Source organism: Ceratotherium simum, chromosome 17, assembly GCF_057802395.1.
Source record: "Ceratotherium simum simum isolate JZ-2026a chromosome 17, ASM5780239v1, whole genome shotgun sequence".
Taxonomy (NCBI): Eukaryota; Metazoa; Chordata; class Mammalia; order Perissodactyla; family Rhinocerotidae; genus Ceratotherium; species Ceratotherium simum.
Genome location: NC_141916.1, coordinates 53,877,593 through 54,150,541, shown reverse-complemented (window position 1 = coordinate 54,150,541; position 272,949 = coordinate 53,877,593). Strand labels below are relative to the sequence as shown.

The 272,949-nt window shown below is 49.2% G+C and overlaps 19 protein-coding genes and 2 non-coding genes across 36 annotated transcripts; 15 read left to right on the top strand and 6 right to left on the bottom strand.

Annotated features, from left to right (window-relative positions):
* Positions 1–4,422: 4,422 nt before the first annotated feature.
* On the bottom strand, positions 4,423–9,317 carry MLF2 (myeloid leukemia factor 2). Of its 2 annotated transcripts, XM_004438706.3 has the most exons (9): positions 9,122–9,316; positions 8,465–8,542; positions 8,083–8,209; positions 7,803–7,838; positions 7,123–7,176; positions 6,590–6,718; positions 6,263–6,422; positions 5,466–5,678; positions 4,423–4,966 (listed from the first exon to the last, which is right to left on the bottom strand). In XM_004438706.3, exons 2-8 carry the CDS (start codon positions 8,512–8,514, stop codon positions 5,491–5,493), a joined length of 744 nt encoding a protein of 247 aa, XP_004438763.1. In that variant the 5' UTR covers positions 8,515–8,542; positions 9,122–9,316; the 3' UTR covers positions 4,423–4,966; positions 5,466–5,490. The 2 variants fall into 2 exon arrangements, with proteins under 2 accessions (XP_004438763.1, XP_087298957.1); XM_087442831.1 differs by lacking the exon at positions 8,465–8,542 and having other exon boundaries at positions 9,122–9,317.
* A 9,825-nt stretch (positions 9,318–19,142) lies between these two features.
* Positions 19,143–23,621, top strand: PTMS (parathymosin). The gene is made up of 5 exons (XM_004438704.3): positions 19,143–19,482; positions 22,361–22,432; positions 22,608–22,686; positions 22,829–22,890; positions 23,061–23,621. The coding sequence occupies exons 1-5, from the start codon at positions 19,438–19,440 to the stop codon at positions 23,109–23,111; spliced, it is 309 nt and encodes a 102-aa protein (XP_004438761.1). The 5' UTR covers positions 19,143–19,437; the 3' UTR covers positions 23,112–23,621.
* A 1,494-nt stretch (positions 23,622–25,115) lies between these two features.
* On the top strand, positions 25,116–31,288 carry LAG3 (lymphocyte activating 3). Its single transcript, XM_004438831.3, has 8 exons — positions 25,116–25,528; positions 25,829–25,976; positions 26,403–26,707; positions 27,322–27,585; positions 28,004–28,279; positions 29,858–30,100; positions 30,380–30,510; positions 30,837–31,288. Exons 1-8 carry the CDS (start codon positions 25,471–25,473, stop codon positions 31,017–31,019), a joined length of 1,608 nt encoding a protein of 535 aa, XP_004438888.1. The 5' UTR covers positions 25,116–25,470; the 3' UTR covers positions 31,020–31,288.
* A 7,695-nt stretch (positions 31,289–38,983) lies between these two features.
* On the top strand, positions 38,984–67,934 carry CD4 (CD4 molecule). Of its 2 annotated transcripts, XM_014793995.2 has the most exons (10): positions 38,988–39,186; positions 44,074–44,192; positions 44,326–44,490; positions 61,371–61,529; positions 61,977–62,222; positions 63,342–63,677; positions 64,691–64,891; positions 65,469–65,593; positions 65,923–65,990; positions 66,383–67,934. In XM_014793995.2, the coding sequence occupies exons 2-10, from the start codon at positions 44,144–44,146 to the stop codon at positions 66,411–66,413; spliced, it is 1,380 nt and encodes a 459-aa protein (XP_014649481.1). In that variant the 5' UTR covers positions 38,988–39,186; positions 44,074–44,143; the 3' UTR covers positions 66,414–67,934. The 2 variants fall into 2 exon arrangements, with proteins under 2 accessions (XP_014649483.1, XP_014649481.1); XM_014793997.2 differs by lacking the exon at positions 65,469–65,593 and having other exon boundaries at positions 38,984–39,186.
* A 1,111-nt stretch (positions 67,935–69,045) lies between these two features.
* Positions 69,046–74,850, top strand: GPR162 (G protein-coupled receptor 162). 2 transcript variants are annotated; one of them, XM_087442828.1, is made up of 5 exons: positions 69,046–69,159; positions 70,840–72,140; positions 72,866–73,055; positions 73,631–73,788; positions 74,091–74,850. In XM_087442828.1, exons 2-5 carry the CDS (start codon positions 71,274–71,276, stop codon positions 74,640–74,642), a joined length of 1,767 nt encoding a protein of 588 aa, XP_087298954.1. In that variant the 5' UTR covers positions 69,046–69,159; positions 70,840–71,273; the 3' UTR covers positions 74,643–74,850. The 2 variants fall into 2 exon arrangements, with proteins under 2 accessions (XP_087298954.1, XP_004438759.1); XM_004438702.3 differs by lacking the exon at positions 69,046–69,159 and adding an exon at positions 69,207–69,290.
* Positions 74,851–75,685: 835 nt separating this feature from the next.
* Positions 75,686–86,031, top strand: P3H3 (prolyl 3-hydroxylase 3). 2 transcript variants are annotated; one of them, XM_004438701.3, is made up of 15 exons: positions 75,687–76,216; positions 77,140–77,292; positions 77,647–77,848; positions 77,928–78,059; positions 78,465–78,601; positions 79,045–79,134; positions 80,226–80,278; positions 80,396–80,463; positions 80,580–80,704; positions 83,271–83,372; positions 83,702–83,852; positions 84,093–84,210; positions 84,288–84,363; positions 85,165–85,305; positions 85,460–86,031. In XM_004438701.3, the coding sequence occupies exons 1-15, from the start codon at positions 75,719–75,721 to the stop codon at positions 85,607–85,609; spliced, it is 2,196 nt and encodes a 731-aa protein (XP_004438758.1). In that variant the 5' UTR covers positions 75,687–75,718; the 3' UTR covers positions 85,610–86,031. The 2 variants fall into 2 exon arrangements, 1 of the variants encoding a protein (XP_004438758.1); XR_015555011.1 differs by lacking the exon at positions 84,288–84,363 and having other exon boundaries at positions 75,686–76,216; positions 85,460–85,592.
* Positions 86,032–87,320: 1,289 nt separating this feature from the next.
* Positions 87,321–92,801, top strand: GNB3 (G protein subunit beta 3). The gene is made up of 9 exons (XM_014793907.2): positions 87,321–87,512; positions 87,783–87,821; positions 89,031–89,137; positions 89,217–89,280; positions 89,412–89,574; positions 89,669–89,735; positions 89,822–90,023; positions 91,109–91,325; positions 92,146–92,801. Exons 1-9 carry the CDS (start codon positions 87,345–87,347, stop codon positions 92,250–92,252), a joined length of 1,134 nt encoding a protein of 377 aa, XP_014649393.1. The 5' UTR covers positions 87,321–87,344; the 3' UTR covers positions 92,253–92,801.
* A 1,191-nt stretch (positions 92,802–93,992) lies between these two features.
* CDCA3 (cell division cycle associated 3) lies at positions 93,993–96,716 on the bottom strand. Of its 3 annotated transcripts, none has more exons than XM_004438699.3 (6): positions 96,043–96,716; positions 95,659–95,833; positions 95,283–95,412; positions 94,712–95,005; positions 94,471–94,574; positions 93,993–94,343 (listed from the first exon to the last, which is right to left on the bottom strand). In XM_004438699.3, the coding sequence occupies exons 2-6, from the start codon at positions 95,776–95,778 to the stop codon at positions 94,188–94,190; spliced, it is 804 nt and encodes a 267-aa protein (XP_004438756.1). In that variant the 5' UTR covers positions 95,779–95,833; positions 96,043–96,716; the 3' UTR covers positions 93,993–94,187. The 3 variants fall into 3 exon arrangements, with proteins under 3 accessions (XP_004438756.1, XP_087298953.1, XP_014649394.1); XM_087442827.1 differs by having other exon boundaries at positions 94,712–94,930; positions 96,043–96,708; XM_014793908.2 differs by lacking the exon at positions 96,043–96,716 and having other exon boundaries at positions 95,659–96,006.
* Positions 96,717–96,933: 217 nt separating this feature from the next.
* Positions 96,934–110,628, top strand: USP5 (ubiquitin specific peptidase 5). Of its 3 annotated transcripts, none has more exons than XM_004438698.3 (20): positions 96,934–97,096; positions 99,867–99,992; positions 100,253–100,319; positions 100,513–100,646; positions 100,803–100,948; positions 101,211–101,395; positions 101,863–101,957; positions 102,910–103,103; positions 104,355–104,426; positions 104,740–104,827; positions 104,932–105,057; positions 105,568–105,721; positions 106,022–106,196; positions 106,807–106,895; positions 107,531–107,653; positions 108,238–108,381; positions 108,458–108,603; positions 108,822–108,975; positions 109,272–109,356; positions 109,975–110,628. In XM_004438698.3, the coding sequence occupies exons 1-20, from the start codon at positions 96,986–96,988 to the stop codon at positions 110,066–110,068; spliced, it is 2,508 nt and encodes an 835-aa protein (XP_004438755.1). In that variant the 5' UTR covers positions 96,934–96,985; the 3' UTR covers positions 110,069–110,628. The 3 variants fall into 3 exon arrangements, with proteins under 3 accessions (XP_004438755.1, XP_004438754.1, XP_087298952.1); XM_004438697.3 differs by having other exon boundaries at positions 107,531–107,722; XM_087442826.1 differs by lacking the exon at positions 96,934–97,096 and adding an exon at positions 97,604–97,625 and having other exon boundaries at positions 107,531–107,722.
* Positions 110,629–111,353: 725 nt separating this feature from the next.
* On the top strand, positions 111,354–114,850 carry TPI1 (triosephosphate isomerase 1). The gene is made up of 7 exons (XM_004438694.3): positions 111,354–111,594; positions 112,822–112,945; positions 113,058–113,142; positions 113,217–113,349; positions 113,641–113,726; positions 114,022–114,109; positions 114,241–114,850. The coding sequence occupies exons 1-7, from the start codon at positions 111,369–111,371 to the stop codon at positions 114,357–114,359; spliced, it is 861 nt and encodes a 286-aa protein (XP_004438751.1). The 5' UTR covers positions 111,354–111,368; the 3' UTR covers positions 114,360–114,850.
* A 103-nt stretch (positions 114,851–114,953) lies between these two features.
* SPSB2 (splA/ryanodine receptor domain and SOCS box containing 2) lies at positions 114,954–117,394 on the bottom strand. 2 transcript variants are annotated; one of them, XM_014793962.2, is made up of 3 exons: positions 117,247–117,394; positions 116,332–117,091; positions 114,954–115,346 (listed from the first exon to the last, which is right to left on the bottom strand). In XM_014793962.2, exons 2-3 carry the CDS (start codon positions 117,005–117,007, stop codon positions 115,219–115,221), a joined length of 804 nt encoding a protein of 267 aa, XP_014649448.1. In that variant the 5' UTR covers positions 117,008–117,091; positions 117,247–117,394; the 3' UTR covers positions 114,954–115,218. The 2 variants fall into 2 exon arrangements, with proteins under 2 accessions (XP_014649448.1, XP_004438752.1); XM_004438695.3 differs by having other exon boundaries at positions 117,236–117,345.
* A 16,635-nt stretch (positions 117,395–134,029) lies between these two features.
* On the top strand, positions 134,030–139,367 carry LRRC23 (leucine rich repeat containing 23). The gene is made up of 7 exons (XM_087442825.1): positions 134,030–134,222; positions 134,306–134,415; positions 134,861–135,114; positions 135,783–135,913; positions 136,579–136,715; positions 138,330–138,627; positions 139,218–139,367. The coding sequence occupies exons 1-6, from the start codon at positions 134,097–134,099 to the stop codon at positions 138,598–138,600; spliced, it is 1,029 nt and encodes a 342-aa protein (XP_087298951.1). The 5' UTR covers positions 134,030–134,096; the 3' UTR covers positions 138,601–138,627; positions 139,218–139,367.
* A 497-nt stretch (positions 139,368–139,864) lies between these two features.
* Positions 139,865–147,609, top strand: ENO2 (enolase 2). Of its 2 annotated transcripts, XM_087442824.1 has the most exons (13): positions 139,902–139,982; positions 140,758–140,839; positions 141,154–141,253; positions 141,716–141,811; positions 141,966–142,024; positions 142,351–142,420; positions 142,902–143,035; positions 143,259–143,481; positions 144,573–144,770; positions 145,592–145,793; positions 146,067–146,175; positions 146,322–146,380; positions 146,698–147,609. In XM_087442824.1, the coding sequence occupies exons 3-13, from the start codon at positions 141,169–141,171 to the stop codon at positions 146,765–146,767; spliced, it is 1,305 nt and encodes a 434-aa protein (XP_087298950.1). In that variant the 5' UTR covers positions 139,902–139,982; positions 140,758–140,839; positions 141,154–141,168; the 3' UTR covers positions 146,768–147,609. The 2 variants fall into 2 exon arrangements, with proteins under 2 accessions (XP_004438749.1, XP_087298950.1); XM_004438692.3 differs by lacking the exon at positions 140,758–140,839 and having other exon boundaries at positions 139,865–139,982.
* A 4,016-nt stretch (positions 147,610–151,625) lies between these two features.
* Positions 151,626–165,170, top strand: ATN1 (atrophin 1). 3 transcript variants are annotated; one of them, XM_004438691.3, is made up of 10 exons: positions 151,627–151,927; positions 157,114–157,307; positions 157,452–157,589; positions 157,744–157,857; positions 158,544–160,516; positions 160,718–160,940; positions 161,333–162,029; positions 162,942–163,085; positions 163,425–163,605; positions 163,815–165,170. In XM_004438691.3, the coding sequence occupies exons 2-10, from the start codon at positions 157,281–157,283 to the stop codon at positions 163,846–163,848; spliced, it is 3,531 nt and encodes a 1,176-aa protein (XP_004438748.1). In that variant the 5' UTR covers positions 151,627–151,927; positions 157,114–157,280; the 3' UTR covers positions 163,849–165,170. The 3 variants fall into 3 exon arrangements, with proteins under 3 accessions (XP_087298947.1, XP_004438748.1, XP_004438747.1); XM_004438690.3 differs by having other exon boundaries at positions 151,629–151,927; positions 158,541–160,516; XM_087442821.1 differs by lacking the exon at positions 162,942–163,085 and having other exon boundaries at positions 151,626–151,927; positions 158,541–160,516.
* Positions 165,171–165,236: 66 nt separating this feature from the next.
* On the top strand, positions 165,237–165,298 carry LOC147914830 (U7 small nuclear RNA). Its single transcript, XR_015555026.1, has one exon. It is a non-coding gene; the product is annotated as a U7 small nuclear RNA (small nuclear RNA).
* A 16-nt stretch (positions 165,299–165,314) lies between these two features.
* On the top strand, positions 165,315–167,089 carry C17H12orf57 (chromosome 17 C12orf57 homolog). Its single transcript, XM_004438689.3, has 3 exons — positions 165,315–165,614; positions 165,919–166,095; positions 166,858–167,089. The coding sequence occupies exons 1-3, from the start codon at positions 165,563–165,565 to the stop codon at positions 167,007–167,009; spliced, it is 381 nt and encodes a 126-aa protein (XP_004438746.1). The 5' UTR covers positions 165,315–165,562; the 3' UTR covers positions 167,010–167,089.
* A 448-nt stretch (positions 167,090–167,537) lies between these two features.
* On the top strand, positions 167,538–182,114 carry PTPN6 (protein tyrosine phosphatase non-receptor type 6). 2 transcript variants are annotated; one of them, XM_087442822.1, is made up of 16 exons: positions 167,538–167,777; positions 172,299–172,421; positions 172,646–172,840; positions 175,431–175,620; positions 175,785–175,901; positions 176,007–176,120; positions 176,281–176,377; positions 176,772–176,851; positions 177,020–177,169; positions 178,270–178,401; positions 178,524–178,678; positions 180,702–180,769; positions 180,870–181,021; positions 181,114–181,205; positions 181,600–181,740; positions 181,919–182,114. In XM_087442822.1, exons 1-15 carry the CDS (start codon positions 167,764–167,766, stop codon positions 181,712–181,714), a joined length of 1,794 nt encoding a protein of 597 aa, XP_087298948.1. In that variant the 5' UTR covers positions 167,538–167,763; the 3' UTR covers positions 181,715–181,740; positions 181,919–182,114. The 2 variants fall into 2 exon arrangements, with proteins under 2 accessions (XP_087298948.1, XP_087298949.1); XM_087442823.1 differs by lacking the exon at positions 167,538–167,777 and adding an exon at positions 172,027–172,211.
* Positions 182,115–186,311: 4,197 nt separating this feature from the next.
* PHB2 (prohibitin 2) lies at positions 186,312–191,360 on the bottom strand. 2 transcript variants are annotated; one of them, XM_087442818.1, is made up of 9 exons: positions 191,100–191,360; positions 190,867–190,951; positions 190,507–190,586; positions 189,474–189,658; positions 188,889–189,018; positions 188,681–188,784; positions 188,174–188,251; positions 187,408–187,484; positions 186,312–186,653 (listed from the first exon to the last, which is right to left on the bottom strand). In XM_087442818.1, the coding sequence occupies exons 1-9, from the start codon at positions 191,224–191,226 to the stop codon at positions 186,626–186,628; spliced, it is 894 nt and encodes a 297-aa protein (XP_087298944.1). In that variant the 5' UTR covers positions 191,227–191,360; the 3' UTR covers positions 186,312–186,625. The 2 variants fall into 2 exon arrangements, with proteins under 2 accessions (XP_087298944.1, XP_087298945.1); XM_087442819.1 differs by lacking the exon at positions 186,312–186,653 and having other exon boundaries at positions 187,404–187,484.
* On the bottom strand, positions 188,344–188,610 carry LOC147914829 (small nucleolar RNA U89). Its single transcript, XR_015555039.1, has one exon. It is a non-coding gene; the product is annotated as a small nucleolar RNA U89 (small nucleolar RNA).
* Positions 191,361–191,531: 171 nt separating the features above from the next.
* EMG1 (EMG1 N1-specific pseudouridine methyltransferase) lies at positions 191,532–198,092 on the top strand. Of its 2 annotated transcripts, XM_004438683.3 has the most exons (6): positions 191,532–191,787; positions 196,451–196,552; positions 196,662–196,803; positions 197,183–197,241; positions 197,317–197,466; positions 197,797–198,092. In XM_004438683.3, the coding sequence occupies exons 1-6, from the start codon at positions 191,620–191,622 to the stop codon at positions 197,908–197,910; spliced, it is 735 nt and encodes a 244-aa protein (XP_004438740.1). In that variant the 5' UTR covers positions 191,532–191,619; the 3' UTR covers positions 197,911–198,092. The 2 variants fall into 2 exon arrangements, with proteins under 2 accessions (XP_004438740.1, XP_087298946.1); XM_087442820.1 differs by lacking the exon at positions 197,317–197,466.
* A 224-nt stretch (positions 198,093–198,316) lies between these two features.
* LPCAT3 (lysophosphatidylcholine acyltransferase 3) lies at positions 198,317–243,967 on the bottom strand. Its single transcript, XM_014793876.2, has 13 exons — positions 243,802–243,967; positions 204,355–204,462; positions 203,733–203,839; positions 203,080–203,173; positions 202,875–202,912; positions 202,260–202,438; positions 201,337–201,445; positions 200,497–200,583; positions 200,234–200,397; positions 199,445–199,592; positions 199,208–199,366; positions 198,972–199,100; positions 198,317–198,726 (listed from the first exon to the last, which is right to left on the bottom strand). The coding sequence occupies exons 1-12, from the start codon at positions 243,950–243,952 to the stop codon at positions 198,984–198,986; spliced, it is 1,461 nt and encodes a 486-aa protein (XP_014649362.2). The 5' UTR covers positions 243,953–243,967; the 3' UTR covers positions 198,317–198,726; positions 198,972–198,983.
* Between the last annotated feature and the right edge of the window lie 28,982 nt (positions 243,968–272,949).

The following is a 272,949-nucleotide window of genomic DNA, read 5'->3' as shown; positions in this document are numbered from 1 at the left end:
TTGCAGTGCTGCTAGGTAGCTGTATGATGTTCAGCAAGTCACCTCTGTTTCTTAAGCAGTAGAGTAAGAGTGGGGGTTTGGAAGATATCTGTAATTGTTGCGAAGCTGCATTGGAGTCCCCTCCAACCTCGAGATTCTGCTTTAGTAGGTCTGGGGTGGTGATTCTGACGTGCTGCCACATTTGGGAACGTCCAGAGAAGGTGATCTCTAAGGTCTCTTTCAACTCCAAAATTTTTATTTATATCATACACTGGGTTTGCTTAAATTAAGGTATTGGGAATCAGCTTCTGTCCTTCCCTGCTGCATTCCCTGTGAATTGGGAATTTCCCCCACCCCAAATCCAGGATATCTTTATCTAAGTTCACTAGTAGTTTTCTAAGAACCTGGGTTTGTTTACTTTCATCAAACCATCTCCCACCTCAGTGTCACCTTGACCTTTCCCTAGGTATTTCTGCTCCCACTTTTGGAGACTCAATCCCCTCTATGGCCCTTTCTCATGCCCCCTTCTCTCCCATCCTCCAGCTTCATGTGGCCAAATGTCCTAGCTTCGGAGCCCTCAGACACTTGGTTGGCCTCCTGGCTGGAGAACATTGACATCTAGAGATAATTGTCCAGAACCTGCAAGCTCTCCAGGTGGCAGATGACAGAGCAGAGGAAGGATGGGATGGATGCTGGGAGAAACCAGGGGCAGCACCTTATTCCTATCCAAAAGATAAGGTCTTCAGGGAAGAAGAAAAGAATTATGAAGGGCAGAGAAAGGGCAAGGCACTCTGAACGCTAACCCAGTTCATCTCAGCTCCAGGACAGTCCAGAGTGGGGAGGGCCTGAGCCTAGAGAGGCAAGCACTACCTGTTTCTCCTTGTCTCCCTCGAGATTACTGTTGAAGGTCAGACATTGAGGCTGGGAAGGCTCAGAGCCGTCAGCACTCTCTGCACAGGGGGCTTCAGGCTCACCTTCTGTAGCAGCTCTGCCAGCCTTCTGCATCCCAGGCCCCTCAAGTGCACTTCCCTCAAGCCATGCCAGCTCCCTCACAGGCTCTCCCCAGGGACGGAGGCTAACTGGGAGGCTCCTTAGGGGAACCAGCTACACAAGGTCTTCTCTCCTTGTGCCCCCAGTCACATCGGTTATTTTTCTTACTCCTCAGCACCTCCTATGTCTAACTGTCCCTATCTTCATCTCCCCCTTCTAGTGCAGCCTCACCTGGCTCCCACCTCTCTTATCTGAAGACCCCAGTGATGTCTAAGAGGGAGAGAGGTAAAGGCTACTTTTTTTTTAAATTTTATTTATTTATTTATTTATTTATTTTTTCCCCCAAAGCCCCAGTAGATAGTTGTATGTCATCGTTGCACATGCTTCTAGTTGCTGTATGTGGGTTGCGGCCTCGGCATGGCCAGAGAAGGGGCGCGTCGGTGTGCGCCCGGGATCCGAACCCGGGCAGCCAGCAGCAGAGCGCACACACTTAACGGCTAAGCCGCGGGGCCAGCCCTACTTTTTTTTTTTTTTTTAATCCCTAGCCCAACTGGAATGGCCTGAGAGAAGGAATTCTTTTTTTTTTTTTTTTGTGAGATCAGCCCTGTGCTAACATCCGCCAATCCTCCTCTTTTTTTTGCTGAGGAAGACTGGCCCTGGGCTAACATCCATGCCCATCTTCCTCCACTTTATATGGGACGCTGCCACAGCATGGCTTGCCAAGTGCGTCAGTGTGCGCCCTGGATCCAAACCAGCGAACCTGGGCCGCCGCAGCGGAGCACGCGCACTTAACCACTTGCGCCACCTGGCCGGCCTGGAGAAGGAATTCTTGACCCTTGCTGCTCCCTCAGCCCTTGGAGTGACCCATCCCCAGGACTGGGAGCGTAAGGGCAGGACAGATATGTGGAGTTAAATGGATTTGGAGTACATGGGCTGGGAGACCAGACTACTGGGTTCTTGTTGTGGATCGGCTCCTGATTCTCTGGGTAACGTTTATATGACTTGGGCGTTGGGTAGAGAAAGGGGTCATTGGGTAAAGGGTGTTACTAGGACCTGAGGCCTTTGTTACCATAGGAGGAAAAATATCCCAAACTGCAAGCAGGGTTGAGTCAGAGTAGCCCAAAACATCTCTGTTTCTACTTATGTGTAAAGCTGAGACATGAAAAGGGTGAAAGATGCTAGTTGCTAGCGGGGAGAACGGAGGGCTGGAGGCTGATTCAAGGCCAGTAAGATGATTTCCAGGTTGTGTCTGGAAGTATTTTAGGAGTCCTGAAGATAGAACTGGGGATGAGGACCACCAGAGAGCAGTGAAGGAGCAAGACAGGGACCCGGTAATTGGGGAGAAATCAGTCATTTATATCTCATGCACTGTGTCAAATGCTTTCTCTGTACTAACTCAGTTCTCCTAATTCTGAGGTTTGAATCCATGTCCCCACTGCCACCAAGGCCCATTTCACAAAGCAGGAAACTAATGTTGAGAGATTAAGAATCTTTCCCAGAGTCAGAGCTAAGTGGTAGAGCCAGGTCTTGCCCATTCCAGTCTTTATTTATAATTTCATCCCTTTATATAATTCTTAGTCTCCCACCAAGTATCAGCCTCATCCACCCTATAATTTTCTGGGATGGAAGAAATAATCCAAGTGAGTCTGACCATGTTCTCTAGACATGTTGGGCCGAGGGCTAGGGGGGTGGCCACTGTGACCGGGGCTGGGTTCAGTTGGAGAGCTGACCAGAAATAAAATGGGAGCAGTCTTCCCGAGAGTTCCTTTCCCATCTTTGCTCCCTGGCCCTCAACCCACAATGGCAGACAGGTCATGAAGTGCCGGGGGGCTGGTTTTTGAGCACCTCACTCAACAGCTGCTGCTAACAACTAATGTCCCACAACATATCCCTGCTGAGAACGTCACAGACCCTAGGAATAAGTGCTGGGTTGAAGGGTGGCCCTCACCCAAGAGCAGGGAGCAGGGGTGCAAGTTAGTACATATGTCTGAAAGCCAGGACCTAAAAGGGATAGCTTGTCAAACACTAGATTGACTCACCTAGATTGCAATCAGGGCAACCCTTGCCCTGCTTCAGCCCCCACTCAGAACTACACCCATGAGTGTGGACACTAGAAATGAAATCCAGGTTGAGAGGTTGGCGATGAGCTGTAGCCTCAGATTTTGTAGCTGAGGGGACCTACATAGCTGAGGTCCAGGGAAGTGAATGACCTGCCCAAGACCACATTGCTAGCTAAATTGGCTAGATCGGTGCCCAAGCTGAACTGAGGACCCAGCCTCTGGGCTCCTTATCCTGTTACTCCAGTGCTCTTTCACCTGCTGCCTCCTCAGGAGGCTGATGAAAGCTACTCCCACTCCCAGAGGAAGTAGTTATGTGTCTATCTAGGCAGAGCACAGATTACACTTGCAACTGAGGGCTGTGGATGCTTTGAGTTCCACCATCCACAATTCAGCAACCCAGATGGAGATGAATTATCTATACCTGTTTGACTTCTGGGATTCCTGGATTCTTTTAGGCATTGGTTGGTTCTCTTGACCCTGGTCATGCATCTTCACCAGCCCTATTTAATGAGATTTAGTTCCTGCCCTGGACAAGAAAGTTAGCGTCTGGTTGTTGAGCTCAACTTTCTCTCTCTGCTCACTGAGTGACTGGACAAATCCTCTTGAATCAATCTGTCTTTCAATGACATGGGGAAATTCCTCCGTTCCCTGAGAGCACCCAGAGCTTTGAGGTTTCTTTTGCCTTTGATTTGCCAACTGGAAAGAACTCAAGATTTTTATAAAGAAGAAACATCATCAGACTCTCACAAGCATTTGCCATCATTAAATAAGTTCCCAAGAGGAACAGAGTGACCCATTTGGCTGAGCCAGGTCAAGTGAGAGTGAACATCTTGAGAAATCTGAGCACCTCATGCCCTTCCAGTACTGCTCAGGTTCCAGGTTAATTTTCTTCTCTGCTCTCCTTCCCTGGGCTCAAATTCTCAAACAACTGGAGGTGGAGGGTCTGAAGAACGTTGCTGACCCAAGTTTCTCCCCCTTGAAGGCCCGTGTAGGGTTATTTGGGCTCCCTCCTGCTCTGTACCACAAGTGATCCCATCCACAGTCCAGGTGAGGAACTATGCCCAAGGGACAAGGGGCAGCAAATTTCTCTAGCTCCGGTGAGATATGCCCTCCATCTCCCCTGACGAATGAAGTTACAGCAAAAGCGAGGGAGAGAGCCAGCAAGACAGCTGCTTACGTTTTCAGCCCCCAGCCCAGCCCAGCGTGTTCTGCTGCTGCTGCTCCTTCGCCAGTGCTCTGACAGTCCCATTGTCATTACCATTGAGGTCTGGGCTTGAACTCGAGTTAAGAAGCCCACACATGGAGACAGAGAGAAGGTAAGAAGATGACTAGAAGGAGACATGAGGGTTGAAATTGAACAGAGAAAAGATCAAAAGTAAAGCCAGAATCCTACTTGGTTTTTTTCCATTCTCCTTTATTTCATAAACACCTAGTTACAAGTTGCACAAATCAAAAAATAAAGGCAGAGAAGGGTGTAGGGAAAATTTTTGTGATGTGTATGGGTGGGAAGGGAGAAAGGGTTGGGAACCAGTCCTCTCCCTCCACACAGCCCTAGACAAGGGCTATGGCCCCTGCTACGGGGGGTCTGAGGAGGAGGTGGGCAAAGCTCCAGGGTAGCTGAGGGAGGGAGGAGGCCCCTAAACCCAGAGCTCACCCCAAAAGCCCCTTGAATGCATGGCAGGAGTAGAATGGGGAAGGTGAGGAGGTTCAAAGATGGAGCAGCAAAATGAAAAATCAAGTCAGCGGATACAGAAGTGGAGTCAACATGGTAAGGGGATTAAAGAAGGAAAAAGTAGGTAAAGGGGGCAGTGAAAGGTTCCCCCTGGGACCCCCAGGGATAGGTGGGGGCCAGCTTGCCTGTTAATTTAATATTAAATGGGGAGTTGGAGAGGAAAAAGTTATTTCAGGGGATGACTTCTCAGCCTCTCAGGCTGTACCTGGAGGGGGAAGAGATGAGCACAAGTCAAAAGGAAGACAAAACATAAGGAGTTGGGGTTTAATCCCCTGTTCCAGTGAGAGCATTTTTCTCTTTCCATATCAACTAAAACTTTTTTTCTTTTTTGAGAACAGCCCTGTGTTAACATCTGCCAATCCTCCTCCTTTTTTTGCTGAGGAAGACTGGCCCTGGGCTAACATCCGTGCCCATCTTCCTCCACTTTATATGGGACGCCGCCACTGCATGGCTTGCCAAGCAGTGCATCGGTGCGCGCCTGGGATCCGAACCCGCAAACCCCGGGCTGCTGCAGCGGAGAGTGCGCACTTAACCGCTTGCGCCACCAGGCCGGCCCCCATACCAACTAAAACTTTACTATCAAAGGCAGTATCTGCTGGGCACCTGGCCTGCTTCTGCCTCAGGGCAGAGGAATGTGCACAGGGACACTCCCCAGCCCCGCTCCTGTGCCTGACACCTTACAATCCCTCCCCCCAAATACTTACAAGAGAGGCTGAGGGCTGAGGGCCCTCACCAGTCATAGCGGCGGGACTGTCGGGAGGGGGAGTCCTCAGGTCCCTGTATAGCCAGGCGGGGAGGCCCTTCAGCCCTTCGTCCCCCACCCGCTGAAGCCTCATGCCGTCGAAATTCCAGAGGGCGCTGCTGCCGGAATCGGGAAGTCTCCCTCCGCCACTCATCGTCAAATGCCGCGGCCTCACCTGAAGAGGACAGAGACCAGACATGACACCTGTGTATACCTGGCTTCTGGAGGCAGATGCAAGAGTGAGCCACAGGCTTCCAAGACGAAAAAACAGGCAATGGCTGAAAGTGCGTGTGTGGAGAGGTGCTGGGAGAGGGCAGCAACTGCTTGATTTAGCAATTCTGGGTTCAGCATGGTTCCTGGAAGCCACCAGCAGGCATAAGGCATGACCACTGGAGAAAGAAATCAGGAATGGAATAATTATTTAGTTAAGGAGTATAGTCCCACGTACACAATAAATATTTGTTGATTTGGAAAAAAAATAGAGGAGAAAAAAAAACTGATTCAGATGGAGAAGGGTAGATTACTGTCAATACCTGACTTAGGTGACAAAGTTTGCCCCTCCTTGGTGAGGACACTGCCCGCACTCTAAGCTGACAACAAGGCTCTGAGTGAGGTAAGAGCATGGGGCTCACCCATAAATTTGCCCAAGAAATATCTACGGAGGTAGGAGAGAAAGCTGGCATCTCCTAGCTCACAGGAAATGGACTAGGGGCTACTGGCCAAGAAGCCAGAAGGGTGATGAGCGGGAAGGAGGCTCACTCTCATCCAGGTTGATATAGTCCTGCCGCTCCTCCTGGTCCCCTGTGCGGTGGTTTCGCGAGCGCTGGAGGATGTGAGCCCGGTCTCGGATGTGATGCCCAATGGACATCTGCTCTAGTCCGCTGTCTGAGTCCCGAACAGTCCTCCGAGTCTCCCGGATCTGAGGTGAGGCAGAACACAGCACACTCAGCTGCCCCTTCCAAAGCCCTGGCTGCGCCAACCCAGGACAGACAAACCACCCACAACCCAATCCTGAAAACCGAAGCCAGGGTTTCTGTGGGTGCTGTTCAACCCCACCTTCTCTGGCCTAGAAGCCCTCCCACTCACCCCGCCTGGTGCTGAGCGCATCTCTGATGTCTCTTGGTAGACCTTGGGGGCACCATCACCAGTATTGGAGTAGGAGATGACAGTGGAGGATGAAAAGGTCTGGCAGTTGCCTCCAGCCGTCATGTGTTCCTGGGGAGGAAAGGGTACAGCAGGACTGAATGGGGAGGGGTTCCCCTCTGGAGAAGGGACCCCACACTTCAGCTGCCTATTCTTGCCCATATCTTTCTCACAAAATTTGAGAACTGAGAAAACATCAAGACTCATCATTACCCCCAAATGCCTCTGAGTCCACAATAAACAAGAAGGATCTTAAGAGATTGAGCCTTAACTGCATACTTAATAAGAATGCTGCTGCTGCTTCACTCAGGCACAAGAGCACATACAGGAACCCAGTGCTCTCTGGGTTCAATTCCTTTACCCTGCTTGAACCCTTCACTAGCACACTCTTTCCCTCTCCTGCCTCAGAGGACTCAAGGTGTTGCTGGCCAGAGCTGAGAGCAGGGCCTGGAAAAGGTATGGGGCAAGAATCTCACCATGTTCCCAATCATGTCGTTCATCATCCCAAACATGTCCATGAAGCCACCTGACTGGAGAGAGAGATGGAGAACAGTCAGGAAAGCAAAGTCAGCGTGCAGCTTATCTTGTTCAGGGACCCACTAGCTACGTGGCTGCATATTCCCTTTCTCTTCTTCCTTTACATCTAGCAACTGCTCTTTCTCATTCTTGGAGAACATGACCAGAACACTGCATGCTTATCTGCATGTTTCTCTTCTCCATACTGCCGCCCTCCTCCTCAGTCTTTGCGGCTGCTCGGATCCAATTTCCCTTCTCCTGACTGCCCTATTTCCCCCTATCTTTAGGAAGCAAGCCAAAGTTAATGGATTCTAACCTATAAAGGCATGAAATTGTAAAAAAAAAACTTCTAAAAACCATCTCAAGTTGGCCCTTCAACTTCACCTCCCTCCTCAAAAGAACAAACTTTGCTAGACAATTACATTTTCCTAATGGATATGGTTCCTAGAAGTACAGGAGTCAATAAGTTAGCATCTTTAACTCACAGGACTTAGCACCCAGCAGGCCCAGAGTTCTGTGAACACTATAAAAAGATTCTAGGGTTACCCACAAGGCTATTTCAGAGAGGCACATTTGAAAATAACATCTAAGGGTATAGAGTATGTCTGAGATGGAAAGATATGAGGAGATGAGGACTCACCATTCCCAGCATCCCAAAGGGGGAGACAGCCCCAGCCTACAGGAACAGGTAAGGAACAGGAATTAGAGACCTCATCCTATCTTATTACAGTCCCAAACCAAGCCTACGGCTTCAGCTGTCTTTCTGTCCTCCTCTCACAAAGCCCTTTTCCCAGACCCTTTCCCCACTTCTAGAAGATCATTCCACTTGCTAAATTGGCTGCAGTACAAGACAAATCAAGCGCTTTATTAACCACCCTCCAGCCTGTCTTTGGGTCTCAGGCATATCGCAGCACCATTACCTGCATCCTGCGGCTGGTAGGCCTGGTCCCTGGCATGTTGCCATCTGTGATGCTGAGGAAGGGGCTATATCCAAAGCCACCTGACAACATGCGGTTCATATGCTGACGGTGAATAGCAAAGGGGTCCCTGCGGAGTGAGTATACAGTATGGATGGTAGAAGGACCAAGTAATCAACACCCCGCTCACCCCCAAAAAAGAAAACAGTAGTAGAGAAACAGTGGCACAGATGTCTGTATCCTCTTTAAGTCCGGGCTGGAGCTGAGTATCCAGCCAGTTCCAATCAGGGCCAGCAATGGGAACCCAGATGTCTGTCTGAATTACTCAGAGCCCTGAAGTGGAGTGGGATGAGTGCTCTAGAGCATGGGGGGGGGGAGTGCTTACATCAGGAACATGGGATCCTCAGGCTCCACGTCCCTCATGAAGCGGAACATCCTGATTTTAGCTCCAGGGGGCTCCACACTGTAAAGATGTGAAGGCTCAAATACTTGGAGGCGGCCAGGCTTTTTGCACACCGGCTCAGAGTAGGGACTCTCAGAACACTGTCCCTTCCCTATACTGTAACTGACCCCCTAAACTCCAGTAAGACCCTTCTCCAGGTGTTCACCACCACCCTCTAAGGAGAGCAGAGCTCTTCAAATCTCTCTCTCAAGGAGGGCCATGGAAAATTTTTTCAAGCCTCTCAGTTTTCTGCCTCCCCACTCGGAGCCATCCTCTTCCCGAAGCCCTAGGCCAGAAGCATACTGCCCCTCCCCTGACGCCACTGCTCCGGATGCGAATCCCCAATGCTGGCCCTCCGCCCCATTAATGACCCCAACCACCCCGCCCCCTCCTTACACCAGCCGCTCCCAGGCCTCCCCCGGGCGGGCCTCACTATCCCCACCGCGCCTGCCGGCGGCTCCCCCGACCCCTGCCTTCGCCGGGCGCACAGGAGAGGCAGGCCTGACCCTCTCCCCTCCCGGCATCCCGGGCTCCCAGACCCTGCAGCCCTGCAGGCCCGCTCCCGTCCGGACCCGGCTGCCCGCTCTGCTCCAGGCTCACCGGTCCCCGATTCGGGCTCAGCGGCCCATCCGGCTGGTCTCGCCTCTCGGTGCACTGCAGGATCGGAGGGCTGCGGCCCGGTACGCCGGATTGGTCCTGTCGTGAGCTCCTCGGCCTCCCGCGCCGCCTCCTCCCACAGCTGCCACCTCCGTCCCCCGCCTCGGCCCACGGAGCCCGAAGCACGGCCAGGCCCGGACGGAAATGACGTCACGATGGGACAGCCCCCCCCCCGCGGGGGGGCCGGGCCGCGGAGCTCCGCCTCCTGGCGGGCGTGGGGAGAAGGCGAGGGCGCGCTCCCGGGGCGCGGGGCCGCTGATCCGGGGCCGCGGGGTTCGCTGGAGACGAGGGGAGGGGAAGCCTCGTTAGTAACCTGGATTTGGGTTCTGCGGACAGGAAGAGGCTCCCTGTAAGGGTGTGGGGGAGGAGCAGAGGCGTCCACTTCTCGGGCGGGCCGGGGCGGAGGAGGAGGGAGGGCGGTGCGGCACGTTCCCTTGGGGGAAGGAAGAGGACCCGGGGCAGATTCCCATGGGGGAGGGGCGGGCTCCCTGTGGGCGAGGAAGTGGGGCGGATCCCTACGGGGAGCTTAAAGCAGATTTTCTACCGGAGAAGCGCTCAGCCCGGGGAGGAGGAAGGGCGGCAATTTTGCGGGGGAGGCGCATTCTAGGCAGGGCGGGGTCCTCGGAGTGACGTAGAGGAGGAGGTGACAGTTCTGCCCAGGTCTAGCTCTGGCTGCGAGAACTCGGGATAGGGCAAGGAGAATCCAGGTGGGGGGCTACCGGCCGCCAGATGGCGCTCTCCGGCCAGGCTGGAACTCTAGCCCCTTGGGAACTGGCTTTGGAGAGGCTCCTGGAACCCTCAGTTACCCTGCTGTGCAGGGTCGGCCAGGGGAAAGGCTCTAGTTCTGAAATCCTTTAGTTTAGTGCCAGTCTCCCCTTTATTTTCTCGAACTCCTGTGTCCTCAAGAGCTCCCAGTCCTGCGCTGATCTTACTTGCCTCTAGTCAGGTAGGTAGGTCAAGGGTCTAAAGTTTGAGAGAAGAAGAAAGGGGTGGAGAGCTCCATTAACCCGTATCACCCAGGGGCGGAGCTGAAAACAGACCCAGGAGACCTGACTCCAAGGCCAAAGACTGATACTTTGACATACTAAATGTCTTGCATAAAATCTGGCCCAGCTGGAGAGAAGGGCCTTCCTCCTGGGTGTCAGGGGATTTGGACTAAGATGGACTTTAAACCAGACTCATCCAACCTTTAGCTCTCTCTGGTTCTTTACTCTGGCTGCTAGCCACATTTATGTTCTGTGGAGCCTTACAATGAGAAAGACTTGTTCCCAATACTTCCCTGGGGGAGAAGGAGGAGGGGGTCTCTGGTGACTCAGGTGGGAGCAGGGCTTCTCAGGTTTCTTTGGAGACAGGGGAACAGAGACAGATAATTTAGAAACTGGCAGGCTGGCAAAGCCAAAGAAAGACAAAGACAGAATAAAAGAAAATTTGTTTTTCATTGATATTTTTGGGGAAAAGACGCAGTAAAGTCTTTCTGATTTATCTTCCAGATGCTCTGTCTCTGGAGATCCCACCATGCAAGTGCCCCTTTTTCTCTTGCCCCAAACAAAAGCAGTTTGACATGTGATCAAGTTACGCCAGTGAGAGTTCTACAGCCCAGGCTTAACTGTTAAGTGGAAGCTCAAGTTCCAGCTTCTCTCTTCTCATTCCATCATGTCCAACCTTCAACAGAACTGGACATACAACTTAGCTTCTAGCCTCCTCCTTTTTTTCTTTTTCCATTAGCTGGTATCCTCTACCTACTGCCTTTAGGTGCCTAAAGCCCTTTCTCTTCTTTCTTCCAAAACTTAAGACTCTGATATCAGCCATTTTTACCTTTGCATGATTTTAAATCAATGTATTACCTCTCCTAGGAGTATTTACAAATTACAACTTAGCTTTCTAACTCTGAGACAAAACTCCAAACCTGGGCTTTGTCTCAGGTTAAAAAGAAATCCTTGAACAGGTGGGAATGAAGGAGGAGATACAAGAGCTCATTGTCAGAGTCCTCAAGGACTTACCGTATAGGCGGCCATCTACTCCAGGAATTGAAGGGATGTAATCATTCTGTTCCCCCAGAACCAGAGTTTGTGTCTGTCTTCCTTCTCCATTGCCCTCCCTTGTCTTTCCTTCCTCCCACCTTCTCTTCCTCCTTCCTTCCTTCCTTTCATCTCTTTCCTTCCTTCCTCCCTCCCTGCCTTTCTCTTTTCTTCCTTCCTTCCTTCCTTCCTTCCTTCCTTCCTTCCTTCCTTCCTTCCTCCCTTCCTCCCTTCCTCCCTCCCTCCCTCCCTTCCTCCCTCCCATCTCTGTCCAATGAACTCTGATGAACAGAAATTCCTCAGTCACTGGAATGTCCTGTAGATGATAAGATGTAGGAGAGAGAGTGGGCCCTGCCAGGGCTGAGGCTTAACACAAGGAGGATAAAGATTGTTGGGAAGGAAGAGAAACAAAGTGGTTCCTATATTCACTGCTCTATCTGATGGAGCCAAAGTCAGGAAGTCCTTGAGAGAGTAGAGCTGGGCCAGAAAAGGGGCCCTCTTTGGATGGGAGGTCTGGAGCAGTCCCAGGGCAGTTGGATACTGGAACAGAGTGAGGATGGGGCAGTGATGTGGGAGTTAGAAGAGACTGGATTTCCTACCTGAGCCAAAGTGAATGGGTGTGACTGAGTGTATGTGTGTATGTATATGTGCATATGGATTGGGGGAGGAAGAAACACCCTGAAAATTAGCACTGAGGTGCCTCAGGTAGAGTGAGTGGGTTGTACAGTGGACACCAGATCAGAGTGAGTAACTCAGGAGAATTTTTTAAAAATAAGCTTTTCAGTTTGTTTTTATATCCACATCTACTCAACAAATATTTATTGAATGAGTACTTACTATGTGTCGGGTACTGTTCCTGGCTCTGGAGATATAGTAATGATATAGACAAAAATAAAGCGAGGTAGAAGGGGGAAAGAGGAACCGGCAAGCAGCTAGGAGGTGGTAGTTGCTTTTTAGGGTGACTAGGGAAGGCCATACTGATAAGGTGACATTTAAACAGAGACCTTAACAAGGTGAGGGATAGCTGGGGTGAGAGCATTCTGGGCAGAGGTATAGCAAGTGCAAAGGTCCTGAGTCAGAACTATGCTTAGTGTGTTCAAGGGCCAACAGAGAAGCCAGTGTGCCTAGACTGATGTGAATGACAGAAGAGCAGTAGTAGAAGACAAGGTCAGAGAAAGAAGGAAGCCAGATCATGTGGGACTTTGTAAGACCTACAAAAGGATCACTCTGGCTGTTGTATGGAGAAGAGAGTATTGGGGACAACAGCAGAAACAGACCTATTAGCGTGCTGTTGCCATAATCCAGATGAGACATGACGGTGGCTTAGAGTAGGTTAGAAACAGTGGAGGTGATGAGAAGTGGTCAGATTCTAGGTATGGTCTGAAGATGGAGCTAACAGAATTTGTTGATGGATGGATGCAGTATCAGGGAGAAGAGTCAAGAATGACTCCAAGGTTTTTTTGACCTGGGCAACTGAATGAGAAATAAATGACCATTTGGCTTGCCACACTGTACTGAGTACATATAGGTACTGGTTTGAGAATATATTGAAACTGTGTCTGGCTGGAAGATCCTGACCACGTGGCTACACAGGATAACTGACACAGACAGTCTTACCTTTAGAAGCTAGCCACCTAAAATAGGAGGAGATGTGAATAACAGGAATAATAAGTGAATTCCATACCTAGTTTTACCATAAGATATTAGATGTTAGTTAGACCATCCTGGGTAGATATGCTAATGTTAATGGTTGGCATTAGCATTGGAGTTTTAAGTTGGAAGAACTTCCTGTTGTCCTTTGATCATTTCAAGAAGACATCCTGAAGGAGGCAGGATGTCTCATGATTAACATGGATGTGCAGGATTGAAGTTTGTGCCACCTGTGCGGTAGCTCATGTCAATAAATATTTATTGAGCTCCTACTGTGCACTCGGCATAGTGCTAGGTGCTGGGGATGAAAAGACAAGTAAGACATGGTCTATGCCCAAGAGGGTTCACAGCCTAGTGAGGGTGCCCAAATGGAATCCATTATAATCCTGTGATGAAGGCCACAATAGAAAGATGTATGTTAAAAGGGCAAAAGTGTTCAGAAGACGGAGTGAGTGATTTGGGGGGGAGAGGGGCAGGCAGAGCCGGAGAGCATTCCAGGCAGAAAATGGGATCAATACAAGGGCACAGAGGTATGCCCCATTTGGGAAGAACTATGAGGAGTGAAAAAAAAACTGCTGAAGTGGCCAGCCCAGTGGCGTAGTGGTTAAATTTACGTGCTCCGCTTCAGCGGCCTGGGGTTTGCAGCTTCATATCCTGGGTGCAGACCATGCTGTGGTCATCCCACATACAAAATAGAGGAGGATGGGCACAGACCTTAGCTCAGGGCCAATCTTCCTCAGCAAAAAAAAACACAAAACACTGCTGAAGCAAAACTTTTGAGGGAACAGTGGTAAGAGATAAGGCTACAGAGGTTAAAAGGGAACAGACCTTGAAGGGCCCTCTTTGCTTCTGGACTTTATCCTATAGGCCTGAGGAGGCTATCAGAAGGTTTTATGTAGGGAAATTACAAGTGTCTCTTTGCATTTTAGGTAGAAAGGCAGTTTATGCATTTCAGGAAACATGTTTGAGCTTCTACAATATACCAAGTAGGGAGGTAGGTGCTGAAGATACAAAAATTCTTAAATCATGATTGAAAACCCTAATTAATTAAGCTTAAAGTCAGGGAGTGATGGTGACCCCTGGAGCAAAAGCAGGACTGGGTTTGGAGAGGAGAGGAGGCACTCAAGGAATCTTCGAAAAGTGAAATGTAAAAGCTCTAGGCAAGGAGAGCAAAGGTGGGTCTCGGATGACTCCTTGGCATGAGTGAACGGGTGGAGGACAGTACCTTTAACTGAAATAGAAAACGAGGGAACCTCTCTTGGAACATGTGGGGTTCGAAGAGCTATGGAGGACCTAGGGAGTGATGAACAGAAGGGCACTGAGTCGTGACTCGAGCTCAGGCGAGAAGTCAGCACTGGAGATAGAGGTTTGAGAGTCGTCAGTGTTTGAGGCGCGTGTGACAGTGGGACTTAAATCCATGGAAGTGCGTGATGGACTCGCTTAGGGAGGCTGTGAAGGGTGAGAACAGGACCTCTGAGACTGGAGTCACCGGGAAGGGTCCAGTCGACTCTGTCCTTGCCTCCTCCTGGTTATTAAGTCCTCCCTCAGTCTTTTACCCTCTGGGCAACATAAGTCGCTAGCTGTCACTCCTGGTCCCATTTTCCTTGGCCTTTTCATTTTTACTTTCCTATCCTCTGGGTCAGCCATATAGGCTGTATAATCTGTGGAAATGTGGAAACCTTGAACCAACATGCACCTGTGGTGAAGCAGATGACAACAGTGGCCCAGGTGACCTTCACCACAGCAGCCAGAGTCACTCTTGACTTTCTAGTACAGAACACGGGATGGAGAAAGGAAAGGAGGTAGAAGAGGAAGAGACAGTTTCGGGCCAGGGTCTAAAGGGGTGCTGTCCCATACGGTGGCCACTAGCCACAGGTGGCTATTTAAATTTAACTAAAACTAAGTAACATAAAAATTGCAGTTCCTCCTTTGCACTCGCCACGTTTCAAGTGTTCAGTAACCACACGTGGCTAGTGGCCACTGTATTGGAAAGTGCAGATGTAGAACATTTCCTTCATCACAGAAATTTTTTTTTTTTAAGATTTTTATTTATTTATTTATTTTTTCCCCCCAAAGCCGCAGTAGATAGTTGTATATCATAGCTGCACATCCTTCTAGTTGCTGTATGTGGGACGCGGCCTCAGCATGGCCGGAGAAGCGGTACATCGGTGCGTGCCCGGGATCCGAACCGGGGCCAACAGCAGCGGAGTGCGCGCACTTAACCGCTAAGCCACGGGGCCGGCCCAATCATCACAGAAATTTTTATTGGACAGAGCCAGAAAGCAGCTATAAATATTATCTTCCTTCTGGACTTTTTTGAAGGCCTGCAAAGGCTTTTTGAAGAGTTCACATGGGGGAGAAATTGAAAGGAGGGCATTGGAGGGTTGGGCAATAGTAAACTATTCTAGGTGTAAAAGTGAAGGATGTCATGAAGAGGGTGGGGAGAATAAGCAAAGCCAATCCAAGGATCTCGGGGAGAGGTATGATAGTGAAACCAATTATTTTTGCTGGGGAGAAAGTTCATGGGGAAGTAGGAAAGCCACAGAAACTTTGGTTGTGATGTTGATACCATAAAAGACAGATGGTGACCACCAGGACGTCAGTAGCTAAGGAGAAGATCCCAAGTCAGAGAGCGGCAAGCCAGTATCCCGGTAGCCTGTTGTGTGTTTTCCCAAACCACTCAAAGAAACAAGGTTGAGAGGGCTCTGAGATTGAGTCCAAAATGGTGTGTGAGGGCTAGGAAATCAGTGATTTATTGAGCTCTTCCTCTTTGGTGCCTAGCATTGTGCGGGGTATTGTGCACAGAAGGAGACAGTCAGTCAGGGTGGGGGAACCAAGAAAGGCTATTTGGAGTTGGGAACAATGGGTAAGGATTTGCAAAGTCAGGAGAGATCAGGGAGGCATTCCTGAGAAGGAGTACCCATGGAGATGGGACAGTGCGCTGTCTGGTCTGACTGGTGGAAAGACAGTGCTGGATACATGTCCCTTTTCAAGTGGTACTTTGTCTCCCCATCTATTCCTTGAGGGCAGGGACCATGTGTTTCTCATTCAGCTTTGTGTCTCCATCATATAGCACAGTGCCTAACACCTAGTAAGAGCTCAATAAAAGTCTCTTAATGTGCAAGAGTTCAAGCTTGATATAGACGGCAAAAAGAAAACTTAGAACTTTTTTTTAGTTTAACTCTACTTAAATGTGAGTAGAATATGAAGATGGATACAACTTGACTGGTAGTGTTCATGATGAATGTGCCTTAGTGGTGTTGTGATGATGATTTCTTAAGTAACCCTCCTGGGGGCAACATACTCAACACAAACATGATCAAAGTTAAGCTGGTTTAGGTTTCCAGGAAGCTGGAGAGGGGAAGGAATTCACTTAAGAATGAGATGAAAATAATTAGAATTGAACACCTTCCACACATCAGTGAGGTAAAATTTCTAGGATGTCAGGCCAGAAGTCCTAGTTTCCAGGGGTCTCCTGCCTCCCTTGTTCTCACCTGGGCTCCTTTTCCCCCGCTCCAGAAAATGTGTAAGCACAGGTTTCCCCATTCAACTAGTAGAGAAATTCTTGTTTGGACTGTGGAGTAATAGAACTCTAGTAATAGGCAAGCCTCCATAAGCCCTCAGAAATAGTTCTCTGGGAAGGAGCACACACAGGCTGGCATCATTTACCCCTGTTGGCCCCAGAGAGCCAGAGACTAATCCTGAGGACTATGGGGGTAGGCTTTCAGCATCCCACTCACTCCAAATTCATCCCCAAGTCTCCTTCTAGCTTCTTTCTCATGAAGCCAAGACTTCAGGAAACTGGTCTGTTGTCCAAACAGACACAGAAGCCTAAGGGATGCTTCTCTCATGCAGGAAGGGAATTAGATCCAGGCCTCCTGCTTCCTAGATCTTTTCCTGTGGTCCCTGAGGATCCCAGTGTCCAAACTCTTAGATTCTCAAGGCGCTCCCTTGGGCCCTGGGGCAGGATTCCCATTCTCTGCCTCTCCATCTCCATGGAATTTTCCACTGCAGCTGCCTCCGCTCCCAGACACCCCTCCCTGGGCAAAATTCCCGGCTCCCTCCGCCTCCCCTTCCCTAATCACACCTCATTCCCACCCCCGGCCCCGAGGCCCAGCCCACAGTCCGGCCCACACCCCACACTAATCCTGGTGGTCCCAGTTAGAGAACTAGGAGGCCAGGCCCTTATAGAAGGGTGAGAGGGAGGGTCCTAGGCTCTCTCCAGGGCGGGCAGACAGGACAGTGGAGGGGCTGGTCCCCTGTGGGGCTGGAGTGGGGGGAGTGGCCCTCCTCAAATCCCCATATAAGGCAGGGCAAGCAGTTAGGCTCCTGGATTGGCTGATTCAAATGAGCATTCCACCTGGCAACAGGGTTTCTATTGGCTCTCAGGAAAAATAGGAGGAAGGTGGATGGAGGTTGTTGGTGGCGGTGATTGAAGGGGGGAGGGGAGTGGAGGTGACCGGAGTGGGGGGCGGTTACCAGGGCAACAGGGTAAGAGCCCAGCAGGGTGTCCGAGACAGCAGGCGGGGCTGGGAGGTGGAGAAGAGGGAAGAGGAAAGGAGAGTTGGGAGGGAGAGGAAAGAGACTGACAGGGAGGGAGAGCCACAGGGAGACTGCGGGGGGGCGGGGGGAAGGGGAGCGGGAGAGAAATGAAGCAAGAGAGTACAGAGATAGAGAGGGTCAGAGATCGCTCAAGACATCAGCGAGTGAGTCAGAGAAACAGATTGAGAGAGAGATGGAAAGATCTCAGAGAAAGATGCACAGGGTTCGGCAAGGAAAGACCTGGGTGGGGCTCAAAGATTTTTGAGGAGTCAGAGACTGAGAAACTGATAGAAGAATCAGAAAAAGAAATTGGGAGGTGTGTACACCAAGGGACCAAAGGATGGTGTATTTAAGCGCTCAGATACTAAATGATGATGACGGATCAGTGTCTTTTTTATTAAGTGAAAATGATAAAAAAAAAAGAGGGATAATGATAATGATAGACAAATATGGGAGTGCACACACACCAAAGATACCTTTTTCTAAGCCTAGCCTTCCACCCCATCTACCTTCTGACCTTTAGTACACACCCCAGCTCCTGTGCCCTCCTGAAATCCCAAGCTTCTCAAAATGACTCAAAGATACTAAGACTGAGGGCAAACAACTGAGGATGTGTGGAATAGGGTGGGGCTGGAACTCCAGACCTGGACCCCTTGCAAAGGAGGCAATATAATCCAGGAAGACTGGGGAAGATGGCATCGGAGGAAAGAACAGCAAAGAGAGGGAAAATGTGGATAATAAGGACACGAAGAGAAAGTTGAGGAAAATCAGCTAAGGATATGGGGCCAGGTGACAGACTCAGATGAGACAAGAACAGGATATCTGGAGAGCAAGGGAAAAAGATCAGAGGTGGAAGGGTAGAGGGCAAAGGAGAAGTGGAGAAGAGGTGACAGAAGAGTAAGAGATGTGAGATATGGATGGTTGTGAGGGAGGGGTCTGGGTACCAATGAATGAGGAGGGATGAAGGGAAATAGAAGGACCAGGCAAAGAAAAGTGAGGTAAGACGGGCGAATAAGAAAGATCCAAGATGGAAGAGAGGAAAGGAGACTGGAGAGCCTCTGAGTCCCCTCAGATCACAAGAAAGAGACAGGAGGGGAGGAACCCTGCAGGGGTCACAGATGTCGGCCTCGGGCAGGACAGAGGGTGGGCTGCCCTTTCTCCCCTCCCATCTCTCAGGGGCACCCAGAGAATGTAGATGCAGGATGAGAGGGGAAATCCAGCGTGATGTGGAAGTAGCTCTCCACCCTCTTCCTCTTCTTCAAGCTTTTGGTTTCTCAAATACCTGCCCGGCCTTCCCATCTGCTCCCGTCACTCCATCCTTTGGCAAAATCTCAGGGCTTTTGGGGGGATCAGGAGTATTCTGGCCATCCCTCCAGTCCGCCCTCAAAAGACAGACTCCACCACATTCCCAGGCAGTAGGTCGGGATTCGGAGAGGTCCCTCCCCGCAGGATCCCCACCCCTTCCCACCTCCTCGCCCCACTCTTTTCTCCGCGACCGTCAGTCTCTCCATTTCCCCCTGCTGGTCTTGTCCCTCCCGCCTCTCGCGCTCTCCCTCCCCTCGCTTTCATCCTCCTATCCCCACCTCTCCAACCTCCGCTTTCATCCCCCTCCCCTCTCCTCTCCTCCCCGCTCCCGCCTGCCCCACCCCTGGGAAGCCCCTCCCGTCGGGCAGCTCCGCCTATATAAGCGGGTTCCCTGCCCGGGGGCGGCAGCGGCTGGTCGGCGGCAGCTCTGCTGGTGCGGGGGCGGCGAGCCGAGGACCGAGCGACCGCGGCCGGAGCGCGCCGGCCACCGCCCGCACCGCCCTTGCGCCCGCCCTCCGGACGGCCGCAGCCCTGCGGGTCTCCGCTCCAGACCCACCCCCGCCCCACCCCGCGCGCCTCTGCCGCCTCTTCCAGAGACCCAGCTTGCTGAGCGGCCGCCGCTGCTGCTGTCGCCGCCGCCGCCGCCACCGCGCCAGGTTCCGGCCGCGGCCACCCTCCGCCGTCCAGGGCCCCTCCGTCCCGCCCGCGGGACCCCGGCTCCCCGCCAGCTCCGGCCCCGGCACCATGTCGGAGAAGAGCGTGGAGGCAGCGGCCGAGTTGAGCGCCAAGGTACGGGCGGGCCGGCGGCGGCCTGGACCCCGCGCGACCCCGCGCCACCCCTGGGCTCCGTGCGGTCTGGTGCCTCGGGCCCCCGCGACGGCCGCACACTGCCCCGGCGCCGGGTCCCCGCGGACCCCTCTCCGCCCTCCCCCCGCTCCCCAGACTGGCGCTGCTGCCCCGCGCCGCGCGGCTTCCGCCAGCGCCCTCTAGCTTCCCGAGCGCAGCGCGCCGCTCCGGCCCCGCCGCCCCGGCCCGCCGCCGTCCCCACCCCTCTCCGGCCCAGGCTCGCGCCTCGACCCGGGCCGGTTTCCCGTCGGAGCTCTCCGCGTCTGCCTTTACGGTGCCCCCTGTCCCGCTCCCCTCTCCCCGCGCCCGGGTTCCCCGTCTCCTCTTGCAGTCTGCCCTCACCTTTCCTCTGCTAAGCGGTTTGAGATCCTCAAGTGTAAACAGGACTCTCTCGGGAGGCGACTCCTCTCGGGCCCCTCCCCTCGAGGCCCGACCGCCTCTTGCTTCTCTCCGCAGACAGCACTGCCTCTATTTTCTCATTCCCTCCTTTCCTTCCATCTATATCCGGATATTCCTTGCTCCACTGGCCTTCAGCTTCATTTTCTCTCCCTAGCCCTCCTCCAGCCTCTCCCCTACACTTAAAGAATCTTGAGTTCCTAAAAATCAGAAGGGGGGCGGGAATGGCCTTCGAAACAGCTGGGTCTCAGCATTGCATGGCATTGCCTCGAGCCCTCCTTGCTCTCATCAGCTCCCTTCCCTGGCCCCCTCCCTTTGCCCTTGCCTCTCTTCCAGCCTTCCTCTAATTTCTCTAGGGAACCTGCTGAGCGTCGCTTTGGGAAATTAATTCGGCCAGGGTTTGGGGGCTGGGAGCCCAACCTTGGGGGGTTGCTGAGGAACAGTCACAGAGGTCTCCCTGAGGTCTGTGAAGTGAGAGCGGGGAACCAACCAGACGAAAAGCAGTGGGAGAGAAGGGGCTATGTGTCAGATCTGACAGGGGGTGCCGTGTGGCCCTCCGGTGGGCTGTGCGGTGGCATGTGACTTCACTGAGTAGGTGTCTTTGTATGTCTGAAATCCAGCGGGTGTGTGGGACTGCCCGCGTCAGTTACATGTGTGCGTGTGGAGATGGAGATGATCTGGAGCCATGTTGCCGCTTTGTGAGTGCCGAGTGGCTCCACTGTGCTCTTGTGCTGTCTCAAGAGTGTGTGCCAGAATGCCCAAACACCTGGCCATGTGTCTCCCGGTCGCGTGGGTACTCCTCTGTAGCTGTGTGTGTGAATCGGTGTCAGCCTGTGTCAGTGTGTGTGCCTGTGTTGAGTAAATGAGGCCAGAGAGCTGCTTAGCACAAGACCCAGGTCACATACCCTCCTGGAATAGGGATCATGGAAGGACAGTGACCAGAAGGACAGGACAGGGGAGGAGAGGGCCCGGCCCCTTGGACTTTGGTTTCTGGTAGTCTCACTCCCTCCCTTGCACTCTCTGTGCCCCCCTCCCTCCATCAGCCCAGATGGGAAACTCAGGCCAGGGCCACACAGACCTGGTGCTGGGGCCCCCAGAGAGAGGCTGACTAGCCCCTGGCTCTCCAGGCCTAGGATGTAGGGGAAAGCCCACCGGGTAGCAGAAATGTGGTGCTGACAATGTGGCAAAGAAATGAGGAGAGCGAAGTGGCATGAAGCAGCCTAGCTGGAGTGAGAAAGTCCAGCGATCTGTGCTCCCCTTAAAGGGAGAGGGAATTGAGTGTCCCTCCAGGCCAACCATTTTGCACCAACCCCCTCTTCTATCCCCAGTCCTGTTCCAGAAAGGACACACCCTCCCAGGGTGCTGTCCTCACCCAGAAAACTTCCATCCTCATGGAATCAGATACACAGGGTTGCACACCAACACCAGATCAGATCACACGGAGACACCCACAGTGTCGCTCAGTGCCTGCCAAGGGGTGGGGTGGGAGAGGACTGGAATCTAAACTGGAAGGGCCACTGTGGTGACCAGAGGGAGGGGACTATCTCATGAGCATATCCTGCCCCATCAGAATAAGACATCAAGAAGGTGCCTGCTGGGACCGTGGGGTGAACGGGAGAGGGGCAGTGTGGAGGGAGGGTGTTCTAGACAGGTACCTTCCCCAAATACATTCCCATCCCACCCTAGACACAGACCTTGTTTGTCTCTCTTTCCATCTCCCATGTCCTATACGCTTTCCCTTCCATGTTTCTTTTATCCTGCTTTACCTACCATCCCCCTGGAGACGGTTACTCCTACTCTCCACCACATACCATGGGTGGTAGGGAGGAGGAAATGACTTGAACTGTTTTTGGGTGGCAGTGGGAAAAAGTGAGAGGGGGTGCTGGAATCGTGCTAGGGTGCTCTCCCTGTTCCTGTAGTGTTTGGCCAAGTAGGAGCCTGAGGATTCTGGGGACACACAGACACAGACACAAAGCCTTTCGAAGCTGAAGGGGAAGCTGGGAGGGATGCCCAGGAGGGCGTACTCAGGAAAAGGCCCCAGAGGTAGACAAAGGCAGGGCAGGCCGGGGAGGGGGTGGGGCATCAGGGCTGTGAGCAGATGGAGGGGATTTGCTTTGCTGAGCTGAACTCTTCAGCTAGTGAGGTTTGGGAGAACCTGAGGGGGTGGTGAGCAGTTCCCTTGGCCGCCTATTCCCCTCTCTTCATCCCTTCTCCTCCTCTCTTGAGTCTTGGGGAAAAGGTGTCTGGTCACAGCCCCTTGTGGCCTTAAGGACCCTGGCCTTCTGTTCTGTCTCTAAGGTGCTGTGACCACCATCTCCATTTCACACTTGTCTAAGCTCACCGCAGATGGAGAACCGGGGCTGGAGGACTTATGGGCTGTAGATCGTTTGTGGTGAGAGGAAGGTGACCTCTTTCTCTCTCGCAGGACTTGAAGGAGAAGAAAGAGAAGGTGGAGGAGAAGGCAAGCCGGAAAGAGCGAAAGAAAGAAGTGGTGGAGGTGCGGAGGGGTGTGGGGGGTGACCACACCTGCCCACTATCCCCCCTCCAGTTACCTTCCTTTCCTTTGACCCCTCCCATTCTCCCTGTCCCTCCCTTCGGGCCCTGGCAATGCCCCTTGCTGTTGGTGGAGGCACACAGCCAGCCTGACACTGTCCCTCTCCTGGTCCCCACAGGAGGAGGAGAACGGAGCTGAGGAGGAAGAAGAAGAAACTGCTGAGGACGGAGAGGAGGAGGATGAAGCGGAAGAAGAAGGTGGGGAGGGGCAGGGGAGGGTGGGCTTAAAGGAACAGAGTCAGGGTGGGTTTGAAGACCTGAAGCAGGGCTGAGGGCGACCACAGGGGGTCTCTGCCGGAGCTTCCTGCCCTTCCCCAATGACCCATTTCTGGCTCCTCAGATGAGGAAGAAGAAGAAGATGATGACGAAGGGCCTGCGCTGAAGAGAGCTGCTGAAGAGGAGGTTTGGGCTGGGTTGTGGGCCTGAGGGGCTGTCAGGGATGCAGCAGGGCTGGGAGTCCTTTGGATTTGGACCCAGATCCCTGTGGTGCACGGGGCGGGGGGCTGGAGCAGGGTCGGGACAGGGGCAGGTCCCTCTCCCATGTTAGAGCTACCCAACTCTTCCTCTCACAGGATGAAGCGGATCCCAAGCGGCAGAAGACAGAAAATGGGGCATCGGCATGAGCCCCCTGCCAGTGGGCTGGGGGTGGGAGGCCCCTCAGGGCCTGGAGGTGGGGTGGGAACAGATGAGTGCAGCCACTTTTCACCTGGCTCCTTGCTCTGGGCCCTGCACCAGAGCTGCCACCCTCTTTCTCCCCAGCCTTCTCATGTCCGCCTCTCCAGACACTGCCCCTCCCTCATCCTTACTCTGCCATTGTTCCACCTCCTGACCTGCTCCATCTGAGCTCCCCAGCTGGTCCCCAGTGGCTCCTCTCCCCTTCCTTGCCCTCTTCCTCCCTCCTCCAGCCAATCCCACCCCTCTTCTGGTAGCCTCTCCTTCCTCACCTCTGCATCCCAGCCTCGTGTCCTGCCCATCCCTCCCCTGCCTGATCCCTGGGTCTCCCTCAGATTCCCTTCTCTCAGACAGCGCCAGGCCGGGGTGGGGCCGGGGTTGGGGCCAAGCCCCACAGCCGCCCCCCTCCCCTCCCCTTTTTGTATAATTTAATAAAGAAATGGTCGCGCTTCTGTTTTTAACCTGTCTCCTGCTTTCCCGGGGCCGAGTGAGGAGAGTGGGGCAGAGGGAGGAGGGTAGCCGATGTCACATTCTGTCGGGACCCCATTCTATAAAATAGCAGCAGCACTCCCCTACCACCCACCCCTCAAGAAGACAGGATCAGCCCTCCAGGGGTGGACACAGAGCATGGCTTCTTTGAGAGCTGACTCTGTCCTGGTTTTGGATTCTTGGGGATGCTCCTGCCTAGCCACACACACTTCCCTGCTAGCCCACACCAGGTCTAGACACTGCTGAGTCCAGTGGAAAGCTACCAGCTCTGTTGTGCTGAACCAGGCAAAGAAACAGCCTCAGAAACAGGAAGTTCCACCCCTGAAGTGGGAGAGGGCTGGGAGGCCTGGGTCTCAAGCCCTCGGACCAGGAGTGCGAGTTGCCTGGCGTTAAAGGTGCCCTTGGCCTGGCTCTGAGGAAGCAGGGGAGAATTCCAGGTCTTTGAGTTTCTGGCACCCGCTCTCCACCTCTCCCAGCTGGGCTCCTCTGGCGGGGTGGGGGTGGGGGTGGGGGGTGGGGGGGAACCTCCCTCAGGAGTTCCCTTCTGTCTCAGGCTTCCTTCCCTAGTTCTGCCTCAGTTCTTGTGTTTGAGCTCTGTTGCAGGATTTCTGCATTTCTCCATATCGCCCTTGCCTTCTCTTAGTTCAGAACCTCTGGACTGGGAGAAGCTGCTGTGTACACGGGTCTGAGCTGGAGGGTGGGGTATGTGACTCACTAACACCACCATTCTCCCAAAAGACAAGAAGACACTCAACTCACCCAGGGTCAGGACTGCGCGCGCACACACACACACACACACACACACACACACACACACGGCTCTTCACACTCCCAGTTTGACCTTGGCAAATTATTTAATCTCTGAGCCTGCCTCAGTTTTCTCATCTGCACAATGGGGGATAATAAATTTCATGAGTATGTAAAGTGTCCAATACAGTGCCTAGCACATAATGAAGGCTCTGTACAATGTAGCTATTCTTCTCCCTGGGCTTGGGAACCCTTCCCCAGAACTAGCATCTCTTAGGGTACAGGAAAGCTTCCTGTCTACCCTATTCCCAGGAGGCACTGTCTGGATGGGTGTACAGGGGTAATGAAGTTCTGGGAGGCTGAGGGAATGAGGGAGGGGCTGAGTACCAAGGAAAGGGCCTGCCAAGAAGGAAGTGTGAATATGGGGATTGGGGAGGCCGGGTAGAGGTGGGCCAGCAGGTAGTTGCAGGCAGAAATGGTTTGGAGAGAAGCGCAGAAGGTCCCTGAGAAAGAGAACAGTCAGGGAGGTGAGGGAGGGAGAGGAGGGGGTGGTGGGGACACCCAGGACTGAGGAAATAAACAAGGGGAGCGCCACCACAGGGGTGGAGGGTAATGCTGCTGGGAATCAGCCCCCTCAGACTTTCCACTGCGAAGCGAAACTGTGAGCCCTGGGGTTTGTGGGGGGGCGACGGGGAGGGGAAGTGGGGAAGGTGGAGGGAAGGCAGAAGGACAGGGGCAGGGCCCTGGGAGCAGCACAACAGCCTCCCAGCTCAAGACAGCCACCTTGCCTCCACTCTGCTCTCTGTCACTGCCCTGCCCCAGTCCCTGGAACTCGCACCAGCCCCCCTCCCGCTGCCTGATCTGGCCAACTTTCCTCTGGATTCCAGCCTCTGGTCATTGGTCCCTGCCCTCTCTCTCCAGGCCTCCTTCCCTGTCCCTGTCCCCGTCCCTCTCCCTCTACATTCCCTTCCTCCCCCTCCCTCTTTGCAGAACCTCTCTTTTGTCCATCCTGTCCCAACCCCTTTCTGACCTCTTCCCTTTGGAGGGCTCAGCGTGGCCCAGGCCTAAGGGGAGATGTGGGAGCCTCAGTTCCTGGTCTCGCTGCTTCTGCAACTGCTGTGGGCGGCTCCAGGTAAGGCGGGGATGACCCTCTGGGAGGGTTGACCTACAGACCCACATGTGGGGATCAGCAGGGTTCTCACGATGACTGCTCAGATGCCAAGGTCCTTAGTTTGGGTAGATTCTTCTAATGCCTTGCTTGGGGCAGTCCTTCAGCTCCCCAAGCCTCTCTTCAGTCTCCACCTCTGCAGGGAAGGGGCAGAAACCCAAGGTCTTCCCCAGCCCTGTTTCTCCCTCAGGACACTGAGACTCCTTCTCTACTCCTAAGCCTCTTGGCTCAGCCCCTCCACTTGGCCTCTCTTTTCCTCCCCAGTGGAGGCTCCAGAGCCTGGGACAGAGGTGCCGGTGGTGTGGGCCCAGGAGGGGGCTCCTGCCCAGCTCCCCTGCAGCCCCACAATCCCCCTCCAGGATCTCAGCCTTCTGCGAACAGGAGCAGTCACTTGGCAGCATCTGCCAGACAGGTATGCACCCCAAACTTGGGCAACAGAAGCCCCAAATCCAGCAGTAATGGCATCCAGACTCACAACCCAAGGCCCAGGCCAGCCCTCTGTATTCTCCCCTGAGCTGTCAGTCCCTCTGAAGCCAGGGCTCAGCCTCCTCTGCCGCTATGCTCCCCTCCTGCCCTTCCTCCACAGAGAGCTCCCCTCACACCTGCCTCCCCTAGTGTGCCCGCCTCTCCAGGAGAGGATGGTGCTGGCCCATCTGGAAGGGAACAGGGACAGGGACTGGACGGTGAGAGGGTCGGAGGAGCGGAGGGAGTGAGCGGTTGGTGGTGAAGAGACCTGCTTTTTGGGTGGGTGTTCTCATCCTCACAGTGTGGTCGGGTGCATCTTCCTGGGGCTTCTTCCCCCTCGAATCTCTCAATCCTCTCTCTCTCTCCCGCCCAGGGTCCCGCCTGGTCCCGCCCCCGGCCGCCCCTCGGCCCTCGGCCTTCGCCCTTCGGCGCCTTCCCCGCGGGGGCCAGGGCCCCGCGGCTACACGGTGCTGAGGCTGACTCCCGGCGGCCTGCTCAGCGGGCGGCTGCCCCTGTCATCCCACGTGCAGCTGCCCGAGCGCGGCCTCCAGCGCGGGGACTTCTCGCTGTGGCTGCGCCCGGCCCGCCGCGCCGACGCCGGCGAGTACCGCGCCACCGTGCGCCTCCGGGACCGCGTCCTCGCCTGCCGCCTCCATCTGCGCGTGGGCCAGGCCTCCAGTAGGTGGGGGCGGGACGAGGGGCGCGCGGCTGGGAGGAGGGCGCCCCGGTCTCCGCCGCCCCGGAGGCAAGAAGGGCTGGGGCAGAGGCCGTGCTGCTAGGCTCTGCCAGAGAGACCCCAGAAGGGAGCCTGATTGCGGAGTGGAAGGGGCCCCCAGAGAAGCACGTGTGTGGGAGGGAGCCCCCCTATGGAGGGAGAGATTATATCACCCCTTGAGCTCCCCTTCCCCTACTCACAGAGCCAGGGTGGAGGAGAGGAGGCACCGCGGGTGGCGGGGCGGAGGAGTGGCGGTGCCGGGCTAGAGTGATTCATTTCAGATATCTGTAGTTCAGGGGGTGGGCTTTTTGGGTATCCTCGGGCAAGGCCTGGAGAAAAGGAAGGGTAGACCAAGCCAAATAGACTTGAGGCAGGAGGCGGGGGAAGCAGGTGGGAGACCTCTGGGTATCCATTTTAAGCACCCCCAGGTGCCAGGCACTGGGCTGTGGGGGAGGTGGCAGGAGAAGACAAATCTACAGCCTAGTGCCCCTTTCCAGGTGCTTCCAGCTTAGTTAGCCTGCTGTGTGGGGGAAGCGTTTCCCACGGGACTGATCAAACCTTCTTTATTCTTACTCAGTGACTGCCAGCCCCCCAGGGCCTCTCAGGACCTTGGATTGGGTCATTTTGAACTGCTCCTTCAGCCGTCCTGACCTCCCAGCCTCTGTGCACTGGTTCCGGGGGCCGGGCAGAGTCCCTGTGCAGGAGTCCCCCCATCACCACTTCGCCGGAAGCTTCCTCTTCCTGCCCCAAGTCAGCCCCTTGGACTCTGGGTCCTGGGGCTGCATCCTCACTTACAGAGACGGCTTCAATGTCTCCATCACGTACATCCTCACTGTTCTGGGTAACTCCTCCAGTCTGCCCTCACACTTGACCACAACCCCTTCCTGCCCCCTGTCACCTCCCCCTGACATATGGGTCCCCAAACCAGATCTTTGGCAGCTAATGCCACCTGTGATTGCTCTGGGCCTCACTGTCCAACCCCTTTCTCCCTCCCATTGCAGCCTTTCATGTGCCTTCTCCCCTTCTAGCTTTTCCCTTGGCCATCTAGCCTCACTTGCCAGCCTTTGGTCTCCTGCTGGCCCAGCCACCTCCTGGGTTTCTGAGCATCCTCAGTTCATCCACCTTATTCTGCTCCTTAACACTCTTCAGAGCAGGACCATCTCCTGTGCTCTTCACCTCCCTTCCCTGCAGACCCAGTGCTCCAGCCCTTCTGTACTGCCCCCTCTCAGCTTTAACTTTGGGTTCCCTTTTCTCCCCAGGTCTGGAGCCCTCAGTCCCTCTGACAGTGTACGCTGCAGCAGGCTCCAGGGTGGAGCTGCCCTGCCACCTGCCTCCTGGTGTGGGGACCCAGTCTTCCCTCACTGCCAAGTGGGCCCCTCCTGGAGGAGGCCCTGACCTCCTGGTAGCTGGAGACAATGGCAACTTTACTCTTCGACTAGAGGCTGTGAGCCGGGCCCAGGCTGGGACCTACACCTGCCGCATCCATCTGCAGGGGCAGCAGCTCAGTGCCATTGTCACTCTGGCAGTCATCACAGGTCAGCCCCAGGTGGGAAAGGAGTAGCTCCCATCCCAGGGGAGCTAGGACAGGGCGGGAAGGCTGGCTGGGCAAAACTGGGCAAATCTGCCTCCTGATGCCGGGCCACTGGGCACAAGTTGCAGAGGCTGCCACTTGTGGCCTCCTCTTTTCTCGCCCCCATAGAGAAAACTGAAACTGAAAATCTCCCTGAGTCACTAGGTGATCGTTCCACTCTTCTCTAAGGGACTCCCCTGCTCTGAATTGGAGGGAAGGTCTGAGAAGTTGGAGAGGTGGCAAAAGTTTGAATATTTCAAAAGAGGAGGAATATATTTCTAGAATCCTTGCCCACTTTGGGGCCAGGGCTTGGGTTAAAGTTGCAGGAAGTGGCCTGGATTTGGGAGGAGTTAATAAATCAGTCCCTTGGTCAGCAAATATTTACTGAGCAAGGGCTTTTCAAGACAATATGAAACAAACAGAGAAAAAAAAAAAACCCTCAGAAAGTACATGTTGATTGATTGGTAACTATCAGCCAGGACACCTTGGCTGTGTCTGCGGTACTCACCTGTGGCACTAAATAGTAGCCTTACGTAGTAGGTGCTGAATAATATATACTGGTTGAATGAATAAAGAACACACCAGCAAACAGTACATCTCCCGAGGGCCAATGCTGAATTTCTACCTACTTCCTGGGTGTCTCTACCTAGATATGGTACCCATACCTCAGCCTCACTCTGAACCCCATCTTTTCCTCACACTCAATCCTCTTACTGACTTGGCCTTTCTGTCAGTAACTCCACTCGTATCCCACTCACCCTGAAACCTGGCCTGCTCCTTCCCCCACATCCAGTCACCCAAGCCCACCAATTCCTTCTGTCCAAGTCTTCTTGAGGGTTTTGTGTCAGTTTTCCATACTCTCTGCATGACAACTCAATGGGAGAGATATTATTACCCCTGTTTTACAGAGAACTCTCCCAAAGTCACACAGCTGGGAAGTGCCAGGCTCGAGGTCTAAATTCAGGTGTCTGTGTCACCAAATCTTCAGGTGCCTGTCCACCGTGCTCAGCTCCAGGCCCTTCACCCTGTGTCCTACCCACCCTCTCTCTCACTGTGCAGCTTTGAGAGGCTCTGTCTCTAGATCAGTTCACTGTTTTCTAAACATTCATAAAGGGGGATAGAGTTAATTCAGTGGGCACCCCAAGGCAGGGGGCACTGATGTGAGCCAAGTCATGGACACTTCAAGTGCAAGGTATACTGGGAGCCAACTCACCTGACTGATATTGGGCATTCTGAGCACTTGAGTAGAAAGTATTGTAAAAGAATCTGAAATAGTATTTGATATGTGATTCTTCTGGGCCAGTTTGAGTTTCAACAGTCCCCTGAATCCAGTAGGGAGCCTGGAAAGCCTTTGAGCAGCAGTGATCTCACCAGAGCTTTGTCTTGGTAAGATTAATTTGGCCAGGACCCTGATCCCCTCCCCTCAGCCTCACTCAGTCAGAGCACAGGTGAAGGCAGGGTGATTGAGGCTTGGGAGTTGAACCTATGGTTTCAAGATAGGGGGTTGGGGCCCCCAAAGATCTCTTCCCTCTAACTTTTTCAGTGACTCCCAAGTCTTTGGGGTTACCTGGCAACCTGAGAAAACTGCTCTGTGAGGTGACTCCGGCATCCGGACGTGAGCGCTTCGTGTGGAGCCCCCTGAATGAGCAGTCTTGGAGGAGTTCCCCAGGACCCTGGCTGCAGATATCGGAGGCCAGACTCCTCTCCCAGCCCTGGCAGTGCCATCTGTACCAGGGGGAGAGGCTTCTCGGAACAGCGGTATACTTCACTGAGCTGTCTGGCCCAGGTCTGAGACGCCACCACGCCACAGCCCAATGCCAGACAAGTCATTGATCGCACTTCTGGACCCCCTCCTCACCCCGTCCCAGCTCTTTTCTTTCCAACCAGGGACCTGACCTCCAGCTATTGTCTAGGCCTGACCCACTTCGGCTACTAATTAGCTGAATGGTCCTGGACAAGTCCCTTAAACTCTCTGGCCTCGTTGTCTGTATCTGTAAAATATGAAGGTGTGGCAAGATGTCCTTCCAGCCCTGACCCTATGCGTAATCCTATACTTTCTCCGTAGGTGCCCAGCGCTCTGGGGGAGCCCCAGGTGCCCTGAAAACAGGCCTTCTCCCTCTCTTCCTCATCCTTGGTATCCTCTTTCTGCTCTTCTTGGTAACTGGAGCCTTTGGCTTTCACCTTCGGAGAAGACAGGTAAGCCAGGGACCCCTCCCCTCCGCCATTGGCTTCCCCTCTTCCCAGTCCTCGGAGTGCCCTCTGGCCCCCCTTCCTCAGAGAAGATGACTAAAGTGGCCCCCTGAGCTTGCCTTCAGAGCCCTCTCTTCATAAGCCTGTGCACTCCAGGGACCCCTTGTGCCTGAAGGACCCCGGGGAGGCTTGAAGGGGCTGAGAAAAGGCCTGTGACCCGATGGGGAGGGCAGGGGGCTGGGAAAGAATAGATGGACTCAGTATTCTATTCCCTTTCCCTTCATGCTTCTCCTCTTCCCACCCTCCATCTCTCTCTCCATGTCTTCCCACAGTGGCGAGCAAGAAGATTCTCTGCCTTAGAGCATGGGATTCACCCACCTCAGGCTCAGAGCAAGATAGAGGAGCTGGAGCCAGAGGCAGAGCTGGAGACAGAGCCGGAGCTGGAGCCGGAGCAGGAGCCGGAGCCGGAGCCGGAGCAGGAGCCGGAGCCAGAGCCGGAGCTGGAGCAGCCCTGAGCTGGAGCTGAGGCAGCCAGCTAATCTCCGCAGCTCAGTCCAAATAAAGTCCCTGTCAGCAGCAAGCCTGAGTCTGGCTCCTTCTTGTCCAGTGAAGGTTCTTGTCTCTCGCCAGCCTCTGGGGGCTCCCTTGTCCCACCCAGCCTTTCGACCTACTTTTCCCAGCCAATCTATCTTCCCCTTTTCTGCTCCTGGCTTCTTCGTGATTCTTTCTTCCTGGTTTTCTCTCTTTTCTGGGTAGTTGTTTTTCTGAAGCTCCAAAAAGCCCTTACCCCTTACCTCAACAGCCCTCTCCTCCTCCCATCTACTCAGAGCATGCTGGCCGCCCTGGTTTCCTTTATATTTTTGTTCCTCTGGCCCACCCCACCCCACCCCACACTCGGCTCCACTTCGGCACTGTCCTTGGCCCTCTGGCTACAGCGCGCGCGCGCACACACACACACACACACACACACACGGAGGAGCCCTGCCATGTCTAGTCCCCCGGGGAGATCAGATCTTGCAACCTTTCTGGGCAGCTGGCCGAGGTTCCTGGCTGCCTCCACCCCACCCCCACATTCCTCAGCTCTTGGTCGCTTGTCTGGTCCCAGGCATGAGAACACACTGCCACCCAGTGGTCACTTTGTCACATACCACCAGAGGTACTGGGCCGACTGGGGCGGACCTGGGATTAAAGTGCAGTGGGTGAGGCAAGCCCAGATGCCCACGTGCAGGCACCGCCTTTGTGGGGTGCACTCTCTGTGGTCCGCATACGCATGTGCACCCAGCAGCTGTCATAGGCCTTATGCACCCTCCAGGAGAGGGACTGAACAATATAGCCAGGACACATAGCCCTGGCCCTGGCAAGGTTATGACCCAAGTCTGACAAAGGGGATTTTGTGAACAAAGGCCCCACGTGGGGAGAAAAACAGCCAGCAGGACAGCTGGCTGTTGCTGCAGCTTTGGGAGTCAGGAGACCTGGCTTCGGATTCCAGCTCTGCTAAGATGACCAGAGCTAATCTCCCTGAGCCTCAGTTTCCTCACCTATTAAATGGGATAATAATAACCCACCAAAACGAGTTTTTGTGAATATCAGATGATAAAAGGGCTTTGAAAACTGTGAAGTGCTCCACACATGTGACGTACTTGTCTGATCATCCATTCGTGAAGGAGGAAGCAGGCCTGCTCTATTCATGCTGGTAATGACATCTAAGACCCACAAGCTTGCCTGCTCCCCTCGACCCATCTGTGTCTCTTGGAGAGAACATTCATCTGCACCAGGCAGACCGACCCTCAGCAGAGCACACACACAGCCTCAGCCCACAGTGCCCCCATGGGGACCTGGACCTCTGCCTGCAGTATGTGCAGGGCTCTGGACTTTGGCTGCAGACAGCTTTGTCAGGGAACTTTAACCCTGGACAAGAGGGAAAAGAATATTGAGAGTGGGAGTGAGCCAGCAGGAGCAAGAGGCACGTGATGGCATATACCCGTGCTGTGGCAAAGGCCCTGAGCCTGTGTGCCGTGCGCACAGTGGCACAGAGACAAACCATGAGGCTGAAGACCTGTCTCTGTGGAGACACAATGGCTAGAGACTTGAGGACAGAGAACGGAGAGAGGGACACCTTTGTTCTGTGTGGAGCCTTAGGGGTATAGGGGCGCCCTCTGAAGTCTGAACAATGAACCATTTAAGGCAATCTGAGTTCTGAGCCTTAGGATGGTGGGGACCCTTGCCTTGTCACTGTCCCCAGTAGCCAAACAGAGGCACAGAAAGGAGGCTCTGGGGCTCACCGTGGACAGATCACACTGTATGCTGAAGTCCTGAAGGCCCTCTGAGAAGCCTCGGAAGCATCATTCCCACCCTTGGCTGAGGAGACTCCTTAGCTCTGCCCCATGCCCCTGCTGTCATAGACACAATGGAAGCCCCCATGTCTTAATGGGACAGGGGTTTCCTGGAAAGTTCTGTGGGCGGTGTTTTTCCTCTCTACTAGGTAACACCCTATGCCCTTTGGGCTTATGAGAGTAGTCATCGAGGATTCACCTGCATCTATGCAGGGACTTCCCCATGCTCCTGCGCAAAGGGGACAGGGAGGGGACAGAGGCAGAGCGAAGGGCCACCTTGATCCTCCACCCACTAAGGAAGAGAAGAGCAAAAGGCGGAAGGAAGAGGGGGCACGGGCTTGTGCATATAGCGCTCCTTTGATTAATTCTTACCCCCTTCTCTGTGGGATCTCTTCTAGGGGGTGACGCATTCCAGCTCCTCCTCCTGTCCCCCAAAGCCCCACTCCCCATCCAGCAAGATAACTTCCAGCCTTTTCGTGTCCTCTTAAGGCCTTCCAGGAAGCTAGGTTAATTCATCCCACATCTCCAAGTTTATCTGCAAACCAATGATCCAGGCTGAGGTCCTTCAGGGGAAGGGGCATCAAGGACACAGGGAGCTCAGTGGGGGTTGGGGAGGGGAGATCATCTTAGGTCCTTGTTAAAAAGGAAGTGGTTATATTGGTTACCTATTGCCACATAACAAATCACCCCCAAACTCGGTAATTTAAAACAATCAACATGTTATTTCACACGGTCAGGAATCCAAGAGTAGCTTAGCTGAGTAATTCTGGTGCAGGGTCTCTTGTGAAGCTGCTGCCAAGGTGTGGGCCAGGGCTGTAACCATCGGAAGGCTTGGCTGGGCTGGAGGATCTGCTTCCAAGAAGGCTCCTTCAGTTGGCTGCTGGCCAGGAGCTTTAGTTCCTCCCTACATGGGGCTCTTCATAGGACCGCTTGTGACATAGTAACTGGCTTCCTCCAGAGGGAGAGAGTTGCCAAGACGAAAGCTGCCATGTCTTTATAACCTAATCTTGAGAGTGACATATCATCACTTCTGCTCTGTTCTACTGATCACACAGACCAGTGCTGATACAATGTGGGAGCAGACCACATAAGGGTGTGAATTGAAGGAGGCAGGAATCATTGGGGGCCATCTTGCAGCCTGGCTACCATAGAGGGGTACAGTGCCTGAAAGAGAGGCCAAGAGAGGCAAAGAGGCATCTCTGAGTACCTCCACCCCCAGCCCTACCATGGATCTGACAGCCTTCTCCATTGTCCACTGTCCAGAAGTTCCGGAGGCCAAATGTAGTTCAGAGCTTTGCCAAGTCGTGTGTGTCATGCAAGAGGCCGTACTGTGCTCCTTCACACCTGTGGTCACATTTGCCAGCATGTCCTCCACTCCTGACCTGGTCTTCTCATCTCCACGGGGCAGGGCAGGCCCATAATTTCCCTGCCCCCCCGCCCCCACCAGGCAGAGGCATTAGGTTTCAGGCCTGAGCCCCTGCTGCTGCCCCTCCCATAAAGGAGGTGAGCGAGGAGCTTAGGTTGCCCTGCTCAGGCCCACCCAAGGTGGAGTTCGCCTTTGAAGGGAATGGGGCTGGGGAGGGGATGGGTTCTATCTGTTCCACTCTGTGGCTGACAGTTTCTCCAAGGGGCTGCAGGTGTCAGCTGTCTGAGCCCAGGCTGGGCTGTGAAATTTGCCTGCTCATACCTCCCATAGGGTGTGGGAGGCCCAGGAACCACCCTCTGAGATTTGCAGAAAGTGTTCATGGAGCAAGGAAGAATGTGGCTGGTGGGGGGGAGGTGGGTCAGCCCTCCAAGACTCTGCTTCTCAGAGAACAGCTTCTGTTACCCCTCCTCCACTCCCCCAGCTCCGAGCCCTGCCCCCAGCCCGCTTTGCAGAGGGTGTCATTGAGCTGCAGATGTTTCTGGTAAAGAGGCCACCACACAACTGCACCTGGGGCTTCCAACTTCCTTACTCCACAGGCAGCCCTCCTCCTTCTCCATTAGCCTGGTCTCCAACACTCTGTGAGCAGCCCACAATGCTGGCTTCCCTCTGCTTCCAATCTCTTTGTCCCCCCACCTTCTCCAACCTGGAGACAGAATATATGAAGCAAAAATAGCTCTCTACCAGGAACAAAGAGACTTCTGGAAATTGGCGTTCTCCATGCTGACAGTCATAGGATGGGGCAGATAGCTTAACTTCGGTTGCTTCTTCTGTAAAAGGAGGATAGTAATACCTACCAAAAAGGCTTGTCCTGTGCTAGTGTCTGTGAAAGTACTTCGAAAATGGAAAGTTGCCCTATAGGTGTGAGGGATCAATGTGATGGTAAGCCTCAGAAGCCCCAGTGAGGTTGTTGGCCTCATCCCACCTCCACTGCTATGGGAGAAGACTTCCCTTAGTCATCGCCCTGGCCTTTCTTAATGCAGACGGGAGGCAGTGGGGTGAGCGGACAACCCAGAGATTGGGGACCAAGTATGTAAGTTTAGATCCCAGTTCCACTAGTTATGCTTACTAGCACTGTGGTCTTTAGCTATTTTCTTTTTTTTTTTTTTTTAATTTAATTAATTTTTTTTTTTCCCCCAAAGCCCCAGTAGATAGTTGTATGTCATAGCTGCACATCCTTCTAGTTGCTGTATGTGGAACGTGGCCTCGGCGTGGCCTCGGCATGGCCGGAGAAGCGGTGCGTCGGTGCGTGCCCGGGATCTGAACCCGGGCTGCCAGCAGCGGAGCGCGCGCACTTAACCACTAAGCCACGGGGCCGGCCCTAGCAATTTTCTTAAACTCTTTGAACCTCAGTTTCCTCATCTGTATGGTCTGGAGAATATTACCTACTCCTTATTCTGTTGTGAGGATTAAATAAAATACACAGCCATATAAAGTACACAGCAGTTCTAAATTTTCAATATAAACTTGCTCTCTCTTCTTTTCTTTTCCTGTTTGGAAACAGAGGGAGAGCCAGGTTCGTGGGGTTTGAGAACCTCTCTTCACAGGCAGTCACAGGTCGCTGACCCAAGAGCTAGATGGCCTCACACATTCCATCTGGTCCATCAGTTGCAAACTGGTGGGCCCTAAGCTAGATCCAGCCCTTGGAATGCTTTGTTTGATTCACCTAATGTTAGAACAAAACAAAAAATTAGTTGCCAACATTAAAATTAGGAGACATTACATAAATGTCTGGTTTTTCACCTTCTCTCCAAATTTTGGCAGAGCTGGCAACCCTGTGTCCACATTCTGGTACAACCTCTACTCAGCTCAGCTGGAGCTGTGTGGCTAGAGGCTGCCCTCATTAGATGAGGCAGCTGTTCTCTAGTTTACCTCAGTCCCCACCCCTCCCTATTGCTTACAGCCAGCCTGCTTTTCTCATTTATATTACCTAGCAGGCTCCTGCAGGCATTTAAGTTTGTGCCCCTTGTTCTAGTCCCTCTCCATCATTCATTCAAAAACTTATTCAACAGCCAGGGGCTGGGGGGAGGGAGGAATGGGGAGTTAGTGTGTAATAGGTATAGAGTATCAGTCGGGGAAGATGAAAAAGTTCTGGAGATGGATGGTGGTGATGGTTGCACAATAACATAAATGTACTTAATGCCACAGAACTGTACACTTAAAAACAGTTACGATGGTAAATACTATGTTATGTATATTTTATCACAACCAACTTAATATCAGTAAATATCAATAAAATCTAATATTAAAAAAAGGTATTGACAAGTAATAATGGTCTACCAGGCCCCAGGCACTCTGCTGGGTGCTGGGGTCTGGTGCTAAGCAAGACAGATGTGGTCACTGCTCTAGTCCATGAGACAGACTCTAAACAGTTAATAATTTCATTACACTGGGACAACTGCTTGCAAGGGAGAAGCTCAGGATACTGGGCGATCTTCCCGTAAGGGACCCTGACTTCAACAGAGGAGCTTGAGCAGCCCGCTCAGACTTGGAGGAGACGTCATGTGTGGAGGATGGTGGGTGGGGCAACAAGATACAAACAGCTCAAATCCCGCTGCTGGGGTAGAGTGTGGGCTCACTCACCTCTGAACCTCCTGCCTCCAGACTGCCTTCAGGTGAGAAATCCACTTCAGTCTCATTGAAGCCTCTGTTACGTTGAGTTTTCTTTCACTTGTAGCAGAGCTCAGTGCTTACTGACACACACTTCCCATGGAAGCCTTTCTTGATCTCCTGCTTGAAATAGGTTCTGATGATAAGCTCTCCCCATACTCTGTGCTTCTCCCCTTGTAGAACTTGTCCAATTGTAATGGAACTATTAATTCTTTAGTGTCTATGTCACAGGCTAGAGTGGTGACCATGTCTAGCTTACTCAACATCACATCCCCAGCACTCAGCAGAGTGCCTTGGGCCTGGTAGACACTTAACATTGTTGAATATACAAATATAAAGAACTGGACTAGATCAGGGTTGTAAACTTAAATGCCTATAGGAGCCTGCCAGGTAATGTAAGTGAGAAAGGCAGGCTTGTAAACAGTTGGCAGAGTTTTTGCACTCCAGACTGCAGGAAGGCCGTGAAGGCCTGAGGAAGGACACACACCCTCACTTGAAGGACATGCACCCTCCCTTTAAGGATGCTCCTTAGAGGTTACACCTAACACTTTTCACTTACATCCATTAGCCAAAATTGAGTCATTTAGCCACATCTAGCTGCAATGGAGGCTGGGAAGTATAACTTAAATCTGGGCAGCCATGAGCTCAGCTAAAAATTGAGGGTTCTATGACTAAAGAAGGAAGAAAAAACAGAGTTGGGGGACAACTGAAGGTCTGTGCAGAGATAGCTAAGATCTGAAGAAAGAATGAGTAGATTAGTGGTTCTCAAAGTGTGGCCCATGGCTGTTCCTGAGCCCCTTTCAGGGGGTTTGTGAGGTCAAACTATTTTCATAAAAATAACAGGACATTATTTGCCTTTGTCACTATGTGGACATTGCAATGATGCTGCAAAAACAATCTGGGTTAGACTGCTGCCTCAGCACAAATCAAGGCAGTGGCGCCAAACCATTCTACAGCCATTGTATTCTCCACTGCCAGGCGCTTTGTTTGCAGTAAAAAAAGAAACAAAAATTCATGCCAGTTTCACTTAAGAATGCCCTTGATGAAGCAGTAAATATTAATTTTATTAAATCTCAAGGCTTGAGTACATTGTGTAATGAAATGAGAAGTACTTCTGTTGCAAATGAAGTACAATAGCTGTCTCCAGTAGAAACACTTGCATTAATTGTTAAGAGTTACAAGCTGAACTAGCCACTTTTTTCATAGTAAGGCATGGCATGACCACACGTGCATATTTAAATGATCATTCAGGCTGTTGCGTGGAGGACAGCCTGGAGTTAAGAAAGAATGGAGAGGCCAGGAGACCAGTGAGGAGGCAGGAGCTGGAGTCTAGGCAAAGGAGGTGATGGCACCTTGGATTAGAATGGTGGCAGTGGGGCAGAGTGACTTAGATAGACTTCAGAGCTATTTAGAAGGGGAATTGGTCCATGGGAATTGGTAAATAAATACGTGGGAGGGGTTGGGTGAAGAAAGAGTCAAAGATTACACCCAGTGTATTTGACTTGAGCAGCTTGGTGGATGGCGAAGCTCTCACTGAGTGGGAGACTTGAAGGAGAAGTAGGTTTGGAGGGTAAGAGTATGCAGATGATACGTTTAGTTTGAAAGGTGTTGAGTTGGCTATGTCTGGTGAACATCCAAGAGGAGATGTCCAGTGAGCAGGTGGGTTTACGCATCTGGAGCTCCCAAGAGATCTGTGCCAGAGATAAACATTTGCGGGTTGGCCAGAGACAAAGGCCTAGAGGAAAAGTGTCTGGTCCACGGACACTCTGGGTGTCTCAGATATCCGCCTCTCAGACCAGACCCTTTCTGCCACACCGGGCCATCTATAATGCCTCTGGTGCCTATCCACTGAACAAATGCCCTCAGGGCCCTGGAGCAAGGAGCTCTTTGGGGCTTACCGTAACTGCTCTCATATGCCTTCTGCCTACTTCCCATTTTTTATTTCCCCGAAGCCCAGGTCAGATCGCAATATCATTGACATAAGCTTTTTCCTGTCACCTAACAACAAGCGCACAACACTCTGGGCTCCAGCCTGGTTCTGCTTAACTTTTTCCCTTCTCTCTGGCATTTTCACTTTGACATCTTCCCCAAGAGGCAGGGGGTGGGGACCCCAGCCCCAGATGGTGACGTTGGGGGCCGGCCCAGGCCTGGGTTGTGGAGGAGCCTGACTACCGGGCTTCCTGTCTCTTCATTTAAGCACATCTCTGCAGAAGTAACAAGTGCTCTCCCCAGTGGGCTCCTGGTTGCAGAGCTCCCGGCCCTCACCTAGGCACACTTGTGTGAAAAGCAGAGGAGAAGAAAGACACAGGCCCAGAGGTAAGATGGACGACTCAGCTTCATTCCTTTCCGAGGGTCTGGGAAGGGGAGGAGAATGTGGCAGCAGATGCGCTGGGATGTGCTGAATTCCTAGTTCTCTGCCCACTGCTCTGGTCTCCTTCTCTTGCATTTCGTGAGCAGTGATCTCCCACTGGAAGTGTGAGCTTCAAGAAGCCAGGGACTATGCCAAACTCCTCTCGGCGTCTCCAATGTGCACAGTTCAGCACCCAGAGCAGAACGTGCTTCTTAGAGGAGTGTTGCCTCGGATTGCGAAAGCAGAAAAGGAATGGGGACTCGAGGCCACCCAGGGCTGGGAAAGGCAGTGGAAGGCGACTAGTCATGGGGCAGTGCAGGAGATGAAGATAGGAAGAGGGGAAAAGAGGGAAGAAGTGGTGGGAAAGAAAGAGAATACGCGAATATTAAGGAGGGAGGAGGCCTATGAAAAAGATATGAAAAGAAGAAATAAAATAAAAGCAAGGAAAAAAGAAAGAGAAGTAGAATCTAGTATAGAGGGAATTCTCCTCAAATCAATTTTCCCAATAACACTATTACCAAAAAGTCACTCCAGAAATCATACATGCTGCATTCATAAACCATATGACTGACTGATAAGGCCTCTCCATTAACTATCTTTTCTGTTGATATGTGTTTTTACTATTTTTGGTCTACTTTTGTGCATTTTTATGATTTTTGAACAATATCTTTAAAGGCACTTCCACTTTAATTGGCTTTAAAATGATTAATGAAATGGGAAAGCTAAAATTCTCAAAAAAGGTTGAAACTGAGCTCTTTCATACAGAATACCGTAAAAGTCACAGATACAACTTTTAAGTAAATACATCATTAGAAAAATTGGTTCTAAAAGAATTGGTTTTAGGTGCCTCAGCTGCTCTGGAAAAGAAGGCTAGGGGAGTTAGAGAAAGATTTGCTGACACCCCCCACTCCCACCCCCCGGGGTTGGTGGTGTGTGTGGGGGACACAGGAGGTGATGCCCCTCTAGATGAGATGCCCTGAACAACTCCAGCCTCCCGCCTCCCCACCCTCAGTCCTTTGCCCTCTTAAGACCTCCAAGGCCTTACATCCCTGTTCCCCAGCTGTCCTCTGCCTTCCCTTGCAGACATGTTCTAGGAGAGGGACCTCCAGGGGTACGGTCTGATTCCTCAAAATAGAAAGGCCCCACTCTCACTAATTCAAAGATTTTGCTCTGGGTGGAATAGCTCGTCCCGAATGTCTTGTTCTTGCAGGGCAAATTTTTAGGAGTGCAAGGCTGAAAGGAGAATCTGATGGGGGAGATCATTGCGTCTCGTGTTTTGACAAATAATTTCTTGTGCTGTGTTAGATTCTGTAGGCTCATACAAAATGGCCGCCCTGTTAATCTGAGGTGAAGGAGCTCCCAGAGGACAGGGGCTAGAGACACCTCAAGAGATGATTTCCCTCTTTCATTTTGGGGCACTTATGTAGAAGAGGTCTTCCTCAAAATAAAAACTCCCCCCGCCAACTGGTTCTAGGCGGAAGCCTCACAGCCCCTTAGGCCCTGATCCTGGCCATAATGGTGAAGCGGCCCTGAGGGGAGTTGGGTAGACCAAGGGCCTTGCACATTTTAGACACTCAATAAATGTTTGTTGAATGAAATAACTTTGATGAGGGTGGGTGCTGGCAGAGGGCAGACAGGGCCTGGGTTTGGAAGGCTCTAAGGTTGAGCTGTGTTCTGCACCTTTCGGGGGATAGGGGAAGGGGGGAGGGCACGGCTCCCCCCACGTGGGCGTCTGAGGCAAAGGGGAGGATGGCGGAGGTTGCAGCCACCGAACCACAGGGGTCCCTTAGAAGGATCATGGTCTCTAGGAAGTTTATAGAAGCCAGTAAGCAGTAGTGAGGGTGTGTGTGGAGGAGGGCACGTCCCGCGGCTGGGCTTGAGGGGGCTGACTGGGGGCTATGGGGAGAAGATGAAAGTGCCTGCGGGACCACAGCCTGTCGCTGTGGTGGGGCTGTGCCCTCTTCCTCTCCCCAGCCTCGCTCCTCATCCCATCTCTGGGGCCAGGGTGAGGGCAGTGGGAACCTCAAGGCTCTGAGAGAGTGTGCGGGTGTGTTGCCATTTTGGTCTCATCGCTCTCTTGGTCTCTCTGTCTCTCTTGGGTCTAGTGCTGTGTGCATGCGTCTTGCCTCTCAGAATTTCTTCATCTCTTTCCCTCTGCCTCTACCTTGTTTGTACTACCCTGGGCTTTGTGTGTGACTGAGGATTGTGTGAAGTGTAGCTGTTGCTTAATGAGCTGCTCTGGGTCTCTCCTACCTTCTTTCCCCCCATCCTCCCCTCATCCTCCTTCGGGGCCTCTGTGTGTTTTTAGGAACCTGTCCTTTTCATTTTGCCCACCCTGCAGCAATCTCCCTTTCACCCACCCCTTGGCTCCAGGCCGTGCTCTGCAGGCTCCCTTCAGATCAAAGCTTGTTGAAAGCTGCATTCCTGCCAGAGGCCTGGATACCTGTTTACGGGCTGAGAAGGGACTAGAGCTTAGTGGCAGCTGGAGAAAGGAGAGATGAAGAAGGAGAAGAGGGAAGGGGCCCTCCAAGCGAGACCAGGAGAGCCGGAATTGCCTCCTGGCATATGAGGCACAGAGGAGGAGAGACACAGACTCAGGGAGTTGAAGATGGAGGCATCAGTGTGGGGAGGCACAGATGCAGAAATGCGCAGATGTGATCAGAGAAACAAGCAGAGACAGACAGACAGACACGCCAGGACCTTGGGGACCAGCAGCCCACCCAGCTTCTCTCAGAGGGCTGTGGTGTACACGATGCTACTGTACTGGGGCAGAGTGCCTGTGGGCAGGCTGAGGATGTGGCAATCAAAGGCCAGCGGCAGCGGAAGCCCAAAGCACCAAAGCAAGCAGCAGCTGGAAACCCATAGCCTCCTCCACTGAGCTGAGCCCCGGGGTGGGTTGGGGCAGTGCAGGGAGCTGGAGCCAGGGATGTGGCCCTCTGTACAACCCCGGGATCACCGAGTGAGGAAGAAAAAGTGACCTCCATTTGGGGAAAGGTCAAGAATGTCCCTAGCCTTCCTCAGGCATCTCAGCTGAATTTAGTCCCCATATGGAGACTCCTTCATTCTCTGCTCACCAAGGACACAGTGAGTCTAGCATGGGGGGACAGTAGGAACCACTCTCAGATGTAACAGTGCCCCTACCCCACTCTCGCACCCAGCCGTGCCCTCAGTGCCTCCATGCCCCATGCTAACTTGTAAACAACTTCACCCGTGATGAGCCCTCCCTCCTTTCCTGGAAACCTCCTCCCTCATCTCTTCTCTTCTAATTTCCCTGCTTAAAAAAAATTATTTCAAGTGTTAGGCCCTGAGTAATTCCTCTTTCAAGCAGATAGAATGACTGACAGGACTTGTTTTTATATCATCTTCCCCCAAACCTCATTGGGAGGACCAAGCCCCCAGCACCCATCTGAGTGCTCCATCTCTGTCATGAATCAGGGCCCAACAGGAAACAGAGTCCACCTCCAATGGTTCAAGAGACGGCAGAATGGGGGTTATTGACAGAGGTGTGGACAGGGTTAAGGGAACCAACCAGCATATGAAGGCACAGAGACACTAGCACCAGCAGGCGGGGTCCTGAAGGGGAAGGGCAGAAGTGGTGTTTCTGGAACCCAGTGAGGGTTTGAGCTGTGGATAAGGGGCCCAGGGACAGAAGCAGTAGTGGGTAGGGGGGAGGCGGTGGGAGGGAGGGAATAAAGCTCTATATAGACCAGCCACATCCCTGCTCAAACATCAGCAGTGCACAGCAAAGCCCTAGCTCCCTTCCCTGTCTGTCAGGATTTACAGTTGGCCCCAAACGCCTTTCCATCTTCCCTCACTGCTTCCCTCCAGGAGCCCTCTCTGGCCTTCCCAACCTCCTCCACAGCCCCACCACCTTTGCATGTGGGGTGGGACGCCCTTCTTTCCTTTCCAGCTTACTCATGGTTTTCAAACCTGAGTATGTATCAGTTACCTGGAGGTTTGTGAAAACACAGACGCTAGACCCACCGCCAGTTTCTGATTCAGCAGGTCTGGTGTGGGGCCCGAGAATTTGCCTTTGTAACAAGTTCCCAAGTGACGCTGCTGCTGTTGATGCGGGACCACACTTTGAGAGTCACTGCTCTAACCTAAGGCTGCCCATTCCTCAAGGTCCATTCGGAGCCTTCCTGCAAACCCCGCCCCCAGCCTCGACAGTCTTCCAAGCTCACAGAAACCCTCCTGCTCCTTCATCTGAACTCTGAGACGGCATCTTTCTGCTTGTCCGGCTCAGAGCCCTGGTGGGGTTGGTCTGATGGTGAGCAGGGAATTACCCTCTGCCCTTTCTCTCCCTTAGCTCGCACACTCTATCAGGCCCCAAGGAGTTTTACCTCAGAACTGTCCTTCCAGTCAGTCTCTTTTTCCGCATTCCCACAGCCTCTCTCTGAGTTCAGGCCCCATCTTCTCTCACCAGGATTGTTGCAATCCTGCTTCTTGTGCTCGGCCTCCTGTAATGCGTCTTCCACGCGGCAGTTCAAGGGGCCATTTGTAAATTTAATCATGTCCTTCTCTACATAAAATTCTTTACTGGCTCCGTGGTGCCCAGGGTCAAGTCCCAGCATCGCAGCATGGCATTCAAGGACTTTCACAGCCTGACCAGGCTCCCTGGACTCAGTCCCCATCAATTTGCCACCTTCTCCATGAAGCTTTTTCTGATCCCAACTGGCAGAGAACCCACCCCTGGCCTGGGCACCCCATTGTGTGGCATGTACCTGTGGGTGTCTGCTTAGAGGTAGGCACGGCTAGGGCCCTGGCTTGGCTGACAGGAGAGATCGCATACCATCCCTGTATGCCCCATGCCCCATGGATGCCTGCTGACTAATGGTTAGTATCTCCCTCAGGCCCTGCCGTTTCTGCGTTTCTGCGGAGGAAGGCTCAGGTTCCGGCCCGCTTCACCTCCGCAAGGCCACCATGAACAGGGGAACCTGTTTCAGGCACCTGCTCCTGCTGCTACAGCTAGGTGAGTGCTCAGACTTGAGGTTGGGTGCAGGTGGCCTGAGAGGAGGGGCTGATGGGGAAATGCAAAGGTGGAGCATGGGGCAGAGGCGGGGCAGTGACAGCCTTGAGGCCTGACCCCTTTCTTTTCCACCTAGCGTGGCTTCCAGCAGTCACTCAGGGAAAAGAAGTGGTGCTGGGGAAGGCAGGAGAAACAGTGGAGCTGCCCTGCAAGGCTTCCCAGAAGAAGAACATGTTCTTCAACTGGAAACATCCTTCCCAGGTCAAGATTCTGGGAGGTCAGCGCTCCTTCTGGGTCACAGGTAGGGCAGCCCTGCTCCCTGTCCAGGGAAAGTACTGTGGCTTGAACATCCCTGGCTTCGGAGCCCTGCTCCTGGTAAGCTCTGGGATCCCAGAGAGGTCAGCTTGACAGATACCCCAGTACACTCTCCAGGCCCAGAGATTTTTCTACGCCAACTGCTGGTGGCCAAGGGAATGGCTTTTGGTGGTGTATAATAATTTCAGTATTTTAACATTCATGACATTTTAATTGATGTTAGAAAAACAACTATCATATAAAACCCATAATTTCATGAATATTACTGCTATAGACCCATGATGACACTTTGTTTACTTCCATTAAAAGCAACAGAGTGATTTTTTCTAGCTTTTAAAGTGAAAAAAATTAAGATCTCAGTGCTTCTTAGGAGCGTGTTTTGCAATAAAGGAGACTTTTTTTTCTAGGTAAGGTTTGCCTTCATGTTCTTCTTTTTCATTTTTACTTCAGCAAGACTTGCCCTGAGCTAACATCTGTTGCCAGTCTTTCTCTTTTTGCTGAGGAAGTTTCACTCTGAGCTAACACCCATACCAGTCTTCCTCTATATTGTGTTGCTGCCACAGCATGGCCACTGACAAGTGGTGTACATCCATGCTCGGGAACTGAACCCAGGCTGCCAAAGCAGAGTGCGCTGAACTTAACCACTAGGCCGTGGGGCCAGCCCCTCTTCTTTATTGTTTACTTTTATTTTTTAAATTATTTTATTGAGATCATATTGGCTTGTAACATTGTGTAAATTTCAGGTGTACATTATTATATATCCTTTTCTGTATAGACTGCATTGTGTTCACCACCAATAGTCTAGTTTTTATCCATCACCATACATATGTGCCCCTCATGCTCTTCTTTAAATAACGCTTCTTTCTTCTGTGTATGGCTTCTAATATTCAACACATTTTTGAATAGGCATGTTATATGAGTCAAAATTAGAAAAACCTCACCAGGATGAAATGTATTTTTGTAAATATATTTTTTATTCTATCAGTTTATTAGATTTATCATTGTTTGCATTTCATTGCTTACTTTTAATATTTTCTTTTAATTATAAAAAATTCAAACATATATAAAAGTAGAATAATTATATAATGAACCCCCATGTATCCGGCTCAGCTTCAACAATTGTCAATTTGTGGTCAATTTTGTTTCATTTCATTTACATCCTCAACCCCCCACCATATTATTTTATAGCAAGTACCAGACATTGTATTATTATTATTTTTGTGTGTGTGTGTGAGGAGGACTAGCCCTGAACTAACATCTGATGCCAAGCCTCCCATTTTTTTTTTTCTGGAGGAAGATTGGCCCTGAGCTAACATCTGTGCCCATCTTCCTCTACTTTATATGGGACGCTGCCACAGCATGGCTTAACAAGCAGTGTGTCGGTGTGCACCCGGGATCCAAACCTGCGAACCTCGGGCTGCCGCAGCAGAGCGCACGCGCTCAACCACTTGCGCCACCGGGCCGGGCCCCAGACATTGTATTATTTAATCTGTACGTACTTCATTTGAAATACTTCATTTTAAAATGTAGACTCTTTTTAAAAACATAGCTGCAGTATCATCACTCCCTCATTCAATTTTTTGACAAGAACACTTCATAGATGGTGTTTTGTACTACCAATTTCATCACATCAGAAGCCATGTAATGTCTGTCACTCTTTTTGTGCTATTAAGATTATAATTGAGGGCCGGCCCCATGACTTAGCGGTTAAGTGCGACTGCTCGGCTACTGGCGGCCCGGGTTTGGATCCTGGGCGTGCACCGAAGCACCGCTTCTCCGGCCATGCTGAGGCCGCGTCCCACATACAGCAACTAGAAGGATGTGCAACTATGACATACAACTATCTACTGGGCTTTGGGGAAAAAAAGGAGGATGATTGGCAATAGATGTTAGCTCAGAGCCGGTCTTCCTCAGCAAAAAGAGGAGGATTAGCACGGATGTTAGCTCAGGGCTGATCTTCCTCACACACACACACACAAAAAAGATTAATTGATGTGTTCAAGTGTTAGTTTTAGGTGATAAATATAATAACATTATTTTTAGTTTTTTTGTTTTTTTACAGTTGCCTTCTGTTTATGAGAAGTGATACTGGCTTTCTGTTTATTATAGTGATATAGTTTCTTTTTAAAATAAATTAATTTATTTTGAAAAAGTGAATCTGTTTAAAGATGTTCCATAAATAGGATCGGTAGATTTGGCCAAAAACATGTATAAGGTATGTGAATGGCTGCGGTCTGGGAAGCTGGCTCCAGTCCAAGACTTTGCTTTTACAGGGAGGAAACTGTGGCTCAGGGTGGGAAGTCCCTGCCCCAGGCTTTCGTGCCCAGGGGGAGGCAGAGCTGGGGCTAGAGCTTTGGTCTTTCAACTTTCAGGCCTAAGCTCTCCTATAGAAAGTCATCCTGGGGCAGGCAAACCTGAACTGGTCGTAGTGCATAGGAAATCATCTTTGTTGAAAACGGATGTCTCCCTTTCCTGCCTTGGTCCAGTGGAAAAAAATTCTGCCTTCTATGTCAAGAAGGTTCTTACTGGGTTCGCAGAATCACAATTCAGATACGCATGTCAACTCTTCAGGTCTGGACATGAAGTAAAAGAGGGATAGTGGGCTGGATCTTCATTGACCCAAAGCCATTCCTTAAAATTAACAAAACCCCCAATTCCCGATTTCTTTCTGATACAAACACCAAGCAGAAACCAGCCCGTTAACCAGGTTAACTGCCCTTTGCCTGCCCACGTCCTCTCCTCCTTCAAACAGCTGCTTCAAGAGGCCCCTACGATCAAACTAACCTCCCCTGGACCACCGGCTCCTGGTGCCCAGTTCCTAATTTACTCCCTCCAGCAGAGCACAGGACAGCCACTCCCACAAACTCTGCAAGTGGTTTTCTTGTCCTAGAACTGTATTCTGCTAAATTGCTTGAAAGAGCAGACTTTGAGCTGGAACTTTATTCTTTATTTATTTTTGTTAATTTTAAAGCAAAAATAATTTGAAAAAGTAATACAGTAGATGGTAAAAATTTAAAACCATACAGATGATACACAGTGACAACGAATCTCCCTCCTACACCTGATCCCTGTTTCCTCAGCTCCCTTCCCCAGAGGCAACTGTGTTAACCAGTTTCTGCGTTTCCTTCAAGGGATGAACTATGCATGTGGAAGCACATATGTATACAGTCCCTCTTTTCTTTTTATTTATTTATTTAATTTTTTATTGTGGTAACATTGGTTTATAACATTATGTAAATTTCAGGTGTATATAGTTATATTTCAATTTCTGTGTAGACTACATCATGTTCACCAACCAAAAACTAATTACCATCCATTACCGTACACATGTGCCCAGTCACCTCTTTTGCCCTCCTCTCTCCCCCCTCCCCTCTGGTAACCACCAATCTAATCTCTGTATCTATGTGTTTGTTTGTTGTTGTTGTTGTTTTTATTTTCTACTTATGAATGGGGTCATACGGTATTTGACTTTCTCCATCTGACTTATTTCACTTAGCATAATACCCTCAAGGTCCATCCACGTTGTCGCAAATGGCAAGATTTCATCTTTTTTTTTATAGCTGAGTAATATTCCATTGTGTATATATACCATATCTTCCTTATCCATTCATCCCTTGATGGGCACTTGGGTTGTTTCCAAGTCTTGGCTATTGTGAATAATGCTGCAGTGAACATAGGGGTTCATGTATGTTTACATGTTCGTGTTCTTTGGATAAATACCCAATAGTGGAATAGCTGGATCATATGGTAGTTCTCTTATTGAGGCCTAAGGGACCAGTGACCTGCAAGTGGGTCCTCTTGCCCAGAGCTGCTCACGTCAATAGAACGAGACCGGGTTCAGAATAGCAGAGCAGAAACTTTATCTGTTGATCAATGAATGGAGGAGGCAGAGCTCGTGCTCTAAAACACCTTCTTCCCAAAGGGAAGGTGAACAGAGTTCTTATGGGATGTAAAGGGGGAGGGATGTCTGCGTCATTGCTTGGGGCGGGGGCATTTGGGGCTTGCATGGATCTTCCCTTCTTGCACATAGCATCTTTTGCACACATTTCCTTTTGCACACAGCACCTTTTGCACACATTTCCTTTTGTGTATGGCACCCCATCGCCATCTTGGACCTTTCTGGTTTGGACTGGTTCTGCAGTTTGGCCATCTGGCAATGTTCTGTCTTGGTTCCTATAAGCAAGCACAACTTAAAAACAAAGCATTAGACATGGAAAATGTTTTAGGGACTTCTCTGGGTGACAGTTCTAGTCTTAAGTTTTTGAGGAATCTCAGGCCTCTCTTTTCTTACATAAAATTATAAATTCATCATATATGTATATATACACACACACACACACACACACACACACACACAGAGTGCCTACAAGTGCTAGGTAACGTTCTAGGTGCTGGGGATGTAATATAGTGGAAAACAAATGGGACATTCAGGTAGCGAGCACACCATAGCAATACACCTCCTTCTAACTTTAGTGTGTGTGTGTGTGTGTGTGTGTGTGTGTGTGAGAGAGAGGAAGATTAGCCCTGAGCTAACGTCCATGCCAATCGTCCTCTTTTTGCTGAGGAAGATTGGCCCTGGGCTAACATCTGTGCCCATCTTCCTTTACTTTATATGTGGGACGCCTGCCATAGCATGGCTTGATGAGTGGTGCGTAGGTCCATGCCTGGGATCCAAACTTGCGAACCTCAGGCTGCCAAAGAGGAGCATGCAAACTTAACCACTATGCCACCGGGCCAGCCCCCTAACCTTACCTTTGTAAAAAATGAGACAGATATTTTGAAGATTGTTCTATATTCATATGTGTATGTTTCTATATCTATCTATATCTATCTATATACTTACCTCTATCTTTATATTTCTACTTCATTTCTTTCCAGTGACTGTGTAGCTCCTTTGTATAATTATACCACGACTTATTTGACTAATTTGATATCATTGGAGATTTAGGTGGTTTTCACTTTATTGTGATCACAACTGATTCGACAGTGAATCAAACCTTGTATGTTTGGACACATGTGCAAACGTCCTTATAAGATAAATTCCTAGAAGTGAAATTGGTGGACCAGGTCAGCTTGATCTTTAGATATCTTTTTGTTATTCAAATTTTGCTGAAATGGCATCTGCTATAATAAGATTTGACTGTATATTAATTTGCACCTTATATGTTACTTCTTTTATACAAATTTTATTAATATTACTGTTTTTTCTCCACATTTTATTTATTTGTTTGTTTATTTATTTATTTATGGTGAGGAAGATCAGCCCTGAGCTAACATCCATGCAAATCCTCCTCTTTTTGCTGAGGAAGACTGGCCCTGAGCTAACATCCGTGCCCACCTTCCTCCACTTTATGTGAGACGCTGCCACAGCACAGCCTGCCAAGCGGTGCGTCGGTGCGCACCCAGGATCCGATCCCGGGTCGCCAGCAGCGGAGCACGTGCACTTAAGCTCTACGCCATGAGGCCGGACCCTCTCCACATTTTAAAGTATTATTTGCTCATTACATACATATTTGGCAAATGCAGAAAAGAATAAGGAAGAATATCAAATGCATGCACACTTCCACCCTTTGGAGATATCCTCTGTAAACATTTGATTTATTTCCTGCCAATCTCTGTTTAGTGTGGAAAATATGTATTATTTACATAGATGGTATCATACTGTATATACCTTTTATCCTACACTCTCACAACATTATATCATGATGGGACAATCAATTATTAGACTAACTTTTAAAAGTAATCTGGCAATGTTTAATAGATACAAAATTCGAAAATCCTTTTACCTAGTAATAGCTATTCTGGAAAATCTATTTGACAGAAATGAAGTTGTGAATATTTCATAATATCTGTGCAAGGATGTTGTTATAAGCCTTGTTCATAATGTGAGAGAATAGGATTCAACCTGAATACCCATCAATGAGGAAAGAGTTGAACTATGGTACAACTGTGGGAAATTATGTAAGTAATGAAAAGAATGAGGGCTTTCAGGAAAATGGAGTAGACATATGTACTAGTCTGCTTGGCCTGCTATAACAAAATGCCATAGACTGGGTGGTTTAACAGGAATGTATTTTCTCACAGTTCTGGAGGCTGGAAGTCTGAGATCAGGGTGCCAGCATGCTCGGGGTCTGGAGAGGACTCTTTTCTTGGCCTGCAGATGGCCACCTTCTTGCTGTGTCCTCACATGATGGAGAGAGAAAGCAAGCTCTCTGGTGTCTCTTCTTATAAGGGCACTGATCCCATCATGAGGGCCCTGTCTTGATGACCTCATCTAAATCTAATTACCTCCCAGGCCGGCCCCATGGCTTAGCGGTTAAGTGCGTGTGCTCCGCTGCTGGCGGCCTGGGTTCAGATCCCGGGCGCGCACCAACACACCGCTTCTCTGGCCATGCTGAGGCTGCATCCCACATACAGCAACTATAAGGATGTACAGCTATGACATACAGCTATCTACTGGGGCTTTGGGGGAAAAAAATAAATAAATAAAAATTAAAAAAAAAAATCTAATTACCTCCCAAAGGCCCCATCTCCAAATACCATCACATGGGTGTTAGGGCTTTGACATATGAATTTAGGGGGGACATAATTCAGTCCATAGTCTATTGAGGCTGTAATGAGGTGCCCCAACACCCTCACTGGGATGATATCAGGGAATGCAAAGTAGAGAGCTAGGACGTAAATCTGCACCAGCTAGTGACAGGGTTCCTCAACCCTCTGCAAAGTCAGTGGAGACCACACGAGGAGCCTGGACTTCCACTCTCACCCAGCAGTCATGAGGCACCCCTCCTTGCTTGGGTGCTGTCAGAGGAGGCCTAGTGGAGAGTCAGGACTTTCACCATCATCCAGCAATAATAAGGCCAGCTCCACCACAGGCCTTGGAGCGGAGACCACATGGAGACCACGTGGGGAGCTGGAATGTTCACTCCTCCCCAGCAGTAGTGAGGAGCATCTCCCTCTAGTAGCAATGCAGGATGAGAGAGGAACTTAGATATCTGCCTCCACTTGGTAGTAACAAAGTGGCACTGCCCCCTTCCTTTGACAGAGCAGTGTCAAAGGGAGCCAGTTAAATTAGAAGGTTTAAATAAGATCTAGAATCTCTTAACAATAATGCTCAAATGTCTAGGTTCCAATCGAAAATCACTCATGATACCAAGAACCCAGAAGATCTCAAACTGGATGAAAAAAAAGAATCAATAGATGCCCACGCTGAGATGAAAGAGATGGTAGCATTCTCTGACCAAGATTTTAAAGCAGCCATGATAAAAAATCCTTCAGCAAGCAATTACAAACATGCTTGAAACAAATGAAAAAATAGAAAGCCTCAGCAAAGAAATAGAAGATATAATAAAAAAGAGCCAAGTGGAAATTTTAGAACTGAAAAATACAATAACCAAAACACTTAGATCAATGGATGTGCCCAAAAGCAAAATGGAAGGGTCAGAGGAAAGAATCAGTGAACTGCAAGATAGAACAATAGAAATTATACAATTTTAACAACAGAGAGAAAATACACTATAAAAAAATGAACAAAGCCATAGGGTCCTGTGAGACTATAACATAAGATCTAATATTTATGTCAATGGAGTCCCAGAAGGAGATGAAAAAGGAAAATGGGGCTGAAAAAATAATGGCTGAAAATTTCCCAAATTTGGCAAGAGACTTTAACCCATAAATTCAAAAAGCTGAACAAATATAAATAGGATAAACTTCAAGAAATCCACATCAAGACCCATCATAATTAGACTTCTGAAAACTAAAAACAAGGAAAAAAATGCTCAAAACAACCAGAGAAAAATGATACCTTACCTATAGGGTAACAACTTGAATGACAGCAGAGTTCTCATCAGAAACCATGCAGGCCTGAAGGAAGTGACACGAAAGAAAAGAACTATAAGCTGGATCCTATACCCAGAGAAAAATATCCTTCAGGAATGAAGGAGAAGTCAAGACAGTCTCAGATGAAAGAAAAGTAAGAATTTGTTGCCAGCAGATCTACCCTAAAAGAATGGTTCAAGGAAGTTCTTTAAACAGAAAGGAAATGATGAAAGAAGGAATCTTAGAATATCAGGAAGGAAGAAAGAACAAAGTAAACAAATACATGGATAAATACATTAGGCTTTCCTTTTCCTCTAAAGTTTTCTAAATTATGTTTGACAGTTGAAGCAAAATTACAAGACTATCTGTGTGGTTCCAAATGTATATAGAGGAAATATTTAAAACAATTATATTATATATGGGGACGGTAAAGGGATGTTAAGGGAGGTAAGGTAAAATGATAATACAAGTAGATTGTGATAGGTTATATACACATATAATGTAATACCTAGAGTAATCACTAAAAAAATACAAAGAGATACACTCAAAACCATTATTGATAAATTAAAATGGATTCTACAACACATTTAAAAATATTTACATACCAAAGTATAAAATAAATATCTATGAGTGCATACTGATATAAATAACTGATTGAATAAATAAATAAACGGGGGGAAAGTGACAAATCTTCCATGTAGAAGAATTCCAATTAATTTATGTAAATAATCTGCCCTCAAGGAGATGGAGCATAACTCCTCACTCCTTAAGTGTGGGCTGTGCATAGTTATTAACTTCCAAAGAGTACAGTATGGAAAAGGGGGCAAGAATAACTTTACAGTGGAGAAACCTGAAAAACATTACCTCAATCAAGTGGTCAAGGTCAAAGTCAACAGTCATAAGTCATGTTGATACTATGCACCCTTGATATGTAATGAAAACGGCACTTTACCTCTGTGATCGTCCTCCCCCAAATCCATAAGCCCAGTCTATTCAAGAGAAAAACAACAGACAAATCCCAATAGACGGATATTTTACAAAATACCTGACCAATACGCCTCAAAAATGTCAATGTCATCAAAAACAAAGATTGTCTGAGAAAGCGTCACAGCCAAGAGAAGCCTAAGGAGACATGACAACTAAATGTAATATAGTATTATAGAGGGGATCCTGGGATGGAAAAAGGACATTAGATAAAAACAAAGGAAATCTGAATAAATATGGGCTTTAGTTAATAATAATGTATCAATACTGGTTTACTAATTGTAACAAATGTTTCACACTAATGTAAGATGTTAATAATAGGGGAACTTTGGTATGAGGTGTATGGAAACTCTGTACTATTTTCACAATTTTTATGCAAATCTAAAACTATTCTTAAAAAGTGTGTTACAAAAAGATGTTCAAGTAACCCACAGGAAAAATAAAACAGAAAACAGAATAAGCAGAAAACAAAAATAAAATGGCAGATTTAAGCCCTAACATATCAATAATTACATTAAATGTAAATGGTCTAAATATACCAATTAAAAAACAAAGATTGATAGAGTAGATTAAAAAGCATAATTCAACAATATGCTGTCTACAGTAAACTCACTTCAAATATAATGATACAGTCAGGTTGAAAGTAAAATCATGAAGAAAAGGATACACCATGCAAGCATTAATCAAAGAAAAGCAGGAGTGGATATATTAATTTCAGATAAAGTCAATGCTGGAGCAAAGAAAACTACCAGAGACAGAGAAGGACATTACATAATGATGAAAATGTCAACCCCTCAAGAAGACATAGTAATCCTAAATGTATGTGCACAAAACAACAGATCCACAAAATATGTGAAGGAAAAACTGATACAACTAAAAGGAAAAACAGATAAATCCATAATGATAGTTGAAGGTTTCAACACCCTTCTTCCAACAATTGACAAAACAACTACGTAGAAAATCAGTAAGGATATAGAAGAGCTCAATAACACCATCAACCAACAGGATCTAATTGACATTTATAGAATACTCCACCCAACAACAGCAGAATACATATTATTTTCAAATGTCCACAGAACATATACCGAGATAGTCCACGTCTTGAGCCATAAAACAAACCTCAACAAATTTAAAATAATTGAAATCATATAGAGTATGTTCTCTGACTACATGGAATCAAATCAGAAATCAATAACAGACATATAACAGGAAAAATCTCCAAACACTTGGAAACTCAACAACTTTTAAGTATTCCCTGGGTCAAAGAAGAAGTCTCAAGAGAAATTTAAAAAATACATTGAACTGAGTGAAAATTTAAGAAGCATCTAAAAAAAACTACACATAACATTATACTTAATGGTGAAAGACTGAATACTTTCCCCCTAAGATTAGGAACAGGGCAAAGATGTCTGCTCTTACTGCGCTTATTCAACATAGTACAGCAATCCCTAGCCAGTGCAATAAGTCAAAAAAAAGGAAATAAAAGGAATACTGATTGGAAAGGAAGAAATAAAACTGTTCCTATTTGCAAATGACATGATTACTTATGTAGAAAATCTCAAGGAATCTATTTTGAAAAACTCTTAGAATGAATAAGTGAGTTCAGTAAGGTTACAGAATATAAGATAAATCTACAAAAATCTATTGTATTTCTATATACTAGCAATGAACATGTGTACACAGAAATTAAAAATACAATGCCATTTACAATTGCTAAAAAAAAAAAGAGAAACACTTAGGTAAATCTAACAAACACGCATAGGATTTGTATGCTAAAAACTACACAATGCTGATGAAAGAAGTCAAAGAAGATCTAAATAAATGGAGAGACCATGTTCATGGATTGGAAGACTCAACATAGTAAAGATGTCAATTCTCCCCAAACTGATACAGGTTTAACACGATTTCTATCAAATTTCCATTAGGATTCTTTGTAGCTATAGACAAGATTATTCTAAAATTTATATGGAAAGCCAAAGGAACTAGAAAGCTAAAAGAATTTTGAAAAAAGAAGAAAGTAGGAGAAATCAGTCTATCTGCTTTCAAGACATATAACTAGAGTGCTCAAGCATGTGTAGTATTAGTGGAGGGATAGACACATGGATCAATGAAACAAAATAGAGAACCCAGAAATAGACCCACATAAATACGCCCAACTGATTTTTTTACACAAAAGTACAAAAGCAATTCAATAGAGGAAAGATAGCCTTTTTCAATAAATGGTGTTGGAGTAATTGGACATCCATAGGTTAAAAACCACAACATAAACAACAACAAACCCTTGACCTAAGTCTCACATCTTATTTTAAAATTAATTCAAAATGGACTAGGAACTTAACTGTAAAATATAAAATTATATCACATAGGAGAAAATCTTCAGGATCTAGATTAGGCAAAGAATTCTTACACTTGACACCAAAAGCATGATTCATAAAAGGAAAAATGGACAAATTGGTCTTCATCAACATTAAAAACTTTTGCTCTGCAAAAGACTTGATTAAGAAGAGGAAAACACAGTTTACAGAGTGTGAGAAAATATATGCAAACTATATATCTAACAAAGGACCAGAATCTAGAACATGTAAACAACTCCCAAAACTCAATACCAAAAAACAAACAATTCAGTTAGAAAATGGGCAAAAGACATGAACAGACATTTCACCAAAGAGGATATAAAGATGGCAAATAAGTACATGAAAATGTGTTCAACATCATTAGTCATTAGGGAAATGCAAATTAAAACCACAATGAGCTATCACCCACCTATCAGAATGGCCAAAATAAAAAATAGTGACAACACCAAATGCTGGTGAGGATGCAGAGAAACTGGTTTACTCTTACATTATTGGAAGGAGTGTAAAATGGTATAGCCATCCTGGAAAACAGTTTGGCAGTTTCTTTAAAAACTAAACATGCAACAACCCAGCAATTGCACTCCTAGGCATTTATCCCAGAGAAATGAAGAGTTATGTTTACACAAAAATCTGTACACAAATGTTTGTAGTAGCTTTATTTGTAATAGCTAACAACTAGAAACAACACAAATGTCCTTTGACATTTGTGAATGGTTATCCATACCATGGAATACTTTTCAGGAGTAAAAAAGAATGAATCATGTATAGTTATACAACAACTTAGATGAATCTCCAGAGAATTATGCTGGGTGAAGAAAAGCCAATTCTAAAAGGAAACATACTGTATAATTCCACTTATATAACATTCTTGAAATGACAAATTATAGAAATGGAGAACAGATTAGTGATTGCCAGGGGTTAAGGAGGAGAAAGGTTTGGGAAGGAGGAGGGTGTGGCTAGAAAAGGGCCACATCTTTATGGTACTGGAGATGTTCTGTATCTTAATTGTATCAATGTCAATATCCTGGCTGTGATAGTGTAGATAGTTTTGCTAGCTGTTACGATTGGGATGACCTGAGTCAAGGGTACTTGAGATCTCTCCATATTATTTCTTACAATTGCATGTGAATCTATAATTATCTCAAAATAAAAAGTTTAATTAAAAAAAATCACCAGAATAAGAAGATTAGCTTTCACAATTTCTAAACAAAAAGAATGAAGAAGCTCCACATATATACGCTTAGAAGGATGTCAAGCATATATTGTTAAGTGGAAAGAGTAAGCTATGTATATAATATAATCCCATTTTAATTAAAAAATTCAATGTGTGTAAATATATGTTTGCATGAGCAAAGAAAAAAGCACAGAGGAATCCACACCAAACTGTTTACAGTAGTATTGGCAGGGTGAGTGAGGTTTCCAAAAGGGAAGTGTTCTGGCCGTCCCAGTGGCTTAGCGGTTGGGTGCACACGCTCTGCTACCAGCGGCCTGGGGTTCGGATCCCAGGCGCGCACCGACGCACCACCTGTCCAGCCATGCTGAGGCCGCGTCCCACATATAGCAACTAGAAGGATGTGCAGCTATGACATACAACTATCTACTGGGGCTTTGGGGAGAAAAAGGAGGAGGATTGGCAATAGATGTTAGCTCAGAGCTGGTCTACCTGAGCAAAAAGAGGAGGATTGGCATGGATGTTAGCTCAGGGCTGATCTTCCTCACAAAAAAAAAAAAAAAGAAAAGGGAAGTGTTCAATCTGTATTATTTTTGTAGTTCAAATAACCTAAAAATTAAAGATTACATTGACACAACTTAAAAAATGTATATTATGAATATTTTCCATTTCATTAAAAATTATTTATAAATATAATTTTTATGCTAACCTAATATTCCATCAAATTAACATACTCTAATATACAGCCATTATCCTTTTGTCTAACATTGTACCCTATTAACAACACTACAATTATTATTTTTATACCTGCATTTTGGGTTGCATGTTTTTTTTTTTTTTTGTGAGGAAGATCAGCCCTGAGCTAACATCCATGCCAATCCTCCTCTTTTTGCTGAGGAAGACCAGCTCTGAGCTAACATCTATTGCCAATCCTCCTCCCTTTTTTTCCCCCAAAGCCCCAGTAGATAGTGGTATGTCATAGTTGCACATCCTTCTAGTTGCCGTATGTGGGACGCGGCCTTAGCATGGCCGGAGAAGCGGTGCGTCGGTGCGCGCCTGGGATCCGAACCCGGGCCACCAGCAGCGGAGCGCACGAACTCAACCGCTAAGCCACGGGGCCAGCCCAGGGTTGCATTTTTAAGTTATTATTTTAAGGATAAAGTTCTAGAAATGAAATTATGGATATGAACTTCTATAAATAGTTGGTGTATACTGCAAGATTGCTTCCAGAAAGGCTCTGTCCATTTACACTAAGTCTAGTTAATGTCACTGTGTGCCTCTCTTCCTAACACCCTTGCCCGCACTGAGTAGTATTATTTAAAACTTTTTTTTTGCTGATTTAATAGTTGAATATCATTGTTGTTCTAATTTGCATTTCTTTGATCGCCTGTGAGATTGAAACAATTTACCCCTTTCTAAAAATTCTTAGGTCTTTTGTGTCAATGCTTTTGTTCTGATTCTATGATTTGCTTTTCCTCCAGAACAGCTCTCCTTCCCAACTTCCTTATCTCTAAGGAGGGCACTATCACTCTCCTGACTCCTCCAATTTCTGAACCACAGAGTCAAATTTCTTTCTCTGCTTCAATCCCCGGTTCCCCGACTATGGCCATTCCTTCCTTTGGAAGTGTTTTTGTTTGAGCTTCTTTGTTCCCATGGGAATGCCATCCTCATTAGCCAAAGGCCGCATACACCTCACTTGGATTACAGTGGAAGCTTCCTGGCAGTTCTCTCCGCTACTGGTCTCTCTTACCTTAATTTCTTTTCCACCTGCTGCAGCACTGACTTCCAAAGCAATGCTTTGCACCTGTCACTCCCTCATCCATTAGACTAAGCCTAGAAGCCTCCACAGGACATTCACTCCCTCAGCATCTCTTCCCACAGCTTCCTACCCCGGTTGACTTCCTCACAGCTTTGAGGTGGTTCCTGTACTGCTTCCCTGGAGCGTTTCCCCCCTCCGTTACCATCCAACGTGGGCCTTCTGCTCACCACAAGACATGCCAATAGTTAAGAGGCAAGGTGGTAGGAAATAAAGGACTTTATTATTACAGCTTGCTAGCAAGAGGGAAGATGGCTGACTAATGTCTAAAAAAAAAACCATCTTAAGGGAGCACAAATCTTACAGCAGTTATATAGGCCAGTGGGCTACAGGGGAGGGGCCTAGGAATGCTGACCCTCCGGTCCCACAGCCTGGGAGTCACCACACCATATCCTCCAGTCCTCATTGATGATGGCTATCAGCACAGACTCTCTGCCTGGGGGTCATCACACTCCCAAGGAACCCAAAAGAACAAAGCTATCATCTCATCACAGCTGGGAGGCACACGCATAGGCAGGGGCTGCAAAATCAACGTAGCAGTTATATCTCCTGGAGGGTGCATATCCATGGAGGGTGCATATCCAGCCAGGCTAGTTTGTCAGAGGCCACTCAAAGTCACAACAGGGTTTCCTTTCTATAACATGGCTTCCCCCACACCAACCTTGTCTTGAGCCGGTATCACTTCCTGGTTGTCACCGTTGCTCCCTTTCCTCCAGGCCACTGCCTATACTTTTAAAGCTCCGTTCAATACTGGTCTCCTCCATGAATTTATCCCAAACTCACGCATACTCTTAGACCTTTCATGCCACCTTGCAATCACTTTTACAAAGTATAGGACAGCCTGGACAAGTGGGCCAGGATGGAGCCCAGAAAAGGAAAAATGAAGTAGGGAGGAAGAGCTATTTTAGGAAAGGTTGACACATTTCATTTTGAACCAGGTGAGTTTTGGGTGAGGGCAGGATATTCAGATAAAGTAATTTGTTGGGCCACTGGAAATGAGGGTCCAGAATTGAGGAGAGAGGTTGGGTCTGGGAAGATCAATTTGGGAGTCATCTGCAGAGCTGAGAGGGGAGGCAGTGGGATTTAGAATGTTTGGAGAAATGGGGAAGAGAATCCTAGACAGAGTCTGGGTAACACCTAAATGTAGATGCCAGAACAAGAGTCCAAGGTGAAGAAAAGGGAATAGTGCTTAGATACGGAGGAGAGAATCACAAGAGGTTAAAAGGGGGCAGAAACAGAGGAGCTACTCTTTCAAGAAGTTTGGTAAATCATGAAAAGAATGTAGTAGGATTTCAGAAAAATCGGGGAACTAAACCAATGTGTTGATCCAGGGGAAAGAGCAGTAGGGTAGGAACTACTGAAAAGACAAATGAAAGGGGAGTTTGGTGAGGCTGGAGGGACAGCCCAAGGCTACAGTTTATCTGGAAAGGTCTCAGGGAGAGGATGAGCCTGAGCAGTGGGGGAGGGGATATGAAGTCTGGAAGAGAGAAGGGAGACTGCAGGGCCGACAAGACATCCAGTCTCCTGCACCTAGAGAGAGGGCCTGTGACTGCTCAGGGAGGCAGAAGTGGTGCCCAGGGGCGTGAAGGTGGGGGCTTTATCTCAGCCACCTTCACCTCATCCCTCCAAACATGCATTCTAAGTAAAAAACTGTGTGTTTGGATGTATATTTATCTTCTGAAGCTCACCTCTACAGGAATTCTGGAGCTGCTGCTGCACCCAGAAAACGGTTAGCTAAAGAGAACTTCCTCTTGGTGATGGTTGTTAGATACTAAAAGAGGAGACTGGAGGAGACCACAAATCCATGCCTGAGGAACTTTCCAGAGACAGTACTGCATAGTGTACCCAGCAGGCCTGAATTTTAATCCTGGCTCCACCCCTTACTGGAGTCAAAATTCAAAAGATAGGAAAAGGTTTATAGTGAAAAGGCCCCCTCCCACACCTGTCTCATGGGTATTCATGTCCTCTCCTCAGAGGCAACCAAGGTTGCCATTTTCTTAGGTTTACTTCCAGAAATATTTTTTCATATGCAAGGCAATAGATGATAGACTGATAGATGATAGATAGATAGATGATAGATAAATTTCCCCTTCCTTTTTAAACAAATGGTGGCCTGTTTAATATCTTGCTTTATTCAGTTAATGATGTTTCTTAGACATCATTCCATCTCATATATAAAGAGCTTCCTCATTCTTCCCTTACAGCGTTCCACTGAATGGGTGAACTATAATTTATTTAACCTTTTCTTTCTTGGTGGACATTTACTTTTGTATGTGCATTTGTAATTCTGGTAGATACTACAAATTACCTTCTAAAGAAATTGTGCCGGTTTATGTTCCTGCTGACAATGTGTAAGTAAGAGTTTGGGCAACTACTTGATCTCTTTGAGCTTCAGTTTCCATTTCTGCAAAATAAGCAAAACATGACCTATTGCTTGCAAATGTTGTGAAGATTACTTGAGATAGTGCATGTAAAGTATCTGGCATGTCTGAGTTGGTGCTCTCTAAATGGGAATATTATTTTATTTTGGATTAGTGAGACATTGTCCCAGCCAGGTAAATGAATGTGATGGGAACTCCTCGCCAGTCTGGGGTTCTCTGATTAGGATGAGGGGCAGATTCTGTAGGAAATTAGCAACTCAGAAGAGTTGGGGGCACTGCCTTCGCCAGGAGTACCATGTCTCCAGAGTACCCCAACCTCCTCCATACGGCTTCTACTCCCAGGTCTCTCCAAGCTGAAAGATCGCGTTGAAACAAAAAAAAACCTGTGGGACCAAGGATCCTTTCCTCTGATCATCAAGAATCTTGAAGTAACAGACTCAGGGACCTACATCTGTGAAGTGGAGGACAAGAAGACAGAGGTGGAATTGCTGGTGTTCAGATGTGAGTGGGGCAGGCCTGGGATGAGAATACCTCCAGCCAATCTCCCTTCCTCCCTGACTCCCATCCCTGCACCAAAACCAGGGCCTCAGCTGGTGGTATTCAACAGTCCAGAGATGGATCAGACTGGCCACCACATCTCCTCAAAACCTCCTCAGGCCTTGGGTCAGGCAGGGGGAGAGGAAGAGACCTAGAGAGGGAGAAAGAGAAGGGCAGGAGCCAGAGGAAGGAGGGAGAGAGACAAGGGAAGAGAGGAGGAGGGGAGCAGGGAGGAGGATGAAGAGGAGGGGAGAAGGAAACCCTGCCTTTGGCTGGGAGTGGGCAGCTGGCTGTTGGCAGGAAGGGAGATGTTGGGACGGGGTAATAGAGAGACTCTTGGTTTCTTGGCTTCTTCCTTTCTCCTTGGGGATAGTGTGTGTGTGTGACACAGGTGGCCTGCTCCCTCTACAGTGACTGCCAGCTCGGACACCCACAGCAGCATCCGCCTGCTGCCAGGGCAGAGCCTGACCCTGACCTTGGAGAGCCCGTCTGGTAGTAACCCTTCGGTGCAATGGAAAGGCCCTGGGAATAAAAGCAAGAATGGAGCCAAGAGCCTCTCACTGTCCCAGGTCGGGGTGCAGGATAGTGGCACCTGGACATGCACCATCTCCCAGGACCAGAAGACGCTGGTGTTCAACATAAACATCTTGGTGCTGGGTAAGAGGAGCTCGTCTCCCTTGCAGTCTCCCCCTGCCGCAGCGGCTGACAGGCCCTCTCTCTGTTCTCTCTGCTCTGCTCCTGGGTCTGGTGCTGGGGGACAGAGGGTAGATGAGGCGAGGCCCCCCTAGAGCTGAAGTCTGTCCTGAGGAATACACTGGGCCCTCTATTCCTCAGGGTGCTGATTAACAGGCACCCCTCAGGGTGGTGGATGTGGAGGAAGGAATGTAAGGACCCCTCAGGGTGGTGGACACGGAGGAAGGAAGGATAGGGGGTATAAGGAGGTGGGGGCCCCAGAGATCCCTGGAGGAGGCCCCAAAGGAGGAGCGTCAAGGGCATTTATTTGCTATGTTGCCTCAGCTCCCCACTCCCACCAAGTTAGCAAATCCACTTACTCAGGGACACTAACACCAGCAAGCCAGCCCTGATGAATGCTACACCACACCTTTAGAACACTGAGCTAGGCTCTGTGGGGGAAACCAAGAGCCCAGAATGCAGGTCCCACCCCAGATCCTATCCTCCAGGTGCTTATGTGACAGGAGGTAGGGTGTGTGGTGGTGAAGTGCATGGACTCTGATTTAACTCCTGGCTCTGACTTAACCATGTGACCTTGGGCAAGTTAGTGAGCCTCTCTGTGCTTTGGTTTCTGCATCTGTAAAGTGGGGATGATGCTCACTGAGAAAGTACCTGCCTTGTAGTGTTATGGCGAGAATTAATCCATGTAACACATGGAGAACAGTGCCTGGCACGGAGTCAGCCCGATTTAAGTATTTGCTCCTGTTTCGTGAAGGGTGATAAATTACGCATGTTAAGTAGTGCAGGCCAAATGTCCTCTGTGCTCCAGGGACCCTGAGGAGGAGAGGCCCCCCTGTGGCTGGGCTGTTCTATGAGGGCTTCCAGGGGGAGGGGGCGCTGCCATGGGAACATGCTGGGGAGGATAGCCGAGAGAAAAGATTGGAGAGGTAGATGGGATGTAAGGGCTTGAATGGCAACCTAGGTGTTTGGCCTCACCTGGTCCCTTTCCATCTCTTTGCTGCCTCCCCACATGCCTACACCACCCTGTTCACCCTCATCTTCCTATCTCCTTCTGACCTAGGTTCTCTCCCTTCCCACCTCCAGCTTTCCAGAAAGTCTCTAACACAGTCTATACGAAAGAGGGGAAGCAGGTGGAGTTCTCCTTCCCACTTACCTTCGCAGAGGACAACCTGAGAGGGGAGCTGACATGGCAGGTGGAGGGGGCTTCCTCCTCGCAGCTCTGGATCTCATTCTCCCTGGAGAACAGGAAGGTGGTTTTGAAAAAGGCTCGCCCTGACCTAAAGCTCTGGATGGAGGAGATGCTCCCACTCCGCTTCACCCTGCCCCAGGCTTTGCCTCAGTATGCTGGTTCTGGAAACCTGAGCTTGGTCCTTGCCAAGGGCGAGTTGAAACAGGAAGTGAACCTTGTGGTGATGAGAGGTGAGGAGCTGGGCTAGAAGGGGAGGACAGGGGCAGATGGCGGAGGGGCTTGGCCCAGGGCTCCCTCAGAGACAGGACAGGCCCCCAAAGGGAGGCCTAGGCCCTGGTTGCCTAATCAAGCTGATCAGCCCTGAGCTAACATCCATGCTAACCCTCCTCTTTTTGCTGAGGAAGACAGGCTCTGAGCTAACATCTATTGCCAATCCTCCTCCTTTTTTTTCCCCAAAGCCCCAGTAGATAGTTGTGTGTCATAGTTGCACATCCGTCTAGTTGCTGTATGTGGGACGCGTCCTCAGCATGGTCGGACAAGCAGTGCATCAGTGCGCACCCGGGATCCGAACCCGGGCCGCCAGTAGTGGAGCGTGCGCACTTAACCGCTAAGCCACGGGGCTGGCCCAGGGGGGCTGGTTTTGAACTGAGACTAGAATCCACTGTTGAGGGCAGGCTCCACTGAGAATCCCCAAAGGGCATGCGCTGAGACCCAGAGTTCTAATTCTACCTCTGCCTAGCCCTTTAGGACCCTGACTAAGCCCCCTAGCTCTGCGGGCCTACTTTCTCCTAATGAGGATAACAAAATCTGCTCTTAGGAGGATAGTGGTGATGATGAGGTCAGGCTCTACATGGAGTTCTTCACTTCTTAGCTTCTTGATCATCATAACAACTCTGTAAATAATAATGGCTAATACTTGATGCTTAGGACCTGCCAGGCCCCATTCAAGAGCTTTACATGTATTTGTGGATTTAATTATTGTCCGGGGCTCAGGTTGTTAAGTAACTTGCTCAGGGACACACAGCTAATTAGCAGTGGGACTGGGATTCAAGCCCAACACACTTGGACCTTAAAAGCTGTGTTTTCTTTATTTTAACTGCATGAAAATGTGCTCTGAGAGGCTAAAAGAAGGGCGCTCATGTGAAATACCATTTTGATTGTCCTACTAAATCCCCTTAGAGCATGCAGGTGCTGGGAACCCAGAGGTCCAGGCTCCCAGGCTCAGGTTCTGGTCCCCCTGCAGTGACTAAGTCCCAGAACGATTTGACCTGTGAGGTGCTTGGACCCACCTCCCCGAAGCTGATGCTGAGCTTGAAGCTGGAGAACCAGACTGCAAAAGTTTCAAATCAGCAGAAGCTGGTGAAGGTGCTGGACCCTGTGGCGGGGATATGGCAGTGTCTACTGAGTGACGATGGCAAAGTCCTGCTGGAATCCAAGGTCGAGGGTGAGTGAGGATCCAGATCCCATATCCTAACCCCAACTCCCTGCCTCCTCAGTGTGGGACTTTCCCAGGATTGGCGGAGACCACCCAGAGTCCCAGCCTTCCAATTTCTCTGAGATGGGTGGCTTATACATATGGTGCCTGGACACATGGGGCTGATGAGGTGAGGTGGGGTGTGGTCCCAGGCTGTAGGTTCCCACCTGTGTCCTGCAGGTTCCCACCTCCCTAAGGTCTACAGCCCAGGAATGGGGCCCACATGACCAAGAGCCCCCCTTCCTGGCTCCTCTCCAAACCCAGACACACACACACACACACACACACACACACACACACACACACACGGCACATGGCTGGGACTGCTACTTCTACCTCCCCAGAGTGCCCTGTAGTCTCTAGACCTTAAAAGCTCTTCCCCAGCCTTTCCCCTCCAACCCTGGTGGCCCTGCACATGCTACCCTGCTCTCCCAGCCCATGGGTCTGTCCCAAGCGTGGCTGGGCAGCGAGGCCCTCCCCCCGCCCTCCAGGGTGCCCTGTGCCCTGACGGAGGGCAGCAAACTGGACACCCCTCTCTCTCTTGCAGTTTCGCCCACACCATTCACCCCAGCCTGGCCAAAGCTCCTGGCCATCGTGCTGGGGGGGATCGCAGGCCTTCTGCTTTTCACTGGGGTCTTCATCTTCTGCTGTGTTAAGTGCTGGCACCGCAGGGTGAGTGAGCCTCCCCACACCCCGCTCACCCGCACAGGACTCTAGAGCACATGAGACCTGTAGAGCAACAAGGGCATTTAGTATATGCCACCTGCCTGCTTTTGCTCTGGCTCTCTCTGCCCACCGCGGAATCCCCTCAACTGCAGACCGGGCCATGTCCCAGACCCCATGCGGAGGGAGACACAGGAAGGAGCAGAGAGTTAATTCTGGGACAGATGGCCTCAGCCACAGTAACTGCTTCTCCTCTCCCAGCTTCGCCCCCCCCCCAAGGGGCACCTCCCTTCTGGAGGCCTGAGACCCTCACGACTCCCCTCCTTCTTCCTGGACAGCGCCAGGCAGAACGGATGTCTCAGATCAAGAGACTCCTCAGTGAGAAGAAAACCTGCCAGTGCCCCCAGTAAGGAGCTGGGGGGAGAGACGGAAGGGGAGGGAGGGAGAGAGGTGGGAAAAGGAGGAAAGAGGAGGGCAGGAGCGGGGTGGAGAAAAGAGGAAAGGGAGGGGATGAGGAGGGAGGGGGGATGGAGGTGAGGAGATAGGGGCTAAACGGAGGTGGTGGAGCAGAGAAGGGTGAAAATGGGTGGCTGAGCAGGTAGGAAGCAGGCAGAAGGTGGAGGGCGGAGGTGAAGGGGCAGCAGGCCTGGGATATTTCTGGATGTGGCACCGTGGCTGTGGCCCAGAGGCCATCACTGAACTGGAAGACAAAAGTGGGGTCTGGGTGCCGTGGACACCCTAGAACGCAAAGGAGTTGGGGAGGAATAGACTTGCTTCTCTTATTCTTTGTTCCTCTAGCCGGTTCCAGAAGACAGGTAACCTCATTTGAGGCACCGGCCCGGGGATGCTTCCCACTTGCTGCCTCCCCAGCTGTCTTCCCTGCGTTCCTCTTGGGCTCCTGGACCTGTGGACCAGATGAATGTAGCAGATCCCAGCGCCTCTGGCCGTCTCCTGCTCTCCTTGTCCACACTTGGCCATGGGTGTTCCTCTTCCAGAGGCTTGTGCACACCATCTCTTCCCATTTCCTCTTCACTCAAGCCCTAGCCCTTTGATTATTTCCTCTTGGCTCTCTTCCCCCACTGCCCACTTGGATCCCAGGGAAGCACGTGGGACCAGCCCCGCCTGGCCTGGAGAGTGAAGCTGGGCCTCTAAAGCGTGAAGCACAGGACTGTCATTTTAAGGGAGAGGACCCTGGGACCAGAGAGGGCAGGGACTAGCCCAATCACAGCCAGTTCAAGGACAGATCCAGATCCAAAGGCTCCTGACTGCCAGCCCCCACTGCTCCATTCTGCCTGCTTCTTGCCCTGTGTGGGCTGTGCCACAGACTCTCATCCTGACCTGTACACAAAGAGGCACCCCTGGACACACACCCACGTACACAGCCCACACTTGTGCACAGACACAACTCCTTATCACCCAAGCAGCGTGTCTCAGTGTACAAACAAGTTTCACATCGTTTGTCTATTTGAACCTTATGAAAATCCTACAAGGCTGGTAGTGATGAGACCAAGATTAGTACCTCCAGTTTATAGACCAGAAATGGAACTCGAAAGGTCAGATGTGCCCAAGGTCACACAGCTAGAAAGTACCAGAGTCAGGACTAGCCCAGGTCTCTTGCCCCCTAATTCCACTGCTGTGTCTTGAGCGCAGGGACAAATACTGCACAGAGCTCTGCTGGCTAGTCACAGATGCCCAGTATGCACCTCTGGATTCACAGGAGCACAACACGACAGGGAGGGCCTGCCTCAGAGAGTTCAGGAGCAGGGAGGAGGGCTTCCCTGCCTAAAATCCCTCCTTTGTCACCTCCTGGAGGCAGAATCTTGTTATCAGAGGACAGGGCCTTCAGTTCTCCTAATCAGAGCACAGGCTGGGAGGCACAGACCCTGTGGGAGAGTGTGCCCAGTGACCTGCCACTCACCCTGTGCAGAACCTTCTGGAAGGTGAGCTTTGCCAGGGGGAAGGGGTGCGGACCCCGCCTGAGAGTGAAACTCTGAGGAGACCTCCTGTGAAGGGTGATAGTGCTGGGCCTCAGTGCCCCTGCCTTGCACCCTCCTTCATCCCTCCCCCAAGACATAGGAAACTGAGATGACAAGTATTCTTCTTCCCCCTCCCCTTGGTCCATTTCTCTCAGGATCCCTACCTCCTCTGCCTCTCCTTCCTTCCCTTTCTCACTGTGTCTCTCAGTCCCGATCTCCTTTCCCTTTTCCTTTCTTTCCAGCTTGCCTCTTGCAGGAAGAACACCCAACTGCTGCCTGGGGGGCCCCCCATTGCTTGCTGTGTATTCCTGCCCACTCCTCGCTCCTGCCCCCTGAGCTGACAGAAAAATACAATAAACATATTATAAAGAAGATGTTCCTGGGGCCGGCCGGGTGGCGTAGTGGTTAAGTTTGCACGCTCTGCTTTGGCAGCCCAGGGTTCGCAGGTTCGCATCCTGAGCACGGACCTACGCACTGCTTATCAAGCCATGCTATGGAGTCGTCCTATATAAAATAGAGGAAGATGGGCACAGATGTTAGCTCAGGGCTAACCTTCCTCACAAAAGAAAAAAAAAGATGGTCTTCATTTGTGTGTGTCTGTGTGTGTGTGTGTGTGTGTGTGGGAGAGGGAGAGGAAGAGGGAGAGGGAGAGGGAGAGGGAGAGGGAGAGGGAGAGGGAGAGGGAGAGGGAGAGGGAGGGAGAGAAGTGGACTCTTCTCTGGGGACTTGGAATCTTCTGATCTTTGGGGTCAGACCCAGAAGAGAGGTTGCCAGACTTGCCCCAGGAAGGAGACTAAGTTTCCCTGGGGAGGGAAAAATTCTTTGGAGGCTGATTACCCACCTACCCACCCCAAAGGGCCCTGTGTTTGTGTGTGTGTGAGGCTAAGACTTTGTAATCACACGTGTGCGGTAGATAGACTGAGGGCTTGTGTGCACTACACCTGTGTATGTGTATAGTGGAGAGAAAGGACTATGAGAAACTGTAACGTGAACTGCGTGTATCCCTAACGTAAGTGTGAGTTTGTGTTCCAGGAGGAGGAAGTGGTGTGTGTGTGTGCCTGCGCACGCCCCACACCCGCATCCTCTTAGACCTGCCTACCCCCCACCCCGCAAGCAGCCCCAGCTTCATCACAAGGGCCCCTCACTCCCCACAGCCTCCGGCACAGGCCCCTCTGAGCTACACCCCAGGCATAGCGCTCACACAGATACACACAGTGACACACGGTGACACACACTTCCTCCTCCTGGAACAGCTAGCTCCTCAGTCCCCGAACACCACCAGCTGCCTCTTAGAGCCTGTGTTCATGTTGAAAAGCGGGGTGGAGTGGGGGCAGGACACGAACCATTTCACCAATAAAGCCGGTTCCCCGCCATCCTCCTCTCCCCCCTCCCTCTCGGTGCCTTCCTCGCCCCTCCTCCTCCAAGTCGCTACCGTCCAGTCCCCGCCCTACACTCGGCCCCCTCCCCCCGAAAAGCTTTCCTTCAGTCCCCCCGACCCGGGGCCCACAGACAGGGTGACTCCCGGAGAGAGGGGCTTGGAGACACCTAGGGGGCAGAGACGAGTGAGCCGCAGGCTGAGCCGGCGAGGCTGGGACCAAGGTGGGAGGAGGGAGCCCTGGAGGCCGGGAGGGAGGGAGGAGGGCGGGCTGGCTGGAGCCGGCAGGCGGCGGGAGCCCGGGCGAGCCGCGTCGGGAGTGCGGTCTCCACGGCAGTGCCAGGCGCAGCCAGAGGTAGGACGACCCTTGCCCTGTCCCCCGCGGTCCCCTCCCCTCTTCCCCCCTTCTGCCTCCTCTCCCCCCAGGCCGGCCCCTCCTCCCCGGCCACCTGCTGTTTCTGCCCTGGAGAACGAGGTGGGTGGCAGGAGGGAGGAGCCGCCTGACCTTACCCCTTCACCCCCAAGGGTGAGGGACCCCTGTCCGCTATGGAGTCCCCTAGATCCCCCTCCCACCTTCCTCTGATCTTTCTCTGTCCTTCACCACCTTCTCTCTGTCCTTCACATCCTCCCTGCCTCCCTCCCTCTCTGACTCCCCATCTCTTTCTGCCTGAGCCCACCCGCTGGGCCTGGGTGGAGGTGAGTGGGAAGGGGTCCAAGGCTGTAGGGGAGGTTAGTGGGGGGCTGCTTCTGACCAATTCCCTCCACCTCCCTCTGGCTGGCCATTGCCATGGCAACTAGGTGTACTGGGCTCTGGAGGGAAAACAAAGGTGGGGGGTGGGCTAGGACCTCTTGGGGAGGGCAAGGGTCTGAGGTTCTAACACAGCAAATAGACTTTCCCACTGCTGTGCCCCATTTTTACCCCCATTTACCCCAAAGCCGTTATGCCCATCCTTTCGGTCTCCACTCTGTTCAGGGTTTCACCGATTTCTCTTAGCCCCCTCCCCAGGGCTACTGAAGCTCAGCGTCAGGAAATTCAGGAGTACCCTCCCTCCCATCAGAGGGAAACTGAGGCTGGGGCAGAGGAGGAAAGAAGCGAGGTTTGCCAGCGGGAGTCAGCACCTTACTGAATGTTGGGCTTTTCTTCACAGCCTCCCTATTCCCTGCTCCCTCCCTGCATCCAAACCCTCCTCCCTCCAAAGCCTCCTGTGGGGTCTCTGGGCTTTTCTTCTATTTTCAGATACTATCACTTTGCCCCTCTTTCTTTTCTGCTCAAACTCTCTTCCTTCCCCTAGTTCCCCCTCTTTCCATTTCTGGATGCTTCTGATGTCAGTGATTTCCCCGCCTTCGGGTTCCCTAGCCCCCTCTCGGTCCCAGCCTCCTTCTCCCATCTTCCCAGATCCCTGGTGAGCTGGAGGGCGATCATGCAGGCTTGGGGAAATGGGGCTGAGCACCAAGACCACTGGGCCCGGAGCCTGGAAGATGGGGAGGGGCTGTGATACCATAGCCCAGCTGACCATGAACCCTCAAGAAGAAACAAGTCATGGGTCTGCTATAAGTAGCTCTGAAGAGGGTTCAGGGACATGAAGATAAGAGTTGAGTGGTACTGAGCAGGGGATATAAGAAGAAGGAAGCTGGGAGTACCAGAGGCAGGAAAGGGCCAGAAAAAGGATGGGTGACAAGAGGTCAGAAGACCTTTCCTGGAGGTCTGGGAAGCAGGGATCTTATCTGTGTGGTTGAGGGGCCTTCTGATTTAAGGCAGGAGAATGTTCTGAAAGATCCCATGACCACTAGTAATCAGTCATTTCTTTAGTTTCAAGAGAAGGGGGGGAGCAAGAAGCCAGTTGGAGGTCAGCCTAGGCCCTACCTCCGCCCTTCCCCTCCCACATCTCATCTCTCCCTTGCAGTTTGTCCAGGTGGCTGAGCCTCACCCCACATCCTTTGGGGCATCCAGAAGATCCCTGACTGGTCAAGAACCAGAGGAAGAAGAGACCTGCAAGTCCCGGCATGGGGACTAGAGCACCCCAGCCAGCCTCATAGTTGGGAAAGCAGTCAGCTTCCCGCCCCCCCATCCACTAACGGGAGACTTCAGGAAGGGCCCCACCCAGTATGGAAGCTGAGGGCTACCTCTGCTGACCCTCAGTCTCCTCCCCAGCCCTCCATACCTGACCTTAGCTGGGTCAGTCATGCAATGCTGAACACCAGCATAGGCCTAGGGGTGGCCTGCCTCACCACAGGGCAAGGACTGTGGGCATCATGGGGATGTGTGTGAGTGGGGCTCCTGGGTGAGACCTAGCCCCCACCCCCAGGAGTTCAAGGGGGGTGGGGGGCCGAGGATAGGATGGCTCGGGGCGGGGTGGGGGCAGAGGAGGCCTCCCTGCGCTCCAACGCGCTGTCCTGGCTGGCCTGTGGGCTCCTGGCACTGCTGGCCAATGCCTGGATCATCCTCAGCATCTCGGCCAAGCAGCAGAAGCACAAGCCGCTGGAGCTGCTGCTCTGCTTCCTGGCAGGCACACACATACTCATGGCGGCTGTGCCCCTCACCACCTTCGCTGTGGTGCAGCTACGGCGCCAGGCTTCCTCTGACTATGACTGGAATGAGAGCATATGCAAGGTCTTTGTGTCCACCTACTACACACTGGCCCTGGCTACCTGCTTCACGGTCGCCTCCCTCTCCTACCATCGCATGTGGATGGTGCGTTGGCCCGTCAACTACCGCCTCAGCAACGCCAAGAAGCAGGCACTGCATGCCGTCATGGGCATCTGGATGGTCAGCTTCATCCTCTCCACACTGCCTTCCATTGGCTGGCACAACAATGGCGAGCGCTACTATGCCCGTGGCTGCCAGTTCATAGTCTCCAAGATTGGCCTCGGTTTTGGCGTCTGCTTCAGCCTCTTGCTACTTGGGGGCATTGTCATGGGGCTGGTCTGTGTGGCCATCACCTTCTACCAGACACTGTGGGCCCGGCCCCGGAGGGCTCGGCAGGCCCGGAGAGCAGGGGGCATGGGTGGGGCCAAGGGGGGTGGGCCAGGGGGTTTGGGTACCCGGCCAGCCTTTGAGGTGCCAGCCATTGTGGTGGAGGATGCCCGAGGGAAGCGGCGGTCCTCACTGGATGGCTCTGAGTCGGCCAAGACATCCCTACAGGTCACCAACTTGGTCAGCGCCATCGTCTTTCTCTATGACTCACTTACAGGGGTGCCCATCTTGGTGAGATTGGGTCCCTCCATCTGCTCTCCCCAATATCCAGGCCCCAGCATGATCACCTGACCTCCAGCTCCATCAGCCATACAGCAGCTCCATCATCCATCTTCCTCTCCTCTACCCATTCCCACTCCATTTGTGAGCCCCCATCTGTATCATCTAGTTCCCATTACCCTCAGCTCCATCATCTGTTTTCCAGTTCCCACCACTCAACTCCACTCAACAGATGAGTCCTTCAGTTCTGCTGCCTGTTCTCCAGCTCCATCATCTATCCTGTGGCTCCACTATTCAGCCCCCAGATGTATCATCCAGCTGCCGAGCTCCACTCTCCATTCCCTGTTTCCCTCTGGATACCACAGAGTCTCTGAGCACTCTCGGGTGGAAACCCCAGATAGCTCATCCTGCCACCCCAGTTTTTTGCATTCCCATCTAATTCTTATTCATGAATTTTTCTCTGTCTTCCAGTTTACTGTACCACCTCTGCTCCTCTCTCTCTGGACCCCAAGGCTTTGTCTCCAGTATTCTCCCCCAACCTTCCTCTGAGTCAGTCAGTTCCCCACTGTTCATCCCATCTTCACCTCCAACTTTGCCTCTGTCATGATCCTATGTGATTCGGGCCATCCCTTCCTTACTTCTTGCCCACCAGCTGCACTAGGGTATCGGATGTGGGGTCAAATGGGCCCCCTCAGCCCTGGGGCCTGACCGGGCGCCATTCCCCATCCCCCCACCAGGTGGTGAGCTTCTTCTCCCTTAAGTCGGACTCGGCTCCCCCGTGGATGGTGCTGGCTGTGCTGTGGTGCTCCATGGCACAGACGCTGCTGCTGCCCTCCTTCATCTGGTCCTGCGAGCGCTACCGCGCCGACGTGCGGACGGTGTGGGAGCAGTGCGTGGCTATCATGTCGGAGGAGGATGGTGACGACGGTCAGAGGAGGGACTGGGCTTTTGCTTTCTAGGTCATCGGCTCCCTTTTCTACCACCCCTGCTCTGTGCGGGGACGGGCTGCCCCGGAGTGCCCCCTGCTGGACAGAACCTGCACCGCCCCTGGGCTGACTGCAGGCTCCCCTTTCCCTATGAGCACCCTGACGCACACCCAACTGCTTCCTTCTGCACTGAGGGCTCCCTCCATTGGGCATCAGTTCCCCTCTGCAAGCCCACACTACCCAGCTCTGCCTCCGTGGGGCAGAGTGCCTGAGAAACAGTCCGGAGTCCTAACACAACCATAAGGAAGGCTGTGGAACTAAGGGGAGGCTAAGCTTCCTGAGATCCCCAGCTATAGGGACAGCTCTTGGGGGGGAGTAATTGTTTCAATAAATATGTTTACATGTGTGAAGCACCAGGGGTTCAGCACTGAACACAACAGATGCTAGCCACTCTCACTTTCCTCTTGGAGCTTACAGACTAGTGGAAACAGAGGATACTCCCCAGAGCTTATAAAGGGGGCGGGGAGGGGGTGGGTATTCCCTGCCTGTAACCCCTCTGCCCCTTTTCTCTCCTAGATGGGGCCTGTGATGACTATGCAGATGGCCGAGTGTGCAAAGTTCGCTTTGATGCTAATGGGGCCACAGGACCAGGGAGCAGGGACCCCACCCAGGTGAAGCTGCTGCCTGGAAGGCACATGCTCTTTCCCCCTCTGGAGAGGGTCCAGTACTTACAGGTATGGAACTAGGGAAGACACCTCCTATTCTGGGTATGCCCTCACTACTTTGCTCCAGTCTCTGTTATCCATCGCAGCCCCCTCATTCCCGAGCCCTGGCCTACAGGGCACATAAGGGGTAGGTGAGAGAAAGGCATGGCAAGAAAGGGTCCCCTTTAGACCTCTCAGAACCAGAGTTGCCCATCAGAGGATGTTTTGCAAATGTTTAAGGGGGTGGAGCCGTCTTGCAGAGTCCCCACTGGTTCCTGCCTTTACCCCTTTGTCCCTGCATCACCTCTGGGTCTACTTGCTCCTCTCCCCAGGTCCCTCTGTCCCGCCGTCTGTCCCATGATGAGACCAACATCTTCTCTACTCCTCGGGCACCAGGCTCCTTTCTGCACAAGTGGTCATCCTCTGATGACATTCGGGTCCTCCCGGCCCAGAGCCGGGCCCTGGGGGGCCCTCCTGAGTACCTAGGACGAAGACAAAGGCTGGAAGATGAGGAGGATGAAGAGGAGGCTGAAGGTGGGGGGCTGGCCAGCCTTCGCCAATTCCTGGAGGGTGGGGTTCTGGGGTCAGGTGGGGGACCCCCACGGGGTCCTGGCTTCTTCCGGGAGGAGATCACCACCTTCATCGACGAGACACCTCTGCCTTCTCCGACGGCCTCACCAGGGCCCTCTCCCCGCCGGCCCAGGCCGCTGGGCCTCTCACCCCGCCGACTCTCCCTTGGATCACCTGATAGCAGAGCCCTTGGACTTCCTTTGGGGCTAAGTGCAGGGAGACGCTGCTCCCTGACAGGAGGTGAGGGGAGTGCAAGAGCTTGGGGAGGATCCTGGGGCCCAGGTAACCCCATCTTCCCCCAGCTGACCCTGTGAGCCCAGGTGGGCCTGCTGGACTCAGAGGAGGGGGACTGGGTAACACCTCCTTCTGGCCCTGAGCCTACAGCAGCTGCCTCCAGACTCCAGGGAGATGGGCACTGGATCTGGGGCCCTCAAGCCCCTGCTGTCTCCCATCCAAGTGACCAGATGCCCTACTCCCATTCCATCATCCCTAGCAAATGTATTAAAGTCTGAAGTGTTACCATGGAAACCTCTGTGTCCAGTGTACTAGGGTGGCAAATGATGTGGTCAGAGGCTTGGGGGTGGAGTGGCTCATAGGGGACGAAATAAAGCAGGGGCAGTGGACAGAGGCACAGAAATCACACCGAGAAAGACATGCAGACAACACAGAGACAGGCTTATAAGAGCATCTCATGCTGGGGGGATGGGGAGACACTTGAGTTTGCTGGTTTAGAGTGTAAAGGATCTTTGTTCAGATCTGGGGAGGTGGTTTTAGAGTGTGACTCTATGCCCCTTGCCCCAACTCTCTTCCTTCCCCAAAACCCACCTAGGGGCTCACTTTCTGGGCAGGAAAGGGTTTGGGCCTGATGTGGTTTCATAGGCCTGGAGTTTACTCTCCTCCATGCTACATTCTAAAGCTTTTTCCCAAAAGTGTATGTGTGTGGGTGAGCATGTGAGAGGAATCCACACTCCTTTTCCGGGACCCAAGAGTGGAGGGGAACACAGCGGCAGTCCTGACTCGCCCCACAGGCCTCAGGGGTTAGAGTCAAGGGTTCTAAAAGGCTCTTTAGGCTGTCTTCCAAAGCCCCAGGCGGGCTCCATTTCTGCCCTTTCCCCACCTCTCTTCACTGTCTGTTTCTCGTCCCACACTACCCCACTCGTCTTAACGACAGCTCTCTCCACTTTCTGCCGGGCTTCCTCTGACTTCCCTAGCTCTCCTGTTGGCCTCTCCCAGGGTTGGGTCTCGGCCCCATCAGCTCTCCTTGGTCCAGTTCATTCCTGCTCTCTTCTTCCCCTCCCTCCTCTCTATCTCGCCTTCCTTTCCCCTCCCTTTCCTCTCTCTCCCTTTCCGCTCCCCCATTTCCTTTCAGCCGGCCGGCGGCTTTGGCACCATGCTCCGGCTCCTCCGGTTGCTGCTGTTACTGCTGCTGCTGCCCCCTCCTGGGTCCCCCGAACCCCCCGGCCTGACCCCGCTGTCCCCGGGGGCGCCCCCTCAGGCCCCCGACTTGCTCTATGCCGATGGGCTGCGCGCCTACGCGGCCGGGGCTTGGGCGCCGGCTGTGGCTCTGCTGCGGGAGGCACTGCGGAGCCAGGCGGCGCTGGGCCGCGCGCGGCGGGACTGCGGGGCGCACTGTGCGGCCGAGCCGGGCGCCGCGCTCCCCGCCGTGCTCCTTGACGCCCCGGGGCCTGACTCTGGGCCGGGACCGGCGCAGGGGGCCTGGGAGCGGCTGCTCCTCCGGGGCGTGCTCCGCCGCGCCGAGTGCCTGACCCAGTGCGGGGCGCAGAAGCTGGGCCCCGGGGGCGCGGCGCGGCTGCGCGTGGGGAGCGCGATCCGGGACGCCTTCCGCCGCCGGGAGCCCTACAACTACCTGCAGAGGGCCTACTACCAGGTGCGAGAGCAGTCCCGGTCGTTTCGTGGGTCCTGCAGGATCCACTCTGCGCCCTACTTCGAGCTCACCAGGAGAGGGCGGAATGCTAGCGCCCGGGACCCGGGGTGGGGCTGTGGGAGGCGGTTGTCGGACCTCTCCTTCGAGTAGGTCCTATCAAAACACGTCAAGTACCCATTGCGGTCGCAGAAGGACAGCCTAAGAGAGAGGGGGAGCCAAGTTGGAATTGGGGGCGGGTTGGAAGTAGATCGATGATGGAGGGAAGAGCCCTGTAATTTTTGTGGGTCTTACTGAGACCGACGTGAGGGTGAGCGCCGCCTCTTTTTAGGAATGAAGCGGAGCGGCTGGGGGCAAAACCCGCCACTGGAGAGGAAGTGTGGGGAGGGGGGTGAGTGTGAGCCTTAACTTGGGGCAGGAGGGAGCTTCGGGAAGTTAAGAGAAGGGAGGCAAGGCTGACAGCCCGTGTGGCCGGGTGTCTGGGGGCGGGGGCAAGGGACACTGCGCAGCTATTAATAAGGCAGCTGTTTGCCTACGTGGCTGGGGAGGGGGGGTGCTGGTCACACACACCTCAGCTCAGGGTCCTAGAGACCTGCGGGTTTTGCCGGTCGCTCAGGTCCCCCGACTTCCCCACCTCACTTAGCCATCACTTCCATCTTGTCTCCAATCTGAGGCCCCCCTACCCATATCCACCCACTCCAAAATCTTCAGAGCCCCTTTTCTTAGCTACCAAACTGCTTAGAGTCCCAACATACTGGTTTCTAGGGGGTCTGGAGGTTGGGAGATGGGCAGTTCTGACTGACAAGTCTTCCAGAAGGCTCAGCGGCAGTCCCAGGTGTGTGTCTGGGGTGGGAAGCCTGGTGGGGGGGCAGAGGTTTGACACTCCCACCTCAGAGCACTGACTCCCTCATCCTTCCCTGGCTCCTCAGCTGAAGAAGTTGGACCTGGCAGCAGCTGCAGCACACACCTTCTTTGTAGCAAACCCAACACACCTGCAGATGCGGGAGGACATGGCTAAGTACAGACGTATGTCCCGGGTTCGGCCCCAGAGCTTCCGGGACCTGGAGACACCCCCATACTGGGTGAGACCCTCAGCACTACCCCTGTCCCACCCCCAGCCTTTGACTGGCTGGATGTAGGGGCCTCGCTGGACTGTGGCCCTGTGCAGCTTAGGCATCAGGAGATCTGGGTACTGTCCTCAATGACCCTGGACGGGGAGTCCCCCTCTGGGACTTAGTTTCCTGCCTGAGGATTACTGTAAAGTCCCATGTTCTAACATTCTGATTCTGAGGCCCACTCCTGTCTTCCCAAGGTGAAGTGGGACATGGAGTCCATGCCCCAAATGAGAGCAACACCCCTCCCCTTCTTTCTACTTCCCAGTCTTGTTTGGCACCCCCTTCCCCAGGATCTCAGGTAACCACTTCCCTCCCCAACAGGCAGCCTATGACACTGGCCTGGAGCTCCTGGGGCGCCAGGAGGCAGGACTGGCAGTGCCCAAGCTAGAGGAGGCCCTGCAGGAGAGCCTGGCACAGATGGAGAGCTGCCGGGCAGGCTGTGAGGGGCCTGAGGAGCAGCAGAGGGAGGAAGAGGAGGAGGAAGGGGCTGGGAGGCAGGGGGGCCTCTATGAGGCCATTGCAGGTAAGGAGCTGGGAGTGCGGGTTTCACGGTGCCGGGGGAGGAACACGCACAAGCTGAATGGCTCATGTGTCCTCCACAGCGCACTGGATTCAGGTCCTGCAGTGCCGGCAGCGCTGTGTGGGGGACACAGCCACACGTCCTGGTCGCAGCTTCCCTGTCCCTGACTTCATTCCCAGCCAGCTGAAGCGGCTGCATGAGGCGTATGCTCAAGGTCAGTTTAGGAAGGGTGAGCCCTGGGGGTGACCAGAGTTGGAAACAGGGAGAGAGAAGGTTTCTCTCTGATGGTATCCTGAGCCCCATCTCTCCATCCCTCCCATCTGTCTCTGGATCTATAGTTGGTCAGGGCTGCATGGGGACCATCGCTTCAGGACTCTAATTTGCTCTCCTTTGGCGCCATTGTGGAAGGCTCAGGAGATGGGTCACAGGGCTCCTTCTGCCCTCGCTGCTTCTCACCTTCCTTTATTCTGTCCTCTCTTCCTCCCCTTTGAACTCTGCTCATACAGCTCAGGTATGTTTGAGTAAGCTTTGGAAAGAAGCAATGGAGGAGCATGTCTGCAGGGTGGGATGCGGGCTTCTCGGTCTCTGTGCCCACCCCACCCTATCGCTCTGTCTCCAGTGGGGAATCTGTCCCAGGCTGTGGAAAATATCCTGAGTGTCCTGCTCTTCTACCCGGAGGATGAGGCTGCCAAGAAGGCTCTGAACCAGTACCAGGCCCAGCTGGGAGAACCGAGACCTGGCCTCAGGCCGAGAGAGGTAACCTCCCCCTCCGCACTGACCCTGTGAGGTGGCCCTAAGTCAGTCAAATATACTGGAGAAGTGACCTGGACCCTGCCCCCCATTCTAGTCACCAAAGGCAACCCCAAGTCCAGCATCTGACTTGTCTCCACTTCAGACTCGACTTCTGAGTCCAAGCGCTAGCCCAGCCCTCTTCCTTGACCCTCACCCCTGCCTGCCCCCACCTTATGCACATGTGCATGCACACTCCTCCCCTGGTTTGAGCCCAGACGCCCTGAAGCTGTTTGAGGGAGGAAAGCCTTAGGGAGAGGCGAGAGGTAAGGCGCAGTGCAGGGTTTAAGGAGCAGTCAGGCTGTCCCCTAGAGCCTGAGGCTGCCCTGCTCCCCTCTTGCCTTAACTTCTCTGCCCCACTTAGCTTCCCCTTGTCTCGTCCCCTTCTCCCTGCTGTCACCCCGCCCCAGGACATCCAGCGCTTCGTCCTTCGATCTCTGGGGGAGAAGAGACAGCTCTACTATGCCATGGAGCACCTGGGGGCCACCTTCGAGGACCCTGTGAGTAACTCCACTTCACCTCACCCGGAGTACTCCCCCAGGAGGAATAACAGCAACGCCCCACATTTAGGTGTCACTTCAGTTTGCAACATGGTTTCCCATTTTTCCACGTCCCTCTGAGGCTTGGAGAGGAGTCTGTCGTCCAGTTTCACCAGGAGAGAGGCTGGTGCCTGTAGTTAAGGGCAGCTTTGGGGTCATGCAGGCCTACGTGTTGGTCTCTCCTCTGCCACAAACAAGCTTTGGACCGTCACTTGCCTCAGCCTCAATTTCCTTACCTGTAAAGTGGGAACAATCACTGATCTTAGAGGGCTGTTGAAGTCATATCATTTGCTGCAAAGCACAGAAAGCTGTGCTGCTGCTACTTTTCCACGTTTCTCTTTGTTGTAGTTGTGAGAGGACGCTAAAGGGCAGAGGTCATTCATAGCGAGTACAAGAGCATAAAGCAGGGTTCCCCCACCTTCTTGGCACTTCTTGGCACTGTTGACATTTGGGACCTGAAAGCTTTGTTGGGGAGGAGAAGGAGCTGTCCTGGGCTTTGTAGGATGTTGAGCAGCTTCCCCGGCCTCTACCCAGTGGGTGTCAGTATCCTGAGTCATGACAATCACAGATGTTTCCAGACGTGGCCTGATGTGCCCTGCAGGCAAAATCGCCCTGTCTGAGAACCATGGACTCCGAAGCTAGTTTAAATCCCAGCTCTGTACTTACTAGCTATGTGATCTTGGGCATGTTACTTGACCTTTCTGTGTCTCGGAATCCTCAAGTGCAAAATGGGCACATTCGTACTACCTGTTTCATAAGACTATTGTGAACTTTAAAGGATAAATTCCACTTCCATGGGTAAAGCTCTTAGAATAGCACCTGGCAAACACTGCTGCGTAAGTTGTTTTGGTTATGTTGTTGTTATTATGGTTATCATTATTATTACAGAGTTTGGCCCAGTGCCCAGGGCTCCCGACAGTGAGTCCCCGGCTTCTCCCACCTCCACCTTCCCCTCTGGAAGCAGGAGGACCTTAATGTGGTAGTTCCGAGTCTAACGTCAGGGATTCAGGGCTGGACTTGGTGGGTGATGGCGCTTTTCCTGGCTGTCCCAGGATCCCTGGACCCCGGCGGCTTTCATCCCTGAGGCTCTCAGAGAAAAGCTCAGGTAGGAGATGGCCTGTGGTGGGAGGGGCCTGCCTGAGCTGGAAGTGAGGGAAGGACTCCTGAGAGGCTGGGTCTGGACTGGCCTGGGCACCCACTGAGCGTGTCTCTCACCCCTGAGAGAGGATCAAGAGAAGAGGCCGTGGGACCAGCAGCCTCCACAGCCGAAGCCCTTGACTCACTGGAAGGGTAAGCTCCTGGGAGAGCAGGAGCCAGGAGCCTGGAGGGTCTAGGGGCTGCCAGCTACTGCTGGGCCTGCCCTTAGGGGACCCTCACCCACCTCTGCCCTGTCCCTTCCCCTGCAGATGTCCTCCTCCTGGAGGGAGTAACCCTGACCCAGGATGCGAGACAGCTGAATGGGTCGGAGCGAGCGGTGTTGGACGGGCTGCTCACCCCAGCCGAGTGCGGGCTGCTGCTGCAGCTGGCCAAGGTAAGAAGACCTGAGAGTAGGGGCACAGTCAGCTAGGGCCCTCAGGGGCCCTCAGGCGCAGCTGCCTGCTCCCAGTCTGCCGTCTCTGGTTCTCCAGTGGGGACTGTGCTTGCCACCACCTCACTGCTGTGGACATTCTTTACAAAGGAATTGTGCTAGAAATTGATAGGAAGAACAAAACAAAAAACAGGCATAAAAAAGGGTGAGTGTGCAGGTGAGCATTCCTTGGTTAGCCAAGAGTGTCGTTGTTGGCTTGGCCAATTGCTCATGGACACACAGGCTTCTCTTCCCATCCGTTGCATCCCCTCCTCGTTTGGGTTGAATGATCCATATTCACCAGGTTGAGTCTGCCATTTCATGAAGCTTCAGTCCTCATTCTAGGCTAGCGCTCCTTCAACACACACTCACTGAGTACCTGCTGTGTACTCGCAACTACTGGGTTCCAGGGAGAGGGAGATGAACACAGACCCTGCCTTCGGGAGCTCACTGTATAGAGAAGGAATCAGACATGGACACACACAGAATGGGTTGTAAGTTTGATTAAAGAAGTATGTACTCGGGGCCAGCCCCGTGGCTCAGCGGTTAGGTGCGCGCGCTCTGCTACTGGTGGCCTGGGTTCGGATCCCGGGTGCGCACCATCGCACCGCTTGTCTGGCCATGCTGAGGTGGCATCCCACATACAGCAACTAGCAGGATGTGCAACTACGACATACAACTATCTGCTGGGGCTTTGGGGAGAAAAAAGGGAAAAAAAGGAGGAGGATTGGCAATAGATGTTAGCTCAGGGCTGATCTTCCTCACAAAATAAAAAAGAAGTATGTACTCATCCCAATAGACGCGCCACGCCGAAACACAAAGTCATAGAAGGCTTACCAGAGGCGTGGCATTTGAGCTCAGTCTTAAGGATGAGTTAACTGGGCAGAGAAGGGGAGGGGAGTCAGGCCACAGGGAGAAGAGCAGGGGTGTTGTGGGAACTGCAGGAGAGCAGAGTTAAGAGCATGGGCCAGCCCAGTGATGGTTACCTATGTGACGTCAGGCAATGTATTTTAATGCCTCTGAGCCTAGTTTCCTCATCTATAAAATGGGGCTAAATACAATGGTTTTGTTGTAGGGTGGTTGGGAGGATTAAATGAGTTAGTACGTGGTAAAGCTCTTAGAAGAGTATAGAAAGTGCTCAGTATTACTGTCATGAGTATCATCAGGCTGATTATTACTCAGAGGTGGGACAGGGGACAGAACCCAGAGGTGGAGGCACAGAGAGAAGGTGAAGGGCCTTCTGTACCCTGCCTGGGAGTCTGGACTTTGTAGATGGTGGACAGCATATTGAAGGACTGAAGGAGGGGGTGACTTCCCTGTTCCTGTAGAACCTCCAGGTGCGGGGTCTGGAGTCTCATCCTGTAGAAGCGGTAGATCCCTCTAGTGGCAGTGTGGAGAATGTGACGGGAGAGGAGAGTGAAGGGGGGACTTTCTGGAGTGATGCAAGAGGGCCACTGTCTTAGGTTAGGTCCTCATTTCAACAGAATGAAGAGAGGGGGACAGATGAGAAATATTGAGAGAATCAAAGATAGAGAAATTAAGGACTAAATCTATGTGGAAGATGATAAAAGAATGGAGTCAAGGATAACTCCCAACTATCGGACCTTCTTTCTGTTCCTTGATCCCACTAAACTCATTCTGGCCCCAGGACCTTTGCACTTGCTGTTTCTCCTGGAACATTTTTCTCTCAGATATTCCAGTGGCTCCTTCATATCATTTGGTTTCAGTTTAGATGTCACCTCGTCAATTAGCTGTGCCCAGACCCCTGCCTGGGCACTCTCAAGGTTGTAACTCTGTATTTTCTTCCTAACACTTATCACCTCTGAATTGATCTGGTTGGTTGGCTTATTTATTTATTTATTTTTTTATCTTAAAATATAAACCCCATGAGAGGAGGGACCTCTTCATGTTCAGCTGTGTCCCCAATGCCTAGAACAATGCCTGGCACATAGTGGGTAGGCAGTACACATTTGTTGAGTGAATGGATACAAGCATAGAAGGTTAGACGGCTTGGGTGACTAGGTGGTCTCTTAGCGATGAGGTTTACATATGGGGTAACCAGGTAGTGGTACTTTAACTGAGTTTCTAAAAGCAGACAGAAGAATAGGTGTCAGGAAAGAGACGTCCAAGTACTGGGAGGCCCCAGGTGATGAGAGTCATGGAGGCAGCTGGGTAATTGGGACTCAGCATCAAGGGTCCTCACATTCTCCAAGAGCATGTCGAGCGGGAAGAGGTCAGAGAGACATGCCTCGGCTGATGCTGTCTCCCCACCTCGAGTCAGCCAGGACCTGGCTTGACCATCGAACTTCCTGCTGACAATGAGAGTGACAATACAGACATGAAGGTAGTCATTCTCTAGGAAAGGGCAGCAGCTCAGAAAAGGAGCCACCAGAGAACTCTGGGAGCTTCTGGCCTTTTCCAGGGAGTGCGAGGATTGGAAGGAAGGTCTTGTAGCCCTGTGGGCAGTGAGGTGGGCGATATCCTGGGGCCCAGGGAGAGTGACTCCACAGCCAACTTCTTCTCTCTTTAGGACGCAGCTGAGGCTGGAGCCAGGTCTGGCTATCGAGGCCGCCGCTCCCCTCACACCCCCCATGAACGCTTTGAGGGGCTCACAGTGCTCAAGGCTGCGCAGGTGAGAGGAGGCACCCATGCCCTGCTCTGATGGCCAGAACTGGAGAAGAGGGTGTGCAGGAGGCTGGGCACCAGGGCCTGGGCTTCTCCTGTGGAGGGGCTCTCCCGGGACTGAGTACCTGAGTCCTCGGCCCAGGGTGGAGGAGGCGGGTATTCCGAGGCCTTGGGGCCTGGGTTGTGATCCTGGAGCCAGCGGAAGGAGCAGTTTGGACTGATGGACAGAGCTGGCTGCTGAGAGACTCCAAACCCATGGGTGGAGAGCAGCAGAAGTAGGCGGGGGCTGGGGCTGGGACCACCCTTCCATTGCCTCCTCTCTTTTGCTGCCTGCAGCTGGCTCGGGCTGGGGCTGTGGGCAGTCAGGGCGCTAAGCTGCTTCTGGAGGCAAGCGAGCGTGTGCGGACCCTGACGCAGGCCTACTTCTCCCCGGAACGGCCCCTGCACCTTTCCTTCACCCACCTGGTATGCCGCAGTGCCATAGAAGGTAACCGCCAGGGATCCCAGCTGCTCTTCCCCAACCTCACGTGCCTGTTGGGCACTGCATACCCTCAGCACCCCCAAATGTGTGGGTTTCAGTCTTCACTCCAGAAAGATCTCGACTCCTCTGCCCAGGTGGGCGCCTGGCGTCTCTGCCCAGCTATAACCCCCGGAGCTGCAGGGTGGGTGTGGATGGTGGTGAGTGGGCACAGGGCACAGGCAATCACCAGGCCCCCTTGCTTCCTAGGAGAGCAGGAGCAGCGCATGGACCTGAGTCACCCGGTGCATGCTGACAACTGCGTCCTGGACCCTGACACCGGAGAGTGCTGGCGGGAGCCGCCAGCCTACACCTATCGAGACTACAGGTGGGCGGCCCCTCCAGGGGTCAGGCAGCTGGGCCTGGGTTGGGGTCTCACTGCCTCCTGTCTTCCCCCCTCCCCAGTGGAGTCCTCTACCTCAACGATGACTTTCAGGGCGGGGACCTGTTCTTCACAGAGCCCAATGCCCTCACTGTCAAGGTAAGTGGGGTGGGGGTTGTGGGGTGTGACAGGGAGCCCAGCTGTGGGCTCAGGATTCAAAACAGAAGGTTCCCAGAGGCAAATGCAGGGAAATGCAGGGCCACCGTAACCCTTTCCTTTCCTGGCCTCCCAGCCCTCTCCACCACCTGTCTGTGTCCAGGGCTCTCCTAGCAGAGGCAGATTACACCTCCCCAGGAGATCTCGGAGTGGCCCCTCCAGACCCTGCCTCCAGTGTTGCCTCACATCCTAAAGGAGGGTAGGGGAAGCACAGGACCCCAAGTCCCTGTTCCAGGTAGAAACTGGGGACTAGAATTGGGTAGGAGAGGGGCGGTGACTTTTCATCGCCTACTGCTTGGTCTTACCCAACTACCTCCTCTGCTTACCACCACCAGCGACCTATAATCCAAGCCCTCCTTGGAGTGGAAAACTGTCCCCAAGATCCTCATCCCCAGTACTCAGAGTCTGGTACTGCACGCATACCCTCAGATTGCTTCACACTCGGTTCAAAGGATTGGGCAGGAAAAGTCAGGGCACTGGGAGAGGGAACCAAGAGGAGGCCCTCGATGGAGGCCCCTCCTCCCTTTGGCTCCAACTCCCCTAGCCTCAGTCTGGCATTTGTGCTCCCCAAAGCACAAGGCCAGATTCCTATTTGCCCCAAGATAGTCCCTGAATTAAGGAGTGGGAAGTGTTGGGCAGGAAAGCTGACCTTCCTGTGCCCCCTGCCCGCATCCTGCTCCAGGGAGTCAGGGCTGGGTCTCTGAGAGGGCCTATCCCTGGAGCTGAACCTGCCCTTCCCGCCAGGCTCAGGTTCGTCCTCGCTGCGGACGCCTCGTGGCCTTCAGCTCCGGTGGGGAGAATCCCCACGGTGTGTGGGCCGTGACACGGGGACGGCGCTGCTCCCTGGCACTGTGGCACACGTGGGCACCTGAGCACAGGGAGCAGGTGAGGAGGAGCGGGAGAAGGAAGGGATGTCCCTCCTGGTGTGTGAAGGGTGGGCAGGCTGATGGATGAAGGGCAGGGGCTGACATGACCCAGGGAGGGTCCTTGGGGCAATGGATGCAGGGTACGGGGTCAGACTCTCCTTTCCCCTCCCCAGGAGTGGACAGAAGCCAAAGAGCTGCTGCAGGAGCCAGAGGAGGAGGAGGAAATGCCCAGCAGAGACCCTGCCCCAGAACCCCCCAGCCGCAGGCTCCAGCGGGTCCAGGACAAGGCTGGGAAGCCGCCTCGGGTCCGAGAGGAGCTTTGAGGGACTGAGCCAGCTCCTTGGGGATGTGGCCACTTGACTTGTGAAGGGCTGCTTTGAGGCCAGGACCCATGAGAAGCCCCCATGTGACAGGAGCAGAACAGCGAGCTCTCTTGCCCTGCACCCCCACCATCTTGGGACTCACAAGAGCCGTCTAGCCCTGAACTCAGAGGACACTGCATGGACTAGCCTAGAGCTCACCAGGCCTGGGGAGCCACTCCTGGCCCCAGCTGATGGACCTCCAGCCCTAAGACAGACAGAGGACACGATGCTTCCCTGGGAAGAACTGTCAGGGGGCAGGGCCTGACGGCCTTAAATGAGGAGGATGAGAGGGGAGGATACCCCACTGCCCTCTCCAAGCTTGTCAATAAAGAACATGAAGACCCCTCAGCCGAGGCCCAAGTCAAGTGTGTCACAGTTTCTGTGGTGGCTGGAGGTGGGAGTGGCTATGGCTGGCCTGGGAGGAGACAGGTGTCTTAGGGCCTCCCAGAGGGGGGCCACTCAAGCCTGTGATTTGTCAGGGAAATCTCAGCCACCTGCTCCCCTCATGCAAATAGACCCTAACCCCTGACAGCTGCTCCTTGGGCCTCCGACTCTAAGCCCTTTCTTCCCTCTCTGAGTTTGGCTGAGACTTAGGGCAGCCTGATCCCTCTGGCTCCTGCCTTCACAGCCCCAGCAGGACCCCGTGAGTCATGGGGCAAGGAGTGGGCCAAACCCCAGGTGGGAGCAGGGGAGGGGGTTGCCCTCCACTTGCCATCCTTTCTTTACCGAAAGCAGGGGCAGTCGTGTCCATCCTTCTCTTGAGATCCCCTGTACCTCCCCCACCCACCAGCATCAGACCCAGGGGCAGCTGGTTGGGGTTTGTTGGGAAGAAGGATTATCCAGATCAGTCCTTCTAATCTAAGCTCCTACCTGCACCCTCCCCATATTCACCGTAACCCTCTTCCCCCACCACCCCGAGCTAAGGAACAAAGTTTTGGGTGTTGACAATGGGTCATCTCTCACCCTTATATTCTGGCTCCTGGCCTGGTTGCTAGGTAGGCCCTGACTGCCAGATCATCACCATTGGTGAGGCCAGGGCCTGGGGGGCCACTGGGGCTGTGATTCTGCTGCTCCTCTGCACCCCTCCCAACCCCAACCCTTAATCCTCACAGCTTTGCTCTAATCCCACAGGGCCTGATGCTCTTTCTCTGCCCACAGAGAGACTGGCCAGGGAAGCACCCCTTCAACCCCTCCTCCCTCCAGGGCTTGTTGTGGGGGCTGCTCCTCTCTATAGCCCCACACTCCTGCTCCCTGCCCTCCCCCCGGCTGGGCGCAAGTCTCTCTAGAAGCCTCACACCTCCCTCCGTCCTCCCCCCCCCCCCCCCCCCGCTGCTGATTTCATTTCCCTGACGTAGTTGGCCCTACCCTTCCCTGTCAGTGTCCCCCACCCAGAGTCGGGGCCAGGCCAGGCCAGCTCCTCTGGCAGCAGAGCTGGGGCAGGTGACAGGCGGGCATCGCAGCTGAGGGAGTGAGGAGGCGCCTGGGAGCTGGAAACCTAGGAGAGGTCCAGGCAGAGCCCAAGTAAGAGGGAGCTGGCCTGGCTCTACTCTCTGGGGCTGGGGGCTGGGGGCTGCAGGGAGGGCTCGGGCAGCGCTGGGGCCACCTGCACAGGACTGCGAACTTGCAGAGGCTAGCGGGGGAGGCGGTGCAGACCCCTCAGTCATTTCCCTGTTTCTTGTAGTGGGCTCCAGCCCTGATGAGGAGTCCGGTGTGGGGTGAGAGGGACAGAAACATGGCCTGGGGGGATCCCCCTACACCCACTCCGTGTTCCTGGCAGGAGCCGGAGCCAGCCCTCGACCTGTCAGCCATGGGGGAGATGGAGCAGCTGCGGCAGGAAGCGGAGCAGCTCAAGAAGCAGATCGCAGTAACCCCAGAACCCTCCCACTGGGGCCCCAGAAAACATGGAGCCGGGGACATGAGGGAGTGTGGCATGGGGGCAAGGGGGCTGGATTTGCTTTTGAGTGACACCTTAGAGACCCCTGACCTGGAAGTGACCAGAGACTTTCTAAGCTTGGATCTCATGTTTGAGATGCCCCCCAAACCCTAGAGCCCCAAGCCCATCTACCTCAGAGGCCCACGCACCCCCCACCGCCACCCTGCCCTTGCCCTCCCCTGATGTCTGCTTTCCCCCCAGGACGCCAGGAAAGCCTGTGCTGACATTACTCTGGCAGAGGTGAGACCTCCTGTCCCCCTGAGGCAGGGCCGGGGGCGGGGCTGCTCCCTGACCAGCAACAGCCTGGTGCTCAAGCTTTAGTCCAGCATGTCCTTGGGACGAGGAACAGCATTAATCAATTCATTCAGCAAACACTTAGTGAGATCTGCTCTGGGCCAGGCACTGTATTGGAGGGAGAGGATGCAGACGCTGGCCCTCTCCAAGTCCGTCCATGAAACAAGAGTGATTACCCACCCGCCGCTCTTGGTGAGGTTGAAGACAGGGAGGGCACTTCGTAAATCAGAAAGCCCTCCCAGACTCTGGTTCCTAGTCGTCTAATACTGCACTACATCGATTCTAAGGTGCATTTTTTCACATTTTGACATCTCTGATGCAGCCAACAATAGTGATACCCTACAATTATAACTGGCAGCACTTTTTCTTTCTTAGTGACTCATAAAAGAATGGTGCTTCTTAGAGTTGGTGGCATCTTAGATTGGATTAAATATGTTAATAATAAGAGTAAACATTTATTTAACACTTACCATGAGCCAGACACTGGGCTAAGTTGCTTAAATACATAATTTCATTTAATTTTCATGATAACCCCATAAGGTAGTTGCTATAAACCTCATTTTACAGGCGAAGAAACAGGCTCAGAGAGGTTAAGTAACCTGCCCAAGATAACAAAGCAAGTAAATGGCAAGTCAAGTCTTTTGACTCTGGAGCCCCAGCCTAAGTCTAGAAGCTTGAGAGTTTAAGGGGCATAGGACCACAAATTTTAGGAGGTGCAGTTCAGGTCACGGCGATGCCCTGGGCGCCAAGCTAAGGAGCTGTCTGAGCTGCAGTGGTATGTGAGAGCAGGCTCCTGGTGGCTTGGGACGGCTGAATGTGGGCCTCTCATCCCAAGTCCGTGTTCAGTGACCTCAACTTGGCAGCTTGAAATTGGTCAAGGTGGGAGTATTTACATGATGGAAATCGCCCTCCCACCCCCCCACCCTACACTGGAGAGGTGGTTGTTAGACACTTAGCAACATGCCCCTCGCCATGCGTGTGTCTGTCTCCCACATCGGTCTAAGCCACTCCGGGGCAGAGACTTATTTCTCTAAGCCTGTGGGCCTTGCTTAGGGCCTGGCACGGAGCAGAAACTTGTACAGGTCAGTGGCTGTGACACTGACAACAGGGCGTGTACTCTGCTCACCCAGATTTCTAATGTCTCTTCTTCTGCAGCTGGTGTCTGGCCTAGAGGTCGCAGGACGAGTCCAGATGCGGACACGGCGGACATTACGAGGACACCTGGCCAAGATCTATGCCATGCACTGGGCCACTGACTCCAAGTGAGGCTTGCGATGTGCCCAGAGGGGAGGGGGAGGCAGGAAGGAGAGGCTTGAGTGACATGGGGTACCCTGTCCCCAGGCTGCTGGTAAGTGCCTCGCAAGATGGGAAGCTGATCGTGTGGGACACCTACACCACCAATAAGGTACCAGCCCTGCCTCCTCGCCCCTCCATCACCCCATCCTTCCTTGGGGGCATTATGCCTACCCTCCTCTACCCTCCACACCTGGGAGCCCAGCTCAGGTCCTGCCTTTGCCCACACCTGCCTTCCTGCAGGTTCATGCCATCCCGCTGCGCTCCTCCTGGGTCATGACCTGTGCCTATGCCCCGTCAGGGAATTTTGTGGCATGTGGGGGGCTGGACAACATGTGCTCCATCTACAGCCTCAAATCCCGAGAGGGCAATGTCAAGGTCAGCCGGGAGCTCTCTGCTCACACAGGTGAGACCCTCTTTCTGTCGCAGGGGGTCTAGGGAAGCCCCGGCCCTGGCGGGTTGTGGCTCTGCAGGCAGGACACTGTCCTAACCACCCCCAGGTTATCTCTCCTGCTGCCGCTTCCTGGACGACAACAACATTGTGACCAGCTCCGGGGACACCACGTGGTGAGGACTGCAAGTTGTGGAGCTGGGGCTTGGGAGGCAGTTCTGTGCTGGCCTTCCTCTGTGACAGCCTCCCTTCCTCCCCACAGTGCTCTGTGGGACATCGAGACCGGGCAGCAGAAGACAGTGTTTGTGGGACACACGGGGGACTGCATGAGTCTCGCTGTATCTCCTGACTTCAAACTCTTCATTTCGGGGGCCTGTGACGCCAGCGCCAAGCTCTGGGACGTGCGTGAGGGGACCTGCCGGCAGACTTTCACTGGCCATGAGTCGGACATCAACGCTATCTGCGTGAGCCCCCTCTGTGCTCCAGCTCCCGGGACAAATTCACGCCCACACATCCTTCATCCCTCCCACAGCTCCCTACCCTTTCTTTTTAACCTTCCACTTCGAAATAACCTCACCTTACAGAAAAGTTGCAAGAATAATAAAAAGAACTCCCATCTAGCCTTCACCCATAGTCACTGCTAACATTTTGCCACATTTGTTTTATCATTTTCTCTGTAGAGGGATGGACGGATAGATAGATAGACAGACAGACAGACATATACACCTAACATTTTGTTATTATTTTTTTCCTCTGGTCTTTTGAGAGTAAGTTGCAGACATCATGCTCTTTACCCCTTAAATACTTTGGTGTATATTTCCTAAAAACAAGGCCATTCTCTTCCATAGCCACAGCATCATTCTTAAAATCAGGAAATCTAATATTGACACAATACTGTAGCCTACAGTCTATACCCAAATTTCACCAATTATCTCAAAATGTCCTTAATTGCAATGTATTTTTCTGTCCAGGAACATGCATTGCATTGCCTTGCCATATCTTTTTAGTTTCCTTTAAACTGGAACTGTTTTTCCACTTTTCTTTGTCTGTCGTGACAAGGGCATTTTTGGAGTACAAACCGATTTTCTGTAGACCTTCCTTCTCTGTGGGTTTGTCTGACATTTGCTCATGATGAGATTCAGATTATGCATTTGTATTTAGCCCTGTTCTTCCACTCTGATCCAGCACACTATAGTCGAAAGAGGCTGAGACAACCTCCGCCCTTCCAGCCACGTGACCCTGGGCAAGCTGCCCTCCCTCCCTCAGCATCATGCTCTCGCCTGCAATGTGGTGGAGATAATGCCTGCCTGCAGCCCTGTAATAGGAGCAAGTGAAGGTTGTCGGGAGCCCCTGGCATGCGGCTGGCTCATGATAAATGTCAGCAGTGGAGACTGAGCTGTTTCCCACCACAGGCCGGGGAAGGGACAGGCAGGGCAGCTGAGGGAAGCAGCTGGCCCTGGAGCCACCAGGCAGGAGTCAGGGAGAGGGCAGGAGAGGCAGCAGGCTGCCCAGGTCTGAGTCCTGACTGCTTTGCTGACTGTCCCCTCAGTTCTTCCCCAACGGAGAGGCCATCTGCACGGGCTCGGACGATGCCTCCTGCCGCCTGTTTGACCTGCGGGCCGACCAGGAGCTGACCGCCTACTCCCATGAGACCATCATCTGTGGCATCACGTCCGTGGCCTTCTCCCTCAGCGGCCGCCTGCTCTTTGCAGGCTACGATGACTTCAACTGCAACGTCTGGGACTCCATGAAATGCGAGCGTGTGGGTAAGGACCAGCTGGAAGGACCCTCCCGCCAGCTCCCCTTGTTGGGACCCTCTCACTGCTGTTCCCTACTCACTGGATAACTCTGAGCTCTACCCCCAGAATCCAGTCCTCCTTAGTTCCTAATCTAGGACCATCTTCTCTCAAAGAAATTTGCTCTAAGCGGCCCTTCTCCACCACCCAATGCCATAGCTGCTCCCTGCCAGAGAAGCTCCTTCTGGTCATCCCCAGACCCGTGGACCTTGAATGTCCAGTCAGTTCTGGGTTTCAGGGGCACCCACTGAAGGAAAGGGTCATCTCGGGGAACTACGCCGTGAGCAGAATCTAGAAGATCCAGAGGGACCTGAGGGCCCTGACCCGACCTAGCGGCTTCTCTAGGACCAGCCTGGTCTGAAGCTGAATCGGATAGTGTGGCTTCTTCTCTAGGGAGACCAGATGCTGAATGAAAACACCAGCCAGAGTCAGGATCCCAATCCTAACTCTGCTGCTTACTTTCTGAGCGCCCCGGGGCAAGTACCTTCTCTCTGGGCCTCAGTCTCTTCACTTGGAAATAGGACTACAGGGTTACCTTCCCCACTGTCTGAAAACAAGGTGCCCTTGTTTTCTCATAGCACACTGACACTTCCCCCACCCCGGGGTTCTTGACAGAGATTGGCCTCAAGAGAATTCCACCCCTTAGAGCTAATCCTTTCAGCCTCCCAGTCTCCACCAGGGCCTGCAGAGTCCATGCCCAGGTTCCCTAACGTAGGATTCCTGCACATGCATACATGCTCCCTGCCAAATCAGCTAGGGAAACAGGCTGACCCCTTTCCCTTCTCCTCAGGCACCCTCTCTGGCCACGACAACAGGGTCAGCTGCCTGGGGGTCACAGCTGATGGGATGGCTGTGGCCACTGGTTCCTGGGACAGCTTCCTCAAAATCTGGAACTGAGGAGGCTGGAGGAGAGGAGGTCAAAAGGCCATGAAGACACTCAGCTTCCCCCTCCCCGGCCCAATTTCTTTACGGTTTTCTCTTCTATACCCCACGCAACCCTGGGCAGCCATTCCCACCAAGCTTTCTCCTTTGAGGGCAGTGGGGAATATGGGGAGTGTGCCTTTGGGAGGCAGAATCAGGGACACAGGGGCAAAGAACTGCCCCCTCTCCTCCCATGGCCTCCTCTCTCCATGGTCCTGACAGCTTCTCCCTGAATGAGCAAGGACAATGGACCCCTCCCCAGCCCCTGGCAGGTCTAGCAGGCTTCTAGTCTGAGGCCCCAGGCCCTAGGATTCCTCCCCCAGAGCCACTACCTTTGTCTAGACCGGGGTGGCACAGGGTGCTCAGCCCCAGGACTGTGGCTTTGGCACCACTTGGGTCCCCTTCTCTTTCATGCTTTCTCCTTTTTCTCTCCTCTTTTTTTCTCTCCTAAAGCACTTGCAATAAAGTGTAGCACCCTGGTATGTCTGTGATGTTTGGCTTCCACCCCACTTCTGTTCCAAAAAGATGCAGGTCCCACTTAAGTAAGAAAGTATTACAGGTGCAATGATAAAGGCCGGGTACCAGGCAGCTTGTGGGCAGAAAGTAGTGGGGAGGCAGAAGCCCCAAGGCTCATGGGGAAGGCCTGAGATGGGTTAGGAGGAGACGGTATTCACCAGGTGGCTGCAGGAGCATGTGCACAACAGTTCACTACAGCCTGCCTATGGTGTGTATGTGTTTGTACAGGAGGGTTACAGTGAGAAGGAATCAGGTTATAAAAGGCCTTGAATGCCAAGCTCAAGAGTCTAGACTTGATCCAAAGGGCAATGGGGAAACATTGAACAGTTTTGAGCAGAATAGTAACGTGATCAGTGATGCTTCTCAGAAAGATCACCCTAGTAGCAGTGTAGGTTGATGAAATGGGGGAGGGGAGACTGGAGGGAACGGAGGGAAACAAGGTAGGAGGGAGGTGGTAAGAAATGCAAGACAGAGAGGCAAGGGAAGGGATGGGGAAGAGACTAAAGATATAAAATCACCAGGATTTAGTGACAAAGAGCTAGGATATGAGATATTAAGAGGGAAGGATTCAAGATGATGGCCAAGGTTTGGGTTTGGGCAACTGGGTGGATACAGAATAGAGCACGAGGAATAGCTTTTGGCACATCACAAATTCAACTTTAGACAAACTGACTTTGAAGTACCTATGGGGAAGCTGGGTAAATGTCAGGGTTACACAGAGATACCTGGAAGTTACTAGAATATAGGTAAGTGATAGCTAAAGCTCTGGAAGAGAACACCTAGGGAGAGAAAGAGGAAAAGACCAAAGACAAGCCCTGGGGAACACCAGGACTGAAGGGACATACATAAAAGAGGCTCGGAGGGATCAGCGAGGGGACACTCAGGCCAGGCAACACAAGGTCCCCAGGATGCCTTTCTACATGCAGAAGACCCGGTGCAAGGGTTAGGTATAACACTTTCTTTTTTTTTTTTAATAATTTTATTTATTTATTTATTTTTCCCTCAAAGCCCCAGCAGATAGTTGTATGTCATAGCTGCACATCCTTCTAGTTGCTGTATGTGGGACGCGGCCTCAGCATGGCCGGAGAAGCAGTGCGTCGGTGCGCGCCTGGGATGCGAACCCGGGCCGCCAGCAGCGGAGCATGTGCACTCAACCGCTAAGCCACGGGGCCGGCCCAAGTATAACACTTTCAAACATCATTTAAAACTACTTCCTTTAATTTACAAGACACACATAAGACACAAACAAAGCCCAAAAAAGCTCTCAGTCCCAGAGTTGGTAGTTTAGGGGGAATTGAAGAAAACAAACGTGTCCAGTCTCCCAGGGACAGAAGGAGTGAGAGTAGTGATTGTCACTAGGCCCCTGGGGAACCCAGTGCTGGGGCCATGCATGGCCTAGTTCTCTACCAAGGGAAAGTGCTGATTTTCCTTGTCATGGTCCTGGCCTTGCTCCCATGCTCGTCCTCCAGTTTTCAGAAGTCGTCCAGTTCCCAGAATGGCCCCTTCCTTTAGTTCCCTAACATTTTCACTCAGGGGAGAAGGCCACTTACCCTGCAAAAGGCAGTGTGTGAGGTCGGGGAGGAAGGGAGGTTGTTTAGGAGAGGGAAGATCGGGTAAAAGGGCCTCCCACCCTCTACATTGAATTCCTAGTGATAGCTTTCACCTTCTCTTCCTTTACCTGTCGTGGTGTCAGAGTCCCAGGAGAGTTGTCATCCTGCAGGATGGTGAGGGGAGATCTCCCTAGTACTTTGCCGTTTGGTTTCCGTCTGTTGCGCTTAGAACCTAGGGTGGGTAAGAAGTTAAAGCAAGGAACCAAAATTAGGGGCTTACAGTTTACTCTTCCTACATTCACCCATGGCCATTATCTCAGAACATTATCCCAACTTCTCTTCACTATACCTTGCCCTTAGATTCTGTACCTGAAGATCGGGGAGTCTCAGGGTCTCTCAAGGGCTTGTCTGAGACATGGCTGGCCGTAGCGGTTTCTGAGGGCTGTCCTGTTTCCTCCTTGGAAAACACCTGCTGGGAGGGGAGCTCAGTTTGGCTCCCAGGTGGCACCTGGTCCTCAAGGGAAAACTGGGTGCCCAGGGGCAAGTCCAATTCAGAAGTTGAAGGTGCCTCTGAGGTCAGCATAGGCTCTGGGGAAAGATTCGATTTGGGGGCTTCGGTCTCAAATACTTCACTCAGCTGTTTCACCAGTGGACTTGGGGGCTCTAGAGGGGAGAAGTGAAGTGGGATAGTGACCCTCTGATAACAAATCATTCAGCAAGGAGGAAAGGATACAGGAGCCTTAGGATTCATGCCCTGGTGAGTGAGGGATTGGAAAGAGAGAAATCAAGGTGAGAGGGAGCAAAATGTTGAGAAAAGAGGGAGATGGGTTCAAAGCAGGAGGATGGAGGCCTCTTTAAGAAGGAGCCCTGAGAGGATGGCTTCATTGACCCTACCCAAGGATGCTAGGCCTTATCAGAATTCCCTTGGCTCAACACTTACCTCCGCTGCTGGTCTTCATAGGTGTCCGTGCAATGCCAAGGGTAGGAGAGCGGGGATCTGAGTCCTGGGCCTCATCAGCACCCTCCAGCTGCTCCCCTGCTGGTAGGTTTGGCTGTGGAGAGCTCTCCACCTATCAAAACCAAAGCCTAGAACAAGTCTGGGCTCTGACTCTTCTTCCCTCCCAGGTCTTTAGCCTCAGGCTGACATTCTAGGCAGGAATTGTCAAGGCCCTCAGACATTCAGTCTACCCCACCCTGACTGACAATGTGGAAAATAAGGCCTCAAAGCAGGGGGGCGTGAGGGCTCTTTCAGAATCAGGTTAGGCAGAGGTCCAAGAATTCAGTTTCTCTGCCTCCCCTACTCCGGCCCAGAGTACCTGGATAGGAGTGCGCAGGATGCCGGCAGTAGGTGAACGGGGGTCCGCCACTCGGGCCAGATGCTTGTTGTGCAGCGGAGGCCGCGCTGGAGTGACTGGGATGCTCTTGGCTGTGCCCATCTCAACCAGGAGGAATAGGGTGGGCAGGGCCCGGCCCAGGGCGAGGAGGTGATGCCTGTGAGAAGTGACTCAGGTCTCAGCCCTTACCGTGACCATGTCCGACCTCTGACACCAGACCCCCCGATCTTCTCAGTTCCCAACTGAGGAACCTCCTGGCCGCTGGGCCAGAGGCCTCTGCGGGGACAATGACTGGTGCAGCTGACAAGGCGGCTCATTCTGGGCATATCGGGTCCTGTAACTTAATAATTTGTTTAAATCACTTACCTGGCCCCAGTCCCACCTTTAGGCGCACAGCAGCTCAAGCCTTAACTCCCGGAAGCTGAGTTTCAAACCTCCCGCCACGCCCCCTCCCTTGACCCTATTGGCTGAGCCGACACAGGCTGTTATAGGCCCGCTACGTGAGACCCGAATCCAGTGGAGAAAGCCATTGGGTTGGGAGGACGTCTGTCACGGGGACCATGGGGCCAATGGACAGCGGCTTGGCTTGCCCAGGAGTGACGCCCCCTCGATAAGGGGACTTTTGTTCCGTATCAGGCTTCGAGTTGTCCATCGTGAGATCTTGAGGAGTGCTAGTCTTTGCTTCTGAGACCTTCAGTTTGTAAACCAAATGATTTTGTTAAAAAAACTAGAATCATGAATTATTACAGATCCAGCTGGAGACGGAGTTACGAACATTTTTCTGAGGCGAGAGAGATCGTAATCCTTATTAGTTGACGGAGTAATCAATCACTCGACACTAGCCTCTCAAACTCCGCCTCATCGGACAGCCCCTTTTCAAACACCAAGCTGACAACTGCCCGTCTATTTTCCGATTGGACAAGTGCCCAGGAAAGTTTCTGGGATTGATTGGTTTAAACAACCGTCAGTTTCTGCTCTTCGATAGAAGGCACGCGAAGGGAGTGTAGGGATCCCAGAGTCGAGCAGCCAAAACTCCGGGGCCCCCCTCGCCGCTCTACGTGCGCTCTGCCTGGAAGAGCGGGATTGGTTCTTCCGACCACAGACTGCACTAGAAGCGCTTTTCATTGGCGTCAGTAGACAGTAGGGCACAGGGTGAAGCGCTAGTAGGCAGGCTCCTTCCAACTGCCGTTCTCGCGCGTCTTCCCTTAGCGCATGCGCCTAACGTGCAGTGCTCATTGGACGGCGGGAGTAGGGGGTGGGGGACTGGGAACGGTGGGAGCCGCTGTGTGGAGAAGCTGCTGCCGGTGTCATGGCGGAGTTGAGTGAGGAGGCGCTGCTGTCAGTGTTACCGACGATCCGGGTCCCTAAGGCTGGAGACCGGGTCCACAAAGACGAGTGCGCCTTCTCCTTCGACACACCGGTAAGCCCATTCCCCAGGCCCGCAGCAATCACGACTTCCTTCCATCGCCCTGGTCATTCTGCCGGGGCCTGCAAGGCTTGGGCTACCGCCTCCCCGCGATGCACCATGGGACTTGTAGTCCCTCACGCTACTCCCTGCCTTTGCTTTTAATTAGCTGGAGCTGTCGTGTGACTACCGCCCCCGGAAGTCACCGCTCCCGCCTCGCCCGCTCCCCATCTCCTGGAGGACTGTGGGGATTGTAGTCGGTCACTCCCCTCATTGCCATTCTAAGTTAGAGGCGAAACGCGGTCGTCGGACTACATCCCCCAAGTGGACCCCGCGAAAGCCTGGGAGGTGGCCTTGCCTGTCGCGCATGGCTCTCCGGGTTTTGTAGTCTCGTGTAGGAGGGATGGGGGGGACCCCCTACTGTTCTGGCCCGGGGTTGGGGTTGGAGGGTGGGGACTGCAATTCCTAGGCGCCTAGTAGTCTGGAAGTGGCCATGAAGAAGGCAGGTTCTGAGAAAGGCCGAGTTAGAGAGCCTCCATCCATGGTCAGTAGGGACAGGGGGCGGAGAGGTGGGTCATTGGTAGTAGGGAGGGGAAGAAAGAGGAGAGGAAAGCTCTAGTCGTTTCTTTTTTGAGGTGAACTGTGGCTGCAGCCCCCTCTTTTTCCTGCCCATCACAGAGAGCAGAGGGAACTCTTTTTAAAGTATTCTCAAGGCGATGGTTTCCTTGGTAGAGGTTACTAAGGCCCTTTTCCCATCCTGGTCCCACTCTTGACTAGTTAGACGAAGCCTCCACCCACACCATGCTTCACGTTTTGCAGACTCCACCCGGTACCTCCCTTCCTGCAGTTCTGCCTTCCTGTGTCACCCTCTAGCAGAGACAAGCCATCAGCCAGGAGAGAGGGCAGCAGCCTGGTTGGGATCCACCCCCTTCACCACCCCTCCCCTCAAGCCACTGCTGGGCCCTGCCCAGGGTGTTCAGCCAGACCAACTCGTGGCTGGGAAAATTGCAAGTCAGAGTGGAAGGCTTCGTTAATGCATCACCAGTGCTGGGTATAGCAGCGTGATCTAAGGCCCAGTTCAGAATCATCCCTGTGAATTGTGGTTTGCTTGGTTTGCTGGGCTTTGATCTGGGCTTCAGACGATGTGCCACTTCTCTGAAGTCTGGCTTTGGTTCAGAGCAGAGCCCCAGGGTTCCCAGTCCTTGGTGAAACTAGCATCTTTCAATTCCGACAGAGAAGTTGGATCACTGCAGAGCTCCCACGGGCCTCCCAGTTTATCAGGTGCAGGGCTTGGTGAAGCACCATCTTGCTCAGGAGGGAAAGATTTTTCTTAATAACCAACAGATGGTAGAAGTCGGTGGCTCACTCTTTACACTCCTGTTTCTCTCTCTAGTAATTGCTTTGAATAATCCAAAAGGGGTTTTTGTAATCTTATTACACTTTCCTTCTCTCACCCCAAGTCAAGAGATCTCCAGTGTGGCCTAATTGCTTTGCTAACCAACTTCAGGCATATTTGATTATCTTCAAATTGGGTTCATGGTAGAAAGAGAGCTTCTTTGACCTCCCTGGTGAGAAATGCTCTGTTTGTTCATGAACATTGTAATCCACACTGTTCTAGGAAGTGGTACAGAGCAATCTGTGGGACCAAAAACTGTCTTAAAGGGTGGCCTGTTTGTAATATCACAGGGGAGAATTTTTCAAGGCCACTGAGGCTTTTATTCCAGGGAGGAGATGCCTGTTGTTGCTTGTATCTGAGTGAAGACTCTTGTTGTCTTCAGTTTCCTCCTCCACCTTCTCCATCACTCTATTCACAAAGGCACTGGTAGCCTTGCTCAGTTTTGGGGAAGTGCATCCTCCCTCCTCAGCTGTGATTTAGGGTGGACACTTATCTTTCCCAGTTTTCTTCTTGGGTTATATGTGTTCTAGCTGTCTCGGCAGGTGTTGCTAGGTTGTTCTAGAAAGAGGATGGCTTTGAGGTTGGAGCTTGATGGGACCTCAGTGGGGATTTAGTTGTTGGTCAGAGGGGAGGTGGCAGGGTTGTGGCTGGAGAATGCTGGATTTTGTGTCCCTGCCAGACTGGGTCCAGGTTTAGCTGTGAGCCCCGTGTAAGACATGGTTCCCCTGGAGTGAGGCTTCAGCAGGAGAGGAGGGAGAGGGCTCAGTGTGGACCAGGGTCCGACTACCTAGTACAGTGTGGTAAAGGACAGATCTGGGCTTGCTGGCAAGCTCAGGGGTTAGATGTCCTGTTCAGGTGCTAGAATCTCTGCTCCTCCAGTCTGGAAGGTTTTCTGAATCGTGGAGATCGAGTAGGGTTTGTCTTGGTGTCCCTGGTTTAGGTTCAGTGTGTGACATGGAGGTCTTTCCTCTCCCAGGAAAGGACCCTTTTCCACTCTGAATATAATCTCTGGCACTAGAAGTCCACAGTATTTGATCCTCATTTACTTTCCTGATCTCTTGACTCCAGGAAAGAGGTAAAGGGAGCTCTCTGCAGTTGACTGGAGGGCTCCAGAGCCTAAAGAAGGAATGAGAAGGAAGATGAATAGTGACTGATAGGTGTTGCTCAGTCCCAGGTGTCCTTGTTGGTTTGTATCAAAGTCATAGGAGGAAATAGAATCCTAGCCATTTACTGGGTCCTAAAAGGCTAAATGACTTACCGAGAGCCACACAGTGTTAGAGCACAGAACCTTTCTTCTGGGAACTAGCAGTTTCTGATCCCAGGTCCTAGTTCCACACCTGGCCAGGCTGCATCCTGCCTGTGTTTCCTACCTTGCCTCTCATCCTGCAGGAGTCTGAGGGTGGCCTCTACATCTGCATGAACACATTCCTGGGCTTTGGGAAACAGTATGTGGAGAGACATTTCAACAAGACCGGCCAGCGAGTCTACCTGCACCTCCGGCGGACCCGGCGCCCGGTAGGGACTGGGGTGGGACAAGGCCTGGGGCCATTTAGGCACATCCCACTGGGCCCCAATTTTGAATCTGTCTCTTCCGTTCTGACCTCCTGTAGGCCTCAGTTTCCCCCTCACCCATTTCTGTTGATGTCATTAAAACTCAGCACTTGTTTTTTAGCTCCATTCTTTTCCGAGGGTAACCCACTCCATCCCACGGATCCTCCCCGTTTGTCCCTTCCCTGGTGCTTATTGCTGATCTTGCCTTTCCTGCCTCGTTGCAGAAAGAGGAGGACACCACTACAGGCACTGGAGACCCCCCCCGTAAGAAGCCCACCCGGCTGGCTATTGGTGAGCACCACTGCCACCCTATTCTCCCTGAGCTGGTCTTTCCTGCTCTCAGAGGTACTAGGAAAGCCCCAAAAGAATGGGCCCGATCAGTGGCCCTAGAGCTCTGGGGTGACAAAGTGAAGTGCCGAATCAGAAGAGGGACGTTTGCCTGTGGTGGTTGTCCCACTCTCCTTCTTCTTCCCTGTCTCACCAGGTGTCGAAGGCGGGTTTGACCTCAACGAGGAGAAGTTTGAATACGATGAGGATGTGAAGATTGTCATTTTGCCAGATTACCTGGAGATTGCCCGGGATGGGTTGGGGGGACTGCCTGACATTGTCAGAGATCGGGTAGGAGTACCTTCCCGCCCTACCCAAGATTCTAGGCCAGGTGGGACCAGAGCAGTGATGTCTTGGGCGAGCATTGACCAAGCTGAAGACCGAGGGGCTAGAGGGGTATGTGGGGCTGGGGGTTGGGTACCGTCTCTGACCCTCTGCTTCCCCCAGGTGACCAGTGCGGTGGAGGCCCTACTGTCGGCCGACTCAGCCTCCCGCAAGCAGGAGGTGCAGGCCTGGGATGGGGAAGTACGGCAGGTGTCTAAGCATGCCTTCAGCCTCAAGCAGCTGGACAACCCTGCTCGAATCCCTCCCTGGTGAGGCCTGGCCCCTCCACCTCGGGGCGCAACCCCCAGAGCAGGGGCAAAGAGGCCACCCTCCTGGGGAATCTGGCGGGAGAGAGGGTCAGGGGCAGGACAAGGAGGGAGACTTGGGGGAGGAGAACTAAGCAAGGGGACGTCAGAGGAGAGGAGAAGAGCAAGATCTTGGACTGGCAGGGGGCCCGCAGAGCCCCCTCTCTCTACCACTCCCGTATACCCCTGACCCGTATTTCAGCTAATTTCCTTCTCCCTGGGTTAGTGGTTGGAAGTGCTCCAAGTGTGACATGAGAGAGAACCTGTGGCTCAACCTGACAGATGGCTCCATCCTCTGTGGCCGACGCTACTTCGATGGCAGTGGGGGCAACAACCACGCTGTGGAGCACTACAGGGAGACAGGCTACCCGTTAGCTGTCAAGCTGGGCACCATCACACCTGATGGAGCTGGTACTCCCTCCCTTCCTCTAGCCGCCTCCACGCTGAAATGTGTTTTAACTCTTATTCATTTTATATGACATGAATAATACATAAACATATTCTCTTGATAAACAATGAAAATATTGCAGATGGGACTAAATCTTCAATTAACCCCCCAAATCCCAGTCCCCTTCCTAGAGGTTACCATCATTATGACTGTTTAGTGAGTATCCCTCCAAACCCTTCTGACCCTAGTTCCTTATTTTATGGGGTCAAGTCACAATTAATTCCAACTCTCACCGTGCTTCACCCCATCTTTCCTGACAGCCAATCCCAGAAGGGCTTGTGACCTCGCTGATATTCAAGGGAGCCAAGAGGGTTACCCTTACAGGCTTGTCCTTCTCTCCTACCAAGGCCCCTCAGGGCAGGGGGTGGGACTGGTGGCCAGGCCAATCCTGAGCCACCCCCTCTGACACTGCTCCTGCCTCCTGCCCTAGACGTGTACTCATATGATGAGGATGACATGGTCCTGGACCCCAACCTGGCCGAGCACCTGTCCCACTTTGGCATCGACATGCTGAAGATGCAGAAGGTGAGACCCCTTCAGTTTCAGATTCTTCTCATTCCTGCCCCTGTCAGGCCCTTTTTCCTTACCTGAGGCTGAGGTAGTGTGGAGAGAGCTGCCACAATTCTCCCAGTCGCCAAGATATGTTGGCTTCCTTTGAAAAGCTTTCTAGAATCATTGATTTGTTCATTGAATACTGTCGAGTACCAGCTGTGTGCTAGTCACTGTGTGAATAAGACAGGTGTGGTCCTTGCTTTCATAGAATTACATTCTAGATGGAAAGGCAGATGTTAATCTTAAGCTCACACCAATAAGTGAATAACTACAAACTGATGGGTGCTATGGAAGAAACATGGAGGGTGCTACAGTAGTCTACAGCAGGGAGACCTGGCCTCAATTTAGGGGATCAAGGCAGTTTCCCTGAGGAAGTGATGCTTGAGTGGAGATCTGAAGGGTGAGGAGGAGTGATTCCGAATGGAAAAAACACTTCAGGTAGAGGGAAGCACATTCATTTCATTCAAGCAGAGGCCTGATGACTAACTGGCCTCTGGGACAATTGCTTGTGGCCTTCTGCTCTTGGATGATATCCAACGTGTCTCCCACGTCATAATCAATAATTCAACAAATTCTAGGCTCCAGCTGGGTATCATCCTAGACCCTGTGAGAGATCAATGTAAAAACACAGGGCTAGGGCCAGCCTGGTGGTGTAGTGGTTAAGTGCATGTGCTCCACTGTGGCGGCCCGCAGGTTCGGATCCCGGGCGCGCACCGACGCACTGTTTGTTAAGCCATGCTGTGGTGGTGTCCCATATAAAGTAGAGAAAGATGGGCACGGATGTTAGCCCAGGGCCAATCTTCCTCAGCAAAAAGAGGAGGAGTGGCATCAGATGTTAGCTCAGGGCTGATCTTCCTCACACACACACAAAAAAAAACACAGGGCTGAGTTTCTCACCCCTTCTGAAGTGCCCCTTCCCATGCAGACGGACAAGACGATGACGGAGTTGGAGATAGATATGAACCAGCGGATTGGTGAATGGGAGCTGATCCAGGAGTCGGGTGTGCCACTGAAACCCCTGTTCGGGCCTGGCTACACAGGCATCCGGAACCTGGGTAACAGCTGCTACCTCAACTCGGTGGTCCAGGTGCTCTTCAGCATCCCCGACTTCCAGAGGAAGTGAGTGGTGCCCTCTCCTCACTGCTGGCCCCTTGGCTCTGCACCCCTAACACCCCAGCTCCTGGTCTCCAGCCTGTAGGTATACCCCTCCTTCAGCTGCCCTCAGCACCTCTGTGTTCTAGCTCAGTCTCGTTTCCTATTACACTGTGGCTGGTGTGCTGTGAGGGGAGCAGGTTACAGAACTGCATCACCATCACCCAGCCACGCACAAACCTCACTGACAGAGTGGAATACCAAATCCCAGGGCTCTCTGTGGCCTCCTGACTGACTTGAGGGTGAGCAGGTGGTCTTTATTTTAGGCTGGTGACATCACATGAGCAGCTAACATGGACATGTAGCACACGGAGAGAGGGAAGGGCTTCGGACACTAAGATAGGAGAAGGGCAGATTCTTAGCATAAACGAGTTTACTGGGGCTGGCCCCATGGCTTAGCGGTTAAGTGCGTGTGCTCCGCTACTGGCAGCCTGAGTTCGGATCCCAGGCACGCACCGACCCACTGCTTGTCCGGCCATGCTGAGGCTGCGTCCCACATACAGCAACTAGAAGGATGTGCAACTATGACATACAACTATCTACTGGGGCTTTGGGGAGAAAAAGGGGAAAAAAAAAAAACGAGTTTACTGTCTAATTGGGCAGGACCTGATGCGTATGTGAAAACTTAGAATGTATTGACCAGGGGCCGGCCCGGTGGCGCAAGCGGTTAAGTGCGAACACTTCGCTGCGGCAGCCTGGGGTTTGCCGGTTCGGATCCTGGGCGCGCACCGACGCACCGCTGGTTGAGCCATGCTGTGGCGGCATCCCATATAAAGTGGAGGAAGATGGGCACGGATGTTAGCCCAGGGCCAGTCTTCCTCAGCAAAAAGAGGGGGATTGGCAGATGTTAGCTCAGGGCTGGTCTTCCTCACAAAAAAAAAAAAAAAAAAAGTTTAAAAAAAAAAAAAAGAATGTATTGACCAGTTCTCTTCAGTAGAATATCAACAATATTTATCCTCTCCCAGGCTGTCTTCTCCCTTCCGCGGCTCTCTCTTGGGGAGGAGGCTGGGAAAGAATGTCTCCAAGTACACTGCATGCTGACATGGTTGAGAAGGGGAGGAAGGGCAGGTTGCTGGAAAGAAATGGACTCAAAGGTTCAACCACAAACTCCCCACTGTGGAGGAAGCCTGTTCACTGGGCTAGGAGATAATTGTTCTCTTCTCTTTTCCTCTGAGCCTGGGCCAGAGCCACTCCAATTATCCTTCCCTTGGCTCCTAGGTATGTGGATAAGCTGGAGAAGATCTTCCAGAATGCCCCGACGGACCCGACCCAGGACTTCAGCACCCAGGTGTACGTAGCCAGGTCCTATGTACAAAGGCTGTGGAGAGGAACCTCGCAGCCTGTATGCCTCTTTCTCCTCCTTGACTGCCTGGAGTGGGCAGCAGTTAGCCCCTGGTTAGTTAGAAGCTTTCAGATGATTGCCTTTTGGGCATGCTGTCTGCCTTGAGTTGGGTTCCTATGGAATCTAAGATTTTTCACATTTTATAGAGTTGTCTAAGGAGGGCTGTGAGCAGGGGTTAAGTTGGGGAGAAAAAGGTATAGATAGATGTCAGACAATCATTAGTTGACTGAAGCTAAAAGGTTCTCTTGGATGTTAACACAGGGCCAAGCTGGGCCATGGCCTTCTCTCAGGAGAGTATTCCAAGCCAGCATCAGAGTCGGGCGATGAGGAGCAGGTGCCAGAACAAAAGGTGAGTCTGGGACTCTGTCCCTTTCAGGCTCTGGAATTATGGGGAAACTGAGGCCACTATAGCCTCTTGCGCCCCAGCTGAGTCACTGCCCTGGCTCTGCCTAGGAAGTTCAAGATGGCATTGCCCCTCGGATGTTCAAGGCCCTCATTGGCAAGGGTCACCCTGAGTTCTCCACCAACCGGCAGCAGGATGCCCAAGAGTTCTTCCTTCACCTCATCAACATGGTGGAGGTAAGGCTGGGGAGATAGCAAGGGAGGGCGCTCTCTACACTCCTTCCATCTACCTGCAATTCTCTCCCTTCTCTCTCCTGCCCATTCTTTCCTCTGTCAGCCCCAACCCAGTCTCACCCCTGTAACCTGGTCATCTACATGCACTGAGCCTTCCCTGAGAGTAGCCGTTGCACCTGAGGAGAACAGTAAAGCCAAGCAGGGATTCTTACACTTGATGGGCTGGCAGCCTAATGGAGGGAACACCCAGAGAAAATGATATGAGGATGCTTACTGCTTATAAAGAAAAATACAAGCACATCCCATCCCAGTCCCACAGTGCTGTGATGGGGCCAGAATGGGGGAGGGGGATGGTTAATTAGGGAAGGCTTCTACTCTACTCTTACATTCCTTTGCCTCTTAGTGGTAGTCTCCCTTCTACTCCCCTCTCTCCCTGACCCCGCATTGACCCTTTGAGGCCCCCATTCCGTTCCCTGGCTGCCCAGACCTCCCCACACTGACTCTTTCCCACAGAGGAATTGCCGGAGCTCTGAAAATCCTAATGAAGTGTTCCGCTTCTTGGTGGAGGAAAAGATCAAGTGCCTGGCCACAGAGAAGGTGAAGTACACCCAGCGAGTGGACTACATCATGCAGCTGCCTGTGCCCATGGATGCAGCCCTTAACAAAGGTGGGTTGCTCTCAGCAAGGCCTGGGTGCAGACGGAGTCTGAGGTCTAGGAGGAGTGTATGGACCTTAAAGGAGCAGAGCCCTGCTCCCCCAGCCAGAGGTCCAAAGCCACCAGCTTGTCAGCACAGCTGTGTTGAGAAAGATAGGCTAGATCATAGAGGGATGTGTGTCTGGTAGGCTTGAGGGGGTGGTGGGCGATGGAGGAGCTGAAGTAGTCATGGACACAGAGCCAGTAGGGCGAGGCTAGGGAGGGAAGGAGGCAGCATGCTCTGAAGGATCCACCTACCAATTCTGTCACCAGAGGAGCTTCTGGAGTATGAGGAGAAGAAGCGGCAAGCCGAAGAGGAGAAGCTGCCATTGCCAGACCTGGTTCGGGCCCAGGTGCCCTTCAGCTCCTGCCTAGAGGCCTATGGGGCTCCCGAGCAGGTGGACGACTTCTGGAGCACGGCCCTGCAGGCCAAGTCCGTAGCTGTCAAGTAAGTGTCCTGTTGGTCAGGTTTCGAACCCATGTCAGGGTGATCCCAAAGATACCATCTGCCTCTTTCTCATTCTCGCATCCCTTTGTGGTTGGAATCTCGGGGTTGTATCAGTTGGGGCTGGTAATCGGGACCCGAGGGAACCAAGAGGCCCCAGCAGGATTGGACTCGGGTGATTACTACACGTCACCTCATCCTGCCCCTACTGCTCCCTCTGCTCTCATGGGACAGGGTCACTTTTTAGTGCAGCATCTCTTCACTCATTCTCTCTATCCTGGCAGAGCACAGGCACTTAGTATCAGTTGTGGACAGAACTTGGATTTCCAGCAAATGGACTTACTTTTTGCCTAACTCTGTCATTGGCACGGGCTGAGATCTGAAAGAGTGCTTTGGTCCCACGGGAATTCAGCCATCTTTCAGCTCCTTCTCCTCACTTCTGCTGCTCCTTGTCTGCAGGGGCTCTGATGCCTGCCCAGGGCAAGATAAGAATATGGAGAATCTTCTGGGGGATTAGGTCTTCTACCCACGAGAAGCTGAACCCCAGGGTGGGGGTTTCAGGAGAGGAGGACCTTGGGATTCTCTGGGTACCAGGACATTCTCTCTTCTCTAGGACCACACGATTTGCCTCATTCCCTGACTACCTGGTCATCCAGATCAAGAAGTTCACCTTCGGCTTAGACTGGGTGCCCAAGAAACTGGGTATGGTGGCTGGGATGAGCAAGGGAGGTTAAGCAGAAAATGCTAGAAAAAGAAGGGGCCTTAACACATGTAAACTAGTGTTTCTCAAACTTTCCTCTGAAAGGAGAAAATATTACCTGAAATGTTTCAAAGTGTGTCTCGTTTGAAAAGCACTGACTAAAAATATTAAAAGACTTCTTTGATTTTATAGTTATGATTTACAACCAAAAGTGATGTTCATTGTTTTATTTTTGTGATTGATAAGATGTTTTCATTTTGACTATCTTGAAACAATTCATTCTTATGGGTCTCAGAGGCCCCTGACGACTTGGAGAACTGCTGATGTAACTTTATTTCCTCGATCAGTTGAGACCACAGAAGTATAGAATCATTCTGTTGCACAGGTTGGAGCCCCACTTCCCTGCCCAGAGCTCAAGTGTGGTAGATCGAGGACTAGAATCCAGGTCTCCTGACTCCCAGGCCCACAGTTATTTTTATTACCCTGGGACCCCTAAGATTGGTACTGCTCTGTGCAGCTCCTTACTATAGAGCAGTGCCAAGACAAGGGGAAGGGGCTGGAGATTTCCAAAGTGCTTTTTCAGGGAGGGCCTCTGGAAGCTGCTGAGGTGACCCTTTGCCTGCCATTCCACTTACAGATGTGTCCATTGAGATGCCAGAGGAGCTGGACATCTCCCAGTTGAGGGGTGCCGGGCTGCAGCCTGGAGAGGAGGAGCTGCCTGACATTGCCCCACCCCTGGTCACTCCGGATGAGCCCAAAGGTAGCCTTGGTTTCTATGGCAACGAAGACGAAGACTCCTTCTGCTCCCCTCACTTCTCCTCTCCAACATGTTAGTGACTCTTCTTCCTGCCCGTCTCTCTCCCTTGCTGACGTGGGTCTTCTCTGCCTGCCTCCCCGTGGCCCTGTCCTTTGCATTTCTCCTGTCCTCCCTTTCACATTTCCTCTGCCCGCTTGATGGATGTGAGGAGTGACTAGAGCACTCCCAGCCACATTCTCTGTGTGGATGGCAGTCGCACTGGCTAATCACCTCTACCCTTGTTACCTCACGGGTTGGGGGTCGGGGCGGGTACCATACTCCAGAAATGGGGCCCATTCTGTGAGAATGGGCAAGGAAGGGGATCCATGGGGGATCTTTAGCCTCAGTCCTGCACCTTTAGGATACGGCTGGACCCACATTATGTTGTGTTGTCATTTTAGTTCTGGAATAAGGTGCCAGGCCATGGAAGAAAAATGCATGGAATGAGTGGTTGGAAAGAGGGCTAGAGGGCTGGACTGTGTGAGGGAGGAGGAGCAGACAGTGGCCCAAGGAGACAGGTCACAGTGCCCACACTTCTCCCACCACAGCACCCATGTTGGATGAATCAGTCATCATCCAGCTAGTGGAGATGGGCTTCCCTATGGATGCCTGCCGCAAAGCTGTCTACTACACAGGCAACAGTGGGGCCGAGGCCGCCATGAACTGGGTCATGTCGCACATGGACGATCCAGGTAGGCAAGGGTGGGTAGCAGGGCGGGGCAAGACCACTATGCTCCCCTAAACACTTCAACCCCTTCACCTCCGCAGATTTTGCAAACCCCCTCATCCTGCCTGGCTCCAGCGGGCCTGGCTCCATAAGTGCAGCAGCTGACCCCCCTCCAGAGGACTGTGTGACCACCATTGTCTCCATGGGCTTCTCCCGGGACCAGGCCCTGAAAGCTTTGCGGGCCACGGTATGGGCTGCCCCCAGCTGAGGACTGGGAGCCTGTGGGGAAGAAGGGGGTGGGAGTGAGGTTCCATCCTTCATGAGTAAGACCAGGGACAACTGGAATGGTATTGCCAAGGCCAGGGCTGCACCCTTCTGTGGCTGTGATGAAGGAGCTGAGGCCTTCACTGGTAGTTTTCTTGCCACAAACTTGTTACAAACAGTAATGCTTCCCTCTTCTCCAAGAACAATAGTTTAGAACGGGCTGTGGACTGGATCTTCAGTCACATTGATGACCTCGATGCAGAAGCTGCTATGGACATCTCGGAGGGCCGCTCAGCTGCCGACTCCATCTCTGAGTCTGTGCCAGTGGGACCTAAAGTCCGGGATGGTCCTGGAAGTGAGTGTCCCTGGGAAACAGAACAGGCCTGGTGGCATCTAGCCAGTCTGCTACGCCAGATCCTCATTCCAAGGCAGCTCTGCTTCCCTCAGGGGGCAGAGGGGTCAGAAGCTTTTCCATGAACGTGACTTCTGAAGGTGGGATTCTAGGAGGCTGAGACAGACTTTTGATCCAATATATGCCCCGCCTTCCTTGACCCTCATGTCCTGAGTTTGAGCTGTTAGATACATCTTTGGACTGTCACTCAAGGATTCCTCTCTCATTGTCTTCTCTGCCCTCTGTCTCCCCTTCCCTAGAGTATCAGCTCTTTGCCTTCATTAGTCACATGGGCACCTCTACCATGTGTGGTCACTACGTCTGCCACATCAAGAAGGAAGGCAGGTGAGGGAGGGGCTGCAGTGTGCATTTTGAATGGGGGAGTGGAGGTGGGAATGAGTGGGGGCATCCTGGAAGTCCTTGGAGTATTTGTGGGAGGAGGTAAAAGATGGCAAATACACCAGGAATTGACAATGCCTGAAGGCAGGGATTGGCGAACTGCAGCCCAAGGGCTGAGTCTGGGCACCGGCTTTTATACATAAAGTTTTAATGAACACAGCCACACTTAGTCATTTATGTATTGTCTGTGGCTGTTTTCACGCTGCAACAGGAAAGTTGAGTAGTTGTGTCAGAGACCAGATGGCCTGTAAAACCTGAAATATTTACTGTGTGGCCCTTTACAGAAAAAGTTTGCTGACCCCTGCCTAACAGGAATGGGTGGGGGGTAGCTGTAGAGATACTGCAGGATCTGAAGACACTGAGGAAGGGAAGGGACCCCTGTGAGACTGGGATGCTCCCTTCAGACAGGTAGCGGCTGGACTGTAGGTTTGGGGGCCCAGTCAGAGAATGTTGGGAGCCTTTGCCCCAGGATCATCTCCAGGGGCCATGTCAGAGAGACTGAGTTGATGCAGTGTGGAATGCCCAGTTTGTTCCTCCTTTTCCGCTCCTTTCTCACTTCCCCAGATGGGTGATCTACAATGACCAGAAAGTGTGTGCCTCTGAGAAGCCACCCAAGGACCTGGGCTACATCTACTTCTACCAGCGAGTGGCCAGCTAAGAGCCTGCCCTCTGACCCCTTACCACTGAGGGCAGGGGACAGACCACCTGGCATGAGGGCTGAGGGCTGAGGGATGGACTTCAGCACCCCCTGCTCTGTACCCTTTTTCTTTTTGTCCCCAGCAGCAGGGAAGAAGCTAGAGGCCATAGGAAAATGGCCAAGCAAAGTGGGTGGGCACTCGAGAGACTCGGGATAGAGCAGGAAGGGGACGGAGGGCCGGCGCCTGTGTGTGAGGAGACTTTGTTGCTTTCCCTGACCCTTGACCGCACAGTGCTCTGCTTCCCTGTGTAATCCCGCCGGCCCCTGGTGTGGAGGGGGGCTTGTGTGTGTGTGTGTGCCTGGGTGTAGCTTTGTGCAGCCTCTTCTGCAGGAGGGGGTGTCCGTGCCTCCCCTCCCCCTTTGTGTTTGCTCCCTGTGTGGTGGGTCAAGGAGGGATATGAGGGAAATGGGGGCCCCCCTCGCTCTCCTGCCTCACTCTTTCCCCCACCGTCTCTTCCCTGTCCTTCTCTGGAAAATGCCAAAATACACGATGTGAATAAAAGTACAATGGCTAAATTGTGCCCTCTTTGATACCTTGGAAGAGACTTATCTTCCCTGGGGCTAACAGGAAGGCCGGTTTCCTCCAGCAGTCACAGAAGAGGAGGCCTAAGTGGGTATTTCCCAAATGTCCCTAGAGGCCAGGGAGCCCTGGGCCTGGGCTCCAGGCCCTGCAGTCTTGTCAGGCCTTGGCCAGCTGGAGCAGAGTGGGCTACTCCTGGTGTGTGTGTGGGGAGGGGGTGGCTGTAGACTCTGAACTGCCTCTTTCTTAGCTACACAGTTCCTATGCCAATGTGGGCGGTCCCTCCCCCTCTAAACCCTGTTACTTGACCAGTAACTGTGGGGCTAGACTCCCTGGGTCGGTCAAAGGTTCCTGCTCAGCAGTCGGGGATGTAGTTGTACCCCGATGGGCGGAGGGGGTTCCTTTTCCCACAGTTGGAGAGATGACCCTCAGAGCTCCCTCAGTCCCCCGAGCAGTGTGGTCTAAGGCCAAGCGGGGGTCGGACCTGCCGGCTAGCTCCCCTGGGACCACCTCTGGCCTCTGGAGGGCTGCAGTGGTGAGTAGGGGTTCCCCTGAGCACAGGGGCTTACAGTTCTCGCCTTCTCCCCAAAGTCAGGCAATTGAGGCTGAAGCGACTGGGCCCCCGGACGCCCCTAGAACGTTGCTACAAGAAAGGGGGTAACGTTAGAACATTGCAACACCGGCGGCGGGCGCGCAGGCGGGGCCAGGGGGCAGGGCTTCCCGGCAGGGGCCGGGCTGAGGATGGCCGAGCACGGGCAGGAGGCGGAGTTCCGCCTCACCGCGCTCTACATAAGCGGGCCGTGGCAGCGGCTGCGCGCTGATACTGACCTTCAGTGTGCTGGTCCCAGCGCCATGGCGCCCTCCAGGAAGTTCTTCGTTGGGGGGAACTGGAAGATGAATGGGCGGAAGAAGAGTCTGGGGGAACTCATCAGCACTCTGAACGCGGCCAAGCTGCCGGCCGACACCGGTGAGCCCTCGCCTGGGAGGGTCGGGGCCGGGGTTGGGGGGGTCGGGCGTGGCAGCGCCCTCTCCCGACCTCTCTTAGCCGGGTGTCCGCGTGGACCTGGATGCAGGGATGGGGACAAGGACTATTGGGGGTCCGGGCCTTGACCCCGCAGCGCCCCTGGTTCCGCAACCGCAGGACCAGGGGTGCGTCGAGAGGGAAAGGTGGGGCCCCACTTAATGGTGCCCTCGGACTGTGGGACAGGAAAGGACTTCTTGGGTCATCGGGAGGAAGATGGCCCCGGGCGCGGACTGGGGCTGCACCAGCCAGGAGCCGGGGGTAGAAGCGGAGCCTAGCCTCTGTGGGCGACTGGGAGAGGCTGGCGACAGCCTGCGAATGTGGGGGAGGAGGCTGAGCGCGCGTGCGGGCCTCCCGCTACCTGCCCCCGGCCGCCGGCCCCGTGCGCCGCCGCACGTAGCCCGAGACTCCTCCCCGCGCCTTGCTGCCTGCTCAGGCCCCCGCTGAGCTCCCTCGGCCTCCGGAGCTACGCGCACTGATCCTTTCCCCTCGGCAGCCTGGATGACTCCTGCTTTCCGCCGAAGGGGCTGAGCAGGTGCCAAACAGGCTGAGCCATTTGGGAATAAGGAGCTATCCTACAGCTTTCTCCGTTTTCTCCTGGAAACGGGAGAGCGCAAGGCCTCTATGAGTCAGTCCACTCCCTGCCACGCACGGGCAGAGAGTGCTGTTCTCAGTCCTTCTCCTCTCACCCACCTAAATCATAGAACCACGGGCCTGATCAAAAGAGGCATCCCCTTCTGGTTTATTCCCCAGAGACCCCAGTACAAACCCCAGGAGCTGGCCCCTTCTGCTTTTGGTAAAAATCCTTGCCTTGCCTTTCCTATATGGGGATGGGCTATTTTAGAAGGGAGGCGGGGTTGGCCCCAGAGAATGCTGAGTCTAGGAGGTGCCCAGGCCCAGAATAGCCCGGGAAATCAGAGCCACAGCTGTTAAAAGAGCAGAGGGCAAGGCGAGGGCCGTGGCCTCTGAGGGGCATCTGGAAGGCCCAAGGAGTTGGATACAGGCCCAGCCTGGGCTGGGAAGTGGACACAGATCATCTTGGTGGAGTGAAAAGGAGGGGAAAGCAGAACTAAGAAAGAGGCTGAAGGCTGGGGGCTCCAGAGCCCAGGATGCAGTGTGGAGAATGAAGGCTTCCTGTGATCTCATCCCCCGGTGCCACCATCTTCTCCTCAGAGGTGGTCTGTGCAGCCCCCACTGCCTACATTGACTTCGCCCGGCAGAAGCTAGATCAGAAGATTGCTGTGGCTGCGCAAAACTGCTACAAAGTGGCTAATGGGGCTTTTACTGGGGAGATCAGGTGAGATGCAGGCGGGAGAGTGGTGTGTGGGGACCCTGCCCTCACTTTCCTCATTGAGGGGAAGGCCACAGGGTGGGCTCCCTGCTGAACCAGGGCTTATCTCTTCCTTTAGCCCTGGCATGATCAAAGACTGTGGAGCCACGTGGGTAGTCCTGGGGCACTCGGAGAGAAGGCACGTCTTCGGGGAGTCAGATGAGGTTAGTAACCAGGAGAGGAGATAAGAGATGCCTTATTCCAAGAGGGGTGTCTCACCAAGTGTGTTCCTCAACAGCTGATTGGGCAGAAAGTGGCCCACGCCCTGGCGGAGGGACTTGGAGTAATCGCCTGCATTGGGGAGAAGCTAGATGAGAGGGAAGCTGGCATCACTGAGAAGGTTGTTTTTGAGCAAACCAAGGTCATCGCAGGTATCTCGGGAGAAAGGGATCTTTGAGCCTAACCAGGGCCACGGAGGCACAGAGGGTGGGGTCCACTGCCCTCCAGCCTGACTTGATCCCCTTGCTGGAAAGGAAAGGGGAGTCAGAACCCTTGCATCCTCCCTATCACTTCTGCTCCTGCCCCTGATGGTATAGATGCCCCTTAGAGTTTCTTCAACAGCCACCAGAAGGCAGTAGGCCACCACTGTTGTTCATTCTCTGGGAAAGGAGCTGGAGAGCTCCTTACTGTTCACCCTTCCATCTGTGATCTCTGTCCCACAGATAACGTGAAGGACTGGAACAAGGTTGTCCTGGCCTATGAACCTGTGTGGGCCATTGGTACTGGCAAGACTGCAACACCCCAACAGGTAACCACCCCAGGAGCCCTGCCTCATCCTCCCCTGCTGTGGTAGAACTGGACAGCCACAGAGACCATCGAGGCCACCCTCTCATTTTAAAGACAGGCCCTCAACCCAGAGAAGGAGAGTGACTTGTCCAAGGACATCCATTCCAGGGCCTAGGTGGGATTGGAGCCCTTGTGTTCTGACTTAGATCCCAGGGTTCTTGCCCCAAAACCACACTGCCTCTCTCCACTGGTACCCCGGGTTTCTCCCCTTTGAGTGAAAGGCAGAAAGTCTTACTTAGTCTGGCTTCTTGTTCTAGGCCCAGGAAGTACATGAAAAGCTCCGGGGATGGCTTAAGTCCCACGTCTCTGATGCAGTGGCTCAGAACACCCGCATCATTTATGGAGGTAAGTCGGTTTGGCTCCATTCTGAGGTGGGGTGGGCTGAGAACTAGACTGAGCGCTCCTTAGATGTGGAGGTAGAGATGGAGTATACCCATCCCATCCCCGACCATTCCCTCTCTCTTCTCCTTTCCCAGGGTCTGTGACTGGGGCAACCTGCAAGGAGCTGGCAAGCCAGCCTGATGTAGATGGCTTCCTCGTGGGTGGTGCTTCTCTCAAGCCTGAATTCGTGGACATCATCAGTGCCAAACAATAAGCCCCATCCATCTCCCCTGCCCGTCCTGCTAAGCCAGGGACTAGGTAGCTCAGAAGCCCAATAATTGCATCCCCAGCTCCACCCCCCCCACACACATGCTTCTGGTCGTGTCACCTGCCCCCTCTCCTGGCCTAATCCAAACTGTACCTCTTCCTTTACTGTTTACACCTTACCCTGTAATGGTTGGGACCAGGCCAATCCCTTCTCCACTTACTGTAATAGTTGGAACTAAATATGTCACCAAGGTGGCTTCTCCTTGGCTGAGAGGTGGAAGGGGTAGAGTTTGCTCTTGGGTCCCCTCAGTCCCCAGTGAGGGAGGAGAAAGAAGCCATCCTCCTCTCCCATCTCGCACCATGAGGCCAAGGGCTGAGAGACAGCCCGGTCCTCCCCTCCAAGGCCAGGGGTGCTGCTCTCTCCCTTGGTGCCAACGCCTGTGTGTGTTGTGTATGTGAGCAGTCCCACGTGTGGGGGAAATAAACAGCTGGAAGTAAGCCTTGTTGTTTGTCCTTCTTCACAATACTTGCCCATATCATCTCTCTCTCTCTTTTTTGAGGCAGCCAGAGGACCCTTGTGCAAAAAAATACCACGAACAGGTTTCCGCAACAGCACATCTCTTAGTATTTTTACTTGAAAAAATGTCTTTCGTACCAGGCTGCCACAGCCTTGAATAACAGCTCCTCCCTTCCACCCTGCCTCTGGGTGGCTCTGGGGCTGTTGTCTCCGGAGCTTGGGTTGGGGTAGGGGCCCAGCCTCACCTCCCCCACCCTCACTGGCTTGATGTAGCTGGTCTAGGCCAGCAGTGCCTCCTTCCCCCCACCCAGGGGAGAGGGGTGTCAAGGCCCCAGCGCAGTCTGTGGTATCACTGGTAGAGCAGGTAGCGCTTCATGGCAGGGGGCAAGGGCAGAGCAGATACCTGGCCAAGCCGGGTATCTCCCAGGGCGTGGCGCACACACAGGCGGCTCAGGTGCAGAAGGGAGTGTGGCTCCGCTGGGAGAAAGAAGGAGAGGAAGTTAGGTAGGAGTGCAGCCACCAGCCAGATATCCTCAAACTACTGGGTCCTGCCCAGGTTCCCTTCTGCTTTTCTGCTCCGAGTCTGCTCCCACCTTGCTTGAAAGGGAGATCTAAGGCACCTCCATCTGCTCTTGGGGTGAGAGGCATCTCAGAATTCATCCATCCCCAGTCAGAGCTGGGGGTGCTATAGCTAAGGCCCAAGGTGGCTCTGATGACGGTGGAGCTGGCCCAGGCTTTGATTCCAGAGAGGCCTTGGAGCCAGGGATGATGAGGTGAGAGGAAGGATTGCCCTCCTCTCCTCTCGAATAGCTCACATGGGTGACAGGAGGAGAGGCATCCTTGTTCTGCTGAAGACTGCAGCTGCAGAGAATGTTCAGTTCAATCAGCCCCAAGCCCTGGCCCCATCAGTTGCCAAGGAGACCCTTCCCCTGCAGCCCCACCCCGAGACTCAGCCTCCTTCACTGCTCCCTTCCTGGTGCCCAGGGCCTCAATGGATCCTTCCTGGGGTTTGACTGAGGAAGGAAGTAGGTATGTGTCACAGACAGGTCAGAGCCCAGAGACTCTGGTCCATACCCTGGGTGCCTGGCACTCCCAGTCCTCTTTCTATTGGACTTGGACACCTAGCTCAGTACCCATCTACCCTTTGCACCTCTTGCTCCATGGGCTGATATCGCCTGTAAGGCCCTAACTCTGAATCCCTGGAGTGTCTCCCTCCAGTCTGAGGGATCACCACTTACTAGCAAGTTGCTTTCTCAAGCCTCACTTTTACCTCTATTGCTTTTGGGAGGATTACATCAGGTAACAGCTGTGAAGACCCTTAGCCATTTCTGGCACTGAATAGGGGCAGGAGGCAGGTGAGATGAAGGCCCATTCCCTCTGTTCTTGTAAGGCGCTGAGCTGCCATCCCAAAACACAGCCACCGGTGACAGAACCCTCTCCCCACACCTGCCCCAGGCCTCACCTCTCCTTTCGCCCAGGTAGCTGATGCGGACCTGGCACTGGCCCCAGACAGCGCTTACTGCCGGATAGAGGGTCCGGCCCTTCAGTCCGCGGAAAGCTGGCCCCAGGTAGGTGCCCCCAATTGCGTAGCCCAGAGTTCCCTCCTCCATGTCCAGAACTACCAGCAGCCTCTCCGGCACCTCCAGCTGCTCACCCTGAGGTCCGGCTGGATACTGGGGGGCCCCGGGCCCCTTGCTCTGATGGTACAGCTTCCCCCGGCCAATGTCCCAGCCCCAGGACTCGCTGTTGCTGCCCAGCAGCGCCGCATAGTGGTCAGCCTGCAGCGGGGCGAGGGCTGTGGCCACGCCCACCACGGCGTGGGTGCCCCTCTGCTCGCGGGGCCAGCAGATCTCCCAGGCGTGCAGGCCCCTCGAGTAGCCCCTCTTACCCCGGGCCCCATCAGTGCTCTGGGCCACGGGCCGCCGCTCAAAGCACAACCCCCCTTCCTTGACCTCGATGTTCTCTGAGCAGTCCTTGGGGTTCCAGCCGTGGCGCCGTTGGGCCCCCAGGTCAGGAGGCGGCGCAGACAGCAGCTCCTCCAAGCCCTCTGGACAAGAGAGGTCAGGGTACAGGGCGTGTGGGGTGGGGGTGCTGCTGCTGCTGCTGCTGCTGCCCCCTGCCAGGGCCGTCTGGCCCATGGAGGTGAGTAGCCGGAGGACTCCCCGAAAGAGTCTTGCTGGGGCGTCTCTCTTCTGAAAGTTGAGCTCCCGTTCGGGATTGACCTGGAGAGGAGTTGGAGAGGAGGAGGGTGTGAAGTGCGGGATCCTGGATGGGGTTCCTCACCCAGGCGCTCCATCCTCCCATCCATGTTTGCCCATCGCCCCTCTCTTCCCCCTTCGCTTCCCAAAAGCTCCCAGGCCCATCACCTTGTCCTCACCCATCTGTCCCGGTCTCCCTAGACTCTCGCGAGTTCTCCTCCTTTGGGCCTCTCCGGGGGCCGTCACCCTTGCCTGCACCGTGCCCCCGTCACGGTCCCCGAACCTCGCTTGGCTTCCCAGGCCGGGAGGTCGCCGGGCCTCGGGAGGAGGCCAGCCGAAAGCCACGGCGCACCGGGCGCTGATCGCCGGCCGCTTCCGCCTCCAGCACCTCCCCCAGGCCCCGCCCCGCCCGACGTCCCGCCCCCAAGGGGGCACCAGGGGCGGTTAACCCTCCCGTCGCCGCCCCAGGTCGCGCGCGGCCCCGAGGCCACGCCCCCGTAGAGCCCACTTCTGGCGGTTAACCTCTGGTCACCGCCCCACGCGAGGAGGCTCTCCCGGGCGGTTAACCCTTCTCCGGCCGCTACAGAGTCCGCACCCGGGCAGTCCAGGCTCCGAATTAACCCTTTGATAGTATCATCGCTTTGGGATCCCTGGAGGTCTGTTCTCCATCGTCAAGACCTTTGAGCAGCCTGGCTACCAACTCCTCAGCCCCTAGAGATAAGGGGCATGGGGTCTAGGAGGGGCTTCCATAGTGTTGACATCTGTTTCCACGGCCCTTTGATTCTGGGTCACTGTTTCTGGGCTGGTCTCTTTCTAGCCCAGTTGTGAGTCAGCCTGTTGTATGTCTGAGGTTTGGAACTCTGTGCTTTGAGCCTAGGTGTCATAGGTCTCCATTGCTGTTCTAGTCTTCATCCTGGACGTCAATCCATTCCTGAGCTGTTGGTTTCGTTTGGTAGTGCAATGGTTAAGACCTTGGTTGTGAGTGAAGCTATGCCACTAATTAGCTGTGTGACCTTGGGGAGGTTGCCAAACTTCTCTAAACCTGTTTTCTCTTATGTAAAATGGGAATGATGATGGTACTTACCTCATAGGGTTGTTGTGGAGTTGAAATAATTCAGGTAAAGCACTTAGCACAGAGCCTGGTACATAGTATGCACTCACTAAGCATAGCTATTATTGTTTACCTAACATTTACTAAGTGCCCACTCTATAGAAAGGCCATATGATATAGTGGTGAAAGATGCTAACTGTGGAGCCAGGCTGACTGGGTGTGACTCCTCCAAGGCCAGTATGCACATGACCTTGGGCAAATTACTGAACCTCCCTGGTGCCTGTTTCTTCCTCTGTAAAATGGAGATACTATTCGGTATCTACTGCATGGGGTGTAGTGAGGGTTCTGTGAGGTTATATATACATAAAGCACTTAGTTTCCGGTTCAAATTTAATCATTTGTGTTAAGCACTGAAGATTAAGCATTGAATCCTCAAAGAAGTTAGAAGGACATTTATAAAACAGCTTATCATGTAGTAGATGAAATTATGGAGATATCATGAAAGTATTATGGGAGTAAAAAGGATGGGACTTCTAATAGGGGGTCAAGCAGTTCGGAAAGAAAAATGTCCTGGAGGAGATGACACTGGGCTGAATCTTAAAGATTGACTAGAAATTGGTCTGAGAAGTGGTTCTGCAGCTTGGGGGCTGGGTTAGGGTTGCTGCATGTAGAAGGCATTCCAGACAGAGGGGTCAGCATGAAAAAAGCCGGAATCAGTAGGTGGGTTTGGGGAAGTTCAAAGACTTCAGGGTTGCTGCAACAGGAAAGGAAGCAGGAGAGACAAGCCTAGAGAAGTCAGTGCCAGATCTTGAGGCCTTGCAGGCCAGTTAAGGAATGCAAATATCTTGTAGGACAGGCCAGTAATGGGGAGCCACATATATCTTCTTCTACAGATAGAAGCAGGAGGGGAACATGGTCAGACACTCATTTTAGAAAAACCTCCCTGGCAGCAATGTAGAGGAGGTTTCCAGGGAAATAGGACTGGAAGCAAGGAGACTGGTTCCAGCAGCCCAGGTGACAAGTGTCAAAAGCCTGAAATAGGGAAGTGGAAAGAAGATGAAAAGAATTCAAGAAACACTGATAAAACTGCAAGATTTGGTGACTAATTGGATGCTGAGGCAGGGAAAGGAAAGAGAATAAGGGAGGTTTCTAGCCTGGAAGACTCTCTTGGAAGGTGGTAGCACTAATGAAGATGGAGATGACAGAAAGAGGAGCAACAGGGGCAGGAGGGTGGGAGAGAGGTGGTGAGTTCAGTTTAGGACGTGTTTTTTGAGGTGCCTGAGCAACAACCAGATGGAACCATCTAGAACACACTTGAAAATGGCAGGTCTGGAGGGGGAGTGAGAGGCCTGGGCTGGAGATATAAATCTGTGAGCTGCGTCAGCCTGTAGTCAGGAGTTGAACTATGAGAATCAATGAGGGAACCCGGAGAGAGTGTGTAGAGTGAGAAGAGGGTCAAGGAGGATACAGTGCAGCAGAAAATTCAGGTTTGATTACTTACAAAATTTTTTTTTGTCGTTGGCAACTTTGGTGAGAGAGCACATGTGGGTTGTGGAAGGTGGGAGTCTGGCTGAACTGGCACTTTCTGTGTGTCAGGCACTGTGCTACAAGCTTCACATTTTTAGGGGATAGAGAGTCAGAGAGGTTAGGTGACAATTATGTCTCATAGTCAAAATTACCCTTGAAAATCCCTTCTTACCCCATCTATTAGGTACAGCATATGTTAGTTTTGTGTAAAATACAGTATGTGGCAGTATGTATACAATGATGTACAGAATAAAATTTTATAATATTTTAAGAGAAAGAAGAAAGCATATTAAAAAGAAAGATATGAGGGCCAGCACCGTGGCTTAGCGGTTAAGTGCGTGCTCCGCTACTGGTGGCCCGGGTTCGGATCCTGGGCATGCACCGACGCACTGCTTCTCCGGCCATGCTGAGGCCGCGTCCCACATACAGCAACTAGAAGGATGTGCAACTATGACATACAACTATCTACTGGGGCTTTGGGGGAAAAAAAAATGGAGGAGGATTGGCAATAGATGTTAGCTCAGAGCCCGTCTTCCTCAGCAAAAAGAGGAGGATTAGCATGGATGTTAGCTCAGGGCTGATCTTCCTCGAAAAAAAAAAAGATATGAACCTGAACACTTGTCATCCACCCAACCTGGATCGTCTTGCCAGTGTGACGACAAAAATAATGACACTATGACTGTGAGTAGCAGCCTATTGTGAATATTAGTGCAGGACCTGTGTGATAAGCGAGTGGATGAAGGCTTAGGGGACAGAGAGCGAGCATACGCTATGGCTGACTCTAGTTCATCTTGAGAAGTTGACCGTACCTGCTCAGCTGCTGGTTGTTTAAAACATGGTATTCACAAATTGTTGCACTGATCTTGAACTGCTCAAACATTCGTTGATAATAGCTCAAATATTCATAATGCTACAAGTAATTTTAATATTTTACTTTTTTATCAAGATATAACATAAAGTACATTAATCTTAAATTGCTCAATGAGTTTTTACATATTACAAAAATATTTACACATGCTGTGTGACCACCACCAAGAAGATCAAGATCAAGAACACTTCCAGCATCCCAGAAGGTTCCTTCTTACCCTTTCCCTGACACTACACCCCTAAAGGTAACTCCCATTTGACCTTTATCAGTATAGATTAGCTTTGTCTCTTCTTTGATTTCATATAAATGAAACCATATGGTATATATTCTTTTGTGTCTGACTTATTTTTCTCAACATTATGTCTGTGCGAGTCATCCATATTGTTGCATGAAATAGAATGCATTATTTTCATCGTTTTACAGTATTTCAGTGTATAGATATACCACAATTTATCTATTCTACTATTGATAGACATTTGATTTGTTTCCAGTTTTTAGCTGTTATAGAGAAGGCTGCTGTGTACAGTATTGTACAAGTCTTTTGGTGGACCTAGGCACTCATTTTTGTTGGGTATATACTTATGTGCAGAATGGCTGGGTTATAAGGAATCACAATGTACAGATTTAACCACATGTAATTTTGAGGTTTCTCTCCATAGAGGGATTTTATTCAGAAACTAAATCATTCAGGAGCTGGCCCCGTGGTGTAGCGGTTAAGTGCGTGTGCTCGGCTGCTGGCAGCCCAGGTTCGGATCCTGGGCGCGCACCGACACACTGCTTGTCAGGCCATGCTGTGGCAGCATCCCACATAAAGTGGAGGAAGATAGGCACGGATGTTAGTCCAGGGCCAGTCTTCCTCAGCAAAAAGAGGAGGATTGGCATGGATGTTAGCTCAGGGCTGATCTTCCTCACAAAAAAAAAACAAAAAAGAAATCATTCAGGTATTTTGTAGCATGGAGCACTTGAACATATTTATAAAGATTTGAACTGGTCTTCTCTTCCTGTTCATCATATCTTTGTCTTCCGGGGATGATTTTATCAGTTCCTCAAGCTTTTTATTAGTGTTTCTCTGTGGCTCTCAAGAAGTTCTTCAATTTCTTCCACAAAGCCAACATGATCCACTTGCTAGGCCACGTGAACAGTGAGTTTCACTTCTCTGTCAATAGAAAACCCTTAAAGTCCTAAACACATTCTTCCCAACATGCATTGACAGTTTTAGGCTTGATTGTTTCCATGCCTGTTTAATATAAATAATGCAACTGGCAATACCCAAGAATTTCCAACTCTTCCAACTCATTACCACATTAAGACTAGGGTCAGCATTCATGGCTCTGAGAGTCAAAGAGGAATCTCAGCCTCATGTATGTGGCTTTGAAACAGCAAAGCATGCTTAGATCAGCAGAGTGAAGGATAGGGGTGATATTGGGGGGAAGAAGACTTCCATGTCTTTATGAGCACACTCATAAAGTGTGTGGTACCTCGGAGGGGTACTGCTGTGTGTGATCAGCAACACTAAAGCCAAGGCCTTTCTCTCTCAGGTCCTACTTCTAGAATGTGGAACTGTAAAACCAAATCAGGAAAGGTGTTGCAGTCACCCAGGACTTTGCATTTGATTGCTAGAGTACAAGGAGATTTTTTTAGGGCACTGGGATTTGTATCCCAGTAGAACACATCTGGCTTTATTAAATACAGAACTACACTGCCACCATGAGAGAGTGAGAGAGAGGTGGTTAGAAGGTCATCAGTTGCTTTCAAACCTTGTGTTTCTAGTTTGGAAATATAAAAGCAGTTGGGCATTTTCCCCCCAGAAGATACCAGCCTCATTATATTCTGGTAGATAGCCCTTTGGCAAATAATTCTTTTTATTAGCTTCCAGTGAGTTTTGCTTCCTATTCCTCCACAAATACCACCTCACCAACAGTTTGCACATTTTTAAGGTTGAAGTGGTTTCTAAAACCGTTATGCCATCCCTGGCTGGTTTTGAAATCCTTCCATCGGAAGTCTGTCTTCTCTGGCAGGAGGTTTGAACTGTGACTTGAGACCAAGAGCTTTTCTTTTTTCCTTTTTTTTGCCATGTATTGCCATTACTGCCATATTTCTGGTTCATTTCCTCCAGGCATACGTTTAGTGCTCTTTCAGTCTTCATTCAAGATTTATCACACGTACTTTGCTGTCACTGTAGCAGTTATAGTGTAACGTGATGACCTGACTTCACAAATTTGTTGAATCTTGATTGCACATGTGGATTTCTTGAGATATTTATGTGCCACCTTGGAGCTGGACATGCCACTCCTCGGTAAGCAACCTGGTTTTTCTCCCAGCATGGAAAAGGATTGCTGTTTCTTTGGTTAGGTGCCAAATGAAACGGTTGGATTGCCTTCAGATAGGTCGTGTTATATGGAAAGGAGGTATCTTAAAACATTAGTTTAAAAAAACAAAACACTAGAATTGCAGTCAGCCTCACAAAATGCACACACCGAGGGGCCCAGAACTGGGGCCAAGAGAACACAGTCCAGTCTCCCATCTCACACTCGTATGAAATGGTGGCTGCCGACCTTCTCCACTATTTAATCTGAGTACTGCTGAGTTCACGTGAAGTGTGTCTATGATGAAACTCCGCCCTCTCATTTAATCATTTTTACAGATTCGTAAACTGAGGTTTGGAAAGGTGAAACGACTTGCCCAAGACTCAGAGCTGGGAAAAGGCGGCATCAGATAGAAACTCAAAAACTGTAAGCCACGCTGCAAAGCCAGAGGCGGTAACAAAATGGCGACTGCAGCCAGTCTGCAAGCCTGAGCGAGACACCCCGACCCGCGCTATCACCCCGAGCGCCGTTACGTAACGGCGGCGGAGCCCGCGGGGCGGGGCGCTGACTCACGCGGGCGGCGGTCACGTGGGCGGTCACGCGAGCTGGTGCGCTGCGGGGCTGGCGTCCGGCAGGGGTCTCGTGCGCCTGCCAGCGGCCGCCCGGCTGCCTGGATCTCCTTCCCGTGCGCTCCACCCGCCCACCGCGACCGAGGCAGGAGCTCCCAACCTGGGGCTCGCCAACTTCCTCCCCTCGCTGGCGTTCGCGTCTCGAACGTTGTGTGCCGGAACAAAGGCCCCAGGGCGGAAGCGAGGGCCTGAAGCTGAAAGGCCGAGCTTGGAGGGAGCACGTGCTTGGAGGGCCTCCCAACTGGCTGCTGAGGGGCGTGGAAGGGTCTTCTGCGAGTCTCCTAATTTAGGCTTACACCCCGAGTTTGATTACAGTTAAAGGGCTACCTTCCTCCATCCCTCAAAAAATTTTTCTTACTTCCCCATCTCTCTCTCCTTCCCACTATCAGAGTAGTAATGTCTAGAGACCCTCCACAGGAGAGAATCCTTTTGTTCCCCTCGGAGGAGGGGGGCGGGAAGCAGGAGACAGCCAGATTATGTTAGAAACTGCAGTATAAAGGAGCACACCCAGTACAATAACCACTCCCTCTTAAACCCTGCCAACCTCACCTAGATTAGTCATCAAAAGTCTTACTTGCCATATCTAATACCCTTTTGTTTATCCTTGCTGATTTTTAAAATACCGACAACTTTTTCTAGTTTGCCTTAGACAATTTTTTCTAGTTTTCCTTCCACCTTTATATCCTTCAGGGCTTCTCCTTTCTTCTAGTGAATCGTAACTGGGGCTGTCTCCCTAGCATGTCCTTTGTTCACTTCTCATCAGTGATCCTCAAAGTGGAGGGAGAAGGTAAAGACATTTTATCTATAAGGGCAAATCCAAATTGAGGGGAGGGTGTCCTTGATTACTTTCAAAAGTACATTTAATATTCATTCAGAAAGTATCTATTGAGCACTTACTATGTGGCATGCGCTGTGCCAGACAGTAGGATGCAGATTGAAACTCACAGAGTCTCTGGGAGTTAGAAGAAGCCAACATAGAAATCCTTGAGGAACAAACTTGATGATCCACGAATTCATGTGCAAAGACAAACTGTTTACAGCTATCAAGGAAAAGCAGGGAACTGTAAGAGGGGATCTTATTTAGATGAGAGGTCAGGAAAGGCCTTTCTGCGGGGGCCTTTAAGCTGAGGCCTAGGGAATGAGCAGGAGTTAGTTAAGAGAAGAGTTCCACACAGAAGAAGAGAGTACAGTCATGCGCTGCATAACGACTTTGGCTAGTGATGGACCACACATAGGATAGTGGTCCCATAAGATTAGTACCATGTAGCGGAGGTGTGTAGTAGGCTATACCATCTAGGTTTGTGTAAGTACACTCTATGACATTCGCACAACCACAGAATCGCCTGCGGACACATTTTTCAGAACTATGCCTGTCGTTAAGCAACGCATGACTGTATAAGTGAAAGCCCTGAAGAAGGGAGCTTGGTGGTAGGAGGAACTGAAAAGAGGGCTCTGTGGCCCAAGTGTGTCTCCAGCCCACTAGCAAAGGTCACGACAGACCTGCCTGAGCTTTGCTTATAGGCCATGGTGATGACTAAGGATTTAATCCCAAAAGCAATGGGAAAAGCCTGAGGGATTTAAATAGAGGGTTCTGTTTACATTTGAAAAACTTACCACCGCTGCTGCTCGCTGCTGGTGGAAGATGGCTGGATGAGAAAAAGAGTGGAATCAGGAAGACTACTTAGGAGGTTCCAGGGAGTGATGTTAGCAGTTTGGGCCAGAGATGTTACAGAAGAAAGAGAGAAGTAGATGGATTCAAGATATATTTGGAGACAGAATGTATCACACATGGTGGTAGATTCACGGGGGCCAGTGAGAAAAGGTGTCATTGAGGGAGAAAAAATGACAAGGAGAACCCAGGGTTTCTGGTTTGAACATCTGAATGGTGATATAGGGAGCACTAAAGAAAAACAGAGTTAGGGGAAAAGATACAGAATTTGGTTTTGGATATGTTAAGTTTGAGATGTCTGTGAGTTGTATAAACGGAGAAGTATGAGGTTAGCTATTATAAGCCTGGGACTGAGAAAAGAGTTCTTGGTTGGAAATAGAAGTTTGGGATTCATTGGGATACGCAGTGGTGTGCTGGAGCTGGCTCATACAGGCTTGTGAGAGCTGATTGTTAATTTTTCATGAATTCTGTGAACCAGTTGTTAAACACATCCATTATTGACAATAAAATTGTATAAACATAATTTAAATAAATTAAATTAAAAACAAAGGTTGAATACTCAAAACTCATCACTTTGTAATTATTTTACTACAGTTTTGTATTAGTTTGCTAGGACTGCCATAACGAAATACTAAGTAGTTTAAACAACCCAAATTTATTTTCTCACAGTTCTGGAGGCAAGAAGTAAGATGTCAGTAGGTTTGGTTTCTTCTGAGGCCTCTGTTCTTAGCTTGCAGATGGCTGCCTTCTTACTGTGTCCTCACGTGGGTGTTTTTCTCTGTGCATGTGCAACCCTGTGTCCAAATTTCCTCCTCTTATACTGACACTAGTCAGGCTGGTTTCAGGCCTACCTTAATGGCCTTATTTTAACTTAATCATTTCTTTAAAGGCCCTGTCTCCAAATACAGTCACATTCTGAGGTACCTGGGAGTTAGGGCTTTAAAATATGAATTTGGCGGGGGACACAATTTAGCCCATAACAATTTTACCATTATCTATGCTCTTGAAGTTATTTACCTCTATTGTCTCTGTGTGGTAGAAACACCATAGTATGAGTTGCTATCTTAAAATCAGCCATGGTGGGAGTATTTACACCAGAGAAATCAGCAAATGCTGAAAATTAGGGCTTTTTGTTCTCCTTGAAGAGCCTGTTGTGTTACCAGCACAAAACAGCTACAGATGTTATTTAGTCTTCAGAGTATAATTTGAATGTGAAAAATGGGAAACACACATACACTCCTTTTGTTGAAGTGCTGTAAACTATTGCTGGTAGAGCTACAAAGAAAGTCTTCTGAGTGTCAATGATTTGTAGGAGAGGTGTATCAAGATGCTTTCCATTGAGTCACAGAAACTCTGACCAAATGGTAGTAAAGGAAATTTCATAAGGACGTTTATTAGTTCACAGAAAAATAAATCAAGGGGTAGTGGGGGCTTCTGGAAAAGAAAGTTCCTTGCTCTTAGGAGAAAGCAGCAGGAAGGAACTCTCTTGGGCTGAATGTGAATGGTTGCACTTGGGTCCCTGATTGCTGCCTGCAGCCATCACAAGACAATGGGAAGACTCAGTGGTAGGAGAAGGCAGTACTGCAGACTGCAGTCCTGGAAGACATAGTGGAGCGGAAGGATCAGCCAGCCTTGAGGCTCAGCTCTAGCTCCCTGTCTCCAGTGGTCTAATGGACATCTCCATGTGATGTTCCACTACCACTGCAATCTCAGGAAGTCCCAAAGAAATTGATCATCTTCTGTAGCTCCAAGTTCAAACCTCTCTGTTCCTTTCAGTGCCAATGCTATTTTCCCAGGAACCCTAGATTCAGCCAAACCTTGGATATATTCCTCTTCTTCATACTCCATGTCCATTCAATTTCTGAGTATTGTTGAACTTTCCTCTCCATCCACCCCCTTATTCCAGGCCTTTATCATTCCCAGCTTCCTAATCTTTCTGCTTCAAGATTCTTCCACCTTTGATGAATCATACATAGTATATATATATATCTCCACTTCTCTCTATCCAATAGATGGACTACCTATTGTTAGAACTAATAAGGTAGCAGGATACATGACATATATAGAAATATCAATAGTTATGACAGTGTTGTACTAGAGCAGAAATAGCCAGATATTTACAGATCAATGGAAAATAATGAAAGAAAAATATATGATAAAGATGGCATTTCAAATCAGTAAGGAAGGATAGGATGAATCAACAATGGGTGTTGAGAAAACTGACTCCCCTTTTGGCAAAATGTTAGATCCCTACCTCACACTATTCACAAAATTTATTCCAGATGAATTAAAAACTAAAAAAAAATTTAAATGCCAGAAGAATACACAACAGAATATTTTCATAACCTTAGAGGTGAGAAAGGCTTTTCTAAACCAGACTCACAATTCAAAAAGCCTTATGGAAGAGACTGACAGCTTGGAATACATAGAAGTGTCAAATTTAAGTTGACACTTTATAAACAAAGTGAAAAGAGAAACTAAGAAAATATTTTCAGCATGTATAAAAGACAAAAAGTTAATGTATGTATGTGGTGGTTTTAAAATATGCCCACAAATTCTTTGATACTCCTCCCTTTAAGAGGTGGAGCCTAATTCTCTTCCACTTGAGTGTGGCCTGGACTTAGTGACTAGCTCCTAAAGAATAGAATAAAGTGGAAGTGATGCTGTGTGACTTTGGAGGCTGAGTCATAAAAGGCACAGTGGCTTCCATCTTTGTCTCTTTCTCTCTTGGGTCACTTGCTCTGGGAGAAATCAGCTGCCATATTGTGAAGACACTCAGGCAGCTCTGTGGAGAAACCCATATGGCAAGGAACTGTCAACATGGCCAACAGCAGTGTCAGTGAGCCATCTTGGAGGGAAATCCTCCAGCCCCAGTCAAGCCTTCAGATAATTGTAGCCCTCGCCAACAGTTTGACTGCAGCCAAGCTAAGCCACTCTTGGATTCCTGATCCACAGAAACTAAGATAATAAGTGTTGTTTTAAGCTACTAAGTTTTGAGGTAATTTGTTATAATCAGTTAAGAATTGCATTTGGCTACAACCTAGATCCCCAAAACTCAGTGGCTTAACCAACTTTTGTCTCTTAAATAAATCTGGAGGTAGGCAGTTCAGGTTTGGTATGTCAGCTTCATAGTATTTTCAGTATTGAAGGGTGCTCTCCACTTTTGTTCTGGCATCTTAGCACATGGCTTATATTCTCCAGGTAATCTCACGGTCCCATGTGGTTGCTAGAACTCCAGGCATCACAGTTCTGTTTTAGACAGGAAAAAGAGGAAGAGGAGGAGGAAAAAGGGACTTTCTAGAAGTTTCACCTGATGACTTTCACTAACATGTCATTGACCTATCAGCAATGGAGGTTGAAAAATATTTTTCAGCTGGGCACAAGCTACCCCAATAATATAAAAGTTCTATTAGTTAGCTCAATAATGAGAAGACAAAAAACCCAATTAAAAAATAAGCAAAGACATAAAAAAAGACAAAATCGTCCCATTCGCAACAACATGGATGGGCCTGGAGGGTATTATGTTAAGTGAAATAAGCCAGAAAGAGAAAGACAAACACTGTATGATCGCACTCATATGTGCAATATAAACCAACACGTGGACAGAGAAAACTGTATTGTGGTTACCAGGGGCAATGGGGGTAGTGGGTGGGCACAAGGGGTGAAGGGAGACATATATATGGTGATGGACAAACAAAAATGTACAACCCAAAATTTCACAATGTTATAAACTATTAAAATATCATTAAAAAAATAAGCAAAGAGTTTGAAGAGACAGTTCTCCAAAGAAGATATACAAATGACCAATAAACACATAAAAAGATGTTCACCATCTTTAGCCATCAGGGAAATGGAAATCAAAACCACAATGAAATACCACTTCACATCCACTGGGATGGCTATAATCAAAAACACAGATAGTAACACATGTTGGCCAGGACGTGGAGAAATTAGAGCCCTCGAACGCTGCTGGTGGGAGTGTACAATGCTGCAGCTACTTCGGAAAACAGCTTGGCAGTTTCTCAAAAGGTTAAAGAGTTACCATATGATCCAGTAATTCTACTCCTTACAATTTCACTTGTAAGGAAAAATTGCCAGTAAACTAAGTTGAAATATCTGAGGTCAGGTTCAATTTGTAATAAATTTTTCAAGTGAAAATAGTTTCCTTCTAGGTATTTGCTTATATTTTATTTCAGGTTCCTAGCAAAATGCCTGTTACAGAGTAGGAACTCAATATATATAGTTGAATAAATGAATCAATATATTATTAATACTATAAATATTTTAGAATGAAATCTCCATGTGGCAAAGAATCACATCCTCCTTTGGAATCCATTCATAGCAGCATAGAATTCAGTATTTTGATACTAAGAGTATTATTTTTATATTGATACTCATTGTGTATATAACCAAGAGAAATGAAAATACACGGCCACACAAAAATTTGTACGTGAATGTTCACAGCAGAATTATTCATAATAGCCAAAAATTGAAACAACCCAAATGTGCACCAACTGATGAATGAAGAAATAAAATGAAATGTGGTGTAAACCATACAACAGAATATTATTCAGCAATTAAAAGGTATGAAGTACTGATACGTGCTACAACATGGATGAACCTTGAAAACACAATGCTAAGTGAAAGAAGCCAGTCACAAAAGACCATGTTGTATGATTTCATTTATATAAAATGTACAAAATAGGCAAATCTATAGAGACAGAAAGTAGATTAGTGGTTGCCAAGGGCAGGGGTGGATGGGGGGATTGGGACGGGATGGCTAAGGGGTACAGAGTTTCTTTTCGGGGTAATGAAAATGTTCTAAAATTGATCGTGGTGATGGTTACACAAGTTTGAGTATACAAAAAGCCATTCAATTGTAGATTTTAAATGGGTGAATTTTATAGTATGTAAATTATATGTTAACAAAACTGTTTAAAAACAGTTCTGTTAGTAAGAAAGAAGGCAAGAATGAATATCAGCTAGGCAACCGGCAGTTTCTGCACAGTTAATATCCAAATCATAAAGAGCTTCTACAAATCAATAAAAAAAATTAATGACTTAGCAGGAACATGAAAAAAGATATGAAAAGGCATTTCGTAAAATAAATACAAACAAATACAAATACATGGACATATAAAAAGAAACAACCTCACAAACAATCAAAAAATGCAAATTAAAATAATAATGACATACCTATTTTTCAACCTATTAAGATTGGCAAAGTATAAGTACATACCCTTTGAACAAGAAATTGCACCTCCTAAGAATGTATCCCACACAGCCATGTTACTGAAAGTGTGGTCCATGGATCAGAGCACTGGCATCACTTGAGGGGTCAGAATCTACATTTTAATGAGATCCTCAGGCAATTCCTATGCACATTAAAATTTAAGAAGTACTGCTACATGTATAAGTATGCATGCAGCAGAGTCAAGGTTTATCTATGAGGATTTTTATTGCAGCATTGCTTATAATGTTGACAATTTTTTTTGAAAGTTAATATTCATCAATGGGGAACAGTTAAAAAATTACCATGTATCCACATAATGGAAGACTAGACAACTATCGAAAAGAGATAGATCTATGACTAATGATATGAAAGATGTCCATGACATATTATTAAATGAAAATAATCCAGTTGGTGAACAGTATGTATGATTGATACCATTTTTGTTTTTTAAAAATTTATATATTTATTAATAAATGAGGGGCCGGCCCAGTGGTGCAAGTGGTTAAGTGCACACGCTCTTCTTCGGCAGCCCAGGGTTTGTGGGTTCGGATCCTAGGCGCGCACTGACACACCGCTTGTGAAGCCATGCTGTGGCGGTGTCCCGTATAAAGTAGAGGAAGATGGGCACGGATGTTAGCTCAGGGCCAATCCTCCTCAGCAAAAAGAGGAGGATTGGCTTGGATGTTAGCTCAGGGCTGATCCTCCTCACACAAAAAATAAAAAAATAAATAAATAAATGAGAGTGGTGCTGAGGGAGATCATGGGCTTTTATGTTCCTCTATATACATTTCTCTATTATTTGCACTTTTATTTTAATTAAATATTATTTTTATAGTAGAAGGAGATTCTATTTAGACCAGCCACTGGAGGAAGGATGTCATCAAAGAGGAGAACATGAAGTATTTAGCTCTCATTCCATGGTGTCGATTCAGTCCTTGTCAACGAAACACAAAATAAAATCTCCGATGGCCCCTCACGGCTTTCAGGATGAAGTCCAGATTCCTTAGTGTGATCCAGGTCTGTCTGCTGCTCCTACCTCATCCCCCTGAGTGCACCTACTGTTCCAGCCAGCAGAACCACTTGCCTTCCTTGCACAGGCATTGAGTTCTTTCTGCTCCAGGTCTTGCCAAAGGTGCTTCCTCTGTCTGGAATCTCTGCCCTGAATATATGATATCATGTATACACATGTACTATCAAATTATCCCCTGGCACTTAATTAAAGCTCTATAAGTGTTGGGTATCATTATTATAACCTGTGTCTCATTATATTGAATTACTTGTTTACTTAACCCTGTCACTGGACTGTAAGCCCCCTGAAGACAGGAACCCTGTTTTAATGTGCTTGAGTACAGCCTGACACAGAGTAAGTGCTTAACGAAAGTATGCTAACTGATACATCCCTAATCCTTATGTCACATCTTTTCTTCCCACCTAATGTGTCTTTCTCTTTCTTCTGGGCCAAGGAAAATCACATTCTTTCCCTTGACTACAGCAAACCGGGAGGATTTTTCCTTTCTGTGCACTCCAACAATACAATTACTCTCATTCGCATAGCACTTCTAACCCTTCAAAGTGCTTTCATATATACCCTTTCTTATTCCTCACAACAACCCAGTACTGAGGAAACAGGCAAGGGGTGGGGAGGAGGCAGGGAGATGTCTGCTGAGGGTCAACTGTGTGCAAGGCAATTTACCCACATTGTCTCTTTTAACCTTAACAATCCTTTAAGGTGGACATTTTTATCCCCATTTCACAAATGTGAAAATTAAACCTTGTAAAATTATATAACCTGCTGAGAAACACACAGCTGTTAAATGGTAGAGTGGGTTTGAACCTGGTGTCTCTAACCTGGTGTCTGCTAGTTCCATGACATCAAGTGAACAGATTTGTCTATTAACTATATTAGCCAAGCTGGACAGGGCAGGAGGTAATATTTCCTGATTTCTAGCCCCCGTCTTCCGTCAGACTGCTTTGCATGTTACATAAAGTCCATAAGGCACGCTTTAACAATCACATGATATCTTGCCTTGTTGCCTAATTGTTTTATTTATATTAGATTCTACAAGATTGGTAATATCCTCCTTTCCCCAGGCAGGAATTGTGTCATAAATATTAACCTCCCTGAGCCTTAGTTTCCTCGTCTTTCAAATATCTATCATACAGGACTGGTGTGGAGATTAAATATCACTTGTAAAGGCATCTTACACAATGTCTGGTGCAAACTCTCCAGAAATATTTGTCACATCTCAACCTTTCTCTCTTTCATTGCCTTCAACAAGTCACGCAGGCCTGAGTGCCTGGGTGTGGCTGTATCCATTCTTGTTGATTATTTATATAACAACGTTGGATGAGGACTATTTTGGTGGGCACAGGTTGGATTTTCTCCCTTACTATCCCCCAAAAGGTTTGCATCAAACCAGTCCAGGGTGTGAGGAGGAGTGAAATGCGTCCAAACTGGGTTTAGCCGTCTACACGTACTTCAGCATGGATTAGACGCATACTCGATCCCTGTCAGTTGGTATGGTTAAGCCTATTTTACAGATGAGAAAAAGGAGGCTTAGGTAAACTGCTAGTAAACTGCAGATCTGCTAAGACTCCAACCCAGGTCTCAAGATACTCTGGACATGGGCTCCTTCCACTCCACCAAGCCACCTGCCAAAGGTCCACCTGAAAATAACTAACGGGTGGGACCTATGGGGGGGTGGAGTGGGGTGGTGGTGGAACCAGACCACTTACCTTGGTATTCCTTGCTCCTCTTTCCCCCCTTTTTGCTTCAGGGGATGAGCTTCTTTTGAATTCACAGTACTTTTGCATTGAGGGTGTCCAGTCCCTTTCAGGTCTCAGGTGACGTAATTGCTAGCCCCGCCTCCTCTCGCTGCACTGTTCTAAGCCCCGCCCATTATTTTATGCCCTGTGCCAATTATTGCGCCTCATCCGGGTTCCTGGGATTGGGAAATTGGGCTCGTAACCAGGCAACTACTGATCCACCGGCTCCGGGGCGGATTTTCAGCTCAGTTCTTCGCGGCTCTTCTCTCAACCGTCGCCGCTGCGGAAGCCAAGTGCCCCGCCCCACCCCCGTTGCCATAACAGCAGTACACAACGCCTCCTTCCCCCTTGCTGCTCTTTCAAAACACTCTTTCCCTTTTGGGGCCAAGACCCTCTCCATAACCGCTTCTAGTTGAGCAGGACCAGGGTCTGCGCCCCTTTGCGAAGGATTGGGTGGGAGGGTTGGAGACTGCGTCAGGCTGGTGTCCCAGAGGAGATGGGAAATGGGGCTAAGCAGGGTGGGCGAGTTAGAGGAAATGAGTGGAGCAGGGGTTAAGGATGGAAGGGGAGGGGAGTGTAGGGATCGGTAGGAGAGATTGAAGGAGAACGTGGTTTAAGGAGAAGGTGGGAAGAACTGAGGAGAGAAGAGTCCAGGAAGCAGGGAGACCACGGAGCTGCTAGAGGCGAGTTGGAGCCACTGTGAAGGGCAGGAAAAGTCTCAGGGGTCTGGGGAGGCATCCTGAAAGGAGAAGGCTCCTTGGTGGGAAGTATGAAGTGGAGGTTGGGAGTCAAAAAGAGATGTTCACAGGGATGAGGAAAGAAGCATAGTCAGGAGGAGGTCAGGGGTGATGGGGTGATGGGAGGGGTAACTGGTCAACCAAGGTGAGGGAGCTGAGGAATGGAAGACGCTGAGGAGACTTTCTTTCTCAGGACGAGGACCTTGCTTGATCTGATTCCAGAGCCTTCAGCAAGGAAGAAAGATGTCAGATGAAGATGATCTGGAAGACTTTGAGCCAGACGAGGATGATCTGGAAAAGGAAGATGATGAGAAGGAGACAGAGGAGTGGGAGGACTACAGGAAAGAGGGAGAAGACTTCACTGAGGAAGTGAGCGCATAGAAACAGGGGTCCTAGGGCTAAGGGATGGGGTTGGGCTGGAAAGGGATGCCTGACTCCATTTCCTCCTGCAGTGGATGCCCACTCCCCTCACGGAGGACATGATGGAGGAAGGGCTTTCTCTGCTGTGTAAGACAGGCAATGGACTGGCTCATGCTTATGTCAAGCTGGAGCTTAAAGAGAGGTGTGTTTATGGGGGACCAGAAGAGGACTGAGGTTGTAGAGCCCGGTCTCCTTTCTCACTCTCATTTCTGGGTGTTTCAGCTGAGGGTTTGGATCTCGCTCCTCCCGGGCCAGTGGGGACGGAAGGATAGAATTTACTTTTCAGGAGCCCTGTGACTTGCTGTGTCAGAACTGGCCTGGGAATTGGAGGCTGTGAGGGTATGTTGGGGGATTCCTACTGGACTCCCACACTTGTCCTTTAGAGTGTTGGTTCTCAGCCCTTCACAGACACAAGGTCCCTGTCTATTGTTAGGAACCCACCTACCTTCCCCTCCTCACTCCTCCCATCTGTCACCTCACCTATTCTTCTCCCTGTTATAAGCCATCTCCTTATTGCCTCTGCTTTAGCATCCCTGCCAGTCCTCGCTGGATTTTTAACCCTAACCCTGGCCTCTGCCATCTCCTAGAGATCTGACAGACATCTACTTGCTGCGTTCCTACATCCATGTGCGCTATGTGGATGTTTCTGAGAACCACCTGACAGACTTGTCCCCACTCAATTACCTCACCCACCTGCTCTGGCTCAAGGCTGATGGCAACCGGCTGCGGAGTGCCCGGCTGAACGAGCTGCCCTACCTGCAGATTGCCAGTTTTGCCTATAACCAGATCACTGACACTGAGGGCATCTCTCATCCTCGTCTCAGCAGCCTGGATCTCAAAGGTGGGCCTTAGGATGGCTACACAAGATTCGTTCCTTCCTAGCCTGGGGCCAACAGAAGTGGGCAGTGTGGTCCTTGGCTTTGCCACATAGCAATCTGCACTCATTCATTCATTCATTCAGACAGAGATTCATTATAATTCATTATGATAGTTCTATGTGCTGGAGATAGAACAGTGAACAAAACAAAGAAAATCCCCATTCTCATGTAGCTTACATTCTAGTCAGGGGAGACAGACAATTATTGATGAACACAATAAATAAGTAAATTATATAGTATGTTAAAAGGAGATATATGCTTTGGAAAAAATAGATCAGGGTAAAGGGAATGGGGGGGCACAGGTGGCAATTTCAAACAGGTTGGTCAGGACAAGCATCATTGAGAAGCTGACATTTGAGCAAAGACTTGACAGAGGAAAGGGAGGTAGCCATGTGGATTACTGGTCACTCTTCACTCACTCCTCAAAGGCTTAGAGGGAGGTGTCCATCAGCCCCTTGGACTACCAGACCATTTGCCCCAGGGCCCCGAAAGCGTTAAGTCTGGAGCTGTCCCTCCTCATATCCACCTGGCATTAGAGGGAGAGGATGATGCAGAGTCTCCCAAAGTTCAGGCTGTACTGCTGAACATTCGGAGTGGCGCTTTGAGCTCTTGACACCCTCCTGCTCCTCAGGAAACCGCATCCACATGGTGACAGGTCTGGACCCCCAAAAGCTGATCAGCCTGCACACACTGGAGCTTCGGGGGAACCAGTTGGACAGCACCCTGGGAATCAACCTTCCTAAGCTGAAGAACCTCTTCCTGGTAGCTCACAGGGTCAGAGGGTGGTTGGTGCAGGAAAGAGGGCACTGTCCTGGGGCCAGGATGCCTGGCTTCTAGTAGCTCAGCTACTAACCTCATCATCATAGTGATAATTGGTATCATTTGTTGAGCCCTTACCTGGTGCCAGGTGCTGTGGGGATGCAAAGTTAAAACATACAATGTGCTTACCACCTAGCAGGGCTGATAATACATAAGGTGTGGACAATGCGGAAACGGCTTGCTTTGATACAGGTAGCAGCATAATGTGCCATAACTGAGGTACAGACCTCAGGCTGAGGAGGCCACTTAAATGTTTAGTCTTTTAGACTCCTGAACTTCTTCATTCCTGAATGGTGCTGAAGCCATTTCTCCTCAATAGAGCAGTGGGGGCTCTTGGGCCCGGGGGTAGGTTGAAGCATCTCCTCCATAATCAGATGTGGCTTTGGGGGGATGAGCAGTAGGGGGTTACTGCTGACCACTCTCTGAGCTGGAAGCTTCTCCTGGACTTCTTTACTCTCTACACCAATCTCTACCCGCCTTGCTCCCCTCCTGCACCGCTCCCTCCCTAGTTCTTAGATTTCCTCTTTTGCTGCATCTCTTTCTGACTTCTCTTCCTCCCATATCCAGGCCCCCCTTTCCTAATCTATCTCCTGTATCCTGGAGTCTAGGCCCAGAACATGCTGAAGAAGGTGGAAGGCTTGGAGAACCTTACCAATCTCACTACCTTGCATCTTCGAGACAACCAGATTGAAACTCTGAGTGGCTTCTCCAAGGAAATGAAATCACTGCAGTACCTCAACCTGAGGTATGCACCCCCTCCAGGCCCCACCTTGCCCCTACCCTGACCAGGAGAAGCTTTTGACCCTGTGTTCCTCCCTGGCCCCAATCCCTCAGTCCACGCCCACTCCTAGATCCTCATCCTCCATCCTGATCCTCCCTCTTCCTTTCTTTTACATTCAGTTCTAATTGCAACACTAAGACCTTTACACCTGCGACTCTTGAATCCTTATTCATTCACTCCACAGTTATGGAGGATGTGCTATGTATCAGGCCTGGTGCTGTGTTTTGGGAACATTTAAAGGAATCAGAGATGGTCCCAGTTCTCAAAGGACTCACAGTCTGGCTCCAACTCTCTGTTCTTGGCCCTATCCCATATAAGTTTCCACTGCCCTTCTCCATCTCCTGGGTCCCAATTCCCCTTCCCATTTCCTGCCTCTCTTCTCCTGAGCCCCACCTGTAAGGGGTGATACAAAACACTTACTGGTATAAAACCTAGGATGTGCTCAGATTTGAGAGAGAAGAGTATTTGAAAGAAAATCTCTAGATAGAAAGGCACTGGGGATCAGGAGCCATTTCTTTCGGTATCTCTTTCAGTATCTCTTGTCAGCTGGAGGATTTTTTTGTGTGTTCCTTAAGCAAAGATGTAAGGAAGCTGCCTCCTTAGTCAACAAGGCCAGATCCTCCAGGCTGCCAGCAGAAAGAGAATCTCCAAGTAGGGAGAGGTGGTTGCCCTTTGAAGCCCCAATTCCTGCCCTGACTCCTGGAACAAGCTCTTGCTAATTAGCTCTGCCACATTGGTCTGGTAGGGTGGGGGGAGGTGCTGTTTTCCTGTCAATGGTCTAGACAGGGAGGATAGACCTTCCTCAGTGGCTGTTAACTGGGGTTGTTTGGAAGTAAGTGTAGAGGGGAGGGGTTGTCTCAATGACTCAGAGGTGCCTCTGGGGCCAGAGATACTAAACCTCCTTCAAAGCACAGGATGGTCCAGCACCAAGTGCATGCAGCACTCCCATGAGAAACACTGCATGAGGTTGAACACCTCCACTGAGATAAGGCTGAAACATCTAAACCTGATTTCATAAAGCCGTGAGGCAAGAACATGAAAATAAACAGAGTACTGTACAATGAGGCGCATTAGGACATGAAGCTTGTCCTTCTGGCAGGGAAGCTCTGACCCATCCCTAGCTCTAGGTTCCTTCCTGTGGGGAGCACTAGCATAGCACCCACCTCCATGGGCTTAGATCACAGTTCCTTCTCCACTGGCCTGAGTCCTCCTTTCTACCCTCTGATTAGGTGACACAGAAGTCTGTCCCTGCAAGGGAGATTTAGCCCCTCTCCCACAACTACAAGAACAGAGGTGTGACCTAGCTTTGCTGTTCCAAAAGGATAAATAAGACACGTTACAGAATAGAATATGGCACTTAGGGATTCCTTGAAGGGCAGAAGCAGGACAGGAGTAGGGTGGGACAGCACCTCTGCAGCAAATCTGGCAGTGCTTGGCAGGCCAGTCCACAGAGGCTGTGTTTCCAGGGAAACCGGAGCCCAGTGGGAGGTTCTCCCAGAGGCCTCATTCCTGGCAGCTGGGTTCCAAAGCCCATTATTCCCCGGTGAATCCCTTCTGACCTTCTGACCGCATCGGCAGGGGCAACATGCTGACTGACCTGAGGGAACTAGCCAAGCTTCGGGACTTGCCCAAGCTTCGAGCCTTGGTGCTGCTGGACAACCCATGTACAGATAAGAACGACTACCGCCAGGAGGCCCTGGTGCAGATGGCACACCTCGAACGCCTGGACAAGGACTTCTTTGAGGAGGAGGAACGGGTTGAAGCTGATGAGATCCGTCAGAGGATGAAGGAGGAACAGGAGCAGGAGGCTGAGCCTGAGCATGACTTGGAACTGGACCAACCGATGTAGCAGCAGTTGTTCTAGCCTCCAAGGATAGTAAGGAAGCCGGCAGGGAGGCAGGAAGAGGGGGACAAGGGCCTGGCATATAGGGGAAAGAGAACTTGCTATAGGAGGAGGTGGGTGAGGAAGGGATAAGGGAAGGAGAACCCTTGGAGAGACCACGGTTAGGAGTCAGGGGGTGTCTCAGAAGGAACCAGAAGGGCCTGGGAGGAATTGAGAAAAGGCTTAGGAGATACATCAGGAGGCCAGAAGAGTAAGTGAAAAGACTTGGGGTGGCAGGCAGAGATGTGGGTGTGGAGTAGGCAGCCACACCTGATATGGAGTGAGGATCAGCTGGAAAGGACGGGTCTGGGGCATGCTGGTGGATGGGGGAGGGAGGTCGGTGGTGGTATATAAGGAATGCAGCTGGGCCTAGGAGAGAAGGAAGGAGAAGATCCTGCACTAAAAATCTGAAGCTAAAAATAATAGGACTCAGGGGTGGGGGCAAGAAAGGAGGGCAGGGTGAGGCAGAAAGACTGAGGAGAGGAGCCCAGGGAAGTGTGGCAGCTGGGCACTTCACATCGGGCAGAGGCAGCAGTGGGAATGCAGTAGAGCCCAGAGGCTTGACTTCTGTCCTCTTTCTCCAGGAGATCAAAGACACTGGCCCCAAGACCTGAGAAGGCTCCCAGTCAGGGGGGCCACCACATTTACAGAGGATGCCTTCTCTTTCCCCAGACCTGGGAATTCATCACAGCCTGCCGCCCAGACTCTGTGAAGGGCACCTGGGCAGTCCTGTGGGTGGGCTTGAGCTCTGCCTAGAGCCTAGGCCGCGGGCAGCCCTCTGGCAGGTCTGAGTGCGAGTCAGGCCTGGAAGAGCTGAGGGGATGCTTGTCGAGTTGGCTGCAGAGGAGCTGCAGAGGCGGGCTGGGGGGTTAGGAACAGTTCCATGTTCTAATAAAGAGACATTTTGATACTCTTGTGTCTGACCAGGTTTGTGAGACCGAGTTTGTCGTGGGCTTCATTGGATGATTACTAGTGTGAGGCTATGCCTCTTACTTTCGAGGGGGTCGGGGCGTGGGTATGAGCGCGCGTGGGCGCTGGGGGCCAGGTCCTGGGTCGCCCCCCCGCCCCTCCCCCATCGCTCTCCCCCGATCCCTCCTCCATCTCACTCCCATCGGTCCCCCACCCGCGCTCCTACGTGCGCCTCCGCCGGCGGCTCCTGACTCATCGGGGGCTCCGGGTCACATGCGCCCGCTCGGCCCTATCGGCGCCTCCCCCCGCCCGTCCCCCGCCTGCCGCCCGGGAGCCGCAGCCGCCACCGCCGCCACTCCCGCTCTCAGCGCCGCCGCCGCCGGCACCACTACCACTGCCACCGCCACCGCCACCGTCACCAGCTGAGTCGCAGCCCCAAGGTGAAGCCCCAACCAGACCCCCGCGCCTCTCCAGCCCCCTCCCTTCCGCCGTGCCCCCAGTCCCTCTCCCCTGGTCTGCGCGCATCTCTCGCCCCGTGGCGCTGCGCACCTGCTCCATCCCCCGGGCACCCTCCTTCTCCAGCCTTCTGGGGTCGCTCCTCTCGGTTTCTGGCCGTCGACCCCTCCTCATTTGGGCGCCAGGCCTCTCCGCACCTGCTTCTTTTTAACTGCGCCTTTCTCCACCTTTACCTGTCCCTCTCCCCACGCCCTTCTTCGCCTCCGGTTCTGTCGCTGTTAAGTTTGGGGTCTCCCCGGGCTGTGCATTTTTATCCTGGCACGTCCCTTGGCTTTGCACCTGGGGAAATGTCTTCTCTCACCCCACCTCAGCATCCCCAGACTTCCTCTAGACTCCTCTCTCCCACTCCGCCCCCACCTCGCCCCTCTTCTTTTGCATTGCCTCTTTCTGTGCACGGGGGAGGGATGGGAGGAGGGGAGAATTGGTCTAGGGGCAGGGAGAGAAAGGGCCCAGCATCGCCTCTGCCCCCGGGTCTCTCCTCCTCCGTCCCCAATGCAACCCCCAGGGACTGATGGCCTTCCCGAGGACCCTCTCCCCAGACTTCTCTACTGTACATCTCTCGGGAAGAGGAGGGACGTGGGTTTGGGAAAGAGACTGGGACCCCGGAGTGGTGGCTGGGGTGTTAAGTTGGGGTGGGATGGGGTCTCTGGAGGAGAGGCCCCGGCTGCCCAGACAACCCATCCTCTTCTTGGCTCCAAGGAGAAATGCAAGCCTGGCAGCCATTCTGCTCTGAAGCGATCTAGGGGAACCCCACCAGCCGGCTGCCAAAGCTGCTGAGGGGGTGAGGGAACCACTGCTGTGCCCCTCCCCTCCTCACTGCGGTGTCTTCCAATCTCGTCGTTTGATCTTACCCCGCCCCCCACTGCAGTGACCTCCCCTTCCTCACTGCATTGACCTTCCCCTTTTCCCATGGGGGGGGGGGGGGGGGGGGGGGGGGAATCCCTTCGACAGCCGAAAACTGCAGCCAGCTCCTCCCCACCCCCCACCCACTGCAGTAACCTCTTTCCCATCCCTCCCAGCCTCTGGCCCCTCCCACTGATCTCAGGCTCCACCCTTCTAAGCCTCATCTTTCTCCTTCCTTCCTTTCCACCCAAGGAAATCCCAGCCATCATGTCCATAGAGAAGATCTGGGCCCGGGAGATCCTGGACTCCCGTGGGAATCCCACGGTGGAGGTGGATCTCTACACTGCCAAAGGTAATGGGCAGGGCAGGGCATGGGCCTTCGCACAGCCGCCATGCTTGGTTCCCTGTGGCAATGGGGTGCTGGGCCAGGCTCACAAGCCTGCATTGTGGGGGCTGGATCCTCCTTGTCCAGGGGAGCTGGGATAGGCAGCTCTCCTTTCTGGTTTAGTGTCTGAGACGTGCCCTACCTCTGCACGTCTGTGTGCGCACCTGTCTGTGTGTGCATGTGTGTGCTGCCTGCGGAGCTTCATTTCTGTGGGTTCCTACTTGTGCATGTGGGACCTCAGTGGGGCAGATGAGGAGGCACTGTGCATCTGCCTCCTTGTGTGTGTGTGTGTGTGTGTGTATGAGGGAGCAGTGTGGGGAGAGGATTGGAGGTGGCAGGCAGGAGTTTAGAGCTGGAAGGCTGAAAGGACACCACCTGGTCCCTGTGGTGTCCTTCTCTCTCCCTTCTTATTCCATGTTTCTCTTCCAGGTCTCTTCCGGGCTGCGGTGCCCAGTGGAGCCTCCACGGGGATCTATGAGGCCCTGGAGCTGAGGGATGGGGACAAACAGCGTTACTTAGGCAAAGGTGAGGCCCTTTCTCTTTTCCAGGCTCTCCCACCCCTCAGCTTTATATTCCTGCCTCACACCAATCCCCAGCCTTCTTCCTGCATGCCTTCCTATCCTTTTCCCTTCTGACCCCTCCTGGCCTGACCCAGTCTGGCCTCTCTGCCTCTCCCCAGGTGTCCTGAAGGCAGTGGACCACATCAACACCACCATTGCACCGGCCCTCATCAGCTCAGTGAGGCCTGCTCTTTGCTGGGGGTCGTAGGACCAGGATCCTGGAAGGAATCCTGGATTAGGGGAGGAGGAAGAAGAGGGAGAAAGGCCCACCTCTTGGGAATAATGGTTACCAAGGGAAGGGTGGGGATGAAGACTCCTTACTGCCCCCTGCTCTGGGGGGTGGGGGTGGGGGCGTTGGTTCACGTCCCCTAATCCAGACAGGCTGCTGTCACAGGAAACTGGCTGGACCCTGGCTGGATGGGATCCTGTGTGTGGAGGGGGGCAGGCTCTGCCTTAGGGTCCAGCCTCCATCCTGGCCCTGGGTGATGGCGGCTCTGCCCACAGGGTCTCTCTGTGGTAGAGCAGGAGAAGCTGGACCACCTGATGTTGGAGTTGGATGGGACTGAGAACAAATGTAAGCAGGGACCAGGAGAAAGCGGGGCGGTACGAGGCTGGGGACATGTGGAGCAGAGAGAACTGAAGGGGCCAGTGCTGTGGGGGCTTCCTTAGGAAGGACTGTCAGAGGACTAGCCCTTCTTCCATCCCCCTCCCAAAGCCAGAGCAAGAGAAGATGCGTTTAACCGCAGTGGGAGGGAGTGACATGAGACAGAAGGAAGAACTTCTGTGCAGCATAAAGAGTGGGGAGTTGGCATGAGATAGTCTATGGCCTCAGGGATGTTTAGAAATACTTGCAGCTCTCTACCCTTTCCGGTCACCTCCTCTCTCCCTATCCCCCTTCCCTGCTGTTTTCGGGAGAGGATGGATGAGATGTCGCAGGAGTGGAGAGGGAGGAGAGGGTCTCCTTTACTGGCTCCTTTTTGGGAGTATAGGTGGAGGCAAGGGCTAGAAGAGGAAGGCGACATTTTTGCTCAGTGCCTTCCTCTGTAATCCCCCAGCCAAGTTTGGGGCCAATGCCATCCTGGGTGTGTCCCTGGCCGTGTGTAAAGCAGGGGCAGCAGAGCGGGAATTGCCCCTATATCGCCACATTGCTCAGCTGGCCGGGAACTCAGACCTCATCCTGCCTGTGCCGGTGAGCCTGCGTGCGCCATGCCTGTGCCCCTCCCAGGGGTGAGGGGGGGAGCATGAAACCTTGTGAGGTTGATGGGAGGAAAGTGAATTGGGACAGCTAAAGAGAAAGGATGGGGACATGAGACCCTGAGTCTAGGAAGCTGGGGGATGTTTGGGATTTGGGTTAACACTCCCAGGGGCGGAAAGGGAAATGCTCTGTGACTTTTCTGTCCTGTGACTCCCAGGCCTTCAACGTGATCAATGGTGGCTCTCATGCTGGGAACAAGCTGGCCATGCAGGAATTTATGATCCTCCCAGTGGGCGCCGAGAACTTTCGGGATGCCATGCGACTCGGGGCAGAGGTTTACCACACACTCAAGGGGGTCATCAAGGACAAGTATGGCAAGGATGCCACCAATGTGGGAGATGAAGGTGGCTTTGCCCCCAATATCCTGGAGAACAGTGAAGGTGAGGCCAGGAGCCCCATTCCCAACTCTTAAGTCTCACTCCATCCTGGGGCATCAGTAAGGGCCACACACTTCACTAAGTCCTAAGGAGTGTGGGTAGAGGATCCTTGAGCTGACTCCAAGAGGTACCAGTACTTGGAGTGGGTTGCAGAAGGACTGCCAAATTCACAAGTAGGCCCAGGAGGACAGTCTTCACCTGCCCAACGAGATCTGTTAGCAACTGTCAGTTCTCACTGGAGCCCCTCGCAATGCTGGGATGTGGTCCAGGTGATCTGTGGGATCCATCCTGGCATTTACTCCATAGGATTCTCAGTTTGATGAGATTTGCCAAACTCCAGGGAATCCATTCCAAAGCTATCCCATTCCCACCCCAACTTCTTAGGCCTCTGGGATCTCTAATTTTTCTCTGCCCTGGGAGAAACTGTGTAGTGAATAGAAACAATACAGGTAGTGGTTAAAAGTTAAGGTTCTGAGGCCAAATTACTTAGATTGAACCTTGACTTGAAGTGTTACTGGCTGGTGATCTTTCTTACTTACCTTCTCAATGCTTGGTCTTTGTTATCTGGAAAATGGGAATAGTACAGTATCTACTTCATAGCATCGTTGTGAGGATTAAATGAGATCATACAGTCATGTGTCACTTAATGACGAGACACGTTCTGAGAAATGAGTAGTTGGGTGATTTCGTCGTTGTGCGAACATCATAGTGTGTATTTACATAAACCTATATGGTATCGCCTACTACACACCTCGGCTATAAGGTACTAATCTTATGGGACCACCGTTGTGTATGCGGTCTGTTTTTGACCAAAACTTCGTTATACGGTGCGTGACTGTATATGTAAAGTGGTTGGGTGACACAGCCCTCAATAAATGAGAGCTATTAAAAAAATATATATTATTATCAGAATTCCATTCCTCTGCCTTCCTGGAAGAAGGCTTGCTCTTCCCAGACCTGGGGATAACCCCACCAACAACCTTAGCCAGACTTCTCCCCAGCAAGTCCTCCACCTCTGCTCTGACTTTCTTTCTTTCCCTCATTCCTCCTTGCCCACCCTTCCTGCTGATAATCTCACTATATTCCATCCCCAGCCTTGGAACTGGTGAAGGAAGCCATCGACAAGGCTGGCTACACGGAAAAGATTGTCATTGGCATGGATGTCGCTGCCTCAGAGTTTTATCGTGATGGCAAATATGACTTGGACTTCAAGTCTCCCGCTGATCCTTCCCGATACATCACTGGGGACCAGCTAGGGGCCCTCTACCAGGACTTTGTCAGGGACTATCCTGGTGAGAGCAAGGGGTGTGGAGAGAGGGCAGGGGGTGTGTCGGGGGCAGGCAGGGATGTGTTGGGGCAACTCTGGACTTTATGGGGTGCTGACTCAGGTGTCGGGTGGAGGGTCCTAAGAAGAACATGAGAAACAGGGATGGGATGAAGGAGCCTCCTGCAGAGCCTGGGCTTCGAATGTCGTGTACGTGTGCAGGCTCCTGTGATGAATCTGTTGCATCTGCCTCGGGTCCTGATTAAAGTCAGAGGCTCTGAAGCTACTGGGGTCATGGGGAAGGCTTTGGAAGGAACCATGGATGGTGAGAGGGTGACATGGACCTAGCAGGGAATTAGCACATTGTAGTATTTTTGATTTATAAAATTATGGATGCTGAATAGAGCTGGAAATGATGTGTGAATAGAACAGAAGGCCGAGGAGGACTGCATTACTCTCTTGAAGTCTAACGAGGGCTTTTACCCCTGGATGTAGGCAGTTGGTTTTCATCTTCCTGAGACAGAAGAGCAAGAAAAAGTAGACATAAATTGCAGAATGAAGAATTTTGATTAGTAATGAGGAAGAGCTTCCTGGTAGTGAAAATAGGGAAATGCAAAGACAGGTTGTGAGAAAGGTTCTGAATACTTTTTTTTTGAAAAAAAGTTTTATGAAAGAATCAAGATAAGAATCAGTTATGGCAGGCTTATTTTTGGGGGGCAGGGAGAAGCAAGAATGAGCAGGCTCAGTTAGCCAGGGGATCTGTCCATTTCAGGGAATCAAAGTGGGGTGTTCCTGCCTGTTGCACAGACCCTGGGAGGATCAACAGCCCCCTTACTGCTCTCCCTGCAGTGGTCTCCATCGAGGACCCGTTTGACCAGGATGATTGGGCTGCCTGGTCGAAGTTCACAGCCAATGTAGGGATCCAGATCGTGGGTGATGACCTGACAGTGACCAACCCAAAGCGTATCGAGCGGGCAGTGGAGGAAAAGGCCTGCAACTGTCTGCTGCTCAAGGTCAACCAGATTGGTTCGGTCACAGAAGCCATCCAAGCGTGAGTGCCTCCTGGCCCTCTCCTACTCAGCCTGTTTCTACAGGACCCCTCCTGGAAGTGCTCCCAGCCTAATCCTGCCCACAGATGTGAAGAGAGCAGGGAGCCTGGAGTCCCCTTCATAGCTCTCTTAGTTCTGCTTCCTCCACCCAATTCTCTGCTCCACTCCCAGACAGCTTTCCTCCAGATGTTTCTTGACATAGACCCAATCTTGGGGCTGGGAAGAGAGTGCCCAGTGTGAGGAGCTGGGGGGTCAGTGCTGGTGTATGGATACAGGTGCAAGCTGGCCCAGGAGAATGGCTGGGGAGTCATGGTGAGTCATCGCTCAGGAGAGACTGAGGACACATTCATCGCTGACCTGGTGGTGGGGCTGTGCACAGGCCAGGTAAGTGCAAGGGAGATCTTTGTGGAATTGGTGGGTCTCTCCTTCTAGGTGTTTGAGGGTGTCAGGGGAATTTTAAGGGAGTATAAGTGTCCTTTCAAGGAATGAAGGGGCAGCCACTGAGCTGCTTATCTTTTGGGATGTTTCAGATCAAGACTGGCGCCCCGTGCCGTTCTGAGCGTCTGGCTAAGTACAACCAGCTCATGAGGTGAGGGAACCTGGGGAATGGGAGCCCAGGGCCCAGATGGTTAAAAGGTCTGTTTGCCCACTGTTCCATCTCCAGTGGAAGTGTCCAGGGCCTGGAGAACAGTAGATATCCAGAAAATATTTGTTTTTGAAAGATGAGTTTACTAATAGCATGACTGATGGATCCCACAGGTTACATGGGAAAGCCAGGGAATGCTCACACTTGCGCTAGGACACAGGAGCAGGTGGAGTGAGGGCCTTGGAGGCTGGGAGCCTCCTGGGAAGAGACTTGGATCCTCCTGCTTCCCTGACTTTTCCTTTCTGGCTCATCTCTCTCAGAATTGAAGAAGAGCTGGGGGATGAAGCTCGCTTTGCCGGACATAATTTCCGCAACCCCAGCGTGCTGTGATCCCACTGCTTGCCCGGAGCCTGGAACCCTGCTCCGTCCTCCTGGAACTGCTTCCTGTCCTGCTCTGTGGTATTTCACCCCAGACACCCCGGCTGACCTGCTGCGCTGCTCCTTAGCTTGTCTGGCCCCTGCTGTCTCTGCTCTCCCCTATCTGGGTTCCACACTCTCCACTTCTCCTTCCTTTCTGTTCTCTCTCCTCAAAAACTGGCCGTGAGACTGAGGATTATAAGGGGGTCCATGGAAGAATGATCAGGGTCTGTGACAGGAGCATCAGCGTTGGTTGCTGAGGTGTTTAGAGAGGGGCCACATGTCACCTTTGCTTTGTGCTGGTTTCATGTTGCATATGAACCAGGAACTGCAGAGTGCTGAGGTGGAGAGGAGTGCCGGCTGCATGGTCATGCCTGGCCTAAGACTTTAGTGTATTATTTATTCATTTATTTATTTTTTATTCATCCTGTTAATTAATTAATCATTTCCCCATAACTCCAGGGCCAAAAACTGGCCTGACTAGAGGGGACTGTGTGTCTGTATTTCATGTGGCTGTAGATTCTGAGATGGCCTGGGGTGGGAGGTCTTGCTGGACTGGAAAAGGTAACAGAAAAGGGCCTTGACGTCAGTTCCGTTGTGTGTGCCAACCCTTAACTGAAGCCTGGCTCAGTCCAGAGGTGGGGCTGTGTGCCTGGGGGCTCTTCCCCGATAACTCTCTCCCCAGCCTTAGCTTCCCTCTTCTTCCTCCAGCTGCACCAGAACAATGTCTCACTCCCCCATGCCATGTTCCACAGATGCCACCACCTCTGTGGCACTGAAATGAGCACCACCATTAAAGTCTGAATCACAGTGCATCATTGTGTCTGAGGAGTCTTACTCTAGTCCATATGAAGGGAGGAAAGATGGAACACCGGGAGGCTGGTGAAACTGGATAGCAGAGCTGGGGAGGGCAGGAAAAGAGGAAGAAACCGAGCAAATATGGCCAGGATGATGGCACTGCCTACCCCACCCCGGCCAGATGGGGACCACGTTGCCTTGCCTGCTTGGCAGCAAGCCTCGTCCCAGGACCCAGGTGAATTAGAGATTCTTAATCTGGAGTCCAAGAATTCTTAAAAGTATCAAACATTCTGTGTATATGTTCATTTTTTGGGGAAAGGGGTCCAAAGTATTTTCAAATTCCCAAAGGGCATTGACCAAAGAAGGGATAAAGCTGTGGACTCGAGCAGCTCCCATATCAGCCCCTCCCAAACAATCCTGGCCGCTTCTGGGATGGAACAGCACTGCATGGGCATCATCCGGAGCAAGATGTGGAACTGGGGAGGGAAGAAGGTATGGGGGTGGGGGTGGGTGGGGTGTACAGAGGAGGGCCTGATGAACTGAGTCTTCCAGTAAACTAGTGCCCAACAGGCCCCCTTGGCTGGGTCGTGCCATGTGTGGCTGGAGACCCACTACAACTCTTCAGCTCCAGTGGAACCCCAGCATTGAGATGGGAACCCAGGAACCCCCCCCCCCAAGAAACCCCCTCACAGTGCTTTGACACCAGGGCAGAGCCCAGCCATAGAGGCTGCACTGGGGGAGCTGTGACCACTAGAGGGAGTCAGGGTTCTGCAGGACACCACACTGCTCCCCAAGCTAGGGGAGGGGTGGGAGGCATTTCAAGGATGTTCCCTCTGTGGGCCTCCACTGTTTCTACTCTCAGTTCTGGTCCTGGGCTCCCTCTGCCATTCTGCCCAGCCAGGACTAGGAGAGAATTCCAGTTCTGTACGGGCAGGACCCATTTCTCTGCTCTTCTTCCTGTGTCGCTGACAACCTCAGCCATTTTCAGTTCAAAGAGCTTCTTGCCCCCTCTTCTCTGGCCTCTTAATTTCAGTGTGGGCATCTCATCTTTCCCTTCTCTTCCATGTCTCCTGGCTTCCCCTTCTGTTTCCCTTAGGGCACACTGTACTTTTCTCTGTGCCTCTCAGTTTTCTCTGGGGTCCATTATATCCGTCTTTTTTCAGTAACTCCTAGACTGAGCAGGACTATTCTGGCTAGAGCCACATTTCCTCACCTCTGCCCTCTCTTCCCTCCTTGCTAGGTTGCCTTCTCTGGCAGCCATGTCCCTCCTCAGGCACTGGGTTGGATTGGGTTACAGCTAGCCCAGCTTGGCCTGGGCCTCCCAGGCCCCTCTCTTCACTTTCCCTTTGTGCCGTTGCCTGGAGACCAGTGGGTTGTGGGGGGCTGGGGCCCAAAAGGGAGCTGGGGTGAGAGATGGTGGGGTGTGTGTGTGTGATGTTCTCTGATGCTGAATTGTGAGCCTGGCCCTCAGGCAGGGGAGGAATTGGAGGGGGTAGACCCTGGCTTCTCTTCTAACTCTCCCCATCCCATTCCTACATATGCCTAAATTTTTCTTTTAGGCTCAGATATGTCACCATTCTAGCGCATCTCTTAGTGGTTAAGAAATGAGGGATAAGAGCTCAGCCTGGAAGGGACCTCAGAAGGGTCTGGGCCAGGGCCCAGAGGGAGACTGAACTGAGAAGTGCAGGGGAGGAAATGCACCAGGGAGGGGAGGAGTCAAGGAACAAAGTTAGGGGTGGGGAGAAGGAGCAGGGCTATCCTAGGGCACTGAGGAAGAGAGGGGAGCAGCACAGGGTAGGGGAGGGAGGGGGCGGGAATAGGGAGCTGGCCTGGTTTCTAGAAGGCCCTGAGGGGTAAGGAAGGTGGGCATGGGGTGGTAAAGTGAGTGCCAACCAATTCAAGACACTAAAGAGTGGTGATTCTTTCCTAGGCCAAGGAAGCCTTCTCGCTCAGGTTCCCCAGTGCTTTAGAATCCATTTAGAGCTTTAAGGTATTCCTAGAACTTGGCTGAGCCTGGCTCAAGGAAATACGAGGCAAAATCTGAGTTGCTACAGAGCCAACCTCCTTCCTTCCCAGAAGGCTGGTGGGATCCTGCCATTCAGGGCCCACCCCTGACCTCTAGCTGGCCTAGCCCCACACATCCCCTACCCCCACCCCAAATCTGGAGAGCTATTGAGGGCTCCAATCCAGACTCCAGCTCCAGCTCTTCCTGTTTCCCAGCCTGCCTGCCTCCCTCCCATTCTCTGGCCTTCCCAATCTCAGCTGCCAAAAAATCACCCAGTGTCTTGGTGTCCTTTGTCCTGGAGATGTTGCTGCTTGGTGTGGGGCCAGGGAGGGAGCCCAGAAGAAGACACTGGTGGTGGACTGGTGGGGGTGCTGGCTTCATGGCTGAAGACTGGGAATGGCTGGCAGACTGACAGAGTCAGAGGCTGCCTGGAGAGCAGTGTGGGGAGGAGGAACGGCCTGCGGACTAGGTGGGGATTGTCTCCATATTAGAATCATTGGGCTTGGGGAACCAGGACACCCAGGGATTTGGTTCCACACTGAGCCTAATACCCACCTGGCCCCTTCCCTGTGGCCCAAGGTACCCCATCAGTGATGACTTCAAACAGATTTGAGAAGGAAAATGGAGACACCACCAGACAGAAGGGCCTGAAGATGGTGTTCCACTCCTATAAACTAATCCCTTACCTACCCTGGGGCTTACCCTCCCCATTTCTATCATTTCCTTCTGCTGTTTTCCTTTCCCATCTTCACTCGGGTCTTCCATCACTGACCTTCCCTCCTCCATATTGCCACCAAAGGCCTTGTTTATCTTACACTTCCTTCTAATCTTCTTTACCCCCCTCACTCCGCCCCCACCCCATTCAATCTACCTTGTCTTGCCTACCAAAACTCTCCTCAGCTCTTTTGGAAACCCCCCACCCCCATACTCCAGCCATCTCTGTGCCTTCCACCCTCCTTTCCCACTCAGAACCCCAGCCTCCCCCTAGAACATGCATCTGGCCCCACCTCCTTCATCCCTTCTTAAGGTTCCTCATGTTTTCCCTTCTTTCTCTACACTGACGTCTCTGGATTTCTCTCTCCTCAGTTTTCTTTCATCATCCCCAAATTCTTATATTCCCTATTCTTTTCCTAACACTAATCACCCCCAACCTCTTTACTCTTCCAGAAACCCCATCCTCCTATATGTCTCCATCTTTTCAGTTTCTTCCCCGCCTTATGACACCAAACTTCCATCCCATTCTCTCATAATTGCCCCCCAAACCTCCCCGGCTACATGTCTGCCAGAGACGCTGTCACCCCATGCTTCTTTCGCCTCCTGTCACAGACTTCATTGCCCCCAAAGCCCCCATGTAGCTCCATCTTTCCAATCTAACCCCATTACTCCAATCTCTGCCACATACATACAACCTCCCACCTCACCTCTGCCAGACTCTTTGCCCCCCAACTTCTCCAGCCTTCCCCGATCTGCCCTTACAACCCACAGCCCCTCCTACCTAGCCCTCTCGGCGCCAGGCCCGCGGGCCCCCCACATTCCGCCTCGGAGAACCCTTCCCCGCGCCCCGGCCCCTCGGCCTCCGTCTCGGCCAACTCGCGCAGCGCCGCCCCCTCTCCGATCCCCCACTCTCCCCCCTCGCCGCTCGCCTCGCGCTCCCTCCCTCGCGTCTCCCTCCTGGCCCCTCTCTCCTCGTTCCTCCGCGCTCCCTCCTTCTCCGTCTTCCTCCCTTCTCCCATCCCCCTCTCCCAGGCTCCCTCCCTCCGCCGTCCGCTTTCCTGTGCGAGTCGCCGGACGCGCCGCCCTGCCAGCCCGCAGCCCCGCGTCGGGCCGGGGCCTCGGGCCGGGACCCGTTCAGGGGGGACCGCTGGCCTCGGGGAGGGGCTAGGAGGGGGCGCAGGGACGACCGCCCGCGCAGGGCGGGGGCCGGGGCCGCGCGAGTGCCGGCTGCGGCGGGCGGGCGCGGGCGGCGGCGGGGCAGAGCCGCGCAGAGGGCCGGCCGGGCCGCGGGGGCGAGCGGCGCGGCGGGGGCGGCGGCGCGGCCCCGGCATTCCGGGCGGCCGGGGGAGGCGGCGCGCCTGGGGAGGGGCCGAGCGAGAGCGGCGGTCGGGATTTGCTCCGGCGGGCCGGCGGGCAGTCGGGGCCAGGTGGAGTGAAAAAGGGGGATGGGGGCAGCCTTCTGGGAGGGTCCGGGCCGCCGCCGCCGCCGCCGTAGCGGCGGCGACTGAACGCAGGAAGAGGAGAGGGGTGCGGGGGAGCGGCCACCGCCGCTGCCCGGAGGCGCCGGAGCCCCGAATCCGGCTCGGAGGCAGCCAGCCGTCCCGAGCTACAACCAGGTAAGATCTGCTGCCGCCCGGGCCTCGGGCCCGCCCGGGTTCTGGCCCGTGGCTCCCCACCCCCACCCCTCCCGGTTCCCTCTCCCGCCGCCGCCGCCGCCTCCATTTGTTATTTTCCCGATCCGGTCCCCCCACTGTGGGCACTGCCTGGCCTGAGGGTGGGGGCTCAGGGGGTGGGGCCGGCCCCCGAGAAGGGATGGGGACCAGGGCACCGGGAGGATCTGGAAGGTGGGGGAACGTGGGAGGGTCTCAGGAGGAGGGCTGATGGGGCTAGAGGGTAGCCAGGACCCTGGCACCAAAAGAGGAACGCCGAGGTGGAGGGTTGGCGGAGGAGAAACGGGGGCTGCCTGTGAGGGGGCTTCGGGGCGAAGGCAACAAGGATGGAGAGATGGCAGCGAGGTGGGGCATGAGGGGTCCAGGAAAACCCCAAAGGCCCAGAACCCGGGGTTCAGAGCCGGGTTCTATACCGGGTGCTTAGGTATAGAAGGGAAGTGGGAGATGGGGAAGGGGTGTGGTAGGTGGAAAGAGAGGGGATTGTAGCTGATGAGGGAGGAGGATGGAACCTGAGGAAAAGGAGGCCGGGAAAGGGCCAAGGAGAGGGCCACCTTTGAGAAGAAGAACTGGAGGTATTCCTGGGTGGAAGTGGGAGGGTGATGCTTTTGTGACTCAATTTTCTTTCCCCTACTCCAGGTCACCTTTGGCCTTGTTTTTCCAATTCCAGGCATAGTTACTTCTTGGAGAGGGGCACACTGGGGCCCAGTAGTGTGGGTCCTCCTAAAACTATTGAGGAGGAAGAAGGAGAGTTAGGGAGAAGGGGTTTCTGGGAGGGTGGAAACAGGCTGGGGCGGGGGGGATTGGGCAATTTTATAGGCACGCCAAACAAGTTGTGATCTCTACCCTCAAATCCTCAGAGTGCCCACTGCCCCTCTAGCCATGGTTTCCATGGGGCCGGGGTCTTCATTACTGTTTTGAACTCAAAGATTTCCCTTTGTGCGTGGGCTTATTCCTACTGGGGTAGGTACTCTTAAGCTCCCTTCTCTGAGGGTGCTATAGGAGGATAGGAGTTGCTTTGGCAACTGGAGGGGGAGTGGCTAGCAGATGGACCCCTGGGATGGACTCTTGAGGGGCAGGTTCTGCCATTTTGTTGCCGTGGCAATGATCCTGTGGGATATCCAATAGGTGGGGGTTCAGAATATTGAGTGGACCTCAGCCTTGAGGTATGTTCCGGGACTCTTGGCTGGGTTCTGGAGATGTTTCTGGTGCTGCTGGTGGATAGGAGATTCCCCAGGGACTCCACCCCTTTCCATCCAGCAGTCTGTTGGAACAGGGAGACAGGTTATTTGCAGGTCATAGGTATTTCTCCAGGTCCCTCCCCCTAGGCATGGTGGGAGAATGGAAATGCTCCTGTTGAAGTTATAGGATCTTTTGGTAGTTCTTTCTGGGCTCTCTACCTCCCTTATTATTTGAGATTTTTTGTATACAGTGGTCTCTTTGCTTCCTTGCACTGATAGTCTTCCATTTGCTTAAACTTGAGTCTCCCTTTTGCTCTTTCCCAGACTATTGCCACAGTGACCCTTTCCTCAGCTAACCTTCCACCTTCTATTTCCCTGACCTTGTAGGAATGGCTGGGCTCTCCACACCCATCCCAGGTGAGGGTGGTCCAGGGGAGAGGGCTGTGGAACAGCCTGGTGCACTGGAAATACTCGGGAACAGGAGCTGGGAGACCTGTGTCTAGTCCTGGCTGTACCTCTAACTGTGATCTTGGGCGAGTCACTTCTCTTTGTTTGAGCCTCAGCTTCATTGTAAGATGAAAGGGTTATAGAGAAGATGATTTCTGAGGCCCCTCTGACAACCTGAATTCTAAGGCTTAGGACAGTCCATTGTTATCTGCTGGTCTGGGCTGCATTGTTATCTAGGAGTCACTTTGGACTGGTTTGTGAGTCTGGCGGGTCCGGAATGATGATGGGGGCTGGGCCAATGATCCTGAAATGCACCCTGCAAGCCCTTCCCAGAAAGCCTTGTGCCTCAGTTGTATTCCTTCTGACATCCTTCTCATATTTCTCCCTTAATTTCTTTTCCTGTTCCTTCTTAGAGATTCTTTCTCTATTTCTCACTTTTCCACCTTCCCAGTCTGGTCTTTATCATTTCCTTTTGCAGTAAGGCTATGAAGGTGAATGTGCTTTGTGTGTTGCCAGATACATAGTAGGTGCTCTATAAATGTTAGTCATAGTGACTGGCTCCTTAGGGCAAGATGTGTCGCTCAGCTTGTTGGTGCTAAAATGTGCCCCAGGTTCAGAAACATATATGCAGCCCAATCCTAACTCCTCTCCCCCTGCCACTCCTTATTTCCAGGATTACCTACCCTTTTTATTTTTATTTATTTATTTATTTTTGTGAGGAAGACCAGCCCTGAGCTAAGATCCACGCCAAGCCTCCTCTTTTTGCTGAGGAAGACTGGCCCTGGGCTAACATCCGTGCCCATCTTCCTCCACTTTATATGGGACGCCACCACAGTGTGGCCTGACAAGCAGTGCATTGGTGTGCGCCTGGGATCTGAACCCCGGCTGCCAGCAGCAGAGCGCACGCACTTAACTGCTACGCCACGGGGCTGGCCCCTACCTACCCTTTTATGACTGCTTTTCTCCTTCAAAGCTACTCATTGCTAATTTCATCAAAATTCAGCAGATTAAAAAAGTTGAGGTGGGGGAGGGGCACATTGGTATTGCTCTGCCATTTTGGATCCCCAAGCCCTAAATGACTTGGTGAACAGGTTCTGTGATGGAGGGAGAGATGGGCACCGTCCTCTAGAAGGGCTGGCAAAGGCACCCAGTCACAAATAGTCATCTTTGTTATGCTTTTGTTGAGGTTGTTTTCCCCTTTTGTTATGTTGGGTCTTGTTCTTTGGATTTTTTTTGGGTTGACACTATTTTATTTATTTATTAATTTTTATTTTTTTGTGAGGATGATCAGCTCTGAGCTCACATCCATGCCAATCCTCCTCTTTTTGCTGAGGAAGATTGGCCCTGGACTAACATCCGTGCCCATCTTCCTCTACTTTATATGGGACGCTGCCACAGCATGGCCTGACAAGTGGTACATTGGTGCGCGCCCAGGATCCGAACCTGGGCCGCCACAGCAAAGCGCACGCACTTAACGGCTACACCATGGGGCCGGCCCCAACACTATTTTAAAACCTATCTACACAACTACTTAAAAATGTGGTAATAGTTGTAGTTGAAGAAAAATGGCTGGTTTACTGGGCAGAGCATCAGCTGTAACTTCACAAGACCTGGGGCTCTGTCCCAGCTATTTTGTGACTCTAAGTAAATTGTTATTTATTTTTTTTTGGTGAGGAAGATTAGCCTTGAGCTAACATCTGTTGCCAATCCCCCTCTGTTTGCTGAGGAAGATTGGCCCTAGGCTAACATAGGTGCCCATCTTCCTCTGCTTTATATGTGGGACGCCTGCCACAGCACAGCTTGATAAGCGGTACGTAGGTCCACGCCTGGGATCCGAACCTGCGAACCGTGGGCCACCAAAGTGGAGTGCACCAACTTAACCACTACGCCACTGGGCCAGCCCTTAAGTAAATTGTTATTAAATTTCCTGGAAAGGTTAGGCTCCCCCCTCACTGCCTGCCTCAGTAGGGTTGAGTGAGAAGTAATTACTCTGTATTCCTTGGGAAAAATATGCTATAGAATGTGGAAATGCCATTTACTTAGCCAGGCCTCCTAACTCAGAATAGGTGGGCAAGCTTACCCTGTTTCCCCCAAGGCCAGCAGCACTTCATTCAAGAACACCTACCGAAGTTAGTGGGTTTAAAGGTCAATAACAAGAACAGAACACCCGTATATATGTGACATCAGTGGCGGGTATAGAAAGGAAGAAAACAGTAAGAAGATGTTGTTTCTGCTCTCAAAAGATTTTATGGTCAGTAATATGGGGAGTGTGACACTTGGCAAAAAATACAAAGAAGTGCAAATGAGAACAGCTGACTACAGTCATCTGCCACATAATGACGTTTCAGTCACCGACGGACCCTATACATGATGGTGGTCCCATAAGATTAGTACCATGTAGCCTAGGGGTGTAGTAGGCTACACCATCTAGGTTTGTGTAAGTACACTCTGTGAGGTTCACACAATGACAAAATCACCTAACGACGCATTTCTCAGAATGTGTCCCTGTCATTAAGTGAAGCATGACTGTATATAGATAAAGATATACATAGATAGATATAGATAGGCTGTGAGGAGGTGTGTGTCCCTCTCTAAGCCAAGTCGGAGGACAGGCTTACAAACTTGTAAATTTGTATTTTGTGCTCACTGATATTCACTGATTTGGTTGGTAAAGTGAAAGCCCTGACTTTTCCTCTAGCCTCAGGGAACCCAAGCACTAGAGAGGGGGTTTCTCAGAAACGAAGTTCTGCACTTTGGGGACACCTCGGTTTTGTCTTGGGATTGGTAGGGCTGTGCGCCTTTGTGTTGTAGAATGGGACGTTCTTCTACCACCTACTCTGCTGTGAAAAAAGATTTTTTTCATATCTCTGGGACTGATCTAGACCTTCTGAGCATTTTCCCCACCAACTTCTGATGAGAGAATGGCAAAGTATAGAAGAAAGAGCATGGGCTTTGAAGTCAGGGAGACGTGGGCTTGAGTCTAATGGCTGTTGCTGGTTCCTCACTGTGTATTCATCATGTGAAGTTGGGCAAGTCACAGTCACTATCTTTGAGCCTCAGTTTCCTCACCTCTATAATGGGAATAATAAGAATACCTACTTTCCAGGGTTGGTTGTAAATAGTAAATGAAATTGTATGTGTAAGGGCTTCACATAAAGAAGATACTCAATAAATTAGTTAATACTTCAGCTCCATTTCTTTTGCTCCTTTGTAAGGCTCTGTGGAATTTGCGTGCGCATGGACATTTCCTAGAGATCATGAAGGGTAAGATAGTGTGATCTCCGGAAGTGGAGCTCCTAGGTACATCTGAGTTTTCTGCAGAGTCTCCTTCACTTGTAGATGGCTGGGGTAGCCCATGGGGCAAACCAGCAATGTCTTACGGGGCCTGTTCCTCTTGACCCAATGGCCTAGGGCTGGGCCACTGACTCAGTCCCATGACAAGCACAGTAATGTCCCTTCCAGACTCTATTCCCTAATTTGGAGACTCTGATGGTCTTTTTCTAACAGGCTTCACTGAAAACAGATCCTGCAAGTTCCAGGTGCCTACACTGGACACTTGGAGATCCTGCTTCCTGCTTCCCAGGCCACAGCTGTGGGGAACTTGGGGTGAAGCAGAGAAGTTTTTGTATTCAGCTGCCCAGGCAGAGGAGAATGGGGTCTCCACAGCCTGAAGAATGAAGACACGACAGAATAAAGACTCAGTGAGTAGTAGCTAAAATGAGACATGAGAGATTAGGGGCAGGGAAGCTAGGGGGAAGGGCCTGGAGAGGGAGAACAGAAATAAGGCACATCACAAAGTTAGGTGCAACGTAAACAACTACATTATCTGCCTCCTTCTCCCTCAGATGTCAATGAGGAGTGGACGGAAGAAAGAGGCCCCTGGGCCCCGGGAAGAACTGAGATCAAGGGGCCGGGCCTCCCCTGGAGGGGTCAGCACGTCCAGCAGTGATGGCAGAGCTGAGAAGTCTAGGCAGACTGCCAAGGTATTCTGGCCTCAGGTCCTCCCACCCACAGGATGCCCAGGCACTGGGGCTGCAGGGGTGTGTGTGTGTGTGTTGTGGGGGAACTTCCTGTCTAGCAGAGGGTAATGGAGGCTTGGGAGGTATAAGACAGGAATTTTCTCTTTCTCTCTCACAGAAGGCCAGAGTAGAGGAAGCCTCCACCCCAAAAGTCAGCAAGCAGGGCCGGAGTGAGGAGATCTCAGAGAGTGAAAGTGAGGAGACCAACGCACCAAAAAAGACCAAAACCGAGGTGGGAGACCCTTGCAGCCATCCCAATTTATTTTCTGATCACTCTTCCCCCCAGACTTCCTTTCGCTCACAATTCCTATTTCAATCTTGCCTGGGATATGAGAGAAAAGTCATACCCTAGTGTTGATGAAAGTTGCCCTGTCTATAAGATGTCAGATCTTTAGGGCTTTCGCCAGCCCACTAGATGACCAGGCAGGGCCGAAGGGGACTAGAAGAGCGTGGGGGATTCTAGTCTCTCCTTTTCTAGGTCCTGATTTTCATGAAGGGGCTTGGGAGGAGGTTAACAAATAAATCATAAGGAAAATGCAGAAGTGATCTTTTTAAGAACCAAGGGTTTCTGGGATGCTTAGTTAAAGGGTAAATGAGACGAGAGGAGGGGGGATATGAGCTAGTGGAAGACAGGGATTTGGTTCAGCTGTGGCTGGGGAGAGGGTGCTTGAGATCGACACTTGAGGAACGAATAAGGTTTTACAAGGAGGGAAGCAAGACTGGCTGCTAGGGAGCAGCTGAGAATGTGGGGATACTGCGGGAATCCCCAAATGGCAGGGAGGTGGGCTTGAGCAAGAGTATTCATCACATCTTGGTCATGGTGTGCTGAGGGGGAAATGATTTTGTGCAAGGGAGGCCCCAAATCTAGGGGAAGCAAGAAAAGGAAAGGGAAAAATGGCCCTCCCTTTTCTACAGCAGGAGCTCCCTCGGCCACAGTCTCCCTCGGATCTGGATAGTTTAGATGGGCGGAGCCTCAATGATGATGGCAGCAGTGACCCTAGGGATATCGACCAGGATAACCGAAGCACGTCCCCCAGCATCTACAGCCCTGGAAGCGTGGAGAATGACTCCGACTCGTCTTCTGGCCTATCCCAGGGCCCAGCCCACCCCTACCACCCACCTCCACTCTTTCCTCCCTCCCCTCCAGCGCCAGACAGCACCCCCCGACAGCCAGAGCCTGGCTTTGAACCCCATCCTTCTGTGACACCCACTGGATATCATGCTCCCATGGAGCCCCCCACATCTCGAATGTTCCAGGCTCCTCCTGGGGCCCCTCCCCCTCATCCACAGCTCTACCCGGGGGGCACTGGTGGAGGAGTTTTGTCTGGACCCCCAATGGGTCCCAAGGGGGGAGGGGCTGCTTCTTCAGTGGGGGCTCCTAGTGGGGGTAAGCAGCACCCCCCACCCACCACCCCCATTTCAATATCAAGCTCTGGGGCTGGTGGTGCTCTCCCTACAAAGCTGCCTAACACTCCAGTGGGGGGTGGAAACCTACCCTCTGCTCCACCACCAGCCACCTTCCCCCATGTGACACCAAACCTGCCTCCCCCACCTGCTCTGAGACCCCTTAACAATGCATCAGCCTCTCCTCCTGGCCTGGGGGCCCAGCCACTACCTGGGCATCTGCCCTCTCCCCATGCTATGGGGCAGGGTATGGGTGGACTTCCTCCTGGCACAGAGAAGGGCCCCACTCTTGCTCCCTCACCCCATGCTCTGCCCCCTGCTTCCTCCTCTTCTGCCCCAGCCCCCCCAATGAGGTATCCTTATTCATCATCTAGTAGTAGCTCTGCAGCAGTCTCCTCTTCCAGTTCTTCCTCTTCCTCTGCCTCCCAGTACCCAGCTTCCCAGGCATTGCCCAGTTATCCCCACTCCTTCCCTCCCCCGACAAGCCTCTCTGTCTCCAATCAGCCGCCCAAGTATACTCAGCCTTCTCTCCCATCCCAGGCTGTGTGGAGCCAGGGTCCCCCACCACCTCCTCCGTATGGTCGCCTGTTAGCCAACAGCAATGCCCATCCAGGCCCCTTCCCTCCTTCTACTGGAGGCCAATCCACTGCCCACCCACCAGCCCCAACACATCACCATCATCACCAGCAGCAACAGCAACAACATCATGGGAGCTCTGGACCCCCTCCACCTGGAGCATATCCCCACCCCTTGGAGAGCAGTAGCTCCCACCATGCACACCCTTATGCCATGTCTCCTTCCCTGGGTTCTCTGAGGCCCTACCCGCCAGGGCCAGCACACCTGCCTCCACCTCACAGCCAGGTGTCCTACAGCCAAGCAGGCCCCAACGGCCCCCCAACCTCTTCCTCTTCCAACTCCTCTTCTTCTTCTCAAGGGTCCTATCCATGTTCACATCCCTCTCCTTCCCAGGGGCCCCAAGGGGCGCCCTACCCTTTCCCACCGGTACCTCCAGTCACCACCTCCTCGGCTACACTTTCCACGGTCATTGCCACAGTAGCTTCCTCACCAGCAGGCTACAAAACAGCCTCCCCACCAGGTCCCCCGCCGTATGGAAAGAGAGCCCCGTCCCCAGGGGCCTACAAGACAGCCACCCCACCCGGATACAAGCCGGGGTCGCCGTCCTCCTTCCGAACGGGGACCCCACCAGGCTATCGAGGCGCCTCGCCGCCCGCAGGCCCAGGGACCTTCAAGCCGGGCTCGCCCACTGTGGGGCCTGGGCCACTGCCGCCTGCGGGGTCCTCGGGCCTGTCATCCCTGCCACCACCGTCTGCAGCCCCTGCTTCAGGGCCGCCCCTGAGCACCACGCAGATCAAACAGGAGCCAGCTGAGGAGTACGAGGCCCCCGAGAGCCCAGTGCCCCCGGCCCGCAGCCCCTCGCCCCCTCCCAAGGTGGTAGATGTGCCCAGCCACGCCAGCCAGTCAGCCAGGTGAGCAGCCAGGGCAGGTGCGGGCGGGGAATGGGGACCGACAGAGCTGGAGCAGGCCCACCCGGCGTTCATGTGCTTTTTAAAGGACTCAGATCCCTGTCTCGCCCTCAGCCTGCGGGGGCTGGTTTTGGGGCACGGTCCCCGCGGGGCCGCTCGGGCAGCTCACAGGGGCTGAGCGCACACTGCCTCTGCACCCGGCAGGTTCAACAAACACCTGGACCGCGGCTTTAACTCGTGCGCGCGCAGCGACCTGTACTTCGTGCCGCTGGAGGGCTCCAAGCTGGCCAAGAAGCGCGCCGACCTGGTGGAGAAGGTGCGGCGCGAGGCCGAGCAGCGCGCGCGCGAAGAAAAGGAGCGCGAGCGCGAGCGGGAACGCGAGAAGGAGCGCGAGCGCGAGAAGGAGCGCGAGCTGGAGCGTAGCGTGGTGAGTGCGTCACCGCGTGCGCCGCCCTCTTTCTGGCCCGCCTGCTCGCCCGCCTTCTGCGCCGCGCAGGGAGGCTCGAGGGGTGGGGGCGTCATCGCGCCACCTGTCAGAGAGGAGGAACCACTGCATCCCAGGAAATGGAGACTAAAGGATTCCAGCGGGAGGGATCAGTGCGTTCCTGGGTTGGGGGAAGGCAAGCTCAGGTCAGACTACCTGTGGATCGTAGGGAGAGCCAATATCCACGAGAAGAGGGTAGCGAAGTTCCTGGAAAGCTGAGTGCCAATAATGTCAGGCATTTTGGCATTCAGCTGATGAGACAAATGAGCAGCTCAGGACCAGCCACCTCTCTCCAGATCTGCCCTTTTGAGTCCGCTTCTCTCTGTATCCCACAGAAGTTGGCTCAGGAGGGCCGTGCTCCAGTGGAGTGCCCATCTCTCGGCCCAGTGCCCCATCGCCCTCCATTTGAGCCGGGCAGTGCTGTGGCTACAGTGCCCCCCTACCTGGGTCCTGACACTCCGGCCCTGCGCACTCTCAGTGAATACGCCCGGCCCCACGTCATGTCTCCTGGCAATCGCAACCATCCATTCTACGTGCCCCTGGGGGCGGTGGACCCGGGGCTCCTGGGTTACAATGTCCCGGCGCTGTACAGCAGTGACCCAGCAGCCCGGGAGAGGGAGCGGGAAGCCCGTGAACGAGACCTCCGTGACCGCCTCAAGCCTGGCTTCGAGGTGAAGCCCAGTGAGCTGGAACCCCTGCACGGGGTCCCTGGGCCAGGCCTGGATCCCTTCCCCCGACATGGGGGCCTGGCTCTGCAGCCTGGCCCACCTGGCCTGCACCCTTTCCCCTTTCATCCGAGCCTGGGGCCCCTGGAGAGAGAACGACTAGCGCTGGCGGCTGGGCCAGCCCTGCGGCCTGATATGTCGTACGCTGAGCGTCTGGCAGCTGAGAGGCAGCACGCAGAACGGGTGGCAGCCCTGGGCAATGACCCGTTGGCCCGGCTGCAGATGCTCAATGTGACCCCCCATCACCACCAACACTCCCACATCCACTCCCACCTGCACCTCCACCAGCAGGATGCCATCCATGCAGGTGAGACTTCGACTTCTTTGCCTTGGCCTCTTGGGGCCACCTTGCCCCCTGGCAAGTGATTGGGCTCTTCTGTTCCTGAGGCCAAGACGTCCCTCCCTAAGTGTGGCACGAGCCTCTCTCCTGAGATTGCTGCCCACATCTTTGCCTTCCTGTCATCTGCCAGCCTGTCTCCTCATGCCCTAAACTCGCTACAGAGACTATAATTTTCCAGCCCTCGGCTCTCTTCCAACTCTAGCAGCCCACCCGTGATAAAGACCCAGCTGGAAACCTTGGAAGGAACAACACTTTTATACCCTCACAGCCCCTCTCCCCGAGCCCTTCTCATGCCCATTTTCTTGCTTGTCTGGATTTGACTCTTGTTGTTTCTTGCCATCTTCTCCTCTCCTCCCAGGTGGAGGTCTTTCATGTTCCACCCCATCTCTAGATCTGTGACCTTCCAGAAAGAGCCCTGTGGCTTTGCTTGTGGGGGTCATAGGTGATATGAGCTTTCCTTACTATCCTTTCACCATATTTCTCATTGTCCAGAACACTGCCCAGTCTAACCTTACAAACACGTTCATTCCAGGCTCTCTTGTGCTTTCTCTCTTAACCTCCTCTCTCTTCCTGTCTCATTTCCCAAACTTTCTATCCTCTTCCATCTCTCCAAGCAGTGTACTTCTTTCTTTCCTTTTTCTCAGACCCCTCTGACAACTGTAATTTGTCCTCTGCCATCCATGTGTCCTACTCCAGTAGGGTCTTGTCCTGTCCATCCCCCAGGCCCCCAGTTCTTCCATTGTGCCTCCTTGTTCCATTCTGGATCTCCCTGTTTTTGATTGTCCATCTCTCTTCCCAGGCTTGGCTCCCTTCACCCAAATGCATGCTTTTCCCCCAATTCTGCCTTCTGGTGACACCTTCCTCTTCTCTGCCCTCCAGCCTCTGCCTCGGTGCACCCTCTCATTGACCCCCTGGCCTCAGGGTCTCACCTTACCCGGATCCCCTACCCAGCCGGGACCCTCCCCAACCCCCTTCTTCCTCACCCTCTGCACGAGAATGAAGTTCTTCGTCACCAGCTCTTTGGTAAGGATGGAGGTTGGAGGTGGGGAGGGTCTAGTGAAAGAAGGGCAGAAAGGAGGAATTTGGGTGAGATTGGCCTAGTTGGGCTTGGGGAGGGATGAGGAGGTGCCCAGAGGAACCAGGATGGAAGTAGGAGGGCTGAGGCCCTGCCCAAGAGAGGCACAGGTTTTAGTGCCAGGCTAAGAGGTTTGAATTCTAACCACTGGCAACTTGCAGGACTGGCTGTTTCCTAACCTTTTTAGTCTCAGTTTCCTCTGTATGTAAAGTGGCTGGCTCTCTCCTGGCCCAGAGTAAGTATCTGTACCCCATCAGTCATGTGCCTCCTGCTCTTTCTGCCCACAGCTACTCCTTACCGGGACCTGCCAGCCTCCCTCTCTGCCCCGATGTCAGCAGCTCACCAGCTGCAGGCCATGCACGCGCAGTCAGCTGAGCTGCAGCGCTTGGCGCTAGAGCAGCAGCAGTGGCTACATGCCCATCACCCGCTGCACAGCGTGCCCCTACCTGCCCAGGAGGACTACTACAGGTACTACGGCACCCCTTGGCAGGGAGTGAGGGGATGCAAGCTCAGCTGGCCTGGCAGCTGGCAGGGTGTGGGCATGGTCCAGCTGGGCACTAGGCTCCTGGGGGAGGGAGACCTGGCCCTTCTCTTCCACCATCCCCCTCTGTGAGAGGGGCCAGGTCAGGGTCGACCTCAGTCTCTCCTCTCTCTGCTCTGTACCCCCTCTCCCCTAGTCACCTGAAGAAGGAAAGCGACAAGCCGCTGTAGAACCTGCGATCAAGAGCACCCATGGCCCCTGCATCTGGACCTTGGAGGCCTCCTTCCAGGCCTGCCACCCAGAGCCGAGGAGGGGTGCTGCTCAGTTGAAGGGCCTCGCAGCTGAGCAGAGGGAGGGAGGATGGGACAGATGGAAGTCCAAGGCTCCTGTGGTGTGCCGCGGTGGGGAGGTAGTGGGGGTGGGGGCAGAAAGCACACAGTATCTTGGACCAGGTCCTTTTCCCTTGTCCCCCTGCTTTCTTCCTCCCCCATGCCCAACCCCCAGTGGCCACCACCCCTCCCCCACCCCGTTGGTGTGATTATTTCATCTGTTAGATGTGGCTGTTTTGCGTAGCATCGTGTGCGGCCCCTGCCCCTCCTCAGTCCCTTTGTGTGCGCGCCCCCTCTGCGATGTATGTCCCTTGCCCCTCCCCCACATTAATAATTTATATATATAAATATCTATATGACGCTCTTTAAAAAACATCCCAACCAAAAACAACCAAACAAAAACATCCTCACGACTCCCCAGGAAGATGGCTGTGACTGGTTCTTTGCGGGCTATGGTGGTGGGCTTGGGATGGGGGCTGGGGTCTCTGCGCAGGGGTCCCTGGAGAGGAAGCTGTGGAACCGGAGAGGCTGGCAGGGAAGTGGGAAGGGACGGACCTTCTGAAGATACTGAGTGTAGGGACCCTGGAGAGTTGGAGACGGGATCTCAGAAGAGCCCGGGGCCCTGGAGCCCTGGCTTCCTAGTGGGGGTCCTCCCGGTGCCAATCTCCTCCTTCCTCCCAAGGCTGGGAAATGGAGATGCTGGAGGCCTGGGACAGGCACGCTTCGGACGTGGTCGGGTCTGAGAACGTTTTTGCAACTGGTCACACGGCTAGGAGCCACCAGAGTCCTGAATCCTTTCCGTGGAATGGCTAGAGAAACGGTTATGAGGCGGAGGGGCAGGGGCCGTAGTTTCGGTGGGTTACAGCGATTGGAATCCTATGGTTTGAGGAAGGAGCGAGTGACAACTTCAAGCTTAGAAAAGAAATTAGAGGGCGTACCGCTGCAGCTAACACGGCATCACAAGGCCATTTTAGGAAAGCGCGAGAGGTACTCTAGCTCCAAGCTTTTACTGCTGCGAGTCGCTGTCTCCGTTCTTAAAAACTAAAGGGGTGTGACTGGCTTCTTTCTCAGCCAATCAGCATCGGTCTCATTTGCATAGAGCCTTAACAAACGTTCACAAACTCGAGAAATCAATGATATGAGTAAGTTCCTTAGAATACTGCTTTTCCTTCTGAAAGTTACACTGTGCCTCGCTGCTTATACAGTAGGAATTAGAACCCCGCTCTGAGCTCACCCTCACCGATAGTGGAGTTCCTGGCTGTGCCGCCTTCTCTCCAGGCTTTTCTTTTCAGTGTTACAGCTCTTTTAGAATTTGTCTAGTAGGTTTTCTGGTTGTCACTGGAAAACCCCATCACAGCTCGTTTTCAACAATAGAGTTAGTTGAAATGGGGTGGTGTCTACTTGTCCATCGTACTCGAGTATTAGAAATTCGCATTTAGTGGTTTTTTTCCGTTGCCAGGAAGTCCCAGCAGGGAGGCTAGCGCTACGCGGAGAGGCTTCCGGCTACGCTGATGCGCTTCCCCTCCGCCCGCATCCCCGAGAGCCGCTGCAAGAGAACCCTCTTTTTCTTTGAGCGTTAAGTTGGTTCCGCCGCACGTGCGGTTTTTGTTGCCGTATGGCGTCCGCCTCGGCCCAGCCCGCGGCCCTGAGCGCCGAACAGGCCAAGGGTGAGAAGCATGCTCGTCACAGGGTGGGCGGGCTGCCTGCGCAAGGAGGGTGCAGGCGGAGGATACGGAGCGAGAGCTGTGGTTGCATCGCCGGGGAACGGGGGCGAGGGGTGCCGTCCTTACTCTTCCAAGAGGTGGTCCTTGCCTACTAGAGCGAGGGATTCGGGAGTCGAATTTGTCGGGTTACTATGGCTTCAGTCCACTAATTAATTCCTTGCCCTCTTCCCTGCGCTCTTGGCTGGGCCCGCCGGCCATGCTCCGGCGCCTACCCCGGACGCCTCCCTGGGATGCATCTGCGGCACAGTGGTCCTGGCCGAGGTAATCCAGGCGTTCTCGGCCCCAGAGAACGCCGTGCGCATGGACGAGGCTCGGGACAACGCGTGCAACGACATGGGCAAGATGCTGCAATTCGTGCTGCCCGTGGCCACGCAGATTCAGCAGGAGGTTATCAAAGCCTATGGTTTCAGCTGCGACGGGGAAGGTGGGTCGCACGGAGGTCGGGGAGAGGGCGCTGTATCCGTCGGGTCCCTGAGCCGTCGTCCTCCTTCTCGCCACACGGCGGCAGTCACCATCTGACTATTAGCACTCAGAGCCCAGGGTCTACTCCGAACTTGTGCCAGGCGATGCCCCAGGTGCGTTTTGTCGTTACCGTAAGTGGTGATATGGTTATCCCATGTTAGGATGAGGAAACAGACTCTAGCAGTAAACTAAGTGCCCGAGGTCACAGCAGAGCTGGACCTGAACCCCTTCTGAGAGCTTTTAGTGATATGTCTGCATGTCAGTGGGCTTCTGCAGCCCATCCAAGGTGTTTCAGCTAATCTCTGTTTGAGGGTCAGCAGTTCAATTCCGTTGAGATCATGGTGTTCCCCAAGGATGTTGTTTGACTCAGCCCAGCTGGCCCAGGGCCCTCATGTGTCCTGGTTATATAGACTTGGGATCTCATGGCTGTTCATACTTTTGGTTCTTGTGACTAAATTGCTAAAATGGTTCACCTGATAGTGAGAAGCGCACTGCTTGGGATATCTTTGTTACTTGCATCCTATCCAGTTGTGCCTGGTGTAGACCAGGAAGTGGTTGATCCGAACCACACAGGGTAGGGGCCTGCATGTGTCTTGTGTTTTGCAGACAGCTACCTGGCCAGAGGAGGCGCAGCCAGTGACTCATGCTCCAGCTGCTCCCCCCTGCCATCTTGGGCACACCCGTCCCCTTGGGGTGTGGGCTGACGCTCCACTCCCCTTTGCAGGTGTCCTCAAGTTTGCCCGCTTGGTCAAGTCGTATGAAGCCCAGGATCCTGAGATTGCCAGCCTGTCAGGCAAGCTGAAGGCACTGTTCCTGCCCCCTATGACACTGCCACCCCACGGGCCTGCTGCAGGTGGCAGCGTGGCCGCCTCCTGAGGGTTGGCTCTCCCCTGTGACACTGCCTGGGAAGGGAAGATGTTGGTGTTCCAGAGGATAATAAACCTGCCTGTGACTTAGCCTCCGTGTCAGTCTTTTGTGACCCTGACAACCCCCACCTCCTGGCCCCAGATTCCCTCTGCCATTCCAGGCTGCTCCATTTCCCTGTCCAGATCCTTCCTATGCTCCTGTGGGGCCCAACCCTCCTCCAAGACAGGGTGGGAGGATGCGGGTCCCTCAAAATGCTGGGTGAGTGGGCCTGCACAGGTGGCACCTCCTCTGAGGAGTGGGGTTTCCTGGCTTCCTGAGGCCTTTTGGCTTCTGTGCATGGAGAGACTCCCCCGTTGGTTTGTGTTCCCTTGGCCAGGGTTACTTCCTGGTCTTTGCTTCCACCCGCCCTCCCTCTGTCAGCTTGAGCGCCAGGTGGAGCTCCAGGTGGCTCCTCCCATCCCAAGGGAGGGAGGCCCTGGACAGGCAGGCGGGCCCTGGACTACCGAGCAGGGCTGGAGGGAGAAGCAGGCTGCTGTAGGCGGTGTGAGGCCAGTCCCGCCCCACCTGTCCCTTTTCCGGGGATCATTAGTCCTGGGGCTTGTCCCTGCAGTGCTATTGGCCTAGCGGTCAGCTTCGAGGAGGAAGTGGCCGAGTTCCGAGCGTTCTTCCTCACCTGGTTTGGCCCACTGTGCACAGCTGTGCCCCTGGCTCAGCCCCGCCCCTTGTGGCCCTCTGATTGCGACTTCCCCATCTCTCTGGGGAGATGCTGTCCCGTGGGTAAGTCCCCCGCTCCACCTGGGTACCACAGTCTCCTGTTACTTTGGGAGGGAGGGGCGGGGCTCATGCTCACTTTTAACAGGTGTGAGACTATGAGTGCAATCTGCTGCTGCCTCCTGCCCTGGGTCTGCTTCCTGTCTCTACATACTGCTTCCCCCCAAGATGTGAGGAACCCCAGGCTGATTCATGCCTCTCTGCCCCACCCCTCCTTTTCTCTAGGACTTGCCCCTGACAGATGTGTATTTATTCTCACCATTGCATTTCTCCCCTGCTTCTGTCATCTGCTTAGGACCTGTGCCCCTGGGTAGCCCACATCACCTGAAACAGGGTGTCTGAAATGCAAACCTGAGAAAGCTCCCTGTTCCCACATGACTTCCCATCTGGCCTCCGCTCCTCTTTCTCTCGGTTTCCTGTCACTTCCCCTCCCCTGCATCATTCATTCAACACATACATGCCGAGCATCTGTTATAGGCCAGGTACTTTTTAAGGTGCTGACAATACTGTAGCAAACAAGGTGGACATGGTCCCTGCTTTCACGGAGCTTCGTTCCAGTGCGAGGTGACAGACTACACAAGGAACCCAATTAATAGGATCATTTCTCAGAAGTGTTATGCAGAAAATGAAACAGTTTCATGTGCTAGTGAGTGACAGTGTGCCGCTGGCATCACTAGCTGGAGCGGTCAGGGAGGGCTTTCCTGAGAAGGTGATGCGGGAGCTGAGACCTGGATGATGAGGAAGAGTCAGCCATGTGGTGATAGTCACGTGCCCCTGGGCGGAGGGAGTGGCGAGTGCAAAGGCCCTGCAGTGGGAACAAAAGAGACAAGAACAGCGCCTGCTGCAGAGTAAACCAGCGGAGAGGGAACAGGGACAGGCAGTTAGGCCTTGCTGGAGTTTGCATCTTACAGTGAAGACCAGCTTGGGGTGGTGTTGTTTGTGGGTTGGTCTCCCCAAGTCCTGCTGGTTCTTCTCACACGTCTGCCCTTCCGGTTTGCACTGCCGCCCCCAGTGCACACCTCGTCACCCTCAGCCCCCTGACAGGGCTCTCATCGAGTCTTCTGGTCCCTCATCCTTCCCACACTCCTGCCACGGCTGTTTTCCTACCAGCTAGCTGGCAAGGCCTCTCCCGGTGCAGAGTCCTTCCTTGGTTCCTCAGCCTGGCCTTGTAAGACCCTCTGCAGCGGGTGCCAGCCTCTCTGAGCAGCTTTGCTCCAGCCATGCCGCTCTGCTCACACCCCAGCATGGCTCAGGCGGCCCTGTGCCTGCCCGCTCGGGGCCTTTGCAGAGGCTGCCTCTGTGGGAACACCAGCCCCTCCGCTTCCATTGTGGGCTGTGCCGGTGCCCTCTGCCCCATCCCCCCGCAGTGCAGCCTCCAGCGGCGCAGTTGGTGCGGTGGAGACGGCAATAGGCTCTGGCATCAGACAGCCTTGATTTGTCCACCTTCCCACTCACTTGTGACCTTGTGCAAGTTGCTTAACTTCTCTGAGCCTTAGTTTTTGTTTCTAAAATTAGGCTAAGACCTACCGAATAGGGTTGGCATGTGGATTAATAATGTAAAGTAAAAGCTGTTGGCACTAAAACCCTACTACTAAACATTAGCTTTTTACATCAGTATTTGGGAAATACTCTTAAGTCCGTTTATCAGGTGGGGATATGAGGCTCCGGGAAGTTTATAATTTTCTAGAAATTATTTCACTTTGTTTGCTCTTCCAGACCACCTATCTTTCTGTATCACCATTGAGCTCTATCTCGACCTTTATCTCCCTGCTTCCCAAGTGAATTTTCTCTTCCGAATGATTGGTTACTTGCTTTTGTAATTCTCAGCCTCCTTGAGCCTGTTTTCCTCCGTTAAACAATAATTCCTACTTCACAGGGATGTCTGAGGCCTAATGGGGTTGTGTGTTTGCAAGTCCTCTGCAAACTCCAGAGCACTTATGTCAAGGGGAGGTGGAGGGGAGGTGGTTACGATTCATTTTTCTGTCAAGGGACAGCAGAGACTGTATATCTTATCCTAGTGTTTGTCTGTCTTCCAGCTTGACTACTTGGCTTCAGAGAAATTCCTGCCTCTTCCATGGGTCAGGAGTTTCTGGGTGCCTGGTTAGTTTCTTCCTGCCAAGTCAGTTTAAACCCCGGAAGGAGAGAGGCCTGTGGCCAGGGTGCAGCAGATGTTTAGTGCCGAGCACGGACCTGCAGTTTCGTGTGTGGTCAGGGTGGTGTGAATGTGTGTGGGTGTTTGCACCGGACCAGGTATGTGTGTAGATGGGCATGGATGATGAGGTGCATGTGGTGGGACCATGTGCCTAAATGGAGGCTTGTATGTGCGTGTATGTGTACTCATCTGTATGTGACAAGCAGCGTGTGCAAGTGTAGGACCAGGAGGCTGGACTTGTGACCACATATGTGAACGGGTACTGATGAGCTTGTTTATCAGACATGTACTCCGTGAGAAACGTGCTCAGCTTTGAACATTCGGAGGCGAGCAAGACTAGCAGCAACTAGAGCAAAGGGCTCTTCCTGCCCCTTGCTGTGAGGGTGTTCATGGTCCTTCAGGGTGGCCGTCCAAGACTGCAGGGGTAGTCAGTGTTAGACCATGCAATAAACAGGCCAAGCAGGTTCCCCAGGGCACCAGAAGGGGGGAGGAGCTCTTTTTAGGGGGGAAAATTGACGTTTGATGTTTCAAAAGATGATAAAGTAGTCATCATAGGAAAAATACACTTTCATTGGGCTTTAACATTTTGTTATTTTTTCCTTATTTTTAATTGAGGTATAGCATACATAAGGTGCATGAATATTAAGAATACAGCCTGATGAATGTCACACTTATACACACCCGTGTATACACCACCCAGATCAAGATTTAGAGCAGTCCCAGCACCTCAGATGTTTCCCAGAAATTGCCATCTCCCGGTCAATTTACTTATTTTTATAACAGCAATACATGCCCATGCTACAACGTTCAAAAAAGTATGAGGGAGAAGTAAACGTCTCTTCCAGCCCTCTCCTCCGGCCACCAGGCCTCCCTCTCTAGGGAAGCCACCAGTGTGAGTTTCTTGTGTCTCCCTGGTGGGGCTTCTTTCCTCTTGTTTTGGCTTGGCAGTGTTTGTGTTGTATGGGGATGACACACTGGGTACATCATAAGCTTTTAGTGTTTAGGGCCTCTCCAGGTCAACCAGCCCTGAGAATATCAGCCGTGGCCGGGACCTCGGCCCCCAGCCTCCAGCCCCCAGGAGACATGCCCCTGGTCAGTCCTGGCTGACTCAGACCAGACCCACTTGGCAAGAACCTACAGCTCAGGCACAGGTGGCCCGACCCAAGGGGGCGGGCGGCTCTATCCCCATCTGCTTTCCTCCCATTCTGTTGCTTGGCTCTGACTACACGGTTAGGGCAGGGCGGGGCAAGGGCCTAGCGACAAGAAGTTGAAAAGTGCGAGTTTGACAGGGCTGTGCAGGGGTCATTTTGTCCATCCCTCTGCCCCAGTGGCACCTGTGCAGTTGTGTTTGTCAGGAGAGGCAAGGGCGCCCCTCACTTTGTCAGCATCTGCACGGCCTTGGCTATTAGGAGTCTCCCCCTCCCACTGCAGCCCCAATGGCCGAGGAGCCTCCCAAGCTCTGTCCTTGAAGCCCCGAGGGCTGGCATGTGGTAGCTAAAATCACAGGCTTTGGAACCAGACCATCCGGGTTTGCATCCCGGCACTGCCACTTACTGACTGCATGACCTCCGGCCACTTCTCTACCCTCCCTGAGCACCACGTTCCTCGTCTGTAAAGTGAGGATAAAACCTTGTCTGTAAAGTGAGGATAAAGATGGTACCTGCTCCGTAGGGCTGTTGTGAGGGATAAGGCAGACAGGGCACGTAGACAACCTTTTAGTACAGTGCCTGGCATACTGAGACTCCATCAAATGACAGTCGTCACTGTCACCATTATTAGTAGCTTGGACCAGGGAAGGCTGTGTGGAAGCAGCTGGAGGAGGAGGAAGAGATGGCATGTGACTGTGCAGGTTCACGTGTAGGAAGCATGAGGGTGCTCCTTGCCTGGAGGGTGCAAGGCACACATGTGTCCTTATTTCGTGTGTTGTCACGTTTGCGGAGGGCCACGCTCCTGAAGCCTCTGACGGCAGACGTGTGGGAAGTGCGCCCCGTCCCCACCCCCACTGCCACCCCGCTCTGCTTGTCTTCGCTCTGCTCTAAAACGAGAAGTACAAGTGAGTTCCCCCAAGGGGTCGGCCGCGCCCCTTCCTGTCCCCGCCCTGCCGGGTGCCCCAGGCCAGTGGAGTGGCAGCCCCATAACCAGGACCGCGGGGTGGTGAGGTGGCCTGGGCGCTGAGAGCTGAGAGCCCTGTTGGAGGCTTAGCCCCCGAGTTCTCTGCCTGCCCCAACCCACTGGCAACACCTCGTTCCTTGTACCCCTTCCTCTCGGGGAGCCCCAAGGATGGTGAGGTAAGGGCCTGGGACCCACGGTAGGCAGGAGGCGAGGGTGCCCTGGGGGCCGTGGGACCTCTCCTTACTGCCCTCCCGGCCTCCCAGGTGGTTTCACCGAGACCTCAGTGGGCTGGATGCAGAGACCCTGCTCAAGGGCCGAGGTGTACATGGGAGCTTCCTGGCTCGGCCCAGCCGCAAGAACCAGGGCGACTTCTCCCTTTCCGTCAGGTAGGTGGCCTCCAACTCCCACCAGGGCCCGTATTTTGGCAGCTCATCCCCGGTTCCCTCATGGCTGTGCCAACTTCCCATCCCCAGCCCGAGCATGTCCCCTGTCCCTGTCTGTGTCCACCCCATCCCTGTGTGTGCCCCACACTCAGGACCTCAGCCCAGCCCCCACCCCATGCCCACCCCTACTCCTGCACCCACTGGCCTCACTGCCTGGTACCCTGCAGGGTGGGGGATCAGGTCACCCATATTCGGATCCAGAACTCAGGAGATTTCTACGACTTGTATGGAGGGGAGAAGTTTGCGACGCTGACGGAGCTGGTGGAGTACTACACACAGCAGCAGGGCGTCCTGCAGGACCGTGATGGCACCATCATCCACCTCAAGTACCCGCTTAACTGCTCTGACCCCACCAGTGAGAGGTGAGGGCCTTCGCACCCTGACCTACCCCCACGCAGAGCGGGCTGGCCTCCACCCCTCGCTGTCAATGCGTCCCCATCCCCGCTCCTTCCCAGGGCTCTGTGGGTCTCTTTCCTCCATGTGATCCTGGGGCCCGGGTCTCAGGGGACTAACTTCCCTCCCCTTTCCATCAACCCTTGAGGAAGCAAGAGAAGGTCACCTCGCCCTTCTCCGGGGTCCCTGTCAGCTGGCAACCCAGGCCCCGCTAGTGACTGCGTTTTATAGCAGGCCAGCTCTGTTATTAGAAAGCTCTTCTTCCTTCTGTGGAACTGAATCTGCCTTCCTGTAACTTTTCCTCCCCCAGTACAGGTTAATACGGAGAGAGGTTGGTGTTGGGGAGGAGCATAGGGACTAACGCTGATGAGGACACTTAATGCCTTATCTCAGCAACCCAGCGAGGATTGTCTGCCCTCTGGGGCTGGGTAGAGCTTGACTAGTCCCTGGACCAGAACACAGATCATTGAAAACTGTGTGATGTGGTCAGGTGTGTAAGGGGCCTAGTACCTGGGCACAGGGTGATACTCAAGGCATTTCCCTCCCATCCCTTTGGCTCCAGAGATGTGGTCCCCAGAACTGGGCTGGCTACTCCCCATGTGGTCTCCCTAAAGCATGGGCCGGGGGGTGGGGGGACCTGAACACTCAGCTTTACATGGAGGCTCATTTTAGCGGCTGCATCTCAAAGACAGCTCCTGCTAAGGTGAAGGGCAGCTGAATAATTCCAGGGGCCTTTTTCATACTCCTGGGGCCAAGCCAACTCTCCCTTGTCTGATATTAGCGTATTGATTATTGAAATGATTCTGAAGCTGATTCTGTCCGTTTTCAGTCTTTCTGAGAGGGATGCCTCCCAACTTGTCTCAGTATTTTTGTTCAAGCCAAGATTAAAACTTAGCACTGGGTGAGGCTGAGGTAAAGGCTGTGTGGCCCACCACTGGAGATCTCCTTCCAGTCAACATGAAGCCACTGATCCACTTCCTTTGAAGCCACCTCCTGTAGGAGTAAAGCCCAAGTGTTGGTGACTTTGCTCATGGTGCTCCTCCTTAGTACTTTCTTGCCCTTTTCCTATGCCCACCTGCACACTCATGGAGGTTTGCCACCCAGACCCTCTTGAACTCCTCACGTCCTCTCCCTCCTTACACACAGCCAGGGTCTGCTCTGCTGGGAGAGAATGGGTTGACCCAGACCCTAGAGAAGCAGTAGCTTGTGGATGGAGCTGGAAGAGGGAAGGAGGAGCTGAACAGACCTCCCTGGGGAGCAGCCTGAGGCCTGGGATCAAACTGCTTGGGAGTGCAGGAGAAGGGCAGAGCTGGGGCTGGGGGTGGTGGGTCAAGGAGAGAGAGAATCAAGACCAGGGAAGCCGACTCTAAGAGGCCCTTTTGGTGACCCACGCCAGGATGCCTGGCTCACCCCTGACCCTGGGAGGCTGTGTGGGAGGCTCTTTCTCCAAACCTTCCTTTGTGTTCCCTGCTTGGCTGCTGCCCTTCCTCCTCTGAGGGAATTTGCATTTGTCCCTCAATGGCTAGCTCTCTGCCTGTGGTCAGCCTGGCATTTGCATGGAAACTTCCTCATCCTGGGCCCTGGGGGAAGAGGGTTAGCCCCCTCCCCATTGCCCAGGGGCCCTGGCCTACCCCTGAGTGGTAGGATGGGCTGGCCCACGGGGCACCTGGACAGGGCAGGAGGCTCTGGAGGTCGCCTCTGGGCAGGAGTGAGAGGGGGCAGGACAGACTGGCCCCCTCCCTCCTTCCCCCATCCCTGCGGTTGGAAAATGCCCCCCCTCCCCTGGTCCCTGGGCTGAGGAAACCTCACAACCTCACTTCTCACTCTCTCCCCAGAAGGAGTTTTGTGTTTTTTCCATCACGTGGTTTCCTGTGGGGCTGGGCATTGTGGGGCTACAGTTTCCTCCTGGGAAGGGGGTGTGCTTTGGGGAAAGGTCCTAGTTCTGCTTTCTGCCCCTTTGAGCCCCTCTGAGCCCCGGCCTCCCCTTTAGTGATGTCATCCTGGGCACCCCAAAGCCCCCCAAATCACTCTTTCCCCAGTGGGGTTGTCTGTCTTCCCCACCACCCTGGGGAGTTCTCCCCATCATGCCTCCCTTGTGACTTCCGTCTCTCCCCAGCTCCATTCCCCTTGTGGATTAGCTTCTGTCTGTGTATCTCTTGATCTCCGTTCTCTTTCCCAAGCCTAGCCCTGTCCTTCGTGGAGACCTTGCCTCGGTTTCTCCCCTCCAGATAGCCTTGATATGGCCTGCCTTTCTGCCTTTGACTTAACTTTCAGAGGTGGGTCTGGTTAGAACTCCTGAGGCCTGCCTCTTATCAGCAAGGGCCTTGGGCCAGCGTGTAATCACCCAGCCTCAGTTTCCTCATCTGTAAAGTGGGGATAGTACCTACCTCTCAGCATTTTGTGAGAGTAATGGACCTAAATATGGTGGTAGATTTGAAAGCATCTAGCACAGTCCCTGGTACATTGTAGATACTCAATTTCTCTGCCCCCTGTGAGTGTCTCTTCTTAGTGCCTACCCCTTGGCCTAGGTCTCACCTTCCATGTTGCTGCCTTCTCCAGGTGGTACCACGGTCACATGTCCGGGGGGCAGGCAGAGACACTGCTTCAGGCCAAGGGTGAGCCCTGGACGTTTCTCGTGCGTGAGAGTCTCAGCCAGCCTGGAGACTTTGTGCTCTCCGTGCTCAGCGACCAGCCCAAGGCTGGCCCAGGCTCCCCACTCAGAGTCACCCATATCAAGGTCATGTGTGAGGTAAGGCAGCTGGGCAGTGGGAGAGGCGTCCTCCTGGGGCTCCCATCCGGTTGGTGCCCACAGTGTGGGCTGTGGGGAAGGGTCAGCCTGTGCTTCTGTCCAAGGCTGGGGGTCCAGGGAGGGAGACTCAGGGCCTGTGGGTGGCCTGACTTGGCACCCCTCAGGGCGGACGCTACACGGTGGGTGGCTCGGAGACCTTTGACAGCCTCACGGACCTGGTGGAGCATTTCAAGAAGACAGGGATTGAGGAGGCCTCCGGTGCCTTCGTCTACCTGCGGCAGGTGAGGGGTGAGCCTGGCTGCCTCCTTCCTTCCCCTGAGCAGTCCCCCAGACACATGAGCTTCTGGGATCTCGACTTGCTGACTTCTCTTCCTCCCCCACCCCAGCCATACTACGCCACGCGGGTGAATGCAGCTGACATTGAGAACCGGGTCTTGGAACTGAACAAGAAGCAGGAGTCGGAGGACACAGCCAAGGCTGGCTTCTGGGAGGAGTTTGAGGTGAGTAATGGTGACTAGCAGGGCAACCGGCATGGGGTCCCAGGCAGACCCCATCCCCTCTCTACCACCCCTTATACTGATCTGCGCCGCGTTATCTCCACACGTGGATGCCCTTCTCCTTGTGGGGCCTGGTGCTCCATTTCCCCCTCTTGTCTCTCAGAGCCTGCAGAAGCAGGAGGTGAAGAACTTACACCAGCGACTTGAAGGGCAGCGGCCAGAGAACAAGAGCAAGAACCGTTACAAGAACATTCTCCCGTGTGAGCGCCCTGCACCCAACAGCCTCCATCCCTCCCTCTTCCCAGGCCGTCCATTCACCCAGGAGACTCCCCTGCCCCCAGCCAACCTCCTTGCATCTTATAGGGTCTCTACCCCCAGCTCAAGGAGGGTCCACTCCCCCACCCACCCAACAGAGCCTCCCCTCCTCCAAAAAGCTTCTACTCCTCCCAGTGGAGCCTCTGCGCACCCCCCCCACCCCCCCCTTCGTCTGAAACTTCTACCCCCACCCTACACAGATCCCCCATCCCTGCCCACCCACAGTGCTCTGAGAGCCTCATGTTTTCTGAGACAAGAATGGGCTGTGGGCTGAGGAAGGGTCTGACCCAGGGGTGGTGACTTCCTGGCCCTTCTTGCCTTCTCTCTGCCCACTCCCAGTCGACCACAGCCGAGTGATCCTCCAGGGACGCGACAGTAACGTCCCTGGGTCAGACTACATCAACGCGAACTATGTCAAGGTCAGTGGTGCTGACCAGTCGCACGGAGGAGCGGCTGGGCCCTGGGGATTCCCCATCTCAGGGGGTACCAGGTCCAGCTGATGACTCGGGTGGGTGGGGGGGTGCAGGGCGTGTCCCGGGCCAAGGTGCTCACAGTCCTTCTGTGTGTCTCTCTGCGCTCACATCCAGAACCAGCTGCTAGGCCCTGATGAGAACGCTAAGACCTACATCGCCAGCCAGGGTTGCCTGGAGGCCACGGTCAATGACTTCTGGCAGATGGTCTGGCAGGAGAACACCCGCGTCATCGTCATGACCACCAGAGAGGTGGAGAAAGGCCGGGTAGGGCCCAGCCCAGCGCTGCCCCTGATCTCCACACCCCTCCCCAGCACTTGTTGTCCACCACCATTAAACCAGAGAAACTTTGGACACCAGGGCAGAAAGTCACCTCAGAGGGCGAGGGTCCAACCCTTGTTGGGAAACTGGGGCACAGAGACAAAGTCTTGGGTCCACACCGACTCCCAGATCCCTGCTCCCCACCGTGGGCTCTCCCGACCACCAGACCCAGGTTTTAAACAGGCCTTGTTCCTTAAAGTGTCCTGAAGCGCACATTCCTCCTGCCTCTCCCCCACTGTCCCTATCCAGGCCACAGCCCCTGCTGTCCTCTCTGCCTCAAAAATCTCCCTGGAGTCTGCCCCTTGCCCTCCCCCTCTGCCCAGCAGGTCTCCCTGCACTGGAGTCAAAGCGATCCTGTCCAAAGCACACACTGCATCCCTCTCTGAAAACACTTCAGTGGCTTCCAGGTGCCTTCAGGATAGTCACACTCTAAGGCCTGGCACTCAAGGCCTGGTGGCTTCCCTGCAGCACTCACTGCCTCCAGTGGGCCAGGCTCTTTCAGGTTGCCGTGCCTTTGCACAAGCTTATTTTCTGCTAGGAAATGACTTCCTTTCTCTGCACTATCTCTGCCTGACAGACTCCTTGCTTCTGAAGACCCAGCTCAAATAAATACTGCCTCCTCTGGGAAGCCATCTCTGATTTCCTCCATAACCTAGAGGGAGAATTAGCCTCTCCCTCCGCCATGCCCCGAGCAGCTCTCTGTCTTCCCCGTTCCTCTGTCTCTCTGTGAGCTCCTAGGGGCGCAGGAGCACAGACTGCTTCTGATTTGTTTGTAACTCCAGCCTGATTTGCACAGCTTCAGGTCCTATGCATGTGCCAGCCGATGTTTGTTGAATGAATTGTAAGGTGAAAGGGCTGGTTAGGTCTCCCCACTTATTGGTGGCCGAGCCAAGACCAGATCCTAAGTCTCTGACTCTCGGCCAGTTCATCCACTCATCCAACAAATGTTAACTGGGCCAGCACCAGGGACTAGGGGCCTACAACAGGCCTAGATGGCTGGTGCCAGCTTCTGTGCCTCATTCCTCACCTCCACCCTCCCTTTTCAGAACAAATGTGTCCTCTACTGGCCAGAAGTGGGCAAACAGTGTGTTTATGGACCCTACGTTGTAACCAACTGTGGGGAACATGACACAGCTGAATACAAACTCCGCACCTTACAGGTCTCCCCGCTGGACAACGTGAGTGTCCCCCACCCCTGCCCCATTCCCAAGGCCCCTTCTTGGACCTGTTCTCTCATCTGAGTGGTGGGATGGAGTGACGCATGGGAGCAGGGGGCACTGACCCTGTGTCCTTGGCCCAGGGGGACCTGGTTCGGGAGATCTGGCACTACCAGTACCTGAGCTGGCCTGACCACGGGGTCCCCAGTGACCCTGGGGGTGTCCTCAGCTTCCTGGACCAGATCAACCAGCGGCAGGAAAGTCTCCCTCATGCAGGGCCCATCATTGTGCATTGCAGGTGAGAATAATAATAATGGCATTAGTAGTAATAATAAAAATAGTAGCTGGCAAGTAAATACTGCTAAGTGCCATGCACTGTTGTAAGCAGTTTACATACTAACTTGTTTAATGCTCTCTACCACCACCCTCCCAGCCTCTTCTGGGTTCCCTGATGGCTTCAGACCCATGGGTGGAACTTAGCCAGGCCAACCCCACTGTTGGATCCTATGCCTGGGGGTTTCCTCAGAGACTTCCCCGGATGTACCATCTAGTCCAACCCTGCCAAATACAGATGAGGAAACTGAGGCCTAGCAACTTGCCAGGTCACCAGCTGGTCAGCGGGAGAGCCTGAACTGGTGCTCACAATAGACTTAGGTCCTGGTCACTCCTGTTTTTTCCTGTGGGCCTACTCAGCCTGTGTTTCTTCTCAGCCTCCAACACCTTCCCTCTGGGGTCAGTGTGGCTCCCCATCCCTTCTCTTTTTCCGTTTGTAGCCCTGGGGGGCTCGGCTTCTTCATTGCTTCTCCCTGTCTCTCCCTTCCCAGCGATGCCCATCGACTTGGCCCCAGGGTTGAGTAGGGATGGGTGATGTCTTCAGGAGGGGCACATGCAGCACCAGCTCCACTGGAGACCCTCATGTTCATGATCAGGAGACCCCATTTCTGCTAAGGTGGGCAGGCCGGGGGTCAGCAAGGAGGAGCAGGGGTCCTGAGGGGTGGAGTCCTGCAGACGGGCCGACCCAGCCGTCCTGGCGTAGGTGGATGGGAGGTAGAGGGCTCAGGGTCCTGGACGGAGGCCGCTGGTTTAAATTCCAGCTCCTCCAACCACTCGCTGGCTGTGTGACCTTGGACAAATGACTTAATTTCTCTGAGCCTCAGATTCCTCATCTGTAAGGTCAGGACCTCACAGGGTTGTTGTGAGGATTAAATGAGGCCCTATCACTGTGCCTGGAAGACAGTAAACCCAAAAGAAATGGGAGCTGTTCACGGTTTACTAATTCGCTTCAGGCAGGAACAGGGAAATGGGAACCTGCTTTGTCCTCTTCCCTCCATGTGACCCCAGGCTGTGAGGGCCTCAGACTTCCTCCTTCTTCCCACTGGCAACTGTTGGTCTTGGGGCAGGGCTGGGTGGGCTGACTCTGGAGGTGCTCCCACATGCTGTCTCAGGGACTCTGCCTCCAGGGCAGGCCCATGGCCAAGGACGACCCTCCTGCTGCACCCCCCTTCTTGAAATCCCCATGGCCTTTATTTAGACATTACAGGAAGGAAGTGGGTGAGGGGGGGTTATTTTTGACAATCTGGGTTTGAAATTAGACAGCACGACTGAGGGCGCCATCCTGACAGGCCCAGCTGAGGGGGCTGGACTGGGGTCTCTGTGGGGTCCTGAGGTTCCTGGGGTCTGTTTGCCCCAAGATGGCGGCAGAGGGTGGGAGAAGGGAGACTTCCTACTGCTACTCCTCCAAGTCTCCTGACCCCGGTGCCCCTGCACCCACTGTTTCAAGGGCTGCCCTTTCTCTGCCATTGGGGTCTGAAGAAAAAGGGAAATGAAGCTGTGCGGCAAGAAGCTCCAAATATAAGTCTTGAAGGGCTGAGGGAGGTCTGGCTCAGGCCAAGGGTGTGCGGGAGGGCCAGGGGAGGCCCACTGTGCCTGGGGAGCAAGCAGGACGGTGCTGGGACTGGAGATCCTAGATTCTGGGGTGGGGGGCACAGCCACTGGCCAGGAATGAGCATTCAAGCAGGAAGTGGAGGAGCGTGGTGCTGGGAAGAAGGAAGTGTTGGCGGTGTCTGGGGACGCCAGCACCTTAGCGCTCGAGAGCCAGGCCCTTCCTCACAAATCCCTTGGCTGAAGTGATGAGCACGGGTGCAGAGTTGGGTAAACTTCTGCCCCTTGCTTGCCTGCCCAGTGACCCTGGGCATGGTATCTCATCTCGCTGGAGCGTCAGTTTCTTTATCCCTTGCCCCATGCTGGAGCTGAGTGCTGGGGCTCCCCCTTCCTGGTGAAGTGTGGACTGGGCCTCTGAGGGCACCCCCTTCTCTCCTCAGTGCGGGCATCGGCCGGACAGGCACCATCATTGTCATCGACATGCTCATGGAGAGCATCTCCACCAAGGGTGAGGGTTACTTGTGGGGGACCCAAGTGGGGAGTGGATGGGCATCCCCCTGGTGTCCACCTCTGTCTGGGCCTGAGGTCCAACTGCTGTCTCTGCCCAGGGCTGGACTGTGACATTGACATCCAGAAGACGATCCAGATGGTGCGGGCGCAGCGGTCAGGCATGGTGCAGACAGAGGCACAGTACAAGTTCATCTACGTGGCCATTGCCCAGTTCATTGAAACCACCAAGAAGAAGCTGGAGGTCATGCAGGTGCGTGCAGAGCAGGGCCTGGCATGCGGGGGGTGGGGGACATCACCTGGTCCTGTGGGACCACCACCCTCCCACCACACCTCTGCCCACAGTCCCAGAAGGTCCGGGAGTCAGAGTACGGGAACATCACCTACCCCCCAGCCATGAAGAACGCCCATGCCAAGGCATCTCGCACCTCCTCCAAGTGAGTGACCCCGCGTGCCACCTCACAGTCAGCCCCTTTCTCCTCCCCGCCTGACCCTCCTCTCCACAGAGGACAAGTGCTGCTGTCGGGAGACCTGGGTTCAAGTTCACGCTTGGTTCTTACTCCCTGTGTTCACAAGTATTTCCTGAGTCCCCTCTGCGTGGGGCCTGTGCTGGGTACTGGTGTTATACTAATGTATGCAATGGAGCCTCTGCCCCACCAGACAGGAGCTTCTAGTCTAGCGTAAGGACAGTGACCAGGTCTCCTTGCTTTCCTGGCTTCAGTTTGCTCGCCTGAGAGATGGGGTGGCCCAGAGGGGGCTGCTGGTGCTGGGTAACCCTGCCCTGTCTCCTGACCTGTGCTGGCTGCCCATACTTGCCCACCCCCCCTGCAGACACAAAGAGGATGTGTACGAGAACGTGCACAGTAAGAACAAGAAGGAGGAGAAGGTGAAGAAGCAGCGGTCAGCAGACAAGGAGAAGAGCAAGGGTTCCCTCAAGAGGAAGTGAGCCGGGTGCTTCCTAAGGTGGCCATGGTATGGCCTTTGCTCTGCCGGGGGCTCCTCCCTGCCCTGCCCTCGTGTCCCTGGCTCTGGTGCTTCCCCTGGATGGATGGGTAGCTGTAGCCTCACCCTGCCTTTCCCAGCCATCCCAGACCTGCTGCTTCCTGAGGTTCCAGCCACCCCTGACTCCCTACCTCCCCTCTCTCTGCAGCTGCAGCCCTGATTCCTATGGAGGCCTCCAGTGAATGGATGACCCACAGCCTGAACCTAGGAGCCCGCTCTCATTCTGTTGTAATTTAAATGGCCGTGTCCCCACCTCCCTCTCCCTGACCCTGTGTATAGCCCAGCAAGGCCCCAGGCAGGGCCGGGCCCTTCTACTCCTGTAAATAAAGCCCCTAGGATCCCTGTGTGTGGGTCTCTAACTCTGTGTGCCTGGGCAGGAGGGGCAGAGGGGGATGGAGGGGAGGTGGGCAGGGAGTGGTGTGTGTGGACACGGGAAACCTCGGCCTTCACAGTCAGACAGAGCTGGTTCTGGACTCTGCTTCACATACTAGGAGTGACTCCCATGGGCACTTTCCTTAGTCTCTTTCCTTTAAAGTGGAGGATGGTCCTCGCTGGGTGCTTGTGAAAATTGAGATAAGGGACGATGATCACAACTGGCAACAATAACTCATTGCATACTTGCCACGTGTCAGGCATTGTTTAAACGCTACACGTATTAATTCAGTGTAGGTACCTGTGTCGTTCCCATTTTATGGTGGGGGAAACCCAGACATGGATAGACAATAACTTGCTCAAGGTCACAGGACTATTGAGCACTGAAGCTAAGATTTTAACTCAGGCCCTCTGGCTCCAGAGCCCACACTCATGGCGGTGCAGCCGAGGTCACCCCAGGGGGACACAACCACACACCCCTGGTGCTGACTTCTAGATCCAAGAGCTAAGAAGATCGATAAAGGCCAGGAAGCCCCGGTCTGGCCTTCCCCCCAGCCCTGGGCTCCTGCGGGCTCACGGGAGCACCCTCCCTCCGCGGGGGCCTCTGCTGCCCTTCCACTCCAGTCAGAGTTTTATTTTTCGTCCCCTCTGCCTTCCCCTGTGTCCAGAGTGGACTACGGTGATTCCTTCTCTGTGTTTGGCTTTCTCTTGATTTAAAATGCTGTCTCCCGGGAGTTAAGCCTGTGAGTCCTGCTCAGGAAGGACTGGCTCCCTGCTGCCAGAGATGCTGAGTGGGCGCGTCCTGAAGCAATGTAGGCCTGTCACTCCTTCAGTGTATACTGTCTTTATGGAGTGTCCACTGTGTCACAGGCACTGGAGCAGGGCTGGCGGTGTGACAGTGAATAAGACAGCTCAGTGGAACTTAGGAGGCTGGGAGGGGAGACAGACCCAGAAACAGTCCACAAACATAAAACAAGTACATCAGGTGTTAGGAAGGATGCAAACAAAGGAGAGACACGGAGAAAGAGGGTGGGGGTTGAACTCTAATTGGGTACCGCCATAGCTCCCTGGAGCTCTCGCCCTCCAGGGGGTGGGAAGGTGGGGCGCTAACCTGTGGGCCTCAGGGCCCCTCTCCCAGCAACACCGTTTCTATCCCAGCCAGAGCTGCACAAAAGAAAGCAGGTCCCACTCCCTCTAACCGCCCTTGGGCTCACTGCCCAAGGCACTGAGGGGGGTCCAGGAGCGCTCTGCCTGGCGGCTGCTCCGGTTTCTCCGAGGGGCAGGGCTGCTCCGAGGGGCAGAGCGCAGGGAGCAGAGCAGGTCATTCCTCCCTGCAGCATTGCTGTAAGGGCTGAAGGAGGGCAGCTCGGGCCTTTAACTGGCCGGGTCAGTGCTGATGCTACTGGGCAGCTCAGGCCTCTCGGCAGGGCCAGGCACCCCAACACTAGGGCTGAGGACCCAGAGGTGCCCTGCTGGGACCTGCCTGCCCTCCACAGGCAGGGATGCCCAGCACAGGCCAGGCATGGGCGGGGGCACAACCCAATCCCTGCTGAGCTGACCCCTCACTGACCTCAGGGATCTCTGGGCCTCCAGGTCTGGCCGTGGGCTGGGTCTGAGGCCTCAGAGGAAGGGGCTAGCTGGGGGCAGGAGTGGCTGTGGGGAGAGGTGTAGGAGGAAGGCAAAGGGGTCCCAAGACAGCCCCTCCGTTTGTCTCTCTGGAGACCAGGCTCCCTAGTTGAGGCCCCGGGGGGGCTGAGGAGGCAGGTAAGAGAGAAGAGACCGCCGCCGGGAAAGGGTGGGAGGCCTAGCGCGGTGGCCAGGCCTCAGAGGAGGCGCCTGTGGCTGGCCCAGGGAGGGAAGGGGTTAAGGCAGTGGGGGGTCAGCCTATGGCAGGAGGACACACCTGTGCGCAGGGGCGGCGGGCGGGGCCCAGGTGAGGAGCCTGCGCTGCCTGGCAGGCGGAGAAGGAAGGAGGAAGAGCAGAGGCCAGGGCGGGCCCTCGGCCCTTGGATCCTAGGCCTTGGCTCCCCTTACTCTCCTCGACACTCACTCTCTGGGGGGCAGGCAGCCGGCTGACAGGTAAAGGCCACCCGGAGAGGGGTCCTGGGGCTGAGCTAGGGACTGCAGAGCCGGGGTGAGGGCTGGCGCATTGGTGTGTGTCGGGGGCAGGGGCAAGCCGTGGGGGTGGTGGGGGAAGGGGCTCAGAGGCCAAGAACAGATGGGCAGGGGGCTGCTGAAGCCCTGCGTGGGTCTCAGTGGATCAGCAAGCAGGGTGGAGCTGGTGGCGGGCTGCAGGACTCGCCCGGAAGTGTCCCCAGGGACGCGAGTGGTGGGGGGATGGGAGCCAGGGTTCTGCAGCCTCTCCACAGGGAGCCTGGGCCTAGAACTTCCTGACCTGGAGGTGGGCAGGCTGGGTGGGGGCCCCCGTCTTACCCAGCAGTGTTTGGGTGCTGCTTGGGAGTCTCTAATACTGCCGGGTAATGATGGAGGCCTCTGTCCCTGTGTCAGCGACATCCATGGCCTCAGGCCTCCAGCCCCCAGCTGCAACCCCCACTCTGGAACCTCCCCACACACCCTGAAAGCCCCTTCATCTTGAGAGGAGGGTGCTGCAGAAGAGGTGGCTCTCGGTTGGCTGGCTGCCCACTGAAGGGACACAATGGCCCCGAGCCCCTCCCCCAACCCAATGTGATTTTGTCATCTGGTGGATCTCAGAACCCACAGCTGACCTTGAGCTTGGGATTGGCTCAGGAACTCTCAAGAGACCTCACCTGGCCTGTGGCCAGGGTCCCTGTAGCAACTGGTCAGCTCTAGCCCGGAGCTGCGTGTCGGCTGGCTCTGGGTCCATCTTCCAGTACAGTGTTGGATGGTCTAATTGTGAAGCTCCTAACACTGTCTGGTAAAGATGGCCCCCGGGCCAGTGCCCTCGGCAATGACCTCCAGGGAGCCCTGAAGACCGTGGAGACCTCCTGACCATCAACCTCTGAATTTTACCCCTCTGGATGGGGGAAAATCACTAGGAAAAGGGGAACAATAGGGAGGAGACAAAATGGCTGCCTCTGCAGCTGCGGCAGGATTTGGAAACATTCTCGTTCTCCAGGCATCTCCCTTGTCTTCCTGCCTTTGGGACATGAAAGAAATAAAGTGTGACTAGGAGCTCATGGCAGGCTGATTCAGGTCACTTGACGCCTCTTTGGTCTTATTATCCATCTCATTTTAGGCTCCCAGCTCCTGAGGACTGGGACTGCCACATCTGCCTCACCTTCCTGTCCCTTTCACAATATTCAACCTGCTGAGCAGGGGAAAATTAATCTACTTTCTCCAAAAATCTAAGAAGCTGAAAATGAATCCAGGCCCTAACCCTCTAAGACTCACCTCCTCCCCTACCTACCAAGCGTTTGTAATTCCTGTGCATACTTTTGCCCTCCGCACTGTCTTATGGTTCCAAACGTCCCTTGTCTCCCCAAAAGGACAAGGGATGGGAAACAGCGGCTGTAGTGGCATGCAGGAACAAGCAGTGGCTTCATGTCTCTGGTGCTTGAGATTCAGCGAGGGCTGTCTTGGGAAGGATATGAGACGGCTTATGTAAAGACTAAAGACAGGCACCTGTTCTGGTGGGGGCCAGAGCTGCATGAGTGAACAGCTCACCTCCAAAGGTAGAGCTCTGTTAATGCATCTGGTGACTGCGAAATTGAAAGTGCGGGTAGCCCAAAGCAGGCAACACGATCCGCTGGGCTTTTGAACACGTAAGTCCCTTGATGGACACAGATGGTTTCCCCCAGAGCTACATGGAACCCTGCCACCAAGGAAGCGGCTACGTTGGGGTCATCAGATTTTTGGTCTAGCTCAGCAAAGCCACAGCTGTTCTAGCCTTAAAAAAAAGGAGATGTTGGTATACAAATGGGGTGATGTGGTACAAACAGCGGGTGGGGTGAAGAGTGCAGCTGGGCCTCAGGATCTGAGGGCCTGCTGTCCCCAGCTTGGGTCCTGTTTTGGATCTGACTCTGCTGGGCTTCCAAGGTGAGCTGCAGGGCCCCGGCTCTGCTCTTCCGTACCTGTCCTGGCCAGTCTTTGCTCCCCCTGCTGGCAGATTCAAAGAAAGACCCAGGAGCGTGTAACATGAGCACGCATGCGTGCCTCCCCAGCCCAGCTCAGACACATGAAGCTTTGACTTCAGCTGAAGTAATAAAAATTTATTGAGAATTCCTGGGATGGTGGTTATCACCTTCCAACCTTGAGTACGAAATCACTGAGAAATAACACACTGTCCCAATACCCCTGGCCCACACAGGGAGGAGGGAAGTCATTCCCGTGAAAATGGATCAGTCATCCTTCATCTGAGAAGGGCTGGGAGGACAGAGGCAGAGGGGACCATCACATGATACTGGGGGTGGGGTGGGGGTGTGCTGGACCCCGAGCTGGCTCCTCAAACACCAGGGGAGAAACAGATCCACTTCTCTGGGGGTGGAGTTCTTGGTTACCAGGTTCATTTCTTTCCCTTGATGAGGCTGTCACTGTGGAAACAAGACAGATGGATGACATTAAGGGACACAAATGTGAGAGGCAGAGCACCTCATGCCACTCCCTCAACTACCTTCCCCCAGATGAAAGTGTGTGTGTGTGGGGGAGAAGGGTAGAATGGGAGGTCAGAAAGGTGAGGTGTGGGGGAGGTGGCAGGAACCAGGAGATGAGCTTCAAGTCCCCATAGAAACAAGGGTGCATCAACACTTTACCTTCCTCTGTGGACACCAGGTCACCAGATGAACAGGAAACACAGAAAGAGAAGAGAAAGGCACACATGATTTGACAGCTTCAGGCACCACCCAGCTCTAAACCCTCCTTTGCTCCCAAGAGAAAAAGACAAATGGGTCAGAAGCCAGGAATCTCAGGCTCTGGAAAGGAAGAGATTGGGGCTCTTGGCCACGCCATTGCTCACCTCTCCTCTCCTAGAGTCCTTTCATGCCCCAGAGTAGTAATTTTAGGGCTCCCAAATAAGAATACTGAATATCATCTTTCAACACTTTTCAGTTAGATAAAACTTTACAATTACAATGCTTTTTACATGAATAATCCTATTTGATCTCAAAAAATTAATCCTATGAGATTCATTAGGAATGGTTAACCACCCACTGTTCTAATTTTGGTTCAGAGAAATGGTGTCTTTCAAGGGTCACACAAGTAAGCTGGTAAGAGGCTCCAGAGCCCAGCTGACCAGACTCTGGTCCCAGGTTCTTTGTGACACCGCATCATGGAGGTCATGTCTCTCACCGGGTGAAACTTTCATCCTGTAGGTTCAGCACAAGGTTGTCCGCAGTGAGATAGATACGATTCTGTGATGTGGCGATCTATGGGGCAGGAAATAAAGACAGATGCTTGTATTTTTTTTTTGTGTGAGGAAGATCAGCCCTGAGCTAATACCCGTGCTAATCCTCTTCTTTTTGCTGAGGAAGACCGGCTCTGAGCTAACATCTATTGCCAATCCTCCTTCTCCCCCGCCTCCCCCAAAGCCCCAGTAGATAGTTGTAGGTCATAGCTGCACATCCTTCTAGTTGCTGTATGTGGGATGCGGCCTCAGCATGGCCGGAGAAGCGGTGCCTCGGTGTGCGCCCGGGATCCGAACCTGGGCCGCCAGTAGCAGAGCACGTGCACTTATACCGCTAAGCCACGGGGCTGGCCTCAGATGCTTGTATTAATTGAAGCAGACTTTGATTCCTACCCTTGCAATTCAATAACCACTGATGGAACACATGTGGGTTAGGAACAGGGCTACAGCAGAGGAAGACATGGTTTCTGCCCTCAGACAGGGACCCAGAGCAGTGAGCAACGCTGATGTGTCAGTATCGTAACAAAGGAATGAACAAAAGGTCAGGGGAACCCAGAGGAACTGTTTTTGATGAGGGGGAAGAATGTTAGAGAAGCCAGTTCGAGCAGAAACCTGAACAAGCAACACTCTAACTCCTCCGTTCAATATGCTTCAACTGAAAACATCTGCGCTCTCAAGGCAGCCCTGTGAGGGGCTGGGCTCCAAACTCACCGTCTTGGAGATGTTCTGGGCTGCCCGGATCTTGCGCAGTTTGATGTAGCCTGGGTTCTTGCTCAGTGCTTCTCCAAGGTGAGCAGGGTGGGGTTAAGGAGTCACACAAGGCCGGTCTCAATCCCTGGCCCCATCCTTACTACTCCCCTCACTCCAGCCCTCCTCTGGGCTGTCAGATCCAAGGTTGCGCTCAGGTGGCTCGTGCCTAATCCTACTTTGGTCCCCACCTGTGGGCCCCCCTACAGGCAGCTGCCAGGAACTGGAGGTAGCAGCAGAAATAGAGGAAAGGCCAGCAGTGCTGTGGATCTGCCTTACAGTGAGGAGCCAAGCCTCCAGTACCCCCACTGAGATTTCAGATCCCATTCAAAACCTCCACCCCCCAGGGAGCCAAGAATCAGAGAGCACGGAGTCGCATTCGCCTTAGTCTCATCAGCCGGCCCACAAGGGAGGATGGGGAAAGCAAACCGCCCCAGGAGCTGGGCTGAGATCTCTCCAGCAGAAGGATATCATCCTGGCAGCCTCAGCCTCACCCTCAGCCTGCACTATCTTCTGTCGCTGTTCCTGCTTTGCTTTTTCCACTAAGAACTGGGCCCGCTGGGCCTCCTGCTGGGCTGTGGTGGGAGAGAATCAAGGGGTCAGAGATGTGAGGTATCAGGGACCCCATCTCTTCCCCTGCGTTCTCAGAAACCCTCGCCCTACTCCTCTTGTAACTCACCCACTTGTTTGGCTTCTACAGCAGCTGTGTACTCGCGGCTGAAGCTCAGCTCTGTGATGGCTACGTCATCCAGGATGAGGCTGAAGTCCTTGGCCCTCTCTGTCAGCTCCCGTCGGATCAACAGGGATACCTGGGAGGCGGGGCAAGGAGGGGAAAGGGGAGGTTTGAGGGGGACTGGAAAACTGAAAGGAAAGTATGTTGCTGTGACCCTATGAATACTAGCTCTCCTAAAAATGGCAGAAAACTCACTAACCCTTTCTTAGTCCCTCACTAGAACATCTGAATTGGAAAGGACTTGGTCCAATCTTTTCAGCAGGTCCCACTGACTCCTAACCTTCCACTCCCCCCAGTACAATATGCATCTGTAGACTGTTACTCTTTTCTCCCATGCTTCCCAACACTGACTGCTATTAAGTTCCAGTCTGAGGTCTCATTTCCCAGTGGCCATTAGTACAGCTTTCAGATGGAAGTGGAACTAGGGTCACAATCCTTTTCTAATGAGTTGCCTTTCCTAACCCCTAGAACCTTGGGCCCAGGAGGGAAATGCTGACACAATGCAGATGGTGACAGGAGCTAGAATCAGACCTGCGCCCGCTGGGTGATCAGCTGTGAGGCGTTGAACTTGGCCACCACACTCTTGAGCACCTCGTTGACAATGGACGGCAACACTCGCTCCTCGTAGTCCAGCCCCAGGCGCTGGTACATGCTGGGAAGCTCCAGGGCATTGGGTCGAGACAGCACTCGGAGGGAGATGTTCACCATCTGCAGGTCTAAGAGTGATGTCAGCAGTGGCTGCTCAAGGCCATGGGGGCCTCATCTGGCCTGGTGGACCTGCACCCCTCCCCAAGCATTTTCTCCTCCATGTGCTTCCCTCTATACCTAGTGCAACGCTGTGCAGTCTGAACTCCCCTGGGCGGGGAGGGTGATCTGGTGACAAGATGTGACTCGGCACAGGCCAAATGCATCCTCATCCACTGTGATGTCTTCTCAACCTGCAACCCTCCAGCAGTAAAGCTGACCTCTCTTCACCACTGTACTATGTGCAACCTTGACTGCAGGCTCTACATACTGTACCGTAATCACCTGTCTCCTTTACTAGATTGTAAGGACTTCAGGACAAGAATTGTGTGTTATGAATCCTTTACTGCCAAGGCCCAGGGTTTAGGGAATTTTAGGTGACCTGCACTAAAAATAGTACAAAAAAGTACATCACAGGTGAGCTACTTGCCTCAGTTGTGTACATGCCTCTGTGTGTGTGTATGAGGGAACAGGCGCACCAGTGAAGAGCGGGGCCAAGCTTCCCCAGGACAGGGTGTACCAGTGGATGTAACTAACAAGTCAAGCAGTTAAAGACAAAAAGGCCTTAAAATAAGGCTTTGATCTTGGCAGTGAACAAGACAAAGGAGAAACAACGCTCTTCACTGAGTTTACAATACCTGGGAGGAGCAGTTAATAAAAATGTGCAAACATGTCCAGAATGTACTACTTTAACCCCAGAAGCAGGTACTGTTATTACAGCTCACTGGCATCCTCCCCCCCGCCCCCGGGGGTCTCCTGCCAGGCCCCCCTATTTACTTTAGGTGGCCCATCTGCCAGTGACTCTGGTGTCCAGTCCTACCTTTGGAGCCTGTGGGGGAGGAAATTTTTCGAGGTCTGGCTCGAATGTCATAGATGATGGGGTACTGGAACCAGGGGATCCTGGAGGGGAGGGAACAGGGATAGGTGTTAGGAGACTGCAGTGTCACTAGTGTTGCCCGGTTTTCCATCACCACGTGTTTCCTGCCCTTCTCCTTCTCTTAATGACCACGGACAAGGGGAAATTCTCTTCTCATTTTGGCAACAACAGTTTACGTGCTGCTGGAGTTTTGAGCAGCACCCACTGTCCTGAGAGAGCGGGTGGATCCTGTTGGAAGTCCCACTATAGCCACTGGCGGGTAGGCGTTCAAGGGTGAAGGGTCAAGGCTCTGCCCGCCATTACCTGAAGTGAAGGCCCTCGGCGAGAATGGTGTCCTGCTGCACGCCGCCGATCCGATTAAAGAAGATGGCTCTGTGCCCGCCTTCCACTGAGGGGAGAGGGTGGGGGTCAGGGCAGGTCGCCGCGCAGAGGACGTGCCGGCCTCTGGTGGGGCAGGTGAGCGCGGGGACCGGCGGGGCCGGGCGGGGGTCGGGGAGGGACGGCTGGTGTCTGGAGGGCGGGCGCAGGTAGCTCACCGGTGAACACCGACTCGCGGACGCCGTAGGCCACGGCGCCGGCCCCCAGCAGCAGCTTCAGCGCCGTGCCCATGCCCCGCGGCCCGGAGGGCAGCCGTCCCGCTAAGTCCTTCAAGTTCTGGGCCATGTCTGGTCCGCAGGCCTGCGGCACCAGAGTCAGACGGGGGTGCCGGCCCGCACGCCTCTACCCAACTCCAGTTTAGGACTCGCACCCTTCACACGAGGGTCCGGGGCCCCAGGTGCTTGCGGGAGAAAGGGCACCGGAAGTGCGCTCGCTTCTAAACCCTCCCCCCTGGCCACTGCGGACCCGAACTTCGCGCACAGGAATTACGCATCCGGAAGTTCCCGCCCCTTTCTGGAACCCTGCCCTCCCAGAGAGACTTCGGTAGCGCCAGACGACAAGCTATCTTCGTTTCCAAGCGCCCACTTTCAAAATGGCAGCCGGAAGGAAGTTTGCGATTCGAGTGATCCCGAGGTTTTAATCTAAGGACGTTAGCACAATTTCCGGCCCGGTGGCAAGATGGCTGCGCCCCGTGGTGGACTCCAACCTCGTGAGCGGCGAGATGGGGAGCCGGAGCAGGGTTGGGATGCCGTGGCGCCCAAGCGGCCCCGACTCGGGGCGGGAAGCAAGATCGGAGGCCGTAGGCTCATTGTGGTGCTGGAAGGGGCCAGTCTGGAGACGGTCAAGGTAGTTGGGGACAAGAAGCGCAGAATTAGTAGCTCGAACGGGTGGGACCCGGTGGGATGAGGGTGAAGGGCTCAAAGTGGTTGGAGATGGCAGAGAGGTGAAACATGCTTTTGGAGGAAGAGTGGCCTGGTTGACTGTCTCTTGGTTTAATGTCCTGGGTTGGCACTATTCGTTTTCTTCTGCCCTTCTTGAATCCCATTGCAACCGTCACGGCCTTGCTTCCAATGGGTTTACCAGGATTTTGTGATATGAAGTCATCTAACGGGAGGGGAGTTTCCTCCATCGCATCTCCTCACTTCATCCCAAGTTAAGTTACAGGGCAGAGGAGAAAGGTAGTTACTGTAGCTTAGTCTGCCCACCTTTTATTAGTAAGGACTTCGTGTTTTAATTTGCTAAAAGGTGTCTACTGTCATCCTTCTCTATATTACTATCCACTTCGAAACACTGTCTGGATCAGATTATCATTTAATACTTTCACGTGTTTATTTTTACCTGTTATTCAGCTCTGTACTCGAATAAACCTAGCAATTTCCTGTCTTAAAACTTTGTGTAGTGTTCTCATTCCCTGTTAATTTTTTCGTTTCTCTTAAGGTTAGAGCTAAGCTTGTTCAATGAGTAGTAGGCCCAGAAGAAATAGCGCTGGTTTAGAATTCAGACCTGGATTTTAATCTTGGTTCTTATACTCATTTTAAGTGTGTGATCTTGAGAAAACAAGTTTGTCCTCAGTTTGTAAAGTGGGGGTTAATACTCTACATTGTATGGAATGTACTTTACATTGATTGTAATGAAAGAGTACATTGTATGAAAAGTAGTACATTTTCATAGTAATCTATGCTTAATTCTTTTCCATATTTCCTTCCTCAACCACTGTGGCACTTTATTAGGCTAGGAAACTTTTTTTTTTTTTAAATGACCAGCTAATCAGATTTCATCTTTCATTTTCTTCTGTAATTGATATTTCTAACCTAATTATAGGTTCTTATATTCATTCCTCACTTAATTGCCTGCTATCTAACTTATTCTGAATGTCACATAACCACTTCATTTCTTCATATGTTCCATGGGGATGATAGTAGTACCTACCTTAGTGGGTTGTTGAGAGGATTAAAAGAGTTAATATGTGTAAAGGGTTTAGAATAATGTCTGTCACTTGGAATTAGTTATTATTGTTATTGATTCTAGGTTACTTATTAAGAAGTTGAAAAGGTCATGGCCAGAAATTCCTAGAGCACACTCTGGAAGTGATACTGGCTCAAGACAAGGTTGACATGAGGGAAGCCATATTGTAGAAAAGAAAAACTCTATTGTAACTTTGAATGACCTCTGACAAACTAACCCAGCTGGATATGCACCCTCCAGGAGATCTAACTGCTCTGTAGATTTTATGACCCCTGCTTGTGCATGTACCAGCTGTGATAAGATGATATCTGCTTTTTTGAGTTCCTTAGGAATGTGATGACCCCCCAAACAGAGAATCTATGCTGATAGCCATCATCAGTGAAAACTGAACGATCTGGTGTGGCACTCCCAGTCTGTAACACCAGAAGGTCAACATTCCTAACCCCTCCCCAGTAACCCAAAGGCCTATATAACTGCTATAAGATTTCGTGCCCCCTTAAGATGGTTCTTTTGGACATGAGTCAGCCATCTTCCCTCTTGCTAACAAGCTGTAATAAAAAAGTCCTTTTTCTCCTACCACCTTGCCTCTTGACTATTGGCATGTCTTGCGGTGAGCAGAAGGCCCCACGTTGGGCGGTAACAGAAGAATTTAGGCCAAGTTGTCATTAATGGTACTCCAAGGGTGATAGAATTGATAGCTGGTTGAATTCTTCTGTACCGTTACCTTTGGCTTCCTTCTGCTGGTACCTCTTGCTTCTGCCAGCCTCATCTGGGCCTGCTCTCTCCATTCATTCATTCATTCATTTTTTTATTTTTGCTGAGGAAGATTCGCCCTGAGCTAACATCTGTGCCAGTCTTCCTCTCCTTTATATGTGTGACAGCTCCAGGACAGCTCCACAGCATGGCTGATGAGTGGAGTAGGTCAGTGCCTGGGATCCAAACCTGGGAACCCAGGCCGCCGAAGCGGAGCGTGTGGAACTTGAAGCACTTGGCCTGTGGCCGGGGCCCCTCTCCATTTATTTTTTATATCCAGCCTCATTGGCCTTCTTTAAGCTCTTTGAAAGAACTAAGTTCTCTTACACCTTAAGGCCATTGCACATGATGTTCTCTAACTGGAAGCTCCCTTTACGCAGTTCTTTGCTTCATTAATTCCTACTGAATGTGCATTCATTTAACAATTAGTGAGTCTATTATGCTGCTCATTCTTCAGTTATTAGGTTAAATGTTATTTCCTCATAGAAATGACACCCTTCCTGGTGTAAATCAGGTCCCCTGTTATAATCCTTTAATGAACCATTTACTTTTCCTTTATAATGTTTATCACAATTTAAATATTCATGTGGCTGTTTACTGTTTGTCTCTTCCTCTAGAAGGCTCTATGAGGACAGAATAAGGTTTTAAAAATTCTTATATCTCTAATACCTACTACAGAAAATAGATACACGTGGTATTCATTCTCTGATTATTCTAGTTAGTGGTTTTCAAGCTTATTAACCACAACCCACAATAAAAAAATTACACTGTGAGCCAATACACACACTCAACTGTAGTCACGCATCACTTAATGATGGGATACGTTCTGAGAAATGCGTTAGGCAATTTCGTCCTTGTGTGAACATCATAGAGTGTACTTACACAAACCTAGGTGGTATAGCCTACTACACACTTAGGCTATATAGTACTAATCTTATGGGGCCACCGTCATATATGCGGTCCGTCATTGACTGAAATGTCATTATGTGGTGCACAACTGTATATGAAACCAAAAGTTTCATAAAGCATTACTTACCATTACCACATGTGAAGTACTCTGATGTTTTCTATTCTATTTCATTAAAAGAACAAAAACCCTGGTTATAACTTACTAATGGGTTGAAACTGGATTCTTCTATTTAAGAGGTTCTTTTTCTGCTATAAGTAAGTGTCCCATGGACTTAGTTCTAGGTCCTTTTGTTCTTTCTCTGTGCTTACTCTCTGTGACATTCTTGTTATTTCAGTTATTCAATTAATTTCAAAATTTACATGCCTCCTCCCCCAAACTTTTTGGAGTCATATGTCTCAAGAGGTTGCCAGACATACACATGTTCTATTGATACATAAAAACTTAGCCTTTCACTTGGCGGTTAAGTCCGTGCGCTCCACTGCTGGTGGCCTGGGTTCGGATCCCGGGCGCGCACTGAGGCACTGCTTCTCTGGCCATGCTGAGGCCGAGTCCCACATACGGCAACTAGAAGGATGTGCAGCTATGACATACAACTATCTACTGGGGCTTTGGGGGAGAAAAAATAAATAAAATCTTTAAAAAAAAACAACAACAAAAAACTCAGCCTTTCAAAACCTGTATTTGTACTTAGTAGTATGTTTTTAAATTTTTTTTTTTTTTTTGTTTGTTTATTTTTCCGCAAAGCCCCAGTAGATAGTTGTATGTCATAGTTGCACAGCCTTCCAGTTGCTGTATGTGGGACGCGGCCTCAGCATGGCGGGACAAGCGGCGCGTCGGTGCTCGCCCGGGATCCGAACCCAGGCCGCCAGCAGCGCAGCGCGCGCACTTAACTGCTAAGCCACGGGGCCGGCCCAGTAGTATGTTTTTAGTCTTTTTACTGACCACCTAATGCTCCTAGGACTCTAAATTGCAATTTGCAATTATTTCTTTTAGCTGCTACAGATGGATCCAGCCAGATCTTTAGTATCAAACTTCTAGCTGGTGTCTTTTCCAGTATACACAGAGTTGCCAGCATAATATTCTTCAGTCATTCTCATGCCCCTGTTATTCCAAAATTATTTCTGGCTTTGTGCCTGATACTTGAGGGTTCTGCAGTTTACAAAGCAATTTCATCTATAATCATTCCCATTCAGTGTCCCAGTTCCCACTTTTTCAGCATCATTTTCTTTCTTCACATTTCTGCTTTTTCTTATTCTGTCTTTACCTTTGCTCACATGTCTTAAACTGGGAACAACCCCTCTTGTTTTACTTCTGAGAGAATATCCCTTGATTAAACTACCTCCTGCATCATTAGAATTTTCACACTTCTTCCTGTTCAGATTTGCAGTTCTCTTAGTGCGTATTTGTTATAAGCAAACTGAGGGTAGTGACCATGTATATTTTGCCCACAGTATACAAAATGCTCCTGTGATGAACAAGTATTCAGCGCTGCTCACTAACCTTACTCCTACCTGGTTCCAGAATACCCCACCGGCTTCACCTAATAACCATAGGTTTTGAAATTAAAGCCAGTCTAGATCGTGATTTCTAGTCTAGTCTCGAAATCACAGGTTGTGCCCTTCTCTTTTCCCTCTAAGATCAGTTATGGGGGTGGGGGGGAGTAGAGAGAGGAGGGCAACATGCTTGCACGGTAATCCCCCAAAGGGCTTGTGGGGCCCTACCCCAGAGTGTCTGATTCAGTAGATCTAGAGTGGGCCTGAGAACTTGACTGTCTTAACAAATTTCCAGATGCTGCTGCTGGTTTGGGGACGACATTTTGAGAATCACTAGGCTAGGTCAAAGCAGCTCATATTCCTCTCCATCATGTTCCCTGTTCTTCAGGTAGGGAAGACATATGAGCTGCTGAACTGTGACAAGCACAAGTCTATGTTGTTGAAGAATGGACGGGACCCTGGGGAAGTGAGACCAGACATAGCTCACCAGGTAACTCCAGGGACAGCTCACAAATCCTTGAGCCTTCATATAGAAGGTAGAGCAGCTGCACACTATTTCTCTTCAGTCCTAACTGTGCCCTGGTTTCTGCCGCCCTCAGAGTTTACTGATGCTGATGGACAGTCCCCTGAACCGAGCTGGCTTGCTACAGGTTTATATCCACACACAGAAGAATGTGCTGATTGAAGTGAACCCCCAGACTCGAATTCCCAGAACCTTTGACCGCTTTTGTGGCCTCATGGGTGAGACCTTTAGGACTTAAAGTTCAGAATGAACTTGGCAATAGTGAAGAAGGGAGGAAGAGGAAAAGGGATAAATTAAGTGTAGAATTTTGAAGTGGAGGGAGGGGGGCACGTGACTGATACCAAAACAAGGACTCTTCATTATCTTTCTGTGTGCATGGGTGAAGCCTGCATGGGTTCCTGGCTGAGTGAAAGAGGGAGAGTGAACCCATCGCCGTACCACTAGTCACATGCTTGACAACTGCTTGTTGATGACGTTTTAGGAGTAGTGTGGACATAAAGGACACATGGATGCCCCTTACCGAGGGGTGTTTCCGGTTAGATTACTGGGCAGAGATAGGGTCTCCACCTAGCTCTAAACTCCTTTTTTCTGCCCTAGTTCAGCTTTTACACAAACTCAGTGTTCGAGCAGCTGACGGCCCCCAGAAGCTCTTAAAGGTGAGGTATTTACACCTACTGGTTGGAGGTAGGGTTCTGAGAATGCTTCTGGGGCTGAGTTTTCTTTTTCTTTAGGTAATTAAGAATCCAGTGTCAGATCACTTCCCAGTGGGATGTATGAAAGTTGGTACTTCATTTTCCACCCCGGTCGTCAGTGACGTGCGAGAGTTGGTGCCCAGCAGTGACCCTATTGTTTTTGTGGTGGGGGCCTTTGCCCATGGCAAGGTAAGGGCTGGGCTCAACTCTTAGATTCTTCGTAGAGCTGGAGCTTAGTACAGAATTCCGAGTTAGCATTTTCACGATCCTTGTCCTTATAAGTTGGGAAATAGAGGGTAGGAAGAAAGCTGGAAGACAAATGGGGTTCCACAGCATGCATCCTTTAAGGCCTGCTGGCACATTTGTCATAGTCAAAGCTAGGACTTCTTCATCCGTTGTACAAATCTGATATTAAACAGCACTGTGAAACATTCGCTCAGCCCTCTTTTTCCTGCCCTGAAGAAGGGCTGAACCTGTACCGAGGGATCGAGTTGGCTGACAGAACTGTTCTCTCCTTAGGTCAGTGTGGAGTATACAGAGAAGATGGTGTCCATCAGCAACTACCCCCTTTCTGCTGCCCTCACCTGTGCAAAACTTACCACAGCCTTTGAAGAAGTATGGGGCGTCATCTGACAGTAGAACCTTGTTCTGAAACAGAGACTGTGGACATTGCATCCCTTGACCCTGTTCTCAACTCACTGTTGGAAGATGACCTTCCTGCACCAAGACTGTGGTGTTTGCAGAAGCTGAGGCTGTGCAGTTGCTATTTGTTTATCCTATAAAAACTGCTCCTATAAACCTGGTTGTTCTCTGGGGATGCCTCAACTTAGTATCTAATGGTGTCAACTGGTGGTTCTCCTCAGACTTCAGAGAGAGACGTGAGGTTACGGTGTGTGCACTTTAGTTCCGAGCTTTGCACGTGGGCTTTGGCTCAAAACTTCTGAGATTATTGTGCTCCAAAGGAAAGAGCCCTGAGTAGTTCAGCCATGGCAAGCATGGAGAACTGGGTCTGAAAGAAGGCAGCCAGGAATGCTAGCAGTGAAAAACTGAACAAACAGAAGTGATTTTATCTGGTACAGTTCCAAGGTAGAAAAAGTGGAGCAGGCGGGGCCTTGTACCCCTCTCCTCCCCCCCATGGGGGGGGCGGTGGTAGCGGCACGAATACAATCATAGTAAATTGGCAGAAGAAAAAAACAACCGATTCCTGGTTAGAGGGAGAGAGATAAGGCAACGTGCATGGGGGAGCCCAGAGGGGACACATGGGCCCCTCTACTCCTCCCACAAGAGTTTCTCCTTTGCCCCAAATGAAGACTTGGCTGGCAGCAGAGGCACAGCTGGGAATGCCATGTCTTCCCACTCCCTGGCTTCTATGTTCTCTGTGCTCTGGGGCCAAAGAGTGCTGTGAAAAGGGAGACAAGTCGTTTCTGCACCAGTCCTGCTCTAGGCCACCTGCAAGAGAAGAAATTTGATTGGGAGGCTGGTCAGAGTTATTCCTCCTAGTCCCTGGTCTGTAGCCCTTCCAGCTTCTTCCTGCCATGCCTAAGAGTAGTCAGTGCCCCATCCCGTGTTTCCAGAAGCCAGGTTACCCTGAGATTCACCCCAAATTTCCAATACTACATTCTCCCCTGCCCCCAATCTCTTGCTCCAATCTGTAACCTGGTAGTTTCAGCTTAGCTGTAGGGATGTTTACTTACCAGGGAAACAGATTATTCCATTTTCTTTAACTTCTCTTTCCTTGGCACCATTGCTTTGTGAACATAAGGCAATATGAACAGTAGGCTCAAGAAGAAAACGTGGCCAAGAAAATAGATGGATTTATACACCTGTGGAGAGATACAGGCCACTGAGGTAGGCAGAGGGCATAGAATGTCCCTTACTGCCTGAGGTTTCAGTGATTCCCTCGCATCCTTGCAAGCAGGCCCTCACTTACCTTAAGCCATTTGTCCCAAGTGAAGAGGCAGAAGGCAGTCATTGAGTAACCCATGAAGAGCCAGTGGATAGTCTGCTGCACCAGATAGTAGAAGGGTTGTAGGACAGTAATGGAAGCCAGGTTGCTCAGGGTTGGGCTCTCTTGAATTAGGCTGGTAGCCTGGGGAGGAAGGGGAGAGGTCATCAGTGTCTTGTCCCTTCTCATTTTACCTTTTCACCCACCACCCTTAAGGCCTACCTGTCTTTCCACGATAACAATGAGGAATTCCATCTGGAAGCAGACCAGGTATCCTGAGTGTAGGCCATGCCAGAGGGCCAAGAATAACAATGAGAGACCATGGGATAGTTCTTTATTTCCAAGGAACTTGAGTCGTTTGAAGAAGTAACTAGAGAAAAGGTTGGGTAAGGATGAGCCTCAGACCAGTCCTTGCACTCCCACCATCCTGCCTCTGGGTTCTCCGCAGCCTGAGGAGTGCAGTGGTGGTGGCTGGCTCCCCCATGGGGCCACCTGGGGTAAGGGAGGCAGTGCCATCTGATCAGCTGTAGAAATGGAGGGCAGTGAGGTTGATGACTCACAGTTGAGAGACAGAAAACAGACCTAAGGCTTAGCTGGGTGAACTTGGGCAAGCCACGTCGTACAACAGATAATGACAGAGCGCCTGAAACTGGGAATTGCAGTGGGGACCAGCTCTTTAACTCATGCTGTGTACACTCCAGTGGTGGGGACAGATAAACAAAGATGTTTACAAACAGGGCAACGGAGAACATAAAACCAGTGGCAGAACTGGGATTAAAACCTAGGACTGAAGGCACTTATATATCTTGCTTTCATTTTTCAAATGTGACAGGGATGTTTTTGGGGGTGGGGGTGGAGACAACAGCACGTGGGTGTGTGTGAGAATGATTAGAGCTTCTACCCAAAGTGGGACAAGATGGATAGAAGTCACATCACACATCCCTACCCTCAAATCCTGGAAAGCAGCGGAAGGAAGGAGCCAGGGCCCAGACCTCCCCTCTGGCTGCTTACCGGGCTACCCAGGCATTGGTGTTGGTGTTGAAAGAGGCGATGGTGCCAGCGAAGCGGGGGTTTGTTTCAAAGAGCCACACCTTCATGTTAGCACACGCATCCCACTTGGCCTTTCCATTTTCAAAGTCATTGAAGCCCAGCCCTGTCAAAATGCACACTCCTTCCTGAGGGAAGGAACCATTCAGTTAGAGTTCTTGCCCCTCTCCTCCCTACCCCGCCAACAGCTTGTCTAAATAAGACCTTGTTTCATCTTTTCTACTTACTGTGACCAGCCAACAGGTGACATATTTGTACAGCACAAACTTGCCCCAGACCAGCATGTACATGCAGCGGAACCAGAAAGGGTGGCTCTTGAGAGAAGAAAAAACACATGTGTGTTAGGGACACCACCCAGGCAAGGCAAATGTCCCTTAATGTTCCTTCCTTTCAAGCTTGTGGCTGGCTACTTCACGTCCGCCTGACAGTCGGCTTCGCTGCCTTTATAATCGGCTAAGAGGAATAAGCAGGGAGACCAGTGAACATCCATTCACCTCCTTTTCCTTGGAGAGTCCTAGAAACAGCACTGTCCTTAACTCTTCTCCTAAAGTACTGAGCACTTGGGACACTAAGTACTGAGGGACTTTCATAAACCCAAGTTCAATGTTAATTTAAGGAGGCAAACCTCCCCAGAGTGGGTAAGGGACTATTGAAGCCTCCCAGCTGGGCAGGAGCCAAAGCCAGCACTTCCCCCTCCCTCGGGTTTTGAATTCCCTAGAAGCCCCCAATCTATCAAGAGATGGAAACGGGCTGGAGAGGACCAGAAGCTGCTATGCTCCAAGGAGTCACTTGGCTGTGATAAAGCACGCTAAGAGCTGCTCCTGGGGAAGGCGAGGGGTGCTAAAAGTGCACCTGGCACAGCTCTGTGCCCGCGAAGGTCGTTCAGTGCTGGCTGATGAACATGTCCCGGCCCGGCTGGCATTGACACCAACTCTCCCAGATCTAGAGCAAAACCAACATGCATTTGTAGGTGGTATTACCCACTTGTTGGCTATCTACAGGGATCCTTGCCTGCCGTTTGCTATCTTGGATGCAGTCATACTGCTGCTGCTTTAGTAACCACTCACGTCATAGTCTTCAGTGAGGAGATAGTCTTCTGTGATGTGGGGGCTGAGCAGAGTGTAGCCCACTAGGTAGATAAGGCCCAGACTCAGGCGCTTGAGAGCAGGTATGGTGCTGGAAAGGAACAAGCAGGGTCACAACAGGCAGAGGCTACTCCCTTCACCCTCCGACCTTCAATTACGGAGAGGAGTGTTTCAGAGCGTGGCTATCGGTCTGGAATGGGACAAGTAGCTCTGCTGCCCCCGGTCTAGACTCAGTCTCAGGGAGACATCTTCTCTATGTGGCTGGATATGAGGAATGGTGAATGCAAAACCCTGCGAGTTACAGGGCAGGGCAGCCGGGGAGCAGTGTGGGTGAGTGTGGTGCTCATCCCTCAGGGATACCACTCATCTCAAGGTCTCAGTGTCCTCAGTCTATCGGGACTGAAACCCAACGCAGAGGAGATGAAAACGACCAACTTTCAATCTGCTCCTTCCCATCCCTGTTCAATCGATGCTCAAACAAAGGTAGACAAGTTCTCAGTGAAAGGATTTTTCTGGTAACTTTTAAATTTTTTACTGTGATTTATATTTATATACATTTTTATGTATTTAACAATCTTTTCTTTTAAGTGAGAAAATGAGTTTTAAAGGCAGGGATATGACTGGTTCAGGCAAAATCCTGTGGCCTAAAAGTGAATTTTTATGTTGATACTACAGGGTCAGCATGGATGGCTGGAAGTGACCTAAGCTGAAAAGGGCCCACTCTGTGCAGTGAGTAGGTACGTAGTGCCCGTTATGACAGGCCAGGAACTGTGTGGCACAGGCCTGTGGGCCAGGGCCATGCTGGAGAATGCAGCCAGGGCTGCCCTTCAGGAAAGTCACTTCAGAAGTGGCTTTGTATCAGGTGAGACACCTATACAGAGGTCTTGACCAAGAGGGGCAATTACCTGTTTGGTATCTTCCCTGGTATGTCAGTCAGCTGTCCCTGCACCAGCTTCATGTAGTGGTTCATTGAGAACTGGGGCCCTACCAAGAAGGCCCCATAGAAGTAGGAGAAACCAGCAACTTCCAGCAGGGAAGGGACACCCCGTATGGCATGTTTCTGTTGCTCAGAGGACAAGGAATTCTATGCCGAGAAGAGAATGAATGGTTCAGGATAACCTTGAATCTGCTCCCAAGAGCCAGTATGAGTGTTCCCCACCCTTGTGCCCCACTGAACTGGGGTTCTTCAAATAGCCATCTCTTTGAGGGGATGATATGGAGAAAAGTAGTTGCTTCAAGTGGAAATGAGTATGTGTAGGGGTAGCTTAGCAACAGTTGGCTGCTACTGCTTTTCCAAATGCCTTGCTGGCATTGATCTCTGGACTTTGTGCAAGAGCTGGATCCGGGAAAATTAGATTTGTTGATCCTTGCTCAGTGCTTTCTGCGACGGAGATCATACAGGCTGGGGATGAGGGAGAGGCTCTGCCCCTGGCATTTGGGTCCAGTCTTTTGGTAACCATGGCCTTTTTCTTCCCTCTGGTTAAACTTCTTAACCTCTCTGTGGAGGAATGGGTACTTACCGGATCTTTCCCTCCGTCAAAGTAGTCAACAGCCAAACCTGAGCAGAGAGAGAAGGTCTGGGTAGAGTAGAGGGAGAGGACACTGAGGATGTGGCCTGTGGACTGAGTGTAGCCAGGAGTGTCCGGGGGAGAGCACAGAGCAGGTTTATCATCAGATGGGGAGGAGCCTGGGTGTAAGAGGGGAAGGCAGTGACCCACCACTCACCAATCAGCTTCAAGGTCAGAACACAATGTGGCATTGTCCACTTGATATCGTAGTTGCCAGTGGCTGTGTAATAATATCCGGCAAGAAGGTAGGCCTGGGAGAGGGGGAATTATTTATTCTACCATTGCTACAATTTCTCTTATTTTCTCCCTGCTCTGAAATCCAATGTATTTTTTCATATTTCCTTTCTCCTGGTCTCATTAAAGGCTTTAAGAAGTTCCTATAAATGGAGAAACTGAGTCTGTAAAGGAGAAGAGACTTGCTCAAGGTTTCTCAACAAAATGAGGTCTGAGAATTTAGATGCTTAGATTCTGTAGCTGATTCTAGTCGATTTTCTACCTTGCCTTTAAGTGACTCCCCTCACGGACAGGTGGGCTAATCTTGGTCAGAATCAAAGAACTTTAATGGCACAGTCCTATGCAAAGGATTAGCTGGTACCCCTTCCTTGAGGCAGGTGAAGTATTTTCACTGCAACCTGCAGATGAAACACCTGGGGCCTGCCAAAAGTGACCTACCCAAAGTCGTACTGCTAAGTGTTGTTGGGAGACAGGATTAGAAAGTGGATCTTCCAGTTCATTGCTTTTTGTACACCACAGTCCTCGACTTCCCCCCATTCCCAAAGTGACCTGAGCTACCAAGGGAAAGATGTTTACCATCTGGAAGCAAAAGGTTGTGAGGACGGCAGTGATGGTGCGGCCCATTAGTCGAAGGATGAGGAACTGAAGCACAACACAGAGCAGGGAGTGGTAGACCTGGCTTCCTGGATGCAGAAAAGAGAGCAAATTTTAGCCTTTTTTTTTGCATTCCCACCCTTCCTGAGACTTCTAAACACAAAGAGAATGTATAAAGAAAAAACTTTGGTATTAGGATATTTTTTCCAAAATACCCTCATGTTTTGGAGGGTGGGAAGGAAATGAATTGTATAAATATAATGGACTGGCAGGGAGTTACTGTATTTCTGAATGTTTGCGCTAAGGGATGCTCCTGAGGGGACTGCTTGGATCTGTCATCCAGTTATAGCCACAGCAGAGAGAAACTGAAGCTTCTCTGATGGAGTCTGGCAAGCATAGCCACTCTCAAAATGTTTTTATCTGGGAGAGGAATGTACATAAAAGGAAAAGTTAAGCTGTGTTCCCATCCATACAAACCCTGTCTTTGCAAGCAGAGCATTAAAACTTCTGAACCCATCATATTCTCTCCAGGAAATTTTGTTCAAGTCTGTTCCTTCCCAGGTCCCCTCTAATCACAGTGCCACTGCTAACTCAGTTCACTCACCAAAGTTAAAATAAGCAATTGAGAGGCCTGTGAAGGTGTGGAAGAGATGGATGAGGTAGCTGTCCTTGTAGAAAAGGTAATGCCGATAAAACAAAGCCAGCGGGTAACCTAGATGAGGAGAAAGATCAGAGTGGGTTACTCGTGCCTGGTGCCCTCCCAATTTTGTTTTGGAAGTTTATCTGGCATGAAATTCAGCTCAGAGAGGAAAAAACATACATTATATGGATGTCAACAGAGAAGATGGTAACAGTAACCCCAAGAATCAAAGTCTTTTTGTAAATACAAATTTAAATTGAAGATACAAATTTTATATTGAGGTAATACAAAACTGGGTCCTAAGACTGGGTTTCACTCATAGCCTGTTAAATACTGCTAGGAATTTTCTCTGTGTTTTTCTTAAATGATATAAGGAATTGAGGGTGCCCAACTATGCCCAGAAACACTATTTTACACCTTTATGATCTATTGTGATTTCATCACCTGTCCTGCTATGGTATTATCAGTCATATTATTAAGGTTATTAAGAGGGTAAATAAAAATTTGAGATTGCTGACTACATATACATTTGCATAGCAGTTACAGGATACGTATAGATACTCCTCACACACTGAGGTCTGGGCATCGACCAAGTTATAAATCCATCTAGGTATATGGGAAAAATGTCTTCTAAAGCTGTCACTCAGAGGATGGTCCCAGGGCCATGACTGAACTACAGGGATCTCCTGATAGGCCATGACCTGATTATGCACAGCTGAGGGCTGCTGACTGAACTGAAAAGGGTCAATAACATCTGGTATTCCTAAACTAAAACTAGTGTGTTCCATGGTTTTACTATGGACTCACATTCAGTATTCTATCAGGAAGTCTGGCAACATTCCTGCTGCAGTAGTTCATGTGCGAAGAATTAAAATTCCGACTGTTTTCTGGAAGGACACTTTACCAATCCTATCATTGCATAATTAGCGCTCTTGAGTTAGTTATGGTTTACAGTTGCTGCAATTCTTGCTTTTAAATTTTAAGTTGTAGTTAGTTTATCATTGGCAGTATAGTGGTGAGTCTGGCTAACTCTGCAATGCTTAGAAGAGTCATACACCAAGAAAGTGCTAAGTAAATGGGTAATCATGTTAGATGTTGGCTTATGTCCTTCTAGTCTTTTTTATCATACTTTTTTTTTTTAAACTTATGATCACAGCTTGTGTACTTATGCATCCTAGTTTTTTCACATAACAGTGTATCAACCATTTGATCTTCTTGGTGCCAGAATTGCTGGTGTTCTTTGATTGCTGTTCTCATAATGGGCTAGGCTCTTTATGAAATTTATAGCTTCATGCAAGTAGTTAATTTTATAGATATCTTGTGGATTACTGGCTCATTCATTCATTCAGCAAATATTTACTGAATGCCTACTATATGCCAGGTATTCTTTTTTTTTTGTGTGTGTGTGAGGAGATCAGCCCTGTGCTAACATCTGCCAATCCTCCTTTTTTTTTTTGCTGAGGAAGACTGGCCCTGGGCTAACATCCGTGCGCATCTTCCTCCACTTTATATGGGACGCTGCCACAGCATGGCCTGACAAACAGTGCGTCGGTGTGCACCCGGGATCCGAAAGGGTGAACCCCGGGCCGCTGCAGCGGAGCGCGCACACTTAATCGCTTGCGCCACTGGGCCAGCCACGCCAGGTATTCTGTTTATAGAGCATATAATGAGGGAGGAGGTGGCATGTAATGATTTATTTTCTAGCTAGCTGAGATGAAGTGATATAGGATTACTAGGCTCAAGGGACAGGGAGGCATCTATCAGTCTTTCACAGTCAGATGAATGAGCAAAGAAATAGGGTCAAGTCTCATACGTATCACATGGGCAGTAATCGGGCCAAGACAGAACACCAGGTTAGTAGCAAGTTTTGTTAAGAATCAGAGCCACATACTAGAAAGTATATAGAATAAGATCTGACTGCCTTAAATCTTTTGCTTTTATTTTTAATGTTTTAGGAATAAGGCTATAAATGAATAGAAACAATAAATAGGGTAGATCTTAATTATCTAGAGTACTCATAAATAAGTTCTGGATAGCTAAGAGTTTACCTCTTTAAGCACTAAAACCCTTAACCATTTGGAATGCTTGAAATTAAAAAACAACACACATTACCTTGCCTCCTTAAATTGAATATAATTTAACATTTTCTTGGTGATCTGGGTCATAATTACTCTAGAGTAAAGTCATGATGGCTTTATGACCTGTTAAGGTGTAAAACTTTGCTCTGACCCGGCATTCTGAGGTCTTGTATCTATTTCTTAGAGCTTTTCTGTCCCTTTCCTTGTTATTCAGGGGTCAACAGTCACTTTTTGAGCTTTCAGTGTGCCTGCCAAGAATAGTTCCTTTCCCTACTTCTAATTTCCTGCAGGCCTTAGACACCATAACTTTGTTTTAAAGGTGTAAAAAAGAGATTTAGGCAAGAGCAAAGGTCTTGGGTGCTTCTCTTACAGATTTAGTGCATAGGCCTGGTAACATCTGTTCTGGCCACTCCAGGCCCTTTCTGCACTCTTCTGTTTTCAGGTGCATTTTGGGGAGTGGAGGTTGCTGAGTTCCATACAGGTGAAGTATTATTGTACACTAGTAAACACATGATAAGAAGATGGAGCAAGTTGCAGAAAAATAAAAAGATTGCAGCGGGCCAGGTTACCAAGAACATTAAGATCATAACAGAGCAGAGCAAAGCCTGGAATGAAGCCGCAAAGGGGAAGAAGGAACTGTGCTGGGTGAGTTGCTGTGACAACCCAGAGCAGATTCTGAGTGTGTAAACACCAAACCTTGCTCTTGGCTGCTGCTCAGCTCCGCAGGCTTTGGAGCCTGGCTGCCCAGTTACCCCTTTCGAGATGTGCTGTTTTTTGGGAGGGTGTCATCCTACAAGCTGTTTCTGAGTCTGAATGTTTTTTTTGTGGGAGCCAATATAGTGGCTACAGTCACCTGAAGAATCTTTAGAAAAACAACGCAAATTTTTCCTCACTCACCACCCACCCGTCAGAGTCTGAATCAGTAGGTCTGAGTGATTCTGATGTGCAGCCAGGGTTAAGCAGCACTGCCTTACTAAAATCCTAATGGAAGGCAGCAGGACTTCCTAGGTCCTGAGAATATAGTTCTGAGCTTGATGACTGGGGGTTGCTGTCTTTCCTTTAACAGCGCCAAACTGTGCTGTACTGTAACTGTTTCTTCTTTTTGATTGTTTGTTTAAAGGAGGGCCTTCAGAAACTTATTAGCAGATGAAGGATGATGACCTAACCTCCACTCTAAACCTGAGGACTGCCTACTCAAATGGGAGCATCCAAGAGCAAAAATGAGGGCATTCAAAATGCTGTGACCCTTGAAGCAGACTGCAGGGAGGCATGGGGTCTGGTCCTCTCAGGGGCTGTAGTCAGGCCCACGGCGTGTGCACAGCCGTATGCTCCAGTCCTTGGACGTCCACTCAGGTACACGTGCCATCTGGGTTGGGGACGAGGATCATCACAACCTAGTTGCTGTGGAACTCCTTATTCTCTGCACAATAGTTGTAAGTTACTTATTAATCCTAAAGGTTCTGAGGTTTCATTTGAAGAAACAGCAATGGGCTGTTTTCATTCAAGTCTGGTAAGTTTCTTTGCCTTTCATTCTGTCTAGCTATTTCTGGGCTCTTGCAGGAATATGATACGACCCCATTTGATCAGTCAGTGGTTCATATGACCCTGGTGAAAAGAAAAAGAATGTGTTTTGGCAAGTCTGTGGGAGAAGATGGAATTAGACAGAACTGCTATGTGTTGGCTTAGCCAGATATCGATACCAGTTTTACAGAAAAGAAGAAAACCATCTCCACAAACACCCTACAGAGAGTTAATATAACATCTGTAGCATACAGTAGCGGTTTTTAAACTTTTTGGTCTCATGACCACTTTACACTCTTAAAAAAAAAGTATTGAGTACCTCAAATAACTTTTGTTAGTATGGATGCTATCTACCAATAGCTACTGTATTAGAAAATAAAACTAAGAAAACTACTAATTCATCCAAAAAAAAAATAAACCTATTACATGTTAATATAAATAACATACTTTTAATGAAAACAACTATATTTTCCAAAACAAACTAGTAAGACCATTTAATGAGAAGAATGGCATTGTTTGACATTTTTAAAAATTTCTGGCCTTTGTCTGGCTTAATAGAAGATAGCTGGATTCTCAAATCTGTTTCTGCATTTAGCCTATTGTAACATGTTGTTGTGGTTAAAATATATGATGAAGATGTGGCTTCACCCAGATATATAGTTGGAAGGAGAATCTTAATAGTCTTTTCAGATAATTTTGGATATCCTTCTTTGATACTACAGCAAAACTTGACAAGTAAGCAGTTTCTTAAAGGTCAGTTGCAATGTGGAGTCTACAACCATATCAATAGACTTTTCATAGTTACATTAAAATCCATTGGTCTCTCATGTTCTTTTATTTTTTTTTTTTAAAAGGTCTTTTTATTTATTTATTTTTTTGAGGAGATCAGCCCTGTGCTAACATCCGCCAATCCTCCTCTTTTTTTTGACAAGGAAGACCGGCCCTGGGTCAACATCCGTGCCCATCTTCCTCCACTTTATATGGGACGCCGCCACAGCATGGCTTGCCAAGCAGTGCATCAGTCCGTGCCTGGGATCTGAACCGGCGAACCCCGGGCTGCCGCAGTGGAGTGTGCACACCCAACCGCCTGCGCCACTGGGCCGGCCCCTCTCATGTGCTTTGAATGGGTCTTTTACCCAGGTATGGTCTTTGTAATATCATGCATCAGTCGTTTGGAAAGTATCGGTTCACTGAGTTAGGCAGATTTTCCAAATACTGACATATTGACATACAATATAAAAAAATCGCATTTCTTTATTTTTATTTTTTAATTTATTATTTATTTATTTTTTATTGTGGTAACACTGGTTTATAACATTGTATAAATTTCAGGTGTACATCATTATACTTCTATTTCTGCATAGATTACATCATGTTCACCACCCAAAGACTAATTACAATCCATCACCACATACATGTGCCTAATCATCCCTTTCACTCTCCTCTCTCCCCGCTTCCCCTCTGGTAACCACCAATCCAATCTCTGTCTTTTTGTTTGTTGTTGTTTTTATCTTCTACTTATGAGTGAGATCATACGGTATTGGACCTTCTCCCTCTGACTTATTTCACTTTGCATAATACCCTCAATGTCCATCCATGTTGTCACAAATGGCTGGATTTCATAGTTTCTTATGGCTGAGTAGTATTCCATTGTGTATATATACCACATCATCTTTATCCATTCGTCCCTTGATGGGCACTTAGGTTGCTTCCAAGTCTTGGCTATTGTGAATAATGCTGCAGTGAACACAAGGGTGCATGTATCTTTATGTATTCATGTTTTCATGCTCTTTGGATAAATACCCAGCAGTGGAATAGTTGGATTGTATGGTAGTTCTATCCTTAATTTTTTGAGGAATCTCCATACTGTTTTCCATAGTGGCTACACCAGTTTGCACTCCCACCAGCAGTGTATGAGTTCCCTTTTCTCCACATCCTCTCCAACACTTACTTGTCTCTTGTCTTGTTAATAACAGCCATTCTGATGGGTGCAAGGTGATATCTCATTGTAGTTTTGATTTGCATTTCCCTGGTAGTTAATGATGCTGAACGTCTTTTTATGTGCCTGTTGGCCATCTGTATATCTTCTTTGGACAAACATCTGTTCGGGTCTTTTGCCCATTTTTTAATTGGTTTGTTAGTTTTTTTGTTGTTGAGATGTATGAGTGCTTTATATATTTTGGAGATTAACCTCTTATAAGATATACGGTTTGCAAATATCTTCTCCCAATTGTTAGGGTGTCTTTTCATTTTGTTGATGGTTTCCTTTGCTGTGCAGAAGCTTTTTAGTTTGATGTAGTCCCATTTGTTTACTTTTTCTATTGTTTCCCTTGCCTGGTCAGACATGGTACTTGAAAATATGTTGCTAAGACTGATGTCGAAGAGTGTACTTCCTATGTTTTCTTCTAGAAGTTTCATGGCTTCAGGTCTTACATTCAAGTCTTTAATCCATTTTGAGTTAATTTTTGTGTATGGTGAAAGATAATGGTCTACTTTCATTTTTTCGCATGTGGCTATCCAGTTTTCCCAACACCATTTGTTGAAGAGACTTTCTTTTTTTTCTCCATTGTATGTTCTTGGCTCCTTTGTCAAAATTTAGCTGTCCATAGATGTGTGGGTTTATTTCTGGGCTCTTGATTCTGTTCCATTGAGCTGTGTGTCTGTTTTTGTGCCAGTACCATGCTGTTTTGGTTACTATAGGTTTGTAGTATATTTTGAAATCAGGGAGTGAAAAATCACATTTCTAAAATCACCTTAATATTAATCACAATATCTTTTTTTTTTTTTTTTTTTAAAGATTTTATTTATTCATTGTTTTCCCCCCAAAGCCCCAGTAGACAGTTGTATGTCGTAGGTTCACATCCTTCTAGTTGCTGTACGTGGGACTCGGCCTCGCGTTGGACGGAGAAGTGGTGCCTTGGGGCGCGCCCGGGATCCGAACCCGGGCCGCCAGCATCAGAGCGCACGCCCTTAACCGCTAAGCCACGGAGCCGGCCCTACAATATCTTAATATAAAGAAAAGTTTTTATACATTGGGAAGCTATCAAGCTCATGGTAAAGGATACAAGTTTCCCAAAATTCTAATTTTCACTTGAAAGGTTGAATTTTATCATTGACTACAAATACTGTCAGTTGTTTTCCTTGAAGTGACAGGCTCACTTTGTATATTTTCAAGAAACTATCTGCCAAATGCCCAAGTCTAAATAACCATGGTTTGTCTGTCAGTCATTCTTTCAAGTAAAAATGTTGTCCCACGACAAAAGAAGCTGTTAATTCAGCATGTAACTCATCGACCGCACGAGTGCTCTGCCTCGAGACAGCCTCTGTGCTGCAGCAGGAGGGCTTTGTGCATATTCCTCAGTTCTTCAAACAGAATATCGAACAGACGTGTCCTCAAGGGTTGAGATTTAATAAAATTAATATTTATGCTTCATCAAGGACATTCTGAAGTGAACCTGCCTTTTTTTGGATTGTGAGTGCATGGCGGTGAAGAACAGGGACTGCTTGGGAGGGTGGTGCCCTTGCTTGATTCCTGCTAGTTTTCCGCCATCGCTTCTGCACCATCAATGCGAATGTCAACACGGTAAAAAAGGCAAAAAGCATCTCAGCATTATTATGAAAATAACTTGAAGTTCTCAGGGACCCCTAGGAGTTCATGGACTGCACTGCAAGAACTGCTAACTGCAATGATGTCCCGGCTCAACCGTCCTACAATGCCCAAACACAAGTCTTCTCTTCCTCCCCAGTGCCCTCAACTGCCCTGCTGTAGTTTCTTTTGTTTTGAAAGCTTCTCTTTCATTGGTTTTGAGGTATACACTCTCCTTGTTCTTTTTTTTTTTTCCATTGAGATATAATTCACATACCATAAAATTCACCACTTCAAAGTGTAGAATTCAGTGGTTTTTAGTATATTCACAAGGTTATGCAACCATCTCCACTATCTAATTCCAGAACATTTTCATCTCCCTCAAAGAAACCCCACACCTGTTAGCAGTTACTCTCCATCCTCTGCTTCTCCCAGACTCTGGCAACCACCCATTTACTTTCTGTCTCTACGGATTTGCCTGTTATGGGTATTTACTATAAATGGAGTCATACAATATGTGGCCTTTTGTGTCTGGCTTCTTTCACTGAGCATAATGTTTTCAAAGTTCATTCATGTTATAGCATATATCAACACAGGCATACCTCGTTTTATTGTGCTTCGCGGATAATGCGTTTTTTACAAATTGAGGGTTTGTGGCAACCTTGCATCGAGCAAGTCTATCGACCCCATTTTTCCAACAGCATTTGCTCACTTCACATCTCTGTGTCACATTTTGGTAATTCTCCCAATATTTCAAACTTTCTCATCATTATTACATTTGTTATGGTGATCTGTGATCAGTGTTCTTTGATGTTACTATTGTAATTGTTTCGGGACGCTACAAACCATGCCCATATAAGATGGCAAACTTAATCATTAAATGTTGTGTGTGTTCTGACTGCTCCAACAACCGGCTGTTCCCCATCTCTCTCCCTCTCCTCAGGCCTCCCTATTCCCTGAGACACAACAATACTGAAATTAGGTCAATTAATAACCCTACAATGGCCTCTAAGAATTCAGGTGAAAGGAAGAGTCACACGTCTCTCACTTTAAATCAAAAGCTAGAAATGATTGGGGCCGGCCCGGTGGTGCAAGCGGTTAAGTGTGTGCGCTCCGCTGTGGCGGCCCGGGGTTCGCCAGCTCGGATCCTGGGCGCGCACCGACGCACTGCTTGGCAAGCCATGCTGTGGCGGCGTCCCATATAAAGAGGAGGAAGATGGGCACGGATGTTAGCCCAGGGCCAGTCTTACTCAGAAAAAAAAAGAGGATTGGCAGATGTTAGCTCAGGGCTAATCTCCTCACACACACACACACAAAGCTAGAAATGATTAAGCTTGGTGATGAAGGCGTGTCGAAAGCTGAGATAGGCTGAAAGGTAGGCCTCTTGTGCCAAACAATTAGCCAAGTTGTGAATGCAAAGGAAGGTTCTTGAAGGAAATTAAAAGTGCTACTCCCGTGAACAAACGAATGATAAGAAAGCAAAACAGGCTTATTTCTGATATGGAGAAAGATTTAGTGGTCTGGATAGACGATCAAACCAGCAACAACATTCCCTTAAGCCAGAGCCTAATCCAAAGCAAGGCCCTAACTCTCTTCAATTCTATGAAGCCTGAGAGAGGTGAGCAAGCTGCAGAAGAAAAGTTTGAAGCTAGCAGAGGTTGGTTCATGAGTTTAAGGAAAGAAGCCATCCCCATAACATAAAAGTGCAGGGTGAAGCAGCAGGTGCTGATGTAGAAGCTGCAGCAAGTCATCCAGAAGATCCAGCTAAGACAATTAATGAGGGTGGCTACACCAAACAACAGATTTTCAGTGTAGATGAAACAGCCTTATACGGGAAGAAGATGCCATCCAGGACTTTCATAGCTAGAGAGGAGAAGTCAACACCTGGCTTCAAAGCTTCAATGCCTGGCTGACTTTCTTGTTAGGGGCTAATGCAGCTGGTGACTTTAAGTTGAAGCCAATGCTCATTTACCATAACGAAAATCCTAGGGACCTTAAGAATTATTCTAAATTTACTTTGCCTGTGCTCTATAAATGGAACAACAAAGCCTGGATGACAGCACATCTGTATATAACATGGTTTACTGAATATTTTAAGCCCACTGTTGAGACTAACTACTCAGAAAAACAAAGATTCCTTTAGAAATATTACTGCTCATTGACAATGCATCTGGTCACTCAAGAGCTCTGATGGAGATGTACAATGAGATTAATACTATTTTCATGCCTGTGAACACAACATCCATTCTGCAGCCCATGGATCAAGGAGTAATTTCTTTTTTTTTTTTTTAAATATAGAGACAATTTAATTAGAATGCAGCATAGTCTAACAGTAATTTTACCTTGAGATTCAACCATACGCAGAGGTTAAGTGTGTAATGACCATTATAAATGTACATTGTTTATGTAACTGAAATGATAGAGTGACAACGTACTTGGTTAAAGAATCAGCTCACAATGATTACAGAATGTCTTACACCTGTGAAAAGTCAAGGCACATAAAGAGAGTTGACACACAGTCCTTATTCTGAAGGAGTGACAGAATAGTAGGGGAGACATTTGAACAAATAATTATATTAATACAGTTACTTGTATGTCAAAAGCAATCAAGAATGTTCATTGAAATGAAAAGAAAATGGCATAAAATTACAAATAATACAACTGCAAGTTACATATTTTATTCAAAGTCACACAAGCCACATGGAGGTTCAAAACAACATAGGGGCATGGTGTCAGTTCCTAAAAATCTGTTGACAGATGACCTTCACATCATTCAACTGAAAATAGTCACCTACATAACAAACAGAGAAAGAAAGACCTTCCTAAATCATCCAGATCTGCTGCAATGTCTTTGAAAATCTACTTCTTGTAAAAATTCAGTTTAAAACTATACGTGACTATGCCATTTCACGCTAAATTAAATCATGATATTCCCTGAAGCAAAGTTCTCAAAATACTAAAGTGTCTCATCTCTAGTCTTTATAAAACATGAAGAAAAAACTTAAGTTCTATGTTTATGTGTTATAAAACATTGAAAAAATTAAAATTCTGAGTATCTTTATTTTCATGGTGATATAAAAGAACAATTCTGTGAACAACTTCGATGTGTATTTCTTTACCCAAATAAAATTAAAATCACTTGAAACATATGCATAATCACTTACTTAAAAAGAGCACAAATATGGAGAAAAAGTGCCGTCTGATAATTTAAAAGAATATTTCATATTCTTCTTAATCTTCAAGGAGTAATTTCAAGATTCAAGTCTTATTATTTAAGAAATACATTCTGTAAGGTTATAGCTGCCCTAGATAGTGATTCCTCTGATGGAACTGGGCAAAGTAAATTGAAAACCTTCTGGAAAGGATTCGTCATTCTAGATGCCAATAAGAACATTCATGATTCATGGGAAGAGGTCAAAATATCAACATTAACAGGATTTTGGAAGAAGTTGCTTCCAAACCTCATGGATGACTTTGAGGAGTTCAACACTTCAGTGGAGGAAGTAACTGCAGATGTGGTGGAAATAGTGAGAGTACTAGAATGAGAAGTGGAGCCTGAAGATGTGACTGAATTGCTGAAATATCATGATAAAACTTGGATAAAAATGGATGCGGAGTTGCTTCTTATGAATGAGCAAAGAAAGTGGTTTCTTGAGATGGAATCTACTCCTGGTGAAGATGCTGTGAAGACTGTTGAAATGACAACAAGGATTTAGAATATTACATAAACTTAGTTGATAAAGCAGAGGCAGGGTTTGAGAGGATTGACTCAAATTTTGAAAGAAGTTCTACTGTGGGTAAAATGTTATCAAACAGCATCACTTGTTACAGAGAAATGGTTTGTGAAAGGAAGAGTCAATCAAAGCAGCAAACTTTACTGTCGTCTTATTTTAAGAAATTGCCACAGCCCCCTAGCCTTCAGCAACCACCACCCCGATCAGTCAGTAGCCATCAGCATGGAGGCAAGACCCTCTACTGGCAAAAAGATTACAACTCACTGAAGGCTCAGATGATGGTTAGCATTTTTTAGCAATAAAGTATTTTTAAATTAAGGTATGTACATTGCTTTTTTAAAAGTATAATGCTATTGCACACTTAGACTACAGTATAAACATAATTTTTATATGCACTGGGAAACCAAAAAATTCACGTGCCTTGCTTTATTGCGCTATTAGCTTTATTGCAGTGGTCTAGAACCAAATCCACAATATCTCTGAGGTATGCCTGTACTTCATTCTTATTTATGGCTGAATAATATTTCTTTGTATGGCTATACCACATTTTGTTTATCCATTCATCAGTTGATGGACATTTGGGTGTTTCTGCTTTTTGGGTATTAAGAATAAGGTTGCTATGAACAATTCTCTTAGGTCTACACCTAGGAGTGGATCTCTTGGTTCTTCTATCCTCTAACCCAGGCATTTCTCAGTCAGTGGTGTAGACCAATTTTTTAAATTACCCATTTGTTGTGGACCAAAACTTTTTGTAAATATAAAGTCATGGGCTTGGATGATGTGGCACTGTTAAACTGCTACAAAAGTTCCTAAACATTTACTTTCACTTTCTGTGCTTACTTTGATTGGCGAAGGGTGGCTGACTACAATTTGAATAGATTGCACCAACCTATCTTCCTTTGTCTCTTTCATGGAAGACTTTTTTCTGGCTTCTAAATATGGCTGACCTCCAGGATTCAGTCTTGGCCCTCCACTATTCTTACTACACTGCCTCTTTGAAAACTCCATCTACTCTCATTTAACTTAATATGATCTTTATGCCAAAGACAAATCCACATCTTTAATCCTAACCTCTCAAGTTTCAGTTCCACATTTCCTACTTCCTGTCTAGACATTTTTAGTTTTATATCTCAAGTCATCTGAAATTCTATATAAGTAAAACATGACTTTCCCCCAAATCAGCCTTCTCTTGGCTTCTTTTTTGTTTATTAATGTTAACACATTATTGTCATAATGTGTTACTATTGTCCAGGTCACACAACCACATTCGAAAGCTTGAAGTTGTCTTTGCCTCTTCCCTTTCCTTGGTTCCCTGTATCTACCTTGTCATCAAATCCTGTTGATTCCTCCTTTCCAGCATCTCTCACCACCACCATCAGCACCTCCCTTTTTTCCTGTGCTACATTTATAGTTAAGGCCCTCTAGCACCTCACCCTTAAACTCTTGCAATAACCTCCTATCTGTTCTCTGCCCGCAGCCTCATACTCCCAGCAATCCCACCCCAGAGAACTCTTCCCTCAACTCCTGCTCAGAAACCATCAGTGACTCCTAACTGACTACTCAACAGACTACCAATTCCTAAGCCTAAGATTCAAGGTCTATCTTCTAAACTACATTTCTAGTTAAAGCTTCTATTTCTCTGCTTCAGCTAAAACTGATCTGCTAGTTTTTGGCCAAACATGTCTTGTGTCTTTGGTCTCTAGACCTTAGCTCATGCCAATCTCTTTGCATGGACTACCTTCTCTAACCACCTCTCTACCACACGAAATCCTACCCATTCTTGAAAACCCAGTTCAAGTGTCTCCTTCTCTAAGGCCACCTCAGACCACAAGGAACTCATGGCCCTGTGTATTACGCACTCATGCCTTAAATGCATGGCGCTTAGGACTAAGACTCATTTGGCAAATCATCATATACTACAGTATGCCATTCCTCACATTTTTGTTTTGTATTAAAACTTTCATATGTTCATGATCTCTTTTCCTAAAGGCCTCCTATGTCTTTGGATCTCCCATATCATACTATCCTGTATACTTTATTTTTGATTGATTGATCAACAGTGATTGACAGTGAATAGCTATTAGAGCTTAAGCATCAGTTTCCTCATCTGTAAAATGGGGATAGTACTTGCCTCAACGAGTTGCTGTAAGGGCTAAAGGAGATAATGCATATAAAGTAGTTAGCACAGTGCCTAAAACATTGTAAGTGGTCACAAAATCACACACACACACATTCACATGAAGTTAGAGGGAAGTAAAGCAGGCCTTATCTGAGAAATTCTGGGGCAAGTGGATATCAGAGCTTCCGGATCTAATCTTCATTCCGTGTGACAATCAAATAACTAACGGATTTCCCTTCCATCTGCATTTCAAAACAAGACTAATAGCATTTTTACCTTATAAGCGTACTGATTATGGCTCGCCAAGAGCACTTTTTAAAAAATGCAATGTACTGTTAAATTAGGGCACTGGATGGTTAGAAGAACCTGGACTTTGGAGTTGAGACAGGTCTCAGTTTGAATCCAGTTCTGCTACTACTAGCTGTCACCTCTGGCTGGTTGATTAGTTAACCTTTCTCCTCCTCAGTTTCATCAGTAAAACGAATATCTAGCTTAGGGTTTGTGTATTAAGCCTAGTACATATTTGATGCTCAATAAATATGAGACTGCTTCACCTCTGCTTGACCAGTGAAGTGCGCAGCGAGCTCATCCAGTCACATGGCTTTAAATACCATCTGTCTGCTGAGGTCTCCCAAATTTTCATCTCTAGCCTAGACGTCTCCGCTGAACTCCACCTTGTATAGCCTACTTGACACCTCGAACAGGTGCATGCCTAATGGATATCTCAAATTTAACAGGTCCCAAACTGAACTCCCTCACTAACCCTGCGCCTCCACTAGCCTTCCCATTTCAGCAAACAGCAACTTCCCCTTCCATTCACGCGGACTGCAACCCTGCAACCCTGCAATCGCTCTTGACCTCCCTTCCCTCCACCGTTAACCCACTTAGTCAGCAAATCCTGTCTGTTTTACCTTCAAAATAAACCCAGAATCTGACCACCTCTTCCTGTGGTCCAAGTCAACACCATCTCTGGCCTGTATTATTCTAGTCACCTCCTGACTAATCCCCCTGCTTCTGCTCTTGCCCCCCTTCCGTCCATCCTTACCACAGCACCCATAACAAGTCAGATCAGCTCATTTCTCTGCTTAAAACCCTGCAAGGCATCCAATCTCACTCAGCAAAAGCCAAAGTCCAACCAGAACCTACACAATCTGTTCACTCCTCCCCCAGCCCCACCTTCCTCTGACTCATCTCTTACTCTTGGCCTCCACCACTGGCCCCAGCCACAAAGCTCTCCCTTCCTGGAACGTCAGGCAGGTCCACACTCAGAGCCTTCACATTAATAGGCTCCTTGCCCAGAATGCTCTTTCCACAGATAAGCTCAAGTAACCCCTGCAATTCAGGTCTTAACTAAAATGTCACCTTATCAGTGAGGCCTTCCCTGACCATCCTGTCTAAAACTGCACACACTCCCCCACCCTCACCCGCCACCAACATACACTTCCCGTTCTTCTTTCCTGCTTTATCTTTCTATTTTCCCCTCGGCACTTCTTCCTCTTTCACTGACTACATATTTCACTATTTATCAGTCTGTGAAAGCCAGAATTTTGGTCTGTTGTTTCCCCTGCTGTACCCCAGTGCCTAGTACAGTTCCTGGTACAAAAAAGGTCTCAAAAATATTTGTTGAATGGATGAAAGAATGAGAGAATGAATATTCTGTACTCTAGGCAGTGAATAAAATATTTATTAAGCATCCATTATGTGGTCAGCATTGCATTAGGCAAAAGGGGGATCCGGCAGAATTGTAAGAGATGCTTTTTAACCCTTAAGGAGCTTTTTAGACAGAGAGAAAAGAAATATCAAATGATGTTCTATAAGTGCCAACTGCATGGAAAAGCCAATGTTGTAGAGGTTAGAGAAGAGGGAAACCAGTAATGACTGAGTAGTCAGGATAAACAGAGAAGATAAGGAAGGGGCATTCCAAGGGAGGAGAATAATGTAGGAAAGACACAGAGGTAGGAAAGAGCATGGAAAAGTCACTTCAAGAGATGAGGCTAACTACAAGAGGGGAAAAATAGTGTAACAAAAATGGACTGGAAGATTTGGAAAACCAGGCAGAGTCTGAAATTGATATAATAGGAGAATAATCAATAGGATTGACTGGATGTGGGGGATGACGGAAAAGGACAAATTAAAGATGGTTAAGCCACTGCAATGGTTTTCAAACTTTTTTGCTGGAATAGCCTCTAAAAGAATTCTGAAAAACTATATATCCCCTCTCACATTTTTAAGTTGCCATCTAACACTTACAAGTTTAAACAAGAGCAAATGATGTGTTTTTTTAAATGTATATTGAAGATGTGCTTTAAGTACATATGGAACACGTCTGCCATGTAATCAAATGGCAAACCAGTCAGCTTGATCAGACTTACTTTCTGTCAGAAGAGTTCTAACTTCAGTTTTCAATTCAAATAAGCATAAGCATGTTAATCCTTCTCTCTCATGACAACCATCTTATTTCTTAATTCTACTTTTAAGATGGATAGATAAGGCAGAGGGTTGCTGTGAGTTTGTTACCTGGATAAAATAAAGGGTGGCTCCTCTTTGCTTTACTTTTGCGGTGTCTTGTGAAATTTTTACACCCTGGAGCAACCCACTGTGCCTTTTTTCCTTTTTTAAGGCTGGTGAAAGGTGACTGTAAAAGAATTGGGAAAGGAGAACCTTCAGAGCAGACAGTCTCAAACATATCAGTTTTGGAAGGTGGTGTGGGAGATCAAGATTTGGCCACCCTGAAATATATCTCTTTACCTTGATTGTTTTCTCTGAAGGACATTTGACCTCCCCCACTAACTGCCTAAAGAATTTGACATGGTGGCTCCTTCCTAGAACAGATCTATCATGATGGCTGTAAAGATAACGTAGGGTAAATGTTAGAATAAGAAAGGCACCAACAAGCCCCTCTTATCAAAAGTTCTGTCTCTCTGGCCACATTCTCTGGATGACCCTGCGAGGAGTTGCCAGACAATCATTTACATTTATAAGGGAAATCTCCATTTATAAAGGTATCTCCCTCTCTGTTTTGAGAAGAGAGGGGGATGAGCTCATTTCTAGTGACTTATCAATGTGGAAGTTGAGGCCTTGGGGCTGCATAATAAACTTTACTCTTGTTTACTGTGCTTTAGTGGTAATCTCCTGTAACTGACTCCCCCAACCCCCAAAATCCTCCTTTGTCATTGGCTGAACATGGTATTTAAGACGAGAATTTCTGCTATTGTGTGGAGAAACGCAGTGTCCCTGCTTTCTCCCATGTATACATGTTATTAAACTTGGTATTATTTTCTCCTGCTAACCTGTCTTGTTAATTATTTGGCCAGTCATAAGAACCTTAAGGGAAAGGGCAGAGGGAGATTCTCCCTCTTCCCCCTGACAGTTTTGGCATAGTGGGCAGGATCCACACTGGCTGGCAAGTTGCCTTCTCTGGCTGGAAGACCTGCCTTCTCCCTGGACTACTGCAGATGATGAGATACGGGAATGCCTGACGAAAGCCGGCAAAAAGGTAAGACTTCTTACCATGTCAGCCTCCCGGAATCTCTATCTGCGGAGTCCGGCGGAAGGAAATGGTGAAAATATTTTTCTCTTTCTAAATTTAGATTGGCAGGAGAAAATATTTGGGAAACTAGTTTCTTGGGCTTTTAGTGACTCTTGGTTTAAATTTGGTAGAGTACTCTTGGTTTTGATCTTGATCCCTTTTCCTCCCAGAGTAGTCTCTGTCTTGTTCTGTGTCCTGAGAACTTGGCTTTGTGACCAGTGAAAATCTTCTCCTTGGTCTCCACCATACGGAAGGTGCATTTACTGGGGTGCACCTTGGTGGCCAGTCGAGTAGACTGGGGTTCCAAACTGTCTCTTTGTCCGCCTGTGCCAAGCTCTCAGGGGAGTTTGTCATGAAGCCCAGTCCATAAGGGCTTTTGTCGTCTTAACCTTCGTTGCTTGTTAGTGCTGGAAAAATCCCAATCCAGTATCGCCTGCCCGGTGTCACAGATTAGCGGGTCTGTGACTGGAGGCGTCCCACACTATTGTGGGAGACCGGAGACAACACCATCCTTACCGCCTGTGCAACAAAGGTCTTTACTTTTTCTGAATATCTTTAGGAGTGAATTCTGTGGATCATGGGGGCTACATCATCTGCGCCCTCACCAGGGACGCCTCTTGCGTCTATGGTAGATTTATTCTAAGCGTGGAAAGTTACCTCCGGATCTTTCCTTAAAAAGGCTTATTGGTTCGAGTCACTATTGGAATAAATATACAAATAAAGGTCCTACTCGTCAATGGCCAGACAACGGGATCCTTTAAATTGGGAAAACTTCTAAATTGGGGGAAAAAAAAAAAAATTTTTTTTTGAGAGCTCTCACATAATTATTTAATTGGTACCTAAGAAAAAAAGGCCAAAAAAAGGAAGGAAAAAATTTGACTAGCCTTAAGACCTTGACTCAGGTTACAATTGAATTGAGAACATGTAAAAGTGTAAGTGTTGATAAGATTATAAAGGTTGGCATGTTTGAGCTAATTTATATAGAGGTTACATCAACTTTGCCTGAGTATGTTTTAAAATGTCTGACTGGGAATGCTTCCCTGGTCCAAAATTAGAAGACCAAGACCTATTGATAAAAATTTTAATGATAACTATGTTTAAAGGTATAAGAGGTGATAAAATTTACATGAAATTTTATAAGAAAAAACTGATGTTATTTCTATTACAGAACTAGTTAACAAAAATAGTAATTTAAATGATGGCTAATTTTATCTGAAGTCTTATGAAGTCTTGTAGACAATCTAAATAATTATTGAGAATAAATAACTAAATAGTTGTGAAAAAGATAAATGTTAGATGAACTTTAAACAATAATTATGTGTTATGGTAGTTACAGCTTCCAAACTCTTTTTGGTGACTTAAAACTTTAAAATTTTGCTAAATTTTATGATAAAAATTCAGTTGAGTAGATCATTTCCAAATAAGATAAGATATTAGACATTGATTGCTAAATGTACGTTTGTCTACTTTTGGCTTTTCATTACAGGAAAACAAAAAAGTGTTTTGGGTCTATTGGTAAACATGTGTTTTATTAAAAGATTGTACTATAAAGTAACATATTTCTAAAAGTTATAAAGTGTTCATAAATTTTCCAAGCCACAAGATACTAATGTAAAAAAAATTGTTTACTTAGTTTTTACTTACAAATTCAGGTTTCTAAGGGTTAAAATTTCTAATTAGTATATGTGATTAAAGCTACTAAATATTAAGAAAAATATGTCTGTATACAGGGAAAGTAAGATGTATAAAAAAGGAACAAAAAATGGAAATATTTTGTTTGATTGATTAAAAAAGATAAATTTGTCCTCAAGTACTAGAAGGGAAAGGAAAGACCTGGGACAAATTCTGAATATAAAAAAAAAGTTATAGAAGGTTTGTGGAAGAGGAATTCTGGAAAAAGAGTTTTTGCATGGTCAAGTTGGCTAAGATTGAAATGAATTTAATTAAGTAAATGAGTTTTAATAGCAGAAGTAAGCTGGTACAAAATTGAAATTTCTCATAAAAAGATAATTTGCTTAAACTTGATAAAGAGGTTATAAAAGATTTTTCTTTACCTTTGAGTAAGTCTACCTAAAAAAAAAAAAAAAAAACTGTTAAAATAATTTCCTGTGTTCAAAAGACTGAGGTCTCTCTATTAAGGCTTTTTAGACTGTTAATGCTCTGTTTGCTTTGACTTTTCATATTTTTGACAAGCTCCCCAAAATTCATATCTTAAATAAAGTCTTTTTTTTTACTTTTTTTTACTTTAAAAATTTTCAAAGGGCCCTGGAACTTCTCAAAGAAATTTGCTCTCTTAAAGAAAAAGATACTAAACTTATTAGGCTTATTCAGTATGTTAAATTACATAAAAAACATTATGAGACAAGTGATGATAAGTCTGCTTAGGTGGTATTTTGTGGGTTGATGTTATTGATATAGGCGTTTTAAAATTGTATAACATTACTGAAATGCTGATCTGTCCTGATTATCAGTCATAATTCTGGTTATTATTATTTTAAAGTGTTGTATGTCGCAAAATTAACCAAATTTCTTTGTCAATTGCCATTTTGAGGTCTTGTTGTTTACAGACTTATTTCTTTGCTCTAATGCTTTTACAAAATGTTTCAACTTCAAAAAAATTCATAGAAAGGACTCTGACATTTACACTAAAGTACAGGCTTCTAATAAACTTTCTGATCATAAAACTAAACTGGATAAAAAATTACAGAAATCTGATGGAGAGACTGATAACTTCATAAAGCTGCTAACAAAAAGATTAAGATCAAAAATGGGTTACACAAGACTGAATGAACTGATTATAATTTTTATGATTTTTCATTTAAAGTATTGCTAAATTTTTAATGTTTTGTTTTTTCAGATTTAAGAAAAACTTTTTCTCTTTTCTCCCGAGATAGCTATGACATAACAATTTGGTAAATGACATTTTTGTAAGTAAAATGAAAATATTTATCTTTTTCTCTCTACCTGATCCCTCCAGGATTTAGAAACTCTTAGTAAGTGAATATTGTTGTTTTCATGGCAATAGAGTTATTTACATAAGTTCAATAAGAATCTGTTCTCCTTATAACAAGACACAATTGGAAACACTGGTTATATTACCAAGGTTGTGACTAGAACATCATATTTGCGATATAACTATACAGCTTTTGAGGAATAAAGATTGGACTTTGTGAAATAAAGCCACGTAGAAATATTGGCCTGGTACCTTATGTTCCAAACAACACTTACCAGGATAAGTAAAAAATGTCACTTATCTGGCAGGTACAAGGAACCTCGAAATATTTTGGAAAACCTCAAAAGAGAGGAATTCACCCAAATCTGTAGATATTACAGGCGAAGTCTGATGACAAAATCCTTGGCTTGGCTTTCCTGGCCTCGAGAGGCCTTTAAAGTTCAATCTGAGATTCCTTATAAAAAGTTCCAACAAAGCAGATTTAAAAGAGCCTATGTGATCAATTGCCATTCTTTTTTTTTTTTTTTTTAAAGATTTTATTTATTTATTTTATTTTTCCCCCCAAAGCCCCAGTAGATAGTTGTATGTCATAGCTGCACATCCTTCTAGTTGCTGCATGTGGGACTCGGCCTCAGGGCGGACGGAGAAGTGGTGCCTTGATGTGCACCCGGGATCCGAACCCGGGCCACCAGCATTGCAGAGCGCGCACTTAACCACCAAGCCACAGGGCCGGCCCAATCAATTGCCATTCTTGCTGTACTTATGTAAATAATTGGGCCAACTCTACTAAAACTAGACTTATTTTACAAACTAGTTTTAATTTTACTATCTTAATAAAAATGAGGGTGATTTTAGAAAAAAAAAATTATATTTCAGTAAAAACTATTTCAGTATAAATTTGCAGATATTAGATCCTAGTTTTGTTAATTGTCTTTTAAGGTTTTTGTTTTATATCTGTTGACTGGACTAGATCCTGATTTCTTCTAGTCTCCTAAAATATCTGGCTACAGATCTCCAAACTAACGTTTTTGATTTTTTCCATCATTTTCATTTGAAATCACTGAAAACTAAACCTGCCCTTTTTCCTGAAGCCTTACAAACTAAAGCTGATAGACTTGATATAAACTTGAGATGACCTGAAGACGCCATCAGAGACATTTAAACTACAAAAGATACTTTGACGCTGACATCTAAAATTCTTCTTCACTGGCTGTCCTCTAAACTCAAAAACTGCTTTACAACTTGCTCTAACCATTAACCTTGTTTTCTTTCGTTTACACAGAAATACTTCTTATTAAATACTTGATTGCTTGCTTCCACAATATAGGTTTAACCTTGAGAGCCCACCTACATCACCACCTTCTAAAATAAACTTAATTGAACTGATCTATTATCAGAACTAAAAAAAATAGGTTCAGTGAGATGAAACAATCTACCAACTCAGCTTCTGGACTATGAAACTTCTTTAAGTTTCAAAAGGACTGTGAAACTTTTAGTTTCAAAGGCGGGACTGTGGGAGATCAAGATTTGGCCACCCTGAAATATATCTCTTTACCTTGATTGTTTTCTCTGAAGGACATTTGGCCTCCCCCACTAACTGCCTAAAAAATTTGACATAGTGGCTCCTTCCTAGGACAGATCTATCATGATGGCTATAAAGATAACATAGGGTAAATGTTACAATAAGAAAGGCACCAACAAGCCCCTCTTATCAAAAGTTCTGTCTCTCTGGCCACATTCTCTAGATGACCCTGCGAAGAGTTGCCAGACAATCATTTACATTTATAAAAAAAAATCTCCATTTATAAAGGTATCTCCCTCTCTGTTTTGAGAAGAGAAGGGGATGAGCTCATTTCTAGTGACTTATCAATGTAGAAGTTGAGGCCTTGGGGCTACATAATAAACTTTACTCTTGTTTACTGTGCTTTAGTGATAATCTCCTGTAACTGACTCCCCCAACCCCCAAAATCCTCCTTTGTCATTGGCTAAACATGATATTTAAGACGAGAATTTCTGCTATTGTGTAGAAAAACACAGTGTCCCTGCTTTCTCCCATGTATACATGTTATTAAACTTGGTATTATTTTCTCCTGCTAACCTGTCTTGTTAATTATTTGGCCAGCCATAAAAACCTTAAGGAAAAGGGCAGAGGGAGATTCTCCCTCTTCCCCCTACAGTGGAAATCTGGAAACTGATTCCCTTATCCATGTCCATGTATCCCCTGGAAAGTCTGCATACCCCTAGGGAACCTGTATCCACTGACCTCAAGGTTCTTTGTCTCAGAGGTCAGAAAGAAGGTGGTGCCGCTGAGAGCGACACAAAGATTGGAGGAGAGAGCTGGGTCTGGTGGTAGTGTTGCTGGTGACAGCTGAAGCCAGGAAAAAAGATAAGCTCTCATGAGGACACACCACAAAGGAAGGGCAGGCCAAGGGCTGAGTCTTGGAAAATGCCTGTGTATAAGGGAGTGCAAGCAAAAGACACTGAGATGAAACAGAAAAACAAGGAGGTAAATCAGCATTTTGGCTCAAACTGGGGCAACTGATGGAAGCTGCAAGAGAAATGTGGCACAATCGCTTTACTAGAAATTCTGCAGAAAAAATTTTCAAGTAATTTAACTGGTAAGTAACTTATAACAAATAAATTATACAAAATGGAATGCAAAGTTGCCCTGTATTTTAAAAATACAAGGTGAGACTTAGACAACATTTCTGTCTTTCAATAGCTGCTTTATGCTGAGTACCCCAAGCCCCTGAGAGTACACATTTATTTAGTCTCCCACTGTGGCCTTTAGGGAACTGTCCAGGAGGAAACTTAAGAAGTACTGCTTGAAATCCCTACTTTTATCCTTTTCTCCAGATTCAGAGGAAGATGTCCCTCCCTTCTCTTTAAACATCTCCTCCTGCCCTTTGGTCCCAATCCTCTGAATTCTACCCATACCAGTCTTATTTGGGAACTTCCTTTATGATCTTTCTTGCTAGCTTCCTTATTCTTTTCTTCTCATTAATAACAATAACAATTACTATTATCATCAATACCAGCAACTGAATTGTTTGGAGCACTTAAAAGTGTCATGCATTGAATGAAGCACTTTACATATATTATCCCACTTAATCCTCGTAACAACTGTATGAGGTAAATAATGTTACTGTCTGCATTTTACAAATAAGCAAACAAATCCAAGCAGTTACCTAACCCATCTGTGCTGATTAGCTAGCTGATGGAGCTGATTCCAACCCGTGGGTCTTACGTCTAAGTCCATGACTCAGCCACTCAGCACATTATCCCCTCTACCTCCAAACGTGCCCAGGTTCTCAGTGTTACTCCTCCAGCCCTCCACTCACCCTGGCCCTTTGCTGTTGCTTCTAGCTACTGTTCAATTTTACTTATTCCTTTTGCAGTCAATCTCCTAGAATCATGGTCCAACTCAGTACCTCTATTTCTTGTCTACCCATTTCTGTCTTATCCTTCAGCAGTGTGGTAACCATACCCATAGCCCAGCCTACCTTCCTAAACCTTACCTTCACCTTTTGTGAGAAGATCTGGTTTACGTGGTCAATGGGCTCCTTAAAGTAAAGTGACTGAAACTCATCTCAAACTCAAAATTCATGCTTATAGTTGGAGATAAAGGGATGGGAGACAGAGAACCTCAAAAAAAGGCTGTGTGTGTCACTGCTCTTAGGGATTGTTCACTGACAAGATTATGGCAACTCTAGGATTTCTAGTTTAAAGAGAGAGTTGGAAAAACCTGTTTCATCCTTATCTCATTTGGATGTTATAATTTTTCTAGAATATGGAATGTTACCATGGATAATGGGTATTTTGCTTTGGGCAATATTGGAAGGACACATTCAGGATCTATCAAATACCTACCCGCTCTTTTGATCAAATTTCAGTTAAATTTTCCCAAGAATCACAGGCTAGAATATAAAATAGGACTGCTTTTGAAGACGCCTTATTTGTAGTTTATGTTCATCAAATATTTTCACATGATAATTTTTATCATTTCTACTTTGAAGATCTGCCACTCAATTTTTTTTCTGTTGTTTCACCAAAGTGGAAATTCCTTGTGCTAAAGAACTATACAGAGAAAAGGAAGACAAATAGAAAGGAGGGAGAGTTAAGCGCTGCTCCAACAGTCTGAGTGACAGGTAACTGATTAGGCACTTCATACTTGGAACCGAGTTCTGATCACCGTCAGCTGAAGAGCACTTGAAGATTAGGGACACTTAGGTGGGGAGGAGGCTCACCTTTGGAATTTGTTCAGAACTGGTCTTTTGTTTCTGTTCACCAGATTAAGCCCTGCTGATTGTAAGGGCAAGGGGCCAACACACCTTCCACACCCCAAAAATCCGGACTAGCTCGGCTGAATGATATGCTCAACAGTTAAATGATAGGTTATACACATTCTTAGAAAGGAAGAAACCTTAGAAATCACTGACTCGAAACCCTTCATTAGATAGATAAGAAACTAAGGCCCAAGGGGATAACCCGCATACCCAAGGTACTGGAGCTCAGCTCAAATTAGAATCCATATCACTTGATTTCCATTTTGATATTTTTGCCACATGCCCTTATCCTTGGCAGTGACCTGCGAGTGAATCGTAATAACTAGCTGTGTGCTTTTAAAGCTACTGCTGTATTATTCTCCAATTTCTCAATAACAATCTATTCTCCAGCACCTGTTTATAGACACATGCACACCCGTGTTTATGTTTGCTTATCTTCCTATCTAAAAACACTTAAAAACCCATTTCAATGCTAAATTTAGGTGCTCGCTTGTACTTTCTTTGCTAATCTAATTCTGGGGGACTCCCTGTCCCTACCCTCATACTGTGCAGTAAGAATATAGCAGTTCATTTCTGAAAGTTACCTCCAGCTGGATATCTTAAACATTTTGACCACTGTGCTATAGGATTCAGGGAAACTGGGACAAGTGATCAAAATGTCATGGGAATAAAAGAAGGATAGAGGGGACATTTTAAAGGTAAACTAGTGGATGGCTCTTACTTGTGAGAAAGAAAAAGGAGGGTTGTTATGAAAGTTAAGAAATATTAGTTTTTTAGTCACTTAATCCAACCAAACAACCTAAACCTGAACTGCCCCAAAGTCCTACCATAGTAATTCTTTAATTGCTCCATTTATGCCAAGTGCTCTTAGTAAGCAAGGCCTCCTTCAGCTTAGCGCTAGTGATGGATACATACATGATGGCTGGCTGGGAAACCCTCTGCAAAAGCCAAAAAGTTTGATAGAACCAAAGACTGACTCTGATGTCACCAACCCCCTTTTTTTGTCATGCCACAAGAATTTGACACTCATAGGTCCTCAAGAGCTTCTCAGCCCAGGAAAAAGTTAGTCACCCATCACTGGAAAGCCCTCAAAAGTATTTCAAGTCAGACCAGATGGCAAAAGGGATGTCAGGAACATTATCCTTATGTTTGAACATCTGGATTAAAGTATTTTTCTATACTGCTACAGTTTGTTCAAATGGTCACATAGTTATTTGTTACTTTAGATAATTTTTTTCCCTAAAAATTATTCTACAAAAATTTATAGATGGAAAGAATGTTAAAGTTAAAAGAGGCTGTTGACTGGCATTTCTTCATTTTAGTGGAATAGGGACAACAGATGTTTGGACTGACTTTGAGCTGCTTTAAGACACCAAAATGCCTTTACCAGCAAAGATAAAATGACACCCTTGTTGTCTGTATTCAGTGCATTTTATTATATTGTAATGCTTCGTAAGTTAGTAAACCACATGGTGGCAACTTCTAGCCAGATTATCTGATCAACTAGAATATCCTGGGACTCAGGAGACAAGAATCTCATTTGGAATCTGGTTTCAGCTCTGCAGCTGAGGCAGATTACTCAGATTCTTCATATCTCAAAATCTTCATCCATGAAATAGGGAAAACACCAGCCACCTTGCAGGCTGCTGTGCAGATTAAAAGAGAAAATATTTGTAGCTTAAAGCATCACACATGTACTTCCTTACGGCCACTTTAAAAATATTTATGTATGGGCAAATATAAGCATATCTATACCTAACTTCTTAAATTTTGAGTATTCTTTTAACTAGTTTTAAGATATAAAATCTTAGGCTCAAGCCTCTAATCTAGGGGTGGGAAATTCTGGCCTTTGCGTAGCTCGATCTCATTTAACTAAAGCCTATAGCAAGTTTCAAAAATAAAGGTCTGGGTTGCACCCAGTACTCCCAGGAAAAAGCCCACTTGCCCCGAAGCTAATAAAGCTTGAGTTTTAAGGCTCTTCGCCTGCATAAGCCCCTGGCAAAGCCCCGGGGGGTGGGGTGGGGGAGGAAGTGGGAGCTAGCAACATGTTCACACGGTCAGATATTTTTGTAAAACTTGTAAGATATTTTTGTATTCTTTTTCTTAAAGAAGGTCCCCAGGATTATGTAAGCTTCAGGTCCCACAAATCCTGGATTATTTTAAAAAATAATCAACCACTACAACAAAAATAGGCAAACCGAAAGAAATTCTGCTATTCCTAGAATTCCTTGGGCACAGGGCTTCATCCAAGGTCTTCCAACTAACAGGCATATTCCCAAAATAAGTTCCGGTGGTGGTTTGGGGTGAGGGGCATTTGGCAGGAGTGTTGGCAGTGGGATCTGGCTGTCAGTGGCTGCCTCAGGCCTGGGGAGGGGTGAGGCTGAGAAGGCTCTGACAGGATTGTGACTGGTAGGCAGGGAGAGCCAGCTAGGATGTGGGAAGCAAGGGGTGGTACCTCGGAAGCAAATTTTGAAGAGGAGAAGGGGCAATAAGACTGTCAGTCTGGACTTTGGGATACACTGTCACCCCTAGTTCAGTGTGCGGAGTAAGGGAGCATCACAAAGCACAGACCCCTGTTCCTTGTTCATTAGCATTTTTACATACAGTGATTGAAATGTGGTGTACATCAAAAGAGACTACATGAGGCCAGGACGGGATGCCGCCCGAATTAGGGCAGGCAGGGAAGGAAAGGGAGTTGGGCCATAGGGGTAGGAGGGGAGTTGAGGTATCCTGTATTTTATACGCTAAAGCGATGCATTTCAGCGGCAGGGGCACCTCTATAAGTCCAGGAGGAGAAAGTATGGTAGAAGTCATCCAGCACAGACATTTACCACCTGGGAAAACAGGCCCCGTAGAGTGAGAGGAGCACTGGGCTGGCCAGGCCTGACAGCCCCTGCTCCCCTCCTCGCTGCCCTCTGACCTGTCCCTCAGGTCAGGTCCTTCTCCTCCTGCTGCTTCTCTCTTGCTGCTTCTTTCTTTGAAGCCCTTTCTGTTACTGTTTCCTCCTCTTCTTTCTCTTTTACTGACCCGACATGTTTTGTTTTTTTTTTAGTGAGGAAGATTAGCCCCGAGCTAACATGCATTGTCAATCTTCCTCTTTTAGCTGAGGAAGATTGGCTCTGAGCTAACAGCCATGCCCATCTTCCTCTACTTTATATGGGACGCCACCACAGCATGGCTTGATAAGCGGTGCGTAGGTCCACGCCTGGGATCTGAACCTGTAAACCCCAGGCCGCCGAAACGGAGCGCACGCACTTAACCACTACACCACCGGGCTGGCCCCCGGACCTGACATGTTTTATCACTCATTTTTTAATCCTTTTTGGATTGTACACTTTATGATTCTCTTTCAAAAATGTCTAACTAGTGTGTGGTAATCTGGGTTTTCTCCCTGTTTTATTTATGCCACTGGTTTTCACTGGAGGAATGCTTCTTCGCTCCTGCTGTGACTGATCCGGCCTAGGGTTACCCTGTCACACTGCCAAGTGGCTTTAGCTGCTCTTTCTCCAACCCTCCCAAATACTTGTCACGATAATTTCTCTCTTGTGTTGAGAACTGCCATATCTAATCCTTGTAAATACAAACAGGTAGGTGAGACTTCTTTTTCTCAGCAGGTATTTCAGCAAATGAAATAATAAACTCGTTCTTACCCAGCTAAGATTTTTTTTTTTAATTAATTAATTAATTTTCCCCCCAAAGCCCCAGTAGATAGTTAGTTGTATGTCATAGCTGCACATCCTTCTAGTTGCTGTATGTGGAACGCGACCTCAGCATGGCCAGAGAAGTGGTGTGTTGGTGCGCGCCCGGGATCCGAACCCGGACCGGACCGCCAGCAGCAGAGCGTGCGCACCTAACCACTAAACCATGGGGCCAGCCCCATACCCAGCTAAGATTCTAAAAGGAGAAAAGAGAACAGCTTCACACCCTCTAATTGTCCTTATGAATTTGAACAGGTGTAATTGTTGGGTTTTCTCTCTCTCTAGGTCTGTGATCATATATAATCCCTCTTTATTCTTTTTTTAAGTGTACAACTGAGTGAATTTTAGTATATTCACAATGTTGTGCAACCATCCCCACTATCTAATGCCAGAACATTTCCATCACCCCAACAAGAAACCCCACACCTCTTAGCAGTCATTCCCAATTCAAACCTCCCCCATCCCCTGACAACCACCAACCTACTTTCTGTCTTTATGGATTTGCTTATCCTGGGCATTTCATATCAACGAAATCATACAATATGTGGCCATTCGTGTCTGGCTTCTTTCACTTAGCAAAATGTTTCCAAAGTTCATCCAAGTTGTAGCAGGTATCAGTACTTCACAACTTTTTATAGCCGAATAATATTTTGTTAGGCCGCCCTGGCAGTCTAGTGGTTAAGATTTGGTGCTCTCACCATTGTGGCCCAGGTTTGTGTCTGGGTCAGGGAACCACACCATCCATGTGTCAGTTGTCATACTGTGGCAGCTGCATGTTGCTGTGATGCTGAAAGCTATGCCACTGGGATTTCAAATACCAGCAGGGTCACCCATGGTGGACAGGTTTCAGTGAAGCTTCCAGACCAGACAGACTAGGAAGAAGGACCTGGCCACCCACTTCTGAAAAAATTAGCCATGAAAACTCTTATGAATAGCAGCGGAGCATTGTCTGATAGAGCACCAGAAGGTGAGAGGATGGTGCATAAAGACTGGGCAGAGTTGCACTCTGCTGTACCCAGGGTCCCTAAGAGTCAGAATCGACTCAACGGCACTAACAACAACAAAATATTCCACTGTGTGTATATAACATCTTGTTTATTCATTTATTAGTTGGCAGACAACTGGGTTATTTCCACTTTTTGGCTATTATAATAATGCTATGAACATCTGTGTACAAGTCTTTGTGTGAACATATTCTTTCAATTTTTTTTGAGTATATAAAACCAGGAGTGGAACTGCTGGGTCATACTGAAACGGTTTAGCTTTGAGCAACTGCCAAACTGTTTTCCACAGTGGCCGCACCATTTTACATTCCCACCAGCAATGCATGAGGGTTCCGATTTCTCCACATTCTCACCAATGCTTGTTTTTTCTATTGTTTTTTTGATTACAGCTATCCTAGTGGGTGTGAAGTGGTATGTCATTATGGTTTTGATTTGCATTTCCCTAATGATTAATGATGTTGAGCATCTTTCCATGTGTTTATTGGCCACTAGTATGTCTTCTTTAGACAACTGTCTATTCATATCCTTTGACCATTTTTTAATTGGGTTGTCTTTTTATTGTTGAGTTATAAGAATTCTTGATATATTCTAGATACTAGGCCCTTATCAGATATAAGATTTACAAATATTTTCTCATTCTGTGGCCTATCTTTTCACTTTCTTGATAGTATCCTTTGATGCACAAAAGTTTTTAATTTTGAGGAAGTCCAATTTATCCCTGACCATCCAAGCTGGAAATTATCCACTTCTTTCTATACCAGCATCTCAATATTACTTGAAGATCTGAGGAGAATTTTCAAAAATATTAATAAATTATATATTTTGGAATATAATAAAAAATATACATACTTCCAAAATATAAAACAAGATGGTAAGATTTGGAGCTGCTGGTGAAATGATGACCCGGGTCCCCATAATTACTCTGGTAGGCTATAAGTATAAATAATATAAATGCATTCTATCTAGGAGTTTTTATGTTTTGCTTTTGCTTCTTATTCTTTCACAACAGCCAATGAAGAATTAAAAAGTGGAATCAGATTATCGTTTAGCTAAAGAATGAGGACTTCTAGTAGCCTTTATGGTTCAATATTCTTAGTCAGGGCCCCAGTATATTTGTATTCTGACTGTAATCAGTCTTTTCCACTTTTGTCTGAGGTATATGCCATACGAGCCTTAAAGGGCATTATTCCAGTTGGCCTCTGCTTGCTGGCTTGCAAACAGAAGTTTTATATTTATGGACAGTAATCCAGCGTGGTGTCCAAGTCCATCTGAGTTTAGACTTGCTATTGCAGCAGAAATTAGAAACCTCAAGAGCTATAAACCATTTACCAAGTCTACATGGATTCTACTTCTCATTAGAGCATATACAAATATAAAGGGATCAGAACTTTAACCTCTTGGGATCTCATAGCCTCCTCAGATTTGTATATGATACATACACACGAATCCTCTGTTTGGTTTTTTTTTTTTGGTGAGGAAGATTGGCCCTGAGCTAACATCTGTTGCCAATCTTCCTCTTTTTTTTGCTTGAGGAAGATTGGCCCTGAGCTAACATCTGTGCCAATCTTCCTCAATTTTGTATGTGGGATGCCACCACAGCATGGCTTGATGAGCAGTGTGTAGTTCCCTGCCGAGATCCGAACCTGCGAACCCCAGGCCGCCAAAGCAGAGCATGCGCACTCAACCACTAAGCCACTGGGCTGGTCCCGTCTCTATTTTTTTTTTATAGTGAGTTCTTAATTGCCTGCAGAATTACTATCTCACCATTTATAATTTTTGTGGCACATATGACCATGCATACTTTTCTTACGAAAATGCCATAGCAACATGAATACTTGGTACTGAAAAGCATCTTTAACTGACAAAAGCTTTTTATTTTCAATTTAAACTTAGCCTATGGTGTCTGTGGGGTATTTAAATAGTCTACTTGAGGACATCATGTGAGTCAAGAACAAAACCTGGGTCTGACCGTTTTTGCCTGATCTTCTACCTGCTTTCTGACAAATTGTCCCTATAGTTACAATGTAATGATGTTTCTTTTTTTTTATTTTGTTTTTGTTTTGTGAGGAAGATCGGCCCTGAGCTAACATATGCCAATCCTCCTCTTTTTTTTTGCTGAGGAAGACTGGCCGTGGGCTAACATCCATGCCCATCTTCCTCCACTTTATATGGGACGCCGCCACAGCATGGCTTGACAAGCAGTGCGTCGGTGAGTGCCCGGGATCCGAACCCGTGACCCTTGGGCCGCTGCGAACTCCGGGCCACTGCAGCAGAGCACGCGCACTTAACCGCTTGCACCACCGGGGCAGCCCTGCAATGATGTTTCTATCAGAAGCCTCTATTACTAACAATCGTGGGGCATACGGTTCTTAGAATCCTTCATTCAAGGTGTCCAGAGTTCCACCAATCTCACCTATCTTCAAAGCCACTGCTTCAAGAGGGAGAAAATTAAGATTTAAAAAGCAGTCCATTTTAAGCCAAAAGGAAATTCTTATCCATAAGTTACTTTTCCTTATTTTTAGTGTCTTACTTGCCCCACCCCCCCCTTCTTGTTTTGAAAATAGGAAGAAATAAAGATGTATACAACATCTTTTGGGCTACACCAATTATAGACAGGCTTTGAATGTCTCTAAGAAGCTATTATTAATTCACCAAGAGAACTCCAAGTGGGCCCTAATCTCCTGGCCCTTGACTTCAGCGAAACTGCTGGCAAAACGTCAAAACATGCACACACACACCCCTACCTTAAAAACTCTATGCTTGAGAAGGACAGTTTGCTCAGAACAGCTTTCTCCTGCAGCTGCAACTAGGGCACCTAATTTTTGTTAAAGCTACAAGTCACAATTTATTAATTGTATTAAGAAAGGTGAGGAGATCAATTAGGAGGATGCTATATTGCTCCAGGTGATTGATGTAAGACAGAAAAGGAAAGATGGAACTCTTAGTCCAACAACCTTATGAAAAAATTCCTCTATATTTAACCTTCTCATCAAAAGCATGAAACAGATGGTGTAGGTAATGATGATAGTTATGATAATAAAGATGATAATGATATAATAATATCATGATGATAATGATATTAGTAATATAATTCAGTAATAATAAGAGTATTTGAAGAATAACAAGAGAAGTTAGTAAATGGAGAAAACTAAACCATAAAGAATCTGAGAGCATTTTGTTTATTCCAAAGATCACAGGATACAACGACATTTCAAAAAGTTTAAGGTACTATTACAAACTATTACAAGTATTACAAACAGGTGTGTGAAGAAATACACTACACTGGTGATCCTCAAACCTCAGGATAATCAGCATAACCTGCAGGGCTTGTTAAAACAGAGTACTGGGCTCCATCCTCAGAGTTTCTCATTCAGTAGGTCTGGGGTAGGTAGACCTGTGAATTTGCATTTCTAACAAGTTCCTAGTAGATGCTGATACTGCTGGTCTCAAGACCACATTTTGCGTCTCCTTGGAAAGGAAGGCGACGAAAAGGGAGAGAACAATTATTTAAAACTACCTTGGGTCAGGCTTGGTCAAGTGTTTACACAATTTATCTCATTTAGTCCTCATGGCGTCCCAATGAGCACAGCTTCTCAAACTTTTCCAGAGCACAGAATGAACACATATGCACAAAGGCTATGCCTAAGCACTTCGCTAGAAACAAGAAATTTCTTTGATGATTATATTATTTTAAAAGTTTCATGCAAATGATGCATTCTGTTTCAAAATATTGCTGCTTGTTAGGAAATAATTTTTTTTTTTTTTTGTGAGGAAGATGGGCCCTGAGCTAACATCTGCCAATCCTCCTCTTTTTGCTGAGGAAGACTGGCCCTGGGCTAACATCCGTGCCCATCTTCCTCCACTTTACATGGGACGCCACCACAGCATGGCTTGCCAAGCAGTGCGTCGGTGTGCGCCCGGGATCCGAACCGGCGAATCCGGGGCCACCGCAGCGGAGCCCGTGCACTTAACCACTTGCGCCACCGGGCTGGCCCCCTGAAATAAATATTTTTATCAGATAAAATTATTTATCATATCATAATATCATACTATTTATCATAAAAGAATTATCAGATAAACTGCTTAATCCTTTATGGTTTAGTTTTCTTTATGGTTTAGTTTTCCCCATTAATTAGTTTTTCCCCCTTCACTTCGTTAGTAAAATTAGCCTTTGGGCACATGAAGTTTAGTAATTAGTCTATGGTGAAACAGCTGGTACATATTTATTCCAGAATTTGCCACTAGCCCTGCAGGTCTCTAAAGACAAGGCACATCCCACCACCTTACTCTGCCACCACACGCCCACCCCCACCCCCACCCACCTGAAAGGTCTATCGGATTTTTCTCTACTGTTCCGTCAGGGATGTTCTATTGTTCTAGCCAAACCGAACTACTTGTTCCTCAGATTTTTCTCACTTTTCCTGATCTCCACATATATGCTCATAATTCTTTGCAGATGAAAACCTCCCCCTTTCATCTCTACCTGACTAGAATCTTCCATACCCGTTAAGGTCCAGCTGAATTGCCATTTCCTTTTTGAAGACCAAATCCCATTTTTAAAAAGCTGCTGGACTGAACACCTCCAGTGAGTTCCCACGGCTGCCCAGACAGATTTAAAGTCAGTGGATATGTAATTATTTTTGTTAAATTAGCTTGTGCTTATGATCTCATGGGCCCTAATTTACACACACCTCTACAAAGAAATCATTCTATTTGAGATTAAAGTTACACCAGCACTCAAAACATGAAGTTTTGTGCAATGTAAGATATTGAAGTGTAGATAAAAAGCAGTTGAAAAAATATTTAAAAGAAATACCCAAACAGGAAGCTATAGATTACGACGAAATTTGTGGCTTTGAATTAGAGTAAAGATAAAGTCTAAAAATGTAGAGTATACCTAGACTTTTAGAATTGGAAGAGGCCTTGAAAGTCATTTAGGCCAACTCTCTTATTTTATAGTAGTAGAATGTTTGAACCCTGCTTTGTATTATGGTCAGAAGTCCCATTTGTTTAGTTAATGCTGTTTAATTTCCATTTAGCTTAGCTTTGGTCTCTATATTGCCATTTCGGTGCTACTGAAGAAAGCTTTCTGCACTGAATAATGGATTTAGTTCTGAAGGGCCAGACCTGACTTTGGTCCAAAGGGAACTAAACTGTAGGACCTCCTTTGATTATAAAGGTTTTTAACCTTCTGATGCTAATTCTGTACCTCTGAGGAGGTTCTGAGGAGTGAATCCTTGCCCCCAAGTGCAATTTTTGATCAGCCTAAGGCTGATCTAAGTCTAACAGCCAAGGCACAGTCATGGCCCAGACTGGAGAACACTCATACTAGGCAGGGTGGCCACCTGCTCCACTTGGCCAGCTCCAGCTCTGGAGCCGAGAGGAATCTCATATGCTGGTTCCATCTTGGTTTAACCACGTAGAGAAGAGATAAGGATATAAGGGCGTTTATCTTTTCCACCCCCACAAGCTCCTCCCAAGCCCAGTGTGGTAAAGAGCAGGGACTCTAGAGTTGGGTTGAAACAAGTGTGACCTTAGCCAAGTTACTAAACCTCTGTAGACCACAGTTTCCCATCTGCACAAGGGTGATTACAGTCCTGTAATTATCTTATGGGTAACTGCCAGGTTTAGGTGGGGTACTGCCTGTTGAGCATTTAGGATAATGTCTAGTATGTAGCAAATCCTTAATAAACGTCAGCTATTATTATTATCAACAAGGGGCAGCAACGTTAACAGACTCAATCAACATGAACTAGATTCTTTTCTCTCTGTATAATCTTTTCTAAGAAATTCTGATTCCCTCCCTGATTCAATTATGATACCAACATTGACTCCTAAAGCGGCATCTTTAGCCCAACTTCTTTCGTGAGCTCCTGACTAGGCTTCACAACTCTAAAGACACCTGAAAGTGCCTTTGGAACCTAAAGCAAATTCAAAACCAGATCATTACCTGGCACTGAACAGTATCTGACCCTCCTCTTGACCTGTCTGCATTTGTGAAGGATATCGTCATCCTTCCAGCCACCCAGGCAGAAGGACTGGGTCTGTTTTTTAAAAACAACTTCATCTTCCATTTAATCAGTTGCCAAGTCATTCATTCCTACACTCACTTATTCAACAAATATTAATTGAGCCTTTCCCATAAGCCAGGTACTGTGTTAAACTCTGGGCATACTGTGGTGAACAACACTCTCATGGTTTCTGCCCTCATCTACAAATACGTGATTACAAAGTGCAACATACACTTGGAAGGAAGTTTCAGTCAGTATGAGAAAGTACAACAGGGGACATAATCTAAAATGAGAGTCAGGAAAGAACTCTCAGAGGAATCTGAACCAAGGACAATTTGAACGGAGACCTGAAAGACAAACTGGAGTCTGTCGGGTGAGTGATGAGTGAAGAACATTCTAGGCAGCGAGATCAGCAGGTACAAGGGCTCCCAGGTAGGAAAGGGCTTAACACCTTTTCTGAGGAACAGAAAGAAGGCCATGTGGCTGAAAGGTTGTGAACTTGCTCGAGAAGAGGCTGGAGCAGCAGGCAGGGGCTTACCAGCCATGTATGGAAGCCCCTGAAGGGTTCTGAGCAGGAGAGGCAAAGGATCAGACCACTCTGGCTGCTTCTGGAGAAGTGACTGGAGGGAGCAAGAACAGAATTAGAGACCAGGCAGGAGGCTACTCGGGTGGTTCTGGTGACAGATAGTCAGTGGCTGTGGGGATGAAAAACGGGTATATCTGAGACAATCTGGAGGCAGTATTGATAGGACTTGGTGACTGGGATGTGGGGAGAGGGCGAAAGGCAGGTGACAAGGCTGACTCTTAGGTTGTTGGCATGAGCAGCTGTGTAGAGGACAGTGTTTACAGAATCTATCTTTCAAAAGATTCTGTATTTTTCATGCTTTTCGGGCCGGCCCCGTGGCTTAGCGGTTAAGTGCGCGTGCTCCGCTACTGGCGGCCTGGGTTCGGATCCCAGGTGCGCACCGACACACCGCTTCTCCGGCCATGCTGAGGCTGCGTCCCACATACAGCAACTAGAAGGATGTACAACTATGACACACAACTATCTACTGGGGCTTTGGGATAAAAAAAAAAGGAGGAGGATTGGCAATAGATGTTAGCTCAGAGCCCGTCTTCCTCAGCAAAAAGGGGAGGATTAGCATGGATGTTAGCTCAGGGCTGATCTTCCTCACAAAAAAAAAAAAAAAAAAAGATTCTGTATTCTAAAATACCTTGTGTCAGATCCCTACTTTCCCCTCTTAGTGCAACCGCCTTGCTTCCAAGTCATTATAACTGTTTGGCTCATTGTTCCTTCTCATTAGTTTCCCTACCTCTTGTCTAGTCTACTTCAAATCTTCAAATAGTCTACTCCCTATGCTGTAGTATCTTCCTAATGCAGTCTCAGTCTCATTACTCTCCATTCAAATATCTCCAATAGCTCCCTATCACTGACTTAATCAAGTACAAACTCTTTACCTTGGCTTTCAAGGCTCCACAACCTACCTTTCCAGTCTTATTTCCCACCACTTCTCTATTAACTCCTGTTTTAGTCAAACTGAACTATTTACTGTTCCTTGAATGTGTCACCAAGCATTCCTACCTCAGTGCCTTTGCTCATGCTATTCTTTTTGTCTTACCATCTCAGTTGAAACTCTATTCCACTTTCAAAATTCATTAAAGGTCCAATCTTTAAATCTCATAAAGCTTTGTAATTCTCTCTGGCACTTAGATTTCTGCCTTTTACTGTGGTTATTAGACTATTTATCTCATGCCTATTCCCTACTCCCTAATAGACCGTAATACCTTTGAGTGCACGCCTCTGTCACTCATACTGCACCACTCCCCTTGCCCATGCAGGGTCAAGCATAGTGCTTCACCCACAACAAATCCAGTTCTGACTTGAAAGCCTTGAATAAATTCACATTTTGTTGAATTTATTTGGAACAATTCCTGTTACTAATTATGCTAAGGTGTGATGAGACCCAAGTTGTCGAAGGGGAGATGTTTTCCAGTAGCACTTGCCAGCACCAGGGCTCATAGCAAAATTCATCTTCCACCAAACTCCTAGCAATCATACACAAGACAGACATACACACGCCCCTTTAATAGAGTCTTGCAGCTGCTCAAAATACCCCAATGTGGCAGTCCTCATAAGCTTACCTCGTCCTCAAAGTACTGAATATTAAAAATTACAGCCTCTGACTCAGGATTTTTCAAACTACTTGTAACCCATTAATGGGTCATGAAATCAATTTAGTGGGTCACAAACAATACTAAAAAATAAAATAGAAAATAGCTAAATACACTGCCTATAGTAAGGATAAGTAATGTTTCCCAAAACTTCTATTTCAAACACACATATACACCTACATGTGTATTAGGTCATGATGTAAAACATATTTCTTACCACGAGTTCCAGTCAAAACTGTTTGAAAGCGAGTGCTTTAATGCTCTGCAGCCCATCCCAAGATCAGCACACAGAACTCAAGTAGGGAAAGTAAGATGTTAAGAAAACAGTAATGAGACTATCTAATTTAGAAGTTATTTGCGTTTTAAAATGTGAATGTCTGATATACCTAACTCTTCCCTCAGGGTATCTGTATTTAGATGCTTTTAACCCAAAGCAATCTCGAATTAGCTGAAAGTGAGTCAGGAATCATTTTGGACCACAGGCCTTCTTTGTACCTCTAGCAAGGATTTCCTCCAGCATCTCAGTCCCCCAAGAGAACCAGGAACTCCATTGCTGAAAGGCTACTGGTTTCTAGGTTACAACACACGGAAATGATAATACCTTTGTAAGGGAAACATATTTACAACCAGAATGCACTCTTTCTTCCATGCACATGTCAAGCTTATCAATTTATCTTTGCATTTAACCTATACCTAGAAAATGCAATCCTATATATCCACGTGAAAGAGCTATGCCCAATATGAGGTAACGTGAAGCCCCAAATTGATCTAAAAATGAGAAATACTATGAGTTACTGAAGGCATTGGCACATGTGAGATAGGAAGGGGGGATATGGGAAATGGTAGAATGGGCAAGGGGGCACAGGGGTGTGGCAGATGCATTACATTAAGAGTTTACTACTTTGATGACTGGTGGTAATGAGAGGAGGAGAAGAGAGGGGTAGGATATGGAGAAAACAATTTCCTAGTCAGTGGGATGCCCCACGATAGCACACAGCAGTAGCCCACCAGGAGTCCCCGGCAATATTTGATTACGCCAGCACAAAAAGGACAAATTCCAGGTCTAATTTCAGCTCTAGCTCCATTTAACAGGTTGCGCCTTATAATTTGTTTCTACTTGTGTTACATTCTCAATTTATAGCTGAGAAATCAACAGTGAGCTTCCTAAGTAATGAATGTAAATACTCTTAATTGCCAATTACAATCCCAGCAAATAACTAGGTCAGAAACAGGCTGAAGGAGTAGGAAGTTCAAAGCCAGTGTGGTGCAAAGACAAATATGGGTTCGATCTGGGTGACAGAGCAAGCCACACAACCTAAGGTCGCTTCCACCTCTAAAACTTTACAATACTACAAGGGAGGGAAAAGGTGACTCTATTTGGAAGAAAGGAAGATCATCTTGGTTTGACATGTAATAGGCAAATAATTATATTAGCCAAGCTTGTTTAAATATGAATTAATGCCTCTCCCATTATCTAGATCGGGTTAACACCCTTACGTGATATTATATGTCAATGTCTCTACTGACTACTGGATAAATTCCCAACTTCTCTCTGGCACTTAAGGCATTCCACCTGTGCAACTTTATTTCAAACTTGTTATGCTTCAGATCTCTAACCCTCTGCTCTTGTCCCAGCCCTGTTTGCTTAATTCTTCTCCACCTCTACTCTCCTGCTAAAGTCCCACAACTTTCATAACACCTTCCAACTACCCAAATATTTATATATCAGATCTTGACCTTGGAATTCCTACAAGACTTTACAGCAATCTCGTTAGGTAGGCATTACTGTCCTCATTTCATAGATAGAGAAAATTGAGGTCCAGAGAGGGTAAGCGTCTTGCCCAGGACCCCACAGTTTGTAAGCAGCAGCAGGGCTGGGCCTGATTTGTTTGGCTTCCAAGTCCACACCTTTTTTCTCATTGTGCCACGCTGCTTCCACATATTAAAAAACTACGGAGGAAGGACGCAGTAGAAAAGCCTATAAACTGGTTATAATACAGCTTGTTGGGACCTAAATTCAGATACACCACCTCCTTTGAACCATATGGGTAATAAACGCTTGGGCTGGCAGGGATAGTTTTTAAGGGGGTTGTCAGTCCTGTTTCCCAAGCCCAGTATTAAGATGATATTCCAGGGTAAATGACATGTGGGTGGTTAAGGAAAAAAAAAGCAATATGGCATAAGAAGAAAATATTAGAAAAAAGAAAAGAAACTAAAGAGTAATATAAGCTGGCAATGCAGAAAATAGAGACTCAGAATATGTAAGTATGGAATATGGGGCTGAGGAGGCCCGCATGAGTAAATTACCTAAATTAGGGGCCTATGCCTACCGATAAGAAGCGAGTGTATGTGAGGGTTGATATTAATAACAGGCAGCAGTACACATGGACACAGAGTAGAACTCAAGAGAGAGACAAATAAGGACAGGTCGTGAGGACACGGGGTAGATCACGGCATGGTGAGAGGGTGGTGGCGCCAAATGTGGCCACAAGGGTACAGCAGGGGCAGAAGGGAAAGGTGACGAGGTTCAGAGGGCACAGCCCCCGCCCCCCAGACTCGAGACAAGACTTGTCTTCCTCTCACTAGCTAGTTGGTGTGTTTTAGGATTCACATCCGCACCCCACAAAGCCGGCCTGGGTGGCTTTGGAAAGAGGGGGAGGTCACGTCCCCATTAGCTGGGGCCTCCGCGAGGGGGCGGAAAGAGGCAGGAGGGTCCTTACCTAAGAAGATGGAGATGATGAGCCGCAGCGCCTGTTCTGTCGCGCCCAGGGACGCTGCCAACTTGTTAAGGCTCAGCTCCTCGAAACCCCACCGCAGCACCCTCGCCAGCTCCGCCACCGCCCCCACGTCCCCCTCGGCTGCGGAAGCCATCTTAGCTCCGGGCGCCCCCCAGGGACCCCCCAGCTCCGTGCGCCCCGAATGTGGGCACAACGCTGTAGCTTCACCCCCAATTCCGGCCGGGAGCCCGCCCACGGCGTGCGCATTGGCTGCGGGCCCGCCCAGTGGCTCCAGGATCGCCCGATTATTGGTCTGTCCGACCAGGGGGCGGGGCCTAGCGCAGCAAGGTAGGCAAAGGGCGGGTCTGAACATTTGTAAGGCAAAGGTGACTCTCGCCGAGAGTGAGCGCGGGCAGGCCGGAGGGCGGGGCTTGGCATCCGGACCTAGAGTTGTGATTGGAAACGTCTACAGCCGGCGGCGAGTGATTGTACAACCCGGTCCTAACTGCTTAGGGGAGGAGTCGGTGAGGGCCAGTGTCCGGCCGGCTCGTGCGCTGTCTTCCCATTGGCTGAGACGGGAGCAGGCGAGAGTCCGGCCGGGGGGGGCGCCCAGCCGAGGTTACTCTCGGTCGCCGGCGCGCCGGGGTTACTGGGGCATGTAACAGAGAGGGCGGGAATTCCTGCTGCGGCCTCCCCAGCGCCTCCTAACGGTACCTCCGGGCCCTTACACCGGTAGACACGCTGCCTTCATCCCAAGGGGTCTCCAGAGAGCCCGGCGCCCAGAACACTGTTTGCCTGCTCTTTTTAGTTCATGCACCCCCCCCTTTCATGTAATTTCGTATATTAGAACGTTACCTTCCCCCGAGAGGCGATGAAATTAAGATATGGCGATTTAATCCTTATTATTTTAATTAAAAGTTAAACTAGTTTGTCACTTTTAAGTAATACAGGCTCATGATAAAATGTCAAACAATATAGAAATAAAGCAGAAAATAAAAGTCCTTTCTTCCCACTCTGCTTCCCATTCTTACTTCCTACAGGTAACCGCTGTTCAGATTACACGAACAAAAATGTGTTGAGTATTACCATGGGCCAGGGACTGTGCTGAGTCCCGAGCCCAAAGCTATGGACCGGGGATGATGCACAGTCATATAACGGCGTTAATGCGTGTGTGTGATTGGAAGCGAACGCAGGTGCGCTGAAGGAAAGGAACGAGGTTCTATAAGAGTAGATAACAAAGGAACACTAAGAGTTTCTTGTGATAACTGGAGTTTGTGGAGCATTCTTGCACAATGACGTCTTATACTTCTATAGCACTTTGCACCTTGTAAGGCACTTGTATCTGTATTATTTCACTTAATTTGGCTGTGAAACAGGATATTTATTATGATGATGCCCTTTTACAGACACGGAGGCTTGGAAAAATTAAGGAAACTCTAAATTCCTTTCTCAGCATGTGGCAGAGACAGAATTTGAACCTAAGTCTGTTGTTTCACCTCCCTCCCCCTTTTTTTGGGCAAAATTTTTAAAAATATGAAATATTTCTAAATATTCGGAAAAGTAGAGAATAATATAACTTCCCCCAGGTTAAGAAACAAATATCACATATACAGTTGAAGAGCCTGGTATATCCCTTCCCCATGGCATTTCCCTTCTTAGAGGTCACCACTTTGCTGACTTTAGTATTTATCAGTTTCATGCCCATTTTTCTACTTTACATACTGTGCATACCCAGAAACAATATATAGTAGAGTTTTGCACGATTTTAAACTTTATATTAATAGTATTACAATGAATATATCATTTTGCAACTTGTTTTTATGTTTAACATCTTTATTGAGATTTATGCATGTTGTTACATGTAGCTCTAATCCATTCATCTTAACTGTGATATAACAGTCCATTATATGATTATACCACAATTAATTTTTCATGATCATGTTGAGGAATACTTGAGGAATAGGATCATTTCCTATCTATTTACGTATTTATTTAATTATAAACATTGCTGTAGTGTTTCTCCTTTAAGAAACAGTGAGAGTTTCTCTAAGGCTGTGACTCTAAACTTTAAAAAAAAATTAACTGGGATCTGCTGTGAGAAACACATTGCTATCCAGGATATACACATATTCATACACTAGACAACAAATACATATACTACTCACACAGACATACACACACTACACGCTGCCATACTATGTGTGTGTTCTCTGATAATTTCTATTCTATTTTAATTCACTAAAAAATTGCTGATCAGGATCCACTAACTTGATATTACTACTTATTAGTGGTTCATGATCCTCAGTTAAGAAAACATCCCTCTAGGGTTTGTAACCAGGAGGGGAATTATGGGTTGTAAGGTATGCACACCTTCAACTTGACTAGATTTTACTTAATTGAAGTGTTTGGCTAGATGTTAATTAAGACCCTTAAAATCTCTGATTTGCTGAATAAGTAAAATTTATTTGTTAAAGCATCCAGGCAGCTAGACTCTGTTTAAAAATATGGAAAGTCAGTTTCTTTTTGTGTTATACAGTTAGGTAACATGTTTGCCCCTTCTGGCACCTCTGGTGTTCCAAGAGAAGGGTGGGCCTGGGACAGAGGCTGTGTCTATGTTGACACAACAGGTGCCTGTTGGCCTTTCTCTGCAGGTGTTTAGTCAGCCACATTCTCTTCATTCTTCCTTCTGTTTCAGGGCAGCACCTCCAGTTACACTAGCTGGTGAGTGGGGGAAGAGAAAGTTAAGATTATATGGCCTCTTACTTCGTAGTTAAATACATTCACTGAGGGCTTATTAAGTCAGGTTCTGCGCTGGACCCTCAATTTGTTGTTAGTACTGTCGAGTCTATCCAACTCCTGGCGACCCTGTGTACAGTAGAGTGGAACCCTGCCTGGTCTTTGTGCACCATCCTGTCACCTTCTGGCGCTATATCAGACCATGCTCCACTGCTATTCACAGGGTTTTCATGGCCAATTTTTTCAGAAGTGGGTGGCCAAGTCCTTCTTCCTAGTTGATCTGGTCTGGAAACTCCACTGAAACCTGTCACCATGGGTGACCCTGCTGGTATTTGAAATCCCGGTGGCATAGCTTTCAGCATCACAGCAACATGCAGCTGCCACAATGTGACAACCGACAGACGGATATGTGGTTCCCTGATTGGGAAACAGACCCGGCTCGTGGCAGTGAGAGAGTGGAGAGACCCTTAATACAAAGATGAATAAGAGACAAACCCTTGCCTTCAAGAAGCTTTGTGTCTTGTGGGAAGAGAGACATTAAGAGATAATTATAAAACAAAGTGGAAGTGTTAGTGAAATCAGTCTTCTCTTATTGCTGCTTTTCCCTGCCCTTCCCTTCCTTCTTCAGCAATCACAGTATCTCTTTTTACTTCTATTATCTATTGTCTTGGGCAGGGCTTCCCATCCTAGAACATCTTCCCTTTCTCTCAATTTACTGCCCGTTTTCCTTTTCTTCCCTTCCATACTTCTGGAAAAACAATCTCACTTTCTCACAATGGCATAGACGGTCAGTGCTCGCTCAATATCTATGCACATACCGGCTACTTCTCAACTCCCTTGCAGTCAGGATGGGGTCACATGGCTAGTTATGGCTGATGGACTGGAGGCAGAAATGAAGTGTGTCTATTTCCTGGCCAGGGTGGTGAAGAGCCAGGGTGACTCCCAAATTTCTCTCTTCCCTTACTCTGGTAAGCTTACAGAGGCCATGCATTCTGTATGGCAGAGCTATGAGATGGAGGAAGCCACCCAACCTGCATCAGACTTAGCTTGAGCAAGAAATAAACCTTTGTGGTGTTAAACACCACAATTTAAGGTTACTGCTTTAACTTACCTGACTAATACACTTACCCACCAGTCTTTATCCCCATTAGAATTTGGTATTCATTTTTACCATTTATGAAACTACTCACACAAAGACCACCAACTATGTCTTAATAAATTACATTTATCTGCCTTCTCTGTCTCATATTTTTAATTTCCAAGAACTCTTTCTTTATGCTGGGATGGCTTCTTTTTCCCTACAACATTCTTGTTTTATGGATGTGTGGGAGATCAAAATTAGCCACCTGAAATATGTCTCTTTACCTTAATTATTTTTTCTGATGGACTTTTGACCTCCCCCAAACTGCCTAAAGAATTTAACATAAAAGACCTATTTCAGGAAGGAGCCACTATCATATGATGGCTGTAATATAATGTAAAATAGATGTTACAATAGGAAGGGCACCAACAAGCCCATCTTATCAAAAATTCTGTCTCTCCCAGGCCACATTCTCTAGGTGGCCCTGCAAAGAGTTGCCAGGCAAACGTTTACATTTATAAGGGAAATCTCCATTTGTAAAGGTATCTCCCTCCCTGTATTGGGAAGGGGCCTTATCTGTGGAAACTCATCAGTATGGAAGGAGAGGATTTAAATCTGCATACCCTTGATTACTGTAATTTCTGTCTCCCTTCTGTCTCCCTCCCCACCCCCAACATCTTCCTTTGTCTTTAGCTGAAGATAATATTTAAGATGAGAATCTCTGCCATTGTGTTGAGAAACTCAGTTTCCCTGGTTACTCTCATGTATACACGTTATTAAACTTGGTATTATTTTCTCCTGCTAACCTGTCTTTTAATTACTTGGCCAGCTGTAAGAACCTTGAGGGAAAGTGTGGAGGGGGATTCTCCCTCTTCCCCAACAGATGCAATGTGCTCTATTAGCCTTCTGAGAATATTAATTGGGGATTTTGGGGGAAGGTTTCTTTTATTTATTTATTTATGTTTGTTATTTTTCTTTTATTTCTTGCATTTCTCATTTTTCCTTTGGATTTCTGCTTTCTTTTTGTTTCTTTTGTCTCTTTTATGATGGTGACTGTCATTTCATATACTACACACAAGGCATTACAAAGTTGATTGGGTATACAGGCTGTGCATAGGGCTTGTTGACTGGTGAATTTCACCGAAAGTGATTGGGATGGGAACCCTCTTTTGGTTGAGAAACTTCCAAATGTCAGTTGTGGCGGGATTATTCTTGAGGATTATTCAGTTTCTTCAGAGAGGGAATCTGCCAGTCTCCTGCTAGGAAGGTGTATGCTTGTTTTTAGCTCCACATCTCTCCCTTCTTCCTTGCAATGCCTGATGTCCTTGGGTCCAGAGTTTCTCCCATCCATTTTCTCAGAGAATATAGCATTAATTATCTGCCTGGTGGTGATGGGGTTGGGTATTTACCTGGCTGTGCTAGGTGGGGTAGGGGACTTGAAGGTCCAACGTTTTGAGGCTAGGCTTTCAGGCCAGTCCTCTGACTTGGCTCCTCATCAGCTACCTCCCTTCTCCTGTATCATCACTACTTCTCCATCTTCTTTCCATTTTCCAAAAATGGGTTTAAACGTTTCATCTGCTGGCATCTCTTCTTCCATTAACTTTGTCCCTCTAGATTTATACCTTCCCCATCCCACCCTTCACTATTATTTTAGTGGGATCTTAGGCACAAGAGGCAAATTAATCTGCCATCTTTATTAGAAGTCTCCCTCTTTGTTTAAAAAATATTTTTCTAAATGATCTGCTTTTAAAAAATACTTTCAGATAATCAATTATTCTCATAGTATTATATCTTTAAAAAACATGCTTAGGCTTCTGTATTAGTCTAGGTTCTGCAGAGAAACAGAACCAGTAGGATATATATATTCTCCCTTACTCAGCCTTTTGTTCTCTTCGGACCTTCAAAGGATTGGATGAGGCCATCTCACATTGGGGAGGGTAATCTGCTTTGCTCAGTCTACATATTCAAATGTTAATCTCATCCAGAAACACTCTTACAGACACACCCAGAATAATGTTTAACCAAATATCTGGGCACCCATGGCCCAGTCAAGTTGACACATAAAATTAACCATCACAAGTCTACCCCCTGTCAACTTGGCACATATATGCATCTCCTTAAATCCTACTTATTCTCCAAATAAAGACAATAATAAAGTCATAATTCCACTTAACATGATACAACCATCCTGCATACAACTGAAAATGTACTAACCCCTTTCTTGGAAGAGGAGGTAAAGTCCTTGAGTGATGTTTACTTTTCTTGATATCTCATAACTTAAATACTGTATTAAATGATGTAAAATTAAAAACACATGTTATGATATAAAGTCAATATATATTATGTTACATAATAAGAGAATAAGAGAGGGAAGAAAACAAAGATATTATATATATTATATTTACAACAAAATAAAATAAGGAGAAATACTCATGATAATTACAGTCCTCATTTCTGTTACTGGTCACATGGTCATAGCTGGTATTTATAACCTACCTTCTTTTACTTCCCATTTTGTATTCCGTTTGCCTTCAGCAAGCACCTCACTTGGTCATGATTCTTTTTCTTTTGTGAGGAAGATTAGCCCTGAGCTAACATCCTTTGCCAATCCTCCTCTTTTTTGCTGAGGAAGATTGGCCCTGGGCTAACATCCATGCGCATCTTCCTCTACGATATATGGGACGCAGCCACAGCATGGCTTGATAAGCTGTGCATGAGTCTGCACCCGCCATCTGAACCTGCGAACCCCGGGCTGCCAAAGCGGAGCACATGAAATTAACCACTACGCCACCGGGCCAGCTCTGGTCATGGTTCTTTACCTGATGGGGTGACCCAAACCTCCATTCCTGAAGAGTCTGGGCCATTAGTAGTCCTGACTGGATTGGGTTGTTGTAATTTTCCATTGACCTTAATCACAGGGCATGGTAATAGTAAGAGAAGCCCTAAGGGATCTCCTGTATTCCAGACATACACTTCCTTATGTCCATTGTGGAGTAACAGTCCAATTTCCCCTCAGTAGTCAAAATCAGTTACCCCAGCCAGCACAGTAACTCCCTCCTTTGCCTGTTGATTTAGAATCATAAGGTGTTCAAAGTAGCCAGATGGCAGTCTTAATTTACAGATCCATGGAATCATTGTTGGAGCGATTCCTGGTGGAAGGCTTCCTTCCTCTGGAACTAAGACCTATAGGCCAACAGAGCATGAGAACACAAGAACAGGAAGCAAAAATTTTGCTTGTGGGTTACTAGGGTTAGTAGTGAGTGGTGCCACTCCCATATCCACCCATTGATTCCTGGACCCATGAATCTTGGCTATGGAAGAAACAGTATTATATATTAGATGCTGATTCAGAGTATATACAGCCTTCTGGAGAACCTTGCCTCCGTCCTGTAAGGTAATGCCACCTAGCTGGTGCTGTAACTGAGTCTTCAAAAGGCCACTCTATCATTCCATTAAGCCAGCTGCATCAAGATGGTGGAGAACAAGGTAAGACCAGTGAATCTCATGAGCATGAGCCCATTGTTGCACTTCTTTTGCTGTGAAGTGAGTTCCTTGATAAGAAGCAATGGTATCCAACGATGCTGATGGATAAGGCATTCTGTAGTTCCATGGATGGTAGGTTTGGCAGAAGCATTGCAAGGAGGGAAGGCAAATCTATATCCAGAGTAAGTGTCTAATTGCAGTAAGAACAAAATGCTGGCCCTTCCATGATGGAAATTATCCAGTGTAATCAACTTGCCACCATGTTGATCACCCCTGGGAATGATGCCATACTGGGGACTAGGTGTTGGTCTCCACTGTTGGCAGATTGGGTACTAAACAGTGGCCGTAGCCAGATTTGCTTTGGCAAGTGGAAGTTCATGTTTCTGAGCCCATGCATAACTTCCATCCCTGCCACTATGGCCACTTTGTTCATAAATGCATTCAGTGATGATGGATGGCTGCGGAAAGAGGCTGACTGGTATCCCCAGAATAGGTCATCCTTTCCACTTGATTCTTAAAATCCTCCTCTGCTGAGGTCACCCTTTGGTGAGCATTCACATGGGACACAAATAACTTCACATTTTTTGCCCATTCAGAGCGGTCTATCCACATAATTCTTCCCAAAATTTCCTTGTCACCAGTTTTCCAATTATGTTCCTTTCAAGTGTCTGACCATTTAACTAAACCATTGTCTACAGCCCGTGAATTGGTATATAATTGCACATCTGGCCATTTCTCCTTCCATGCAAAGTAAATAACCAGGTACACTGATCTGTGTTTTGCCCACTGGGAGAATTTCCCTTTACCACTGTTCTTCAGGGTTGTCCCAGAAAGGGGCTGCAGTGCTGTAGCTGTCCACATTCGAATGGTGCCTGCACATCCTGCAGAACCATCTGTAAACTAGGCCCTGTCTTCTCTTCCTCTGTCAACTGATTGTAGGGAACTCCCCATGAGGTCATAGGTGCAGGCTGGGAGAGAGAAGGCAGTGTAGCAGTAGTGTGGACTATGGGCATTTGAGCCACTTCTTCATTGCAACTTACTTGTGCCTTCAGGGCCCGCATGGGCCTAATCATGTATATACCACTTCCATTTGATGTTGGAGTGTTAACGTACATGCCCAACTTTATGACTTGGTTGGTCATATGACACCCAGTTCATGATGGGCAGCTCAGGTTGCATGGTAACTTTGTGGCCCATGGTTAAGTGTTCAGTCTTTACTAAGGCCCAGTAGCAGGCCAAGAGCTGTTTCTCAAAAGGAGAGTAGTGAGCTGTGGGGGATGGGAGGGCTTTGCTCCAAAATCCTAAGGGCCTGCACTGTGATTCACCTATGGGGCCTGGCAAAGGCTCCAAACAGCATCACTATCTTCCACTGGCTTTAAATATCATTGGATCTGCTGGATCCTATGGCCCAAGTGACTAAGCAGCTTGCCTAGCAGTCTGGACCTGTTGCAAAGTCTTCTCTTGTTCTAGTCCCCACTCAAAACTAGCAGATTTTTGGGTCACTTAGTAAATGGGCTGGAGTAACAAACCCAAATGAGGAAAATGTTGCCTCTAAAATCCAAATGCCCACTAGGCGTTGTGCCTCTTTTTTGATTGTAAGAGGAGCTGGATGCAACAACTTATCTTTTATCTTAGAAGGGATATCTCAAAATGCCTCACATCATTGGACTCCTACATATTTCACTGAGGTAAAAGCCTCCTGAATTTTTGTTGGATTTATTTCCCACTCTCTGATATGGAAATATTTTACCAATAAATCTGAGTAGTTGCTACATCTTACTCACTAGGTCCAATTGGCATAATGTCATCAACATAATGGGTAAATGTGGTATCTCGTGGAAGGGAAAGGAGATCAAGATCCCTGCGAACTAAAATATGACATAGGCTGGAGAGTTGATATTCCTCTGAGATAGGGAAGTGGAAGTGTATTGCTGGCCTTGCCACCTGAAAGCAAAGTGTTTCTGGTGGTCTTTACTAATAGTTATCAAGAAAAAAGAATGTGCCAGATCAATAGTCGCATACCAGGTAGTAGGGGATATGTTAATTTGCTCAAGCAATGAAAGCATATCTGGTATAGTGGCTGCAACTGAGGCCACCACCTAATTACAATTATGATACTCCACTGTCATTCTCCAAAATCTATCTGTATTTTGTACAGGACAAATGGGTAAGTTGAATGGGGATGTGGTGGAAATCTCCACCTCTGCATCTTTTGAGTCCTTGATGGTGGCACTAATTTCTGCAATCCTTCCAGAATGCAGTATTGCTTTTGCTTTATTATTTTCCTAGGTAGAGGCAATTCCAGTGGGTCCCACTTGGCCTTTCCCACTGTAACAGCACTCACTCCACAGGCTGGGGAGCCAATGGGGTGTTCTGCCAGCTGCTTAGTATATTAATTCCAAATATGTATTTGGAACTGGGGAAATAACCACAGAATGGTTTTGGGGACCCACTGGATCCACTTTGAGAAGGAGCTGAGCTAAAACTTCATTGACTACCTGACCTCCATAAGCCCCGACTCTGGTGGACCACTGTGATGTTTTGGGTCTCTTGGAATTAGTGTCAGTTCAGAGCCAATGTCCAGTATATCCGAAAAGTCTGATTATTTCCTTTTACCCAATGCACGGTTACCCTGGTAAAAGGCCGTAGGTCCCTTTGGGGAGGGCTGAGAGAAAGATTAACAGTATAAATTTTTGATAATATACCAGAGTCCTTCCTCAAAGGGGACCCAGGCTCTCCTTCATTCAATGAGTTATGGGTCTATAAACTGGCTCAAGTCTGGGAATTGATTGAGGGGTCATGACTCTGTTTTTTATGATTTAGATTAGGCTTTTGTTCATTTGACCTAAAACTATTCCAGTTATACAGATCAAGTAAGCCTATCTATTTCACTTTATTTATTTTTTTGTGAGGAGGATCAGCCCTGAGCTAACATCTGCCAGTCCTCCTTTGTGCTGAGGAAGACTGGCCCTGGGCTAACATCTGTGCCCATCTTCTTCCACTTTATATGGGACGCCGGCACAGCATGGCTTGCCAAGTGGTGCGTCGGTGCACGCCTGGGATCTGAACCGGCGAACCCTGGGCCACAGCAGCGGAACCCGGCCACTTAACCGCAACCGCTTGTGCCACCGGGCCGGCCCCTCTATTTCACTTTTAAGAACACCCTGATTAACTAGCCAACACCATAGGTCTGTGCAAGTCAGACAATTCTGACTGCTGCTTTGACTCTGCTGTCCATTATGGTAACCACGTCCACCCTGCCTTTGGTGGTCGAGTGCCACCACTTGGCCCCTGCTACCCCAGGATCCAATTACTACCATCGCATTTATGTTTCCCAGTTCAATGACTACAGTTCCCACTGTAAGCTCTGGCCTACAGAGAAGAGCCATCACAGAGCTCTTTTACTCCTCACAAATTTATTTATTTATTTATCACAATAGTGGTGAAAGACGTCTTCTGGACCCTCCCAGTGTGGGTGAGTAGGTGTTAAATGACAAACCTACTCTAACATTCCACCCTCCCTAAGCCCTTGATTCCCTTCCTCTACTTTAAACCAAGGCAGGTCTCCTGTTTCTTTTTGTTTGTTTTTTTTTTTTTGTGAGGAGATCAGCCCTGTGCTAACATCTGCCAATCCTCCTCTTTTTTTTTTGCTGAGGAAGACTGGCCCTGGGCTAACATCCGTGCCCATCTTCCTCCACTTTATATGGGACGCCACCACAGCATGGCCTGACAAGCGGTGTGTTGGTGCGTGCCCGGGATCCGAACTGGCGAACCCCGGGCCGCCGCAGTGGAGCGCACACACTTAACCGTTTGCGCCACCGGGCTGGCCCCGAGGTCTCCTGTTTCTAATTTGCTCACTATGGGCCACCTTTTGGTCCATGTTTCAGCCAACCAACCAGACAAACTGTTCGAGCCCTTCCTAATTTCACAAGCTGCAACATTAAATGCAGAATGTCTGCTTAGTGAGCTCATATAAATAATTTTGCTGTGATCTAACTTGATGTTCCTTCCACCATTATCCTACACCCTCAATATCCATTCCCACACATGTTCCCTGGATTCCTGTCTGTATAAATTAGAAAACTCAAGTAGATCTTTTAGAGTGTAGTGCACCTGTTCATGAGTAACACATAGTACCTCACCTTTACGGACCTGCTGGGACTTGAGTTATCCTGTTAATCTGCCTTTTATTATGGAGGAGGAGGTCTCAGCCAAGAACCTAGAAGGGTAGAAGGAAAATTATTTTTCCTCTCGCATGCAAGTATCATATACACAGTCACCCTCTACCTCCTTGCTTGTTGTAAATGGTGGATTAGGAGTATCCAATGGACATATTTTGTGTATCTCTAATGCCAGATCACATCACAGTTTCTCAGTGCTCTCTTTACTACTGGAAGTAGTCATTTCTCCCTTTTCATTGAGGAATAGTTTTTGTTTATAGGTATCAATTCAGATTTGTTTGCTTATTTCTCATCTTGGCTCTCAAATCATGTTGGAAGGGGTAGGGGATATTTTTTGAGGAAGGTGACAGTTTTAATTCAATCATGTTGCATCAGGACACTTTCTAACCAATTTGATGTATCCTCTGCTCTATCAGATCTCTTTTCCTTTTTTTTGTACCTCCCTTCCTCTACCCCACCTTTGGATAATCATTTAGGCAGAAACTCCTTGTGGCTCTCAGAGGTTACAGATATATTTTATTTAGCTATTTGCCATTTAGTTATCTTTGTTAAATAACAAAAATTCAACCAAGTAAATTTTAAAGATCTAATTGGCTTTATTGAATGATTCACGAATTCTGCAGTATCCCATCTAGCAAGTAGAGAGGAGCTCCAAAGGGCTACAGAAAGGGAAAGGCTTTTAAAGGCAAGACAGGGAAGTTATAGACAAAAAAGATTATTTCAGGCTTAGGTAACCTGCCTATGGGAGATGAAAGGGGTCTGTGTGGCAGATTATCTCATCTTCCTTTGGGGGATGGAAAGGATTACCTCATTGGTGCTGACCTGAAACTTCCACACTGACCAGTTAAATATTACATTCCTGGGGAAGGTCATAACTGCAATTAGATTAGGTATTAAGTCTTGATTTGCTTAGCACAAGTGACTCCAATTTGAGCTTGTTGTTTCTTTTTAATAATTCCCCCCTTTTGATCAGACTTTCTGCTTTACTGAGAGATGGGATCAAAATTTAGGGCATTAGCACCAGTCTCAGCTAATACTCTGTGGTTCTCTCAGCTTTGTCCTTCCTTTGTGTAGTATCCATATGTTATGACATTTTTGCTTAATCCCTGTGATATTCACAAGTGATAGCTTCAGGTTCACAACCTTTAAGTTGGCCATTCTGTTAGTTCCTTTTCTGATGTTCCAGTCTTAGGGCGATCATTTGCTTGGTGGTTAGCAGGTGGAAACACACATTTAAACCTTTTGAAAGAACACAATGTACCAGGGAGATTATTGTTATTATAATAAGCAGGATATTTCCCAATATTTGGAGTGCACTTCAGAGTCATAGTCTCCAAGACTCAAACCAAACAAAATCAAATAAGTCAAAGAGAGACCCACTGAAGGAGTCACTTTTTTAAGCCTAGTGGCTTGCTCAGTGATCTTATGAAACTGAATTTCAACTTCTCCAGAAGTGTTAATCCACATGCAGAAGGTGGTGTTGGTCACAGCACAGACACCTCCTTGCTCAGCTTAAAGAAAATCAAGGGCTATTCTATTATCAAGAAATTCAGGGGAGTTGACCAGTGAGGTGTCTCAGTCTGTTTGTGAACAGTTAGAGGCACAGCTAGGTGACCTAAGAGTCACTGCCCGGTTATGCACCAACCATCTAGGCATTCATAGGCCCAAGGAGAACGATAATAACCACAGACAAAAATAAATTCTGTTGGGAAATAAAAACATTCCTGTTAAGGAATTACTATTAATGGACAGGTGGGAGTTTTTGATGACAAATCCAGCAGTCTGAAAGGCAAATGTTACCCCCCTTAGCAATGGCCTGGGAGATATGGGTGATGGTGTTATCTTTCCAGGCCAATGCCAGAGTAAAAGAAAGAAAGAGAGGAAAAAAAAGTTTCACATTCAGTTAAAGTGTGAAGTCTCTATCCAGCGTCTTGGGAGGAAGCAATCTGCCTTGATGTCAGCTACTTCTCTTCCTAGTCTATTTGATTTGGAGGTCTCCAGAGTTGGCACAGCGCCAGATGTCAGGTGTAGCCTTCTTCAGCTGTGAGCTGTATCTCCAAGGCTTGAGTGGGTAATGTTTGGCTGCAATCTGGGTAGTGAGGCAGACCTGGCATAGTCCCTTCCAAGGAGATTCAAGAGCAATCTTTGTTCTTACTGATTCCAGATCAGAAGAGTGGGAGAAAATTGGAAACTTTAGTTTGGAGAGTCATAGCCAGATATTTGAGGAAACTAGAAGAATTCATGATCCAGTCCAGTTTATGGGTATGTAACAAAACCACAAAGGTAATTAATAGGGCTAGAGTCTGATATCTACAATGGTGCAAACATAATTTTTTCCCCTCTACGATTAGCCCCATTTTTTGCCTAAAGATAATTACAATAAAACTAATTTGTTTGCATTAGACTTGGCCTGATTATTTACATAAGTGAATCAAGAGTAGTGATTGATCATATAAGCTCTTTTTAAGACTGCTTTGCTGGAACTTTTTATAAGGAACCTCAGATTGAACTTCTTAAAAAGACTCTTGAGGCCAGGAAGCCACGCCAAAGTTCAAGCAGTTCCTTAAAGCTATTTGGTCATATCTGAGTCTATGCACATCTCTTTCAAACATGATATTCTGGTCAAAGTCTTGGTCATATAGCTAATATTTCTAATTGCATAACAGATTTTTATTGAACTTATGTAAATAACTAATTATATTGCCATGAAAAGAATACTCAGAGTTTCTGAATTTTGGAGGGATCAGGTAGGGAGAAAAAGCAAAGGTTTATCTTTGTTTACAAAGGTATATTTTACCAAATTGCTCTAAGTCATAGAGAGCTTAAAAGAAAAAGTTTCCTGGGGGCTGGTCCCGTGGCTTAGCAGTTGGGTGCGCACACTCCGCTACTGGCGGCCCGGGATGCACCACTTCTCCAGCCATGCTGAGGTGGCGTCCCACATACAGCAACTAGAAGGATGTGCAACTATGACATACAACTATCTACTGGGGCTTTGGGGAAAAAAAAGGAGGAGGATTGGCAATAGATGTTAGCTCAGAGCCGGTCTTCCTCAGCAAAAAGAGGAGGATTAGCATGGATGTTAGCTCAGGGCTGATCTTCCTCACAAAAAAAAAAAAAAAGTTTCCTTAAATCTGGAAAATCAAAATGTTAGAGAACCAGCAATGTTTCAAACAAGAAGTCATTAAAATTATAATCCTCTTCCTCTGTTCATTCAGTCCCATATTATTAATTTTTTCTGCTTCAATGCAGTTTTTCCACTAGTTCCAACAATTCTTACCCCGTTCAGTTTTATGATCTTAAAGTTATCAGAAATCTGTATTTTTCAAAGCCCTTTCCACGAATCTGCTTGAAGATGAAACACTTTTGTAGGAACACTTTTGGAAAATCATCTGAATGAAAAAATAACTGTAAATGAGAAAAGATTTAAAAATGGCTATGGTTAAGGATCTGATGAGAGTTCATTATAATGCAATTGACAAGGAAATTTGGTTATTTCTGTGACACACAACACTTCAAGATGATAACTAAAATTATGACTGATAATACTATCCAAGGACATATCAGAATTTTAGGAATTGCGTACAATTTCTGGAACACTTACAACACATATCTATACAAATGCAACATAAAGGAGGCTTATATTACTTCTTATTTGACAATGCTTCTCATGTAATTTAACACATCAAATTAGCCTAATTGGTTTAACATCTCTTTTTATCAGGAAAGAGAATAGATCTTTTGAGATGTTCCAGGGGCGCTCTGGGAAATCCTAAGGTCAGTTTGAGGTCAAAAATACTTCATTTAGAATTTGATTTTTGGGAAGTTGATTAAAAATATCAAAAAGTTTTAAAACATTTGGTCAAATAGGGTCGTAGGTCACTGTGAAACAATACCTAGTTATCTATTTAATCGTGATGACAAAGACTTTTCAGGCAAATACAGAAAGTTATAGCTGTACATAAAACAGCTTTTTAAATAGAGAAGACTCAGTGTTCTTAAGTAATCGAACACCCGTTAAAAACAACATGGAACATGGTAATTATTTTGACAAGACACATATTCTTTGTTTTCTAGGTGGATTACTTAAAAAGTAAAGAAAAATCTTTTACAATCTCTTTTCAAAAGCAGACCAATATTCCTAGAAAATCTTGTCCTTTTAGGGCCGGCCCCGTGGCTTAGCGGTTAAGTGCGTGCGCTCTGCTTCTGGCAGCCCAGGGTTCGGATCCTGGGCGCGCACTGACCCACCGCTTCTCCGGCCATGCTGAGGCCGCGCCACACATGCAGCGACTGGAAGGATGTGCAGCTATGACATACAACTATCTTCTGGGGCTTTGGGGGGAAAAATAAAAATAAATAAAATCTTCAAAAAAAAAAAAAAAAGAAAATCTTGTCCTTTTAACAGAGAGAAAACCAAATTTTAACTTTTGCACCAGCTTACTTTTGATATTAAAAATCATTTGCTTAAATTCATTGCAATCTTAGCCAGTCATGACCACACATAAAATTCCTTTCCAAAGATTCCTCTTCTATAAATCTTCTTTTACCAAAAATACACATCCTACTTTCCTTGCATATGGTGATGTTTCACTTTTATTTCTAGTAGCTTTAATCATATATGTTAAAATTTTTTTAACCCTTAGAAACCTTTAATTTTTAGTGAAAATGAAAAAGTAAGCAATTATAAACTGTCTTTTCCATTAGCCTTCTGTATATTGACAAACTTGTAAGTACATTTTATAATTTCTAAGAATATGTGCTTTCTCCTAGAAAACTTTTCAGCATGGCACCAGACATATTTACTAATAGGCCCAAGTATCTTTGGTTTCTCTGTAAGAGGAAGCCAATGTAGATAAATCTATGTGCGGTAATAAATGTTTCAGTATTTTATGTTATTTGGGAATGATCTAGATATTCAATGACTACCCATCCTTTAACTTAGCAAAATTTTAAGGTTTCAGGTTACCAAAAGGATTTGGGGAAAACTACTTAAAAAGTTTAGCTAAAAACTTTTATCTCATTTATATCCATTTAATTTACTTGTTTTCAATGATTAGGTTTAGATTACTTATGAAAATTTCATCATACCAAGTTACTTTTCTTGCTGAAAAATTTTATAACAGAGATAGTATGAACTTACTTGACTAATCAACCCAGGTAGAATAAAAGTTGTATGTTTGCATTATATTCAGTGTTGATAACTCTAAAGACATGTCTGTTTTAATTAAGCCAATAACTTTGAACTAGCTTTTATTTCCTAAAGATTAATCCTAGATCATGTAAACTTGAAAAGCACTTGGGTTAGTTTTTGTTGTATTTCTTCAATTCATATAAGTCCTTGTTTGTTTTTAAGCCAACAAATAGAGCTCTTTTACAAATTAATTTTGGCAATACCATCTGGAGGCAGAAAATATCACACATCTATAACATACATACATAGACATATATGAACATATAGACAGATACAAACAGAGACCTTATAGTTTCATTTTAAAATTTTAGCCATGTGACAGGTACAACAATATAAAACTCACTAGTCATAAAATAAGTTGTATCTAAGTTGTTTTTTTGGTAGATGTTATAAATAAATTAAGGTTACTTGCTCAGAGGGCTAAAGCTTTTTCTACAAATTTTTGTGAAGACATATGATTTGTATTTGTCCTTGACAAATAATCTTATGGAAACTGTCAAGCAGTTTGTAGTTTTAAAAAGAACCTCTTTTCCTTTCTTTTTTCCTTCTGTTCTCTAAAGCCATATTTCTACTTTTACAAAGATATGTAAGATAAGGAAAGTTGCTCTCAATTCCTCAAAGAATTGGGTTTGCTGCCTAAATGACATCATAGCTTGATCCACTCATCCAACTACATTATTCCTAATTTTCTTCTTTCCCTCTGGGTACCTAGTTTTATTTAGCTTAGGAGAGAAGTCCTAAACAGAAATTCCTATGAAGCTCTAAATAGCAGCTTCCAATTTGGCCATTTTTTTTTTACTACAGAACTACTTAAAAATTTCTTTTAAATATCTTGTCAGGAGCCGGCCCTGTGGCTTAGCGGTTAAGTGCGTGCTCCGCTACTGGCGGCCTGGCTTCGGATCCCGGGTGTGCACTGACGCACCGCCTCTCCGGCCATGCTGAGGCGGCATCCCACATACAGCAACTAGAAGGATGTGCAACAATGACATACAACTATCTACTGGGGCTTTGGGGGAAAAAAAAAAAAAGGAGGAGGATTGGCAACAGATGTTAGCTCAGAGCCAGTCTTCTTCAGCAAAAAGAGGAGGATTAGCATGGATGTTAGCTCAGGGCTGATCTTCCTCACCAAAAAAAAAAAATTAATTAATTAATTAATTAAAAAAAAAGTGTTAAAAAAAAATATCTTGTCAGTTTTCAGCCAGGCCAAACAATAAATATTTTTGGAAGTATTGAACACCTGAAAGAGGGTACAAAAGATATTATCTTCACAAGATCTAGAGTCATTCCCAAAGATAGCCAAGAGAAAGAACTGACAACCTACATATCTTGGGCAGACAGAAAGCCAAGCCAAATTCTTAGGAAGCAAAACGAGACAAGCAAGAAGGCTATAGCTATCCCTGGGACAGAAAAGATCAATAACCAATGGGTATAGGTTTGGAAAGGAAGGGACAACATGCAATTTTATTTCCCTCTCTCAACTGGGCACTGTAGAGAGAGATCTGGGAGAGCTGGCTCTTATAAGAATTCTCGCCCTTGGTCAGTTTCTGTCAGCTTTTTTTTTTTTCAGGATCCCATCTGCAGGTTCTGAGTGGGGTTTAAAGTGGGAAGTATAGTTCTAATATTTACCATAATTTGGCAAGGTTTTTTATTCATTTTAATTTTAGTTTCTCCTTAGCTGTTTAAGGGAATAATGTAGCAGTTTACCAAAAAATCCCTCAAAGTCTCCTTAACTCTGGGGTGGTGGCCGTGATATGGGGGTCCTCCTTCTAAGGTAGACATGGGAGTGCCTGCAAGGCTATTAACTTGGCAAACTTGTGTGTTTACAGTCACGTAAAAGCAATTTAGATGGAGGATAACTAGAGTGAGTGCTCAAATAAAGGAGGATAGTGGGGAGCAATAGGAATCACGTCAATCCTATTGTCTTTTATTCTAGGTACCTCTTCTTGTGTTTTAAATTTTTCCTTAACCTTTCACAATAAGTTTTTCAATGAGTATATTTTGGAATTCTGAAGCCTTTTGGAAGCTTCTGCATACCAATTACAACAAGTATCCCATTCTGTTTGTTTAATTTGGGAATTCTTACTTTTAAGTGCACTTCTTAAGTGATCTTATCTAACTGGAACATTCGTTCTAATGGCCATTGTAATTTTCCTGAGTGTTAGTAGCAGTTTGGGAGAACTCTTAGTGGCAAATGTACTTCAATTCACATTGCTGTCCAGCCATATATAGCTGCAAATGGGTGCAAGCCACATTTCCATCTGGCCATATTTTGGGGTCCCCAACCTGTTGGTTACCAAACCAAGCTCGCAGAATACAAAACGTTTAGGTTGTCTTCAGTAAGATTTTGCCATTCTTGAGTTATGTATAGCTCTCGGGACCATAGTTCTTAGACATAAAATAAGCAGGTGTGCCAGAAGATGGCATGCTTAACTCTTTGTATTTTAAGGATCCCATTCTTTACTTAAATTTTTTTTCACCTAAGGTCGCGCACTGGACCCAGTCCAGCTCAGATCAGACCCAGTCTTGAACCCAGTCCAGTTTTTAAGTTGGACCCAGTCCAACTCTGGCTGGTAACCACAAACAATTCCCAATGTGGTACTGAGGCTGGGGATTAAACCAGGGGCTGGAGTTTCCAAACAAATGGGGAAAATTACTGGAAAGCCAATTAGATCAGGAACTCCCTGCAAAGAGAGTGGAGCTCAGAAGTGAGAGGAACTTACCCCCAGCCCTCGGAAATGGCAAGAAAGCCATGAACTCAAAGAGGGGTTTGCAGGTACTATGCCTGTGTTTCTCGTTGTCCCTGAATGCCATTAGAAGTTCACTTCAGATCCCACTGTTGCCATCAAATCTGTTAAATAACAAAAATTCAACCAAGTGAATTTTAAAGATCTAACTGGGTTTATTGAACAATTCATTGATTGGGCACTATACCATCCAGCAAGTAGAGAGGAGCTCCAAAGGGCTACAGGATGGGAAGGGTCTTTAAAGGCAAGATAAGGAGGTCATAAACAAAAAAGATTATTTCAGGCTTAGGTAACCTGCCTGTGGGGGATGGAAGGGTTCTATGTAGCAGATTACCTCATCTTCCTCTGGAGGATGGAAAGGATTACCTTATTGCTGCTGACCCAAAATTTCCACACTGACCAGTTAATATTACATTCCCAGGGAAGGTTATAACTGCAATTAGGTTAGCTATTAAGTCTTGGTTTGTTTATCACAAATGACTCCATTTTGAGCCTGTTGCTTCTTAACATCTCTGTTCAACTGACTCTAATCAACAGCTATAAAATTGGCTATGGCAGGCCCTCCCTCCCACTTCCAGGCAATTTTTCCCAGGAAGAATCTGGAATGGGGAAAATACAGATGGCACCTCATGCTGGGACTTTGCTGAGGAGTGTTCCTTGCTTCTACCATGACACAATCATGCCCCTAGTCCTCTTTGCCCTAGCAAAGGATTCTTAATTAGATGCCTCAGGGTCTTTTCATTTACTTTTAGAGAAGTATATGACCCCCTTGATATCTGGAGAGGTATCTGCTCCAGGTGTCCTGCCTTGTTTTGGTTCAAATTTTTATTATACTTGGCAGATATTCCTTATAGTCAATGATTTGTGCTGTAGCCATTTTCTAATTTCATTGCAGCTGGAGTGTTCTTTTCTAATGTTAATTTTGTTAATTTTGGTGTTTTAGGGAAGGGACTGAGTAAACATATCTTTACTCCTCCATCTTTTATTGGAACACCTCTGTCTTTAAACTCTGTCTTCTCTTGGCTTTCCTGGTATTACTTTCTTGATTTTCCACTTACTGCTTCTGCTGTTTCTCAGACTCCTTTTTAAGCTCCTATCCCTGAGTTATAAATTCTCATTCTCCAGGATTCTCTCCTTGGCCCTTCTCCCTGCCTCCAATGTATGTTTTTACAACACCACTGAGCAAGTCTCTAACTCTCAGCCGACACTGGGTTCCTACAAATTTAACTTAATTCTGACACTATCTACCTGGAGACAGTGTCATATCTCACAGGTTAAGGGCATGGTCCCACAAGACTGGCCCCACTTCAGATGCTAATTGCAAGTCCAGGTTGTTAACTGTGCTTCTGATCAACTGGCTATAAATCAAAGGCTCCCATACCCCCCTTCTTGGATTTGATTAATTTGCTAGAGCAGCTCACAGAATTCAGAGAAATATTTCCTTACATTTACCAGTTTATTGTAAAGGATATTATAAAGGATACAGATGAACAGCTAGATGAAGAGGTACATAGTGAGGTCTGGAAGCATTCTGAGTGCAGGAGCTTCTGTCCCCATGGAACTGGAGTGCACCATCGTCTCCAAATGTGGATATATTCACCAACCAGGAAGCTCATCAAACCTCATTATTCAAGAGTTTTTTAAAAAAATTATTTTATTGAGGTCGTATTGGCTTATAACATTGTGTAAATTTCAGGTGTACATTATTATATATCAGTTTCTGTATGGACTGCATTGTATTCACCACCAATAGTTTAGTTTTTATCTGTTACCATACATATGTGCCCCTTTACCCCTTTCACCCCCTCCCCCACCTCCTTCCTTCCTGGTAACCACTAACCTGTTCTCATTATCCATGTATTTGTTTATCTTCCACACATGAGTGAAATCATATGGTGTTTGTCTTTCTCTGTCTGACTTATTTCGCTTAGCATAATACCCTCAAGGTCCATCCACGTTGTCACAAATGGCATGATTTTGTCTTTTTTTATGGCTGAGTGGTATTCCATTGTATATATATACATTTTTTGATTGGGTTGTTTGTTTTGTGTGTGTGTGTATATATATACATATACACACATATATATATATATATACACACACACACACACATATATATACATACCATATCTTCTTTATCCATTCTTCTGTTGATGGACACTTGGGTTTCTTCCACATCTTGGCTATTGTGAATAATGTTGTGATGAACATAGAGATGCATAAATCTGTTTGAATTGTTGATTTTATGTTCTTTGGGTAAATACCCAGTAGTGGGATAGCTGGTTCATATGGTATATCTATTTTTAATTTTTTGAGAAACCTCCATACTGTTTTCCATAGTGGCTGCACCAGTTTGCATTCCCACCGGCAGTGTATGAGGGTTCCCTTTTCTCCACATCCTCTCCAACCTTTCTTATTTCTTGTCTTGTAAATTATAGCCATTCTGACGGGTGTAAGGTGACATCTCATCGTAGTTTTGATTTGCATTTCCCTAATAATTAGTGATGTTGAACATCTTTTCGTGTGCCTGTTGGCCATCTGTATATCTTCTTTGGAAAAATGTCTGTTCATATCCTCTGCCCATTTTTTGATCAGGTTGTTTGTTTCTTTGTTGTTGAGTTGTATGAGTTCTTTATATATTTTGGAAATTAACCACTTGTCAGATATATGATTTGCAAATATTTTATCCCAGTTGGTGGGTCATCTATTTGTTTTGTTCATGGTTTCCTTTGCCTTTCAGAAGCTTTTTAGTCTAATGTAGTCCCATTTGTTTATTTTTTCTTTTGTTTCCTTTGTGGAGTCAACATGGTATTTGTAAGGATACTGCTAAGACTGATATCAAAGAATGTACTGCCTATATGTTCATCTAGGAGTTTTATGGTTTCAGGTCTTACATTCAAGTTTTTAATCTATTTTGAGTTAATTTTTGTGTATGGCATAAGATATTGGTCTATTTTCATTCTTTTGTATATGGCTGTACAGTTTTCCCAACACTATTTATTGAAGAGACTTTCCATTCTCCATTGTATGTTTTTGGCTTCTTTGTCAAAGATTAGCTGTCCATAAATGTGTGGTTTTATTTCTGGGCTCTCAATTCTGTTCCATTGGTCTGTGTGTCTGTTTTTGTGCCAGTACTATGCTGTTTTGATTACTATAGCTTTGTAGTATATTTTGAAGTCAAGGATTATGATACCTCCAGCTTTGTCCTTTTTTCTTAGGATTGCTTTGGCTATTTGGGGTCTTTTGTTGTTCCATATAAATTTTAGGATTCTGTGTTCTATTTGCATGAATAATGTCATTGGGATTCTGATTGAGATTGCATTGAATCTGTAGATTGCTTTAGATAATATGGACATTTTAACTATGTTTATTCTTTTTTTTTTTTTTTTTTTTAAAGATTTTATTTATTTATTTTTTTCCCCCCAAAGCCCCATAGATAGTTGTATGTCATAGCTGCACATCCTTCTAGTTGCTGTATGTGGGACTCGGCCTCAGCATGGCCGGAGAAGCAGCGCGTCGGTGCGAGCCCGGGATCCGAACCCGGGTCGCCAGCAGTGGAGCGCGCTCACTTAACCACCAAGCCACGGGGCCGGCCCACTATGTTTATTCTTGCAATCCATGACCATGGACTATCTTTCCATTTATTTATGTCTTTGATTTCTTTCAATAATTTCTTGTAGTTTTCAGTGTATAGGTCTTTCACCTCCTTGGGTAAATTAATTTATTCCTAAATATTTTATTTTATTTTATTTTTTTTTTAAGATTTTTTTTTAATTTTTTATAATTTTGTTTATTTATTTATTTATTTATTTTCCCCCAAAGCCCCAGTAGATAGTTGTATGTCATAGTTGCACATCCTTCTAGTTGCTGTATGTGGGACGTGGCCTCAGCATGGCCGGAGAAGCGGTGCGTCGGTGTGCGCCCGGGATCCGAACCCGGGCCGCCAGCAGCAGAGCGCGGGCACCCAACCGCTAAGCCATGGGGCCCGCCCTATTCCTAAATATTTTATTCTTTTTCTTGTGATTGTAAATGGGATTGTATTCTTGACTTCAGTTTCTACTAGTATGTTGTTAGTGTATAGAAGTGCAGCTGATTTTTGTATGTTGATTTTGTACCCTGAAAATTTGCTGTAGTTGATTATTTCTAATAGTTTTCTTTGTGGATTCCTTAGGGTTTTCTATATATAGAATCCTGTCATCTGCAAACAGTGAGAGTTTTACTTCTTCCTTTCCAATTTGGATACTTTTATTTCTTTTTCTTGCCTAATTGCTCTGGCCAAAACTTCCAATACTATGTTGAATAAGAGTGGAAAGAGTGGGCACACTTGCCTTGTTCCATTCTCAGAGGAATTGTTTTCAATTTTTCACCATTAAGTATGATGTTGGCTGTGGGTTTGTCACTTATGGCCTTTATTATGTTGAGGTACTTTCCTTCTATACCCATTTTATTGTGAGTTTTTATCATAAATGGATGTTGGATCTTGTCAAATCCATTCTCTGCATCTTTTGAAATGATCATGTGATTTTTATTCCTCATTTTGTTAATGTGGTGTATCACATTGATTACTTTGTGGTTGTTGAACTGTCCTTGCATTCATGGAGTAAATCCTACTTGATCATGGTGTATGATCCTTTTGATGTATTGTTGTATTTGATTTGCTAATGTGTTGTTAAGCATTTTTGCATCCATGTTCATCAGTGATACTGGCCTGTAATTTTCCTTTTTCGTGTTGTTCTTGTCTTGTTTTGGTATCAGGGTAGTGTTGGGTTGGCCTCATAGAATGAATTAGGAAGTGTCCCGTATTCTTCAATATTTTGGAATAGTGTGAGACGGGTAGGTATTAAATCTTTGAATGTTTGGTAGAATTCACCAGAGAAGCCACCTGGTCCTGGACTTTTGTTTTCTGGGAGGTTTTTGATTACTGTTTCAATCTCTTTACTTGTGATTGGTCTATTCAGATTCTCTATTTCTTCTTGATTCAGTTTTAGGAGGTTATATGATTCTAAGGATTTATCCGTTTCTTCTAAGTTATTCAACTTGTTGCCATATAGCTTTTCATAGTATTCTCACACAATCCTTTGTATTTCTGTGGTATCTGTTGTAATTTCTCTTTGTTCATTTCTAATTTTATTTATTTGAGTCATCTCTTTTTTTCTTAGTGAGTCTGGCTAAGGGTTTGTCAATTTTGTTTATCTTCTCAAAGAACAAGCTCTTAGTTTCATTGATCCTTTCTACTGTTTTTTTAAGTCTCTATTTCATTTATTTCTCTCTGATTTTTATTATTTCCCTCCTTCTACTGACTTTGGGCTTTGTTTGTTTTTCTTCTTTTAGTTCTTTCAAGTGTAGTTTAAGATTACTTATTTGAGATTTTTCTTGTTTGTTGAGGTAGGTCTGTATTGCTATAAATTTCCCTCTTAGTACCGCTTTTGCTGCATCCCAGAAGAGTTGGTATACTGTGTTTTCGTTTTCACTTGTCTCCAGGTATTTTTTGACTTCTCTTTTGATTTCTTCCTTGATCCAATGGTTGTTCAGTAGCATGTTGTTAGACTCCACATATTTGTGAGTATTCCATCTTTTTTCTTGTAGTTGATTTCTAGTTTCATAGCATCGTGGTCAGAAAATATGCTTGATATAATTTCAACCTGCTTAAATTTATTGAGGCTTGCCTTGTTTCCAAACCTGTGGTCTATCTTTGAGAATGTTCCATGTGCACTTGAGAAGAATGTGTATTCTGCTGTTTTTGGATGGAATGTTCTCTATATATCTACTAAATCTATCTGGTCTAGTGTTTCATTTGAGGCCATTGTTTCATTATTGACTTTCTGTCTGGATGATCTATCCCTTGATGTAAGTCAGGTGTTGAGATCCCCTAGTATTATTGTTTTGCTGTCAATTTCTCCCTTTAGATCTGTTAATAGTTGTTTTATATACTTCAGTGTTCCTGTGTTAGGTGCATTTATATTAATGAGTGTTATGTATTCTTGGTGGAATGTCTCTTTTATCATTATATAGTGCCCATCTTTGTCTCTCATTATCTTTTTTATCTTGAAGTCTGCTTTGTCTGATATAAGTATGGCTACACCTGCTTTGTTTTGCTTGCCACTTGCTTGAAGTATCATCTTCCATCCTTTCACTCTGACCCTATGTTTGTGTTTAGAGCTGAGATGTGTTTCCTGGAGGCAACATATTGTTGGTTCTTATTTTTTAAGCCGTCCAGCCACTCTGTGTCTTTTGATTGGTGAATTCAATCCATTAACATTTAGAGTGGTTATTGATGTATGAGGGCTTAATACTGCCATTTTATCTCTTGTTTTCCAGTTGTTCTGTATTTCCACTGTTTCTTTTCTATTGTATTTCTAACTGCCATTTTAATTTGGTGGTTTTCTGTGATGTTTTTCTCAGTTTTCTCTTTATTTGTTATTTGTGACTCTGCTCTGATTTTTTGTTTTGTGGTTACCATGAGCTTTGTATAAAAGATCCCATAGATGAGATATTTCATTTTCTGATAGCCTCTTATCTCCCTTAGCCTAAGCAGGTTCCATTCATTTCCTCTTCCCCTTCTGTTTTTGATGTCACCAATCGTTCTTTTTTGTGTTGTGAGTTTGTGACTAAACTGAAGTGTTTTTAGTTATTTTTGATGTTTTCTTTCCCTTTATCTTTATGTTATAGTTAAGTGTTTGTTAACCTATTCTGATAGAGAGCTGCAATTTTCTGATTTTGTCCACCTATTTATCTCCTTGATCAAAGCTTTGTAAACCTTTGCTTTTTTGTTTCAGGTAGGAGGGCTCCCTTCATCATTCTGGTAAGGCAGGTCTAGTGGCGATGAACTTCCTCAGCTTTTGTTTATCTGGGAAAGCTTTTATTTCTCCATCATATCTGAAAGATAATTTCCTGGATAGAGTATTTTTGTCTGATAGTTTTTGTCTTTCAGTATTTTGAATATTTCATTCCATTCTGTCCTAGCCTGTAAGATTCTGCTGAGAAATCCACTGAAAGCCTGATGGGGGTTGCTTTGTAGGTTATTTTCTTCTCTTTTGCTGCCCTTAATAATTTTTCTTTGTCATTGACTTTTTTTTTTTAATAATTTTTACTTATTTATTTTTTCCCCCAAAGCCCCAGTAGATAGTTGTATGTCATAGTTGCACAGCCTTCTAGTTGCTGTATGTGGGACGCGGCCCCAGCATGGCCAGAGAAGCGGTGCGTAGGTGCGAGCCCGGGATCTGAACCTGGGCAGCCAGCAGCAGAGCGCACGCACTTAACCACTAAGCCACAGGGCCGGCCCTGTCATTGACTTTTGACAGTTTTAATATTATATGTCTTAGGGAATGTCTTTTTGCATTGCATTCCTGCTTTCAGGGGCATTGAGAATTCTTATTTGTGTTTGGATCTCCAGCACATAATAGGCACTCAATAGATGTTCGCTGGGTGAATGAATGAATGAGCACAGTAATATTGGAGGTTTCAATAACCTATCATTAGAGAAAAGATGTTCTGTTTGTGAGAAGTAAAATATTTGGAGGAACTACCTTTGTAATCTAATTCTGAGGACACAGGAAAGCCATTAACGTTTTAAAAAATGTAATTAGAGTTGTCATTAAGGAAGATTAATTTCTCAGTTTGTGTAAGATAGATTTAGGGATGATGGAGGGGGTGGGAAGTTAGAAGGCATCTATCCAGATGAGATGTAATGAGGCTCTGACTTGGAGTAGAGGAGAGGATATAAAAGACATCGAAAAGATAGAATCAACAGGCCTCAGCAAAGATTGGGGGCAGAGGAGAGGAAGGATTAAAGATAGCTAAGCTTTTGAACTTGGATGGCTGGGAAAATGGTAGGGTCATTAACAGAGAAAGGGAAGGCAGAGTAGGACCACTATTGAATGCTAGCCATTCAAGTCCCATTTCAAATCTCAACTCTTCTATGTAGCCTTTCTTATTTCTCCTTAGCCAGGTGCAATATCTTTCTCCTTTTATCTCCTGAGTCCTGTATTATATTCTGTCATTTTGCTTAACTTCCCCTACCTCCCCCCAACTTCCCACCTGGTACAATAGCTCTGACCCTGTCATCTTTGTGTCCCACTTAGCACCTAATACAGTGCTTTGTACTTTACAAGCAGTTTACATTTACATTTAATTATGCAATTTGGGTGGGGAACACAGCAGCTCCCCAAATTGGCTTTACTTTGTTATTGTCTTAGTCCCTTTGGACTGCTAAACCAATATACCACCGACTGGGTAGCTTGTAAACGACGGAAATTTATTTCTTACAGTTCTGGATGCCGGAAGTCCAAATTCAGGGTGCCAGCTGGTTGGACGAAGGCCTCTTTGAATCGCAGACTTCTTGTTGTATTTGCACATGGTGGAAGGAGCTAGGGAGCTCTGTGGGGTCTCTTTTATAAGAACACTAATCCCATTCATGAAGGCACCACCCCCATGAACTAAACATCTCCCAAAGGCCCCACCTTCTAACACCATCACATTGGGCTTTAGGATTCCGACGTGAATTTTTGTGGGAACGAAAATGTTGAGACCACAGCAGTTACTTCTCCTTTTCCACATTTACTTTCTTTTATTTTCCCCCCATGTTCACTTAATTTATTCTGCTATAACTACACTTTTTTTCCTTACGATTTTTCTACATCAAAAAGTACATCAATAAACCATCACTTTTTAGTTTTGCTGAACAACAGATGAATTGGTATTTTGGCGAGCACTGTTTATATCTAGAGTCTTGGACAATAATCCATATACCCCGTGTGTTGTAGGGGTGGAATTCTCCTCCTTATTCCTGATGTTTCCTTATAGGAATGCCTCCTGCAAGGAAGCTGTGTTTTGCACGTGCTCCAGAGCACTAGGGAGATTCTAGCTTTAATTTGTGAGAGCCTGGCTAAGGTAGGAAGTGCTAAACTGGAAAATTCCACTCTACATTCAGAGCCATGGAGGAAATTGGAAAGTCTGACCTTGAATTGAAGTGGCTTGTTCACAGGCTTGATAGTGGAAAATTCTCAAAAAATTCCTGGGTGGGTTTCAAGGTGATATGCTTATTGTAGGTAGGCTTGCTGGCATTGCCTGTGCCCTGAAGTCACCCTAATTTGGTATTAAATTTAAAAAGTGGAAGAAAGACTAGTGTCAGGGCATTTGGCAGAGGTATTGGTCCCAGGTGCATAGGCTTCAGAAGCTTCAGTTACAATATCTCAGTTCAAGAATTTACTGAGGGCACTTTTTCTAGCTGAAATAGACATAGGGATAAAGGAAAAGCCTTGCCTAGGAGGAAAGCTTTTTAGGTCTTAGTCACTCCATAAAAGAGACAGTGGCAAAAGCCACTGAGGCACAGGATTGAACACATTGGCACTCTTTGCGTTGTGGAGGCTGGATTACTAGGCAGAGCTCACCTACCAATGCAGCACTGGGTGCCAGAAGCTTGGGGCTCAAGGGGGAGATGAAAATATTCCATGTAGGAGAACCCCCATATGGTAAGTACCAAATGCCAAAATTAACTTTTTTTTTTTTTTCTGGTGAGGAAGATTGGCCCTGAGCTAACATCTGTTGCCAATCTTCCTCTTTTTTTTTGTATGTGGGACACCGCCACAGCGTGGCTTGATGACTGGTGTGTTTGTCTGTGTCTGGGATTCAAACCTGCGAACCCCTGGCTGCCGAAGTGGAGCGTGCAAACTTTTAACCACTACGCCACTGGGCCAGCCCCCCAAAATTAACTTTTTAAAAAATGATTTCTTCCAATTG

Excerpts from the sequence above, each read along its gene's own strand:
- EMG1 (XM_004438683.3), top strand. The coding sequence starts at position 191,620 with ATGGCTGCGCCCCGTGGTGGACTCCAACCTCGTGAGCGGCGAGATGGG. Across the intron at positions 191,788-196,450 it reads CCAGTCTGGAGACGGTCAAG|GTAGGGAAGACATATGAGCT; the intron begins GTAGTTGGGGAC and ends CCTGTTCTTCAG. Across the intron at positions 196,804-197,182 it reads CCGCTTTTGTGGCCTCATGG|TTCAGCTTTTACACAAACTC; the intron begins GTGAGACCTTTA and ends TTTCTGCCCTAG.
- GNB3 (XM_014793907.2), top strand. The coding sequence starts at position 87,345 with ATGAGGAGTCCGGTGTGGGGTGAGAGGGACAGAAACATGGCCTGGGGG. Across the intron at positions 89,138-89,216 it reads CACTGGGCCACTGACTCCAA|GCTGCTGGTAAGTGCCTCGC; the intron begins GTGAGGCTTGCG and ends CCCTGTCCCCAG. Across the intron at positions 89,736-89,821 it reads AGCTCCGGGGACACCACGTG|TGCTCTGTGGGACATCGAGA; the intron begins GTGAGGACTGCA and ends TCCTCCCCACAG.
- LRRC23 (XM_087442825.1), top strand. The coding sequence starts at position 134,097 with ATGTCAGATGAAGATGATCTGGAAGACTTTGAGCCAGACGAGGATGAT. Across the intron at positions 134,223-134,305 it reads GAGAAGACTTCACTGAGGAA|TGGATGCCCACTCCCCTCAC; the intron begins GTGAGCGCATAG and ends TTCCTCCTGCAG. Across the intron at positions 134,416-134,860 it reads AAGCTGGAGCTTAAAGAGAG|AGATCTGACAGACATCTACT; the intron begins GTGTGTTTATGG and ends GCCATCTCCTAG.
- CDCA3 (XM_004438699.3), bottom strand. The coding sequence starts at position 95,778 with ATGGGCACAGCCAAGAGCATCCCAGTCACTCCAGCGCGGCCTCCGCTG. Across the intron at positions 95,006-95,282 it reads TATGAAGACCAGCAGCGGAG|AGCCCCCAAGTCCACTGGTG; the intron begins GTAAGTGTTGAG and ends TCTCCCCTCTAG. Across the intron at positions 94,344-94,470 it reads GGACTCTGACACCACGACAG|GGTAAGTGGCCTTCTCCCCT; the intron begins GTAAAGGAAGAG and ends TGCCTTTTGCAG.
- CD4 (XM_014793995.2), top strand. The coding sequence starts at position 44,144 with ATGAACAGGGGAACCTGTTTCAGGCACCTGCTCCTGCTGCTACAGCTA. Across the intron at positions 44,491-61,370 it reads GCGCTCCTTCTGGGTCACAG|GTCTCTCCAAGCTGAAAGAT; the intron begins GTAGGGCAGCCC and ends TTCTACTCCCAG. Across the intron at positions 61,530-61,976 it reads GGAATTGCTGGTGTTCAGAT|TGACTGCCAGCTCGGACACC; the intron begins GTGAGTGGGGCA and ends CTCCCTCTACAG.
- PTMS (XM_004438704.3), top strand. The coding sequence starts at position 19,438 with ATGTCGGAGAAGAGCGTGGAGGCAGCGGCCGAGTTGAGCGCCAAG. Across the intron at positions 19,483-22,360 it reads CGGCCGAGTTGAGCGCCAAG|GACTTGAAGGAGAAGAAAGA; the intron begins GTACGGGCGGGC and ends TCTCTCTCGCAG. Across the intron at positions 22,687-22,828 it reads GGATGAAGCGGAAGAAGAAG|ATGAGGAAGAAGAAGAAGAT; the intron begins GTGGGGAGGGGC and ends CTGGCTCCTCAG.
- PTPN6 (XM_087442822.1), top strand. Across the intron at positions 175,902-176,006 it reads CCTTCGTCTACCTGCGGCAG|CCATACTACGCCACGCGGGT; the intron begins GTGAGGGGTGAG and ends CCCCCACCCCAG. Across the intron at positions 178,402-178,523 it reads AGGTCTCCCCGCTGGACAAC|GGGGACCTGGTTCGGGAGAT; the intron begins GTGAGTGTCCCC and ends TCCTTGGCCCAG.
- P3H3 (XM_004438701.3), top strand. The coding sequence starts at position 75,719 with ATGCTCCGGCTCCTCCGGTTGCTGCTGTTACTGCTGCTGCTGCCCCCT. Across the intron at positions 79,135-80,225 it reads GGGCCACCTTCGAGGACCCT|GATCCCTGGACCCCGGCGGC; the intron begins GTGAGTAACTCC and ends TGGCTGTCCCAG. Across the intron at positions 80,464-80,579 it reads GCCCTTGACTCACTGGAAGG|ATGTCCTCCTCCTGGAGGGA; the intron begins GTAAGCTCCTGG and ends CTTCCCCTGCAG.
- USP5 (XM_004438697.3), top strand. The coding sequence starts at position 96,986 with ATGGCGGAGTTGAGTGAGGAGGCGCTGCTGTCAGTGTTACCGACGATC. Across the intron at positions 105,722-106,021 it reads GGATGCAGCCCTTAACAAAG|AGGAGCTTCTGGAGTATGAG; the intron begins GTGGGTTGCTCT and ends TTCTGTCACCAG. Across the intron at positions 109,357-109,974 it reads CACATCAAGAAGGAAGGCAG|ATGGGTGATCTACAATGACC; the intron begins GTGAGGGAGGGG and ends TCACTTCCCCAG.
- ATN1 (XM_004438690.3), top strand. The coding sequence starts at position 157,281 with ATGAAGACACGACAGAATAAAGACTCA. Across the intron at positions 163,086-163,424 it reads TCTTCGTCACCAGCTCTTTG|CTACTCCTTACCGGGACCTG; the intron begins GTAAGGATGGAG and ends TTCTGCCCACAG. Across the intron at positions 163,606-163,814 it reads GCCCAGGAGGACTACTACAG|TCACCTGAAGAAGGAAAGCG; the intron begins GTACTACGGCAC and ends CCTCTCCCCTAG.
- SPSB2 (XM_004438695.3), bottom strand. Across the intron at positions 115,347-116,331 it reads CTACCTGGGCGAAAGGAGAG|CGGAGCCACACTCCCTTCTG; the intron begins GTGAGGCCTGGG and ends TCTTTCTCCCAG.
- LAG3 (XM_004438831.3), top strand. The coding sequence starts at position 25,471 with ATGTGGGAGCCTCAGTTCCTGGTCTCGCTGCTTCTGCAACTGCTGTGG. Across the intron at positions 25,977-26,402 it reads TGGCAGCATCTGCCAGACAG|GGTCCCGCCTGGTCCCGCCC; the intron begins GTATGCACCCCA and ends TCTCCCGCCCAG. Across the intron at positions 27,586-28,003 it reads GTACATCCTCACTGTTCTGG|GTCTGGAGCCCTCAGTCCCT; the intron begins GTAACTCCTCCA and ends TTTTCTCCCCAG.
- GPR162 (XM_087442828.1), top strand. The coding sequence starts at position 71,274 with ATGGCTCGGGGCGGGGTGGGGGCAGAGGAGGCCTCCCTGCGCTCCAAC. Across the intron at positions 72,141-72,865 it reads TTACAGGGGTGCCCATCTTG|GTGGTGAGCTTCTTCTCCCT; the intron begins GTGAGATTGGGT and ends TCCCCCCACCAG. Across the intron at positions 73,789-74,090 it reads AGAGGGTCCAGTACTTACAG|GTCCCTCTGTCCCGCCGTCT; the intron begins GTATGGAACTAG and ends TCCTCTCCCCAG.
- C17H12orf57 (XM_004438689.3), top strand. The coding sequence starts at position 165,563 with ATGGCGTCCGCCTCGGCCCAGCCCGCGGCCCTGAGCGCCGAACAGGCC. Across the intron at positions 165,615-165,918 it reads GAGCGCCGAACAGGCCAAGG|TGGTCCTGGCCGAGGTAATC; the intron begins GTGAGAAGCATG and ends TCTGCGGCACAG. Across the intron at positions 166,096-166,857 it reads TTTCAGCTGCGACGGGGAAG|GTGTCCTCAAGTTTGCCCGC; the intron begins GTGGGTCGCACG and ends TCCCCTTTGCAG.
- TPI1 (XM_004438694.3), top strand. The coding sequence starts at position 111,369 with ATGGCCGAGCACGGGCAGGAGGCGGAGTTCCGCCTCACCGCGCTCTAC. Across the intron at positions 113,143-113,216 it reads TCTTCGGGGAGTCAGATGAG|CTGATTGGGCAGAAAGTGGC; the intron begins GTTAGTAACCAG and ends GTTCCTCAACAG. Across the intron at positions 113,727-114,021 it reads AGACTGCAACACCCCAACAG|GCCCAGGAAGTACATGAAAA; the intron begins GTAACCACCCCA and ends TTCTTGTTCTAG.
- LPCAT3 (XM_014793876.2), bottom strand. The coding sequence starts at position 243,952 with ATGGCTTCCGCAGCCGAGGGGGACGTGGGGGCGGTGGCGGAGCTGGCG. Across the intron at positions 203,840-204,354 it reads AATTGCTTATTTTAACTTTG|GAAGCCAGGTCTACCACTCC; the intron begins GTGAGTGAACTG and ends TTCTGCATCCAG. Across the intron at positions 199,367-199,444 it reads TTGTTATCGTGGAAAGACAG|GCTACCAGCCTAATTCAAGA; the intron begins GTAGGCCTTAAG and ends CTTCCTCCCCAG.
- MLF2 (XM_004438706.3), bottom strand. The coding sequence starts at position 8,514 with ATGTTCCGCTTCATGAGGGACGTGGAGCCTGAGGATCCCATGTTCCTG. Across the intron at positions 7,839-8,082 it reads CTACCAGCCGCAGGATGCAG|GCTGGGGCTGTCTCCCCCTT; the intron begins GTAATGGTGCTG and ends CTGTTCCTGTAG. Across the intron at positions 7,177-7,802 it reads CCTTTGGGATGCTGGGAATG|TCAGGTGGCTTCATGGACAT; the intron begins GTGAGTCCTCAT and ends CTCTCTCTCCAG.
- PHB2 (XM_087442818.1), bottom strand. The coding sequence starts at position 191,226 with ATGGCCCAGAACTTGAAGGACTTAGCGGGACGGCTGCCCTCCGGGCCG. Across the intron at positions 187,485-188,173 it reads CCCAGAACATCTCCAAGACG|ATCGCCACATCACAGAATCG; the intron begins GTGAGTTTGGAG and ends CCTGCCCCATAG. Across the intron at positions 186,654-187,407 it reads CAGGATGAAAGTTTCACCCG|TGACAGCCTCATCAAGGGAA; the intron begins GTGAGAGACATG and ends TTGTTTCCACAG.
- ENO2 (XM_004438692.3), top strand. The coding sequence starts at position 141,169 with ATGTCCATAGAGAAGATCTGGGCCCGGGAGATCCTGGACTCCCGTGGG. Across the intron at positions 141,254-141,715 it reads GGATCTCTACACTGCCAAAG|GTCTCTTCCGGGCTGCGGTG; the intron begins GTAATGGGCAGG and ends TTTCTCTTCCAG. Across the intron at positions 143,482-144,572 it reads TATCCTGGAGAACAGTGAAG|CCTTGGAACTGGTGAAGGAA; the intron begins GTGAGGCCAGGA and ends TTCCATCCCCAG.